At 46.6% G+C, this 220,189-nt stretch overlaps 2 protein-coding genes and 1 long non-coding RNA gene across 8 annotated transcripts in view; 2 read left to right on the top strand and 1 right to left on the bottom strand.

Annotated features, from left to right (window-relative positions):
* Window positions 1-6,287, top strand: part of SALL3 (spalt like transcription factor 3) — a 20,855-nt gene extending 14,568 nt beyond the window's left edge. For 2 of the 3 annotated variants that reach the window (XM_081078356.1, XM_081078355.1), the window contains 2 exons: window positions 1-253; window positions 1,515-6,287. The exon at window positions 1-253 is cut by the window's left edge. In XM_081078356.1, coding sequence (XP_080934482.1) covers window positions 1-253; window positions 1,515-1,946 — 685 coding nt within the window. In that variant the 3' untranslated portion in view covers window positions 1,947-6,287. The remainder of the gene's footprint in view (window positions 254-1,514) is intronic. The other variant, XM_081078357.1, reaches the window with a different exon arrangement.
* A 27,309-nt stretch (window positions 6,288-33,596) lies between these two features.
* LOC308509816 lies at window positions 33,597-35,080 on the bottom strand. The gene is made up of 2 exons (XR_013995259.1): window positions 34,328-35,080; window positions 33,597-34,242 (listed from the first exon to the last, which is right to left on the bottom strand). It is a non-coding gene; the product is annotated as an uncharacterized lncRNA (long non-coding RNA).
* A 281-nt stretch (window positions 35,081-35,361) lies between these two features.
* ATP9B (ATPase phospholipid transporting 9B (putative)) lies at window positions 35,362-207,247 on the top strand. 4 transcript variants are annotated; one of them, XM_081078539.1, is made up of 29 exons: window positions 35,362-35,593; window positions 41,362-41,535; window positions 47,455-47,605; window positions 50,310-50,423; window positions 56,628-56,736; window positions 67,094-67,152; window positions 76,743-76,794; window positions 89,990-90,084; window positions 103,395-103,475; window positions 109,827-109,902; window positions 115,768-115,844; window positions 142,662-142,822; window positions 152,967-153,109; window positions 159,740-159,852; window positions 162,578-162,814; window positions 178,029-178,190; window positions 178,814-178,906; window positions 181,530-181,613; window positions 181,917-182,087; window positions 183,790-183,888; window positions 185,500-185,589; window positions 186,237-186,381; window positions 186,599-186,663; window positions 187,413-187,568; window positions 187,646-187,710; window positions 192,764-192,872; window positions 201,464-201,521; window positions 202,213-202,416; window positions 206,711-207,247. In XM_081078539.1, exons 1-29 carry the CDS (start codon window positions 35,487-35,489, stop codon window positions 206,845-206,847), a joined length of 3,387 nt encoding a protein of 1,128 aa, XP_080934665.1. In that variant the 5' UTR covers window positions 35,362-35,486; the 3' UTR covers window positions 206,848-207,247. The 4 variants fall into 4 exon arrangements, with proteins under 4 accessions (XP_080934665.1, XP_080934666.1, XP_080934667.1 ...); XM_081078542.1 differs by lacking the exon at window positions 35,362-35,593 and adding an exon at window positions 35,965-35,982; XM_081078540.1 differs by lacking the exon at window positions 103,395-103,475.
* The last annotated feature ends 12,942 nt before the right edge of the window (window positions 207,248-220,189 follow it).

The raw sequence follows: 220,189 nt of genomic DNA, 5'->3' as shown, positions 1-220,189 counted from the left end.
GCTGGGCGAGGGCCCGCCCCTGCCAGCCACGGCCCAGGTGCCCACTGGGCCACACACAGTGCTGAGCCCCGGCCTCGCGCCCATGCTGGCCCCCCCGCCACGCCGGACGCCCAAGCAGCACAACTGCCAGTCGTGTGGGAAGACCTTCTCCTCAGCCAGCGCCCTGCAGATCCACGAACGCACTCACACCGGGGAGAAGCCATTCGGCTGCACCATCTGCGGGAGAGCGTTCACCACCAAGGGCAACCTCAAGGTGAGGGCACAGGCGGGCACCTGAGTCCCAGGGACACTGCTGGATGCCCCCTCCCCGCGGTACAGCAGGGGGGGCAGCGGGGGGGCTCCCGCGTGGTCCTGGCCAGGGGACGAGACGCCGGGGAGCCCACGCAGACTGTGCGAGTGCCTGTAGAGCCGTTCACGCACGTGCAGGCGTGAGTGTGCGCTTAAGCAGTGGGTGTGCGTGAGCTCACACACTCACAGTGGCCGAGGTGCACGTGCCGTTCGGCTGCAGCGAGGGTGTCACCTTCCCCGCTGGCCCCACCGCCCCACAGGAGCCTGTGCCGGGATGGGGGGGACGCACACTTTGTTGTGGGTGGGCAGACCCAAGGCCCAGGCTGTCATGAATCTGGGACACAGCACGAAATAAATGGGGCCTTTGGACACTTGCCCACGACGCCAACAGTGTAAAGCGGGGCCAGGTGGGTCCTGTTGTTTTGTCCACGTGGCAGCTGAGACGGGTGGTGGGCATGTGGGGAGAAGCTGCCCAGCCTGACAGCCAGTGGCCAACGGTGTGGTGCCACGTTCACAGTTAAGATCACAGCCATGCCACACGTGTCCCCTGGGAGGCAAAGCGTGTGACAGGGTGCCAGACGGCATGTGCAGGCCAGTGTGGCATCTCAGCTAAATGTGTGCTCTCCATATCGCGTGCCTGCCCAGGTCTCGGTGGCCTCGTCAGAGACCATGAAAGACCAGCACCTGTGGCTTCTGCCTACACGGAGAACCAGAGCCGTCTGCGGTCTCTGCCCACCACAGATGCCCAAGATGCTTCCTCCATGTTTGGGAGAAAGTGACAGAGGAGAGAGGCTCAGTGATGCAGGGGCCCCGAGTGCAGGACACTAAAGGGGGCGGGAAAGGCGCAAAGGACGCCCGGGCACACAGGAGCAAGGGGGCACCGGGGCGGGAGCAACCTCTAAGGGGCCTTGTAGGTCGTACACCTTTGCAGGGATTAGTCTAGCAGGTGTGCCAGCTGGAAGAAACATTCCTTAATGCACTGACTGGTTTTGCTTTTTGTATTTAGTAAAAAGAAACATTGCATATTTATGTATGAGATGCTCAGAAAAGCGCACCTAACCATGTTTTGTTGTCCCCACACTAAGGACCCGCTTGGGATGGGGAAAAGGCCCAGTTGTGACCAAGGCCTGCTGTTTCTGGATGGCGCTGTGAAGTGTGCAGAGGGGCACGCCGCCTGCAGGGCTGCTTGCTGACCTGTGGCTTGTCTCTCCGTGTCTCACACGCAGGTGCACATGGGCACACACATGTGGAACAACGCCCCTGCCAGGCGCGGCCGCCGCCTGTCGGTGGAAAACCCCATGGCTCTGCTCGGCGGTGATGCCCTCAAGTTCTCGGAGATGTTCCAGAAAGACCTGGCAGCTCGAGCAATGAATGTGGACCCCAGTTTTTGGAACCAGTATGCCGCCGCAATCAGCAACGGTCTGGCCCTAAAGAACAATGAGATTTCTGTCATCCAGAACGGAGGCGTCCCCCAGCTCCCTGTAAGTCTCGGCGGAAGCGCCATGCCCCCCCTGGGTTCCCTGACCGCCGGGATGGACAAGGCACGCTCGGGGAGTAGCCCGCCCATGGTGGGCCTGGACAAAGCCAGCTCGGAAACGGGGCCCAGCCGGCCGTTCACCAGGTTTATTGAGGACAACAAGGAGATTGGGATTAACTAGCTGAGCGCACTGCGGCTGTCCACCCACTCTGTCCCTCGTACACACCGTGACGTGTGCATCAGGCTGCGCACATGCCGTGCCCGGGGCCTCCTTAAAATCATCCCCACGGCAGAAAATAGGTTAACTGTGTTGCTGCCGCAGGGTCACCTCATAAGCCCTGCATGCTCCTCCGTGCCCTTGGGGAGCCGCACTGTGCGTGAGAATTCTGCAGCCTGTGAATTAAATGTCAAACACAAGTCCTGGAAAGCCACCTTGGGAACGAAAGGGCTCAGAGCACATCCACTTGGTTTCTCCTGAAACCTGATAATCCCGAGAGGGAGCGAGGGTCCCCTAAGGTGTTCCGGTGACACTCATCGGATGGTTTTGTTCGCAGTGGTTAGAAACTTGAACTCTGTTCTCAGAACTCTTATCTTAAAGACGTGGTCTGGTCCTCCCCACGCTGCATCCTACGGCAGCACCTTTGTCTGTAGTATTTATAATGTTCAGATTATGCGGGTAACAGACAACGCAGCCCCGACTCTAGAGGTAGCTTTTGTACTGCAGAATACATCTGGCTGTGTGTGGGTTTTTTTTGTTTGTTTTTTTTAAGCAAGATTTGTTTTGCTATAAATAAGTGGGTTATTTCAATGCAGGCAAAATTGTGGAGTTCTGTTGGGAAAGATAGCATGCTTTTTGTGTGCAAATACCTGTCAGTAACAAGCCTTTTTTTTTTCTTTTTCTTTTTAATTTAAATGTTTGTAGCTGCTACGTGCACAGTTGTTCTCTAGTGTGGTCTGTAGCCCAGCGACTGGGAACAAGTTACAGACAAACGTCACCGTAAATAATTCACAACATTATAGACAGTTGTGAGTAAATATTTCACGTATCAAAGCTGTACAATAAAAAGGTAATGTTTGTATAATGTGGTTGCAAACTCTTAATTTATACTATTGCACTTTTAGTATTTTGTATTACGGAGGTTTGTCTATAATTTGCAAATTTAAAAATATGTAAAGTATTTTATAAATAGTACTTTGATGTAAGGAAAATGAAGAAAGCTGTTACCGTTTCCTGTTTGTCTTTAGGCAATATGAAGCCTCTGCTCCTTAAACAGGAAAACCAGCAGGACGTGTCAGTCCTCCGTAAACTAGGGCCTGCCTGCCACTCCTTAAGTTAAGATGCTTTATTTAACTTTCGTGCAAAGCCCATTTAAAACCTGACCACCCTAACGAGACTCTGCTGCACTCCCCTGAGGGCTGTGACAGCAGCACAGGTGGGGCGTGAGAGGACGTGCAGTGCGATGTACTGTAGCCCTTGTGTCCTTCTCGCACACCCACGAGGGGCTGACTGCCTGCGAGTACTGGCCGCGGTGTCCGGGGAGAAGTACCGGTGTCTGGCAGTATAATCAGTCACAACTGGGGAATTTGCTCAGTTCTTGATTTATTTATTGTCTTGTCGGGTGAAAACCAAGCACAGTGTCATCTGATTCTCCAGAGCACCATCCGAAGCTGGGGACTTTTCTGAGTCGCTTCGTGTGAGGAGGGGCCCTTAGGCGGCGGCGCGGGTGGCGGGGCCGCGGGGCGGGTGCGTGTTCTACCTCATTTTGTGCGTGGCGAACGGGCTGGAGTCTGACTGTGAACGTCCCCCAACACTCCCAGAGACATCCTGGGTGGCCGGGGACACTGCTGGCGCGTGTGCCCCTGAAGAAGGAATCAGACAGTGACATCTTCCCAGTTGAAATAGAAAATTAGGACAATCTTCCCAACACAACCACAGCAGCAGCAAATCTCATCGTGTCGCCGAACGGAAGAGAATTGAAGACTCATAAAAAGGCAGACTTGGCTGTTTATTTCTGTCAGAAATGAACACTGAACCCTCTCTACAGCTGTTTTCCGCGGTGAAGAGACAGCGCGTCCCCACCGTGTGACATCTCTCCTCCCGGGATGAGGGGGGCTGTGTCAGCGCCCGGAAGAAAAGACGGAGGTGGCTCCCTGATGCTGTGTTCCAGCACTTGAATCTTCTTCTATTTATCTGTGTCCTTTTCGGCGTGAATTGTTTTTTTTCTTTGTTTGTTAGTGTTTGGTACTGTGTAGTGTTCGCTCTCCTCTGAAAACGCTGTGTATATAACTTAAAAGAGAAATGTAAGTGTTGTACATAAGATGGCTCATGAAGGCAGTGACGCTGACTCGGGCTGCACTCAGGGCTCGTGCCCCTCTCTGCATGGTGAAGACACACTATTTTTCTACCGCAGCGCCATGTGGGGCCAGGGCCGCCCTGGGCCTGTCACCTAGAGCCCATATTTTTTATGATGAAATCTGTGGCTCTACACATCTGCTGATTAAATGGATGTCTTAGTCTAGGTTACTATTTTTGTCATATGGAATTGAATAAAATGCAGGATGTGGTATTACTTCTGAATTACGTTCCTTGATTATTCAAATGGCAGCAGTGGAACATTAGGTTTCGGTCATTCGTGGTGGAGCGACACCCGTGGTGTTTCTCCAAGGAAAGGCATCGCGGTTGACAGCTTAGATTTAAGCGGTATCTCAGCGTTTCTTGATTGGTCTTGAAATTTTTACTTTTCACCACCGTTTTCTAAAATAAAAATGCAGCCTTCTAGTTCTGGATTTTTTTACATCCTTGATGGAAGAAGATATAGTTGAAATGCCTACTTACAGTGTCCAAAAATGACTGCACTCTGAGTTACCTGCCATCGTCAGCATTCTGACAATGTTGGCTTTTCAGGTCATTTGGAAACGAGGAAGGACACGGGCAGGAGGGTGCCAGCCTGACCCCCGACAGTCCCAGTCCTTGGTTCAGATGGAAGGTGATATTTACTCTCAGACACACTGTACCTCACCCAGAGCATTTGATAAGACTTAAAACATCAAATAATTTCAACATCTACAACCTCTTTCTTCTTTTTTTCTTAAGTAACTGCATCATCCCTAGAAGCCACAGTAATTTTTACCTGGAAAGTGCCGGGTGATTTTAAAGGACTGATAAAGATACTCACCACCCAAACTAATAGCCCAGGGCCACCCTCCAGTTCATGTCACCAGCCTTAGGGATTAAACTATACGGGTTTCAGCGCTAGAACAGGATTAGGGGATAGAAAGTGACGAAATCAGAGAGTAAACTCAATTTTTTCAATAGTAAGAAAATAGTAACGATTCTTGCAACCATCTAAAAATAATATAATAAAATAACATAAAAATATATAAATGAAAATGCAAGAAGAAAAGAGATACACTTATTATTTCAAAAATAGTTCCTTTGTAAAACCAGAGGTGATTTGGTGTAACACGCCTGGCTGTTTACTTCCTGTGACATAAACTCGAGTGGCTTAGGCCAGACATCAGAAAATCATAAATGCCACAGCCCTACACATTATTTGTTTAAATTTATTTCTATTCCAAGTGCATTACAGGAATCATTCACATTTAAACCCAATTAAAAAGGATTGCTATAGGGCTGAAAAGCAATTGTTCTTAAACTCTCCACTGTTTGATTTTGTCCCCACGGCAGCTGGAAGGTGGTATGGCCCCTGCCCACCTGTTGTCTGTGTGGTGGACATGGCCGGCTCTGGCCTGAGCTTCACAAGCACGGCCAACGTCAGGGCCACTGCTCTCACTCGGCCGCATGGCCGTGTCCAGCCCGACTGGCCTCCCCTCACCGTATGCACTGGCTGTTGCCTGGGGCCGCAGAAGTCCAAAGCGCACATTTCTCTACCCCGTGCATGCTGGTAGGCGGCTGGTAATGTCACATTCGTGGCCAAAGCCAGTGCTGTTCACTAATTGCCAGACTGGGGTACGGAGGGACACTTGTTTATTCCTTGGGAAGTTTCTCGTGACATGTGGCAAACCGGCTGCCAAATGGCTACAGTCACAGGTCTATTTGCTGAGTGTCAGCCACATTAAAGTCGGATCTGCAAAACTGGGAGGAAATTCCCCTTTCCTTTTTTGTTTACGTGGGAAATATTATTGAGTGTTATTTCAGCATTCTTTAAGAAGGGAAAACTTTAAAGTGAAATCACATGGAGGCATCTTCCTCCGCTCTCCTGTCCACATGTCTGTCCCGACTCGGCAGGCCTAAGGCGTCCAGGCTGCCCTGGGGGCTCCACCAGAGCGGGTGGCCTCACTGCCCCTCCGTCCGCTTCCTCGTCTGTAAGAACGGGGGAGAGTTGGATGGTGTTAGACCCTTTTCCACTTCTAAAACTCAGTGTTTTGGTTTTGTCTTAGTTTTAAAGAACTACCACTAATGGATACCTTCCTTTTTCTCCCCAAAATTCACTAGACAGATTCATTGACAGTATTTATAGACAAAATACAAATGATTATCTAACAATATAAACATGAGAGATCTATTACAAATGGCTGTGCTAAAGAAAATATGTGGAATCATTTTTGGACCATAAAAAAATGTGTTGGTATCTTTAATTAAAAAAAAAATCATGGAATTTATTGAATCTTCTAAGAATGCAACTATATTTAAGGTAAAATAAAATCAAGCTCTGTGAACATTATGCTTACGGCATTTTCTATCAAAAACGGTCTTTTAGAAGTGATTTGGTTTTGGTCACATGCATTGCCCACACGGCACAGGACAGCTTGGCATTAAGGTGTCCCACGTACGTATTCAGGAGGCTGTGTGATTTAAAGCGACGGTTATTCCTCATTGTTCTTGGAGTGCATGTTGAAGAACCTAAATTGTTAGCATGGTTTTCCTGTCCTAACTTAGAACCGTGGCTACGTTTCTCGGTCTCCCCTCTTTGGAAGTGTCACTGGTTGCCCTTGGCCAGCTCTGCCTCTGGTTCACCCACCTGGGCCTGGGATAACACCGTGGGAAGTAATCAGGCTGCTGAGACAGCAAAGCGATGTCGCTGGTGGCAGAACGTATTCAGGCTCTGTTATGTCACTGATGCTTTACATCACTGAATGAAAAGCACAGCCATCAGCCAAGCCCAGGAGGAGAAGGGTGCAAGGGCCTCGGTATGCCCCCCCCACCACCACTTATGTGACTCACACATGTGCACACAGATGTCTGGGTTCTCATCCCAGTGGGATGATTCGTGAGTGTGGGACTTTTGTAGTCCCTCTGTACCTTCTAAGTTGGTAAGATGCACGTCTTTTAAAAACCAAGAGTGATCTTGGGAGCTAGAATTTTTAGAGAAGTGTGACTTAACTTCCTTCACTCCATCCTGGCACCCACTGTCTCCGTGGACTTGTTTTCTTTCTAGCTTAACTTAAAGGACACCTGCATTTTAATAAGGTTTCACCAGGAGGGATATAAACATCTAAAGGACAAAAGCCATCACATATCTTTTATAACTGTCGGGTCTTTGATTACATTTATGATAAAAACATTTGTTTTATTTTTCCTATTTGCTGTATCAAGAACAGTTTTAAAACAGCTCTTGTTATGACCTGATATTACCCAGAAGAAGTATGTCGTACTGTCCCGCAAATACCACCGCTAAAGAAAAACAAGCAGGCTTAGAAAAAGTATTTCCACACTTTGGATGGTGAAAGTTGGATAGGGATAAATAATGGAAAACTATCTAGAAACGTCCCCACTCATTCGCATTATTTAAAGATAAATTAGATTTTGAATTACAAATCTATTTTCCTTCACAAATAAGCCTAGAATTGTCTTGGTTTTCCTCGGAAATCATCTGGCCTCCTAGCAGTTCTCTGGGGGTGACGGCAGAGCGCGAGAACCGCGGGTGTTTCCTTTCTACTTTCTCTTCTTCCGGGCTTGTGGTCCTTTATCCGTGCTGTGTTTTGCCTTGTGGGTGAGTTTCAGTAACAACATTGGGTGCGGGTGAGCCGCTCACCTTACAAGGCTGGGCTTGGGGCCACCAAGAGCTGCTCTGTGACCAGACGTGTCCTGCCTGGGCATCATTCACCAGCTGGGGACCCTCGTGGCACTCTGTCAGCAGGTGAGCACGGCTGTCACATGACATCAGTCACCGCTGAGCAGGAAGGCGAGCGGCCTGTCATCTCACCTGGAAACCTACAGCTTGATCGCCTCCTTGCTGAGGAGGGAGCACCCGTTTCTAAAGAAGCCGGTCTGGAAACGCCCCCACAATGGGGGTAAAGACACGCAGAGACGGCGGAATGGAAGGCTCACCAGCACTTCCGAGTTTCAGAGCTCGGAGCAGCGTTAGCCTCATACACTACCTGTGAAGAGCTATCAGCAACGTGGGGGACCGAGCTTCATCCACAGATGTTTATAAACAGCCAGCTTTTCCTGGGTACGCCCCACCCGCAGGTTTCCTAATCTCAGTTTGTTCCAGAGCTCCTTGTGTAACTTAATCTCCCACGCACTCATTCATCATTAACTCCTTGCAACCTAAAGACCTGCCTCTCTGTTTTTTCTGTTTTAACCTTGCTCCCACCACTGTTGTCAACTGTTCTGCTGGAGAGCAGTAGGAGAGCGAATTTCAAATTAAAATCATAATTTGGCTGTTTGCGGATTTCCCTGAGGCTAAACTCTGAACCCCAAAACCTTTTCTCCAGTGGCCTGACTTACACCCTCAGTTTAGAAACACCAAGCCGGCAGTCTTCAAAGAAATGAAACTCGGGGCTGGACATGCTGTGTCACTGAAGATGAATTCAGGCTTTCCTCAGGAGCCCTGCAAAGGGAAGCAGAGACAAGTGAGCCCCCTGACACCCTCCAGGACCGCTGGCTTCAGTGTGGGACAAACAAGCCACCTCAGTGGTACCCCGGCTGCATGCAGATGGCACATGTGCACTGGTCTCACCTGCTGGGCCTCGGGGGCCCGGGGGACAGACTGCCTCTGTGTGGGGTGTGTGCTTGTGTGCACTGGCCATGGCAGAGCAGTGAGCCTCAGGGTCCCGAGCAGATGAACTCTGACGGTGATGGTGGCCAGGGTTTGCTGTCCTGTGCCCTGAGCAGTGGAGGACACCTAGCTCGGCTGGCTTTGGAAGCGTTAGAGAATAATTGTAGCTACGCAAAATCATAAGTGCTTTAAAATCATATTGGTCACCCCATCCCCCAAATCGAACCTTCAGGAACGAGCTACAGAGAGAACGTAAGTGCAAGATCTTGCAGAAAAATGCCATTGGCTGGCTTTGACAAAGCTCAGGTTTCAGAATCTTAAACCCCAATCTGTATCTTGTGGTAAGAAGTAATTTAAATTGTTTTCATCTTTACTTCAATATCCAGTCAAAATTTCTACTTCACTGATAGCTGTACGTACCTGACAGACTGACTCTTGGAAGAACTTTCGAGGTGGAGCAGTGACCTTCACTCAGCGTCATCTGTCCAGAAACACAAGTGAGCTTCTTTGAGCAGAAAATGATGCCCACCTTCCTTTGGATTCAAACGTACCCGCTGTGGTAGGGAAATGCTTGTTTTCCAAAATTTGTAGCCGCAAAGCAGTCGGCATGTTTGCAAGGCTGGCTGGACTATTAGATTGGGAAATACTCCACATTGGTATTTCCCTGCTTTGCGATGCAGCACACTTGGGCGGTTCCTTTGATGTGTTGCAGTTCCGGGAGGGAACACTCAGCGGCTGGATGTTCACCCACATGGGGACGAGGGACAGGAGCAGCTGCACAAATGTGTGGGACCTCACCTCCCTGCTCCTACTTTTGACCTTTAACCAATCTTAAAACACCCGCCTTTCTCAACATATTTTCATAAATTAGCAGTAAAATGTGGTAGAAAAGGAGTCCTCTGGCCTCAAGTGCAAGGACCCCCCCAAAATAGGCAAAGGAGCGGGTGTGGATGTGGATGGGGTGTCTAGCTGGCCCTGTGACTAGGGGGTTGGCTGCGGTGCCTGGTATAATGTCCACACGTGCTAAGGCCAGCCCCCTGGTCACAGTTCTGGCCTGATAGTTCCCCGGGGCCCTGTCCGTGAACGTTCCTTAAAGTGCTGTCTGCACCTTTGCACGTGTGAATGGGACTTGCCTGTGTCCCTGGAGGTGGGGAGAGCCGATGGCAGGCTGTGCGTCCCCTGTCCCAGCCCCAGTTTGCAGGGCCAGAAACACGGGCTCTCAGAGACACGACTGGTGTGGGCATTTGGGGCCGCCACAGCCCCACCCTGGGGGCACAGCCAGGGAGGGAGCACAGCTGTGGACAGTGCTGTTGTCCAGGGACTCCAGCCAGGAGGGTCCTAGGCAGGAAGCTTCCACCCCACCAGCTCCCTGAAGGGCACCAGCCATGCTCAGCCCTCTGCGCAAAGGGGCACCGACCCCTCCCAGGGATGGCCTAATGGCGCAGTTAGCACGTGCTGTTGCCACAAGGATGGCAGGACAGCCCTGGCCTGGCTGGGCCTGGCTCTGGGCTGTAGGAGGTACTCCCCGGGGAGGGGTTCTGGGAGGAGGAGCGGTTCAAGGAGCCCAGGGCAGCGCGTGGAAGGCCTGTCACCTGCAGGGGCAGCCTGAGGGTGGCACATTGGCTCCTCTCTCAAGGCAGAGAGGACTGCCTCCAGCCTCCAGAATTTCTGCCACCAATACCACCACTGAACAGATGGGGACAGCCTGGGCTTGGTGGGACCCATACTGGATGGGAGTGTGGGGGGAGGGGCAGCAGGCACTGCTGAGTATAGACTGAGTCTGAGAATGACAGGGGACATCAGAGTGAGGCCAGGCAGGATGGTGCCACAGTCACACGGCCCCGGCCCTGTGGACTCCGCAGCAGGTCGGGTAAGGCCCCTGCTCGTCTCGCCCCCACCTGCCAGCCCAGCCACTTCCCCCCAGTCCAGGGTCGGAAGAGGCTGAGGAGAACAGGCGTGTAGGAGGGACGGCCGTCGGCCAACAGTGCATTCCACAGCCCCACAATCGTGGCCCCAATCAGGCACGGCCTGCCGGTCTCACTAACACCTCGCTGGTGGAAACTTCCAGGCTGTCTGCATTCCGCCGGAGGCCCTCTCTCTGCTACCCTGTGACCCACGCAGGTCAGTGGACGTCATGCCAGCCCGTGATCAGCACGGGTTTAGGATCAGAGACCTAAGTTCAAACTCCAGCGCTGACACTCATAGTCTGTGACGCACCCTCTCCGAATCTTAACTTCAGGGTTTGTACAATGGGGCGCAGGGTACCCCGTCCAGGGAAACCCCTCTGCCCAGGACGCCTTCCCCTGGCTCCTCCCCAGGCAGCTCACTCACATCTTTAAGCCCCATCCCTCCTGAAGAGGGGCCACCAATCTCCACGAGCAGAACAACCGTGGATCTGCCATCTCGCAGCCTCGTCAAAATGCTGGGGGAAGCCAGGCGCAGGTAGGGCACCAGTCCAGACACAAGACATGATCCGCTTATTAGAAACTTCTATGCCCAGCTGGCAGTGAGTGTGGCAGGCATGGGGGACGCTGCCCCACAGACTCGGGGATCCATGCATTCTGGAAACCAGAAGGCGTAGGGGAGGTTGGAGGTGGGGTGGGGGGTGGGAGGGTGTCGGGTGGGGGGGGGGGAAGGTAAGTTGGATAACGCAGGACCCACATGCTGCGCTCTGACACAAAGTGAAAGCAGATAGAAGCAGGCGGCTGGTTAGAGGCAGTCCAGGTGGTAAACGCCGCCTCCCCCTCCCACTTACAGTCCGGTCACCTCTTCGGGCTGATTCCGGCTGATTCCGGCCGGCTTCCACTTCCTGTGCCGGATGCATTGTCTTAGCATGTTTGGTGTCCCCGGCAGAGTGGGGTCATGCCCACCCCCAGGGGTTCACCAGGGGCCAGAGCTGTGCTGTGAGCCAAGAGGGGATGGAGACACAGGCCCTGCGAATTAGCTGGTTACTCTGCGGTGTTGTCAGCTGACCTGGCATTCTCAAGGGGAGCGTTCCTTATTCCAACTCCAAGTGTCCTGAGCCAGCCCAAAGCCACGTCCAGTCAGTGTGTGCTGCGAACGGGAACTCGTGTTGGGTGTATAGAAACAGCCTGAGAACTTTAAAGAAGTTTGGGTAAACCAAAGGTAAGCCAGTCGGCCAGAGAACTTTGTTGCATGCGTACGTCCCCCTTCTTGTGTTTCAATAGTGATTATTGACGGAGTGAGGACTGGTGTTCTTCAGTCACGTCTGTGTTCAGCTCAATGACATGGGGAACTGCAGATGGAGGTGAGGATAACTTGAAAAGAAAGGGTATTATTGGTAAATGCGCTGGAAACCTTGCAGATTTGAGAGGATAAATTGAAATTTTACAGGACTAATGAGTTTTTGAAAACTGTTAGCCAGGCTTGTCCAAACAGTTCTCTCCCTATTTAAGATTTTCTAAATTAGAAACTCAGAAATTTCACTAGCTGTTTTGCTCCTGGAATGAATAAACAGCCAAAGTACATAGTGTGTTTCCATTTATTAGGTTTACATTGTATCTTGCTTTCATTGTAGCCATCGGGTACTCTTACTGCAATTGATGGTCTGATTAGAGCACCAGCTTTTGAGCCACAATCTAGATACTTTGTAACAGTCACTGGACTCAGCTTTCAAAAAAAAAAAAGTGAATTCTAGGCTTTTGCCTCTAATTTTTTGTGTACCATGGGGTCCTGGAACATTTTCACATAAGCCTAACATCGAATTTTAAGGTGAATGCACTATATATTTTTAACTTGTTCTTGGTTCAAAGAATTTCTAACTTAGTGGTTGTTAGAGTCTTGAATTTGATTCTTGGGCTTCAGTCTTAGTGTCGAGTTTGAATTTGCATCTTCATTGAAAACTATTGTGGACCTAGAGCCACACTTACATGTTTGCATCCAAAGGCTTGAGCTCAGGGTGAGCCTTCCTGAGTAGCCTTTCTCCCAAAACAGCTACCCGGGAGCCCATCTGACACCACCGCCCGTGGGTGTGAAGACTGTTTCTCAGTGTGCCTGCTCTGTTGTCCTAGGGAAGATGGCACCCCCATCACCAGTCAGATTGATTTAAACACTTCCATTATGTAACATCACCTAGTTGCATGTGAGGAATGTTTTCTGCTCTTAAATATCATTTTCTTCTGATGCAGATCACACGAGGTTATATCTTTTGCAAAAATAAATGATCTGTGAAATATTTTATCTCCATTGCCCAGAAATGTTCTTAAATGTAACACAGATAAATCAAAGACTAAGTTACTCACAGTTTGTGTTGACAATAATTTGAGAAATAATTATAAATTCTAAGTTATGGGGGTTTGTGTTTTTGTGTGTGTTCACTTGTTGCCTCTATCAAAAATATAACAGCAGTGTTTTGTGAACCTGTTAGGAACCTCTGACTTCAAGTTTAATCCATGCCCTTGTTTCACATAGACTTTACTGCTAGAATCATGGATTCTGGAAGCTTCATCTGTCATCTTCAGAATTAACAATTTGTATGGATGTCTTTCTTTTGAACTGAAACTGCCTGCTCATTCTGTTACCTTTGTGTTAAAAGAGGTTGTGTTAAGGGTTTCCACCTGAGCGGTACTTTTCCAAAGTGTCAGCCATCACCATTTGTGGGTTGTGAAATCAGTTTAGTGGCTCTAAACCAGAATTTCTTTTTAAATGAAAGAAAACAGAATAGAAAAAGTCAGACTGCATGGCAAGTTGGAATGGGGAGTCCTCGTCCACACCCATCTGCTGTGTAGGCGACAACCCTGTGAAGAGGTCAGTCAGAAAGTGTGAAGTCATCACTGTGTGGACACAGGTCGTTTCTTTTGTCTCTGTTTCCTCCCTCCCTCCCTTTCCCCCCTTCCTTTCCTTCCTTCCTCCCTGCCTTCCTCCCTCCCTTCCTTCGAGTTATTAGGTTACTTAAGAATTAAAGTCTGAGGCTGTAAAATCGCAACTCTGCCAGGACTGCACTCTGGGCTCCATCGTGGATTAGAGCCATGGCAGGCCAGTTCCGGGATGCTTGTGCTCAGTGCGCTCACCCGGAAGGTGGGCGTGGTCACAGCACCTGCCGCACATGTGGGTGTCGCGCAGGACCAGGTGTGCGGAGCCCCGCCCGCGGAAACCAATGTTACAGAGCTGCCACTCATCTCGGTGTCAGCCTTTGCGCCGTATGTACAAAGTTGCTTTGCTCATGTTACTACTCTTACCATTTCTACATCCCTTCATCATATATTCTTTCAACACTTGGGGTTTTGCATTTCGCTTCTAAACAAAGATGTATGTCCCTGCCTGTTAGAATTGTTGGTACATTAAGGTTCTTTGCAGCTCCTGAGACAGGAGCTTTGTTAGTTATCACAATGAGTAATTCCTATTCGAATTTAAATATATTGGAATAAACAGAACAAGGTTTTCAATAATGGGAATTGTTCACCAAATGCTTGCACGACTGGTGTAATGGTGAAGGATTTAGTAACGCTGGTTCTGGGTCATGGATCTACGTGGGGAAAGATCGTAAGCTACTTGGTTACAAAAGGCTGAAACCCAACGATTTTTAAGGAGAGACATACGAATGAGCACTAGGATCTATTCTTAGTTCCTAGTGGTTCCTAGGAGCAGCTGAGGTTTTGGAAGGTGTTTGATAAATCGCACAGGGTGTTAGGCAGAAGGTCTAGCTACACCAAAGAAATGGAAGGGTGGGGTAGGTGTCCAAACAGGCTGGTGCGAGGTTCAGAGAGAAACAGCAGATTTTAAGAAAGCTAAAATAAGAGAGGATTGTACTTTACAGTAGTTCCATCCTGCCAAACTGTTTAAGCTTTACATCGATAAAAACCATCAGTGTTTTAATTTTGTGGCTTTAACTAAACTAGACCCTGGGAAGCCGGCAGGTAAGGCTCAGAGGCAAGCATTCTGTCCCAACAAATTGTACCTTTCTAGACAGGCAGAGGGACGGTGGCATCATTTAGTGACAAGAGGATTCAAAACAGAAAACTCAAAAGGAGATACAAAACTGATAAATCACCTTGACTATACCCCAAACTAAGCCATTGTCTGAGCAAATACATACTTTTACTATCTTGGAAAATCCAGGAGAAACACTAGCTTTCTGTGAGTCATGAAAGGTTGTGTGTGCTGACCGCCGTTACAAATGGCATTTTCCACCCAAGGCTTTCTTTCCTGTGGTGCTGTAAATCTAGCCCCGCAGTGAAAAAGTCACCTCCGTCATCTAAAACTCTTTATCTTTGGCAGAATGGGCACAAATCAGTTGTTGAGCAAAATACATCATGAGTTTTATAAACATTTGCATGATCAAAGCATTTAAGCATGGTCTGAATCATAGAAATAGTAGCAGGAACAAAACCCTCTTTGTAAAGGTAAAATTTACCTTAAATCCCAACATGAAGGGACGTGGTCCCACAGCAAAGGCACGTGTCCCCGACTGTGGGACAGCCAGCAGGGGAAAACACGGGCAGGAAGGAGCGCTGTCCCGAGGCGGCCAAATGCTGTACTTTGACCCTGCAAATCTGATCTAAGAAGCATCAGAACAAAGTCTGCCAGACCCTGAGTCACCCCAGGCCTCTCCCAGAAGGGCCTGAGTGCTCACTTCTCCCCAGTGGCCACTCAAAGACCACCTCAGGAGTGTCCGTGTCATGGAGCCAGTTTGGGACTCTGCCACCCACAGCGGCTGTGTTCAAAGGTGTAATTCCCCCAGTTACTCCTTTTCAGATTATTCCAGGTCATCAGATCTTTGGTCACTCAAGAAATAAATACACCCCATCATCTGCTGGTTACTAAAATTCTCTGCTTTCGCCGTGGTCACTGGTATCTTGTGATGCCAAGGCCGCTGTGAGAAGAACCTTCCAGGTGGCGTTGTCTTAATGGTGACTCTTCCTGCCTTATGTCTGATTTCAGTCTAAAGTATAACTGGGTTTGCTTCAGGCCACGGTTAGGGACTAGATGGTTTCCGTTGATGTCCCCTCAATTATAGGACAAAATCAAGAGAAGGGCATTTTCCAAAGCTGGCCTTCACTAACTTTGAATTTTAATGTTGCCCAAAGAATTTCTGTTTGTTTTGACCACTGGTTACAATCTTCACGTGACAGGCCCTCCGGCTTAAATCCTGTCCTCATGGCTCCCCAGATAATTCACACGGGTGTCTGAAAAGCGTGTTGGCAAAGTGGGAAACAAGGTGCCAGGTGGGGACATAACCTAGGAAATGATGGTAGGAAAACACCAAGTGAGAGGAGTTGAGCACACGTTCTCTGCTGCAGGACTACTCAGAGCCTTGAATAAGCTAATACGTAACCATCGTGTATCTCTGAGAGGACTGCAGCGTGAGTGTCCCCAGAGGACTGCACGCCGGGTTTGAGAAATCCCAAAGTCCACACTGTTGCTCTGGTCAGAGCTGTTGTCATGCCGACAGCTGTCCTGTCCCCACAGCTCCCATCCCCACAGCTCACCACCAGCGACTGTCCCCATGCTCTTGCCAGGGGGCACATCTGCCCACGCCTTGCTGGGCTCTCCTCTCCTTTTGCCACCAGCTGTGCTTTGCTTGCAGGCCCTGGTCTGTAGGCGCCTCCCCTCTCACCGGCCGGTAAGACTGCCGCAACAGGGGGCCACACAGTGGACTCAGAAAGCAGAACCTCGGTCTCTCGGTCTGGGAGCCAGACGCCTGCAGTCGAGGTGTGGTCACGGCTGGGCTCTCAGGCAGGGCCCTTCCCCGTCTCTCCCAGCTTCTGCTGCTGCCAGCAGCCCTGGGCTTGCACACGTGTCACTGAAGTGTCCGCGTCCAGCTTCACATGGCCGTCCCTCCTTGCTTGTCTGTCCACAATCTCTCTACTTTTAAGGACAGGCATTGCATCGGGGCCCAGACTACCCAGCAGGACTTGATCTTACAGCAGGTCTGGAGAGACCTGTCCCTACAGGAGGGGGTGTTTGCAGGCAGCAGACGTTGGCAGGTGAGCCATTGAACAGACCTTTTGGGGGATACAGTACAAGCCTCAATGGGCCACTTCTTTCTGTAAGGGCTCACAGTAGAGTCACACCAGAGCAGATGACACACTGAAGGGACTCTGCAGAGCTTGTGCTGGCAGGGTCATGGGAGCTGTGGGTGCTCCCATGTTACAGGAACCCAGCAAGGGTCGTGGCCCGCGGGAGCTGTGGTGCAGGCTGAGGTGCGTGGTTACCTCCCAGAACGCCGGGCCCAGACGCCTAGGCCTCTCTCCTCCGCACTCTGACCGGCTCTCTGTCCCGCAGGCTGAGCCCACCACTGTCAGCTCCGGGTACGTGCAGGACAGCGGCAGCTAGGGACCTATGGGGACAAGAGAAGAAGCAGCGTCAGAACTGCAAGTGCTTCAAGTTCAGACTTCACGCAGAGTCTGTGCAATGATGGCAGGACTCAGGAAGAAGCGGGTACCCGTCTACCCCTCGGTGTGTTGTTGTTGTTCCTTAATTGGATTGGCTGTGACATTTCACCCAGAAGTCCAGGTTGCTGACTTCTGTAAAAAGACCATGTCTGGACATATCGGAGCTACATTCCTGCGCAGCCACCGTCATTTCAAGCTGAGTCGCGGCTGTCCTCTGGGAAGGCCTGAGGAACCCCAGGTTTCCATGCAGCGGTGTCCAGCATGCCCGAGAGGCCATATGCCCACTGCCTCTCACAGGGGGGGCCAGGACTTAGCTCTTCTTCCCAGAGTGTGTGCAGCCCTGGCATGCCCCCCGCTCAGCAGGCTTGGGTCCCGTGGGGTCGCGTGGCCGTGTCGTTGGCACATTCTTCCTCTGCCGCCTCCTGAAGCCACAAGCAAACCTGCCTCAGCCCAGGGGGGAGGAGCTCGGCACATCCAAGGCGGCTACCGTGCAGAAGGATGGAGAAGGTGGTCAGGACCCAGGGTGCGCAGCCTCACTCAGGATGGGCAGAAATGTGAGACGCCCACCAAGAATTCTCTGCCAGCAGGAGCCCAATCTGACTCCACAAACGCCTACATCGTACGGAGCGAGGCCACCCATTTGCTAAAAAGGGGTGTTAGACAAGCAGCTCTAACACCCAACAGTTCTCATATATAAACTCTGCTTGTGAGACAGAAAGGCACAGTCCTGGTCCCCCAAAACCTGAATAAAGGCCCCAGTTTACGCCGTCTCTCCCCACGCGTGTCAGCCACGTGCGATCTTCAGATCCATTTTCTCCTTTTGATTTTCTGTCATGAAACATAACACAGAAAATAAAACAAAACGAAAACCATGCAGTCACCTTAATATTGTGGTTAGATTGGCTAAAGCTGACATAATGATGGTATTACATGCATTTCTCACAATTGCCATTGCCTAATTCACCTTCTTGGAATGACATTGATGGAAAATTCCTTTCAGATGGATGACTTTTTATGCTGAATCAATTTGGTTTCTAGAAAAAGAAATGAAACCCGACAGCTGTGTGAAGCAGGGGAGCATTCAGGAGTGTTGCCATCAAGAGCGAGTTTTTTCTGTCGCTCCCGTTCCTGCCGCTGAGGACGGTTTCTGCCCAGAGACGCGTGCCTCTGAGCCGAGCTGACTGTAAACAGAAGCACTGCACCTGTGGCCGCAGTGCACGTGGCCGAGCTGCCCTCCGTCCTGGCTGCCCTTGTGCCCTGCGCTGCCCCCATGCCTAGCACAGGGCGGGTGTCCAGTGCCACGCGTGCTTGCTGTCCTGCCTGACTGCTCTCCCGTCCTGCAGACTCGCCTTCGGGAGCTGCCCTGAGAGGCAGAGGTGGCGTCACAAGCTACGGGGCCCCATGTGGCCTGTGGCTTCCTCCCGCATGGGTGATTCCTTGTCACTGGCACCACCTAGCCGTCGTGGTCTGTGAACAGTGCCCACCAAGTTAATAACTGAATGCTTTGTCATCTAACGATTTTTACTGAACAACAAATTTCTGTGATTAAACATGCACATTTTCGGCCAACTTTTGAGTGAGGCTCTGAACACAGTGGCTAAGTGCACGGGGAAGGTGGTCCAGACCAGGCCCAGTGTCCCCCAGTGTCTCCCCAACCCCCAGCCCTGCCTGCGCCCTCTGAAGCCCTGGGCAGCAGGTCCAGCCGTGGAGACTAGTGAGCGGCGGGATTTGACTCTGGGCGCAGGCACATAGATTCGCTGTCGTTCTTTTGTAATTTGGGAACACAGGAGGAGGCTTCTTACAGCGAAAGTGAAATGGGAGAAATCGCTGTGCCAGCCAGATCGAAGGGGAAAGCCAGGTGTCCTGGGCCGGGCGCTCTGGGGGACACACGTGCACAGTTTCTGACTCCCTGCTCACCGCTGAGCACGGGAAGGTGGGTGGGTCTCCGTGTGTCCAGTCTGAGTCTGCATGGAACCCACACTGCTGGGTGCTTATCTGAACGCAGAGACACAAACAGGCAGGCTTCCCGGGGGAGCCCTGGCGATTCAGCTCCCATTACCCTGCATGTGCTTGACCTCCAGGACCCACAGCGGCCGGCTCTGGGGCTCGGGTTACAAGGCGACAGCCGGACCCCCTACACCACTGCCTTTCACAGGAAGGTCCACTTCCAAGACTGGGCCGTTTTCTGAGACGGTGATTCTGCATAAGGACCCAGATCTAAGTAACTGGGATGTTTGCTGGGAGAGGTCAGAAGCCTGGAAGTAACTGAAGTGTGTTCTCAGGTGGTCCAGTTCTAGAATTTCCTTCTAGGAGGCCTCCAGCCCAGTTACGACGCCGGGGAGAAGGCGGGCGCCGGGGGAGAAGGCGGGCGCCACGCATGTGTTCCCGAGCAGCGCTCTGTTTTCACTTGGATCACGTGTCCACGTGTCACGGCCCTAGACTCGGGCGTCACTGCCACGCAGAGTTCCGGCTCAAAACGGACCTGGGAGCCGGCAGGCCTTCCTCGGGTCCCGATGGGATGAGGGCTCTGCGGAGTCACGACTCTGGTGCCTTTTCCAGGTGTCTGAGCCCAACGTGAATCAGTGGCCGCCTGTGCCGGGTGCGGACGCCCAGGCAGGGGTGGACAGGCGGAGCCGCAGTCCCGTCATGGACATGGAACACACTCACCTGTAGGTGCCGGCATCTGGGGCTGCAGAAGTGGTGCCCTGGGAACCACTGCGCTCTACCTGCAGGGTCTGCACGGCGCCTGGGGGCTGGTCACCTAGCAACGGCGCCTGGGGACAGCGCCCAGGAGGTAAGTTCTCCAGACATTATTGACACATCACTCCGATGGTTTCCCCGTCCGTTTACAAAGATGTTAACGTGCGGACTCGGCATGGTGGGTACGGTGGCACCGCCTGGCACACCCCACGGGGCCCTGAGCCCGTGTGACCCGCACCTGCTCAGCTGTCCCCCCTCGGTGACCGAGACCTGCGGTGCTGCGGAGAGTCTGGAAGCACCTAAAGGCTGCCGGCCGCCGGGCACATTTGCAGCCGTGGCTTCATAAGGGGCAGGAGCGGGAAGGCGTGCTCCTGAGGAGGCCACCACGTGGCTTGTCCCGGTGGAGGTGGAGGTGGTCTGCTCCAGCTCACGTCACTTGCGGCCATTGACCAGCAGGCCGAGTGGAGGCAGCCAGCATTTGTCCTCTCCCTCCCTGGCCTGTTGAGGTGAAATGCAGAAAACATTCGGTAACCACATTGCAAAGCGCATTCAGGCCATTTGCACAGTCACAGTGGCCCAGGTGCAGCCCCTGGGTCTGAAACTTTTCTGCCCCCCCAGGAAGCCTCACACGCACTGCCCACTGCGCCGTCGCCCCTGTTGGCACCCCCTCCCCAGCCCCTGGAAGCCTCCCGCCTGCTTTCCATCTCCACCAGTGCTTTTTAAGCAGAGGTTTTGAGTAACGGGCTGGCATGGTTTTCTGGTTGGACTGGCTGGTTCATGTGACCTGTGTCCACGCCCGGGCGCTGTCCCCAAATGACAGATGCTATGAAACCAATCAAACAGGTCCTGGGAAAGATGGGCAGGCACAACCCAATATTGATACATTATCATCAACTGACGTCAATATTTGCTCATTTCCATAGTTTTTACATACTGTCCTTTTTCCATTCCAGGACCCACATGACACTCAGTCGTGAGGCAGGGGACAGGCCCTCGGCCCCGGCTCTGACGGGGCTTCCAGGCTGAGATGCATGGTTAGGCCAGAACGTAGATAGAGGCTCAGAAACAGTGGAATCTAGGAAAACCTGATGCTCTGATGGGTCCAAAGATGCGTGTCGGGATGTGGTTGCTGGATATGGGTCCGGATTTGACGTGTCATGGCCTCCATATGATCTAGTTCTTCACTATAACAAGAAAGTTCAACAAGCTTAAGGCTACAAAAGACAGAACATCCCCTGTGGGACCAAAGCGAGAAGCAAGCAAGGGGACGTGGGAGCAGATCATGGGACGAGCTCGGGAAAATGGGGGGGTTCACGCTGAGGGCCCAGGTGGCTGCCGTCTGACAGGAAGCTCATGTGTTGAAGGTCACCAATGCGGACTTCCCCACCTAACAGTCCTGGGGGATTGCTGCAAGTCCAGTTACCCAGACCGGGTTCAGTATGTTCCCAGGAACATCCTGCTGAGGATAAACCAGCTGCCTTTCTCTCCCTTGAGCTACGCTATTGGTTTCCAGAATTATCAGTATGAAAAATAAAATACTTAGAGCCTCAAGAGCTGCTTTTAATTAAATTGCCAAGCTTCCCATTGGGGGTTATCTGCAAATTGCACTGCTTTCCTTTTTATGTGAGATGAGCCTTGTTCAGTGGGAAATGCCGTGAAATCCAGGCCTCTGTTTGAGCCTGCCTGGGCGGCCATGCACACGTGAATGGCTTCGGTGTCCCGCGCGTGTGTCTGCGCCCACCTGAGTGCCCACTGACAGCCGTGCACAAGGGACCTGCTGGAGCTGGGGAACCTGGACCATAGGAACTGAATGTCGTGACCTTGTCACCTCAGACCCAAGAGGCAGAGCACAGAGCCTACCGTCCACTTCAAGAAATGGAAATGCTTTGAAAACCAAACAGGTTCTGTGATTTGTTCTGTGGTGAACGTGATCTGAACTAAAGCGAGGTTATTTACAGGATACGACGTGTGTGTGCACGTCTACCTGCACGCTGACTGGTGTGAATGTACGTATACCTGCACAGGTGTGACGGACACCCCCTGGTGCTTCCTTTTCTCAAATCCACAAAGCCCTGAACTTCACAGGGAAAGGTCTCAACCGATGGAGGACGTTGGGTGTTTGTGGTGGTGACAGTGCACTCACACGCTCTGTAGGTCAGGGCAATGCCAATCAAAGCCCAGCGAGCATCTGTAAACGTCGGGAGCAAATTCTGACGTGTATGTGGGAACATGGAGTCAGGGACAGCTAAGAGTCGTGGAGACGAAGGCTGGGTGTTACTGAACATCCAGGTGTGTGACAGAGCTCGAGTGACCAAGCCGTGTAGCGGTGGCTACAGGCCGCTGGCACAGAGCGCAGGTCCAGAAACGCGCCCAGCCCTGTGGATGCCGGTGCAGGAGGCGCAGCAGAGCAGGGCTGCGTGCGAAGGGCACGCTCTTGAAGAGAGAATGCTGAGTCCTTTGGATATCCACACGAAAAAACTCAAAACCACTCTATCCTCTCAAATCAATCCCAGGGGAGGTGTAGAGCTAAATGTGAAAATGAAAAGCTGGTATAAAATTACATAGAATGAAACACCTTTATGGGCTAACGGGATTTTTCCAAACAGGACATACAAATTACTAACTAAAAAGGAAAACAATTGGTCAAAGTTAAGACTGTGTTCAGAGGTATAGGAGATGAAAAAGGCAGGGGCGGTAAAAGAAGACACGGAAATTCAGGCAACTGGGCGTGGCTTCCGGGAAGGTGTGCACACCTGGTGTCCCGCCGCCGCTGAGGACGCTGGGCCCTGGCCGGCTGGGTGCGGCCTCCTGCCCTCCACCTGCTGTCTTCTGACCCCGCTGGGCTGGGGACAACACATGACGAGCACCTGCGAGCACAGAGATGGCCCGCCCCCCACCTGGGACCTGAGCAAGCGCTCCTCCGTTAAGGGGCCTTTGGTCACCGCCCTCCTCACTTCACACCTCAGCTTACTTAGTTATAAAAATGGTTTTAAAGAGCAATAAAATGGGGTGAGCCAGAGCTCATTAGTCCCTGTGCCGCTGCCAGTTTGTGGGTGCCTCTGTGAACTCACGGTCACGGATGTCGCCTTCCCGTAACGTGCCCCACACGCCACAGCCACACGCGGCTAGGTGCCTGGATCGCCACATGACAGGACACGTGCGTTACACCTGCACACACGTTATGTTTATTGATATCAGAGGGACAGCCCGATCCTCACCGTCTGATCGCGTCACCATGGCCAACACGGCCAACTGCTGGCTTCACTGTTTCGTGTTTAAATCTTCATGTGCTCAGCTCCACAGGTGACCCAGTAAAAGGAGAATGAACACACAAGGACATGCCCGGTGTTTCCCACGTGGTCCAAAATGTCCGTTTTGGCCACAGGGTGACACGGGTCACCACTTCTGTCACAGGCGGATTCAGTTTTCTGTGCACACTTGCGGCAGCCCTGGCCCTGGGCCACAGCAGTAGGTGGGTGACACAGGCCTCTGCTTCCCGTTGGCCCCTTGGTCCACTGTGGCCCCCCCAACCCCCAGCCCCTCACCGCTAGGTCTCATAAGCAGGGTCTTTACCTTAAGTATGTCTCCTCGCAGGAACCTCTGAATTGTAAATTTTATTATTTTTTTCTCATTGTTTACCTATTGTGCTATCTTGGACCTTTCTAAATTTTATTTTTAACCGTGAAATTACAAATTTCCCCTCAATAAAATTTCATTTAAAAAAGTTATTTTCTACCAATTTCTGATGTTCATACTATTCATTGTAGAAGACGTGGCAAATACACATGACTGTAGGAGGGAGCATCCCCCAATTGCTTGCTTTCTGCTGACATTTTCACTGCTTCCTCCCAGCATTTCTGGTGCACGGACATTACAGGGTGCAAATTGACTCACGTGGAGGATGGTGGTCTCACGCCGGCTTAGTTTTGAAAACATGGGGTGGCTGCTGGCCGTTTTCGGTGCTCACGGTTTCTGTGGACTCTTTCGAGGTACAGGCATTGGGGAGCAGTATGCTCCCCACAACCCTGCCTGCACCCTGACGGTCATGGTTTCCTATGGTTCCCATGCCGACGTAACGTTGCACAGCAGTTAAACATACACCTATGTGGCTCCCACAGGGCCGGCCAAACGGTAAGTGAAATTGAAGAGCACAGTGGTCCGATGGCTGCTTTGACTATCCTTGAGGGAAAATGCTGAGGTTCAAATATTTAAAAGGAAACTGCATCTATGTCCATAGGGGTATTTTTTCAGCTTTTAAAAATACGTTTAATGATAGTTGTTCTGCCCACAGGGGTTTGAGTCGATACTTACAAACATGTTATAATGCACACGTCTTGTATTTAATTACAAGGGAAATGGTTTGAAACAGTATGGCCTCTTACAACAAAAGCTTTTAGTGCAACTTTCCCAGGGCCTATAGTTTTATTTTGTTTACCTTGATCTGTTCACACCATCCTTCCTTTTCTCTTGGGAAGGAAGGAGTTGTTAACGTGTGATGTTATGTTTTTGTATTACACTAAGAGATAATTTGGGTGCCAATCCATTTCCCAAAATCATCCGGTTTTGACAGAGAGCAGGCGTGTGCCCTACCTGAGGCTGCTGGGACAAGCTCACCGGGGCAGGGTGAGAGCCCAAGCTGCGAGCTGCACCCTCTGTTCTAGTCCCCACCCCCGGTTCAGTGGAGCAGTCCTTTGTACGTTTCAGTGGACAGAATCAAAGGGTGATCTGAATTTATTCCAGGCAATTTCTCCTTTTGTTTTTCTTAATTCATGAGTATTAATATTCTTTGATGAGGATTTTCTTATTTTGATTTCTTTTGAGAGAGCTCTGCTTCTCTCCTTACTGGGTCATTAGTGAACTCTAAGTAACTGAATATTACAAAGTGTATCAGCAAGTCTTTATAAAGAGAAGAGCAGGAGGAGTGTGGAGAGGGCTCTAATAAGAGTGGACGTTACTGTAATTCGGAGGTTTCGCCGAAAGTCAACACAGTCCAGTGATCATAACATCAGTTTGATGCCCTGTCCTTCAATCTCCGTCTCATCTAAGGCAGCCCTGATGTGTGGCACAATTCTTAGCCTAAGAAATGAAAGACAAGAGGTGCCTTAGAGGGGACGCTGGCAGGAAGGTTCAGTCAACACGATGTGACATCCTTAGGTGACTGGTCCTGTGACGGCGTGACCAGTGCTTTGTAGGATCCTCTTTCCTGATTCTCGCGTATCTTTGGATGTCGGTCCAATTATTACTCCCATTCTGCAGGTAGGGAAACCGATCCTCAGAGTTGAAATCTTGCTCCGGGTCACAGGTGGGTAAGTGGGAGAGGTGAAAACTCGGATGGTTTTCGTCTCCACAGCATGAGCTCTTAGACACTGAGCTATATTCTCTCCTAAAATTCAAAAGCAGCATCACCATACCTTAAAGTCGTATGGAAACAAATTTGTCATATTCTCTAATGGGTGTTAAGCTCTACAGTCAAAAACATTTTTGTCAAAAATTTGCAGAAGGAAGAGTTACTAATTAAAAGTAACGTGATAGAACAATAAACACCTGCAGAGCGTGCCGCCACAAAACAAACATAAAGTGACTGGAAAAGCTGAGGTTGTTGGAGCGTCTTCTTGGGAGGAGGGCAGGTTGGGGGTCCTGCACGGCCGGCATTGGACAGCTGTTCTCCTCGAACGGACCGCTGGACTGAGGAGGCCCCGAGGCCCTTGCTTAAACACAAGAAGTCCTGCTTTTCACGGTGGCTGCATCTCTAAAGGAAAGTGTAAAATCTTTTCAGATCCAGTGCTCCTGGCTGTCATCAGGCTGGGGTGACAGCGGGCTGCCCTCTCATGGAGATGGGCCCTGGGATGAGAGTCCTAAACCCATTCTAATTTTTGCAAATGTACCAAGCATATCTGAAAACTCTCAGATATAACAACCGCTAATTTAAGCTTCTCTGAAGACTCCAGAGGAAAAGGGTTTAAGCCTTTGCTTTATTTTACCATTAAAATAAAATCAGAGCTACTCCAACTCTAATATAGGAAAACACATCAAAAACTGATACAGGAAATTAATAGGAAAAAAAGTTAGTATTCAAATAAAACAGCACACACGGGATATGAGTGGGCCGACTGTTTCTGCTTACGCTGAGGGTCCACGCTGGAGGACAGTAGGAGGGAGGAAGAGGAGTTTCACAATTCAATATAAGTATTTGCTAGGCATTTGTTATGGATGAGACTGTGGGAGTCACTAGAGAAAATAAAGGTAAATAAAATACAGTTCCCATCTGCACGGAATGAAGAAGACACTGTACAAACAGCAAAATGCAAATTTGAGTGCATTATGAGAGAAATTGCACAGAACCTATGGGGGTTCAGAGGAGAAAGGCATCTAATTGAGAGGGTTGCCCAGGGGTCTCCAGGGTGGGCTATGCCAGAACACCCCACACTGGGGCTTATCGACAGCAGACACTCAGTTCTCACAGTTCCGGGGGCTGGAAGGTGCCAGCAGGGTCACTGGTGAGGGCCTCTTCCACATTCGGAGGTGGCGGTCTTCTTGCTGTGTGCTCACTAGACGGGGAGGGGCAGCAGGTTGTCTGTAACCTTTACAGGGGACTAACCCCATTCACAAGGCCCCACCCTTATGACCTGGTCACCTCCCAAGGCCCCCCCTCCTAATGCCATCACCTGGGGGGTTAGGTTTCAGCATTTGAACTTGGGGGGCACACAAACATTCAGTCTACCAGGTCTAACAATTAAGTTAGCAACTTGTTGCAATGCTGTTGCTAACGTTTTTTGATATCAGAGGGATCATTCATTATGAAGTTGTACCAACTGAACACGCAGTTAACCAAGTTGACTATTTGGAAGTGCTGAAAAGGCTGCGTGAAAAAGTTAGACGACCTGAACTTTTCGCCAACAATTCATGGCTCTTGCATCACGACAAGGCACCAGCTCACATGGCACTGTCTGTGAGGGAGTTTTTAGCCAGTAAACAAATTACTGTATTGACACACCCTCCCTACTCACCTGATCTGGCCCCCAATGACTTCTTTCTTTACCCAAAGATAAAGGAAATATTGAGAGGAAGACACTTTGATGACATTCAGGACATCAAGGGTAATACGACGACAGCTCTGATGGCCATTCCAGAAAAAGAGTTCCAAAACTGCTTTGAAGGGTGGACTAGGTGCTGGCATCGGTGCATAACTTCCCAAGGGAAGTACTTCGAAAGTGACCATGGTGACATTCAGCAGTGAGGTGTGTAGCACTTTTTCTAGGCTGGCTTCGTGAATTTTATTGTCAGATCTCAGATGATCTCATTAACTCCTCACGACAGCTTGGGGGCGGGTGCTACTATTCCTATTAAACAAATGAGGAAACGAGGGGCTTAGAAGGTTAGCTAGCCACTCAGACTCATGCCCAGGTTGAGGGGGGACACTCATGTTCTCAGCCCATGCCCCCAACCACTTCATCCTTCTGCCTCCAAACAAACGTGTACTGTTCTCGTGAGAGAAGGAAATTTTCCTTTTTTTAAAGACATGCTTCTGCGTCATGGAGAGTGTATGGCTTTCAGAGGTCGATTTGTAATACCAGTCACACGTCTTATAAAGCTTTTTATGATTAAGTTCTAAATACTCCGAAAGTAACGTTTGAAAGTGGTCTCCTGCCTCCAGGTTCGTGCTGGTTCCACACAAAGCAGAGCTGTGCGGCTGTGTCTGGGTTTCTGCAGCGTCCTTGGCCCCATGCGGAATGGTGGCCAGGCGGGGGTAGGGAGCACGTTTGAACCAGGCTGCAAGTGATTGGGCCCCAGAAGTCCTGCCTTTTCTTCTAGAAAACAGTCTTGGACACGTGCAACTAGCCCACTTCTGTTTTCATTGTTTAAAGATATCCAATCCTTTTTGGCCTCAAGTTAAACTAAGATTTTCACAATATAAAATTTTCATGGAACCTGCCTTCAGATGATAAGCGTAAGTAATTTATGTGATAAAAGAATGCCAACAGCAAGTACAGAATAATTTGTGTGATGACAGATTGTCCCATCCTTCCCAGGAATGGAGGGACACTGCTGTGCAGGGAGTGGGTGGGTGGTGTCAGGACCACCAACTTGTGTTTAATATGCAGCTCCCAGCAGCATCGTGCCGTCCTTTCAGAAGGTAGATGCGAATGACACCTAATGAAGTTATAAATAATTGCCAAGTCCCTTCCCTTGCATGCTCAATGAGCTGGGGATGGGGGAAGACACCTCTCTGAACTAGAGACACCTATAAATTCTGAGTTAGGACACAGCGGATGTAACCCTGCTAATCTCCACCGAGGTCAGGATGTATTTTCAAAGATTAGTGAGATCAGTTATGAAATTCAGGATGCAGTTGACTCCGAGATTGAGTGGGGAGGGGTGAGAAATGCAGCCTTCAGCTTGTCTGTAAGCCCCTCACTCCACACCTCTCCCGAGGGTCGCAGGAGAGGTAAGGAAAAATGCCTGCTTTCGCTCGGCAACGGCCGGAAGCGTAGGAGGCCTTCGGGTTCTGAAGGGAAATAAGTCATCGGTCATATTGTGGGCATGCTGATAATGAAGACGGAGGGTCATTCATTGCAACAGTTTGTTGAGAGCCAGACTTGTGTCCACACTGAGCCAAGTGGTGGAGGTCCCACTACTGAGACCCCAGCAGCTCATCACGATGACCAAGGCCAGGCGGCAAGTGGAAATGATGGAGAGAGGACAGGACCACCCACCGACCAGCCTAGGAGACACTGCCAGGCGGGGAAGCCTTGATCTAGGAAAGGCTGCCAGGCTGGGTTGTGTGTACAAACCAGTGGCCAGAAACCCAGCTGAAAGCTGGCTCCGAGAACATGAGTGAAGGTCTGTCAGACATGGCACAAAGCTCCAAACAGCTCCCATCTCCTTGTCCTGTTGACAACCCTGCCTGGCTGGCTGTGCAAGGCAGCAGGCGCCCAGCGCCCAGCGCCCAGCGCCACAGGGCAACTGGGGACCAGAAGGGCACCAGGAGGCGGATCAGGTCAGGGCGGACCAAGGGGCTGTGATTGTGGAAGGGCGGTGGGGCCGCAGCCAGGGAGGCCCCGGGGACGGGCTGGTCCCAACGCGGAACAGGCTACACTCGCGCTCACACGAGGTGCACCCACACCGTTTGGTGGGTGTCCACAGTGAGTCTTTTAATTTTCACAGCCATCTAGTTTACAAATGGGGACACTGAAACTCGGGGAAGGGACTGCCCACAGTCAGCTAGGGAAGGAGAGGCCCAAGCAGGACTCGAAAGTAGGCGCACTATAGGAAGGGAAAGTGGAGAAGAGGTTGCGCGGGGCCACGCGGGGGTGAGAGCCAGTACTGAGGGGTGAGGGTGAGGGTTCCATGTCACAGGAGCAGAGGCACGAGAGGTCTGACCCATCGCGGTGTGCATGTGACAACCATTAGGATGGTACCTTGTGTGGTTTTGGCTGCAATAAGAAACAAAGAAACAGGACTCATCCTGGTGGGGTGCATGGCCTTCATTCTTCTTTCCCGGGCAGCACTCAGCCTCGTTTCCCCTCCCCCCACCCCAGGTGGTGTACCTGGTGGAGACACACAGCCAGGCTTTGCCTGGTTACATTTTTATATAACAACTTTTATTAAAATCACACAGAGGTTGTTGGCTAAACGAGCAGGTACACACACACCACTTCCGACAGGATTTAAATGAGGACTGAGGACAGGACCCTGGCCATGCGGGGCTGGGCTTCCTGCTCTCACACCCCCCCCCCCCCAGGCAGCGTCTTGTATCACACGCCCCTTCCCGGTGGGCATGCAGTGAGCAGTGTGGTTTAAGAGGCACTCGAGTACTAGCCAATATGCAGTTCACACACACACACTGTTTTGTTGTTTCTTCTACCTACCTAGTGTGTATGTCATCCACAGTTCTTGGCTGCAAATGAGAGCAACAGACGCTGACTAACCCGGAATCAGGAAGGAATGTGTCGGGAGGCCATGAGGTTCTTGGTGGTGACAACTGGAGAGCTGCAGGACACGGCCCAGGGACAAGGCAGAGCCAGGACGAGGTGGTGCAGCACTGCCCTCCACACCCAGCTCCCCAAATCCACATCTGTGGTGACAGGAGTCTCCTCCAAATCTCAGGGAATTGGCAAGACCCGGGGCTATGGACGACAGCCCCTCTGCAGAGGGTGGAGTTCAGTGCCACGATAAGTCTTTTCTTCCTGAATGAGTCTCAGATCTGGAAGGTACATGTGCTTTAATCTCTCCACCCTTCATAAATATGTATGTGTGTACATAATGTACATAGATTTTCTGATTTTGTTTTATATGGCACTCTTAATGGAAATGCTATTTTTCACAAAAATAAACTCACTGATTTTCATTTTTCCAAAATAAAATATTTTATACACACTATATATATAGTTCTCTATATATGTTCTGTATATGTTTTATATACAGAAATTTCTGTACAGAATTTTTTGAAGGTAAAATTATAATATGGTGGTATGTGGTAAAGTACTGTCCCTGGAATATTTGAGATTTTCTTTTGCATCTCTATGAAAACACCCTGCACAGTATCTCTTGGTCTCCCACCACTTGCAATAAATAAAGTCAGTGTGAACAATTCCGTTTGCCTGAAGTGGTAGAGACACAAATGAGACTCCAGCAAAGAACGCACATCTTCTGGAGCAATATGAAGAGACTTTCCCCTTCTGTCCTTATTGAGACTATGGTATTGTGCCTAGAGAGTCCCGGGCTCTAAAAGGAGAGGTGGAAAGGTCTGTCAGCCACACAGCTGTCCACACACAACCGCCTCATTGATTCCAAGCCCCAACCAACCATCAGGAGACTCCAAGAGTATTGTTTGATTCCAGTTTGTTTGATCTTTAGGCAATCCTCTGAATCTCTCCCTGAGAAGCTATTAATTAGTTTCCACATTTTGATAGAAGAGTTGCAACATCTATGGTTCATTACAAAGCAGTAATTGAATGAATGGTTTAAAGGACACTTTGAATCCTCTAAATACATTGATCTGAATGCACTTCAGCCTGATGCAAAGCAAAAGAAAACTCTTTTCCAAGTTCTTGAGCTTTCCAGGGTAGGACTGAAGTTGCGTGTGTCATATAGATGCCATGTGTACACACAGCCACTCACAGCATGCATGTACACACACACTCACACGCACACAAATTTTTGTGGTTAAATTCTTTCAGAAAATGATAAGCTAGAATAAACCACTGCACAAAAGTACTTTGTTTGTAAATTATGAAATTGCTATAATTAATGTGAGAGCATGGCCAATTAAATAAAAACCTTATTCTATTGCAGTTACGTTTTTCTCCTTTATAACCAATCCAGGCAACATAAATCTGGAGGGTACTTAATCTTTCCCCTTTTAAATATTATTCTGTTCAAGGAATGAAATATGATGTTGGAAATCTTGTATTCTGGTCCATTTTGAGCTGTTCTGAGTTCAGATACGTGGAAGAGAGGGGCAGGAGTAAGATCATTTTTGTTCAACAACTTCACATCTTCTCTCCCCAATTGTCATGAGAGAGGATGAATCCCTCTCAAGCCCGAGTTCCATGACAGCACAGCAAAGCAAGATCAGTAAGAAATAATGAATGCTACATCAGCCTTTCAAAATGCATTTAAAGGCAGTCCTTTACAAGGTTCTTCTTTTATGGTAGTGTTTTTTGTTGTTGTTGTTTGTTTGCTTTAACTGTGCATTACAACAGCAGTCTCCAAACTTTTCTGCCCATCGACCCCCTAAAAGAATTTTGGAAAGTATGTATCCCTTCACACATTTTGTATTGACAGCTAAGTTTTCACTATAAGTATAAATAGATATGAATGATGCATTTTGGGCATGTATTATTCACCTTTAAAAGTAGAACTGTGACATCACTCTTTCAAATGTATCCAATGATATTTAAGTTCCATAATAATTAGATACTCACTGTCATCCATTTATAAATACATTAATCTCTTCAATGTTTGGAAATTTGTCTTTTTTCTAAAGTATAATGTTCAAAGAGGTAGGATAACTCTCATGCAGTCACATAATGAACATGTGCCCAAAATTTTATTCAACTTATTAAATAAGAGGAAAGATAATGAGGGAAGATATAATGAGTAAGACATTAAGACTGGTTCAAAGAATATTTCAGGACATAGGTTTTTTTATAGGTGATTTCATAAAAGAATGTTAGCATAAGATTGTCGGGTTATATACAAAACTGGTTAGTATCCTAAAGGACAATTATCTATATCCTTCAGGGTTATATTTTCTTACTGGACAGAAATTATTTGTATCTCTACTGGAAAAAATCTTCAAATTAACATATAATTTCACCAAGTCAGGGACTTGTAATAAACAGTACACAGTGAGTTCAGCAAAATCCATTCTTCTGGTCTGTGGCTGGCCTGTGCCCTTATGTGATGTGGAACGATACGCCAACCTCCTGTTGGCCTTATTTCCAAGTTCTGGCTCTAAAACTCAACAGGCAACACTGGGTTAGAGGTTAAGAAGATGGACTTTCATCCTTACTGCACATCTGCTCTGGCAAGTAATTTTCCTCCACAGTTAGCTTACCTAGAGTTTCCCAAAATTCTTCAGTTGCCTTCACATCTGCACTCACAGTCTGACCACTCACTTCCACGTCATGGAATGAACGAGGTTTCTTGAATCATTTACACCACCCAGAGCTAACAGTCAATTCAAGACTGTAATCGGGTCCAGCCTTTCCTTCAACATCCCCAACCTTCTGCTTTGGGTGTGATTGTCATGGTGCCAAGAGGGACATGCTTCTGTGCCTGGTCTTCAATCCAGGTCACCGTAAGTTTCTCCATGTCTGATATAGGCCCTTCTTGAATTTTTGTTAGTCTCGTTGTCTTCAACAAAGCAGATCCTTCTGCTTCTGTTCCTTTGTTCTTGTTCTTCACAATCATAGCTATGGTGTCATGGGACAGGCCTGACTGGGGAGCAATGGCCATCACTGGCGTTGCACCTTCACGGTTTTGGTTTTCTCATTCCCATCCACACCTCTATAGGTGTCCCTCTCTTAAACTCCCGCCAATGCCTTGAGTGCGTCTTCTAAGATCCCTACAGAAGTTTGTACTAGCATCATGGCAAGTATTTCAAGTGCCCTAAGTTATAACCAGCAGTTTGGGAGGGTATAGCCCAGGTATAACCTCCCACAGGCAGATACTATGTCTTTGTTATCCTATCCCCACAATACCTGTCCCTCACCTGGGTGCAAAATTGGAATGCAGAATCTTTGCTAAACTGAATTAGCAATGCAGAAATGGAGCAATGAGAAGTCAGAATTTGGAACAGACATGAGTGGGTTTTTTGTTTTACCTAAAGTGGGTAGGCTGGCTGTGAAAGAGAAATAGCCAATGGAATTCCTAAAGGGGTAGAGCTGTACGATTTGTCTCAAAGTTATCTCAGAAGGAAAAAAAAGACAAGCATCTGGTGTAACAGTGTCAGCTGTTGAGTGACTTGGAGTTGTTACAATTTCAGTTGCTGAGTGGGTGAGGAGCTGTGCTACAATATCAGCTGTTGAGTGTGGTTATCTAGCTGGTGTTACACTGTCAGCTCATTGAGTGATTGAGGAGCTGTTCCAGTGTCAGTTGTTGATGACTGAGTTGTTACAATTCCAGTTGCTGAGTGGGTGAGGAGCTGTGCGTTTCAGCGTTACCTGCTGCAGTGAGTAAGTGAAAGGAGGAGTAAAATTCATTTAGCAAACAGCAGATCATTGTGTCTTTTGAGAGCTGTGTGAATGGGGTGTGAATTCCAAGCCATATAAAAAGCATCTAAGGAGCAAACTGGCAACTAGAAAGTGGTAGCAACTACTTAAGAATATTACTTTTTTAATGAGTAAGTTTTTAAATTTAAAGAGTAATACATGAAGATATTTAAACAAGATGAGTTTAGAATCCAGAAGTTCAGGTTGAACACATTGCTTCAACAGACATCCCTAATGGATATATAAATTATGAAAGTAGAAAACAAACAAGACGTAGGAGGGCTTGCAAACAGCAGTTAATGGACCAGAAACACAGAGGTGAGTGGGTCCTGTGTATTGGCTTCCCGGTGCGGAAGGAGATGATGGGGGTGGGAGATGGGCTTGCTGCAGGGCTTGGGTTGGGCCGTCATACTTGTGGGAGGATGACCCTACCAGGCACCAAGCATCACCCACCAGCACCCTGTTGCTGAGAGCTGCCTGGGGCTTCAGGGGCTTCTCGTAGTCCTTGGTTGGTTAGGGGCAAGCCAGCAGTATGGGCCGCTCCAAGACAGTGGTTGCTCCTGTTAGGAGACAGGTGCTGTGCGGCCAGCCGCTTCCTAGGAGTGGGGCTGCCGGGGCTCCTCCAGTGCGTGTCCCCGGGGACTTGACACACGGCAAGCGGCGTCTCAAACAGGCCGCGGTCCTCAAGTTCCCACGACACATCGTGAAGGTGCGCAGCTGGGAGGCTTCAGCATGTGGACCTGGGAATATAACCCCTAGTCTATAAATACACGTGCAAATAGTTTAGAAATCTGAGCCCGTGTTTGGCCGGGAAGAAAACCTCACGTTTAAAAGATGCGGCGTCCAGCCCAATTCCTGAGCCACAGATGAGTAACAATCTCAAACGTGCCACGTCGGAAGCCAAGGCTGGACTCCCTGAAGACGTGCCAGACGCGCGTTTGAAGGCCACTCACAGGAGGACCCCTAGGAAACAAGGCCCACGGAGACCTTAGGCGCAGGAGGAGTCTGCCCAGATTGCAGGCGTTGGGGCGAAGGCCGAAGGAGGAAGTAAAACTCCCCGAACGCAGAGCAGGGCCGAGCGCGGCCCACGCAAGGATTCGGCCACCTCCGAGGTGGGGGGCGGGAGGACGCGCGTGACGAGGCGGCGGTGGCGGGGGAAGGCCTGGGCCTCGGGGGTGTCGGCCACGCGAGGGGCTGGCGGCCGGGGGAGCAGGCAGCTGGCACGACTGTCCCAAGTGACGCTCGGGCCTCCGCGCGCGGCGCGGCCGACGTGGGCCCAGGCCGCGGCTCTCGGGCGCTGCGTGGGCCCCGGAGGGGCGGGTTCCCACACACGGCTTCCGGACCGGGCCCCCGACGGCGGCGCAGCGCAGCGGGGGCTGTGCCGCGGGACACGGGGCGGCGCGCTCCCCGCGGTTCGAAACCACGGAGCAGGCGCCACGTGGCTCCGCCGTCCGCTCGGCCTCCACCGCTCGTGGGGAGAGGGCCGCGGGCGAAACGGGAAACCGCCCCGGGAAGGGGCGCGCGGCCGAGGGAGCCCACGCAGGCGGCCGACCCGCGGAGAAGCGCCGGGCGCGCTGCAGGAGACGCACAGCGCATGCGCAGCAGGCCCAGCGCCCGGCGGATGCCCCGACCACAGCGCCTCGGCTCACGGCCTGCCGCGGCGACGTCATCATGCCGGGACGCGCTGGGGGCGGAGCCTCGGATCTCCCCGCCAACCGCTCGCGCCCTACCCGCGCGGTGACGTCACCGCCCCCCCCCGAAGGAGGGGGCGTAGTTTGGGTAGCCTCCGCCTCCAGCTCGCGCCTGCGCTGCGCGGAGTCGTCATCGAACCCCGACGCGTGGTGACGCCATCAGGCCCCGACCCGGCGGGTGGCGGGGAAGGGCGCGCGAGCGGCGCGTCAGCCGGGTTGGCGCTGAGGGGAGAGGGCGGGGAAAGCGGGTGAACTGAGGGGTCAGGGAGGGGCGGAGAGCTGGCGTCCGGAACATGGCGGACCGCATCCCTCTGTACCCGGTGCGCAGCGCGGCCGCGGCCCACCGCAAACGCGCGGCCTACTACAGCGCCGCGGGGCCCGGGGCCGAGCGGCCCAGCAGGTAACGAGGCCGCCGTCCTCCGGCCCGGGGCCTGCCCGCGTGGGCCGCGCGGGGCGCTCGCCAGCCCGGACTCGGGAGGGCGTTCAGCCGTGGGCGAAGCCGAGGCTCGGGTGGCAGCGCCGGCGCGGCCGCCAGGCTCCGAGGAGGCCCCGGCGTCGGCCTCGGGCCGCTGTCCGGCGCGGGGCGCGGGCCGGGAGCTCGGTGGCCGCGTGGACGTGGGCGCGACGGCGCGGCTTCCGCGTGGAGTTAAAATACGTGCGTGGCGGGCAGTCCCTGGTGTCCGCTCGTGGGAAGCGCAGGGGAGCACGTCGCAGTTTGTTTGCTGAGCGCGCTTGCTACGCGCGTGTCAACAACGTGGGTGTCCCGGGCGGGACGTGAGATGCGGGGAGGTTAGTTGGTGGGAGGCGCCGGGTTAGCGGGCGGCGGTGGGACGAGGGCGGCGCCCCTGCTCTGTCGCCTCCTTGTCGCCCAGAGGGAGCAAGACCGCACCTCGTAAACGGCGGGGTCGTGAGGCGCGACCTACCAAGGGCGCTGCCGCCTCCGTGCGTGGCGGGGTTCCCCGCGTGGCCGGCCGCTGCATGGCCTCCCGCGCCAAGCCGGAGCGCGGTGTCCTTGTGTTTTCCTGCAGGACTCGCAGGGTGCCGGGGACCTGGCGACACGCGTGTGCGCGTGCAGGACTCGCTGGGCCGCCTGCGCGGGTGAACGTGTCAGTGACAGTCCAGGGGTGGACGAGGACACGACTGTCTAGGAGAACGCCGCGCGCTTCTCCGTGGCTTCCCGTCCCATTCGAGTCGCCCCGGGTCCCTGCCCACGTCCCGAGGCCCGTGTCGCACGTGCACGCCCAGGGCCCCTGTGCCCCCGCGGGGCGGCTCTCACTGCTGGTTTTCTTTGCCCGCCGTCGCTTTATTAGACGTCGGCGTAGCCACTGCGGCTCTTCGTACTGTCACTCCGTGTCAGCTGTGAGTCCGTGCGGCGGATGCGCGGCGGATGCGCGGCGGGCTTTCCGCTGGGTCGTGTTGTCCGCTGTGCGCTCTGTCGGTCTCTGCCTTCCGACTCGGGGTTTAAGCCACGTGCAGTTAGAGCTTCAGTCTGCCACTTTATCCTATTTTCTGGGCTGTTCTATTTGGTTGTTTCCCCTGACTCTCATTCCTCTGCTTCTCTCGGCTTCCTCGGGGATACTTGAACTTCTGCGTGGTTTTTGTAGTGTTTGCCCCGGGTATTGACAGAATACCCGCCTCAGACCACGTGCAGAACTCGCATTGCTACTTGACTATGTGGCGCGGGGTGTGCGGACCTTCCATCTTGGTCCTTCTCCCCAGCTTCTTCCCCACACACTTTAAAATCACGTCCTGAGTATCAGATGGTTTTACAACCTTTTGTTTAAATCATTGAATGTGATTTATAAAACTCATGATAAGGATAGTCTATTGTATGTACCCATGTTTTTGCTCTTTCTATCATTCTTCCTTCCTTCCTGAGGTGCCAGGATTCTCTCTTTTTTCATTTCCTTCCTGTCTGAAGAACTTCCTATAGCCAATCTTCAAATTTCTTTGTCTTTAGATGTCATTATTTTTCTTTTCATTCCAGAAGGATAGTTATATTGCGCATACTATTCCTGGCTGACAATTCTTTTCTTGGCTCTTAGAAACTCTTGTTTCACTCTCTTCCAGCGTTCATGGTTTCTGATTAGAAGTCTGTTGTCATTGGAATTGGCGTTCCATACGTAATGTGTCATCTTTTTCTCTCGCTGCTTTCTTTGTCTCTACTTTTCAGAAGTTTAATTATGATGTATTTTGATGTGGATTTCTTTAGGTTTATGTTGTTTGGCATTCACTAAGCTTGAAACTGTTGGTTTTATTTCACCAAGTTTAGGGAGTTTTTAGCTGTTGTTTCTTCAAGAACTCTTTCCTTTCTATTTCCAGGACTCCTGTGCTACAAAAGTTGCATCTATTGTTAGTGTTACATACCATGTTTCCCTGAAAATAAGACCTACCGTGAAAATAAGCCTCAACTAAGATCATTAGCCAGATGGACGCATTTAGTACGTTATGACGATGTTCCAGAAAAAGATGACATGACTATATTTGAATAAATGTAGATTGTTGTACATGAAAAAATAAGACATCCCCTGAAAATATGCCCTAATACATCTTTTAGAGCAAAAATTAATATAAGACCCCGTCTTATTTTGGGGGAAACATGGTAATTCCTTTAGGCTCTTTTTTTTCAGTCTCATTTCTCTGTTTAGATTGTATAAATTCTATTGATTTTTTTTTTCCCCTCAAGTTCCTTAATTCTGTCCTCTGCCATCTGTACTCTATTGTTGATTCCACCCATCGATATTTTATTTTTATTATTGTATTTTTTGTTGTATTTGTTATTGTATTTTTTATTTTTATGTAAGTTCTGTTTGTTTCAAGAGAATTTGTAATTTATCATTGAAGCATTTTTATGCTTTGTGCTTAAGATGCTGTAACGTCATTCCAGTATCTGAGTTAATCGTAGTTTTGGTGTCAGTTAATTGTCTTTCCTGATTCACATTGTGAGTGTTCTGGTTCTTGGAATTACTGATGGTTTTCAGTTATATGCTGAGCATCTTGTCTATTATGGAGGAGGATGTGAGTCCTATTTATATCTTTTCTAGCGGGAGTCCTTTGTCGTCGAAGAACATACTTGGTGTGATGTCATTTATTTTAAATTTGGTGCTGTTTATTTTGTGACCGAGGATGTGGTCTAAATTGGTAAGAATTCCAAGGCCCTTGAAAAGAGAGTCCTTGAAAAGAAAGTATACTTTTTCTATTATTGGGTGAAATGTTTATTAGACCCTGTTAATTAATGGTGTTGGGTTCTTCTATCTTGCTGGTTTACTGTCTAGTTCTTCTATCAGTTGTTGAGCGTGGGTTGTTAAAGTCTCTGATCATAGCTTTGTCTTCTTTTAGTTTATCAATTTTTGTTCCACATGTTTTGCACGTGTGTCATTTGATGCATACATGTTTGGGATTGCTTTGTGTTCTTGATGGAGTGACACTTTTATCGTCATCTAATTTTCCTGTCTGTCTCTTGTAATTATTTTGCTCTGAAGCTTTTTCTGACATTTTAACCACTCCTGCCTTCTTTCAATTAATGTTTTGCCTGGCATATAATTTTCCATCCTCTTCCTTTTTTTTTTTTTTTTTAATTACAGAACATTGGGGGACAGTGTGTTTCCCCAGGGCCCATCAGCTCTAAGTCGTTGTCCATCAATCTAGTTGTGGAGGGCGCAGCTCAGCTCCAAGTCCAGTTGCCATTTTCAATGTTTAGTTGCAGGGGGCGCAGCCCACCATCCCATGCGGGAGTTTAACAGGCAACCTTGTTGAGAGCTTGCGCTCTTACCACCTGAGCCATCCGGCCGCCCCTCCTCCATCCTCTTACTTTTAACCTGCTTGCATTTGAACTGAGTTTCTTGTAGTTGGCATATGGTTAGTTTCTATTTTTTATCCACTCTACCCATCTTGGTAGAGGCAACACAAATCGTTTTTTAATGGTAGTTTTCTTCTGAGTGTCCATACACAAGTTTCTTTGAATCGTAAACATTTTTATAACTATGATGAGGATCAAAAAATATTTAACTCGTTGTAAATATGCAACTTCCTTTGCTGTGATGGTTTACAGTTGAAAAGCTATTCTGAAGTGCGTAGTGACTCTTAAGGCCGTGTTTATCAGGGTGCCCAGGCCCAGGGTTCCGTGGACTCAGAGACACATTAAGGTCTACAGAATTTCCTCTAAAGGGATCTGTATGTAGTTCCCTCAAGTTTCCGAAATTGTTTAGGCCTGCTGGAATAGAGAACATTTTCCTGAGCTTCCTGCAGCTGACAGTGTGCTCAGGGATGGAGCTGGTGGTCGGGAACATCAGAGGATTAGGCTGCTGACCTGTGCTGACGGGCCCGTGTACCTTTGAATCTCAGGATCGCCATGGACATATCATTAGATACTGTACCATTAACTCGAGAGCTTGTCTTAGTTTATGTACAGCGTCCGTGTAAGTTCTTATTTCAAGAAATTGCTTTGTAGGTTTCTTGCAGAACACTTTCGAAGAGGAGTCGGTAGCTCCAAGGTTATTGTGTATACCGTTCACTTGGGAGCTCCCTTTCAGTGGGGGGGGCTGACTCACCCTCATCCTTGTTGTTTTAGCTACTAAGGTCAAGGCATGCTTCTCCGGCAGTTGCTTTATTTGTTACCTGTTTAGCTCCTCTGCTACAGTAGGAGGGAAAGTCCCACTGTCTCCGGTAGTTCATATGGTTTTGCTACTTATTAATGACTCAGTGACACAACTGAACTTGGAAGCTGTATTTCATGAAGGAAATGCCCCCTTTTTTAAAGCACTTTTTTCTATTATTAACATGCAGGCAAAGGGGGAAATGTTTATTTTTCTTAATGAAGACTGAAGCATTAGGCATATTTTAAATGTCTTTCTCCCTTCAGTATCAGTTGAGTTCTCAGAAATGTTTCTCATCAAAATGGAAATGCTAAGGCTGTTACTTAATATAAAAATTTGAGTTTAAGCTAGTTATTGTATTGATTTACTTTTACTTAGATACATGTAAATTACGTACCTTCTCTTACTTGAGTGTTTTGTTGAAAATTCCTAATTTTTTTTAAAACCTTTCGCAGCAGTTAAGATAGCTGTCTTCGTTTCTTATGTGGCAGTACTCTTGGGTTTGGTATCATTCCTTCTGTCGTCTTTGTTCACATTGTTTTTACTCATTTTTTAAATATTTCGAGAATTGTACTTAATTGCTGGAAACGTTGATTTTTCTTGAGTGACAAACCAATTAAGTGTATATGACACCAGGCAACAAAGACACTTAAGATTTTCTGCTTAGCCTGTCTCTGAAAAAAATCCATTATTCATCATCTTATTGTTTTTAAATACTGAGGAAAAATCTTCAATACAATAGGAAATTCACTTTGGAAATGGAATAAATTGCTTGCCAGTTCAAAGGCTCCATTTCTGAAGTCGCGGTTACTAAATGTGATGTTGCTTATCTCCATTATCTTTCAGACTCATTGTACTGCTTTTCTAGCATTAAAGCTGATGAGATTTTGACTTTGCTAAAATGTATGTCACCGAAAGAACTTAATGGAAAAGACTAAAAATCTCATTTTGTATACTATATTACTATATGTATGTGTGTTGTTTTGAATTTTAATTGCATTTTGTATAAATATTCATTTTCTAGTTGACTCTTTTTAAAGAAGTGATATAATACAGAGAATAAGAAAAAAGGAATTTTTAAGAGGAAACATGAATTCTGTTTTAGACCAGGTCACTGATCATGTTTGTCCCCATCATCTGAAATGACTTGTCACCTGTTGTAGGGCAGTTCTGTGATGGTACAGAAAGTAACTGGAGTACTTTGTAAAGGATCACACGGAGACATACTCGTTTTCATTGATGGAGTAAGGTGTTCAAAAGAGCTGAAAATAAATCACTGCTCCTTCTCCTGGCATACTTAGTTTCTCCAAAAGGTCTTCTGCCTTATTATTTTTAGTGACAGTATGGTTATTCAATTACGTATTTAACCAAGTCTAATCCTTTTCCCATGCTTTTTGAGTGCGCTTTGAAACAGCGCAACACAGTAATGGTCATCTATGTAGATAATCTTGTATACATTATTAATTTTCCTGGAATAGTCAGAAAATGTGGTTCAAGTTTACTTACATTACCAAACAAGGCTTTTGGTGCTGCTTCACAGGTGATTCTCTGCTCTGTTCTCACCTTTAACCAGGTACCAGCTGGAAGATGAGTCTGCCCATTTGGATGAAATGCCACTGATGATGTCTGAAGAAGGCTTTGAGAATGATGAAAGCGATTACCACTCATTACCACGGGCGAGGATCACGCAGAGAACACGCGGGCTAGAGTGGTTTGTCTGCGGAGGGTGGAAGTTCCTCTGTACCAGGTCTGTCATCCACTGTGGCCCGATTCCTGCCACTGAGCTTCTGTAGTTACGTTACTTACAAGCTTAGCCGTTAACATTTATGTTTAGGTCAAACTAAAGAAGATACTCTCAATGATACATGGAGACTATTAATAACACTAGGCAAAAACCAAGCGGTGCTAATCTGAAAGGGGTGGAAAACCAAAGTAACTTTTTTGTGAGACATTTTAAAGTTTAAAAGATGGAGAAAATTTGTGATTTTGTAATTAATGCGTGGTAAAATTAATTCTGGCCCCCGTATCGACATTTACTATAAACTGTGTTCCGTTCTCTTCCATCTTCAATTGTACTCTTATCACGAAAGATAACTATGGACCTGTAAAACACAATTTAATTATACTGTAGCTCTGTATATTACTTGACTTTCATATTTTGGCATGGAATATTTGAAATAAGTTCACTGGTGGTTGAGATAGACTGATGTGTATGTGATGTGTATTAAATCTGTTCACCTGTGACTTTAGAGTTTGGCATGTGAAAGCACAGTATGTCTAGGCCACTTTACCACTGACTACTGCCAACTGCAGGGACAGTCAGGACAAGATGGCAGCTGACCAGTGCCTTCAGGACTTGAGCAGAGCATGTCAAATAAGTTACCGTTCCTGCAGTCTTTCTGCTGTCCAAGGTTTGTAGTCAGTTCCTTTGTTACGATCATGAGCTTACATCCCTTTGTCCATAAAAGGAACGTAAATAATTGTAGAAAAATATCTTGTTCACCATCCTTCTCGTTATCCCACTATACATTGGCCAAAAGATGTTTTCATAACTGTTTTGACCTCGTGGTTAGCTCATAAAGTGGTGTTCAGACTGTACCCGGGAGACTCCCAGGGATTCTGAGGGATCCCTTGGGGATAGGTAGTGTGGGACCCGGTGGTGAGGTGAGCAGGGTTTAGCTTGTCACCCCTTTTCAGCTTCCAATCAGCGTGGTCTCTGTCTCATCTTGTATATTGTAAGCTTTTCACATGAAGGAGGGATTTCATGGCTAAATAGCATTTTAGAAATCACGGACTTGTACTAATTTAATAATAAATGTCATGGCTTTTTAAAAGAGGTTTTCTAGGTAACTAGCCAGTGTTCTTGGATGTTCTTGGAGTGTACTTTGTGAGTACATACTCAATTTTAGGGTTAATTTCTTCAATAGACATAGGGCATGCAGATCTTTTTGTTCTGTTGTTCTGGTGCTGTTTAGTGCTTTTCAAGGGTTAATGTATGAGGCCCCGTAAGGATGTCACCTTTTGTATTACTCACATCGGTAATTTGTCTTTCTCCGTTTTCTTCATTACTCTTGATAGGAAATTGTCAGTTTCACTCTTCAAACTTTTGGTGCCATCTTCGCTTTTGAAATTTTAAACTCGTCTTGAAATAAATTCGCTTTTATCTGAATAAATTCCAACTCACAGCAAAATTGCAAGAATAGTATAGAGAATTCATATATGCCCTTTACCCAGATTCACTAATTTTTAATGTTTTGCCACATTTTATCGTTCTCTTTATGTGTTATTAATATTTTGAGTCTTTTCAGACTGGATTGCTTACTTCATACCCCTTTGCATGTTAGTGCTTCAGTGTGTATTTCTCAGGAAAAGGCTGCTTTCCTGCATAACCATCATAGAGTTACCAGCATCAGGACACTTAACGTTGGTGCCACACTTCTCACCTGCTCCAGGTCCAGATTCCACTCCCACCTGTTGTCCCAGTCATATCCTCGTAGCCCCTTTGCTCTGGTGCTGCTTGTGGTTCAGAGTCGGGGGTGTTCAGGGGGCAGCCTGTTGCGTCTCCTTTTACCTGGACTCTTTCCTAGCGTTACTTTGTCTTTCATCCCATTGACGTTTTTGAGGGCAATGGACAGGTATTTTATACGTGTTTCCGGTGTTTGTGTGATGTTTCCTTGGATTGGATCTGGTGACACTCTCTGGGAAATTGAGTGTGAGTGACATTGGCCCAGGGTGTTTGCTTCCTGCCTCACTGACTTCTGGCCTTCCTTTTAGTTCCTCTCGTACTTTCTTTGGGTTTAATTTGGTGTTCTTTTTCTAGCTTCCTGAGAGGAATTCTCAGATCACCAGTATTATTTTCCTTTTTAAAAATAGATGCATTTAAGTTTTTATACATGATATTTTCATTATCACTCAGTTCAGATTACTTTTAATTTTCTTTGTCATTTCTACTTTAGTCCACGTTCAATTTAGAACTATGCTGCTTAATCTCCAAATAGTTGGGGATTTTCCTAGTTGTCTTTTTGTATTGATTTTTATCTTATAATTGCACTGTGGCCAGAGAGCATACTTGTAACTCTTTAAATTTCAGTCTTTGTAATGTATTGAGACTTGCTTTGTGATTCATCATATGGACAACATTAATAAGTTTACTCTGTGTGTTTGAAAATGATTTGTAGTTTTGGTTGTTGAGTGTGTTGCTCTGTATGTCAGTGAGTCATACTTGTTAATTGTCCGGTTGCAATCTTCATGTCCATATTCAGAGTTTGCATCTTTATTGTTGGTTACTGAGAGACTTGATTAATCGCCAGACATCATGTGGGTGTGTCTGCTTCTTTAAATTATGTCAGTTTTTGCTTTATATATTTTTAGAGTCTGTTATTAGATGATGCAAATTTAGGATGATTAGCTTCCTATTGGGTTGGCCTTTTATTGTCATTTGATGTCTGTCTTTATCTCTAATAATATTTTTTCTGTAAAGGCTTATGATGTCCAAATTCACTAACATGATACTAGCTTTCTTTGATTAGTGCCTGCGTGGTATGTCATTTTCATCCTTTTGTTTTTAAGAACTGTTGTTTTGAAATAATTATAGAGTCCCAAGGCATTGCAAAAATAGTTCAGATCCTTCGCACAGTTTCCCCCAGTGGTTACCTCTTAAATAACTGTAACATCCTATCAGACCAGGAGGCTGACATTGGTTTGATTCTATCATGTGTAGATTTGCGGAACCACCATTGTCATCGATGTACAGAACTGTCCTGTGACCATAAGGATCGCCTTTGTGTTGCTTTTTGTCGTCACATTCTCTCCTCACCCAGTTGCTGACCCTGGCACCCACTAGTCAGGTCCTAGCTCTGTATTTTAATTTAGAGAGTGCTATGTAACTGAAACCATTTAATACGTGATTTTCTGATGTTGGCCTATTTCCTTGAGATCCATTCAAGTTGTTGTATCAGTAGTTTGTTCCTTTTTATTGCCGGCTGGTATTCCATGGTGTGGAGGAAAGTTACTATTTGCCTGTTGCAGGATGTTTAGGTGATTTCCAGATTTGGATGTCACTAGTGAAGCTGCTGTGTGCCGTGGTGTACAGGGCTTTTTGTGTGGACGTGCTTTCATTTCTCTGGGATCGGTGGCCAGCGCAGTTGCTGGTTGTCTGATAAGTATATGTTTAGTTTTTAAAGAAACTGCAGAGCTAGTCCGCAGAGTGGCTGTACCATTTTGTATTCCCACCAGGAGTGTGTGAGAGCCAGCATGTCCTCATTCTTGTCAGAACTTTTTACTGGACCTGTTGTTAGTAACATAGTATGTGCAGTCCTGGCTTGCTGTGGTCTTAATTGGCATTTCCAGAAGACTCACGAGGTTAAACATCGTATTTGCCACTCATGTGTCTTCAGTAAATGTCTCTTCACATCCATTGCAGTTTTTAATTGGATTGTTTGTTTTTCTCTGTTGAGTTTTGAAAACTATGTTTTGCCTTGGAGTCTTCTGTCAGGCAGGTAGTTTGCAAGTATTTTCTTCCTTTCATTCTCTGAAAGGGTTTTTCACAAATCTTAGGTCTTTAGTCTTGATGAAGTCCACTTAATTGCTTTTTGAGGATTATGCCTTTGGTATTTTACAGGACTTTGTTTTTACCAAATGGAACATAGGCATATTTTGGATTTCATTGGCAATGTATTCCTTTTCTTAAGGAAAATACTAAGAATACATCTGAAAATGTAGGTGTTAGCAGCAAAAGCAGGCATTTAAGGGGACGTTAAAATAGCTCAGTCAAATCTACTAGACGTGTGTATAAAGTCTTAATAAATTCTGACCCTGTGGAAAAGCCAGCTGAACTGCCGTGGTAGGCCTTATCGGCCGAAATGGCCCTGAGGAATGTCCTCTGGCAAATGGAATGAGAAGTGACCTGACATAGCGTCTCACTGTTCTTGTTCAGGAGGCATCTCCTACAAGGAGAAGTGGTTATGAAATTAAAAGCTTCACCTTATAGAACAAATTGTGCAGTTAGCAACTTAGATGGGTCTTTTTTTCCTTACAAATCTTCAGTTTTGAATGTGTGCTGTTTTTTAATATCCTAGATACCATGCATTATAAACTTTGGTGTCACTACCATTATTAAATGATAGAGAAGATACATACAATTATTTAGTTTAATCGTAAGAAGAAAGTATTGGTGAATGTTGCAATGACGGTAGATAGCATAATTAGTGAGTTGTAACTATTTCAGTGTATCTCTATTTGTGGATTCTGTAAGTAGAGTGTGGAGCAGTAAGGCTTACTTTAAAATTCTTCAGGGACTCAGTAGGCTTCCATTTCTTCTGGTTTAAGAACTGCTTTCTCATTTGGAAAAATTCTACCTCTGACACGTGTAAATCTTTTTCTGTAATCTGTCTTCTGAAACTGAATGTCCTTCTGGTACACGTCGTATGTGTGGTTCTCTGGTGAGGGTGGGGGTGGTCTTTCACATGAGATGTGCATTTCACTCTTATCCAAAACCTCTGTCCCTAGGAAGGCGGAGCTCCACGTGGCATTTGCATGTGAAGGGGGCATGTGGAATGAGTGCTGGGGTTAGCGCTGGTTCTCAGTGGCCTCTGCATGTTCACTTAATGTGCAGCCCATTTTTGGTGCAGAGGCATGGGAAATGCTGATTCTTTTTTTTTTTTTTTTTTGAATTATAGTCTATTGAGGTGACGTGTTAGTAAAGTTACAAAGTTACATACATAGGTTTCAGGCGTACATTCTGTAATACATCATCTATATATCACAAAGTCGTGATGCAAGAGCCATGAATTGTTGGTGAATAATTATGGTCAGCTAACTTTTTCACGCAGCCTTTTCAGCACTTCCAAGTAGTAAACTTGGTTAACTGTCCAGTTGGTACAAATTCATAATGAATAATCCCTCTGATATCAAAAAAGTTTAGCGACATCATTGCAACAAGTTTGTGAATTTACCTGTCACACCTTGTATGTTAAGAAAAGTTATCCCACTGGAAACTTTCTGCTCTCCACCCAGAAATAATGGTTTGGAAGTCCAGGAAGGGGGAGCATTTGTGCTTTTGGGACCCTGACACGACTGGAGCAAGCACGGATTTCAGATTAAACTATGTATCGCACCGATGAAGACAGCTATAAGGAAATACAGCCAAGCTTTTATTATCATTAGACCATCTTATTGGACAGTAGTGTCCTTTTAATATACTAAATTGAGCCATACTTTTTAATTTTATATTAATGCTACTAGAAAAGTCATCTCTTAAGATTAAGAGGAAAAAAGTGATTGCGTTAGAGAAAGAGGCGGTCACATCAAATCACTGTGTGTATGTTGAGAATTACTAGTAACAGAGTGACCCTTTTCTCAGTATATGAAGCATTGACTGCTTCAGAATGTTAATGGCTTTATTTTTGCCAAGAAGAGGCTCTAAACAGGGAAGATTAATTTCCCTGAGGTTCTAGAAGTCATTACACAGTTACACAAGCCTCTCTCAGTATCCAATGTCAAATTTGAATTAGTGTAACTGACCAATTTTAAGAAAACTACCGATTCACATTAGATACGCTATTGGTGTCTGGTAAATACGGAAGCAGTCATTGTTGGCTATAAGTATGTAGAATTCATTTAAAAACTGAACTGGAAGCACACAGTATGTATCTTTTGTTTCATGCAGTTGCTGTGATTGGCTGATAAATGTTTGCCAGAGAAAGAGAGAGCTGAAAGCTCGTACAGTGTGGCTTGGACATCCTGAAAAGTGTGAAGAAAAACATCCCAGAAATTCCATCAAAAATCAAAAATACAACGTGTTTACCTTTATACCTGGGGTAAGACTGTTACATTCTTGAAAATGGTTGCATAGCAGAGATTGCTAACTTCCTTTGTTTTCATTGTTGTTGTTTTTTCAATTTTTAATTTTATTCTTGTTAATTGTGTCATAACGAAATCAACGTCCTTTTGCTTTTGAATCATCCATGTTTCAAATTGTTGTTAAACAATTCATACGCATTTTAATAGGTATGTCAGACTTCATACCTCTTAAGACTTTCAACTGAAGAAAATTTACAGTTTATTGTCTTCAATTCTAGATAAACATCATATTTATATTATTGTAGAAATAGTCAAAAAAGGCTAAGTAAAGTTATCAGGAAATAAGTCATACATTTTGTTTGGCTGAGAATTTGTGTGGAGGGAAAAATGGAAAGAAATGTTTAAAGCCTACCAAGGAACTTCACAGTTAAAATAATTCTGTTTTACACAAGCATAACTCAGTAACAAGATATGTCTTAGCATTTATAGCTGTCTTTTCTATTTCACATTATAAATTTCACACCTTGTTATATCATTAGTTATCTTTAGATATTGTCCTAATTTTAAATACTGAGGTTTAAATATTGTATTACTTCTTTTGTTGCTAGTGGTATATCTGGCTAAAATTACAAAACTAAGTTTATATGTATTTAGAATAGTTGGATAATTTTTGCTTTTTGTGCGTCATTCGCTATTTTAATGACTGATTTATCTTCCTGAAGGTAAAAGAAGCTGGTACTGATTATATTTCTATATCAAAGTTTTTGATATGTTCTAGGATTAACTCTTACCCTATTTTGCAAGAAAAATCTCTTGATTATGTAACATGGGATCTGCTGTATCTTTCATGTTTTCATTTAAATAATCATGCCAGCTTTATATTGGGCATTGATTGCCTCCCACCTCCCACCCATCCCGTTCAGCCAGTAGTTGGCAGGGCTTGCTGTGAATATGATCCTTTATTAAAATACACAAAACCAATGGCTCCAATGAAAAGACTGGTCTTTTGTTGGGATGATAAAATGTAAACTGTTATAGGCAGCTAACTATTCTCATGTTTCTTGAATGAAGCTATTGTTTTCTTTTTAAGTTTAAATTATTAAATACTCACAGATTGGCTAAGCATTGCACGTTTTCCTAAAGGTCGCTGAGTTCGTTCAGTAAACAGTATTGATTAGAGTGGGTGCTTGAAACCCAGCCGTGCAGCCTACCTTTGATCAGTGAATTCCCACGGCCTGCCAGCTTGGGCTGTATCCTGAAAATACCTGCTGATGTGTCTCCATAGCTATTACCATGTGAATGATGGTTTTTCTTAGATTGGCTCTTAAATTAGTCTTTTCATCTAAAATGTAGTATTTGAGAAACATTTGGTAATTGCACAGTAGGATTTCTATGCCATTGTTAGCACAAATGGCAATTTCTGAATTGCTAATAGATATAATTTATGCTAACTGAGATTTTTCAGAAATCACTGAGGAGAAAGAGAGCTTTTTCTCCTGCTGAGATTAATTTATGAAATGATTCAAAATGTTTTTAGAGAGCAATTGCACGATTATGAATATAAACGTGTTATCAGTGTAACCGGTTTTCCAGTCACACATACATGACTGTATGATGAGGCAGATAACTTCATTCTATAAAAGCTGTGTTTCCAGACTCTTTAAGTCGACAATAAGTACTTAACCCACTGCTCTGCTTGCATAAAAACAAGTGGCATCCAAGGGGATTTTGATTTGCAAGTTGCAAGTTTGTAATAAGTTTCACTGTAATTGTAATGTGCTATAGGAATCATTCTCATCTATAAATATAACTTGTTCCATTTTGATTTTCAATTTATTGATGTGAGAACTTATAAATAGAAGTCTATTCATATAGCAGATAGTGGCTTTCTTCCTTAAAGATAATTCTGTTTGAACAAAAATGCAAAAACAAAAAGCTGCAGGCTTTGCATTCCTAAAATTTTATTGAATGATGGTATTTATTTTATATTTGAAAATATTTTGAAGATCAACTACTAAAGGAGTATAAAGAGTATATCGGTAGCTGTCCTCCTGAAAATTGCTGTGTAATTTACATACCTCCATTTTATCATTTCTTATACTTTGAGGGAAATAAGTACTTACAGGAGATTAAGGCAGTTTTTTGTGGGGAAGTCATACCTGTTTATGTTTTGCTTGTTCACTCAATCTTTGTAAAGCTACCCAGATGGCCACATTCAGAAAATATGTTTATCATATTTTCTTTTTTACCATTTCATAAATGTAAGGTTAACACAGCTTTTCTATTGTAAGGTTTTCTGAGTCGTTATCAAGATACACATTTGTGTGTATTTTTACTGACTTTGTAACATTGAGAAGGCTTCACTATCTCATTTGCTTTGATGTGAATATAAAGATTCATTCATGGAATAGAAGATGAATGTGGAAAACCGGAAGATTGCATACAAGAAAATCAAAAGCTTTTCGAGGACACTTTGAACATTGTTGAAAGTTCTGTCTTTTTTTCAGTTTATTTTAAATATAATTTGGGGTAACCTTATCTCTGTATATGACTTAGTTATTGGAAAGTCAATGTCAAAGTTACTAAATTTACTATAAATAAGGGCATAAGTGTATTGCTTGATAGAAATATAGTTTGGTATTGTGCTAATTTTAATTATTTAACTGAGGTATTAAAGATTTTCCTTGGAAAGACTGTTAATTTTTTCTTTTCCTTTTTTAGGTTTTATATGAACAATTCAAGTTTTTCTTGAATCTCTATTTTCTGGTAGTCTCCTGCTCACAGTTTGTACCAGCATTGAAAATAGGCTATCTCTACACCTACTGGGCTCCTCTGGTAAAAGAAAAGATTTTTGAAATTAAGTAAAATTGTTAAATATTTAGAATATAGTCGTAAGAGTTGAGATGGGTAATAGAGAAATTGATCAGCTTTTACAAATGTGATATTGTTGCTGTGTGTCATTTCATTTTTGTTAAAAGATTTTACAGAGTTCTGTCACTTGAGTACTTGGCAGCCCTATAACAGCCCCCCGCCAGCTCCCTCCTGGGCCTACAGAGCTGCTGGGAAGGGCACTGAGCGGTCTGCTCAGTAACTCTTGACATCCTGACAGATGGATGGCTTTCACCTCTGGCTGATGGTGGTGGTGCTAAAGTAGCCCAGTGAAGTCCAGACAATTTCTGCTTGACAGCTCAGTGTATAAAACTTTTTGAAAGGCAGATGGTACTCATCATTGGATAGTTCCATTTCAAACACTCACTGTCTTGGTAGTTTTATGCTGTTTGCTCATAGTTTTTATTAATTTCCAGCTTATAGAGATAGACATGTGTCTTCTTGCTTCTTTCACCTAGAAAAATGTACTGTTTCCCATTGCCCCCTGTAGGGCAGACTCCCGAGTAACATGGCCAGGGAACTTGGGCAGTGAGGGGAGCCCTTTGTAGAAATCCTGTCCCGTTCCCATAGGCCAGGGTATCGGGGATGTGCGCGATGAACCATGACCCTAGGGAACAGAACCCCACATTCCCAATAAGGAAATAGTTTCCACTTATTAAATTTGCGAGATTGAAAGAGACCTTGTGCTGGCAGTATAAATTGGTGGTAGTGGAAACGTCAGTCTGTACATTCTCAGGCTACTGTGGTCATATGTATCAAAGGCCTGTGAAGGGATGCAGCGTTTTTATTTGAGGAATTTATCCTGAAGAAGTAATGATTGGTCACCAAGTCTAAAGAATGTCTGTTATTTTTGATGAAAAAATGATTTAAAGTTTCAAATGTCCAGCAATGGATTGTTTAACTGTGCTACATGCCATGCAGATGTTGGAATACTGTGTTGCTGTGTATTAAATACAGAAGTATTTAATAATATTAGAGGTACATGTATTAAAATAAGTGGGAAAATGGGTTAAAATATGGAAAGAATGACATATACACTCTTTGATCAGCCGGGAGTGAGTGTCTGTGTCCAGCTTGTCTAAGCCATGTGGATACAGCCGTGAATGAGACAGATGGTGCCGTCCTGACATCTCAGGTCTGGGGAAGAAAGAGAATTTGAACAGGTCCACATGCCCAGCAGCCAGCCAACGCTGAGGGAGAAATACAAAGTAGGATAGGAGATCAAGAATGATGCGGTTATTTTAACAGGGTGGTCGAAGAAGCCCTTCTGAGGAGGTGGGTGGCATTCGAATGACATCTGAGTGATGGGAGAGAGTGGGTGGGCCCCATACAGATCAGAGAAGCGAGTATGGCAGGCACAGGGGACAGTGGTCCCAAAAGGACTTAGGGCTACAGGACGCTTGGTGGGCTGCAGTGTGAGGACGGGACCACTTGGAAAAGAGGTGGGAGCGGGGCTGGCTCAGCTCCTCCAGGGCTCTCACAGTTCGTCGTGAATGGAGTGGGAGCCATGTGTTTGTGCCTGTGGCTTGCGCCCATGAGGAACACTGATGCTTGCCGTGCAGTGGGGAAGTTGGTGTGAAAGCCACCAGCCACGGAGAGGGGCTTTTTCTTCCTTCTTTTCTCTCAGCCTTTCCCCCCTGGAGGTACCTCTGTTCTGAAGCTGAGGTTATCATCGCCATGCAGCTCTTAGTCATTTCAGTACTGTTTGTGTCATTAAACTGTGCACTGTTGCTCTGCATGATTAAATTTCATAGAGAGGGTATCTTACTCTACATTTTTTTGCAACGTGCTTTGTTTTGCTTAACATCGGTTTGTAAAATTGACCCATGTTGACACGTATATCTGGCTCATTGATCTTTCACATCTCTAAAGTACTCCTTTTTAGGACTATCACAATTATTGGCCCGTCCTCCTGGGAAGGGAGACTTTTAGGTTGTTTCTCGTTTTTCATAATCACAGACTTTGCTGTAACGACCAGTCCAAATGCATGTTCCTGTGCACGCGCGCCAGAACTGCCAAAGGCCATATGTGCCCTGAAGTCTCATTTGAAAGCTCTGTTATTTTTCCATTTTCTTTTTAAACAAATGAAATCTTCAACAGGGGCTTCTTCCTAAATTCCTGAGTCCTTGGTCTTTCTCGACCAGTGGATTTTAACTGCAGTCCTACGTCCAGGGCCGGGTGTGGCATGTGATCTTGATATGCACTTAAGGTTATCAGTCATTTCTCTGCTTGCTCTCTAAGGTTTCGTAGGGTTATTCAAGCAAAAGGAATCAGTATTTCCATGTTTCACCTGGCCCAGAACTCTCCAGGGAGGCATAAACGCATCTTACATTTGATGTCTGATGTCCACTAATTTGAAAGAAAACAGGTTACTTCAAGCTTATTCCCTCTGCTCTCTAACTAAAATAGGGGTGTTTTGAAAACAGTGATAGCTTAATTAATAATCTTTCTTTTTCAATCACTTCTGTCAATGTTATGTACTAGCTTTGGCTCTGAACTAATTTCTGTTATATTTTCCCATATAATAGCAGCGTAAACTGAAAATAAGGTGATTTCATTGTACTGTTGTGTCAGGATGAAGAGTACCTTTCATATTGTTCAGGTTTCAGAACAAGTCTTCAAGGCAAAGCTACTGTAATCAGAGTGACAGAAAGATTATAATGCTTCTATCACAAGTAATAAGGTGGAAGAGAGCTGACCATGCAAAACATTTTTAGGTAAAGAAATTAGGGATTTTTAACTGCATCTTCCACATGAAATATATTCCTGGTACTTTGTTAATACATAATTGAAAACAAGATAGGCTGTAGAAGTGAGAGTGATTTTCAAACCCTTCCTTTTCTCCACCCTTCCTTGTGAGTGTGTCTGCACATTGGAGGTGTGAGCGAAGTATGAAAAGGAAAACAAAATCAATTTCTGGGGCTCCAATCTTTCAGAGACTTGTCACAGTCACGTGTTCTTTTCGTGTCTATTTCCTATCTGTTAGGGCTGGAGGTACATTTCTCATAAGGTTTTTGTGATGTTGAAAAGGTAACTCATTTCAGCTATATAGAAAGGTGTCTGGCATAGAATATTCTTCAAAGGGAAACTGATACTATAACGTATCAATAGAATTTATTCTCTTTTTACAAAAATATATATTGTTTTGGCACTTCCTCCAGTTGGTTCCTGGGTTATCTGGAGAAACAGGAGAAAGGAGTTCCAGTTCGGGGCACAAGGTTTAGTCCCAGGCTGGAGACAGGCCACGTGGGACCTGCCTGCCATGCAGTCTGACTGACAGGCTCGTGCACAAGCACTGTTCTTTGCAGGTGACAGTGTCTCATCGCGATGCTCTCGTGTTCAGGTCTGCTTTTCCCAGTAGCAGCGCCATAGCTCACTTATCTGACTTGGTGGGGGCTGAGGTCACGGCAGGGCCCAGCGGGTCCTGTGGGAAGACTTGCTCACCCACACCTTCCGTAAACCACCACGTCTTAGGGCTCAGTGGAGACTCGGCAGATGGAGACTGAAAGTAGAGGCCCACGTGTTGTGGACAGTGGTTGTGAGGAAATGCTGGCCACGGCCTCGCCTGTCCCTCACCGAGGTTCCTCCCTCGGTTAGTGTGGGTACGTGCCAGTCGGTTCTTATTTGGACAGCTGTGCGATTTCCACTTTCTCGTACTTAGTGCTGGGAATCTTGCTGTTTTTCTTTAGGATATGTTTCTGGAAGTGAAGTTGCTCAGTTAAAGTGTAAATTTTAAGGCTTTTTATAATTCTAATTTTCTTACAGCTTTTTTGGGGTATCTGCTGCTTTGGATTTTCATATATTTTTTGGTCTTTTGCTAATTCTAGTTCTAATGAAATAATGAATTTACATTCAAGTAAGAGTATTTCTGTGCCCCCAAGTAATAGGTTTTTTGATGACCACTTGATTCGTTGCTGCTTTGTCACAAGTTACCAGCTTTGGAAAACCCAGCCATATGTCCATCCCTAGAGCACATACTTCCCTGTAGTATAGAGCTGTTTAGTCATAATATAGAACTCTCTCTTGATCTTAAAATCTTGTACTTTGCACAGCTACAATACCCCTAATGCTGGAAGACTGGGTACTGTCTCCCTGAGATCAGGAACAAGACGAGATGACTGCTCCCATTGTTACTCAGCACTGAATTGAAGGCAAAAGGAGTAGGGCATTTAGATGGATAGGAAGAAGAAAGGCTACCTCTGTTTGCGGGTGGTATTATCTGGTATGTGGGAAAATCCACACACAGAAATATTGGAATTCATGAATGAGTCAGGTTGTAGGATACAAGCTAAACATACAAACACCATTTGTATTTTTATACACTAGCAATGACCATCCAAAAATGACATTAGGATAACAATTCTGTTTATAATAGCATCAAAAAGAAAAAAAGGGAATAGATTTAGCTAAAGTATAAGATCGCATACTAAAAACTATACATTTTTGAAAAAAATTAGAGATCTAAATAAATGGAAAGTCATTCCATGTTCAAGAATTGAAAGACTTAGTATTACTACCATGACAGTGCTCTCCAAATCGATCCTCAGAATCAGGGCAGTCTCTGTTTAAACCCTAGCTGGTGTTCTGCAGATAGGGACAAGCTGGTCCTAAAATTCTTATGAAAATGCAAGAGACCCAGAGTAGCCAGTAAAACCTAGAACAGTAGATCAAAGTTGGAGGACTCATACTTCCCATTTCAAAACTTACTACAAAGCTAGTGTAATCAAGACCGTGTCATGCTAGCACACGGATAGATGTGTAGATCAAGCAACACAATTGGGAGTCCCGAAATAAACCTTTCCCTTAATGATAAATTGGTTTTTGGCAAGGGTACCAAGACAGTTCAATGGAGAAATAATATTTTCACCAAATGGTGACGGGAGCATTGGGCCATGTGGACTGAGGCTGGGGCCCTGCACTGGCGTTCAGGGCTGACTGCGGAAAGAGGAGTGCATTCCAGTAAATACAAGAAGCGTGCTCCAGTGGCCCATATAACGTACCCAGTTGGCTGTACAGAAAAAACTAGAAGAAAAGATTACTCTCCTTTCAATGGGTGTTCATCCATGGTGTGTTGTTTACAGAGTAGGCTGCAGCACGTGCATTAGCAACACGGCGCCTGCTGACAAGGTCTCTTGGATCACAGGGAGACTGTTCACATGTCGTGGCAGAAAGTACATACATAGCTTTTAAAAAGATGGACATTAGCCACATGGGTGGTGTCACGGTTCACAATAGATTACGAGAGTATAAAAGTGTTAGAGAGCATCAGATTAGTCAGGTTTTCAGTTCAAAAAAGAGAGAAAAGCACTGTGACTACGCCTGTGTGCTCAAGTGCAGTTAGTTGCGTGATGTGCTATGTAAGAAAATCGATCAGTTTAAATATCACTTGGGATTGGCTTTGTGTTTCGAAATGCTTTTTTTCTATCCGAAGTAAGGTTTAAGTGCAGAAATGATAAAATCTTTATGTCAGTCTTTGCCAATTTGATATTTGAATGTCTGAGTGTTCCAAACCTAATTCATGGGTTTATTGAAGATTGTTAATTTGTTTTCCTTTGGGTTACTAAGTATTTTCTGATGTTTAGCTTGAAGTATATATTACGATGTGAATTTTTAAAATTGGCTGGGGTGTTGTAAAAATTGTAAATCTTTTGCTATATATAATGTCATATTCTTTTTATAGTATTTCATTGTTACTTTTCATCGTTTATCTTTGTGTTCATTTATTTTATGTTTTAAAAATAATATACAGTTGACCCCTGAACAGCATGGGAGTTAGGGTGCCACACAGTCAAAATTCCACATAGAACTTTCGATTCGCCCAAATCTTAGTTGTTCCTGGGCATCCGTGGGGGATGGGTTCCAGGACCCCCTACAGATACCAGAATCCATGGATGTCAGTCCTGTGTATAACATGGCGTGCAGCTATGCTGAGTCAGTGGCAGGTGGCCTCCTGCAGCCGTGGACTGACTCCCACCTGCAAATCAAAACTGGTACAGGTATTTATTGAAAAAAATCTGTGTATAAGTGGACCGTGTTTTTCAAGAGTCAACTGTAAATTGAGGGGGAAAAAGGTAAAACTAAATAGTAAAAGAAGTTTCCCTTTTTTGTTAAAGTCAAGTTTTCTCAAATACCTGATTTTGTTTTGTTTAGGGATTTGTCTTGGCTGTTACTATCACGAGGGAAGCAATTGATGAATTTCGACGTTTTCAGCGAGACAAGGAAGTGAATTCACAACTGTACAGCAAGCTTACAGTAAGAGGTTAGTTAGCAAGACACTTTTAATCCAGTTTATCGTTTGTTTGGTGTAATCATCATTTTAGAGTTGACATAAACAAAAGAAAACGTGTCTTCTGTTACTGGAAATAGCATTATGTGATTGCATGTGGTATCTAATTAATTGTCTTATAATAATATACATATAGTTTCAGAGTATATTTGTATTCATTCTCTAGATGCTTGGATATATGTGTGTGTGATTATATATACACACACGCACATACACACATATGTTAGTAATTGCATAGTGTGCTCTGTTAGGATTTGTGTAGAATGCTTGTGTACTTGGACACACGTACCCAACTGGTGTTCACACATTTTCTGTGAATTGTATAATAGTATCACCTTATTTAAATCTCTCTTTGCATTATATTTTGTATACGATTGTAAAGTCAGACTTCTAATATCAGGGCTATGCTTAAGTAATGGGCTTTGAGCACCTAAAATAAATGTCATGATCCCAGGTGGTAACTGATATGTGCCTATTTCTCCTTCACCTTCATTCAGGGCTTACCGCTCGGTGTTTAGTCCGACTAATAGAAAAGAAGCAATGTATTAGAAAGGAAATGGGTGGAGCTATTACAAATAGGCATTGTGACAGTAGAAAAGTGACAACGACACCTTGGCAATGAGGGAAGACATTGCAAAACTAAATGGGTATGCATAATAACCTTGGAGTCTGTTTAGTAGGAAGTTTAGAGTGGCTTCTGTTTATATGAGTACATGGACATCTGTAGAATGAATTATTTGAAATAATCCTGTCCAAAAAGATTAATTTACAGCATATTGGGATATATTTCATATAACATAAAATTCATCCATTTAAAGTATGCAGTTCAGTGGTTTTGGGTATACTCAGAGTTATGAAACCATCACCACCATAATTTTAGAACATTTTAACATTCCAGGAAGAAAGCGTGCATATATTAACAGTTACCCTCCATTCCTGCTCCTTCCCTACCCTCCTCCAACCCCAGCAACCCTTAATCTACTTGTGTCTCCAAATTTGCCTCTTCTGAGCATTGCACATAAATGGGATCATCACTGCAGCCTTTTGTCACTGGCTTCTTTCACTTGGCAAAATGTTTTCAAGGTTCCACGTTGTGGCATGTTTCAGTACTTTCTTTTTGTTGACAGATAATGTTCCACTATTTGATGTATCACATTTTGTTTACCCATTCATTAGTAGATGGACATTGGGATTATTTCCACTTTTAATGCTGTTATGAACATTTGTGTACAAGTTTCTGTGTGAACATGGTTTTTATTCCTTTTTTACACATTCCTAGGAGTGAAACTGCTAATTTATGTGGTAACTATGTTTTTGATGACCTGTCAAATTGTTTTCCTAATTGGCTACGTCATTTCACATTCTCACCAGCCATGTATGAGGGTTTCAGTTTCTCCACATCCTTACCGACACTTGTTATGGTCTCTTTTTTATTGTAGCTGTCCTTGTGCACGTGAGGGGGGGGGTCTCCCTGTGGTTTCGATTTGCTTTTCCCTAAAGCCTGAGGATGCAGAGCATCTTTCCACATGCTTCCTACTGGCCATTTGGAAATCTTCTTTGGAGAAATGTGTATTCAGATTCTTTGCCTACTTTTTAACTGGGTTATTTTTTTTTTCTTTATTGAGTTGTAAGAGTTCTTTATGTATTCTGGCTTTAAGTCCCTTGTCAGATACATGATTTGGAAATATTTTGTCTCATGCTTTGGGTTGTTTTTTTCTCTTTCTTGATGGTGTCCTCTGATACATTTTTAATTTTAAACAAGTCCAGCTCATCTATTTTTTCTTCTGTTGCTTGTGCTTTGAGGGTTTTATCTAAGAAACAGTTTGCCAACCCAAGATTACAAAGATTTACTTCTATATTTTCTTCTAGGAGTTCTATAGTTTGAGTTCTTACATTCAGGTTTGTGATTCGTTTTCATTTCATATTTTGTGTACAGTCAGTCCACATTCTTTTGCATGTGATTATCAAGTTGTCCCAGTACCATTTGTTGAAAACATTATTCTTGATTGAATTGAAAAATTAATTATTAAAAAGCTTTGATGCTTAAAGTCTGGCATGCTAGAGGAAAAGTGTGTTGTAGACCAGAAGGTTAGCTTTAGTTTTGCAAAAAAGAATCCCCAGAATGGCCAGGTAAATAGGTGTAACTGTGCTTTGTCTTTTTTTTTTTAATATACTATAGATCCTGGCTTGTTTTTAAGATTGTTTTAATTGTGGTATTTGTGCAGAGCAGAAATTTGTTTCTGTGCATTAATTGTGTCATTCAAAAATAAATGGTGTGGTGATATCAGTGAAAATGGCAGCTCCACATGTCCCTTCTTCCACAGAAAGAAAAACATCATAATGTTCCCATATCAGATTAGAATAGGCAGAAGAAACAGTCAGTGATCTTTGAACCTAGGTCACATGAAATAATCCAATCTGAGGAGCAGAAAGAAGAATGAAGAAAAATAACTCCTAGGAGACTTGTGGGAGAACATCAAGTGTACTGATTTACACGTAGCGGAATCTTAGGAGGAGAGGAGAGACATAATTGAAGGAATAGCCATTTACTTCCCTAACTTGATAAAAGACATCAGTCTATACATTCAGGGCATTCACTGAACCCCTAGGAGGATAAATGCAAAAGGAGAGCCACAATGAGACATATAGTCAGACTGTTGAAACCCAGGGACCAGGAGAACATCCTGAGATCAGCCAGAGAACAGCCACCCATCACATATAAAGGGTCTCCAGTCAGATGATGAGAAACCAGCAGGAGGAGCCCAGTGGGGTGACATTTAAAAAATAGGAAAAAAAACTGTCAATCAAGAATTCTATATCCAGTAAAAGTGTCCGTCAAAAACGAAGGAGAAATTATGACATTCTCAGATAAATTTAGAATTGAAAACAGGAAATTCAAGCAAATACACATACATCTGTGTTCATTGCAGCACTGTTTACAGTCACCAAAAGGTGATAACCCAAATGTCCTTCAGGGGACGACTGGATAAACAAAACTGTTCTGTATTCGTATATTGCAGTGTTAGCCAACCGTAAAATTTAATGAAATACTGATATATGGTGTAACATGGATGAATCTTGAAAATAATTATGTTGTGTGAAAGGAGCTGGACACTGAAGGTCCCATACTGTGTAATTTCATTACATGAAATACACTGATATGTAAAGTAATTGGGATAGAATGCAGACTGTGGTGGCCTGGCCTGGGGATGTAGGGGATGGGAGTAAGTGCTCCATGTGGGGATGGAAGTGTTTTGGAACTTGATGGGGTTGGTTGTACAACACTGAATGTCCTCAGTGCCACTGAATTGTCCACTTAAAAATGGCCGATTTTATGTTATGTCAGTTTCACCTAAAAGGAATGCAAAATTTTGACAAAGACATACTGATACTGTCTTTTATATTTCTGTGATAGTTGAAGTCAAAATACTTTATAAATAATTTTTAGTAGGTTTATTGCAAATACTGAAGGAAATTTACCTTTAAAAAAAATTGGTCATCGTTGCTGGTGATTTATGAAATGGACATGGTGTAGTGGTAGCTGCTGTTTCCTGTGTGGCAGATGACATTCACCATGTTCCTCTGTCCGGGGGCGGGGAGGGGGTGGTATTATCTACAGGTTACAGATGTGAAACCTGAGGCCCGTGCTGAATAACCTGCACTGAGTCAAGTGAATTCCCATCTGAACCTGGACCATTCTGGCCATTCTGACACCCAGTATTGTTTCAACTGCGGTGCGTTGCTTTGTGGCTGGTTGCTCTGAAGCAAATGATTGATGAGTAAAATCTAGGGCATAAGAAATACATGTTTATGCTTATTATTGGGCACAGTTTAAAATTTATTTTGTTGTCGAGAATATTTGCTGCCCATCTCCTTAATTTCTAATATTTCACAGTTACCTATCTGAATAGCATTGGTGGCTACTTGTGTGATTTACTGTGGTTTGTTGTGTCATTTACAATATTAGAACTTTTAATATTTGGAATTTTTCAGCACATCCTTGTAGAAATACACTGGAAAATGCTCTCTATTTTTAAGGAAAGCTACTTCCACTTTTAAGTATGCTAATGTCTTAAAGATGTTTCGTCTGGGAGCCGAGCATATTTTAACTGATAGATGATCTCTCAATCATTAGTCAACACTGATGATTTTTAGTTAGCTCTTTGTTTTATTGCCTGAGAAGCTGCTTTTCTTGTGTGGGAGTTTTCCATATCTGATGCTGCTCCTTTCCTTCCTTTCTCCTTCTTTAGGGCTGCTCTTATTCTTAATTTTTGTCTCCTAGTGGAGGAGAACATAAGTAGATCCCCCTGCTTGTTGGCAGCTCTTGTAGGATTCCTGATAAAGGGGAGTGGGAACTGCGGGCCACTTTCCCTTCTGGATCTTGGCATCAGGGCTGTGTTTTCTTGCTGTTGCTGGGAGAAGTGAGTACCTTGTATACCGTGGTTGTAATTACCCAGTTGACTAGTTCACAGTTCAATTCCACAAATATTTACGAAGCACTCACTGTGTGTTCGGTGCTGTGATAACCTCAGGAGATTCAGACTTGAGTAAGTCCTGTGTTTTTATAAGAGCTCATGCAGTACTCTAGCAGGAAGGATAAACTCAGAGGTCTCTGATTTTGTTTTAATCGGCCACCAAATCGCAGCAGGGCTAAATTACATCAACCAACAGTGAGTGTCTTTTCCAATCTTAAACCTAAAGCTAACGTGAGACTTTATATGTAGAAATGGAGCTTGACTTAGCTCTGTGCTACGGTTTCATACAGCTTGTGATTGTTTTCCAGTCTGTCGTAGGTATTTCTTTTAATAGTCCTGGCATTTTGTTGTTTAACTTGTTTTGTAGGTATTCAAACATGTGCAAGAGAGAAGAAAGTCTGCTGTTTTTGAACCTTATGTAAATTTGTGTGTGAGAGAGAGATGTAAAAGAACATTTACATATTTACATGTTTCTGGTTTTCCACTTTCCTTGCCAAAAAGAAACCTACTCATGTAGAGAACAAAAGGAGACCGTGAGCCTTATTCCTACATGTAGAGAACAAGAGGAGACCATGGTCCTTATTCCTACATGTTTTCGTCTTTGATTCATACTACCCACACTGTGTTGTTGCATGCTTGTGACACATTTAAGTGTCGCATTTCAGAAATTCTGGTTTTCACATTTAAGAAATTTACGGAAGGTCTCAATGAAAGTTTGTCATCTTTTAGTGACATTTACTTTGGGAGTAGTAATTATTCCTTTAAAAGTCAAGAGATTTTTAATACCCTCTTTAGTGTTTTTTGTATGTTGACTATGCATTATATGCAGTTTCACAGGGAAATCATAAAATGCAAATGGTTTTATGAGTTACTATATTTTCTAGTTGGCAAAAAGGATTCTTTTTGTGACCGTCGTATGGTAAGATAGTTTTTAAAATAGTATACTGAAGTGTTAGCTAAATTCCTATCAGAAATTGCTTAGCAACTGATACACCTGGAAGTAATCAGAGTTGATCGCAGCAGCCCAATAGTCAGAGAAACACTGATGACTTTCCTTATTTGTTTACGTGGTGTCACCTCTCATTCGTCCATGTTTATGACGGTACAGACGAAATACACCACCAGGAAGTGGAAATTGTTTCTGTGTGTTTGCGTTATATAGTCAAAGCAGTTCTTGGATAGACACGCTCAGCTTTTCACGTATTCATCTCAGAGTCCCTTTTTGTGAAGTAGACGTAAGTCATCTTTCTTGTCTGTGGTCTGAGCAGCGTTTGGAAAGAATCCACTCCCACAGTTACTCAGTAATATTCAGCACGCATTACTGCATTGTTCCTGCCCAGTAAGATGTGGTGATCTGTGGTGTGTGTCAGGCACAAACACACACTTCAGATTTATGATCATACTGGTCTAGTGATCTGTGGCTATACCCAGGTGGACACACACACTGAGGACAAATACCCAGATGCAGGAGTAGCCGTAGCCGCCCATTACCCACATGGCCAGTGTGTTTTCTCGGCTCCCCCTGACACAGCCTATGAATTTATTTCTTCATGATACTCACATGTGACTGTTTTTATTACATTGTTGGAAGATGAGGGCCTGGAACACAGGAAACATGAAACACTTGCTGGCTCACATAGGTTCCTTTCTTAACACGTAGGAGCTGTGTGTACGCATGTCTGGTACACCCGAGGCTTCCCTTTGGTAACTGGTCTTACTTTGTGATTGCCTCCGGTGAGTGCACCCCCGCTCCCAGGCTGGGCAGACTGATTGGCACCCGGCACATGGTGTGCCCTCAGACAGTGGGACAGTGAACACAGTGAGGACTGTCCAGGTCAAATATGACAAGTTCCAAGCCTGATAGATGCTGTCAGCAAGCTGCCAGGAAGGTTGCTGCGTTCACACAGGAGCGTGCCACACGGGACTCTCGCCCACTGTCATGGTCCTCTGTACACAGAATGTTTTTCAACTTAACTTGACTGGAGCAAAGTGCTCTCATTGTGTTTTGCTTGCTGGTTTTAACATTTCATTGTCTGGTTTTGATCTTTTATAGAAGTTTATTCACCTTTTTTTCCTATTTCCATTGTTACCTTATTGTAATTTCTATACTAAGAGAAATTGATCACATGTAGCAAATATTTTTATCTTGTATGATTCATTTTTTATCATTTTTTAGATGTGCATAAATTTATAGTTTTTCTGATCTTTTGCTTTTGTCGTTTTACTTTAATCTTAGAGAATCCATTTAATCCCAGTTAGTGTATTTTAATTTCTTTACACTACTTAGGTGTTTTCATTTTTTTGTGGTTCAAGTTACTCCATTTGAAATTTTATATTTAAAGTATGTGTTACACGCAGAAGGAATCTGTCTTTTCTTTGGTTTCCCAAATGGTTAGTTAGTTACTTTAAAACCAGCCATTAAAGTTACGAGAGTTCTTTCCTCAGGCCTTGGAGCACTATGTGGCCTTGTTGGGGCCCTCCCTCTGCTTTCTGCTCTGTTCCATGCCGGCTGTTGCCAGCGTTCCTTTCTGGTGCATTCTAGTGGCTTGGGGAGCCTCTCCTCCCACCTCCTTCCCCAAACAGGAAACATGAGACACTAAAGACATAGGGGATCACTGAGAAATGTCCCCTCTGCTCGTGAAGTAGACCCATGACACTGAAACCTTGGTCACAGCCACTCAGCAGTCTCTCAGGGTCCAACTATCAATTTCCTCACTCTTTCAGCAGCTGCTGACAGCAGCCTGCACACTTGGGAGCTTCGACAACTCAGCCACCGTCATGTGGGTCAGTGATCACGTGGAGGAGACGGGACTGGGACAGATGGCGGCTGCCCTTGGCTCCTCTGACCTCTGTCATGACTGGCACAGCCGGGCATGCCCTCTTCACTGGGCCCTGGGTGTTGGCACGCATTTGTAGGTCCATGCGCGAGGGAGGCCGCGGCTCTGTCCATCTTCTCATTGTAGCGACTGAGAGTCTTAGAACTTGTTCACTAAGAATGACTTGTAGTAACAGTATGTTGTACCTTAAACTTTGGTAGAGATTTAAGTTTAGCTACAGAAATAAAAGATTAGGCAGACAGTGTTGGGCCTGGCCAGGACTTCGAGGCGTGTCCCGTTGTCATACTGGTTTGGCACTGTGCTGCGCCGCCCTCTCATGTTCTGTTCATACTCTAATATTATTAACATGAGAGAACTCTTTTCACTGCTTTTACCATGAACTATTTTCCTTAAACATGTCGTTGCAAGCAAGTTCCATTGAAATAAATAACGATTGCTAGATAATGCCTAAAAATTAAAGGTTTTAAATATAAATTCTGTCTGTTATCATGTGACGGAATAATAACTTCCTTTCTCCAATATGTAAAATATTGATTAAGGAGTCAGATAAAGGATATGTTTTCTGTTTCAAAATATTTAAAAATTATTTCCTACATTTATTACATCTTATGACTACGTTTCTTTCTCTTCTTTTTAAATGTGTCCATGACAGAGAGTGTACAAAAGCAAAAGAATGGGTAGTAGGAGAGAAAATAACATTAAATGGTAAGACGGGACTTCTGTTGAGTGAACTCAGGGAACATGAGATCAGTGAGGTATCTTCACTGCCTGGTGCTTAGTCATAAACGTAATAGTGGGGTTCAGACATGAAGCTTGAAGTGACCAAGGCAGAAATAATTTAAAAAGACATTCATTTGTGGCTATTTCCTGACTGTTACTACACATATACTTATTAGTTGTGGATATAGCTTAAGATTTGTTGCACATGTACGATGTGTGATCAAACAACACGATGAATGTTTAAATTTAAAAAGTTTATTACAGTAAAAGACACATTGCCATTAATCCCCCTGAAAATACTCCCCCTCTCTTCAAACACACTTATCCCATCGTTCTTGCCACTTTCTGAAGCAGTTCAGGAAATCCTCTTTTGTGAGTGTCTTTAGTTGTGCTGTTGTGGCTGCCTCGACGTCCTGAATCGATTGAAATGTTTATCTTTCATGGTCATTTTGACTTTGGGGAAGAACCAGAAGTCGCACAGTGCCGGATCCAGTGAATAAAGTGGACGAGGACACACTGTCATGTTTTTATTTGACAGAAAGCACTGTATACCAGAAGCGATGTGTGTCACAGAGCGTTGTCATGATGGAGGATGATTTACCGCACACTTGAAAACACGCTTCTCAACCATAGCTCAACGTAGCTCACATCCAACTGACCTCACTGAACAAGTTGGAACTTGTCACACACTGTTACAAAGGTTTGACGCGCAGCTTCCTATATTGAAGATCCCTGCCTTTCTGTTGGATGTCACACATCGCTTCTGGTATACGGCAATTTCTGTCTAATAAAAACATTACAGTGTGTCCCCATCCACCTTATTCACTGGATCTGTCAACCGTGCAACTTCTGGCTCTTCCCCAAAGTCAAAATGACTGTGGAAAGTAAACGTTTTGAATCAATTCAGTGCATGGAGGCAGCCACGACAGCGCAACTAAAGACACTCACGAAAGAGGACATTCAGAACTGCTTCAGGAAGTGGCAAGAATGATGGGATAAGTTTGTTCGAAGCAAGGGGAGTATTTTGAGGGGAATTAATGGCAATGTGTCTTACTGTAATACGTTTTTTTATTTGAACATTCACTGTATTTCGTGATCACACCTCATAATTCTAAAGAACGTTGCTATTTTATAGTATGAATAAAAAGTAGCTCCGTCCCTTATGTGTTTAATATATAATTGAGGAACATGAAAAATACAATATTTATAAAGCTTATTGATAGCCTCCAAACACATTTTTAGGAACTTGTTTGGTACAGTTGCAACTTAGCTGCTTTAAGAGGTGTTTGGGAAATAAGGTTTATGATGAGTTGAATGAAGTCTAAAAGTCAGTGAATGACTGGTAATGTTAGGTTTTGATAATGTACCGTGAACTTACCTCTTGTTCTGTTAGCTTTCAGAATAAACTGAACATAAAAGAATTGGACCTTTTCCCATTTTAAAACAGTAGTTACAAAAATGTAAAGAGACTCACAAGGCTGTTGTTAGTCCTAAAAGGGAGACCCATGGGGATAAGAAGACCACTGAGACAGTAGGGAGGGAGAAAGAGAGGGGGAGAAACAGAGGGTAAAAAGGAGGGAGGAAGGCAGGGAGACAGAGGAAAGAGAGGAGGAAGGAAGTGTGTCCAGAGACACAGGGATTGAGCTAAAACTTGGTGTCTCAAATGCCTTTGTAATGCTTCGTCTACTCTATATGATGCTAACATGATACTATGTCGATATTGTATACTATATTTTATGCATGACTATTGTACACTAGACAGTATATAGGTATCTTAAGAATTTATACAATATATCATGGAAAAGAATCACTTTTTGTAATAAAGCTTTAGATCTCAGTTTTCAATCCTGACCTGTATCTGTAAAGCTACGCATGGAGCGTGATAGTCTATAATTTTCTGTTTCTTGTTTTCTGTTAATTATGTGCCAGTCAGTACCATTCAGAGTATTACTGTTAGGACTTTACATGTCTACGTGACTCAGTCTTACTCATCAAATTATCTATTTAGTGATGTTTATGATCCTCAGTGCCTCAACTACCCCTGGAACAACGGTGGTTCTGGGAAGACTGTCCCAAGTGGGGCCCTTCCCACCCACCCACCCACACGCTTTTCCAGGGGACAGGTCATTGTATTTGGAGCTGACTGAGAGAAGTTAATTGTTAGTGACTATCTGAAACACATTTATTTTGAAAGCATAGGTGTAGATAAATTTCTAAAGTGTTATTTGTCAATTGAAAGTTTAACTCTGGTGTGCTCTTGTTTCCTTGAGTTGATAATGCTTCTTCTTTTTTTTTAAGGTAAAGTGCAAGTTAAGAGTTCAGACATACAAGTTGGAGACCTCATCATAGTGGAAAAGGTTGATACATTTTTAATATATTTTAGACTTGATATGCCCTTTATTAACATTTAGCCTGACTGCAAGTAACTTTTGAATATGAAGGAAATTCTTTGAAACGTTTATTTTAAATCTTAACATCTTTATGCAAGATTTACTGTATGTAAAGAAAAACTTGGATTTTTGTGTGTAGTCTGTTTTGCTAATGTATATTTCAGTGTATCACATCATATTTTGCCTAAAATAAAACGTGTTAACTGCTTATTGTTGCATTATCAGAAGTATTTCATTTGACCAAAGAATTGTATCAGAACATATTTACAGTAGAATACATTTCAGTTTCTAGAATTTCCTTTTACAGATAGATATATTATACATAATTGTTGGATATTAATTCTTATGATCGTCGGGCTACGTGTGGCCTGCAGTGTGACTGAGTGTGAGAACTGTATCTGTAGGCAGACGTCGCTGAGGGACAGAGACTGAAGGGACAGTCCATTTGTATGTTTAAAGGCTCTAAAACGACTTGTAAAAACTATTAAATGATAAGATTTCTAAAGGCCTCTGACAGCCTAGTTTGAGCCTTTGGTGTCAGCTGGCATCCGGGCCGCCTGGGCACAGCCCCAGCCTGAGCCAGCCTGTGGAGGACGTACTTGGGACAGGGAGTCTTCCTCTCAACACGAAAGTCTGCATCTTGTTAATGCGAACAGACAGTAGTTTGGGGCACGTTTGCTGGATTTTACAAGATTGGATAAAACTAAACTTTCTGATTTGCAATTCATTTACATAGTATTTGTATGGATATTATAAGTTACTAACTTTTGATCAATTATTACATTTTTCAAGTGATTTCTATTGTAAAATGATAGTGAACATACTTGTACATTATACCTTGGCACGTTTCTGTAGGACAAATGCCGACAAGAGAGTACATTCATTATATAGATTTTGATGCAATTTTTTTTTTTTTTACACACCAACATTTATTGTTTGACAGTTTCTGTGGTCAGGAGTCTGGGTATAGCATAGCTGGGTTTCCTGGCCCCTCTCAAGACAGCAGTCAAGGTGTCAGCCAGGCGGCCGTCACCTTCAGGCCGACTCCTGGGCTCTTGGCAGCGTCTGGTGCCTCATTGGATTCGGCACCTCAGGTCCAGGAGCTTTGACCCAGGCCTCTCCCATTCCCGCCCCACGGGCCTCTCCACAGGGCAGCTGACACCAGCCTGCCAGTGGAAGGTGAAAGAAAGGGAAAGAGCCAGCAGAGTGGACTGCAGGCTCCCAGGCCTGGTCTCCAGGTCACCTAAAGGGACATTCAGTCACCTTCTGTGTGCCTTTGACTTTTAAGAGACTGCCTGGTGTTTGTGGTGGAATGTGATGGCTGGGATAGGATCTCTCTTTGTGAATCAAATGAGTGCTGTTGGGTCTTTTCATTCTTTCATCTCTTGCCCTCTTCTCTCCTGCTGCGAGTTCTCCTCGTCCTTGCTGTTTGGTTTGATGGAGTGATGTGCTCACCTTCTCACTCTCCCCTCCCCCTCTCATCTCCCTGAGTAACTGAACCCTCCTGGACACGCTGTAAGTGGCTGGCCTGCCTCCTGCGATGGGCGTGAAAGCAGATGGACCGACAGAGACCTGGGTCTGCAGCAGCACTGGCAGTGCCCCCCTCCGCACGGCAGGGGTCGGTGTCCGCACCGGCGGGGGTTTTCCTCAGTGTAAAGGCACTTGCATGTCCTCGTCGTGCTGTCATTTGAGTGTTCCAGTGCCTAGCATGTGCGGATGACTCTCCAGAATTAGATCAGTGTGACGCACAGGCGTGTGGGCTGCTGTATCCTACTCGGCCCTGGCGGTTCAGGATTTGGTAGCAGAGCTACAGGAGGGCCTTCTGCAACCTTTCACCTTTAGGAAATGGTGGTGTACATTAAAAAGAGGGAGGCACCCTTTAGCTCATTTGATTTTCATATTGCCAATTTTACATTCATTTTCCTATAAAAATTTCCCACGTATTCTACTTAAAAACTTGAATGTTCAGAAATTTGAGACATAATTTCCAGCAATTGCTGTGAAGTGATAAATTTTTAGTGATAGAATCATGGTCTTTGTTAAGCCAATTTTGTGAGTTTTATGGTAATAAAAGGTTTTGTCTTGCTGGTTGACGTAACTAAGGGAATAGCAAAGATTTGTGGCAAATGGCTTTGTCCTTTTACTGTTAATATTTAAGAATTCTGGCAACACTTATCACTAACCAGAAAAGTTATTTCCCTTTTATTTGACCATATTACTATTTAGATTTAACGTTTGGATATTTCTGTGCTGGGTTTTATGTTGTAGGATAGTTGCTCTAATTCTGTAATCTTCATGTGGAATTAAAGTTAGTATATTGATATGCACTTTTTGGAGATTTAGAAGAAAAAGTGGGACCAGTGTTGTTGATGTCAGCAGTTGTAGAATTACAGGGAAGCCCCAGGCTGGGAGAGTGCAGACGGACCACGGACTTCCGTGTGAGATGGACTTGGGTTTTAGCGCCTGGTTCTCCAGCTTCAAACTCAAACGAGGACCGGCATCTGTTCAACATGTGCTTGGAAACTGGTAGCCTAGAAACATTCACAGTCAAGGGTAGAATCCACCTTTATGCATGTAGTGCGAAGAAAGCAATCCCAAAGGTTGTCTCCCAGCTTAACAGGGAAACCTAAGAAGTATCTACATTTCTAGACTAACATAGCAATTTAAATATTACTGCTTGAGGATCTCATCCAGTAGGGTAACTATTGAGAAGGTGAAGGTTACATCTTCTAGGGTGTAGCTCCAGTCTCTGAAGTCCACGTTTGCAGAAGCTCCTTGGGACAGAAGCAGAACAGGATTTAAGTGGATCCTTTGTGAGCCTCCCTTCACTCACCAGTCAACCAGAATGAACTTCAGCAGAAAGGAATGTCTGCTTTTTTCAATAGCTAGACTGAAAGACAGTTTGTTTATCCTATTTTCTGAGGTAATACAATTTAGTAAGGAAGTATTTTAAGCAATTTAATAAGCATTACAGTGTATATTTTAATACCCAGAAGAACAAATACTGCAAAAAATATGCAAAGAGGTATACTCTGAGATACTATAAATAAACTGAAGTGGAATTCTAAAAAGCGTTCAGGTAACGTACAAGAAGGCAAGATACTAGAAACTGAAAAATAAGTATCTGAGGAAACCAACAAAAAATAAATAACAAAATGCATACTTGTACTGTGACATATCAATAATTACCTTAATTGTAAACAGCCTAAATACACCAATCAGGAGAGAAGCAGAGTGGCTTAAGAAACAATCTGTTGTTTACAAGAAATTCAAATCCAATGACATAGGGAGGTTGGAAGTAAAAGAATGGAGAGATATACCACATAAATTAATCAGAAGGAGGAGGGGCTATATTAATATCCAATAACGTATACATCAGAGTAAAAACACTAGACACAGATAGACATTACATACTGATAGGATTAATCCATCAGGAAGACATAATCTTACATTCATACTCAGAGATAATAGAGCCACAAAATACATGAATCAAAAACGATTGGAGCTCAAAAAAAGAAAGACTAATCCACAGTTATAGGGGGTACTTCAGTACCATTCTCTCAGTGTCGGATGGAAGCAGCAATGATATAGCAAACCTTTGCTGAATCGACATATAATTGACATTTACAGATCACTGTGTTACTGTAGTAGAACCAAATTAGAAGTATTACCGTGTTTCTCCGAAAATAAGACCAGGTCTTATATTAATATTTGCTCCAAAAGATGCATTAGGGCTTATGTTCAGGGGATGTCATCCTGAAGAATCATGCTAGGGCTTATTTTTCCAGTTAGGTCTTATTTTCGGGGAAACACGGTAGCAACAGAAAGACAACAGATAACTCTGAAACGTGGAAAGTAGTGCTCTTTACTTTTTTAGGTAAGTAGAGAATTTAAAGGAAATAAAATACATGTAACTATGTGAAAATGAAAATACAACAGTCAAAACATGGAATGCACGTGAGGCGGTGCTGAGAGATAATTTTATAGCACTTAGTACCTACATTAGAAAGTAGTGAAGTTCTGAAATAACCAGTTTGAATTTCCGTCTCAGGAAACTGGAGGAAGAAAAGCAAACAAACCAATGCAAGCAGAAGGAAGGAAGGAATCAAAGAAGAGCAGAAGTCAGTGAGAATGAAAATAATGAAGACAGCTGGAAAATCAGTGAAAGTAAAAGCTAGTTCCCCTAAACAAATTAATAAAATGGATAAACCCTGAGCAACACCGGTGAATATAAGGAGCGACGACATGAATCACCAGTATCAGTTATGAAATAGGGCTATTACTGTAGATGCTGCAGCCAATAAAAAGGATAATAACAGAATGCTACAAACACCCTTATACCCTAAATGCACCAACTTACATGAAATGGACCAGTTCATCTGAAACCACAAACAATCAAAACTACCAAAATAAAATAGATAATGTGAATAGTCAGTAAAGAAATTGAATTAGTAATTTAAATGTTCAAAGAAGGAAATACCCAGGTCCAGATGTTTTCATTGAAGAATTCCTTGAAACCTTTAAAGAAAACTTAGCATCATTTTTACACAGAAGTTTCCAGAAAATAGTTGAGTATGAAACACTATCCAGGTCATTTTAGGAGTCAATACCAAAACCTGAAAAAGATAGTGCAACAAAAGAAAACTCCAAACAAATATCTCTCATGCATATAGACACGAAATTCCTTAAGAATCTTGCCAGTCGCTATCAGCAGTACATAGAGGCGTGACCTCCACCCACATCATGACCAAGCGGAGGTCATTCCAGGTGCTAGAGGCTGGCTCAACATTCGAAAATCTGCCAACATTATCTACCCTGTAAACAGACTAAAGAAAATCATGTGATCATATCAGTTGATACAGGGAAAGCACTCGATTAAATCCAATACCCACTTGTAGAAACTCAACAGGTTACATTACAGGGAGTCACTTTAATCTTGTTAAAAAATTACAAGAAACCTACAGCTGACATACTTAATGGGGAAACAGCCTGGGAATCAGGCAAGATGTTCACTCTTAACACTCTTACTCAGTTGGCATTGCTACTGCATAGGCAAGTGAAGGAAATAAAAGGAATTCAGATTGGAGAGGAAGAAATGAAAATAGCCCCGTTTTACAGAGGACATGACTGTGTATGTAGAAAATCCTTTGTGGTCAATAAAAACCTCTTGGAACTAATGAGTGAGTTCGGCAAGGTGGCAGATACAAGATTAACACTCAAATGCCAGCCCCGTTTTTCTATGCTACCAATGAGTACATGGAAACTGAAACTCAGAGTGCCGTGCTCTGACAGGCACTCCTGTGAAAAAATCTTAGGTATGCTGGCGATAGCAGTGTGTTCATGAACAGAATCAAGATCTAAGTAAATAGATACATTATGGTCGCAGACTGGGACACGCCAGTTTCCCCAAAACTGATCTATAGGTTTAATACAATTCCTATCAAAATCTCTTTTTAAGACAAACTTGTTTTAAAACTAATTGGGCTAGGCACAGGCCCTAAAATGGCTAAGAGTCTTGATAAGGAGAATAAAATTAGAAGAGTCACTTTTCCCGAAGTTAAGGCATGTTACATAGACCCAGTAACCAACAGAGCATAGAAGGATGGACACGAGATGAATGAAACCTTATAAGAACCCAGAAATACTCACCCAGATACGCTCAGGTGATTTTTGACAAAGTGCAAAAGCAATTAAAATGGAGAAAGGATAGCCTTTTCCATAAATGGGTCTGGAGCAATTTGGACACCCGTGGATAAAAGAATGAACCTTAATCTAAATGTCATGCTTTATACAAATATCAAATCAAAACAGCATGGATTTTCATGTAAAATGCAGAACTGTAAAACTTTTTTAGAAAAACACGTTGGAGAAAATATTCAGAATTAGGGTAGGAAAATAGCTCTTAGACTTGACACCAAAAACAAAATTTATAAAAGGTTAAAAAATGATGAATTGCATCTGATTAAAATTAAAAATTGCTTTGTGAAAAAAACATGTCAGTATGATTTAAAAAAACAAACTACAAACTTAGAGAAAATATTTGTAAACCACATACTTGACAAAGATTTATATCTAGAAAATATAAGAACTATTAAAGTCAACAGTAAAAAAAAAATCAAATTAAAAAATGGGCAAAAGGTATAAAGAGAATTTCACCAACGAAGATATATAGATAATAAGCTCATGAAAAGATATTCTGATTATTAATCACCTGGAAATGCAAATTAAAGCACAATGAAATATCACTACACATACAGCAGAATGACTGCAGTAAAAATGGTGACACTAAGTGCTAGAAATGACATGAAGAAAGTGGATCACTCATACGTTTCTCATGGGAATATCAAATGTTACAGTTATTCTGGAAAACTATTAGTCTCTTTAAGAACTAAATATGCAAATATTATATGACCCAGCAATTGAACTCTGGGGCCTGAGTCACAGAAATGTCAAGTTGACACACAAGCATATACGTGAATGTCTACACCTGCATTAGTCATAGTAGCCAAAAATCAGAGACAGTCCAGCTACTCTGGCCGGTGGTGATCCGAGAAACTGCTGTGCGCTGTACCGTGATGCGTCCTGTGAAGAAAACACGTCTCTGCTCTCCTGTTGCTCATAGATTTGAGGGGAGGGAAAAATCAAAAGTACCCAATAATTATTTGAAGTTATCTCGTTTATTTATCAGTGCCTCATAGAAAATAAAACGGGATAAAGGAATAACGCGTAATGGTTTGAAAATGCAATTTAAAAAAAATTCCATTTACCATAGCATCAAAAAGAATAAAATACTTAGAAAGCTATTTTTAAAAATAATCTTAACAAAAGTGTAAAACTTGTGCTTTGAAAACTATAAAACATTGTTGAAACATTGAAGACCTAAATAAATGTGCAGACAAGCTGTGTTCGTGGATTAGATGAGTTACCAGTGTTAGGGGGGCAGTGCTCCCCAAATCAGTCTGCTGACTCAGTGCTGTCATCTCAGCATTCCAGCTGACTTTGTAGAAATTGACGAGCTAATTATACAGTTCATATGGAAATACAGGGGACCCAAAATAGCCAATGCAGTTTTGAGAAAAGTGAACAAAATTGGAGTATTCATACGTCTCCCATTTCAAAACTTTATACAAAGTTACGGTAAGGAAGACAGTGTGGAACTGGCATAAATTTACAGTTGAGAGTCCAGAAATTAAACCTTAAATTCATGGCTCATTGATTTTTGACAAGGGTTCCCAGAAAGTTGAGTGGGAACAGGGCTGTATTTGGGCGGGTGCTTTTTTTGACCCAGTACTGTGGATGGATGCTTGCATTTTTGTTGTATGTCGCTGTCATTCATTCGTTTTGTTCTTAGTGCTGTGCCTTCTGCACATGCTCCTGCTGGTGGGTATTGGGCTGCTTCTAAGTTGCACCTGTTGGGAGTGCTGCCATGCCTCCGGCTCCCATGGGCACCCGCTGTGGCTTGTGCGCCCGGGTGGGATGGCTGGGTGTGGGCTGCATGCATGCTCCACTCTAGCAGATGCTGCACATGGTTTTGCAAAGGGACATTTCAGACTGTACGCTCACTCGTCAGTGGCGTGAGCTTCCCGTTGCTCTGCACGTTTGTCAGCACTTGGCATCCTCGGTCTTTTTAGTTTAGCACTTTCCATATGCATATCGGAGTTGTGGTTTTAATGTGCGTTTCCTTGAAGACCAATGGAGTTGGATACCTTCTCGTGTGATTTTGGATATCTTTCTTATTTGAGGAGAACCTATTAAACACATCTTACCAATTTTCTTCTGAGTTATCCCCTCGTTTCTTACCAGTTTGTAGGCCTTTGTGCATTCTGGACAGGAGTCATTTTGTGCTGCAGATATCTCTCTTCATTTGCTCCTTGGTCTGCAGTTTCATCTTTCTCATGAATCTAGCGCCTTTTTGTGGGGCCTCCTCCTGGATTCCCTGCTGTCACAGTGCCAGTTATCTGTCTTGGTGGGGGATGGCTTGTCTTAGTCACTCTCGTCCCATATTTCAGTTTGTTGTACACTCAACCCTCTGTGTTTCTCACGGTGGTCTTGGTCATTCCTGGCCTTCATTTCCCTGTAAATACTAGGAATCCCTTGTCAATTTCCGCCAAGAAACATGGTGCAATTTTGATTGGGTTTATGTTAAATATATAAGTCAATTTATGGATACTTGACATCTTTGCAATATGTACATTCTAATTTCGGAACATGATATGTTCTATTTATTTAGGTTTTATTTCATTTCTCTCACTAATGTTTTACAGGTTTTTTTAGGTGTCTTGTCCATCTTTTATTAGTTGTATTCAATTGTTATTTTTTCTTATTGCTGAAATGGGCATATTTGAAAAATCATTTACTTGCTTGATGTTTATCACTGGTACCTCTTTCTATATATGCTCATATATATGTTTGTTTTCTGTGTCATTCATTCTTGTTCTTCTATGCTTACATCCTTAACTTACTTTGGGTTTCATTGGCTGAGTTTTTCCCTTGCTCTCAAATGGATATTTAGCTCTTTGAATGTGTATTTTTAGCCTCACTTTTCTATTCCGTGCTCTTAATTGTGTTTAGTTTCCTCTTAACATTTTCCTGACTTTAGCTGTGTTCCACATATTTTGATGTGTTGAGTTTTTATTACCGTCCAGTTAAAAATATTTTCCAATTTACATTGTGATTTTTTTCTTGACCTAGGAGTTCTTCACATCCTAATTATTGCCCTTCTTTCTTCATGTTAGAAGTAGCTCTATCCTACAGCGTATTTTTTCAGCTTTAACAACTTAACATTTTTTTACTGCTTACTGACTGACAAATACTCCATTTCTTATATCATGTAGATATAACTTTGTGTATATCTCAAAAATATAAATAATTCATGAAATTACGTGAAGTATTCTTATTCTGATTATATTCTTTCTTTAGTATGATACACCATTCTCAGTGGATAGGATATTAATAATAATGATTAAATAAATGTATCAATAGTGACTTGTAAAAGTTTTTACATGCCATATAATACCTTTGAGGTTTTTTGTGGTTTTTTTTGTTTTTGCTTCATAAAAGAATATCTCCTCAAATTTGTGGAATTTGTTTGCTCGGTCATACATTTTTCATTCATTCAGAATTTATGATATGCTCTGTTCTGTATTAGGCATTAGAAGAATGCTATCCTCACTTTCCAGGGTCATTTTTGTCTGATAAGGAGGATTTCATTTTTTATGAGGTAGTCACTGCTATTTTATGTGGATGAGTTAAGGTACAAAGAGGCCACAGAAATGGCAATATTTAACATTTTCCAGAAACGGAGTAGTTTTCAAGGCATCACTAAATACCATTTAGATGATTCATTAATGGGGGAAAAAAATCTTAGCAGTTTAACTAAAATATTAGTCAAAATATTCATTTTTTAAGTACAAATTATAAATGTTAATTGCTTCAACATGAATTTTATTTATAACATTTTTAGCCAGTTGTTTTTAATAGCTATTTCTACTTTGGAATGGAATTGTGTTAATTTATAAACCTGCATATAGATAATTAATATTTTATATTCTCTACAGAATCAAAGAGTTCCATCGGACATGGTATTTCTTAGGACTTCAGAAAAAGCAGGTATTTTTATTTTCATTTACATTTGCTGACAGTTTCATTTTCATTTTGAAAGGTTAAAGTTAAACTCTTATAACAATTTTTCTTTGAATGATAATTGAATTTATTAATTTCTAAATTACACTTAACTGTTGATATTTAAAATAGTGCATTCACTCTGTTTGTTTAAAAATACAATCCTTTCAGAATCTACATATCAAATGAGTGTTTCCATTCATATCCATGTTGATATCTAAATAATTCAATGATGTTATTCGAAATTTGATTGCTGTTCGAAATTTGCAATTGTATTAATCAATTCAGCAAACATGTATTTACCACTTACTATGTGCCCGGTAATACTTGATACAAAAGGGAGCCAAACCAGTTTACTCCCTTCGCAGAACTCATTCATAGTCTACCAATTTATGAAGTTCACTCATGACAGTTGTCGGATCTGATTGTATAGATACAATAAGAGTGCAAACAGATGTAGGGTACCAGACAGTTTGCCTAGGTGAATTGAAATGGTGAACAAGAAGATGATACTTACGTGACTCAAGCTTTCAACAGTTGGAAGAGAGTAGAAAAGGGGTAATGAGAGGCGATGATGGAAGCCTCATATGGTCAAGGAGAAATGTGTGTGTTGGAAATCAGGAAACCTAAAATCTAGTCTGCTTTGGCCAGTTCCTAATTATAGGACCTCGCCTCGTGGTCACACGCCTTCATCATCTCTGAAACAATGGGAGGTTTATCAGGTGATACCCGAAGTTCTATCTGCCTTACATTTCTCACTTTGTTGAATAAAATGAACAATATTTTTATAGAAAAATTATACATAGTATTGTTTTTGTTGGAAGCTCAACATACGTATTATTTTTTTGTAGCATGAAAACTCTAGAAAGGACAAAGTTACGTTTTAGGGTTGTCGATTTAGGTTGTTTTCCATTTATAAACAGCCTTTTTTTAAGTGACATTTTAAGTCATGAGAAAGAAGAAAAATGTTTTCTCCTTTTACCAACTGTAGTTTTGGTTATTCACACTGTAACGTGAGACTGCCATTATCAGAAGAGTTTAGCCGCACCTAATAATGAAGTGACCTCTGCACACTTGATGCATTTACTTTACTGTGTGATATTTAGTGGGGGGCTTTGTATTCCCAGGTGAGGCAGAGAGCTACATTTCCAGTCCATTTCCCTTTCCTTGTGGAAATACAGCGTGACTCTTTTTCCTATGCATTCAGGGCATGGCCAAAGGAGGGTGTACCACTTCCAGCCCAGGCCTTAACCTCTTTTGCAGCCATCTGCTCCTCCCTGCAACAAGTCCCTGAGTGGGGTCATCTTGGAAGCTGCCTGTTGAGGATGGCAGAGCATCCCTCAGCTTAGGTTCCTGATTGACCGTGTGGAACAGAGCCCACTCCCCTTCCTTCCACTACCAGCTGGACTCCATGGGAGAGAAAAATGTTCTTTCGGTACGCAAGCTGCAAGGCTTACCTGCTAAAAGAACGAGTGTCCCTTTCACCTGTAGCGCTGCGGCAGGCAGTGGATAGTGTTGTCTCCCATCCACTCCTGCTCATACAGAGCCTCCTGGTTGGGGGCCATCAGGGATCCCTGCCACTCAGGTTTCCCATACAGGCAGGTGGCCTTGAGACTGCCAGGAGCGTGTGAGGGCTTCTCAGAGCCCCTTCTGTCATCTGACGGGCCAGCTCTTCTTTTAAGATTCTGTTCAGCTTTTGTTTACTCCAGCTCTATGACCACCTGAGGGAGCTGTGATGTTAAACAGTTGCCAGTGGTTGTTTTCGACCAGCATCCCAGGGAAAACGCTGTTCTCAGTGAACGACAGTGAACGAGCTCTGCGTCATTCAGATGCAGTCCAGACCTCTCTGTCAGGTGGTCACACTTCTCTGCTCACGGGGTTTGGTCCCCTGGGTTTGCTTAGCACTGTGGAGCTGTGGGATGGGGTGGTGTGTTGGGAATGGGCCGTCAGAACATCTTAGCGAGAGTTAGCTGTGTGTCCCGAATCGACACACCTGGGATTGTTGCAAACCTCTGAGCATTTTCCAGAGTTCTGAATAAGTTGCTTTTGACAGTTTTTGTTAATGTTCTCATTATAGTTATGGAGAAATGATTTTCAGAGATTTTTACACCACCATCCCTGCTGACATCACATACTTATTTATGATTTGCCTTTGTTTCTAAATATATCCAGTGTAATGAATAACAAAAATCTTTCCGTTTTGAAGATGCTTTTATATTAATTGCCCATTTAATGGTTGTGATAAAAATATATCTAAGATGAAGAATATGATCCTTAATATGGAAATAGCTTTTGATAATTAACTTAAAATAAATATATAGATTATGTTAGGAGATAAAAGATGAAGAAAATTCAGGATTTTAAAGCTGGAAAATAGTTAGCTATGTCCATTTTTCAGAGGAGGAATCTGAGAACTGGAGAACATAAATGCCTTGCTGAAGATTATATCACTAACAGCAGTTTGAGAAATTCTGCTTCAGCTCTCAATGATCTTTTCACCATATCACTGTATCATTGTTACGCCACAGTAAGACAGCAGAGCAAGTGGAGTATTAGCAGGGGCAAATGAGACACTTGCTTTCGTGTTAACTCCAGATTCGTAACATATATCCAAATTAATGTTTCAGAAACGTTTCCTTTTCTTTTCCTCTAATTTTGCTTTGCAGTCCATGTTGTAGGGACCGTTACATTGTAGTATAATGATACTTAATATTTTCGAGGTTATGGATCTCTTTGAGAATCTTAAGATTCATCACCTTGTTTCCCCCCAAATGTGCATAGTATATACAGGTATGCTAAATTTTTGATCGTTTGATGTATTTTTGGAAGGTTATTAACGGATCCAAATTTAGGACATTACTGTATGGAGTCAGTTTTAGTCTATGGTTCTATTCCTGAATTTTATTTTTTCTATCAAATTTAAATTGTTAAAACTGATGGTTATCAGATGAGAGGGGAGCTGGGTGAAAAAGGTGAAGGGATTAAGAAGTACAAATTGGTAGTTACAAAATAGTCATGGGGATGTAAAGTACAGTATGGGAATATAATCAATAATATGGTAATAACTATATATGGTATCCTATGAGAACTAGACTAATCAGGGGCATCACTTCATAAATCATATAAAAGTCTAACCACTACACTGTACACCTAAAACTAATGTAAAGTAATGTTGAATGTCAAGTATAATTGAAAAAATATTTTTGTTAAAAGAATTACTACTTACTCATATGCAAATATGAAAATGTCACCTATTTTTCTTTTCTTTGTAAAATGCACAAAATAGATTCCCAGTTGTATAAAATTTGTGTCATGATACTGCTTTCAATCAAGGATTCTTGGCTTTCGAAATTCTGTTCTTAGGACTTCGAGTAATTATTTTAAGTGTTTTAATTGCCTCATTTTCCAAGGTACACATATTCAGAATTCTTTGTGTATAACTAACGCTGTTAATATTATCTTATTACTTTTCGGTTTTAGTTCAGAAAAACCTGGTAATACATTATCTGTTACCATAAAAATTGGTAAGCCCTCACCAACATAGAAGTCCTAAGTCTCTGCAGCTTGTCCGAGCCTGGACAATAGCCACGGGGCGCGTGTCAGTACAGCGCGGCTGCAGCACATTGACTGTGTATTAATACAGGGTATTCTGTTGGGCCGTCAGCTAATTGTTTAGAATGTAAATGAAACTGTTGATGGATCTGGTGACTGATGGCTTAAATTCCAATTAATCAATTGCTTCATCAGTTTCTTAATTCAGATCAAATATCTCCTGAATGCACACAATTCTTTCAGTGGTATTAACAGAAATTAATGCTTGAGAACTAATTTTCATCAATCTCTTATAAATGCCAATATCTTTTTCACTTGTCTCCTAAGTGATGGCATTATAGGTTAAGTGTTTGGGACATACTACAATAGCTCAGCTGTCACTCGTTAGTAGGGTGAGGGGTAGGTGAACGACACTGTACTCATCCACACGCTCTCTGGTACCATTCATCTTGCCACCAGCTTAAAAATTTCATGCAGAGTCATTAAGTCATATAAATGATTTAGAAATTAAGTTTGATGGCAAACGATCGGGGATTATACATGCAAAGTCAATGTCTATTTTTCTCTTGTTGGGCGTATAGTGTGGACCATTTCTTTCAGAGCTGTTGGATTCGTGAGCTGCTGCAGGCAGTCTGCTAATATTGCAGGGTGACTTATTACTGTATATGACAGACTCCGAGTCTGTCTCACAGCGTCCCATCAGTTACTTTATCACCACTTGAGGCGGCTCTCCTGCGGGACACACACACTAGTTGATCTTAATTTGATTGTCATTAAATCTGTCCTTTCCTGTCAACTCTTGTCAATTATACAAAATACAATCAAGTATTCATAAGAAGTCTGTAATTGGATATAAGCAGACCGATTTAATAATTCATTTCTGCTGAGCCCTCACCGGCACTGGCTGTAACCAGTGCTCACGGTGCAATTATTTGGTGCAGCTCATGTGAGACAAGTCACGACGCTCCTACTTCTGAGTTTGCTACAGTTCGTTCTCTCTTCTTAAATCATATCGGTTACTGTGAAGTTAGTAATGTTAAATGTAGTGGAAGATAAATTATGTCAATTTCCCATAAATTTTTAAAATAGCATATAATTGTTTAACATGAAGCAGTCCTTTTTCTTTATAGAACGGCAACTGTATTGTTTCCAGTGTTTAACAAGTTTACAGAAATCTAGGTAAGAGAAGCTTTCACTTTTAGAAACATAAAATGTTTGAAATTTAAGCCTTTAGAGATTCTCACCTTTTTATATTTTATACATTAGAAAGCATACCCAGAGTGGAGCAGCTGGCATTCATGTTGCAAAGTGTGTGTTGGACAGAATCTAGAATGCAGTCCCTTTGAAGCTGCTTGTGTGTTTTACATCAGAACACACACAGGCGTGTATAAATATGCATGCATTCAGGTCATGGTCTCGCAGCTGTGTCTTCAGTTGAGAAACCAGACGATTGGAATACCTTTCCAGAGCTTTGTCCTGGCAGGCCTTAGAAAGGTGAATTGACTCGGTGAGTCTCCGTGGTTCCTGTCGGCAGTAGGAACGCCCACACGTGGGCTGGTTAAAAGGGTGACAGTACAGTGGGGCTCCTTTTCGGTCCTAAAGTGCTGGTGGTCGTGACCAGTTGAGAGTACCTTGGCTGGCAGAGGAAAGGATTGGTAGCTTTGCAGCATAAGGGGACAAGAAGACACCCACGGGGTGCAGGAGGCATTGCTTCTGGGGCTCAAAGGGACCTGAGCTCGTATGGGGGTGGGTGGGCGTGAACCGATTTTGGTTTTAGGGTGGTGTGTGAAGGGTGTTCTGGACTAAGCTGTGTCGCGATACATTCTTCTGTATGTATCTATTACATACAGATTAATAGTTAATAGCGGTAACTATTTCCCCAAGTTTGTGAAAGAGATAGCTAAATAATCAAGTTCCCCGTTCACTGGTAGCTAATAGATTTTCCTCTAAATTGGACAACACATCTCCAAAGCCAGTTTATTTTTCTACTGTGTAGATGGAAAACTTGGTCAGGTGCAGTGACTGACAGGGAACATCCCAGAGTTCTAGAGCTAGTACCCAGCCCTGGGGACAGCTGTTCAGGTGGCTCCGGGCTGTGATAGACTATTACTCACCTACAGCCCTGGGGACATGTGGCCAGGTGGCTCCGGGCTGTGATAGACTATTATTCACCTACAGCCCTGGGGACAGCGGGCCAGGTGGCTCTGGGCTGTGATGGCCTGTTACTCACCTTCAGCACTGAGGACAGCGGGCCAGGTGGCTCTGGGCTCTGATAGCCTGTTACTCACCTTCAGCCCTGGGGACAGCGGGCCAGGTGGCTCTGGGCTGTGATGGCCTGTTACTCACCTTCAGCCCTGGGGACAGCTGGCCAGGTGGCTCTGGGCTGTGATGGCCTGTTACTTTAGCCCTGGGGTTAGCTGGCCAGGTGGCTCTGGGCTGTGATGGCCTATTACTCACAGGAGGGTATTGAACAGGTTTCTTGGCTTCACCGCACTAGATGCCAGTGCTCCCCCCCACACACACACACACACATTTGTGAAAACCACCATTTCCAGAAGTTTCCATGTGTTTCCTGGAGCATGGATAAAATCACCCCTGACTGAAAACCACCAGAGGACTTTTTTTTTCATTGAAGAGAATCCCTGAGATAAAGGTCAAATCTCCAGTTATGTGTCTTTTGAGAGTAACTGTTTTAATACTCTTCAGAGACCTTCTTTCTCAGAAAGAAGGGTTGGTTCTGTGCCACCGGGTCCTGATGGACCTCATCTCTGTGTGAAGGAAACTCCTGCTCCAGCCAGTGCATCCACGAAGGCAGGCCGGCCCCTTTCCCTGCCGCCCCCAGGCCAAAGCCAGGACTTCACCTTGGGAGGGGTGCCGCCTGTCTCATTTCCCTTCTTCTGCCCAGCCCCCACTCAGGAGAGCTCTGCCCACGTCTTGACCAGCCAGGGTACTGGGGCGCCGGCCAGTGTCTCCACCAGCTAGCTTGTAGGGCACAAGAGGCTAGTACAGCCCCTCCTCTCTCCAGCACCCATTTGTAAGCGAGGTGTCACTCTGATAAAGCTGGCTGCTGTTCCACATCCAGCCCTGAGTTCCTGCAGCTTTTGCTAGGACCAAAGCTTGCCACAGATGCCTACGCACGTTGCTGCAAACAGTGGAGAGCTTGGTGCTTGCAGTTCAAAAGGAGGTGAAGGAGGGTCCATGAGACACCCCAACAAGGAATGTAGCAGCCCAGCCAGAGCTCAGGAAAGGGGGTGGAACGGGGGCCCGCGGGCTCCCACTCCTTGGCATGGGGTGCGCTGGGCTCCTCGGCTCGGGCACCAGGGTGGCAGTCAGGGCCTGCTGAGGAGGCTGCTCCAGGACACGCAGGCCCCTCAGCCACACAGAGCCTTGCTGGCGTGCTCTCTGGTGTCACTGGCCTGCAGGATTGTCCGCGTGCCCACGGCTGAGGTCTCACCAGTGGACAGAGAACCTCCAGCTGTCGTCCTTGACTGAACTTCCAGCCTGAGAGAGTAGCCTCCCACCACTCATCCAGTCTGGGCGACTAAGCAAGTTCAAGTTCAAGCACCACCTTTGACCACTAAGAGGTGTGTGTGGAGCCAGGAGCAACCCGGGGAAGCGAGGAGAATCTGAGCAGGGGCCTCCGGGGTTCACACTGCTGGGGAAATAAACTCCCAGAACTCGGTCAGCCAGGTCACTGCAAGGTCAACAGATGACGGACAGCGACCAGCACGCAGATGAAGCTGCTAGGTGATGCTGGTGTGACACAGATAAAGTGCGATGGGCAGTGAGCCACGGCCAGTTTCCAGCTGGTGGCACCGCAGAGGTTTGGGGCGGGCCTGGTGACGGCTCTGTCCTGCACTCCTGGTGGCACTTCGGGGCTACCTATGTCTCATAGGACATCATGTTGTGTAGGCCGGCACTGGCCCTTAGATGCCCTGTGAATGCTGGGAACCTTTTCTGAAGAGAAAGGGTCACGTTCTATTGCGCGTGGATCTATGTGTATATGCATTCAGCTTCGTACACTTTCTGATGCAGAGTAGAGGCTGTAACTATTAATAATTCTTCCTTAATTTGCAGGCTTATGTTAGTTTCTGTGGAAGGTATTTTCTAAATGAGCGAGGCCCTGGAGAAGTGTCCTCTGTGAAGTCCCCTCCATGTCCCAGACTTGTTCTCTCTGACTGTTTAGCCCAGTCCTGCTTCTCCTCCTGCCCGGCTCCTGTTAGTCTCTTTTATTGTGCTCTTGACCTTGAGGTTCAGAAGGATCCCAGTCATGGCAGAAAAGACCATTCTGCTGACAGCGAGCACAGCTGACCCCTGAGCATCGCGGGCGCTAGGCTGCTGACCGCCTGCACACTTGAAAATCGCGTAGAATTTATGGACCATCTATAGACCATGGTTTGGCCATGGTTTGAAAGTGCCCTTGTGCTTCCCTCAGGACACTTTCTAGGCTGGTTGTGTGGTCGTGGGTCTGCTCTCATTCACCTGTACCTGAGCTGTAGCCATTTTCTGGCAGTGCCCCTCGGGCTTTTGCAGCTGCGCTTCTCCACGCATTTCCAGGACAGGACCTCTAGTGTGCTTCAGATGGTTCCAGGTACGTTGGTTCGGAACTCAGGCTGGGCTTCTCCCAGAACTTTTTTTTCCCCTCTTATTTAGTTATCTATCTTTCTTTATTAAACGGTAGACTTACCAAGATCCGTAGGAATCTTGTACCTGGAATCATGTTTTCGGTCTACCTGTGCACTTGCATTAAGAAAAGCTGGGCTGTGCCATGAGAGCTCACGGAGACATTGGCGGGGTGGCTTTTTCTCCCTGAACATGTCTAGACATTTCCTGTAAAGTCTTCATCATCCTCATTTACTATTTTAAAGATAAAAGTACATCTGCTTTCCTTAAACTTATCATTTACAACCTCTCCCACCACTGTTCAATTTTATCTTTGTTTTTTTGATAGTAATCTTTTATAGTATTATTTTACCCACTTAAAATTATTTTTACCATTTGACTGTTAAATAACCATGTTATGTCAGCTGCTTTGTGGATACGTGATCTTGAATAGATCCATTAGATATAAAAAACATAAGCAATATCATTTCTGTGGGAAGAACGCACCACTCGAAGTTCAGGCACTGCCCTCACTAGATGCCTGCAGCCAGTCGGCAGTTGTGAACCTGGTGAGGTTGTGCACCTATTTCCTGTCTATGGTAATCTTCGGATTTCTGTGTCTGCCTATAAAGTTAAAACCCGTTTCAGCACTGATCAAGAACTGTTTCAAAGTAGTGTAAAACCTTGTGCTGAGTGTGTGTGGCTGTGGCGGTCACTGTTGAAAGCTGACCTGGCACAAGGCCATGTTTTCTGGGTAAAAGGGAAAAGGCCACCAGCTGGTTATTGATGAAATGAGCTGCACAAGTGGGCAGTCATCCGGCAGGAGCTGCGTCAGCGTCTGCACCTGCGTGAGCGCGCCAAGCGTGCATGGGCCGGGAGTCCTACAGGAGGGTGATGGATAGGCGCCAGGCCCAGTATCCCGGAGGGCAACTCGGAAGTACGCGTGTGAGAAAGTACAAGGGAAGTCGCCTCTGCTCGGCGGGTGTTCCAGCTAACTGCGTTTCTCTAGTTTTTGCAGTGGGCTTTTCAGTGTTTCTTTTTATTACAAAGAACAAATGTTTGTGTAATGCTTTTGGTTGATATTTTCTCTGTGAATATGTTTAAAACAAAATTTTGCACTATTTTTTAGAGCACTTTAAGTTTACAAAATCATGAGAAGGAGGCAGATTTCCCACCCACTTCCTGCTCTCATGCAGCATGGCTTCCCTCATTATCAGCGTGCCCACCGGACTGGAACATTTGCTACAGTGGATGGACCTCCCCCCAGGCGCCGTGATACCCCACAGCCCCTGGTTTCTACTAGGGTCACTGTGGCGTTGTACAGTCCGTGGGTTTGGGCAGATGGATAACGACCGGTATCCACCATCATAGTGCCACACAGAGTGGTGTCACTGCCCTAAAACTTCTCTGCGCTCTGCCTGTTTATCCACTCCATCCCTGGAAACCACTGGGGCTTGTCTCCATGGTTTTGTCTTTTCCAGAATGTCATCTAGTTGGAATCACACAGTGTGTAGCTTTTCAGTCGGCTTCTCTCACTTAGTGATGTGCATTAACGTTCCCTCCACGTCTTTCCATGGCTTGATGGCGCACTTCCTTTTAGTGCTGAATAATTCTGCATTGCATGGACCACAGTTGATGCCTGTACGTACTGAAGGACATGTTGGTTGCTATAAGTTTTGGCGATTGAGTAAAGCCAGTATAGCTTCTGTGTGCAGGAGAGGTTGCGGACATAAGTCCCCAGCTCCTTTGGGTAAGTGCTAAGGAGCGTGATCGTTGGGTCATGTGGGGAGAGTGTTAGTTTTGTGAGAAACCGCCCAGCGGTCTCCAAGGTAGTGGCACCGGCTGCATCTCCTCAGCAGTGACTGAGAATTCCTGTGGCTCCACGTCCCCGTCAGCACTGGGTGTCATCTGTTCTGGGTTCGACGTGTAGAATCTCATAGGCGTGCGGTGGTGACTCCTTAGTGATTGAACTTGCATTTCCCTGAGGACATAGGATGTGGAGCCAGCCTCCTTCACATGCTTACGTGGCCTCTGTATATCTTCTTGTTCAGGTCTTTGGCTCATTTTTTATGTGCTGTTTTCTTCTTGAATTTTAAGAGTTCTTCGTGTATTTTTGATTACAGTCTTTTATCAGATGTGTCTTTTGCAAATATTTTCCCTCAGTCTGTGCCTTGTCTTCTCATTCTCCTGATACTGTCTTTCACAAAGCAGACGTTTTTAATTTCAAGGAGGTCCAATTCATTGATTCTTTTTTCATGGACCACGTCTTTGGTGTTGTATCTAAAAAGTCATCTGCATACCCAAGGTCACCTAGCTTTCCTTCTGTGTTACCTTGTAGGAGTTCTGTAGCTTTTACACTTTGGTTTGTGAGTTAATTTTGTGGAGGTCTGTGTAATAAGGTCTGTGTGTAGTTTCACGTTTTTGTGCATGGATGTCCCGTGGTCCCAGAACCGTTTGTTGAGGAGAGTTTCTTCGCTCCGTTGTATTGACTTTTCATCTTTGTTGCAGTTGACTCTATTTGTATGGGTCTATTTCTGGATTCTTTTTTCTGTTCCATTGATCTATTTGTCTGCTCTTAACACCAACACCACACTGTCTTGATTACTGTAGCTGTAAGTCTTTTCTTAAGGTTAGGGAACGGTTTCCTTTTAGAAATTAATGTACGTTTTGTTACTATGTTAGAATACACAGAAAATAAAATTTAACGTCTTAACCATTTTAAGTGTACAGTTCAGTGATACTGAGTACATTCACATTGGTTTGCAATCATTGGCACCATCATCTCCAGAACTTTTTATTCTTACAGAGCAGAAACTCTATACCCATTAAAAAATAACTCCTTACTCTCCCCCTTCCTAGCAACCACCGTTCTACTTTTTGTCCTTATGATTTTGACTATTCTAATAACCTCATGTAAGTAGAATTATACAATATTTCACTTTTTATGGCTGGCTTATTTCACTTAGCATAATGTCTTTGAACTTCATTCATGGTGTAGTATATTACAAAATGTCCTTCCTTTCTAAGGCTGAATAATACTCCATTGTGTGTATACCACATTTTTTTATCCATTCATCTGTCAATGGACACTTGGGTTGTTTCCAGGTTTTGGCTGTTGTGACTACTGCTATGATCATGGGGGTACAGACAGCTCTTTGAGACTCTGCTTTCACTTCTTTTGGGGGTATGCCCAGAAGTGGAATTAATTGCTAGGTTATATGGTAATTTTTTTTTTTTTTTTTTTGTGAGAAGCCGCCGTAGTGTTTTGTGTGGAATATCTTTATCCATCCTTTCACTTTCAACATCTCTGGATCTAAAGTGAGCCTCTTATAGATAACCTATGTTTGGATCATGCGTTTTTATCCTTTTTGCCAATCTCTTTCCTTGACTAAGAGTTTAACCCATTTACATTTAAAGTAATTACTGATCAGGAATAACTTCTTTCATTGGGCAGTTTGTTTTTCATTTGCCTAAGCTTTTTTGTCCCTCATTGCTGCATCTCTTTTTTAGCTGACATTTTGTCGTGAAATATTTAACTTCCTTTCTCATTTCCTGTTGTGTACACTGTATAGCTGTTTTCTTTGTGGTTGCCGTGGGAATTACGTTTCATGACCTAAAGTTGTAACACCCTAATTTGAATTTGTGCCAGCTTAAGATCAATAAGAAACCCTGCTCCTTTATAGCTCCACCCCCATGTCTTCTGGTTGTTGATGTCACACGTTTGCATCTTGATACATTGTGATCCCCAGAAAATAAACTAATTATTTTTAATTCATTAGCCGTTTAAATGATGTGGAAGACAAGATTTAGAGATACAAACTAAAATTGCAGTAATTCTAGATTTTAGACAAATAATTGTTTTTTTCTAAGGAAGATGCAGTTGTTTAGAAGGTATTCAACTTGTCACTTCACCCAGGTATACACATGCTTGTGTGGCTTTTTGTAACTGTTTTATTTTACAATTAAATGTTTTTAAAACCTCCGAGGTCACTAAATTCGATTTGTGATTAAACTACTAGTTTGTTACCTTGTTTTATATGCTTCCTTTTATTTGGGGGAATTGCTTTTTTAAAGTTGGATGTAATTTCTCTTTTTAATTATGTAAAACATGTGATTTCAAAGCAAACAGTACAACATAGAATGTATTTAGAAAGTTGTAGCTTCCATTCCAGTCCCTCCCCGTTCGCTTCCTACCTTTTGGTGTTATATGTGCCCACTCACACTCTCTTCCCCCTCCCACCCTTGATCTTAAATAGAAGGTGTATTCTCTGCAGTGTTTTGCATTTTGCTTTCTTCCTGTGAGAACACATAGCCGAGAGATCTTTTCATTGAATACGGAGATCTTTCTCATTTCTCTCTTTCCTTTTTTTTTGTTTTTTACTGCTACATTTGCCCCCTTCAGTCAGTTGGTTTTTCTCATTATGTTCCCAGCTCTTTATTATAAATAATTTTGCATGTTTGTCTTCTGTATATGGCATTATATACATATAAAACATGATATTCTATCTTAGGATAGATTGTGAGAAGTGCTGTGATAGCATGGCCAAAGGGTAAATGGAGTTTTGAAATTTATATTTTTTCATGTTAAGATTTAGGGTTATCAGTACGTATCAGGGTTTTAGCATTTTGGCTGTGCTTTTATTACTGAATGTGTGTTTTATGATGTACATCAGATATTTTATTGGCAGAGTTATATCACATTCTTGGATATATTTGAGTGTTTACTTACTGTTTTGTTACCAGACGTGAATTAAAGGTAGAAATGATCAGTGTAGTCTTTCTAAAATGAAGCACAATTCACACTAAACCCTAATGGGCAAGGACACCACGTAGGAGGTAAGGGGTTAAATAGTTCAAGACTGTATCTTTTCAAAATGAGCACACGCATCTTGTGAATCAAATAAATAAAGGCTTTTAAGGATTTTTGTTGATGGGAATCTCTAGATAAATCATTTCTGAATCCCACTGTGCCATGGAATTTTTGTTGTTAAGTCCTGTAACTCAGAAATTTTTCTTCTTTAATTCCAAGGTTCATGTTTTATTCGAACTGATCAACTAGATGGTGAAACCGACTGGAAGCTGAAAGTGGCGGTGAGCTGCACACAGAGGCTGCCAGCTTTGGGGGTGAGCGTCATAGTTACTGCACCCGCTTATTTTTAGTGGTCGTTTCTGTGTAGTACGGACAGTTCTGTTTATACCAACTAACTTATTTAATGCATTGATGACTTTAAAAGGTAATTTCTTCATTACCAATGAAGGATCATTGACAATTACGCCAAAATGATTTCTGTGCTGTCTTAGCACATTCTGATCTAACCCTGTGGTAACTCTGGAAATCAGATTGCCCCCCAATGGTGGGACAACTTGAGACTATAATAACGATGGCAGTAGAGTGAAACTGCTGGAATCCTGCAGCTCATGTGTGTGGATATCAAACTATGGAACCAGGTATGGCAAACCTGGATTCCATTTTTCATACTCCCCTCCTTAGACACACAGGTATTTTTACGTTGCCTGTTTTACGTCGGTACGTCTTGCAGTCTCCATCAGTCCCTAGCTCAGAAGGTACGGTTGACAGTTGCCCAAACTGCTGTTCTGGATCAGAGTTTCTCAGTCAAAGCCAGGGAGCACAGCACGCCAGTCAGATGACTTTTTCCGTGGGCTGCTAATTCTCAGCATTCTGCGATGGTTTCTTTAAACTCTGTGGGGCATTATGTATAATTTGTATTGTCTGGGTTAGTTCTGCGTTTGGTAGAAGGCAGATTCTACGGGACCCGCTGATGAAAGCAACAGAGAAGTCGGTGTTGGCATTGAGTCTTGTACACCAACCACCTGACCTCCTCTTCTCAGTGGGCGGGAACAACTGGGTGCCTAGGGAGTCGTTAGGTGATAAGTTGGTGCAGAGCTTTATTCGTGTCGTTTTGTAGGTGTGTATGTATATCTCGTTTGGTTTGCTTTTTGTGATGCCTCATAATGCCGGACATCATCTCATGTGCTTCAGTGCCATCTCTGTGTCCTCTTTGGGGAAATGTCTGTTCTTGTCTCTAATGGCTGCTGTGTAATTCCCTAGAAGGTTCTTGTCGTGTGCAAGAGAAGACAGGCAGCTCCCTTATTCCAGTCTGTATCTCAGCCTTCTCTTTCTCCAACTTGCAGTATTAACAGGCAGAGATGGCTGATGCTGTGTTGAACAGAAGCGGAGAAACCATTCATCCTTGTCTTTTCCAGTCTTGGGGAACAGTCAGCCTTTTAGCATCATGTGTGATGACAGCTGTAGGTTTTTCCTCGGTTCCCCTTCTCAGGATGAGGAAAGGCTTTCCGTTCCTAGTTTGCTACGAGGTTTAGCGGAAATGGGTGTTGGATTTGTCAAAGACTTTTCTGTTTCTGTTGGGGCAATCATACGTTTTTCTCTGTCATCTATTAATCTGATGATTTATATGGGCTGGGGTCACCAAACCCCATTTGGTACTGCTCAGTGTCCTTTTCATATATTGCAGGATTCGACTGGCTATTATTTTGTGAAGGATGTTTTGCGCATATGTTCATGAGGGATATTTGTCTGTATTGCATTTGTTACAATGTCTTTGGTTGGATATCTAAGGGTATGCTGGCCTCAGTAAATGAGATGGGAAGTCTTTTCACCTCCTGCATTTTTTTGAAATATTTGGTACAAGAATGGTGTTGTTTCTTTTTTAAATAAATTGAACAAATTCACCCTTGAAACTATCTGGGCCAGGAGTTCACTTTGTGGGAAATTGTTTAATTGTCAGTTAACTTTCTGAGTTAGATAACAGTTAATCAAATTTTCTGTTCATTGGAAATTTGTGTTTTTCAATGAATTTATCCATTTCATATAAGTTGCCAAATGTAATAACATAAAAATCATAATATTTGATTATTTTTTTATGGTTGTAGGTCTCCTTTTTCATTCTCAATATTGGTAGTTTACATCTCTTTTCTTGTCAGTCTAGCGAGAGGTTCATCAATTTTAGTGGTGATTTCAAAGAACTTGCTTTTGGGTTCATTGATTATTATCTGTACATTTTCTGTGTCACTGATATCTGTTGTGATCTTCATTTCCTTCATTCTACTTAATTTTGTTCCTGATTTTCTTTTTTTGCTTAACTTCTTAAAGTAGAAGTTAGACTCTTGATTTGATACTTGACTTTCTTTTGTTATAGCTTTTAGAGCTATAAATCTCCTTCTAAGCATTACCTAGCCTGTATCACGCAAATTTTTATATACTGTTAAAAATGTTTTCTGATTCCTTTGTGATTTCTTCTTTCACCCCTCATTTACTTGGAAATATACATTGTTTATTTACCAAATAGTTGGGGATTTTCCTGATGTCTTTTATAATTTATTTGTTATTTCTTTCTGTTACGTTCACAGAGTGTATTCAGTTCTACTTCAGTTCTCTCCTACCTATTGACTTATGATTTGGCCCTGCATGTGGTCTCTCTGAGCCGTGTTCTGTGTGTGCTCAGAAAATTTTTTTCATGTGCCGTCATAGTGTTTGTTCAAACCAATTAGTCTTTATCATGATACGTTCTTGCAGCCTGTTGACTTCTGATGTAATTTGAGCGACTTGTTGGGCTAGGGCTCCTAGTGCTTGGTTCCATATTTCCTCCTCTTTTGTGTCCTTTTTCTTTTCTCTAGCAAGCATCCTCAAGTAATCAGTCTCTCCAGGATGAAAACGGGAGGTAAAGATCATGAATCCTAAAGGACTGGGAGGACTTCTCTTGGCTGCCATGCTTGGATGGTGGCCCCACCTCTGAGTCTTTCCCTCTGAGCATCACTTCCAAGAATTCTTGAGTCTGGACTGGACACCTGGAAGCATTTGCACTGAATAATCAGTGGTAGTAGGTAGTTTTGCTAAGGGGAGTAGAAAAGAAAGTGTGGCGTTAAGCCACTCTATCAGAGAGAATTTGTTGGACAGCAAAGCCCAACACAAAGCAGACAAACAAGTGCTGTAGCGTATGCTTGAACTGGTACAGAATTCTGAGAAAGTGGAGCCCAAAACGGTGAGGGTGCCCTGCTCAGAAGAGGGGTGACAGAGATGTTTCACACCTTGATGTGGCGATGGGCGTGTCCACGTATCCAAATGCATAAAGTTGTGCACGTTAAACAGACACCGTTTATTGCACGTAAATTATGTCTTAAGAAAGTAGTGAAAATGACCCTGTTATGATCTACGAGGTGCAATCAGACAATACGGTGAATGTTTAACCTTTCTTTGTAGGGTTCATCTATAGTCAAATGATATTTCCATGCTGCTGATTGCAGCATTTGACTTTACCCCACAAGCTCAGTGTTCCAGAAAGGAAGTATAGGAAAGCAGATGTACATTTTCCTATGTTTCTGTGTTTTTCAAGAATGAATAACAATAGGAAATTTTTATACTTTAATCATTTCTTTTAATAAAATGTAGCACCTTAACTGTATTTACTTAAAATATAAATACTGTAATTCTGTGGATTTCTCACACATTTTGGAGAATAAACTTGAAATCAGTTAACACAGTGAAAAGATTTTAAATAAAAAAAATTTATTGCAGTAAAAGACACATTGCCATTAATCCCCCTAAAAATACTCCTGCTCGCTTCGAACACACTTATCCCATCGTTCTTGCCACTTTCTGAAGCAGTTCAGGAAATCCTCTTTCGTGAGTATTTTTAGTTGGGCTGTTGTGGCTGCTTCGATATCCTGAATCATTTTGACTTTGGGGAAGAGCCCAAAGTCACACGGTGCCAGATCCAGTGAATAAGGTGGATGGGGACACACCGTAATGTTTTTATTTAACAGAAATTGCCTTACCGGGAGCTATGTGTGACATGGAGTATTGTCATGAAGGAGGATGATTTACGGCACACTTTAAAACACACCTTCTCGCAACCGTAGCTCACACCTGACTGACTGCACCAAACAAGCTGAAACTTGTCACACACTGTTACTAAGGTTTCACGCACTACTTCCCTATTGAAGATCCCTACCTTTCCTTTGGATGGCACGCAGCAGCAGCATTTACTGGATTTTGTGATCACAACGGAATATACAGCAATTTCTGTCAAATAAAAACATTAGGGTGTGTCCTCACCCATCTTATTCACGGGATCTGGCACCGTGCGACTTCTGGCTCTTTCCCAAAGTCAAAATGACCACGAAGGTAAACGTTTTGAATTGATTCAGGACATGGAGGCAGCCATGACAGTGCAACTAAAGACACCCAGGAAAGAGGACTTGCAGAACTGCTTCAGGAAGGGGCAGGAACGATGGGATAAGTGTGTTCGAAGCAAGGGGAGTACTTTGAGGGGGATTAAGGGCAATGTGTCTTTTACTGTAATACATTTTTTAAAATTTAAACATTCACTGTATTTTTTTATCACACCACGTATATTTTTGAGTATTCTTGTGAGCACAGGAAGTGATCTTTTATCATAATAGTATTATAAGGATATTTTTTTCATTTTTATTAGTGACACAGATGTATAAATTTCAAAATATTTACAAAGTTATAGTGCACAATTCAAATAATCCTAGTGTACAATTGAAATAATCCTAATTAAAATTTTTTATGGTTGATACTCTTTGATGGTGTGTGATTAAGCGTTTGGATTAAGTAATTGTGTGGTAAATGAAACAGTTTTAAATTTTGATGTGACCATGAAAGCAAAAAGCAGCATATTCTAGAAAAAGGAATTTTAAGTGAATTCCTGGTTCATCAATCAAATTAAATTTGTAGCTTCATATAATGTGGCATGTTATGTATATATTTCTTTTCATAGAAAAGAAAGCTCTAATTTCATTGTGGATACAGCAAAGCAATTTGGTTTCTCATTTAATAGCTTACATTGCCCATAACTGTCACTCATTTTGACTTTTCTGTCTCTAATGTAATGGATTTGGGGAATATTTGGTGTCATCCGCTGTTTTTCACTTCAGCAGATGAGCAGTGCGTCCATTGTGACACCAGGAATAAATAACCTTACACACCTTAGAGCTTTTCTTAAAGAGCGGAGGACACCATCGAGAGTAACCTCTGTGGTCCTGTTGTTCCCAGAGCACCTGATGTGATCAGAGAATTAGCGTTTCCCCAGCCTGGAATAATGGGGGCACTGCAGCTCCTGTCTCAGCAGGCTCGCTTCTCGTCACTGCAGTCATCCAGAAGGCACCCGTTTCAGGCACTGGAGACATTCGGGAAATCCGTTTCTGCCTTTTGTGATCAGGCAAATGTATTAACAACAATGAGGTCACCGTAATTTTCAATAAATCATGACTTGCTGATTTATTTCAAAAGATCCATAGAGCAGTAAACAATACCATTTACATTTAATTAGTTTTATTGAACGAAAGGCAATTTTATTTGTAATGAACCACATGTTATGATTAAGGATGTATTTTAATGACCTTTAACTAATGCGAGCAAATGTTGCCCTTGACCTAATAGCAGAGGCTTTCCTACATTATTGAAAACTTCAGAATGATTTTTAGATTATCATGAAAAGCTTCAAATGACATTCTCATTATTGTGCCATTTTTCAGTCATTTGATGTCTAATACACCAGATGAAATGCATTTCCCTAAACGTTCGAGAGCATGTGCAGATGAGGCCTATTGTTGGCTTGCTCTTTATTTCCGTGTCTCCAAAGGTAGTCTGTTCCGTGCATGTTTTATTTTTTGAAAATTTCTGTGACAGTATAATACTTAAGTGATGACCGATTCTCAAATTTGCCGTACCTTAGGAGTCATTTGGGTGCTTGTTAAACATTCTAGTCGTATTTTCATACGTCTAAGATTATATAGTGTATTTCTTCTTGCGTAAACTAGCTTGACTTAATTAACTTGAAAATAACTCTTTATTAGTTAATGTGTAGTCTAAGCTTCAATAGCAAACCCCCTGTGGAAAGCTGTGTGCTCACCCTTTGTCTCGTGTAGCGTCTCTATTTTCTAGAAACACAAAAAGCAATCAAATGTACTTTCCAGGCCCCCTTGAAGGTATGTGATGAGCTTTCCCAAGTGAAATGAACTCTCAAAGAATTTGTAAGTCCGAACAAGGACGAGTCATGTTTCTGCCCGTTGGGGGTTCTCTGCTGGCAGGTACTTCCCTGGACGCACGTGCAGTTGCTGTGTGGGCAGCGGCCTCCACACCCCGTAGTCCCAGCTCCATCCATGTGACTTGAAGTCAATAGTTGCAACAATATTTTCCACGGAGGATCATTTTGGTAACATTCTATGAGTAAATTTTGGAGATTCTATCATGAGCCTCATCCCTTCCTCTCATGTTGGAAGTATCTTACTGCCTATGTTAAATGCCTTTCTGCTCTGAGGTCTAGAATGGTTTCTGCTTCCTGTTTCTATACCTGCCCCTGCCCTGCCAAATCCAGAGAGATGTCTTTTCTCCTTCACTCAACATCCCAGAGGGTGGGTGGTTCAAGGCTGAGAAGACGGCTCTGTCATCCTTGATATGTGACTTTCACCTGTCCCAAATGCCTGCTCCCTCTCCAGCCTCGCCGGCAGGAGGGGCAGGGCGTGGAGCGTGCTTGCGTCTCACACGTGGCACACATCACTTCTCATCACAGCTCATCGCCAAAGTGAACCCCATGGTGAGAGTTCGCTGTAAAGTAAGCTGGTGGCTGTATTCTCCACGGGGAGCACGTGCCCATCCAGAGTTCGGGCGCTATTTCCTTACATGGACAGAGATGGGAAGATGGGTGGAAACACCCTCCGTCCTAGCACGGCTCCTCATTTGCCTTCTGCTGACTTTCTTTGATCCATTACCCATCTTAAAGGGCCGGTGTACACCGAGACTTTGCAGCCCATTCTACTCAGGGTTTTCCGGCCTCAGAACTGGGTGCTCCCTTCAGATTCGTTGTTACGATCACCATTTTTATTAGAATCAGTGACTTCACACTAGTTCTTTAAGGAACTTTTAAGCAGCATGAAAATGTGTATGCTCCTCATACACCAAGATCAAGGTAGGAAATAAATGAAATGTATGCAGCAAAATAGTAAATGTTTCTTCCAGAGATGAAGGGAGCCATGTCACTTTTAGACTATTGCCTATTTTCCGTTAAAGAGGATTATGTTTGAGTGATGATATACGAGGTGTGATCAACAAATACGGTGACCGCTGCTGCCGAGCGCCATCCAGTGGAAAGGCAGGGTCTTCAATACGGGAAGCGGCGCCTCAAACCTTAGGAACAGTGTGTGACGGGTTTCAACTTGTTTGGTGCTGTCAGTCAGGTGTGAGCTACGGTTGAGAGAAGGTGTGTTTTACAATGTGCCATAAATCTCCATCATGACAACGCTCTGTGTCACACATAGCTCCCGGTAAGGCAGTTTCTGTCAAATATTATAAAAACATTACGGTGTGTCCTCATCCACCTTATTCACCAGATCTGGCACAGTGCGACTTCCGGCTCTTCCCCAAAGTCAAAATGATTCAGGACATTGAGACAGCCACGACAGCACAACTAAAGACACTCATGAAAGAGGACTTCCAGAACTGCTTCAGAAAGTGGCAAGAACAATGGGATTTGTGTGTTCGAAGCAAGCGGGAGTATTTATTTATTTAGTTAGTTAGTTAAGAATTCACCGTATTTTGTAATCACACCTTGTACAACCCACCTGTCGGGCTCCCACCCACAGAGGAGATCTGAAAAGGAGGAGGCCTGTGCACACTGCGTGGGAGCCCACAGCCATCCTGCCCCCCTTTTCTGAAGGGTCATTGGACACGTGTAGAAGCAACAGGAAAGGGGGAGACCATGTACATTGAGAAACCGAGCCGAGGTGAATGAGGCGTTCCAGGAGTGGAATCTTTAGAGGGTTTTAGGAAGTCTGAGAGGGTAAAACGCTCAGAACAGTAGCCATGAAAAAAGATCAAGTACAAAAGAAGACCTCAGAGAAGGATGTATGATTGCTGAAATAAAAACAGTTAAATAGGACTGGAAAAAGGACTGTTCCGCATCCCTCAGAACGGAGGCCAGAGGTGGACACATAAATTCATGATTACCATTTCTAGCGTGGTCCTTAGTACCTGCCTCCTATTGTCATTTTGTGTGTGTGTTTTCAATTGCATTGAGGTAAAATTGGCAATTTTGTACATAATTAAGCTGCACCCTTCCATACACCCGGAAACCATGACCACAGACAACACAGCGAAGTGCCTGTCACTGCCACCCTGTCACCCACTCTTGTGCCTCTTCTCAGTGGCAGCGCTCTGAGACTTCCCCTCCCCTGCATTCCTGCCCCCCGCCTCTCTCTCCTCAGATGAGCTGGCCTTACAGAGAAGAATGATGCTATCAAATGGGAACTCCTTTGGTTTCCTACCAATAAATGAACACCACCAGCCGTATTGGTACCAGTTTCCCCCCTTTTACCTATCATTACAACAAAGAACCAGTACTTCTCTTACCTGTGGCTAATTCTCCCATAGCTTTCACCTAATCCTGCTTTTCAGAGACGTCAAACTGTCACTTACTCCCTACCCTCTTCCTAATCTCCCTCCAACCCCCACCCCCATTCTCGGCCCTCAGGCCTTCCGCCCCTCTAGTGTCTCATGTGGTCGGTCCTTCAGTTCCTTCCTCAGTTGTAGGTCAATTGAATACGTTTGGAATTCTGTTTTACTTTATCTGTTGGCTTTTTAGCTGTTCCTCTTTGCTGTTTTTACTAGTTGCTAGAGATTTCAGAATGCATTCAACTAAAAGTCTTGTGAAAAGTTGAAATTGTATCACTCCACATAGCGTGTAAGAACCTTGTCATTGAGTAGATCCGTTTACTCTATGCTGAACGTGTATTGTGCATTTTCGTATGCATATATTTTTACATGCAGTTGTATACTTTCTATATGCAATATGTCTACATATTACAAAGAAAGTGAAAAAACAGGACTTTTGTTTTCCTTTTGATAGCTACCATTTTTGTTCTTCCCCATTCCTTCCTGAAGGTTTGCGTTTCTTTGGGTGCTACCTCCCTTCAGCCTGAAGAACTTCTGTTAGCATTTCTTGTGGTGCGTGTCTGCTAGCGAGTTCTCATTGTCGCTGATCTGAAAATACCTTTGTTTCACCTGTTTTTGTGAAGGATATTTTTTCTGAATATTGAATTCTGGGTTGGCAGGGTTTTTTCCCCTCCAACACTTTAAATATTTGTCTTACTGTCTCCTGCTTGCACTGTTTGCAATGAGAAATCAATGTTACTGTGATAGTTGTGCCCTGTATGTAGTTTGTCATTTTCCCTAGGTGTTTTTGAGATGTTTGTTTATCTTCGTTTTTTAGCAGTGTGACTTCAATATTTTTACATTTTATTCATCTGTCCAGGGCTTTTCTAGGCTTCCTAAATCTGCATTTATCTTGTCAACTAATCTGATATATTTTCACTGTTTCTTCAAGTAGTTTATCTTTCTCATTCTCTCTCTCTACTTTTTCCAGGAGCCCAGTTACAATTACATATCCATTCTCAAAATGTTTTTTCTGTGTCCTTCAGATCCATTACCTCTTGACCTATTTTCAAGTTCACTGATTCTAGTCTCCCATCTGCTGTTCAGCCCAGCAGATACTGTATTTCAGATACTGTATTTTTTCAATTCTAGAATTTCCTTTTTTTTTTCTTAAATATGTTTTCTTTTTCTGTGTTGTATTTTCCTGTTTGTTCTTTGGGAAAATGTTTTCCTTTGATTCTTTGAGACATAATAACTGCTTTGAAATTCTCATCTCTTAATTCTGTCCGGTCATCTCGGAATTAGTCATTATTGAATTCTTTCTTAAACAAGGATCTTGAGTTCTTGTTTCTTCGTATGTCTAGAAATTTGGATTGTATCTTCAGCAGTTATTGAAGACACTTTGTGGAAACTCTGGATTCTGTTAGGTTCTTCTGAAGACTGTTGTGTTTTTGTTCGGTTTTCACTGGTAGTTAAGTTGGCTGAAGTCAGACTCCGAACTCTGTCTTTCCTGCAGCGAGTGCCGCCGAGGTCTCTGGTCCGTTCTTCAGCCGCTTGACATCTGCGCTGTGCATGAGGATGTTCAGGGTCAGAGTGAGTTCTCACAGCGTAGGGCCCCTGCTGAGGCTCTCGTTTCCAGCCTCCCTTCTCCTCCCTCTCCTCTCTCTCACAGCTGCTGTGGTTGTCCCAGTCTCTGACATCTGGTTCTTTGTCTTGAAGTCTATGATTGTCTGTTTCAGCAGTCCCCATGCTCAAACTTTTTGTTCCAAGGCAAAAACAACAAAACAGAAAACAAAAACTGTAAAAATGGCACTCTGTGTTGGGGGACTTTCGAGAGCACCCCCAGTTTTGATGATTCCTAGGGGTGGGGGGGTCTCAGGACTCAGCCACTAGCCTGCTCATGGCCAGGAGTTCTCCCAGTGAAGGGACAGAGCACAGGTGGCAAAGGGTGAAGTGCCTGGGCAAATCTGGATGACACTAGGCAGAAGTCCCCCCAGAGCCCTCCAGGAGACTGGTACAGGCTGCCTGAGTCCCCCAGCCATAGGTGGTGAGAACACGTGTGAAGTCCTGTCCTGGAGGGACGTCCAGCAGGTTGAAGTGGCTTTCACTGGGGGCCATTCTAAAGGCACCAGAAGGGAAGCAGGTGTTTGGCGTAAACCAGGTTGTTTGAATAAACAGTTCAGGTACAGTGAGCCTTTCCAATCCGGGAAGGGTGGGATCCCTCCTGAAATCCATGTCCCCAGAACCCAGCCAGGGGCCAGCCTTTTTGCAAGCAGACTTTCCCAGGCCTCATATGTTAACTTTTGCTCACAGGCCACTCCTGGGCCAAGGCGTCTTGATAGCAGAAGTAGCAGAATTATTATCATAGGACCGCCCTGCTGAGTGAGACCAGCCTGCACTGTTGGTGTCAGGATGCCCCTTAGGGTCCTGGCTGGAGCCAGGGAAGACAGCGCCCCTTCACCATAAGATCCATCTGAGAAAACCCAGCTGTCCCCTTTGCTTTTCAAGCTGTACTCGCTTGCAGAAGCTCGCACAGGCAGCCGTGGTTTCCTTTGCAGGAGCTGGGGGAGTGTGCGAACAGATGGAGAGGCAGAGACCACCAAGCCCTTGTCCGTCTGCCCACCCAGGGTTGGGCTTGTTTCCTCTCTGTTGTCACGGCAGCGTCCGAGCCGTCCCAGCTCCCTGTCTTTTCAGTCACCCTTCCTCCCTTTATCTTGGGAGTGGCCCCGAGCAGCCGATGCCCTTGGGGACAGCAGCCCTGAGTACCACATCACCTTTCCGAGGCCTATGTGGGAGCAAGTGAGGGAAGCGGGCCCCTGTTGCAAACTCAGCTGATCCAAGTGCCAACTGCAAGGTGACAGCTATGAGACACCCCTGAGACAGATGGGACCATGGAGGGGTCACCATCCTTGTCGTGGCCTCCCATTCGCAGGTTTGGGCAGGGGGTCACCAGTTTGGGCTGATAGTGGCTTGATTTCAGATGACCCACCGGGACACGGGCCCTTGATGGCAGGTGGTTCCCGTGATCCCAGCGGCCAAGCCAGCGGGCAGTTTTTATAGCTGATCCCTCTGAGGGGTCCAAATTCAGCACCCGTCCCAGGTCCAAGGTGTGTCTATGAGGCTGTCCCTGCTCTCAGCTTGGCACAGCTCTTAGCAGACTGTGTCGAGTCAATGATAGGGTTCAGACCGTGCCCTGAGAGCTCTGCCTCAGGCATGGCACCAGCACCACGCCATGTGGGAGAGCAGTCATCATGTACAAGCACTGGGGTGATGGGAAGACGACGCGGGTCTCCTACCCTGTTTCAAGACCGGAGCCTGCGAACTGCAGTCTGGTCTGTCATCAGGCAGCCGTCAGCCCGCTACGTGGTGAGCTTGTGTGGACTGCTTCTCTGCTGGGTGGTTAGTTCGCTCTTCTCCTCATTCACTTTGTTAGTACTCAGCAGATTGTTCCATGAGACCTGCAGTCAGGTCTCAGAACTTTCCTTAAATTTAGAAGTCTCTTTCTGACTGTCCAGCGAGCACTCGCATGACCTGGGTACCTGTTGGTAACTTGTAATTTCTAGTGAGGTGGAGGGGGTCCTCCTCAGGGGCGGCTGGAAAGTAGACAGGAGCGGACACTGCCACCGCCGAACCTGCCACTGCCCCTGTCCTATGCGGTCTGTAGGTTGTGGCACAGAGAGAACGTGGGACACAGATTCTGTAACCCTTCATATGTAGACGCTAATGTCACTATCTCATTCGAATATCAGCCCTTTAGTACAAGTCAGATTTGTTTAACTTCTGTGTTGTCCTCACCCAGCTCCCCAGTGGCCAGTTAGGGATACTTTTTAAAAACAACTGAAATATCAATAATTAAAAGATTTTTAATGTCAGTGATTAAAATCCTAAGAAGCTCAAGTATAAACAATCTCCCTCTGTGGACATGATTCACCCAGTATTATTTGGGTGCACGTGAGTTGGCTCGGTCTCTTTCCGTCCACGTTGGCATTTGTTATCTGGTTACACCAAACCTGCAGTCGTATTCCAGAACTCAGATGAGCTTCGTCTCTGTACATGTTGGGGTTTTGTCCACAGTGTCAGATGTAAGCTGATCACTTTGGATGCAAAGTCCCCCTTTCCTGGGCGGGTAGCCCAGTGAAAACCCTGCATGGGCTGCGCTTTTGTTGGAGTCCAGGCAGACAAGGACCTTCTAGTATGTATGTTCTTTGTGACCTCCTGATAAAAATGATCATGCATCACTAAGAAAATGAAAGTTTGTTATAAATACGTTGTTTGCTTAATGTCACTTCTGTTATTTTAATAAAACTAAACTTTCTGGACCAGGGAGCATAACTTTTATAGTGATCTGAAAATCAGGTGCTTAAGGGCTCGTCTGTGGAGTCTTGCTGATTAAAGGTCACACGTGGCCAGTAAACAGGGTCACCTAAAGGTTGTGTCTTGTGTGCTTCAGAACTACCCTTGGGAAGGTGGCGATGATTCGAGTAGTGACAGCCTTCCCACCCGGCCTCGTACGTGGAGGTCACGGAGCAGCATGCACTGTGTGCATGGCTTCAAGGGAGGCGACAGCTAGAGCAAGTGCAATGGCTGCTGGGACAAAAACGTGAGCAGAGCGAGGCATTTGCTACATGCGATGGAAGACTTACACTCCACTGAGACTGAATTCTCTGCTACCCTTAGGACTTCTGATACACGCAGCTCCACCTTTAAAACTGGAGTGGGGTGGCGCACGCCATGGGGATTTATCAGCACCTCCCAGCTGCTTTCGACACACACCTGTTAGTAGGTAGCAGTAGTCTGAGAAAATTGAGCAATTCCCACATCTCTGCTGAGCTTAAAATGGTTTCTTTCAGTTTTCATCCTAGTTTATGATGTCGGCACACAAAGTAGAAGAAAATCCATCTCTTTTGGTAAATAACGCATAAGAATATTAATTGGTAACTGAAGAATTTTCGAGAAATGTTGCTTAATTTTAAGTAATTAATGTAGATACTGTGTATTCCAGGACCTCTTTTCTATCAACGCTTATGTTCACGCTCAGAAGCCGCTGCTGGATATCCATAGTTTTGAGGGCACGTTTACCAGGGTGAGTTACGTCTTCTGTTAAATACAAATATGTTCCTTGTGTATGTAAGTTAAAAATAGCAAATCTTTCTTTTAAAAGAATAATCAAATCAAGAATAAATTGAAATAGAAAATTTGAACTAAAAAGGGAAAACCTAGAAAATGTTTCAAGTTCTTACATTGTCCTGTATCAGGTATCTCCTTGGGCACATTCAGTCCATTTTTTTTGTTTTCTAGCATATGTACACTTGAGAAAGGCGTTACATTGAAGTGATTTAGCTACTTCACTTTGGCTTTGGATAGTAGTTTCTGTACTGTGATATCATATCAGTTCTTGATTTTTAGTAACTGGTGAGATGGATGTGAATGTGGCTGTCCATGTCCTTACGGGCGTGTGTGTTGTTACCACGGTGTTTGGGCAGCTTGAGGGCCCCTCTCCCTCTGACTGGCTAATGGGACGTGGAGGCCCAAGTAACTTCTGATTTGAACCGCTTATGCTGTTATCGTAAATGCTTTATAATGCTGAAGGGATTTTAGTGTATGACTGTAGTTCACTTTTAATTGCCACAGTTACTGTTTTAAAGATTTCTGTTGGTGCAGTCAACTTTGTTTTAGTCTTGGTCACACACACGGACTGGCGAGCAGTTACCATTTCAGAAAGCGTTCACTGAGGCAGTGTCACGTGCCAGATCCTGTGCCTTCGGGGGTGCAGAGACGAGGACACCTGCTGCGGAGGGGACGCTGCTTTGTCACCGCACCTCCAGCAGCAAACACGCAAGGTGTTCATGGAAGCAGCAGGGCGATGTCCTGGCAATAAGTGCTTTGTACCGAGTTCTGGAACAGATAGGATCAATCGTTTTGCATTTCTGCAAAGATGTTTATGAAAAGAAAGCATGTTCTTATTAAAGAATTGAGCATACGAAAGAAGAAGTCCTATAGAAAGGCCTCCTGAGTGCAGTGAGCTCCGAGTCACAGCCTTAAGCACTGTTGGCGTTTTGGAACATTACCTGCTTTCTTCCTCTCACACTTCTGCTGCTGACAGTAGGACACGTTTGCTGGACGACGTGTGGACATGCATCGATGTCAATGAGGGTGCGTGAGGCGTGGCTGAAGAGCCCAAGGCCACAAGTCTCCGGCCCTGGGGCGCGGGCGACTCATCCAGAGGTGTGTGACCGCATGTGAGGGAATGTCGGACTCTGCGGCCGAGCATGTGACGGATTCCATCACTGAGCGAAGGACTGAGTGTGGGAGAGAGTGAGTGTGTGCCTGAGTGTGTGCGACTGTGGGACAGAGCCTGCACATGCGGGGGAATGGAGACCGACCTGAAGGTCTTGTAAGAGAAGGAAGCAGCCACTAAGGGCTTTCAGCTTAGAAGAGAAATGATAATACTCGTGTTTGTAAAAGATTTCTCTGCTTTTCCTGGTCACCTTAGGATAATGGCAGTCCCCTGAGTTTGTCCATGTCCCCCCAGTCTCCCCAAGTCTCCTACAGGCCAACTGTGAGAGCAGTGGGACCACCTGTAGCTCATGTATGCAGCTGCCACGTGAGAAAGAAAATGCTGTAAACCCCCATTTTTCCCTGAATGGGGGTCAGCTCCAGTGCAGAGAGCGGGGCAGCCCAGAATCCTGGCTACATTGGGCGTTTTCCTTGATTTGAGAGACGTTGCCCTTGCACGAATTGTGACAGTCACGTAATTCCGATGGGCAGCCTTTCATTGCCTTCGTTTCGTGTTTCTAACAAGATCCTGTTTCGCTCCTTTTAAATAGATCAGCCTTGAGTCCTGAATTATTTAGATGGTAGACCTTTATTTTTGTGTGCATTTTCCAAAAAGGATGGAAGAAAGAAACATGCTAAGTAACTACTTTTGTAACTAAAAAGTGGAATTTAGTCTAATTACTAAAATACCAACTGAACTTTTCAGAAGTGATGTCTGCTTCTGTTCTTTTTTTAACAGTATACAGTGTACGGTGTGCAGAGGAGGAAGCATGTTTTTTTGTGTCGGCCTAGATGAGTAGCTAAGAATCAGAGCTCAGTAATTCAGTAGCCATACCTGTATTTTGTTGCTTTTGCAAAGTCTAATATGACTATGGTCATTGTGAACAATGTATCCTTCTACTTAAATCGTAGAACAAGGTCAGTGGAACCTAACTTACTGACTCTGTGACTTTTGTGATACAGACGACTCGTGTGGTTATTACTGACATCATTCATTTCTCTTATTGTTCAAGGTACAGCTATTCTCTCTGAAGTTTGGAGTTGAAAACTGTAGCCAGTTTTGAAATGTTAGCAGTACTCATAGTCTTTTAACATGATATTCACATTTCATCTTTTTTAAAATTCATGTTCTGCTGTAATTTATTTTGCAAACCATAGCACACTTACAGTATTCATGTCTTTTCTAGTCAAAATGCTGTCCTTTTCAAAAGCAAATCTTTATTGTTTGTTAAATAGGGTACACTATTCAGAAAACAGCTTGAAATTGTAACATTTTGCTTCCCCCCCAAAGCATATTTTATCTTTTCAAACTACAGCATTAAGGAGAAGAAAACCCGAAGAGAAAGTTACTTAGAGATCATTTCTTTCCCGTCTTTCCACTCTTTATTCTGTACTATATGGTATTGGTAAAGAACTTTCAATGATTTTCTCCATATGAGAAAAATGTTTAACGTTTAAAGTGCGGCATTGTTATTACAGTTCTGAAAGGCACTATGTAGTGTGTGTTTCTCAGCACAACGCCTGCGTTAGAGATGGAAGCATTGAGTTAGAGATGGAAGCACTGACGTTATTAAGTAGCTGTAGAAGAGTAGTGGGCGAACCAACTTAAATTTCTAAGACTAAATAGTATAGAACTTTCTATTTCCCGTTCAGAAAGGCTTATGAAATTTTAATAATTTTTAATGCCCTTATTTCTCTTGGAGTTTGGCACAATGTGAAAATACTAAGAGATATGCATGTGTCAATAATTTTTAAATTTCCCTATGAAGGGAACCTTAGGAGTGTTTTAAACTAATAACATGGTGCTCATTTGTGCTTCTGTGGTCAGTTGATGATGGGTGGCTGCAGGCAGGGGTCCTAAAGGAGGAGTGAAAGGAGTGGGAAGGGCCGCTGGGAATCAGGGAAAGGTCCCACGTTTGTTCGTCCTTTGCTTCATTCACTTACTAGACACACTGTGCCTGCTGTGGGCTAGGTTTCCGAAGGACAGGGTCAACACCACAGTCACATAGCTCACAGTCTGGGGGGGGGGGGGCGGTAAGTAAACACGGGAATTGCATTGATACAGTGGAAATGATTCAGAATTCCTGTTAGAGAATAATTTTATTTGTTTCACACCTTGATAAATGTGTGAATCTGCACTTGGCAGGATTTATCCCGAGTGGAGACTCAGTTTGCCTGGTCGTGGCTAAAACTCCTAGATTAATGTGCATGTGGACCCCGTTTGGAGATAGGAGTGAGGACACGTAGATTTTCATGTGTCTCCTTCAGTGTTTATCAGAGTTCCATGCTTTGAACTTAACATGAGTTGGTTTTTAAGAAACACCACCCACCTGTGTTTTAAACACCTAACAGCATCATGGTTGTTTCGTCGTATTGACAAAGTCTGAGAGCTGAGGAAATGTCTCCTTTGGGTAGTGGCCTTCTATTTATTTTTAGGGCAATACCAAGGAGCCTGAGGGAAGATCCTCAGGGTCCTGAGAGTCAAATACTGAATTTGGTGCTGGAATGCAGTGAGCTAAATGACCACTGGTCTTCCGTGCGTACAAGGCAGTTGTGAGCCAGACCTCTTCCTCGAATTAAATTTAATGCACAACTGTACTTTATAAATATGTTCAATGCTAGGGAAATACTTTGAAAACGGTTAGGATTGGTTTAGATTTTGTGACTCCCAAATAAATCAGAGAATCAAATATCTAGCAAATGTCTTCCAAGAAGCTAGCAAAGAGGCCAGAATTGACATCATTTGAAAAGGATTTCGGGAATGTATGGAAAGGAAACACCAGGGGCACCAATGGCGATTTCTTATGGCATTTTTGAAAATGCCATATGGCATTTTTGAAAATGTGTTTTCAGTTTCTTCCCTCCTTTCCAAATTACTTTGGTTTCTTTGTTATCTTAAAATATATCCTGATAGCAGATTATCAATGTTTAATAAAATAAAATTCTACATGGAGGTGACCTGATGTTAAGGACATGTCAGGGCCACGTATGGTCTGTCACCCCTAGAGACATAGAGATGATTGGTCACCGTACTTGACGTCTTCCTATTTTTCTTCTACATGCAAGACTTTTGTAATCCTCTATTCTAGAAAACTTTTCATAACCAGAATTGCAAGGAATACTTTATAAACTATGACTTCAGATTTAGACAAAAAGTTCTCAGATTTTAAAGTTATTTCTATCTCTGAGCATAAACATTAAAAATGTAGAGATAAAACTAGACTGTACATTATTTTCGTTGTGTTATTGATACATGACCATGTTTGATATCTGTACACATAGTTAGCAACACACAACTTATGTTTGAATTTTTGCGTTAATGAAAAATATCCAATATAATAATATATATATTTAGTGGTTATCTGGTTATCTTTACTTTTTTAAGTCATTAACTTATTTATTTATTTATTAAACTTACTGGGGTGACATTGTTTAGTAAAATTACATAGGTTTCAAGTGTACAATTCTATAATCCATTATCTATATATCCCATTGTGTGCTCACCACCCAGAGTCAGTTCTCCTTCCATCACCATATATTTGACCCCCTTTGCCCTCTTCTACCACGCTCCGACCCCTTACCCCCTGCCAACCACTAAACTGTTGTTTGTGAGTTTTTGTTTGTTTGTCTTGTTCCTTTGTTGCTTTCAGTTTTATATCCCACGTATGAGTAAAGTCATATGGTTCTCAACTTTTTCTGTCTGACGTATTTTGCTTAGCCTGATAATCTCGATCCGCCCGCGTTGTTGCAAATGGCAGTGTTTCATCTTTTCTCACGGCCGAGCAGTGTTCCACTGTGTATGTACACCACATCTTTATCTAGTCATCTACTGAAGGGCACTTGGGTTGTTTCCATGTCTGTTTTTAAAGAGCAATTTAAGAGGTATTTCACCTTTACAGATATAGATATAAATACATGCATATTAGTTTTTAAATAATATACACAGAAGTATTTTTTCCTCTTATGAATATAATACATTTGAAAAGCATAACCCTTGTCCTTAACGAAAAGCAGGAGGATATTCTGCCACACCTACTAAATAAGTGTTGATGAGTTGCTTTGTAATGTGTCTGTGCTAATATTTTACGCTTTTCCAGGAGTACTGGAGTTGTTTTCCAGGAGTTATTAATGCACATATTGGAAGATATAATTTTAGTTTGCTGAACCAAAGTTACAGTAGTACAGCTTTTTGCTTAATAGTTTTTGCCTTTTTCCTTAAATGTATTAGTCTCTTAAATCATGTGTAGGACAAAAAAGTGCAGTTCCAAACCACTGTTACCGTAATACCGGCTTTTGTAATTGCCCAGGTATTTGCCTTTACTGAGATCTTTATTTCTCCACTCGGCTTCCAGTTACTGTCTAAGTCCTCTCATGTCACCTACGAGACTCCCTTATGCATCTCTTGGAGGGCAGGTCCAGTGGTACAGACTCCTCAGTTTTTGTCTATCTGGGAATGTCTGATTTCTCACCTACTTTTGAGGGACAGTTTTTCTGGATGTAGGATTTGTGGCTGGCAGCTTTTTCTTTTCGAGCTTTTTCTTTTCACATTTTGACTGTATGGCCCACTGCCTTCTGGCCCCTAAGTGTCTGATGAGAAATGGGCAGTTTGACCAAGGATCCCTTGTATGTGATGAATTGCCTTTCTCTTGCTGCTTTCAAGATTCTAACTTTGTCTTTGTCTTTCGAAAGTTTGGTTATAATGTATCTCAGTGTGGGTCTATGAGTTCATCGCACTTGGATTTTGTTGAGCTTTTTGGATGTTTGTATTCATGCCTTTCATCAAATCTGGGAAGTTTTAGCTATTATTTTTTTAAATATTCTCTCTGCCCTTTTTCTCTCTCTTCTCTTCCTGGGACTCCCACAATGAGTATAATGACCCATTTTGTTCTGTCCTGTCCCACAGATCCCTCAGGCCCTTTCAATTTTCTCCAACCATTCTCTTTTCTGTTTCTCAGATAGATAATTTCCATTGTTCTATTTTCAAGTTCACTGATTCTTTCTTCTGGCTACTCAAATCTGCCTTGAATCCCTGTAGTGAATTTTTTCCCCCCTTAGTCGTACTTTCAGCTTGAGGACTCTTCATACTGTGGATATCTGATGTCTGAGTAATAGAAAAACTGGTAATTTACTGTTGTTTTCCTTTTCTCTCTCTGAATAGGAAGACAGTGATCCACCCATTCATGAGAGTCTCAGCATAGAAAATACTTTGTGGGCAAGCACCATTGTTGCATCAGGTAAGCAATTAATTCTGTTTTCAGAGTGAGTTCTCTCTCTCTTATATAGGTGATGTTTTGTGTTTTTGAGTGACTCGAGACACAAGTGTTTCTCAGAATACCTTGCATTATGTGGGGACCTTATTAAACGTCCAGTCCTGTTCAGTGGGTGTGGCCAGGCCTGCAAGTCTAATCTCAGACAAACTCAGGGCGAGGCTTGTGCTGCGCTTCCTACACTGTGCTGAGTTGCAAGGTCCACAGCTGCACGGATCACACCCAGTGTGGCTCAGTGCAGGGTGCTTGGCTCGTCTTGACCTGTTTCCCGACACACCTGCCAGTGTTCCTTCCTGAGAGTCAGCTCAGCAGACTTAGGGAAGTACGTGGTGATGTTGGAGGGCTCTCGTCTCGCCTGATTCATCCAACAGAATTCGTGGGTCGTCTATGGGAGAGACAGTGTCAGATTAGGCAAGGGCCTTGGGAGGTAGGTCCTTTAAGGGCCCGGAGGAAGGTTCTGAATTTTCTTTTGAGTGAAATGGAAGATGTTGGAGTATTTCTAGTGGTAGAACGGGAAGGCCACCTAAATTTCCACTTCAGGAAGCAAATCTCTCTGGCAGATACTGAATTCTAAATGATTCCCAGCCTTTCAGAAAGTAGGTGACCTTGCTGATGGAACCAGGTGTGAAGCTCAGTAGCAAGCAGCAGGTAGGACGCTGTTAGGAGCAGGGACATGAGGGGACATCCCGGCAGGGTGGTCTATCTTCTCTGTGTCGTCTTAGAACATGTCTGCTCGTCTGCTGCTGGTTTGTGGACTCTCTGTTCCAGACCAGGCTGAGCCGAGTGGGACGGTCCTTACGGAGATTGTGCTCAGGAGCCAGGGTCCAGGGAGACAGGAAGAGAACGAGACAGATGATTTCAAAGATCCTAAGTATCCCAGGAGCAGACAGAGGGCTCTGAACACAAACAAGCCGAAAACCTCCCTTGGGGGTTAGGGGGCTGTTCCTCCGAGGAAACATAACGCAGACGTGACTGGAGAAGCTGGATGGCAACAGGGAGCTGTGTGTGCGGGGCTCTTGGCAGCTGTGTGAGGCCTGGTGCTGGAAGGGACACAGCAGACCCGGGGCCCAGGAAGGTGGCCGGGCAGCCAGTGTGCCTGGCACCTGGAGAAGCGGGGGGTCGCATATGCAGGACAGGTCTGTGTGCATATGTTTTGTGGGGCCCGTGGGGACACGAAGGTGTAAAATGGGCTCCATAGCGCTGCACATGTTCACCTTTCAGGGGTAGACAATGACAGGAGGTTTGATTTGGTCCTGATGTTTTGTGCCTTTAAAGAGAGCTTGATAGCAAATATGACCATTTTAATAGGGGGAAATTCTGTGTGGTGTTTGATGTATTTGTACTGATGAATTGTTATGAGTTATTAACATAAAGAGAGAGGAAATAAGGATAGCCGCCATGGAGAGACCTCGGGAAGGGTCTCACAGCCACTGTGAGGAAGGGCACTATGCTGCCTGCGGAAGTGTCAGACTCTTGTCCTCCCACTTCACGTGACTGTGTTTGTGTTCACATTGGTGACAGTTGTGGGTCGTGTACGCCTTTCCTCCCAACCCCACCTCCCACACAGCCCAGTTCAGCAACGGGCTGTCCTCGGGCAAAAGACTGTGACTTTGGTAGGCTTGCTGTCCCCGTCACACGGCCAGGCATAGCTGGACCAAGGTTTGCACCCAGCTGAGCTGCCCTCATCCTCCATGGCTGTCGCCCTTTAGCACCTTGCATACAGCACTTTGCAGGAAAATGTTGGCAGAATGCATGTGTGAGCTAGTACTGGGTCACAGGCTTTGTGCTCTGTGTCCAGGCATTGGTTCTGCCTTGGCTGTGATCACTGCTGTTCGCTCTGCTGAAGAAAGGATCAGTATTGAGTTCATTCATAAAGACACTGGAAGATTCTCTTTTCCTTCAGACGTTTTATTTGCTCTTTTGTCCCCTGTGTATTAGAATGTTGTTACTGATCCCCAGACTGTTGATTTGTGGCCTTTCTTCTCCAAGACACAGAAGCCACCTGAGCGGAAGCCTCCCAACCTGTCCCCAGTACACGGTTTCTCTCCTGAGCCCAGGTCCCTGGACGGCCTTGGCAGGGACAGCTTCTGGCTGCACACTCGGCGAGGCAGACCCTTATGTACACACGAGTGACGCTTATTCTCTGACATACAGACTTTAGTTTCTCAGGGTAGTTTTTTCTTCTAAGAGAGTATTTAGATTACTTTAAAAGCATCCATTTCAAAAGTTTAAATAAGGAGCCGTTAATTTTAACTTGTTTGGACATTTTAAAAATGTAAGCTTTTTTCATTCATTTCAAATCTTTAAACATACTCCTCTTTATTGAAAAACCTTGTTACTATGAGCTATTGCTAGACTGCTGCACCCTGATGGGTGTTTGCACGACTTGGCTTTCCAGCAGTCGTGTGTTGACACACGTCTTCTTTCCAGCTGATGACAAGCTGAGAAGGAAAGGCCAGCACGCTCGTAAATCTTACCTTAAAAGCTGTGTCGGTTGGTTCAAGTTGCCTCATAGGTGGAGCGAACTCGGACCCCCTCCCTTGTCACAGGAGACTGAAGGTGTGGGAGCCAGGACTCAACACCACAGACAGATGCAGAGGCAGAGGGTCCCCAGAGGGACAAGCAAGGCCCCCTGTGGTGCCACGCTTCTTCCCCTGGTCAGCTCAGGGACCATTTGTCTTCAGAGCAGGGGCAGTGTTCTGCAGAGCTGCCATGTCTCACACACCAGTGGCTAAGGGAGTGTCCCCGCCTTAACTTGTCATAACCCTAGAAGCACAGATGGGCCCCAGGCAAAGGAGCCCTGGCGTGTGCACAGGGGGTCAGGACTGGTAGACCCTGATACATACAGAAAACGCGAGTAAATATCTGGAAACTCGCAGCAATTTGATGAAGTGATTTAATGATGAAAACCTTGAGGGCTGTATTCTCTCATCTTGGTGGTGTTTTTACTCTCCCTCTTGTCGATTTACTGTTGTGGAGTTTTACAAAGCTTGTCCTCACAGCATGCTAATATTTGAAAGCACACCTGGCCCTCTGCCGCCATGGTAGGTTTGCCAGGCTCCACTCTAGGGAAAGCTCGGCCTGATCCAGGATTGGCACAGCGGAAGCAGCCCCCACTAGAAGTGGCCAGAGGGACAGCCGGAGCTCTGGTACAGGGACAGAATCAACCTCTGGCTGAGCACGCGGGAAAAGTGGGAACAGCAAGGAACACACCCCAGCCTGTAGCCTGTAACCCCCAATCCCCAGCCTGAAGGGTGGGAGTCTGGGCTTCTCAGATGCTGGCACTTTGGGGCTGGGCACTGGGCCGGGAAGCTCATTACTTCCTGTGTGCCTGAAAGTTTCACGTGGGGTGCACGGCTGGTGGGCGGGTGGGGCCCAGACCCTGTGCAGGTCCCAGCGGTCCCTCTGTGTCTCTCCATGGCCTCGGCCTCAGTTACTCCCGAGGCTGACCCACGCTCTTCCTTGCAGTGCCCGTGGCTGTAGCTGGCAGGTGTGTCAGGTGCGTGGGTTCGCTCGCACAGCCTGTGTCCATGCCCCTCGGAGCCTCCATCTTCTTTCTTGGCAGTAAGTGCCCAGCGTGTGGGTGCTCTGTGGTCCCCCTGGTTTCCCTGGAAGAGCTCACGCAGGAGGGCAGGTGAGATTGGCCCCAGAAAAGCATCTGTAACCTGCAGCCTTCCCCAGGCACTTTCCGTAGTGTGTGTAGCAGGTTCTGGGCGTGTAACTGGAATCAGGAACTACTTTGCTTGCTTGTTAGCTCTCTCAGTCTGTCTGTCTGTCTTTCTCTATAACATTTTGTCATCCTCGTATTTGGTCTTGCCTTAATTTTGCAGAATATGTTATATTTTGTCTTATTTTCAAAGTCAACAGGTAAGCCCTTCCCCACATTTCTTTCTGCCACATGTACAGACTGACTCAGTCATTCACCCTGTAAATACATACCCTTTGTCACAGAGAACAGAGCATATTCCAGATGTGCTGTGCTCACTAGTGATGTTCGTGTTTAAAACGCATGACAGGCTCAAAAACTTCAGTATTTTGAGTACAGAGAGTACTCATTTTTAGTGAGAATTAAATGAGATAATACTTGAGAGCCTTTACCAAACTTGAATAGATTATACACAGAAAAATACATGAGGAATTCTGTTAAATGCTTTTATGTGTATTTCACATGCACGTACCTACTTGATGCTGTAGATTATCTGATTGAAGTATCTCGTTAGTCATGTCATTTCTCTGATTTCGCCTCGGATACTTCAAAACTATAATACCAGCCAAGAGTCAGCATCTGATAATTTACCTGCATGTTAGGACTGTGGTTTCTAGCTTAATTAATATTTAAGCCTTCTCTGAGACTTGTTTACTCCGCTAATGTTAAAAATAGATTAATCTTGTAATTTGTCTTGTTCTATTTTTGTGCTTATTTAACATCAGTGACACTTTTATACTTCCATTAACTTAAACTTAATTGGCAAGTTAGGAAAGTTTTCAAAATACTGTGTCATTATATATTTAGTATTTTTCTATATACTAAGTACAGACATAACACTTAAGAGGTTTATTTGAATCGTAATATATAAAGGTAGCGTGGGTGTGGTTTGGGTTACCTTATATGCCAAATGGGCTTACTCTCCTTTCAAGAACACTCAAGTCTCATAGCTTTCCCAGTGACACACATTTTTAAAAGTGGGGAAAACGAAATGATTATTCTAGAAAAGAAAAATGTGTAACCTCTGCAAATATCACTGGTGAGCAGTTCTCCAGCACCTTCTGGCTTCCAGAACATTCCGTGGAGGAAGTTGTTTGTACTGGGACTTACCGAATATGCGGCCGTCACTGTGCTTTATGTGCAGGAGATCCCTGAGATCGAACTCACTAGCTGCTGACTGACGACTCTCTAGATCTCACATATTCACTTAACGCAGCATCAAAGTTGTTTAGTTATTATGGTTAATTCTGCAGTGTTGTTGATTTCAGTGAGTATTATGGACATATCATCTTTCTCACCTTGATAATGTTTCTCGGCTTCAAAATTTGAGAAAATTAGGATTATAAATTATGCATATTTGCCGTTCTAGAACCAGATTCCCATGGTTTTTGATGTGACATTCCACAGATGAATGCCTCCGAGCCTTTGTAATCTATGGGTTGTTCTAGAGGTATTTTATTATTCTTTCATCTTAAGTTTGATAGGCCACAAAATTATCATTTCTTCTTGACTCGTACAATTAGAAAACCAAACTAATTGTACGTGGAAACATGCATAAAAGAGACTAACAAACAATATCTAAATTCAAAATCAAAAATTATTTTTGTAATGTTTCCCTTATTGTTTTAATTGTATATGTGCTGAAATGTCACCAGAGGCTCTTATACCAGGTAGGACTGTGATATTTACAGTGGAAACATACTCGTAGACTCTTGTTCAACTGGTACCATGTTGGTTTGAAGATCACGTGATGAGTTTGGCCAGTGAAGAAAGTGGCCTCTTGTAATTTTCCTTTGGTGTTAGAGTTACCATTTTAGTAGATGTTGATAGATGAACATTGTCACTCTTTCTGTTTTCAGTGAAAAGAATATTGGTACATATTCTAATGTTATATGTAGGTAAACTTGTATTGCTTAAGAAATCACTTGAGTTTTTCAAAATTTGTTTTAAAAGTTGAGATTAGGTTTTCATGAACTAACCAAATTAAATATGCTGTTGGGTAAATTTATATAAAAATTGAATAGTGTAATAATACTTCCCATCAGAATGATTACTTAGAAAGTATTATTTTCTCTGTGCTTACCCTTTATAGTATCTCTGTAAGGAACACTTTCGTATTTTTGCAGGTACGGTAATAGGTGTTGTCATTTATACTGGAAAAGAGACTCGAAGTGTAATGAACACATCCAATCCCAAAAATAAGGTAGGCTAGATTAAGGGGCGACCGCTTTAATGAACTTGCTCTTTCCTTTCCTAAGAAGATACATGTAGCTCTGAATAGCCCATTCATTTTAGCTAACATATGATGTGAAACGCACTTTCAAAGTGTTGATGGTTTAGGGCATGAATTTGCTGTATTTATGTAACAACAATTTACGCTCATACTGAAGAATTTCCTCAAGTATATTTTCTGGGTTAATCAGAGTTTTACATGTCTTTTAAATTTTCATTGTTGGATATATAATTTGCCCATAATTAGAGAGTTAATTGTGGGTCTCTTAATTTCTCTTCAATCTATTTATTTTACAATTTGCACTCTTTATTTTTATATTGGTGGTTCATTTTTAAAATAAAGGAATCTATATTAATGTTTTTATAGTATTTAATTTGATAGTGTTATATTGTTAAACTAGTTTTATTTAAGTTATTTCCATTTCAGGAGAAGTATATTAAAAACCAGATTTTAGTTTTACAGACTGCTTGATTATATTTCTAAATTGATTCTATTCCTGTTACACATTCCTGGGATTGTTATTTATGCAGTCAATGTGTGTGAGAGTCAAATCGTAACAAAAAGGCTGTTGACCCAGAGTTGTTTCGGTGACCTTGCCCGAGTTTATGGCCACGGGTGAGAACTCTGGCCCTGGAGCTTGACTGCCTGCGTTGCGGTATGGACATTGCCACCGCACAGCGCTTGATTTTGTGTCTTTACTGCTCAGTAAACATTCCCTGTCCTCACTGCCTCCCTATAAAATGAATGTCCAGTGTGAATGGACGGCCTCCTTCTGGAACCCAGCCCTCACTGTCAGTCAGGAAATTCTCACTGAATCCAGTGGCCTCACCCTGCCCCCCACAGAGCCTGAGGCCCTTCAGCCACCCTGCTACCATCCTGCACCCTGTCTTCCTCGGCCAACTGGCCTGCCTCCTCTTTTTTCTCTTCCTCTTCCTCTCTTTTTTTTCTTTTCTTTTCTTGTTTTTTTTTGTTTTGTTTTGTTTTAAAGCCCTCTGGATTTCCTTGGTGTTGGCAGAATGTGTCTGCAGTAGGAAGGGCACCTGGGGGGTTTGCAGAATTGGCTTTAAATCCTCGCACTGCCACTTGTGAGTGTCCCACATGGGACAAAGTGCTGTCCAGGTTGCTGGCACCTTCCTGTGTGCACTCGTCCTGTGGGGTCCCTTTCCAGGCAGTGAGAGTGGAGGCCCCGGCTGGGTGTGAGATTAGTCCTGTGCCAAGTACTTCCTGTGCGCTCGTCATGAAGCCACACAGCCCTTGGAGGGAGAGTGGCGTGTGTCTTTCGCAGCGTTGCCCAGCTGGACTGCAGCGGTCAGCATGGCGCTTGCTTCTCCTGGAAGGTACCGTGCACTGTCGAGCCCCCCTTGAGATGGAAACACTTTTGTAAAGCAAAGAGTAATCTCAGGAGGGAAATAACGTCTCCCGATATGCATGTCATTAAATTGTTCTAAGTGTTGCATGTCAGATTTGTAAGAATAAAATTCAGGAAAGGGTTACAAGAGCTATAATGGACAAAAAGTAACCGAGGAAGTATTGAAAGAGCATGTGGTTTTAGAATCCTAAATAGAGAAGGGAAGACAGAAGTGATTGCCACTGTTTGTAAGATGTTAGTGCCGGAAGACTGCATCACACTCTCTTGACTTAGTAAGAGGTTAGTCAGCTGACTGAGTGGGAATAAAACATAAGCATTTAATAGGGAGATCGAATCATGTACCCAAGTTTCACTGGTTTTTTTCAGGGAAGCTTAACTGTTCCCAGGACTCGATCTGAGTGCCGTCATATGCACAGGGCGTATGGGGACATTCATCGCTAGGTGAAGTTTTGTGGCAGAGTAATTGGACCGAAGGTACATATTTACGAGCGAGTCTGTCATACTGCCGTACACACCGCCGTAAAAGCACAGTGCTTTTCCTACGAGGCTGATTTCTCCACATGGCTCATGCCTAACATGTTGGCAGGTGCCATGCTCTCCATGGTCCCTCAGAGAGCCCTGCAGACACACTCCCGTGCCCACTGGATGAGAAGAAACGGCTTCCGCCAGTGACGATGCAGGTCCCCTTCCTCGGCCAGAGCACTGTAATGTCCTCGCCTAAGGTGACGGAATGCAGGAAGCACGGTTGTACCCAAGTGTAGGAGGAGGGCCAGGGGGTCTTCAGTGAATCTATTGCTGACCGCCCATGGTGTGCTTGCGCTGACCGTTCCCAGGCCTCATCCGTGAACTTGGAGAAGAGAGAGACCTCGAAGCAGCCCTGGAGGTGCTGAGCAGAGGGAGTAGCCAGGAGAGAACGTGGGCTGGGAGAGTGTGACCGGAGGTGGTTGGTGTGTATGACTGGGGATGAGAGCCGTGGGAGGGTCGCCATCTTGGCGACCAGGAAACGCTGGTGACACGGATATCAGTGCCACCAGATGCAAGGGCAGCAGGAGGACCCTTTGAAGGAGGTCGGTGCTGAAGGGAAGGGTAGTTTGTAGGGGGAGGGCCCTAGGGCCAAGGTCAGGGAGGGGGCTGGACATGCTTTCGGGCAGGCGCCCCAGGCAGAGCAAAGTGACAGAAAGCTTGGACCACGGGGAAAGGATGTCATCGATTTTGTTTGTTTGTGGTGAGAAAATCAATATCACAAAGCTATTAATGTTTTCAGTAAAAGGAGAGAGGGTCTTAGTTTATAAAGAAAAACATATTCTATGGAAAAATATCACTTAAATACGTAAACCTAAGATTACTTAAAAGAAAGTGGTATATGTTATTACATGAAGAATAGCTACCATATAAAAAGTGGCATGGTTTCTTGGATTTGTAGAAAATATTTACAATCATCAGTCAGTCACTAGTTGGCATCTCCCTTCCCTTCTCTCCCCGCAACTTGCTCCATTTTTCACTTGCTGCTTCCATTATAGCACATATAAGAGGAACCTGCAGGTTTGTAAAATTGCCTGCAGTCCCTAGGATGAGAAACAGTACAGTTTCAGGACAAAAGATTCATGACCAATATCTGACGTGGTGAACTTGATGCCAGCATGGCAGGGGTTCCAGCCACCCCGGATGTGTACAGGACGGCAGCTCATGGATACGCCATTGGTGCTGGGTCTTCAGCTTATAATGGAGCCAGGCCCCGTGTGTGATATGCTGAGGCCACTTTGCAATAGCCCAGAGCAGAAGCAAAGAAACGACTTGTGTCACGAGGCAGGTGGTCGGGGTGGGGGTGTCAGAGGAGCAGCGGGCTCCTAAGGTGGTGGTGTGGGCAGCTGACACTCGGCACACCCCTAGGACCCCTTCTTGGTTAGCCCACAGTTTGCCTTTGGGGAGGGTTATCCCCAGGGGTCCAAACTGAGGTGGGCGTGTGTGGGGCTCTGCAGTTAGGCTGCAGTTTCTCGTGGGCTGGCATTGGCTTCTGTACTTTTTTAACATCCTCCCAGAGCTGAGCAGATAATGTTAGGTATTTTACCGCTTTTATTGGTTGCTTCATAAAATGAATGTTTAAACTTGTCATTCTATATAGTCAGATAATGTCCCAAGTCTTATTTTGGCCAATTCTCCTTTTTGTCTTCATTTTGTCCGTTTTGTTCTCTCTGGCTGCCTTTTAAAAGAAAACTTCAAACAGAAAAGTAAGGAGAAAAGTATGATTACTCGTGTACCTGAAAATCCAGGTTTAGTAGATACCATGCCACTTTATTCCAAGTATGCACTTTATAAAAATAAAACTTAAGGTCCTTTCTCCAGCTGCTGCCCCAGCCACTTGCCTTATTCTGGGACGCCTGGCCCACAGAGCTCATCGCGTGCCCAGTGGAGTGGCCCTGGGTGGCGACATCAACCTCACATCTACCTGCACACATCCCCCCTGGCACCCCCTCCTGTCCCCAGACTCCTGAGACAGAAATTGGTGATGGCTGGGCAGGGGGGGTCCTGATGCACGCTGAAGTCCTCTAGTGGTCACTGTCACCTAGGATGCAAGACAAATTCCTAGGGAACTTCAGAAAACTGCAATTCAATTTGTTGACTCTGGCAAATGTCCCACTTGAACTCATCCTTTCAGATTGCTCTTTGAAATTGAATCTTGAAATCTAACTTGGTCATTTTATGTCATCAGAATATACAGCTTGATGTTTACTGCAGAAGTTTATTAGGGTACTTTTTAAAATGTAGCATGTTTTGTCCAGACATGGGGATCAAGACTCCATCCTACAGTATTGTTAGGTGGAGGAAAATTCGAAGGTAAAAAGGAATCTTAAAGCTCCTTTTCAGGATTGAAATGTTTTACCTCAGAGCATCAGTGGGGAGCTGGGGTCCACACAAGTTTGAAGATTTTATTTTAAAACTTTGAACAAATCAGAAGTTTTTATTACTAAGCAGTTACTTTTACAATAATATTTGGTGAAAGTTTAAATTATAAGGAGTGCGACTGGAGTAATGGACTGCTTTATAAGACCTCGTTTGAGATATATTTAATAAGATGATACTTGATTACATTTAAGAGGGGAAAATACTCACAGGAGGTGAAGAAAAATCAGTTCTGACAGGTTGCCATTTTCATGCGGTCCATAATAATAACTTGCTGAGAGCAAGAACGTCAAGGATGAAATGATAATACAAGTTGCCCCAAGCGGTTATTGTAATGCCTTGGGCGCATTGGTTTGTGTTGCTAATGAAACGATGCTTTCAGATGTCTCGCTGACAGGCGGACAGGTGATGTATGTGTGCCATTACCTGAATTAGAGCTCTGCTGGTTCCCTGAATTGTTGTAAAGGCATTTCAGATAATGGAACCAAGTACAGTCAGCTGGTGTACTTTGCAAGTGGGAATAGCAAGGCTGATCTGGAGAATAGCTTTCTTACCTTTAAAAGGACAGTCTATCAATATTTTAAAGTTGTGTTGGTGTATATTAAAATACTACACTAGAATAACTTATTTTTCTCTTTGCTTATGCTTGCATGCAGTCTCATGCCCCGTAACATTATTAGTGATTGTCTTCTTGAGGAATAAACCATTTGGGGATTTAAATTCTTGTTTGAAGTGCAGTCATGTGCTGCATGAACGAAGAGCTGCATGTTGTAGGACATGGTACGACAGTCAGTGTGCAAAGGGAAAAAGAGTGGGAAGGCTTCTTCCGGGTGACTGTCTGGACTCACAGGTCATGGTGTTTCAGAGTCCCTCGCGGAAGACTGAGCAGAGATAAGCAGAGACACGAGCGGACGTGACGCGCTCCAGCCGTGTGCAGACGGGACCCAGTGGGGTTCCCGGGGCCGTGACAGCCCACTGCCTTCACGGCGCGCGCCTCGGGGGCTTCCACACCCAGTAAAAAGTTGTGCTGCTTCATCAGCAGCATGAATATAAATGAACCTATGATTTCAGACAAACGATGAAGAGGCAGAATCCCGAGTGGCAGACATAGAGCTGTTGGAGAATATAGCAGATATCCAAATAGAAAGCTTGGACTTACTCCCTAAATTTCTTTTCAATATGAATTTGATTATAAAGCAGGTGTTCTAAATAGGAAACACGCATGTTATTGAAAGTAAATCCTTTGTCTCACTGAGAGGACGTAGTGTCGCAGGAAGCTCTGAATGGGAAGGGCTGGCTAGTCACTTGTTGCCTGTTACATAAGAGCCATAGGGTCGTGTTTCCTCATTTCTGTGCAGGACAACTAAATTCTCTATAATCAGAATTCTTGGCAGGCAAGTATAATTTATTCAAGAAGCAAATAAGTATTTCCATAATTGTCTTTGTTTTTTGAAATCCTTGATTCTTTACCCCGAGGCCATAAACACTGTTAGAAATTTGTGGGACTTGTGATGACTTATTTCTCATGACATTTTCTTCTTAATTTATAAGCTCACAAAACTGAGTGTTTATTACTACCAGATCATTCTGAAGCATTCCTGATAAAAGCGTTTGGGACTGGTAAGAAACATGGTCTGAAGTATCTTACCTAGTAAGACTGAGAGTGAGAGACCCGTTTCAAAGCTTCTTTATGGGGCTGGAATGAAGGTGGGCACGGAGGTGGCTGATTATGTTGTGACTGCAGACAGAAAAGAAAGATAAGGAGGTCCTCCTGGTATTTGGAAATTCTCAGAGTAAATACCGTCTTCCCCGGGGTTGGGGGACTATGTGCTAGATGTCCTTTGTTATTATGCAGATTGGTCCCCTTCCCCCTCACCAGGCCTCTGAAACTGGTCCTGTGTGTGATGTGGGCTGCGAAGCAGAGTTTGTTGGGGAAAATCGCAAGCCAGAGGTCAGCTAACAGGCAGGCTCCCTTGGGAAGGGCTGCTAGAGCAGGACTCGGGGGCCCTCCTTGGGCCTCCTCCTCCAGGAAGGAGCCACTCACCTGCCCGGACCTGGAAGGCTGTGTGGGGCGCCTGTGTGTGGAGGACCGCGGTGCAGTGAGAGGGCCTGGGGAAGGGCAGACTTGAACAGGAAATTCCGAAGCTGTCTTTCTCCCTGTGTAATTAGCATTGTCAGCTAATAATTACCTTTTGGAAAACTTTATGCTGTATCCTGTGAGTTTGAATTTTCCCACAATAGTGAGCTATTACCGGCCTGGGAATCCCTTTTTGCGGGGCAGTTATCCATGTCCAGCATTTCTGAAAGGCTGATTTTTAAACTGCTTAATTCTGTTAGAAGCAAAACCTATTTTGAGGCCTTGAAGTCAGAATGAAATGTTTTGAACTCTTGAACACAGAACACAAAAACTTCTGTGGGATAAACTAACAACATTAGACATTTTTTTATTTAACTACACTGTAAATTGGAATTGGTGCACCAGTGTATTTCTTAGTAACGTTTTCATGGGGCCCGAGATGTGTTAGTGAAGGTTAATTAGCCGCCCCTCCTGTGAACAGAGCCTTCCAGCTCTGAGCTGCAGTAGATAGTTGCAGTATTTCCTACAGAGTATCCGACAGCACGGCGTGCGGGCGTGCCGCAGCGGCCCTGGCAGTGAGCGGTCTGTGTGGTCCTTCGCCCCAGGCCTGCTGTGAGCGCCTCGCCCCACGGATGCCGCCGGCTCCCGACAGGTGCACCCTGTGTCTCACAGAGCCGGCGTTGTGTGCGCCCCGCTGGTGCGGCTGGTGCTGGGGTGGGGGGTGCGGCAGCTCCGTGGGCTGCTCGGGGGCTCTTTCCTCTGGTGGGTTCCGGTTTGCTAAAGGAGGCCCAGATGGAGAGGACAGTCAGAAGACTCATAATAAAGAGCGTTGAGCTGAGGTCCATTCCTGGCCGAGGAGAGCGCGCTGGGCACACTGGACCCTGCAAGACGAGACGCTGGCGTGGGACCGGCTCTGTACTCGCTGAAGCGCTGACATTTCCGGGCAGGGAGACACTTACAGACTGGAACGAACAGTCTTTTGGTGTTTATTCTTGTTTCTGAAGCTAATCTAGTAGTTCACAGAAATGTATGCTTTTAAAACAGGTAGAGAAGAGGAATTACGTAAATTGATACACAGGTTTCACCATAACACTTTAAGGATTTTAAAGGGTCAGTTTTACACAGACCCACAAAAGCGTTCCTAGACATTGGAACCGCAATCATTGCCTAAGGTACCTGTCACTTCCTGCAGTGATTTCCTCTGCAGAACGAGGACCCAAAACCTTTGGTGCGTTTAACCTGCCGGCTTGGGTAGCTGGGGGCAAGCGAGCGCCAGCATTCCCACTCCTTAGCAGGCTGCAGGTCGGTGCGGGCGTCGTCCTGTCCTCTCCTCCGCCCCGTACTGGCCCTGCTCACACCCACCTCGCCGTGACCTTCATCCTCCCCGTTGCATTCCACAGACACGGTGACCAGCATCCTCTAGGCCTCGCTTGGATGTCACTTCCTTTGGGACCTGCTTTCTGCCTATCCGTGTTTCCCACAGTCAGGAGGTGTCCTTGCTCCAGCCCCACCATCGGTGTCAGTGTGTCCCGCCCACCCGTCCCAGCACTGGGCACCACGTCTCAGCTCCGTCAGGCTCCTCATCCCCAGCCCCTGTCTGGCTACCACCATCGCTCACCAGGACAACTCAAACAGCCACCCTCACCAGCACCCTGTCCCGCTGTTTGTACTCTGTGTCACGCGGTGCCCCATGTACCACACGGAGTGGGCGAGGTTGGCTCAGGGAGTCCTGCTGCTCTCACGGCAAACACCAGAACACCAGGACCCCACTGTCGCCTCCTCCAGTGGTGCCCGCCCTCCCTGCTTCGCCCAGGGCACCCTGCGCTTCTCTGCAGCACCGAGGACGGGTGGCACTAGGGAATTGTGTGACCCGCCGTCTGGCTCTTCCTCAGGCTAAGCTTCCTGACCACAGAGAGGTTCATCTCGATGCTTCTAGAGTCCTGCCCTGCACAGGGCATGTGCCCAGAAGACTGGTGGACAAATGAGTGAACTAGAGTAACTGCCTGTCCACTGTCTGCCTCTTCCGGGCGATATGAAACTCCCTGGAAACAGGCTGTGCCTTGTTTTCCCTGCACCCCAGGCTCCTCACACATTGTGGATGTTGGACCGTTTAAATTAGCAGCCGGAAGAGGATATAAACAATCCAGCAGTTCCACTTCTGGGTATTTTTCCAAAGGTGACTGACATGAAGTCTTTGTCAGGGAGATGGCCTTATCTGTAAGAATTTAAAGTTAGAAACGCTGTCCTGGATGTTGGTGGTATAGGACGTGGGGTGGGAATACGACAGGGCACACATTTCCCAAGGTTTCTATGCTCCACGTGGCATATGCGGCACTTCTGCATGGTCGTGTGTGACCTGTGATTTCCTGTTTGTTCACAGGGTTATCTGTTACTGTGCTGGCTGATGCTCCCGTGGGCCTTCTTTGGCCTGGGGGAGTCCATTTAGCCTGGGTCTGTGTCCCATTGTCATAAACCCGCCATTGAAAAATACCTTCTGTGCTTTCTGTCACAAAAGATGTTCCCGACTCATCTTGGACTTTCTTTGTCCCAACCCTGGGATTAGGGCCTGGATTCCTTTCATCAGAGAATGGTGGGATAGATGGAAGGAAGGAAAGAAGGAAGAAGGGAGGGAGGGAGGGAGGCAGGCAGGCAGGAAGGAAGGAAGGAAGGAGAATGGGTGGGTGGATGGAAGGAAGGAAGGAAGGGGCATGGATGGAAGGAAGGAAGGAAGGAGAATGGATGGACGGACAGACGGACTGACAGACTGATATGGAATGGATGGGTGGAAGGAAGGAAGGGAGGAGTGGCTGGATGAGTGGGTGAGCGCGGGTAGAGGGATGGATTGGTGCACATACACCTTTAAGTGTATATTTATTTTGTACATTCATGTCTGTTGAACACCATGAATGCAGACACACTTCCAGTCGTTATCCAAGTCTGCGGGTTTTTCCTAGTTTTCTTCTTCAGTGAGAAACCTGGTTATCATCACCCTAATATATTTACTCATGTGACCGACTGCTGCATGTGCCGGCCTGCTTCCCTTTCCTCCTGGAACTGCAGACCACGCTGGACTGCAGCTGGACGGCAGGGCTCCAAACCCCACCTCAGCTGGACCGCTCTGCTCAGGCACATAGCTGTGCCCTGTTTTTGCAAAGGAAGACATGGGCACACTCATGGAATTATTCTTGGGTGGTTTTATTTTTGTTTCTTTTCCTGAGGGCTGAAACCATGTGTTTGTTCATTTTGTAGACTTTAGCTAAAGCTTATGATGTGGTAAGGCGAACACATTAGGTGTTCAGTAAATTCTGATTGAGCCAACACATGAGTGGGTCATTGAGAAAACCAATGAAAGACACATTAGCTACCGAACTCATCACCCCACAAGACCCTTTAGATGAGCATAGGACAGTATTGTGTTTAACTGACTTCAGAGGCAGTGTCATCAAAGGAGCTCAGTCTCCTCAAGCCAGAGTCTGACATTTCGCCTGGTGAGCAGTGTTTTATGTTTTGCACATTTGTGGTCTCAGGCCGTTGTGCCAGCGTAACAGGTGTGCAGCGTAACAGAGGGACCCGTGTCTCCAGGAAGGCCTGGACAGATGCAGGCGCTGAGGCCTGATTCTGAGGAGGTCAGCATCTCCCTGTCCTCTGACCCTGAGCAAAGAAACAGCTGAAGCTGTCGTCGCCCTTCATAAGCCTGCTCCCAGTGGGGCTGCCACGCGGTGGTGGCGAGTACAAGTGATCACTGTAAAGACGTGATCACCGGGAGGGGTCCTCACGGACACGCTGGTCTTCCGTCTCTTTCCCTGCACTTTGCACATAGCAAACCGCTGATGATGGTATCCTAGTTTAGGTCTGACGTCCTTGCTGGTCTTAAGGGTAGTTTTCTTGAATGTTCCGAATTAAGTGACGTTAGAGTTAGTGAGCACGTGTAAGGAGGTGGGCCTAGGACTCAGACTGTCCTTGAAGCCACAGAGCTAGATTTCTGCGAACGTCGCCGAAATTCTGTTGTTCTGACGTGAGATGCAGCAGTGTTGATCGCTGACACTCACTGTCACATACAAGCCTGTGAGTGCTGCAATATGGCTCTCTCCCAGTATCACAACATAGAGACATACAAATGAGAGAGAGAAAACAGGCAAGTGGTGTCACATCCTCACAGAGAGGTCATTAACCTGTGGAAATGAGCAAATTGTGTACGGTACAATTTAGAGAAGGATTTATTTTGTTTGGCTTGGGTATTTAGTCATTCAAGCAACAATTTTCTTAAGTTAAAGCCAATAATTTGTTTTTTTATTACAATTACAAAAATTGTTTCATAGCCTTAAGATACAGACATGGTCTGAAACACACAATATAGAGAACAGAATTTTCGTAATGGACCAATTTAATATGTTTTTAATTCCAAACAATATAAAGAAAAATGACTGCTCCCAAGCTTTAATTCCGCTCTAAGATGATGCATTTGCCGTACTTTGTAAATGCAGATGACATCGCAGCAGCCTTATTTCAGGAGGATGAGTGTGTGTGCCTGGCCCTGTCAGCGGGCTCGGGTCACTGTGGAATATATTCTGGGTTTGAGAAGGAAATCAGATTGCAAAGTTTCCTCACATTCATTAATCAGTCCTTATTTGAGATATGCTCTTAAACCTTGACCTTCTGGGTAAAGGCTCATAACAATTTTAAAGATAATTTATGGTTGCTGATTAACTAAAACTAAAAGAGATAAGTAAGTGGTTCTTGGACGTTTGAAAGTATCCATGTCATTTGTACAATTTCATTTAATACACATTTTGAATCATTTTAAGGATGTGTAACACGTTGGGTTGTAACTACATGTTCTCTTTGTATTCATGCTGACTTCGGACGTTAAAGAAACGAAGGCTGCTGGAGTTCTGATCTGTTTTGTACAGTAAGGTTATACTGCTCAGGAAAGACATTCTATGTGTAAGTTTTAAGAGTAAGTAGGGTAGTTTAATTACTGTCCCCCTTAAAATGAGCAGAAATAGTTCAAGGAGGATAAAAATGTGCACTTTGTCATTTTGTCAACACTACAGTAGTTTTTCAGAATACAGTGGGAGGTTCTCCTGGCCACTCTTTTGTCACCCTAGCAGGTGGGAGCCACTTCTTGCTGGCCCCGCCACTTCCCTTTATTTTCTGACCCCGTTTCTTGGTCAGTTGTCGTGGTTGTGTGCAGGGCGAGTTATTGCTGCTGTTGCTAATTCATGGAAAGGTGGTTCTTGCTGTTTGTAACCTTTTGATGTCAGTTTACCCCGTGCGTTATGTTCCATACCAATAAACTGAGTGTAGATTCTCCGAGCTCTAGGTCACACTCTTGACCACCTGAAAGCGAGCACGGCCGCAGCGTTACAGTGCCTGATGGGCACAGTAAACGCCTTTCCTTCCAGGAGCTCGTCAGCACCTGTGCTGACATGGCAGGCAGCTTCCCAGACCATTGCAAAAGGCTCTCCCCCTGTAACCTAAGTATTCGTGGGGTGTTGGGGGATACTGAAAATGGACCCTAACGCACCTGGGATGTTGGGGAGGGCAGCGAGCGTGGAGGGAGTCAGGCTTGAGGGGAGGAAGAGGCGTTTCCCAGTCCAGTGGGAGGGACCTCGGGGTGGTGCCTGGACCACACGCTGGGCCTGGCGCTTGTGCAGCCAGGCCTCAGTCACAGACGGGCCTCCTGCTGCCTGAGAGCACTGGAGCCATGCACTAGGGCTGAGGGAAGGAAACGAGGAGCAGGAAAAGCACGCTCCAGCTGCAGTGATGGCCGTGGAGATGAGGCAGGATGCCCATTAGGTCCAATGACAGCCACTCAGAGGCCCTGCTGCCGTCTGCCACCGGTGGGTGAGGCGATCTGGCACTGCGTTTTATGCCTCACGTGGCCTGCCACATCCTGCCACATCCCGACGCTCAGAAATGTAGCCTGGCTCAGGAGACTCAGGATTTTACAGGGTTAGAATAAAGAATAATGTGTAGTCGAGCTCAGCTTTTGGATTTCTCAGTAGTCTTTGAAACAGAAACGAGTCCGACATCCCTGGACACTGAGGCTTGTGCCTGGAAAGAGCCGCGTGCTGCTGAGATTCAAGGGGCCACAGCTTCCGGCAGGCGGACAGTTGCAAGTGTGAACAGCACCAAAGGAGGAGACAATGCAGTCCGACGACCCATCGCGGACAGCCCGTCTTAGCCTTCTCTGGAAAAGAAGGGACAGGAGTCGGAGAAGCAAGAAAGACAGTGGGGTGTGTGCGAGGTGCTTGCCTTTCAGCAGGACTCTAGGAGTGAGACGTGGACATGCAGGAGCCTGGGGCCCTCAAGGCTGGAGCCCCTGGACATGGGCCGGGCACTTCAGAGGGAGCCCAACCCAGTGCTACAGGCTTGAGGGTCCTAGGCCGCCTCCCACGTGCCCCAGAGTCCAGGGGGGTGCAGACTGCAGTGGGCCGCACAGCGGTCAGCAGCAACCGACCGGGAAGGTGACCTGTCACAGCCCAACAAGGCACCCACCTTCAGCACCCACAGTGACGTATGCGCAGCATGGGCCAGAGGTCAACAGGTGGCTTCCCCGTTGTCAGGTGTCATCACTTTCCCCTCACACCATCCTGGCCCTTGGACGCAGCAGTGGTTGACAGGGTGGCAAACACCTGAATGCTATTTAATATCTATCGGAAATACTAATTTCTAATGTTAATCAGTTAATAACTAGGATGTGACCAGATTAGATGCCAGTAAACTGAATATTTAGGAACTTCTTTTAGGAAAATACGCATCTCAGCCTTTGTTCTATAAAAATGGTATCCACAACACTAAAGCTTTCCAGATGTGTAGGAATGCCTGAGTCTAACTTCCATAGACATTTACACTCGTGGATGATCGTGGATGTCATCCCATCAGCCTCTTGCTTCTGAAGTCGTTCACCTGTTCAGTTTTCCCTAAAATGTCTCCTCCACACATCATCTTACGCACGCTCTGTCAAGTATAAGCTTTGGTTTATACTTGAACTTTGCTTAAGAACAAGAATAATACTTAATTTCTGTTTTACTTTTTTGGTTTTAAATTTTGTTTGTTGACTTTACAAACACACACAAACTGCATAAACTTACAAAAGTCACACCTGAGTGAATCGTGACAAAGTGAGCACACACTCAGGGTCAGTGGCGAGGTGAGGATAGAGCCTCCGCCCCCAACAGCTCCTGTAGCACCCCCTCCCTGAAGGGGGCACTGACTTCTGAGCAGCTCGGCCGATTGCCTGTGTGTTGTGACGTGACACGTGTCCTTTTGTATTTGTCTTCTTTTGTACTAACATGCCTGTGAGATTTGTTCACATTATAGTGTATCACACATCTGTACACATTGTGTGAATAAACAATTGACTGGTCTCTGGGTTGTGGCCAGCTTTCCGCTGACACGAGTCTGCTCTAAATGTCTGTGTGCATGGGCATGTGCGTGCAGACAGCTTCTGTCAGGTGTGCACCCACGTTTGGAGTTGCTGGGTCATGTGATCCGTTTATTTCCATTTCATGTAATCCAGTCTTCCAAAATGATTGCACCGGTTTTCACTCTTCCCAGTGGTATAAGAGAATTCAGGTTCATCTGGGACTTTGCCCACACTTGTGTTGTCTTGTTTAAAAAGCCTAAGGTCCACGTGGTCAGTAGTGGTGTCTCCTGTTTTCACATGCCTGGCAGCCAGTTAGATGGCATCTCCTTCAGAGTCCATTGGCTGTTCGAGAAGAGCCTGCATGTATCTTTTGCCCCTTTTCCGCTGGATTGTGAGTTCTTGTTGTTTTGTGGGCTTCTTTCCGCATCCTGGTACAAGCACGTTGTGGTTACGTCACTTAACCTCCCACGCTCTGTTGCTGCCTTTCTCTCTTCATGGTGTCCCTGCAAAGAGCAGTTCTGGGTTCTAATGCAGTCCAGTTTATCAGTATTTTCTTTTTCTGGCCTAAGAGATATTTCTCTACCCTAGGCCATGAAGGTACTCTTACCTTCTAGAAGTTTCACTATTTACCTTACTCAGCAAGCTCTCTGGATGTCTGGAATTGGTGGCTTGTGAGTCCATCCTGAGTCGTCAATACTGGCCCAGAGGGAAGGGAAGGGGATGTTTCAGGCAGAGACACAGACATGCAAAGACTGGCCTCGCCTCCTGAGAGCGGCAGACAGACAGCCAAGCTGGAAGTAACGTGAGCCGAGCTCCCTGTTCCTCAGGGTGGATGGGCCGGTACCGAGCGAGCATCCTCTCCACGAGGAAGCAGAGACTGCCCTGGACCAGTGCCTGTGCTCCCACCCTCTGTCATCTCCACTGTCCCACAGTGAATTACACGTTCTGCATCCTAAACTGAAACAGAGGGTGAGCTGGAGAACAAACCTGTTAGTTACTTGCTGGGTGCGGCCACGTGCACACAGCCCGTTCTCAGAACACCACATCCTAGCACGCGGGCTGTGGTGTGACGTGGAGTGTCCACAGTGCATCTCAGATACTGGGACAGCTGAGTGACAGTCAGTCCCTTTCAGAAAGTTCTAGTCATTATGGCGCCGTTACCTGCCACTGGGTCAGACTTATTCTAAAAGGACATTGAAGAAAAATTAGCTTGCCTGCAGTGTGTCATTGTTTAAGAGAAATCTGGTGACCAAAGCTTACTTCAAGCATTTCACTTCAGTTACCATTTAAGTTGTTTTTCATGTAAGTCACAGGATCATCCTTTAGGAGGAATGTGCTTCTAGCCTCACCATCTTCTTGAGAGCAGTCACTTGTAAGGGCCGTTAATCATCGGTCATACCGCGTCGCTCTCAGACCTGTTGCAATACAAGGGACGTGGGTTGTGCCTGGACCGTCTGGGATCCTGGACAGAGGCCTCTGGGGCGGTCATCTCCCCGTAGGTGAGAGGAGGTGGTGCCCCCTTCCCTGGAAGCCCGGCTCTTGGAGACCCCCTTCCTGCCCAGAGCCCCAGCCGCTGCTAAGTGGTCGCTGTTGCGGTGGAGCCACTCCTGTGATAGTAGCCCCGGGAGCGGCCCCTGGTGGGAAGGCCAGCCGGTGTCCTCTGAGCCCCTGGCCGACCAGTCTCCCCTCTGGTGACGTTTCTTCTGGTCGTCTTGGTCACAGTGTGGAGTCCTTTTGTTTAGTCTGTTCTTTCCCCCACAGTACAGTGTTAGTGCCAGTTAGTTCACCACAATTAAATAAAAATAAAATATTCTGAGCGGCATTTGATCAGATTTGACTAGTCTGTTTCATGAACCTAATGAAAGTTTGTGTAATGAATGGAAAATGCAGCAGCTATAGTTGTGAGAACATCTGTAATATGATTTATGATTGCCAGTGTGCACCCACACGCGGGCCGTGAGCCCCCGCAGTGGCTGGGGTGGGGATGGGGCTGCTAGAAATACTAACGGCCTGTGACAGCATGCTGAAAACCCAGTAATGGAAATCACGCAGAAGCTTTGTAAAGTGTAAAGGCTATTGGGTTGGCAGTTGCTGAGGTCATATGGGGTCAGAAATTAATCAGTTATAAACAATTAAAGCCAAGAGTGCAGCCATTTTGTGGTAGTTAATTAGTGTGGGATTGATCTTGTTAACGTCACTTAATTATGCATTTCTTTTTGTGTGGCCGAAGTATTTGTGCCTGCGCTTCTCCACTGAGAACACAGTGAACCCCAGTACTGAACTGGCCATGACGTCGGGGCACCGTGCAGTGTCACCTCCCTGCCTGCTGTCTCCTTGCTTCTGGCCCGGCTGCAGTGTCGTGTGTGGTTTTGAGTGTGAGGCTTGACGAGCACGTCCGAGCCGTTTCTTAAGACAGCCTATAGCTGACAGTCCACAGCTGACAGCCCGTCCTATGTGCTCTTCTGTCTTGACGTGTGTCCTGGTTTCTGAGCCGAGATTCAGGGGACATCACTGCCGATCCCAGCCCGTGGCTCTTTCCAGCGTTGGCCAACAAGTAGCGTGCACCCAGAGGCTGGCCCTGTGTGTGTTTGGTGTTTGTGCTGGAAGACGATTCTCCGGGCGCTGGGGTTTTAGCTCCCTTAGTTCAGGCAACCTTTTTGTCATTACGGGCGTACTTGTTTTTCACAGCTAATGTGTAATTACATTTAAAATAAGGTGCTCCAAGTGCTTGAACAGCATTTTGATATTAGTGTTGTGACCCAGCACTTGTCTTCTGGTGGCCGAATAATTAATTTGTGTCGAAGAGCTTCTGAGGGCGATGGTTGCCTAACACAGGACTTCTAGTGTTCCAGTGACCCTTAGCTGCCATCTGGTGCACACTCGCAGTGCTTCTGTCATCTGCTGCTAACTGCTGTCACCTGCATGCTGCAGTCCCTCCTAACTGGGGTGATGCGAGCAGGATGTATTCTGCCTGCTGGAGCGGGGTCCTCAGTGCACATGCCTGTGTCCCCTGGCAAGGAAATAGCAGTAGACTGGGGGTTCTCAGGAGAAGCATTTTGGAATTAATTGGAATTTTAATACACAAGGTATAAAGATGGTGACTGTTTTGTGAAGGTTATTGATTCACTAAGTCCAAGTGTTTTGCCTGTTTTCTGATTCGTCTCAGTGGTTCCAGCACTTAGTGGCCGACTTGCCTGGCGACGTTGTTTCCACACACTTTACAGACAGTAAAGTGTCTTCAGGTCTCTGGTAGCGGACGGGCTTTCATCAGGGCACCAGCCTACGGCACCATGTTATGTTAATGTATTGTACTGGTAATTTAGAGGACAGGAAGTGCCCTGATTTGAAGGCTGAACTGTCCCCAGTGGCACTGGCACAGCTGATAACGGCGAACTAGAAAGACGTGTATATCAAATAGTTTACAAAATGAAGCCAGCTGTGTTTCCCTACATACTGCGGCTTCCTGACACGCATCATTAAATCTTATTAGCTACTTCCTTTTACAAAGATTCTTGTAGTCTTGAACATTGCATATTAACATTTTCTGCCCCTCCAACTGGAAATTATTTGCTTTATTGTAGAGTGTCAACTCGCTCTAGTTTCTGATGCGTTCTAATTGGTACTTTAGAGTATAATCATCGTGAGATAGCACGCCGTGCATTTCTTTATTTGGAAATTAATACAGACCTTTTTCCTTTATCTGTCAATCTGAGCAACTTTTCACACACTTCCCAAGTCTTGGGGTTGCTCACAAGCCATTAAGTATGAAAGGGGTCCTAAAATGTCTTTGAAGATACAGAGTAACACAGATTCTAGATGCTTTAAGACAGTGCTACATTTTGCCAAGATACTAGTAATAAGCCTCTTAATTTTAATAAAAAGCAAAATGAAAAGTTTATTTAACCCTATTACGGTTATCGTTTAAATTTTTCAGCAAATCTGCTAAATTCAATTTTTGTTACAAAACAAAAGAATGCAAATCATGAGAAGCATGGATTTTGAAAACTAACATTGATTCAAACTTAGATGTTAGAATAGTGTGATAACTTTCCTTCATTCTTTCTTTTTCCACCATTCTGTTATGATACCTTAAAAATGAAAATGTTTTCTACTATTACCTTTGGGTTAGTAGCAACTTTTGATGATATGTGGGCGGGGCAGATGTTTCAAACCCTGGTCAGCATTTGACACATCTGCGTGTGTCTTAAATCAGAAATAGGTGATGAGCATTTCATTGCAAGGGAAGTTCATGAATGCAGTGACATGTGATCATAATTTTGAATCCAGTAAATATCTTAGTCGTAGATCTTGTCAAGTCAGCTAATGACTCTTGATTTAAAAACACTATTGAGCGGTTTTATTTCGTGATAGGTGCCAGATATCTGGAGATTGGGGTGAAGACCTTAAATGGTCCATAAATTCCCATATGTTTACTCAATAAACCAAGAAATGTTGAAGGAGAAAGTGACCCATTATTGGACACCTTTGATTCACTTCGCAGGCTTCCTGCTACAGTATGAATTCTAGTAGAATGTTTAGTGAACCCCCTTGCACAAACCATTAAATATGTTATACTTGTTGCCATGCCGAGTTAGCATTTAGAGATTTTGAAGTTAGTCACTGAACAAATTTCTGGCCTTACTCTAGAAATTCATCTGTATCACAACCTCTTATGAAGAGAGTCCAGGGCTGGAAGCTAATACATCCTGCTCGCATCACCCGTTAGGAGGGACTGCAGCATGCAGGTGACAGCAGTTAGCAGCAGATGACAGAAGCACTGCGAGTGTGCACCAGATGGCAGCTAAGGGTCACTGGAACACTAGAAGTCCTGTGTTAGCTTCCTGTGTTACTTTGTAAGTTAGTGACCTCGTTTATTAATAATAATTTAAGCATTCCCTTTTCCGGAATTTTATAAGGGAATTAACTGAGCAGGTGGAACGGTGCTATTCCCCACACACACCAAGTTGCCGTACAGGGTCTTTTTAAGAACAGCAGTTCTCAGGGCCGCATCCCACACAGGGTCCAGGGAGAAGGCTGCTCTCGCTCCTGGGGGCTCAGCCTGTCCCCCGCCTTCCCCGCCCACCTCTGCACCCGCTGGCCCAGGGTGGCTGAGTCCTCGCCCGCCCTAGTGGGAAAAGGAGCTCTCCGGTCTGTTTCCTTTCCTGTACCCCACGCTCTGCTACCATCTGTGCAGTTCCAAGCCTCAGAGCAGCGATTCCTTCAGTACCTCCGTTCTGGATTCGGAAAGGTAGGAAGGACTTTCTCAGCCTTTGGGAAAGAGGTCAGAGGCTCCCTGGGGAAAACGGTCACTGTGCCCGGGAATCCTCGGGGGCCACTGCATGAGGGCCCGGCACACACTCAGTGCTACTGCATCAGTGTACTTACAAACAAGATTATTTTCCAATCATATACTTTATAAATCATATTTAAGTGACTATTTTAAGAGTATACGTGTTTTAAGGGTGTTTCTAAAATGCGCACTCACACAAGATATTTAAAATAAGGAGACAATAAAGACACTCAGGAGACATCCAGGAGACAATGAAGACACACATGCACATCCTCCCAGAAGGAAAATGTGCTCAATCATACATCCTTTGGCATGGATACCGAAACTAGACTAGAAAATGAAAGGTGACGCATGTGCCATGTTTCAGCAATTTACAGGAAGCCATGGTCTTCCCTTTCTTACTGTCTGTCAAAATTATAAGACTCCTAATAAAAGTCTTTCTTTAAAAATATCAGTACCATATAGAATAATACTGAATGTCCATGATAATTTTTTAAAAAATGGTCAAGGGAATATAAAGTACAGCACAGGGAACATAGCCAGTAATATTTTAATAACTATGTATGGTGTCAAGTGGGTAATAGACTTATTGGGGTGATCACTTTGTGAGGTGTATAAATGTCTAATCACTGTTGCTTTGTACACCTGAAACTAATAAAAACATATCGGTACCACTGAGAGATATTGTTACAAAAATCTATTTTTTGTGTTCCTAGGGATAAAAGAATTCCCAGGAGTGTGGCATCTTTTAAAGTCTCTGAAGAGCACAGAGCAGGCCCAGTGCCTTGTGACTGAGATGGCCCTTACGCGAGTGGCCCTGTCACAGTTTGCTCACGTCCTGTGGTATTCCCAGACCACAGGGAGGAGACTGTCCCTGCACTCACTCACGTAGTGAGAATTCAAGAGTAGATTAATGCTACGTATAAAAATGTCTGTTAAAATAAATAGAAAATTACCAAAATAAACTGCTTATTTAATTGGATTAAATTGAAAGCTAAACGCCTAACCTCAGATTTCACTTACATGAGTGATGTTGAACATTGAGGTTTCTGGTGTCAGTGGGTAGCTTAGGCTAGTGAGGTAATTATTTTAAATTGGTGGGTGGTCTTGGCAAAACCATTTAAAACTGACAGCTTCCTACACTGCTAAGACAAGGTAAATATACACGCAGGCTCTTGAAGCTGTTACGGTAAGCTGTTAGACCTTTATCGACTTAGTTTGTAGACCTGAGTCTTCAGAAAGGCTCCGAACTGCGCTGCAGTATATTGGGATCTGAACCTTAAAGTGTGACCCCCCGTATGACAGTAGATTTTTTTATTCAGGAGATTCCACCTGTATGTAATCCAGCATTAAAAATGGTTTTGAATTCTGCATGACAAAATCGATATTTAGCGTTACTCTTCTTGTTTAAAACAATATATGTATCAAACGTTCTGAACTGTTGGGATTAGGGGTCCAAATCTCTCACGAAAAGCAGGTTTTCAGAATTCAGAAAAAGGACGCGTCGGACATGAGCGCCCTCTGCTGGCTGTGCTGCAACTTGCCGCGCCTCGGCCTTGGCTTTCTCGCCCCTCTGAGTGTTACTACAAAAGCAGCAAGAAAGTATCAACAGGAAACGAGGCAGGGTTCCGAATTGTATGGTGTGGTAACGATCTGTGCGGCTTGATCTCCCTTATGTCCTTGATTTCCAAGTAAACTGTGTGGCTGTTGTAAAGTGAACTCAGGCGCAGAAGCTGGGGGGCTCTTGACACTCCGGGCTGGATTCTGATGTGATTTGTTTGTGTACAGCGCCAAGGCAGTTCCCAAGTAGCTGGCAGACTGTTCTGCGTATTTGTGCATGCTCATGTTTGTTTGAAACATGGCTGTGAGGTATCACGAGTTGAAAAGGTTTGAAATGATTTACATTAATAAAAAAATGAACTTACCAGTTATTTTTCAGTCACTGTATTGCTTCAATTTGATGACTTTTGATCTGTTGTACTTTTGGAACGACTCTAATGTCAGAGCGGGCTGTCAGGCAGCAGCTGGCGTGAGCAGCCTGTCCTGTGTGAACGTGCAGAGTAAGCCTGCGCTTTGCAGAAACAAGGCTGAGATACATGGGTGTGTGTATACATCTGTTCGTAGAAGTGTGCTGTTTATGGCATTTTGACAATTATGGAAGTATTCTCTTGCGTGGATATGTGTCACAGGAAATGCTAGAGCCAGTATTGAACTTGCTCAGATGGCCTGGAAGATCAAGGTTTGAGAAGACAGCTTTCTCCTGCATTCCCGGAGCCCCTTCAACCTGAGCCAGCAGCATGTCTGCGGCACTGAGGAGTGATTCCACCCTTAACAGCGAGCTTACTGCAGACCGGCTGACAGAGTGGTCTGACAGTGGGCCTTGCCCTGGACACGGACTCCCATCAGCAGCAAGCTTGTCAGCTGGGCCCGGCTTGGACTCCGAGTTCATCTCCTCTTTAAGTCTCGCCCATTTGATATGGAAAGCGGTTTTACTTCCTGTTGAGGAGCTGACCTTGCAGTAATACATTTTGTTTATGTAAAAACATAACAACTCCATTTTCTCTCTAAATGTTAAATGTTCAAGGAACACCATCTCATGTAATAACTCCATAGTAAGCAAGGAAAAATCCTTAAATGCCAACTATAGAATAGTCTGGCAAAATTTATTCGTAGGTAAAAATGTAGGGTATGAAATATTCTTTCAGAGTAGTCTTTAAAATGTTTATTGTGTGAATATAGATTTTGATTTTTAAAAACTAAGGTGATATATTGTAATGTTAAGAATTGTCCTGGTGATACTTAGGGAGTTTTTAAAGCTCAGATTATTGAGGCAGTAGACTAGAATGGCTAAAAGAAATGCTTCTTATTTCGCAGCTCACCGAGGCGATAAACGATAATAGCTCACACACATCTACTGTGTGGGGCCGGCCTGCAGGGGCGACAAACACTTGACACTTAGTAGTTCATATCCAAGCGGCATAAATACATTGGAGAAGAATAAAGAAGGCTACATAGCATCACTTTCTAAAAACTAATACTTGTAACTTAACATAATGGACAAAGTGATTGCTGCACGATTTAGGAGTTCAATTCAGTGTCTGAGTTTCAATTATTTAAAATACAGAAGTACAAAGGAAAGTCTGGAAATTACTTATTTTGTTGTTGTTTCTTAAGATCCTACTACAAATGGAAAATATAGGGCTGCTTTGCTTCAGAGATATTTGAAAGGAGCGTGCTTTTTCTAGGCACTTCAGTTAGGTTAAAGTAGAGCTGTGTCAATTTTGTCGCCGCAATCCAAATTCTGAGTGAAGAGGACCTGATGGGCCGGTCCGAGAAGACCAGCTGCTGAAAGACAAGCAGCTCCAATCGGGGTGGTCCTCCTGCACCGTGTCTCACGTGCACTGCTCTCCTCAGACCATGGACGGTCGTCTTGAGGGAATTCACTAAGTGGGGGGACGCCCCTGTTCTCGAAATTGTATTTGCATCGGAACAATAAGGCAAATTAAAGTAACATTTAGCTCTCTGCAAGACTTTAAGTGGGCTTTTTGACGTTTGATATCTTATCATTTTGCTTTTGTAGCACAGCTCCGTGGAGCACGTGAGTGAGTGAGTGAGTGTCAAGGCCACCGTGGAGGTATTTTGGTGTTCACACGGGCTTGGTGCCGCACAGTCAGCAGTGAGGGCTGCGCGTGCCTTCTCTTCTGTCAGTTACAAAGTTTTTATAACAGGAGACTTTGGTTCCAGTTAGCTGTGCACTTTGGTTTCTTCGTGGCCTGGCGGCAGGATGGGAGGGGTGACTCTGAGATGGATTGGAAGGGCGCTGCGCCCTGGAGATAAGGTGCGTTCTCATCCGTCCACGCTCTCATTACACGAAAACCTGGCTGATCTTTTCTCGATTAAGTGAGAGGATACCATATTTACCCTTTGTTGCTGGTACAAACCATTATTTTACTGAGAACCATTAGCTGTTTAAAACTTGGTACATAAATGAGAGGGGAGCTAAGTGGATTTGTGATCTTGCCATTAGAGCATTTTAGATTACGCAGGCAATTACTGTGCTCACTCCCCAGGGACAGCCCTCTGCAGAAGTGTTGTGGTGTCGTAGACATGCACAAATTGCCCGGGAGATTAAACTTCCCAGGAGCGTATTTAATTTTGTTATCCCTCTTGTTTCAAATAAAACAAACATTATGACAAGTAGAAGAAAATTTGCTTTACTAATACAGGAAATTACAAAGAATGTTGGAAATTACTTCCTCGTGTATTGACTTACCTTTTCTTATACAGTCATAATTACTTCACGTGGTTGTTAGCATGTTTTATGGGTGACAAGGTTTTGCCATCATAGCAAAAGGTATCTGGTCTGTTCAGAAATGTTTCAAAGAAGAGATTCACATCAAAACTCAAGTGACCACCTTCTTTATAAAATCTGTAACTTTATAAGGTAACTAGTTTTCCTTAGTTTTAAGAGTTGAGATTGCATTTTAGGCAATTGGAAGAAACTTTTAAAGGTGTTTTAGAGAAATGAGTATAAAAAATTAGCTATTAATTGAAATTGGGCTTTTACAAAAATAAAAGTTGAAAGAGATCTTTTCTCACTGAGTTTTCTTAGAATTGGCAAAATAAATTAAATAAATAAACAAATAAATAACACATGCTTATAACTTGGTTGCAGTTATATCTCGGGAAGAATAGTCATATTTCCGAAAAGGCCACCTGAAAGAATGCAGAGGTTGTTTCCCTCTGCGGACTTCCTGCGTTCCTCCCGTCGGGGGTGGGAGAGACACCCCCAGCGAGCTCCAGAGCTGGCACTTCTCGGGCAGGCGTCTTCGTCAGTGAGAAAGGCAGCAGTGCTTTGAGTGTCTGCACAGCGTGCGCATTGGCCTGCGGTCTTGCTGTCCATCCCGTGTGGGGCATTTTTCAAAGGAAACTTTGTGCCTGTCCTGACTATTTGTGTCCCCGCTTTCACAGCCTTTCACGGCAGCGGTGCAGGGGAAAGTGCAGTTATGCATTTTGCAAGACAGCGATTCTTTATTTTATCACAAAAAAAGACCAACTCTGGAAGGCCAGATTAAATCATTCCTTTCACTTTTTAATGGGATTTGGATGAATAGAGTAAAATATGCACCCCTGCATTCATTGATAGCATCTTTCGGTTGAGGTAATTGAGTCTTTTTTCCCTGACTGAATGAATAATGACTTCATCTGACCCTCAGCCAGCCGCAGACTCAGGCCGCCTTTGTCACGGCCAGGGGAGCGGGCTTTGGAGCCTGCTCTGCTTCCCTGGCTTAATTTTTCTTCATTTTAATCCCAAACCCTATTTTTCTCAATAGTTCAAGCATAAACTATGTAGTAGTTGAAGGAGCGGAAATTGCAAGGTATTTGTCGGCCTCGTGCTGCTGCCTTTTAAGTGGAGTTGATCGCTCTGGCTGGGGCCTCACGCAGCTGCCGGGTTCGCGGTGCACGGCCCACGGGGCAGCTTCAGACGCAGTTCCTGCGGGTCCCTCCGGCCACAGGTCCTCTCGGGACGGGCAGGCTCCGCGGTTCTGCAGCAGCTCCGGGAGATGCGGAGCCGCCGATCCTCGCACGGGCTTTTCTGCAGGACTGAAGATGCGGAGAGCTGGCCTCACCTACTGTCGCATGGAGACGGGGGGTGCTCCCGATCAGGCTGATGCGCAGCCACGTTTGTTCAGTCTCCTCAGTTAGGGGCCTGTATAAAAAGTGACCAGACGACACAGCGTTTCGCGGGCCTTGGGCTTTCGCCCTGGGTCTGGCCTGCACCGTGAGGGGGTGGGGCCTGCAGGGCGGTGGGGCCCCCAAGGGCTCCCCGCCCACTGTGCAGACCCTGCTGTGTCTTGGTTTGCTGTGGAAGTAGAGCCTACACTCTAAACGTCAGTCACATCTGGGCCCCACTCGTGTTTCCGTCATTTCTACGCAGTCTGTAAAGGCCTTAAAGTGTTAACCAAGGGCAGGGCTGATGTAGATGTCGGAAGTGACGCTCTGTAAGCTGGGTTACAGAAGAAAACTTATTTTATAGTGCTTTTACAGCGTTTATTACACTTCACAGCTACACTTAATGGATTTTCTGACAGTTTTGTGTTTTCTCTCTAACTACAGATTTAATGTTCTCACGAGACTTTGTGGCAAATATTAATCAAAAATAGATACAAACTACATACATGAGATGTGGGAAACGCTAGCTTTTTATTAGCCAAAGTTATGGATTTTCAAAAGGCACTACAAAATAAAACAAGTTAACAAGTAGCTCAGTAATTTGAGAATTATAGTATCTCATTTATTTTATAAAATTTTGGCAATGCTGTTCTTTCTTTTTTAATTACTCTCAAAGTGTGTACCAGGTTTGGGAGAAACTCAGATGGCAGGTGGATGACTGTCCTGATAGGAATCCAGTCTCCTGTTAGTGCCCCACGAGTCGTGAATGCGCTGCCCTGTCCGTACACGCTGGGCTCTGGCCTACACGTGGCCACTCGGAGTGCCAGGACCAGTGGGAGCCCACGCTGCATGGCTTCTGCAGGCTTCTCTGGTCGTACAGGGGTAGCGCGAGTTTGCAGAGGAGAAAACTGAGGCTTACACAGTGTAAGGGTGTCCCCGGGTCACACCGTTAGTAAGCAGAGATTCGATCCAAGTCTTAGACGGTGACAAGAACAAGGATAATAACTACACGCATGTGGGCTGGCTCTGCCGTGTCCGGTAACCCCGAGTCCTGCTGGGAAGGCACCGTGGCAGCCCTGTTCCGCAGATGAGAACACTGTGGCCCAGCCTGCCCAAGCTGGTCCAGCCCGGTGGCAGAGCCAGCATTTGAATAAATTTGCGTCCAGGTCCTTAGGAGTCATAACTGCTATGCGGCCCCACGTGTCCCCTTGTTTGCTTCTCAGGCCTTTCTGCAAAGCCCAGGGCCCGCTGCCCTCTCCGCCCCACGCGCTGTGCCCTGTGCGGTGCGTGGTCTTCCCACGCCGCCGCGGACCAAGGACCAACGCTCCAACGCTCTGTCCGGGTTGCCGAGCTCGCAGTGGAGTTCTGCGCTTCGAAAGTGCTGCTCTCTCTGCTATGATGGCACAGCCCGCTGGGCTGCCACGCTTTGTCCGAGGTCCTGCCCAGAGCATGACAGAAGCCAGCTGGTTCGTAGTGACGGACCTTCTGCTCGCGTTGTGCCTTGTGCTCGGCCAGTACCCGGTCATAGAACGGATTGAGTGCGGAGCCTTAGGGGAGGACCTAGCGTGTAGGACATGCACACAGCTTGCATAACAGCTCACTGCTCTATCTGTTGAATTTCTACTTAATTAAGAGAAATGCTTTTCGAGAGGCCCCTGGCGGCCGGCAACAGACACACGACCCTGTTCCTGGGGCCTCCGTCTGAATACGGCGCTCCCGCGGGGGTCTCATCACAGAGACTCCCGGCACCACTCCTGCAGAGGAAAAGGCGTGTCTGCTCTTCAGAGAATTAACGCAGCCCCCAGGCCTGCTCATGCCTGTCACCTCCTGTCCTGTGTGTCCCCACGGGCTGGCACAGCAGCAGCACCGAGCACATGTCTGAGTTGTGGTGGCTGGACACTCACTCGTGCCCTCAGTAGAGCCCATCTGGAAATGCCTGGGAAATGCTGCCTGCCTCTCTGACAGGCCTTTCAGGAGGAAAGTGATGTTAATACTTCTCTGAATTTCATTCTGATAAAGGCTCATATGAGAGAAAATGTAAGGATGTCATCACTGTCACGTATTCAGATGTGTAATAGTCTGTCTCCGTTTTGTTTTCCTTTCAGGTGGGTTTGTTGGACCTTGAACTCAATCAGCTGACCAAAGCGCTGTTTCTGGCCTTAGTCGCTCTCTCGGTTGTTATGGTAACCTTACAAGGATTTGTAGGCCCATGGTACCGCAATCTTTTCCGGTTCCTCCTCCTCTTTTCCTACATCATTCCCATAAGGTAGGTTTAAGAATTAAGGTAAAACTAATGTCTGGTTTCACTGAATACAATTTTATTGAAATTTTTTCTCAATGTGAAAGAAATTATCCACACAGAGCTCAAAAGGAAAGAGCCAAGAACTCTCGTGAATGTTGGGGAACCTTCTGTAGAAAATAATATTTTGGGGGGCAAAATCAGTTTTGATAGAATAACCTGGAAATCCGATACTTTTCCTTCTGTAAATGTATTGATAATGTAGTCTTTCACAGTTGGGAGATACAAACATAAAACATACATCTGCATCCAACAAAATGGTTTTTGTCTATTACTGATAGACTTCTTTATTTCCAGTGCCCTTGGATCTGTGTGCCGTCATTGACATTTTAAAGTTATCTATATTTCAGAGACCATCTAATATATCTGTCAAGTTAGATAAAATATTGAGTAAGGCAGTCTTCTAACATGAGCAATTTTTCAAAATGATAACCCATCTAACTTGAGATTGGGATATAAATAGTTAATATTAGATGTATATTTAATTTAAAGACTAATATTTACAACAAATGTATATAAGTCCATTTAAAAATATTACCACCAAAGATATTTTTAAAAAGATATCCCTAATATATATGATTGAAAGTTTTCATGTGAATGAGTAATTAAAACCTAATAAATCACACATAAAGGGTGAATCTAGAATAACCACCCTTTGTAACGGAAAATGGAATAAAACTGTGTAGAATGACTAGTGCAGAGATGTAACCATTTTGGAGAGAAAGGCATATCTTTATTCACAGACCCATTTTCTCTAAAAGTTTGTCTAAACGTGCTGTTTTCTCATGGACTTACCCCTAGAAAAGGAGCTCTCTTCTGCTCTTGGGGCTCCCTGCACACGACACCGTCCTGATGGGCAGCTCCCTAGACCCCACCAGCCTCTCTCCACGACCTCTGGGAACACGCAGCCTTGGGGCTTCGTGCACACGGTCTGCTGGCTCCCACGGGCACAGCCAGCGCGCCATACACACCGCACGGAGCAAATGTGGAGCTGTGTCTGTGGGAACCCGAGTCCCCGCTGATGCCGACCCCCCAGGCCTGCTGCGTGGCCCCAGCCCGGCCTGCTGTGGCCAGCCTGCCTCCCCAGCCCCCCGCCGTCCTCCACGTGAATGCTTGTCCCCCTCCCAGAGGCTTCCCTGTCTGCGCAGGCCCTGGCTGGCACATAGCATCTCTGACTGGTCCTGACAGTGCCTTGGTTGTCTCTGGCTCTGTCCCCTCACCTCATCCGCTGGCTTCCCACTGTGCCCGGAGCAGAGTGCATGGCGGGGACAGGGCTCCGGACACACCGGCTCCTGAGAGGACCCCTTTCAAAGGAACTGAGAGTGCAGACGGCCTTTGAGCTGTCATCGTCACAGCGTCATGCGGACACATACTGAGTGGCAGCGGTGGGCGCTCGGGGCCTCCTGTGTCCCCCTCCAAGCACACTGGCAGTAGACAGAATGGAACCTATTTAACGGTCCTGCCAGATGTACTTGTTGGGCTATGACCGTCCTTCAGGTAGCGCCAGCCTGGGCACGTTCAGCCGGCATACCTACCGTATGTCATCGCGCCCCCTCCGCTGGGTGTCACCCACTCCATGGGCCTCCTTCAGCCATCCCCACACAGCCCTGTCTCCACTCTGCACGTCGCCTAGTGTCGTGAGAGAGCGTAGATATGGTTATAGCTCGACGTCCCTGTGACCGGGCAGCCAGTGCCTGGAGTGGCCACTGTGTGGTGGCCATACCACTGTCACCTTGCTTTACGCAGCGCCTAATTTCTTGAGTCAGTTTTGCAAAGTTACGGTTTTTAAGAAATATATCAACTGTACCTAAACGTTCAAATTGATTCACAAATGCTTGCTCATAATGTTTTCCTATTATCTCTTACATGAGAGGGTCTTTTTCGTTCTTGATACTCATTTTGTCTTTTCTTCATCAGTCTTCCAATAGCTTTGTCAGCTTCAGTAATTTGTTAGGAAAACCTGCTCTTGGCTTTGTGATTCTGTATGCCAGGTGAGGTGTTTCTGTTTTGTTAATATCCCATGCGTGCTTCCTTTCTTCTCGCCTTCTTCCGTGCACATTGCTCTTACTTCTTGAGCTAGAAGCTTACTTCACTAGTCTTCAGCTCTGTTTCCGTTTTCAAGTACATGCAGTTGAAGCTTTAAATTTCCATATGAGGACGACTTTGGTTGCATTTCAGATGCTTTCATATGTAGCAGTTTTGTTCTTGTGAAGCACGAAATACTTTGATTTCCACTGTGATTTTTTTTCTTTAACTCATCGTTATTACAGTTATTTCTTAATGTACAAACATATTTGAACTATGTTAATTTTAGCTTAATTGAGTTGTTGTCAGAGAATATACCTTTTGTTATTTCAGATCTCTGAAATTTGTCGAGACTAGTTATAGGCCCACTATTTACTTGATTTTTTAATAAGCATTCTGTGTGTACTTGAACTTGGATTCTGAACTGTTGATTGCAGTCTTCCATGTTTATCCATTAGGTCAAGATGGTTAATCTCGTTTTCCAGTTTCTCTATGTCCCTATGGATTTTTCTGTCTGCCTTTTCTAACAGTTGTTCAGAGCTGTATTAAAATCTCCCATCAGTATTGTGAATTCATCTACTTTTCCTTGGAATTCTGTCTGTTTTTGGTATTACATATTTTTGTGGCTATGGTGTTGGTTATATACAAATTTAAATTGTTGTATATTTCTGCTAAATTAAACGTTTTCTCATCATAAAGTGACTATCTCTGCTAAAGCTTTTTGCGTTGAATTCTACTTTGTTTTATTTAATATAGCAATGCCAGCTGGCTTTAATTTGCTTGGCATGTCTTTTTTCCATCCTTGTACTTTCAACTTCTCTGTGTATTTATATTGATATGTCTCTTATAAATAGCATAAAGTTCAATTTTTATCTACTCTGATAATTTTTGACTAGTGCCTACGCAATTGTAGTACCGTTATATTTTTAGTTTAAATCTATCATTTTATTTTGTGCTTTTAATATGACTTACTTTCTCTATTACTCCTTTCTTACAATTTTATTTATTTATTTTTTTAATTCCACTTTTTTCTCTAGTAGTTTGGAAGTTTTATAAGTGGTTTGTTCTTGTAATAGTTATTCTAGAAATTAAAAACATTTTTAATTTATCGAAGTCTGAAGTTTATCATTTCCATTACATGTTACCTTAGAGTGTTTAACTGCATTTACCCTTTCTGACCTCATGCCATTTTTGTCATTTATTTTAATTCTAGTTACTCTTAAATCCCAAAGATAGTATTGTTTGTACATTTTCTATGTATTTTGGTTTATCCATGTTTCCATTCTTCATTTTTTTCTTCCATATAGAATAATTTTCATTCTTTCTGAATTTTTCCTTTAGTTTTTGCTTAGTGCTGGTTTTTGTTGGGAACTCTCTTAGATTTTTGCTTGGCTTTCCTTCTTGAAACATAATTTCACCTGTTTATAGATTGCTAAGTTGTCACATTTATTCTGCTTTCTTTTGTCTTCCATTGTTGCTATTTATTAATAGTAGTCACCTTTTGAGTCTCACTCCTTTGTGTCCTCCCACCCCCTCCAGATCCTCTCAGATTTGGTCTTCAGTGTTGTACTTACCTATAATGTGTCTACACAGAAGGTCCTTTCTTTATAAAGCTTAGCAGTCATTGGGTTTCTTGAAACTGCACAAAATTTTTTTCATTCATTCTAGAAAATTCTCAGTCATTATCTCTTCAAAGACCGCCTTTGCCCCATTCTGCCTCCTCTCTTTTGGGGACATCAATTCATTGTTTTTTGGATACCATGCGCTTTGTTTCTCCTGTTATTACTTTTGTATTTTCCACCATACATGCTTCATTCTATATCATTCCTAGTGGCCTTTCTTCCAAGTTACTAATTTCACATTTGACAGTGTCTAATCAGCTCTTAAACCAATCAATTCTTAGTTCAGTTATTGACAGTTTTTAGTTTTAGGAATTCTGTTTGTTTTTTAATCACATTGATTATTTCATTTTCCTATTTGCCTATTCCAAGACAAATATTTTTCTAGTTTTCCTTATGCATCTAGTTGTTAAAGTGTGTCACATGTGATATCTGATACCTTTGTCTGTCTTTTTCTCTTCTGTTTTTTCCTTCTGGCTCTTACTCATGATATATTGTTTCACTGTGTGCTGGGGTGTTTGTTTCTGTTTTGTTTGGGTTTATTTTTTTATTATTTTTGTAATTGTACCTGAAAAGCTAATTATAGAAATCATTTGAGATCAAAGATGAAAGTATGTTTTTCTGAGACGTACACACTTGCCTCTGCTGCATACTTGGAGGTGGCCTGTACTTACCTCGTAGCATCTTCGTCCATGTTCAAGATTCACAGTCACTGAGTTAGTTGTTAAAGAGAGGTGAGCCTGACTCCATCGCCACATGCAGGCTCAGTGACGTCCAGTTCTCCCTTAGTTTGAGGGTGTAGCCCCTTCTGGCCCCCTTACGGGAAGGAGAAACCCTTGTAGGGCTGCCACCTTTTGATCGTGTGGAGCTTTATTTTTGCTCCCTTGTGTAGGTAGACTATTGAGAAAGCTGAAACCCTGGGGACTGACCATGTGAGCCCAAGGCAGAGGAGATTTTGTGGTCACCTGACTGTCTGATAACTGATTTGAATTGAGCCTAGAAATGCCTATCTAGTCAGATCTTGATTTCTTTTAAGAATTAAATTATGTGGCATTTCTCATTATTTCCAGTGGGGACATTGATTCAAATGAAATCGTCTGACATTACCCTAGATCACAGAATTTTCTTGCAATTTTTATATAAAGTTACACAAATTTGAATTAAAATTTCTGATTAACTTCTATGGCAGCACTTTCCAAGGGCAAAATCCTGAAGTCCCAAATGTGATACCCTATTCTTGAGAATGCCGCAAGCTTTCTTTTAACAACAAAGTGCAACTACAGCCATCTGTCCAGTGACGCTGTTTCAGTCAAGAACGAGCCGCGTATGACAGTGTCCGCTTAGCGCCAGCAGCAGCCTCTCACAGGTCATGCTCACTGTGATGCTTGCTTGCATCCTTTTCTCTTGGGCTTGAGCTAACCTTGTATTGCTTTGTTCATCACGGCCCCCACGTGTACACATTCACAGCCAACGTTGCCAGTTAGAGGCCACGCTGAGTGATTGACTTGGAAATGACATTAAAAGTGATTAAGGATCATGAAAGTGGGAAATCAGTCATGCTCATTGCTCGCCAGTCAGGCACGTCCCAGCTATGATCTTCAACAACAAGAACAAAGTGACAGAAGCTGTTGAAGGATCTGCTTCATTGAAGGCAACAAGACTAACGAAAACTCGAGAAGGTCCTATATCGGACATGGAGAAACTTCCGGTGACCTGGATTGAAGACCAGGCACAGAAGCATGTCCCTCTCGGCACCATGACAATCACACCCAAGGCAGAGGTTGGGGATGTTGAAGGAAAGGCTGGACCCGATTAAGTCTTGAATTGACTGCTAGCTCTGGGTGGTGTAAACGATTCAAGAATCCTCGTTCATTCCATGATGTGGAAGTGAGTGGTCAGACTGTGAGTGCAGATGTGAAGGCAACTGAAGAATTTTGGGAAACTCTAGTTAAGCTAACTGTGGAGGAAAATTACTTGCCAGAGCAGATGCGCAGTAAGGATGACACCTCCCTGTTCTGGAAATGGACCCTGAAAGGACTTTTCATCCAGAAGGAGGCCAAGTCAATGCCAGGTTTCGGGCCTTTCACACACAGGATGACAGTCTTGCCTGGGGGCAGTGCTGCAGGCTGCAAACTGAGACCCTTTGTGATCTGAGAACCCCAGGGCCTTAAAGCATGTCAGACAGCACCCAGTGCCAGTCAGGAGGCACGGACGGCACAGCTCCGCTTCCAGGCAGCCCTCCCGAATTGCTGCTACACCAGCGAAATGGAGAAGTGCTGTGTGGACAATAACATACTTTTCAAGATTTTACTTGTTGGTAATGCTCCCGGACACCCTCCTTTTATGGGTGATCTTCATCCCAATATCACAGCTGTGTTTCTCCCTCCAGACACCACCTCTTTGATCAACCAGTGGGTCAGGGAGTTGTGGCAACTTGTAAAGCCTACTACCCAAGGAGGACCTTTGCCCAGGCTGTTGCTGCAGCTGAGGAAGACACTGATGCAATTCCGGAAGGCTCACAGCATTTCGCTGCATCAAGCACTGTGATAGGGTTTGGGGAGATGTCACCAAGGAGCGTAGAAATGGCGTCTAGAAGAAGACACTCAAGAGGTTCACCTGTGATGTCAGAGGGTTTTCCAGGAGGAGGAAGAGGCTGCGAAACTCACCAAGGCCGTGGCTGAGGTGGCACACGACTGAACCTGGCTATGGTTGAGGGCGACACAGGGGAGCTCTGAGAGTGGCTCCTGGGGAGACGACTAAGGAACAGTTGGTGGAACAGGAGCACACAGCTGAAGGAGGCAAGAGAAGAAAAAGAAGAAGAACCCCCAAGAACATTCAGTGAAGGGGTTACCAGAAGCTTTGCAGACCTCAGCAAGTTCCTTAAAAAGCCTGAAAACATGGACTCGACACTGAAAGGTTTTTATGACTAGAGAGGATGGCTCATGGAGCATTATCTGCTCACAAGCAGATCTGCGATGAAAGAGGCAAACCAGCACGAACACCGCTCTGGAGAGAGTGCCGCCCCCAACAAGAGTCTCGGGCGGGCCCTCAGAGGCTGTTCCAGAAGGCGGCAGTGCTGTCACAGGAGACGACAACTCCGTGGGTGTCACTGCCTGCCCCTGACATCCCAGTGGGACAGGATGTGGACGTGGAGAGCGTGACACTGATGACCCTGACCCGGAGGAGGCCTGGGCTCCTGTGTGTGTTTGTCTTCATTTTTAACAAAAAAAGTGTAAAAAGAAAACAATGGTATAAGGATATAAAGATAGAAAATATTTTTGTACTGCTGAACAACATGTTTTAAGCTTAGTGTTGTTACAAAGGAGCTGAAAAGTTTTAAAATTTTAAAGTTATAAAGTAAAAAAGTTACAGTGAATTAAGGTTAATTTATTACTGAAAAAAGAAACATATGACTTGAGCGCAGCCTAAGTGCACGGTGTTGATGCCGTTGACAGCAGCGCAGTCCCGTCCCAGGCCATCACTCCCCCGCACTCACCCACCGACTCACCTGAGCAGCTTCCAGTCCTGCTCCCTCCATTCATGGTACACGCCCTGTACAGGACCACCATTTTTATCTTTCTACCGTATTTGTACTGTGCCTTTTCTATGCTTAGAGACCAAACACTCAGCATTGTGTGACAGTACCCTACAGTACTCACTGCAGTACGTGCTGGCCCGGCAGGCAGCCCAGGAGCTGAGCGCTGTACCAGCCAGCCCAGGTGTGCATGCAGTGGGTCGTACCGTCTACGTGAGTGCCAGGCGCCTGATGTTCCCTCAATGACAAAACCTCCTAACGACGCGTTTCTCAGAACGTCTCCCTGGTGTTAAGCCATGCATGACTGCGTATTATAAAAACCTTGGGGAAGGTTTCAAAAACATGTCACCTGGATAAACAAAGTTTGGTATATCTATACAATGAATACATCGAAAAAGGAAGAAAGCTATTGATATGAACAACAACTTGGGCATTTATAAAACATTCTTGAAGTTACAAATTTATAACGACGGAGGACCAGTCAGTGGCTGCCAGGGGTATTGTTGGGGCAGTTGTGACAGTGAGGGGTAATCGGGGTATCCTTGCAATGGTGCCACAGTCTGCAGGTGACGGACAGGATGGTGACATGAATTGGTCCATGGGACACATAAGGCAGAGAGTGTGTGTAAAAACTGACAAAGCCCAAATCCAGCCTGCCGGGGAGTCAGCAGCGTGGTGATGTCAGTCTGTGTTTGGATGGGGTACCCTGGTGCTGTAAGATGCTACCGTTGGGGGGAGTAGGGTGACTGGTGGCACAGGGGAACCCTCTGTCTTACTGCGGCTGCTTCTTGTGAGTCTGAAATTATGAAATTAGAAGCAGGAATAAAGCACAGCACTGCTCCCCCTTGATCCTTGAGAGGTGGCGGGCACGCAGCGTGCAATTGGGGATTCCAGGCTTGCGAGTCGGGGAGTTAGGAGTTTGGTCCTCGTCATGATGCCCACCTCTGGGTGGACCTGGGCAGGGTTTGCCAAGGGCCCAGTTGTGCGTAGCCTGGTGCATCAGTGAGTGACTTTGCTCTCCATGCCTTTGTCCTCCAGGCCCTTGTTACGGTCCCTTGTATCCGTTTGTGTGGACTTTCAATGTAATAATGAGTTTCTTTCATATTTGCAGGTATATTGAGTATCTCACTTCCCTTTCAATGAGACTATGGTATTTTTTCATAAAAGATCTCTAGAATTGATTGTGAGTTAAAGGGGATTTGTCTATTTATCACACAGCTACGAGGAGGGTTAGGCAAGCAGCTTGTCTGGGGGTGGCTGGACAGAGGCTCTGAGGGTGCCCTGTCCCCGTCTGTTCACTCTGCTTTCCTCTGGCATTTCATTCTCTGCCAGGTCTCTAATATTCTAAGTTCATGTTTAGGATACCTTTGTGGTCACCCACAGACTGCGGTGAGTGATAGAGGCGTGAAGGAATCAGAACGGGGGGAGCCGTCTGCTGCTCGCACGGAGGCCCCGGCAGGTTGTCCACAAAGAAGGTCTGTCCTCCACAGGACACGGCTGTGTAGTGAGTGGTGTCGGGACAGCCAGGTGTAGTCAGGCAGGGACGTGACAGGGGCGTTCTCTGGACAGATTTCGGACCCAGGAATTTGCTGAAGGGGATATGGGTTCCACAATGCAACGTTTTGCAGAAAGACTCAGTGAAAAGTTGGGTCAAAGAAGAAAGAGAGCTGCATAAGGTGATGAGAGTGAGGGAAGACACCCGGTGACCATAACCGCGGCACCAGCTGCAGCCTGGGTTGGCAGTGGGCTCTGGGGACTGCTGCCCGTGGCGGGCTCGGCTGGGCCTGGGGGGCAGGACACCTTGCATGACGGAACTGCTTACAAAGGGTCAACGAGGAACAGGACCTTTTAGAGATTATCCACACACACCTGCAATGTCTGTTCGCGCGCTCCGAGAGAGATACGCGCAGTCACCAGCCTGGGCTCGGGCCGTGGACCGTGTTTTACTGTGTTTTGAAGATCACAGTGTTTTTCTTATTAAAAGACTTATTTGTGGTTCATTGTTTATAATTTCCTTTTTGGATTTGTTTAAGGTGGAGAGAAAAAGACATTTACAAGTCTGATTTCTTCCAGTCATACATATCTCACCCATTTTTAAAAAACAATTTATTTCTATTCAGTCTTTCAGAAACATTCCATTTTACATAAATGGAAAAGCGATTTCTTTATTTTAGTTAAACATCACATGTCATCAAATTGTACAGCATGTCACTGTGGACATGTGAGACGTCCGTGTCAGCTGGAAGGAGGTGGCCGTCTCCTCAGAGTAAGGTGGCAGCACAGGCCACCCCACAGACCAGGCGGGCGGAGCACGTCAGTTAGGCGGCAGGAGATGAGAGCAGGTTAGGTGAAAGGTCCCCGTGAAAGTGCCGTCCAGGCCACACTGAGCCTCGTCAGGGCCTCTGTTGCCTGACCACCCAGGCCAGCTCTGCACCACTCTGGCTGACCTCCCCCGACCCTCCCACCGGTGTGGCCACTGAGAGTCCCATGACCTCCTGCCAGGCCTCCCCCAGGGCTGTCCATGCCCTTTACCACCGTCCTCATAGTGGGGAAGCATCCGATCAGTTCTCATAAAACAAATGGATGACCGTTAAGGCCCGTCCTCGCAGTAGGATGCCAGGTGACTTCTCCTGAGCCCCATGGCACTTGTGCCTGAACGGGTCACTTAGAGCAGCCACCCTTTTCTGTTCCCTCTGACATCACACCACGCTGAAGGACAGAGCATGAGAACCCACCTTACTTACTGTCTTCTGCAGACACGTGGGCTGACTCCAAGGACCATAAATTCACTAATTTTAAAGCCTGAAATCTAGTATTATCCCTTTGTTTCCTGTAAAGTTAAAGGTAACGCGTGTAAGTAAACACATTTGTGAATGTGGAAGCACTGCCTGGTCTGGACCACGCTAACGACACGTGCGGCTTCCCTTGGCAGTCTGCGTGTGAACCTGGACATGGGCAAAGCAGCGTACGGGTGGCTGATCATGGCAGACAGCAGCATTCCCGGCACCGTCGTCCGGACCAGCACCATCCCGGAGGAGCTGGGGCGTCTGGTGTACCTGCTCACGGACAAGACAGGTACCACTCGTGCGTGCGTGTCCACGTAGGTGGGAGGGTGCAGTGGGGGTGCAGCGGGGTCAGTGGGGTGTGGGGGGCAGTGGTGGGGGTGCAGCGGGGTCAGTGGGGTGTGCGGGGGCAGTGGTGGGGGTGCAGCGGGGTCAGTGGGGTGTGGGGGGGCAGTGGTGGGGGTGCAGCAGAGGGTCAGTGGGGTGTGCGCGGGCAGTGGTGGGGGTGCAGCGGGGTCAGTGGGGTGTAATGGGGGCCAGTGGGGAAGGTGCAGTGGGGGGTGCATAATAGCGTTGATTCATGTTTAGGGTTTCTCACACTGCTCTTGAAAAGTGGCACACAACTAATGCTCCTATTCTAATATACACAGTATATCAGAATTAGCAAAAACATTAAATTCTTAGAGATTTAAATGACATATTTCTATATTTTGAATTTTCTGCAGCCCCGCGTTGTATGTTTTATTTAACTGCCTTTATTACATCTCTCTTAGTGGCTTCTTAAGAGCAAAAATAGTTTGTTTGTTATAGAATGATACTTGTGAGCTGTTAGAATAGTACAATATCCGAATTTGGTGTTTTAACAATGACATTCTCCTAAAGACCCTCACTACAAACAATGCCACTCTAAGGTTTCATGCCCAAAATTCTCTCTGTCCTTATTTTGGTCTTTCCTTTTTTTCATCAAAGAATTCTTGTCAATCCATACATACTAAGTAAAAGACATATTGAATCCAGCACTATAATAAAAGCCATATCTAAGAGTTAAAATCTCTCCTTGGTTTATGATTTGAATTCCTAGCATTTATTAGAACTACAAATAAAAGGATATTTGTATAACATGGGGAAGAAAATCTGTCTCCAAGAAACCATCAGTAGACGATTGGACAAAGAAGTGGTGCATACATACAATGGACTGTTATTCAGCCATAAAAATAGTGAAACCTTACGACATTTGCGACAACATGGATGGACTTAGAGAGTATTATGCTGAGTGCAATAAGTCAGACAGAGAAAGACAAACACCATATGATCTCACTTATATGTGGAATCTAAAGAACAGAATAAACGAATAAAGAAAACAGAAACAGACTCAGACACAGAGAGCAAATGGATGGTTGCCAGATGGGAGGAGGGTTTGTGGGGCTGGGTGGAAAGATGAAGGGATTAAGTATAAGTTGGTAGTTACAAAATAGTCGCGGTGATGTAAAGTACAGCATAGAGAATATAGTCAATAATAGTGTAAGAACTGTGTGTGCTGTCAGATGGGGCTAGACTAATCGGGGGGATCATCTCCTTAGTTACGTACGTGTCTAATCACTAAGCTCTACACCTGAAACTAATATAAAATACATTGAATGTCGACTGTAACTAAAAATAAGTAAATAATATTTTTAAATGAAAAAAGTCTCAAATAAAATTCAGCATTTTTAACAAACTACTGGAAAAGTCCTCACTGCAGTGAGGAGGAAGAAGAAAGAGAAAACTGCTAACAACACTGTCACTTAATATTGTCACTCTGGCCATTACAGTAAGACAAGAAATAGAAATGCGAGACACAACCCAAAAAGGAAGCAACATTTTCAGATACAACGATCCACCAGGAAGTCAGCTGGTAAAACACGTGACCCAGATTAAAGTGACAAAATAGCTCCCGTATGTGTAGACCAGGCTGAAGAACAAGACCTGTTCCCAGTGGCCCACGTCCCCATAAAACATGCCTGGATCTGATGACCGGGCCAGGCACGTACGTATGGAGAAGGACCAGACGGACAGAGAGACGCTGCCTCCCGACAGCGTCACGTGTTCACCGCATTTCAGTCATGTCCAGGTGTTGGACTGCATGGTTTTCCTCTGGGCTGCCCTTCGACATTCAGGATTGGCCGGCAAGGCGATGCTCGTCAGTCACAGTGGCTCGGAGATGACAGCTGGAGGCTGGGGCTCCAGGTCGACTGAGGAAGAAAGGGCCTTCAGATTCTCCTTCCAGCTGCATCAAGCTGATAGGAAGAAAGTTTGGAGAATAAATCTAACTCCACCAGAAAGCAAGCAGAGGTGCCGGCAGCAGGCCCAGAAGTGGGCTTGTTTCTGGGATTCGTTTGATGAGCAGCCAGAGCAAAGCGGACCCAAATTCGGGAGGGTTCCTGCAGAGCCCCAGAGCTAAGTTATGGCTGGCAGGTACGCAGCGAGGCATGGGGTCGTGGCCAGTAGACACTGGCTGGTAGAGCAGATAAGACATATCAGAAAGCGGGCGACATGGGGATAAAGAAGCAGGCTACTCCCAGAGAAAACGAGTTCAGTGAGTTTTGCAATGAAACCCAAAGGAACATCAGAATTATAAGAGAGCTGAGTTACACATATAAACTCAGTGTCAGAATTAAAGTGCATCTCTGTGTACCAACAACTGGGACACTTTATTGCAAAAGTGCCAAATAGAATGGCACCAGAAAGTATGAAGTCATTAAAAACAAACTGGAACAGCAGATATGGAGAGTGGGTCTCCTCCCGGAGGGCACTCAGAAGAGGGCATGTTGCTGTGGCTATTGTCAGGGCCACACTGGGCCAGCCTCGGTGTGCAGACGGGCTGACAGTCCCGCCATCTCACCACCGCCACCAGGCACCGGGGCCTGACGCTGAAAACACGCTTTTCACACAGCTGGGTAGGGGCCGCCGACAGACCTGGAATTGGGTCTTCATCCCTTGCCGATGTGTTATATTGGGCAAATCCCCTCACCCTGTGAGCAAAGCCATGTGCGTCGGCCAGGAAGGTTTTGTGGTGGCAACTGTACAGCAGGTGGGACCGGGTGGCCAGGTGCACACGTACAGGTCTCGGTCGGATTCCAGGAACTCCTCGTGCGCCCTCCATGCCTGATGTCCCGGTGTGACGAGCGCACATCTGGTGTTTACTCACATGCATTTTATTCCAGGAACTTGAGTAATTGTGCTGTTTCTAGAATTTTCTATTCCTTGTGGTCATATAAATAATTCAGCTGTCTGCTCTCCTCTTCAGGATGGAAGTCAAAAGTTGGTCAGGTTTTAGCGGTCACCGTGGTGACTAGCCTCTGTCACCATCCAGCAGAGAGTCTGACAGGCAGGCGGTGGTTGTTGGGTGGAGGTCTCGGTGTCAGAGGGGAAGGCGGTTTGCAGACACATCTTCCAGGCGGCCTGAGTTCAGCTGAAGTGACTAAGGATGAGCTGCGTCTGAGGAGTCTATGTTCTGCCGTCACTGTCAGGTGGTCCCTCACAGGACAGTAAACTGGGCTCATGCTTCTCAGTAGCTTTTTGACAAGTCGCGTCCATCAGTGCCCCGTCGCTGGCTGCAGCCAAATGGGAAGTGGGGCAGAAGGCGACACCCTGGGAGTGCCTTCTGGCTTCCTTCTTGCGGACAAGAGAGCAGCTCCGTGTAATTAGGCTTGATTGGAGTGTGCATTTCCGGTAAGGTCTGAAATTAATGATGTTGCTATAGTGACACATCTGTGGCCACCAGTGCGTGAAACATAAAGTAATTCATTCGACAAGAGCAGACATCTGTTCAGTGCCAGGATGCGGACGTACTGACACCGACCAGAAATACTAGACGTTACGTGATAAATGAGGAAATGATGCTGAAACCGGAGGACAGACATTTGTACTTAATCTGCCGGGAGAGCGTCGGTCTTCTCACTGTGGCCTTTGACAATGTCATTGTTTAAAGAACAATGCTGTGGAGAACTCGTAAATTTTAAAACGGAACTCGGGGTGCAGTGTGTTAAAGCCATACATTAATTCCTTCGTTAGGGAGTTATCTTCGTGTAGAACAAAGCCATCACCGAAGACACCCACTGGAAGGACAAGACACACATTTTAATTGTAGCATCCATTACCCAAGGTGCTGTGTGGCTTGGACCTGAATCACATGTACATTTCCTAGGACGGCGCCATCTGTGCTGGGAAGCGCTGTCGCCACACTGCGCGAGGCCGTCTGCTCGTCGGTGCTGTCACAGGTGGGGCGAGGAGTGGCAGCAGTACCCGGCCTGCTGGAACATGTGCTGGCGCCTTCGGCGGAATGCACGTGCCAGTCCTACTGTGCGCAGTCCTACTGTGCAGCCATCGATTGCTGTGCACGTGGGCGCGAGCGCTGCAGTTAGCATGGGGGAGGGGCGGGTGCGACGCTCACCACGGGCAGTTAGCAGGACACACAGTACTGGGGCCATCGTCCCGACAAAGCCCAGGTACAGCAGGCTTTTTTTTTCCCCTTCAGGAATCACAAACAAATCTTTTGTCAAAAGACGTCTTCTGTCTGTGGAGCCTGCATCATGACCAGGTCACTGGGGCGCTCAGACCTGGTGGCGCTCTCGGCCTCTGCCTACTGCAGTTAGTCCCGCACCTTAGCCAAGTTTCAAACTTGGGACATAGTAACTTCTGCTATATTCGAATGACAAAAACTGAAAGCTATCAGTTAGTTGAAATCATGAAGATCATTTAAGATAGATTTGGAAAAATGACTGCATTAATAACTCTTAGTAACCAGTTTAGTCTCCACATTATCTGCTGTGCAAGATGGGGTAGAAAGTCTGAAACCGGTACCGACCTTCTGGAGAATCAGCTAAGAAATAAAAATAATCCTTGAAATTTTAAAAAAGTGTTTTCAGGATTCGTCTTAAAATGTTAAGAAACTGTATGTGCCACCCACCTGAAGGAATGTCTGCATAAATACTTCAGTTTCTTTAACCCAACAAGATATTCAAATGGCAGAATATCAGACACAAATATTTCATTGTTCGTTCGATGAGAAATGCTACTCATTTGTTTGAATATATCAGTTCTAAATTGCTTAAAACAACTTAGAAATTGTGGAAGATGCAGCAGTTATTACACCATGTTTGATTCAAATGGCAGAGCATCAGAATGTATCTCAGCATTTGGCATAACTGCCATACGTCCTTCCCACAGTCTAAGTTTCTAATGTTTTCACCACACTGCACAGCCACCTGTACACACCAGCCGTCATCCCCGAACGGTTCCGTCCGCCAGCCCCGCCCTCGGTAACGCCTAATCTACTTCCTGCTGCGATGGATTTGCCTGTTCCGGACTTTTCACACACGTGGAGTCATCCCTTAGGTGGCCTTTTGTGACTGGCTGCTTCTACTCAGCGTAATGTGTTCAGGGTTCAACCACACTGTAGCAACTGTCAGTGCTTCCCTCCTTTTCAAGGCTGAATAACAGTCCACGGTGGGTACACCACATTTTATTACCATTTATCATTTGATAGATATTAGAGTTGTTTCTGGGCTTTGCCTATTCTGAGTAATGTTGCTGTGAATATTCAGGGTTCTCACCAAGGCAATTAGACAAGAAAAGAAAAAGGCGTCCATACTGTAAAGGAGAGTAAAACTGCTGTGTGTGGCATGGCCTTTATATAGGAAATCCTAGAGAATCTTCTAAATATCTATTAGGACCAATAAGTGAGTTTAGTAAGGTTTTAAGATACAAGATCAATATACCAAAATGAATTGTGTTTCTATACACTAGCAATGAACAAAAATAGAATTAAGTAAACAATTCCATTTATAATGGCATTAAATATACAGTCAATAGTTCATAGTGTTAAGATGTGCATAAGTGTTAAACTGCACAGTCCCTTTCAAAGTCCCAGCTGCCCCCTTTGCGGAAACGGGCAGGCTGGTTCTGCAGGTTTTACGGAATGTGAGGGACTCTTCCAGTACCTTCTCGGGAAAAGAGCAGAGCTGCAGGACTCACATGCGCCCCTTTCAAAATGTACAACAAAGCTACACTAGTGAAGACGGTGTGTTTCTGGCCTAAGGACAGACATGGCATGAAGGGAGTAGAACTGAGGGCCCAGAAATACTACGTTATGGGCAGTTTTCGACAAGGGCACCAAGAACCTTCAATGGGGGAAAAACAGTCTTTTCAACAAATGGTGCTGGGAAAACCACACAGACGAACGTACCTGGAGCCCTGCCTCCTACCATCACAGAGAGCAGCTCAGGTGGATCGAGGGCCTGAACGTAAGCACTCAAATGGCCAGAAGCTGTTGTAAGTTTGCTCCGTGTCTCATTCTCCACAGCTCAATTAAGCAATTGAATAAAGGGCCTGTAGGCGTCTCCCTAACTAAAGACAGAGCTTCATAAACTTCACCCAGAAGAGAAAGGAAAAGCTCAAACCTGGGCTTCGGGTATCTGTTCAATTATGTTAAACTAAACGTGGAAATGCATCGATGTGTTCAGTATTTTGGCATCTGCTTGAGTCTTTGGTATCCATCTGGGATTTTTGCATACATAGGATTACGTTTTGCAGTTTGATGCCTGTCTCTTTCAGAATGGGCAAAAATTTCATTTATGTTATACCAGGTAATAGATCTGATCTGAAAGGCAGAGCTAGACTTCCTTCATGCAGATAGAACCCTTCACGTTATTGAAGGCTGTTAGAAAGGGAACTTGCCATGCTAGGCAGAAAACTTCCTGTTCTCACTAGGAAATGAAAAGAGTGGCAGGTGATGTTTCCAGAGATTGCATCACAGGATGGAACGTTCTGGCGGCAGGTGAAGGCTGCCCAGCCTGTGGGCCTGAACCGCGGGGTCCAAGGCGGTGAACTTGGAGAGCGACCTGCCTGCCTGCCTCACTATTGTTGTCACTTGCTGTCTCAGGAACCCTCACGCAGAATGAAATGGTGTTCAAGCGGCTGCACCTGGGCACTGTGTCCTACGGGATGGACACGATGGACGAGATCCAGAGCCACGTGAGGGACTCCTGCTCGCAGGTGAGCCGCCACCTGTGGTACCGTAGGTGCCAGACGGGTGTGTCTGTGCCACAGACCCTATTCACCCTGTTTTCTTAGTGAATTGTTTGCAAAAATGATTCAGTAAAGATAGTATTTGACTAATACAGAGGAGAATGCTACCTCAAGTCTGTCTTAACAGTGCCTCTGGTTTTCTCCATAATTAGTAAGACTTCCTCGTACATCCTTTTGTTTTTCTCACTTTTCCAGTAAACAAAGTAGGGAACATGGCGCTCAGAGCCAGGCATTGCCTGTCATCCACTTTAGCAGTTACCCATGCCTGGCGCAGCAGCGCGCCCGTTTCATTCTCCTCCACCAAAGGCTGTGGAGGGAAACGCATGCATCACGTGATCTCATTGTACGTGTTTGGTCTGTACCTCTAATAGCTAAGGACTCTCTTTCTCTGACATGACCTAAGTCTTGTCTTTTTCACGGGGCCTCACAGGAGCTGCCTGAGGTTGTAAGAGCAGTAACTGTGCTCTCACGGGAGGACGCAGGCGGTGACAGCAGGTGCCAGCCCATGTGGGCAGCGAGCTCCCTGCCAGGGAGACTGTGGCCTGGAATCCCTGTGACATTCCAGGCCCCTCAGGTCGGACGTGTCAGGGCCAGTGCACATGCACAGATGACGCTGAGGTCAGCAGGGGGCTTGGAGACACGGCCCATTTTTCAGTGTCTGCTGTTAGGCTCCACGGTCTCCACAGCTGTGTTCCCAAGTAGACTTTGTGTCTCCCTCACCTGAACTTGTTCTTACCTATCCCGTAACTGGAAACCACTGGCTCAGAGGATCAGACTTAGCAACCGGGCAGTGGAAGGTGCTCGCCTGCAAGACTGCAGTCTGTCAACACCTGTCACTCCCCAGGCTTTTCTCCACCACTCTGATTTGTGTGCAGTCCGGGGACCAGGTGTGTCAGCTGCAAAGGTGGGCGGCTCACAGGCTGTGATGGCCACGCACATGCGGTCCTACTCCCCAGGCTCCTGTGGGCACAGCCGGCCACTTCCCTGCAGAGGCTCAGACTGTGTTTCTACCACTTGTTTCCACCTGCATTTTGCACAGACTGGACAGAATTACGCTTGCCCTTTGCTGGTTTCCCACGCACGCTGACAAAGCTTAGCGTGTACTGTCAGCCTCGGACTCAGGGTCGTGAGGCCTTCTCCTTCTTCAGTCATATTTACCAGTCTGGCATAAAATCTGTCAAATGGAAAGATCTTACACGTGTACTTATTTATTATAAGTACACACACACAGGCACACACACTTAATCCCAAGCACTTTATTGATTCGATGTCATTTATTTCAATACAAGTATTTTGTAACCTAAAACATTTATTAATGGAAGACCTCCCTTCCTGGTCATCTGTGTCTGGATTGAAATGGTGCCAGGTGACATCTGATTTTAAAGAATTAGTTTATATCATCCATGAATATGATTTTAATAACTCCAAATAAGTGATTATAGTAGAAAAAAACAAAAGCAGAAAAGATGAGTCATTATATAACAACAGCAAATATTTAACATTTATTCCCATCTAGGAGGACTTTAAAACTTTTTTTACTAAAAGCTACCTGCTGATTACCTGGTTAGACAGTACTTTTTGTGTGACCTTGACTTTGTTTCTATGTCCTGTCTTATTATGAAGATGACAGCATTCCGCCAGGTCATAACACAACTAATTCACACAGAGCTCTTATGATCCAATTCTGTTTCCCACTGGAAGCATTTGGTGATGGACAGTATAATCGTTAACAGAATTGGTGTGAAATTCAGTGACACAGTGACACAGCCACCGGCGAGCACAGTGTAACCCAGCAGGCGTCCAGTGGCATGGCTGGCAAGATGCAGACGTGGGGTCCGAAGCGCCAGTTGCCGGGCGCCCCCCAAGACCTTCATTAGAGGATGGCACTGCAACTTGATGGCAGAATGGCTGGGCTGCAGCACCTCACACACCGCGTCTAAAAGCCACACGCTAGGTTTCTAGGGACGATTGTCACGAGTGACTGAAGTTAGGACACATTTGACCCTTCTGCTTGGGTTGGGAGACTGTCTCCTCTGCGTCCCCTGAGTAGGTGGTGGGAAGGCGCCGCTTGGCTGGCACAGTGAAGCTCCTGAACGCAGTGAGTGTGATGAGGGCCAGGCAAACATCAGTGCTCAGGGGGTCATTGCTTCGAGAACGGGATTTAGAACTGCGACGTGGGGTCCTCCTCCCTCCAGACGCAATGACACTGTTCAGTTGTTCAGATCTGCAAAGCTACACACTGACCTCACAGACTGTTGCGAGCTGGGTTGGCATGGTATTAGGGATGGTTTGTACCGTTTTTCGTAGCGCTTTTTAAAGAAAAGGGAAAGCAGTTGTGGGTATCCTACAGTGATCTGTTTTGTTCTTTGACTGTTTTTAGGGCGTGAACAGAGATTAAGGACTTAGCAAATTAAAGCCATGGTTAAAGTGAACCTAGTAAAAGGAAATTGTCAGATTTTAAGTATTCTAGCAAACCTTTTGGTGAACTTGACAACTGGGAAATAGCAATGCTGGGACAAGAAAATGTATCCTCCCAACAGATACTATGTGGGAGACAATCAGAACCAAGTCAGAGTCAAGTCAAGCTGCTTTTCTTACTCCTAGCCAATCAGCTTATAAAACTAATACATGTTACTGTTTCCAGTATCAACTATGCTTTATCTTTAATTTTGTGACATTCCGTGTTTTGCAGCTGCATTCTCAAGCCACCAGTTCAACCCCACCCAGAAAAGCCCAGTCTTTAGCCCCCAAGGTGAAAAAGAGTGTCAGCAGTCGAGTCCACGAAGCAGTGAAGGCCATTGCACTGTGCCACAACGTGACCCCCGTGTACGAGCCTCGGGTCGGCGGGGCCGGGGACGCTGAGCACGCAGAGGTGGACCAAGACTTCAGCGACGAGAACCGCACCTACCAGGCCGCCAGCCCCGATGAGGTCAGTCGAGTCGCTGCTCAGGGCACAGAGCTGTCACCTTGTGGTTCCATTTGGACTCAGAGACGTGAGCGTGAGTCCTTTTCAGGCGTGAGCAGGGAAGCTGTGTCAGAGTCTTTAAGTCTCGCTTTAGCAGCAGGCCGGCCACCCTCAGGTAAGTGCGGCCTTTCGCATCTGAGCACTTGGTCCTAATATGTCCACGCATCTCAGAACTCCTTATAGGAGAGAACAGAAAACTCAGTTTTTCTGAGTTCATAAACCAATTAGTGCCCAAGTCAGATCTTAATGAAGCTGTTAAAACTCGACAGGCTGCCTTGTTCAGATTTTTTTCTTATCTCCAAGTGAATCATCCGGTTTGCATATTAAATTTCCAGTTATTTTTGCCAGGACTTAGATACAGTATATCTTTTGAAAAGAGAATTGAAATGTAAATAATTTTTTAAATCTGTAGGAGACTGAAATGATAAAATATTAAATATGATAATTAGTCATTTCTAACTTTGCATCATTCTTTGATTTTTAGGTTGATAAAATCTGCAATTAAACTAATTGGCCCAGTTCCTGTACAGTCTTAGTGTATTTTGCTCAGTTTTCTCACACACTCTTTGCACTCAGGCTGCCGTCCTGTGAAGTGACACCAGCCATGGGAGCAGTGTTAGCCAACAGCCTTCTTCACATACGGTGTAAAATAGGCTCGTAGAAGGAAATAACGCCTCCCACCCCCCAGAAAAGGTCTGACCTGGTATGTTAAAGAGAGGAGGCTGGTGAGTCTCGTTAACAAATGTATTCAAGTGAGAAAAGTCTTTTTGCTATGGTAGCACCTCGGTCAAGAAACTAGGTGTCACCCGACCCCACCATGTGGTGACGCGGTCACAAAGACGGGCAGTCACACGAGTTGGCGAGTATGGGGATGCCCTGATATTGCCATTAAGAATGACAGGTGATGAAGGAAGTGGCAGACGGGGTGCTGCTGTGACCTGTGGCACACGGCCTGGGGCATTCACAACCGCACCCCTAGCTTGTAGTCAAATATAACGCTTTGAAACATTAGCAAAGACGTTGTCCGAGGAGAACCAGAACTGGTGTGCACCCCGAGCACGGGGCTGGCCAGGCGGGTCTCGCGCCTGTGTCTCGTGCGGGCTTCTAGAAACAGAAGAAGCTGCTTCTCTGTGGCCCCGGGGACCAACAGTCCTCTGCTCTCCGTGGACGTTGGTTGTGACTCTGTCCTGGTCTCCTCCCCCGTGGCCCCTCGTGTCCTGTGTAGGACTCCTGGGGAGTAGGGGTGGGCACACCAGCCGCCTCTCCTGTCCTGTCTCACGTCAGTGATGGTGCTTTTGTCTTGTTCCTTCTCTGTATATTTGCCTTTCTCTGCATACGTGCTCAGTTCCACCAACACTGGCCGCTCCATTCTGAAAATCCAGTCAGTGGCACCACATTTGGAACCACTGAGTCTTGTCAACCTTTTCTTGGGACATACTTCCAGGATATAAGACAAACGCTACGCGTGACAAAGGAGGGCCATGCCAAGAGGACGCATCACCCTCTTGCACAGTTGGCTAAGTTTCGGAGGTGGTTATGCTCTGATGCCCCTCCTGCAGTCACCAAAGGGACCTAAAGTCCCTGTGACCTCATGATAGTAACAAACAGTGGGAAGAAACCCTAAATGTGCCAGCAGAGCTCCATGCCTCTGCTCTATTTTTTGAAAACCAAATTTATTTTTGAAGCTTTAGTTACATAGACATGTCCTTTTTTGTTTAGTTAAGAAATAGTCATTATACCCAAATTAGAAATTACTACGTGTCATTTGTCATGTGAGAGCTTAAAGGTGGTAAAAAAACAGCCAAAAGGGTGAAAGTTGGTTTTTGGCACGTGGAGACCTGAGCACACTCCCACTTGGTTATTCCTCCCCCGAAGCTCGTGGGGGCCCCTTTCCCAGCCTGCGCACAAACCTGCTGCCCTCCTGTTCCACGTATAGTCGTCAACACACTGCCGCGTCTGTCCCGTGTCCGCACGCATGCTTCCCTCCCCTCCAGGCCGTAGTGGGTCTTTCTTGAGAATGACTCCCCAAGTGCAGCATCGCAGCCTGAGGTAGCTGCACCAGCCCTCCGCCATCCGTGCCACCTGCCTCCCCGGTGGGCCATGCGTGTGACACAGGCCAGCCTGCCTGCGGACTCTGCTCACGTGGCCACCACATGCTTGGGAACCCACAGAGGCTGCACATCACGCCCTTCCACGTAGTGGCAGAGCCTGCGTCCTCAGTGGTGCCCAGCGTGACCCATTCGACTGAGTCCCACAGAGCCCGACTCCTGCCTCCTTGCCTCTGTCCAGCTCTGTCCAAGGGGAACACTTGTCGATACACGAGCACCTGATGAGGGCCACGTCTGGGTTGGCCGTGCCTCCTGCAACTTGGGGAAATGGCACTTCTCTCAATTTGAGATTTGCATAGTAACCTTATTACTTTAATAATCAGAGTTTTATTCGACCACAAAGAGTGAGAAAAGCTGAAGGAAAGGGAGCCTCTCAAAGCCTGCTTCGTCTTCCCCTGCCGCTGTCTTCGCCAGCCTCTCCTTCTGTATGTCTCATCGGCGCTGTGTGCCCTCGGGTCACTGTGGGAGCATCATGCCGCTCCATGCTGTCTAGCTCTCGTATGACACTCGTCTCCTTCACAGGTGTTTGTCTGCCTTAGCTGGCCGACAGACCTCAGGCAGGAGGGAGGGAGGGAACCGAAGCTGTGCTCATTACCTGAAGGTGAAGTTCAGGGATGTGGGCCTCAACCCCATGTCCCTGGACGTTCAGGCGGGAGCTGGATGCTGTCACTTAGCTAAGCTGTGTGACAGGCGTGTTTGCCTTTCGGGGACATCATAAAACGGTGCTGAAACACTCAGGTGCTCTTTTGTGCCTTGCGATGCCACTTGGGAACTGTGAAAGCTGGATGAGCGGCCGTGTTCTTGGGTGTGGAGGTGGCCCCGGGTGGAGCACAGTCATCTGCAGGGGACAGACCCGGCAGTGTGCAGTCCAGCTCTGCGCCGTTCTCCACATGCTCTCCGAACCCCGTGCCATGCACCTCACGTAAGCACCATGGTTACCGCTCACAGGTTGTGTGGGGCGATAACTGGGGAAATCTCATGGCCACACCCACTGTGACTTTCGGAATCATGTACGTGTGTGTGTATCAGTTGTTTTTAATTTGGTCGTAGCAAACCTAGGAGAAAATGCAGAGTTCAGCAACCACACGCAAATGTGGGGATCAAACGCCGGTAAGATGAATAGGTAAGATTTACAGGGTCTGTGAGCCACCGGCTGAGCTTTCCAGCACAGGCGTCGAGACAGAGGTCACTGGTCACTGCTCTTTGAAAGGAAATGGGCCACATCTTTTTTCCTACAAAGAAAGGGTTAAACATTTTTTTTTATATTAGAGCGTCCTAGAAATTCTCAAATTTTTCATATGATCATCTCCCCGTCCTAAGCTTGGGAAACAGACCACAGATGTGTCGTAAGGAAAATTTTATTTAAAGTTTTAAAAATACTTTATTCCATATTTACCTTATTACTTGCCAAAAACAAATACAAATTTTTGTTGAAAATACGTGGGATGTTTTTATCTTTAGCTTTTTTTTTTTTTTTTTTTTTTTTTTAATTAATTTTATTGGGGTGACAATTGTTAGTAAATTTACATAGATTTCAGGTGTACAATTCTGTATTACATCGTCTATAAATCCCATTGTGTGATCACCACCCAGAGTCAGTTCTCCTTCCATCACCATATATTTGACCCCCTTTACCCTCATCACCCACCCCCCACCCCCTTACCCTCTGGTAACCACTAAATTATTGTCTGTGTCTATGAGTTTTTGTTTCTCATTTGTTTGTCTTGTTCTTTTTGGTTTATATACCACATATCAGTGAAATCATAGGGTTCTCTGCTTTTTCTGTCTGACTTGTTTCACTTAGCATTATTCTCTCGAGATCCATCCATGTTGTCACAAATGCTCCTATATCATCTTTCCTTAACGCCGAATAGTATTCCATTGTGTATATGTACCACAACTTCTTTATCCATTCATCTATCGAAGGACATTTTGGTTGTTTCCATGTCTTGGCCACCGTAAATAAAGCTGCAAAGAACATTGGCGTACACGTGTCTCTATAGAGAAATGCTTTTATATTTTTGGGGTAGATACCCAGGAGAGCGATTGCTGGGTCATATGGTAATTCTATTCGTAATTTCTTGAGGAACCTCCACACTGCCTTCCATAGCGGCTGCACCAGTCTGCATTCCCACCAACAGTGTATGAGAGTTCCTTTTTCTCCACAGCCTCTCCAACACTTGTTACTATTTGTTTTGTTGATGAAAGCCATTCTGACTGGGGTGAGGTGATATCTCATTGTGGTTTTCATTTGCATTTCTCTGATGATTAGCGATGTTGAGCATTTTTTCATATGTCTATTTGCCATTTGTATATCCTCTTTGGAGAAATGTCTCTTCAGGTCCTCTGTCCATTTTTCAATTGGGTTGTTTGTTTTTTTGTTGTTGAGTTTCATGAGTTCCTTGTATATTTTGGATATTAGCCCCTTATCAGAGGAACTGTTTGCGAAAATCTTCTCCCATTCAGTTGGTTGCCTCATTATTTTGTCAATAGTTTCTTTTGCTGTGCAGAAGCTTTTCAGTTTCATATAATCCCATTTGTTTATTTTAGTTTTTACTTCCATTGCCTTTGGAGTCAAATTCATAAAATGCTCTTTGAACCCAAGGTCCATAAGTTTAGTACCTATGTTTTCTTCAATGCAGTTTATTGTGTCAGGTCTTATGCTTAAGTCTTTGATCCATTTTGAATTAATTTTGGTACATGGTGACAGATAGTCCAGTTTCATTCTTTTGCATGTAGCTATCCAATTCTGCCAGCACCATTTATTGAAGAGGCTGTCTTTCCTCCATTGTATGTTTTTAGCTTCTTTGTCAAAAATTATCTGTCCATATTTATGTGGTTTTATTTCTGGGTTCTCAATTCTATTCCATTGGTCTATGTGTCTGTTTTTCCGCCAATACCAAGCTGTTTTGATTATTGTAGCCCTGTAGTACAAGGAAAAATCAGGGAGTGTGATACCTCCAGTATTGTTCTTTTTTTTTAATATTGCTTTGGCTATTCGGGGTCTTTTGTGGTTCCAAACAAATCTGATGATTTTTTGTTCTATTTCTTTAAAAAATGCCATTGGGATTTTAATGGGGATTGCATTAAATCTGTATATGGCTTTGGGTAATATGGCCATTTTAACTATGTTGATTCTTCCAATCCATGAGCACGGAATGTCTTTCCATTTCTTTGTGTCTTCTTCAATTTCTTTCAAAAATGTCTTATAGTTTTCAGCATATAAATCCTTCACATCCTTGGTTAAGTTTATTCCTAGGTATTTTATTCTTTTTGCTGCAATTGCAAAAGGAATTGTTTTTTCTATCTCTTTTTCTGAGATTTCATTGTTGGTATATAGGAAAGCAATGGACTTTTGTACATTGATTTTGTAGCCAGCAACTTTACTATATTCATTGATTGTTTCTAATAGCTTTTTGGTGGAGTCTTTAGGGTTTTCTATGTATAGCATCATGTCATCTGCAAAGAGTGACAATTTAACTTCTTCATTCCCAATTTGGATGCCTTTTATTTCTTTCTCTTGCCTGATAGCTCTGGCGAGGACTTCCAACACTATGTTGAAAAGCAGAGGTGATAGGGGACAACCTTGTCGTGTTCCTGAACGTAGAGCAAAGGGCTTCAGCTTTTCACCATTAATTATGAGGTTAGCTGAGGGCTTGTCGTATATGGCCTTTATTATGTTGAGGTATTTTCCTTCTATACCAATTTTAGAAAGTGTTTTAATCATAAATGGATGTTGTATCTTATCAAATGCTTTTTCTGCATCAATTGATAGAATCATATGATTTTTGTCCTTTATTTTGTTTATGTGATGTATCACATTGATGGATTTGCGAATGTTGAACCATCCTTGTGCCCCGGGGATGAACCCCACTTGGTCGTGATGAATAATCTTTTTAATGCATTGTTGTATTCGATTTGCTAGAATTTTGTTTAGGATTTTAGCATCTGTATTCATCAGAGATATAGGTCTGTAGTTTTCTTTTTTTGTGTTGTCCTTACCAGGTTTTGGTATCAGGGTAATGTTGGCCTCATAAAATGAGTTAGGGAGTACTGACTCTTCTTCAATTTTTTGGAAGAGTTTGAGCAGGATTGGTATTAGATCCTCTTTGAAGGTTTGGTAGAATTCACTGGTGAAGCCATCTGGTCCAGGACTTTTGATTTTGGGAAGGTTTTTGATGACTGATTCAATTTCCTTACTGGTGATCGGCCTGTTAAGATTTTCCAGTTCTTCATGATTCAGCCTTGGAAGGCTATATGTTTCTAAGAACTTGTCCATTTCTTCTAAGTTATTAAATTTGGTGGCATATAGTCCTTCATAGTATTCTTGGATAATCCTTTGTATTTCTGTGGTGTCCGTGATAACTTCCCCTTTTTCATTTCTGATTTTGTTAATTAGTGTCTTCTCTCTTTTTATCTTAGTGAGTCTAGCCAAGGGTTTGTCGATTTTGTTAATCTTTTCAAAGAACCAGCTTTTTGTCACATTAATTTTTTCTATTGTCTTTTTGTTCTCTATTTCATTTAGTTCTGCTCTGATTTTTGTTATTTCCTTTCTTCTGCTGACCTTGGGTTTCGCTTGTTCTTCTTTTTCTAGTTTTTTAAGGTGTAACATGAGGTTATTTATTTGGGATTTTTCTTGTTTCTTGAGATAGGCCTGTAATGATATAAATTTCCCTCTTAAAACTGCTTTCGCGGCATCCCAAAAATTTTGGTAGGATGTATTTTCATTGTCATTTGTTTCTATGTATCTTTTGAGCTCTCCTCTAATTTCTTCTTTGACCCAGTCGTTCTTTAAAAGTATGTTGTTTAATCTCCATGTATTTGTGTTTTTTCCTGCTTTCTTTTTGCAGTTGATATCCAATTTCAAAGCTTTGTGATCAGAGAATATGCTTGGTATGATTTCAATCTTCTTAAATTTGCTGAGGCTGATTTTGTGTCCCAGTATATGGTCTATCCTTGAGAATGTTCCATGTACACTAGAAAAGAATGTATAGTCTGATGTTTTAGGATGAAGTGCTCTATATATGTCAATTATGTCCAATTCATCTAATGTGTCATTTAGGGCTGCGATTTCGTTATTTATCTTCTGTTTGGATGATCTATCCATAGCTGTCAATGATGTATTTAAGTCCCCTAGTATAATTGTGTTTTGGTCAATTTCTTCCTTTAGTTCTGTTAGTAGTTGCTTGGTATATTTCGGTGCTCCCTGATTGGGGGCGTAAATATTGATGACTGTTATGTCTTCTTGTTGTATAGTCCCCTTTACCATTATGAAGTGTCCATCTTTGTCTCTTGTTATCTTTTTCACCCTGAAGTCTGTTTCATCGGAAATCATTATGGCTACACCTGATTTTTTCTGGGTACCATTTGCTTGAAGTGTCAATTTCCACCCTTTCACTTTGAGTCTATGCTTGTCCTTGTAGCTGAGATGTGTCTCTTGTAGGCAGCATATGGTTGGGTTTAGTTTTTTGATCCAATCTGCTACTCTGTGTCTCTTTATTGGTGAGTTCAGTCCATTTACATTCAGGGTGATTATTGATATGTGAGGATTTCCTGTCATTCTGTCTTTAGTTTTCTGGTAAGGCTGTGTCTCCATTGTTTCTTTGCCTTTTTGTTGTTGTCTGTTATTTCTGTGTGGTAGTATTCTATGATGTTTCCCTCTGTTTCTTCTTTTATTACAGTATATATTTCAGATTTGGATGTTTTTTGAGTGGTCACCCTTGAGTTTATGTAAAAGAAAGTTTGATATTTAGAGTATTCCAGTTTCTTCAGTACGCTTACTTTCTCTATTCCCATATTCCAGTTCAGGCCTTTACGCTCCCCCTTTTTATGTTTCGGTTGCCACAAGTTGTCCCTGTTGATGGTGGTCTAATAGCCTCCTTTAGTATTTCTTGTAGTGCAGGTCGTGTATTAGAAAATTCCCTCAGCTTCTGGATGTCTGGAAAGATCTTTATTCCTCCTTCATATCTAAAGGAGATCTTTGCTGGATATATTATTCTTGGCTCATGATTTCTCTCTTTCAATAGTTTGAATATTTGGTTCCATTCCCTCCTAGCTTGTAGAGTTTCTGCTGAAAAATCTGATGATAATCTAATGGGCTTTCCTTTGTAAGTTACCGTCTTCTTTTCCCTGGCTGCCTTGAGGATTCTTTCTTTATCATTGATTTTAGACAGCTTCAATACAATGTGCCTTGGTGAAGGCCTGTTGGGATTGAGGTAATTAGGTGTTCTATTTGCTTCTTGGATTCGAGGATCCAGTTCTGTCCACAAGTTTGGGAAGTTCTCATCAACGATTTGTTTGAATATATTCTCTGTTCCCTTCCCTCTTTCTTCTCCTTCTGGTATGCCCATTATTCTTATATTGCTCTTTCTGATGGAGTCAGAAAGTTCTTGTAGAGTTCTTTCATTTCTTTTAAGTCTCAAGTCTCTTTCTTCTTCCCTCTGTGTAAATTCCAGGTTCCTATCTTCGATGTCACTGATTCTTTCCTCCATCTGGTCAACTCTACTACCTAAGCTGGATATTTTATTGTTAATTTCTTCTATTGAGTTCTTAATCTCCAGAAATTCTATTTGGTTCTTTTTCAAGATTTCAATCTCTTTTGTAAAATGCTCATGGTGTTCTTTGATTGTGTTTCTGAGTTCATTAAACTGCCTTTCTGTGTTTTCTTGCATCTCGTTCAGTTTTTTCAGAATTGCGATCTTGAATTCTCTGTCATTTAATTCACAAAGGTCCATATCTCTAAGTTCCTTTTCTGGAGACTTTTCACTTTCTTTCTGAGCTATCTTGTTGCCTTGGTTATTCATGGCAATCACTGATTTACTATTTCTCTTCCTAGACATCTACAGGAGTGGCTTCTGCAACAGGTTGATAGGTATGCAAAGAGCTTTTGGAGTTCCAAAGCTCTTTCTGCACCAGATTCAGAGCCCGTTTGTTTCAGCAGTTCTGTTTACTCCTGCAGGGATCCGCCCAGATAGGTGGGGCTAGGGGCGGGGTGAGTTGTGAGAGGTGGCCCAGAGCAATGGCGGCGACCACCACCGCAGCCAGTCCTGCTTCCACAGCTCCCTCCCCTTTGCCGGAACTAGTTGAGCTGCGAATCTGTGTCTGCGGTCCACAGTTCTCAGAGCAGCAAATATTCTGTCCTTTGATCCGACACTGCTACTTTATCGCTTCTAGCACCGAGCAGGTGGGGGCGGGGCGAGCTCTGGGAGGGTAGGGAGGGGGCGGCTAGTCTCCGTGCCTGAGGCTTCCGTTCTCCGCTCGGCAGTGAGGGCTTAAACCACCGATTTCAGCCCTCTTCCCTCAGTCTTTGCTCCGAGGTCTGCCGTGAGCGAGCGTTGGGTTCAGCGGTTTTGTATGCTGCCCCCTCAGCCCTGTGGGCCGTAAGCGGAGCCCTAGCAGTCGGAGTCCTTCCCTCTCCCGCAGCGGCGGTAGTTCCGGGAGCAGCGGGCTCCGAGCACTGAGCTAGGTCTGTGTCCTGCGCCCGCGCGGCTCCGTCTCCGCACTTCTCCTCTCCCTCCTCCCCCGCTCGCGATTCACCCACCTGGAGGTGAATTCAGTAGTCGGCCTCTTCGTCTTGCCTGTCTGCTGTGCAAGGAGTCCTTTGTGGAGTTATTGTTGTCCGATTCGTTGTAAATTCCAGGGGAGCGTTACAGAGGCTCACCTCACGCCGCCATTTTTTTTTCTATCTTTAGCTTTTTGTATGTCATAACCCTTTTTAAGTCTTAAATTAGGAATTCACAATAGGGAAGGATTTCCTTGATTCAAAGATTACTAGAACTAAATAGAAAATGCTAATCTTATATTTAAATTTGTACTTGTTTAAAATGTCTTCCTACTTTGGGAATTGAACAATGATTAAAAGTCCCAGAATATTAAATAACCTTTAGGAAACCCCTAACACATTTGAGACGGAATGAAAATCATCGTTTTTGAAGAGCCGTATTGATGCAGTGTTTGTAGATCCTGGAAGCCCGGCAGAATCGTGTCAGTGGCTCATTATTTAACCTCTTGAACGCGGCTGCATTGGGCTGACGGGTGACAGCTCTTCACTGGAGTCTTCTTCTGTGTCAGCGCGGGGCTCGTGTAACCCATTCAGCCGGAGCTGCTGTGCTATGGCCGCCTTTGGAGACGGGAGCCTGCGTACCCCTGGTTGTCAATTCTTACGATCAGTCACCAGCAGCCCACCGCTCTGCGAGCAGGTTTCGTCTGCCTGTCGCTTTGCCTCTACAGTGTCAGCATAGCGAACTCCAGCTGAGCCGACATTCAGTGCTCCCTGGGAATTCCCGGGCATAGCTCGCGTCCAGCCCTCTTCACGTGTGTGTCTGGCGGGTGAGCAACACGGACACTGAGCTGATGTCAGCAACAGTCCTAGTGGGTGTGAGCTCAGTGGGCAGAGGCGTGCAGAGCCGAGGTCCTGGTTCCAGTGATCAGGGCACAGGGCGACACAAACCCTGAAGCCCTCTGCCGTCTTCTGGTCCAACAAAGATTGGCCATGACTCCCACCGAGCTGACGGCTGCACAACTGCTATGTATAGTGACACTCCTGGCCCCGCTGCAGCCACATCCGCTCACAGAGGGAAGTTTTATGTTTAAGTAGCATTTCAAGGGGTAGATGTCATCTCACTGGGAGATTTATGTGCAAGAATCAGCTGAAATTGATGACAAACACAAGCAGAGTATTTGAACCTAGAAGAACATGACGTCCTTGGTAGCAGTGCTCCTGGGTTGTGGAGGTAAGCTCTGGCGCACGCCACACCGGAGTTCTCGGTTCATCTTGTCGTCGTGCCTTCGCAGCAGGGCCAGCTGTGCTGCTCCGTCAACAGGTGTGGGGGGCAGAGCCCTGTCAGTGACACCAGCCCCCCTCTGTGACCTCAGGACAGAGTGTGGACGGCACAGCGTGCCAGGCCTAGTGATCGGCAGTTTTTCCAGGCAATTAGATTGCATTTTGTTCATAATTCCATTAAATTATAACAATGATGGTAATACCACATTCGAAAATTAAGACACGTCAGTGATCAATTCTGACTGATAAAGTGCACGGTAGAAACGTGCCCTGGAGTATAGCTGGCAGCTGTGCCGATGCAATTGCCAGTGTGACAAAGGACATTTCTCCCAAGCTTTTAAAGAATGATAGCACAGAAATTTTTGAATGATGGAACTGCAGACAAACCTTACCCCATATTATATTTCCTCTTGTGAGATGACTCTTAGAACCACTTTCCATACTGGTGACTTAGCATGGAGAAGCGTGAATGTGTAAATAAATTGCCTGTGACAAAGGTTACCAGACAGTTTTATAGCTCAGTTACTTTGGGCTACAGATAAATCCCATACTATAAAAACTTTTCTGGAACAACGAAAAACGTTCAAAGCCTTCTAAATTATTTTATGAAGCTAACTGAATCCTAAATTCAAAATCTGACCAAGGTTACACAAATATGCACACAATAAAAAAGAAATTTACAGATGAATCTTAAGAACAGAGATATAGAAACCCTAAAACATAATGCCGCCAGATCAGACTTAAAGTGTATCGACAAACCATGACCACGTAGCATTTCTCCTAGGGATACAAGAACACTTCACTGTTACGAAATATATGTTAATATGGTTTAGCCTAGAAATTGGCAGTCACATGGTAACCTTATTTCCATTAGAGACTTTTAAAGGGCATTTAAGTTAAAATTCAGTACCCATGCCTGATTAAAACAAACTAGCCCCCCAAAATCCAATAATGGTAGTTCAAAATAGGAAGGTACTTTCTTAACACAATGTGTGAGCCCAGTCTTACATCATTGTTCGCCGTCATGCCCAATAAGCCCTACAGCCGTTCCCACGTGAAGAATAGAAGATGTCTGCTGTCACAGTGCCATTTCCCATTGTCCTGGCAGTGCTACCTGGGACGGTGTGTCAGAAAAAAGTCAACAGAAGTAATGAAAGGAAATACAGTTGTCACTTACACACAGTATGAGTGCCATCTTAGTCAGCAGGACCTGCTCCAGGCCAGGCTGATGGGGCTCCCCAGCCCTGGGGCCATCAGCACTCACGTGTCCCTGGCTGTCATCCCTCGGGACTGGCAGTGTCACGGGACAGCGCGGAAAGGAGGCAGCTGTGCAGACACCACCTCTGGGCAGGACAGTTGGCCATAGTCTGCACAGCCTGTGCTTGGGCCTCCTCTGCCACGTGGCTTCATGCTGTCTGCTGCTGGTCAGTCTGCCCTCCTCCCGTACTGGAACCCCCACGTGCGCACTTACTACCCCTTCGTTGTGGCTGTTGCGGGAAGAACTTCCTGTCTTCTCCAGTTCTGTGTGTGACTTGTCTCCCGGTCACCCCGATTCAGTCACTTGGATCCTTTCTAGACTGTCCTTAATTATTTTTAAAAAGCAATGAAAAATCCCAAATCCTGTTAAGAGGTTGGTTTCCTTTACTCTTTGCCCAAGGCAGTGCCAAGTAACTCAGGTGTCACCCACTCTGCTTTTCCTTCTCTGCCCAGGATGGGGCTTCTCAGCCCTGAGCTGGCCTGTGGGGAAGCTCCACTGGACAGACGCGCGGGGCTCACTTCAGATGCCAGCTGCATGTGTGGGGTCCTCGGATTCTGCTCAGGTTATGCTCTCGGCTATGACCTTGAAGGGTCAGGTTAAAATCAACCAGGGAAGAGATGCATGGGCCAGGGGCCCAGAGAGACCTGGCTCGAACTTCACATTGTCCTCTCCCTGGGGAATTCGGACAGCAGTTACCTCTGCCAGCAACAACATGTAACATCTTCTGTGACAATGTGCACAGAGGACTCTTCACCCAGGAAAGCCTCCTGAGCCTTGGTGTTCGGGGTTTTTATTGAGGGTGAACATGGTTGACACCCCACGTGGCTGACCCTCGTCTCTAGCCCTTGTAGGCACCGCGAGCCCAGCGCCCCCTCCATAAATCACGTAGTGTGCACAGTCGGCATGGCCCCACATTCCCACGGCTCGAAGGTCACTTCCCAGAGCAGAGAGTAAAGCCAGTCAGGCAGCTGCCCCCATTGAGGGCAGTGTCTCGACCTCTCATTCCTCCTGGGCAGAGGTGAGGGGTCAGCATGCTGTCCTGACTGACCTCACTGGAGGCATCTTCCGTGGGCAGGTCCTTCAGTCTTTTCTAACAGAACATGACAACCACAAGCAAAGAATTTTTAGATGGCAGTTTCTCACGTCATTTGACAAACGTTAAATATGTTGCTATCTGTGTGATTTATCTTCTGGAGAGAGAGCATAGAGCTGTTACGAAGTTCACAAAATCGACAGCAATATAAGTTGGGTCATTTCATTTGTTTCCCACGAAAAGGAAAAGCATGGGTTCTGTGTAGAGAGCGAGAGCATCGGGGTGGTGAAGGTAAAATGCTGGGTGGGCCCCCAAACAGTGTTCTCCCAAATGCAGCAGCAGTATACCACTGCGCTGTGGTCCCACCCGCCCAAGTGCAGCAGAAATGCGGGCCTGTGGTTTATTCTCACGTCACATTTGTCTTATCTCTTTAAATTCAGTGTTCTGGCCTGTTGAGCACATTTTCCGATTTGACCAGAGGTTTTAGGCACTAAGCAGGTGTCATGCCTGCACAGGACAGCTCTTATCTTTCAGTCCCCCACAGACTCAGAGGGCCAAGGTTAAAGAGGAAAGGCTCAAGGTCAGACCTTTTCCTGCAGTGTAACTCTTCCAGCACTGACCGCTGGGTTGTGTGCTGAGGTGCAGGCTGACCGATGAGCATGGGCCGTGCCTCTCAGATTCCTGAACAGATTTCAGAGTGTAGCTCGTGGCTAAGTGACAGCAGTCCTACTCAGTTAAATCTCACTAGTTGGCCATCTCATATGTAACATTTTGCTGTCCTAAATTTAAAAATCAGCTAACTGTGACTATTAGTTTAGATGAAATTTGTATTTTTAATGGCCAATTGGGGCTGGGGAGAAACGTGCACACTGTACAGCGCTATTCCTACCTCAAAGCAGACTTCTGAATTGTGTCCCGTGATGGGCTGTGGGATAGACTGGGAAGTGGGACCAGGAGAGTGACCTTTGGGACCCCGCAGGGAAGGAAGGCAGTGGGTGAGGAGAGACCAGCTGGAGGGGACTTCTCATGCGTCTCTGCAGAAGCGGTGGCATCGGGAGGGACACGGGGAGGAGCGGCCCGGTGCTCCCAGGCGTCTCGTGCAGACGGGGCAGCTTGGCTGCGTGTCTCGAACGGCACCAGCTGTGCACCCTCCCACGCCGAGAAAATGGCGCCTCAGTCTCTTCTGTTTTGGGGGCTCAGATGAGGACCCGCGTTGAGAAGGCTGTTGGAGTGCTGCACCCCTTAGGCCTTTTCTGATTGTAACTGAAATCACCAAAAATACAGGATCGTTATGGTAATTTCACTCTCAATCCTGCTCTTCTGAAATTATTCCGTTCCATTTATCTTAGTCTCACATTACTATGTAAACTTTATAAAATATCAGAAATATATTTTAAAAGGTGAATTGCGATGTTTGATGATGTGCAAAATAAAATGGAGTTGCCAGAACTGTGTAAACAGTTCCCATGTGTGTCTTGCCCGTCCTCGACCAGTTGTCCTGCTGGTCTGTGCACTTGCGTACGAGACCCTGAAAGCAATGGGGACGGTCACCCGCGTGCAAGAGATTACAGCCCTCCCTGTTTCGTGCCCTGCGAGCTTTCGGTTTTACGTGTGGACGCACTGACTGCAGAGTTGGCCTGCCACCGGTTCATCTCTTGTCTGAGGAAGGGCAGGTGAGCAGGACGGACTCAGGCGGCGAGCTCGCAGCCCCCCGGCGCCTCAGCCCTGGCCACAGCCTGAGCCCATCCGTGTGGACAGCCCTGCCCTGGGCAGCGAGTGAATCGCAGGGCGGTCAGTCACTGAGGGCCTCCGCCATGCGTCTCGTTTATCTGTGGAGACATTATTCTAAAGTGAACATTGACAACCCACAAAAGTGAAACGTTCTGGGCACAGTGAGTTGTGAAATTGGTGGCACCTTGGCGAGCATTCTGACCGCAATCCTGTAAGGCTTCCCTTCCTGGGAGCAAGTAGCCTCACATCTCGCTGGTCTCTTCCAGGTGGCCCTGGTGCAGTGGACGGAGAGCGTCGGCCTAACCCTGGTCAACAGAGACCTCACCTCCATGCAGCTGAGAACGCCCAGTGGCCAGATCCTGACCTACAGCGTCCTGCAGACGTTCCCCTTCACGTCGGAGAGCAAGCGCATGGGTGTCATCGTCAGGGTACGGCCTGGCCCCAGGCTCCCCTCAGGGTCGCTGCTGCGCTGGCTGCTGGGACGTTGCCCGCAGTCCTCACTCACTCGCTTCAGGCTTGTTACACTGGGTTTTTCTCAGTAAAGTCTCAGTGGAAAAATTCTCAGTAAAGTCTCAGTTGGTGTGGCTCTGCTAAGACGGCTGAGGCAGAATTAGTACAAGGTGCTATTTTTTAGTTTTTGAAATCAGCTGAAGCTGTTTCGTTTTGTGTTCACCAGCAGTTTTAACTCCAGAATGATCTGTGACCCTAAGGTTGCTAAAATATACCCTGTTAATTGTTCTAGCAAATACCAAAACTCTGTCTTGAAGTTGGCCAAACAGGAAGCCTATTTGATCAAACTGTGAAAAGCTGAGCGAGTGATGTGCACTGCAGTTGCAGGCACCCAGCACATCGCATTTCCGCACGGCCGTCGAGACCTGCAGCAGTGTTCTCAGGTCCTGGTGGCCAGAGCTCCCGGGGGACAGCCCTGCACACAAAGATGCTGGAGCAGCTCACAAGCAGCTTCCCGGAGGGTCGCGTCTCCGACCTCTCCTTCAGAGCGACCATTCTTACGTGTGGCCTAAACGTACCTGTTTCTCCTCTTTCATTCCAGGATGAGTCCACGGCAGAAATCACGTTCTACATGAAAGGCGCCGACGTAGCTATGTGCACCATCGTCCAGTACAACGACTGGCTGGAGGAGGAGGTAACGGGCCGGCTGTTGTGCAGACACGGAGACGAGGTTCGGTGCACGGACACAAAACACCTTCTCCACAGCTTGTTTCTTCCGCTGGTATCACTGGAAGAAACTGGGTGCCACATTTCAAACCCGACCCCAAGGCGGTGTTGTTTTTCCTCCAGATCATTTTAAACGATGCCAGTCCTTCTCAGTTTCATAAAGCAGAAGGGATAGAGTACTGTTACAAGTGGCTTACTTTCTACATAAACAACTATTTCAGGTTTTTGTGGATGCATGTAGATATATACAAGTAAGTCCTTATAAAGGATATTTTGTTTATATTGGTGAATAAATAGAAAGCAGTACTAATCAGTCATTTAAAATTCTGAAATAGTAATGTACATATAGCCAAAGTTATATTTTAGTGATACTCATTTTTTAACCTAAATTATTTGCAAGAAGATTTTAATTCGCATTTTAATCTAATTCTAACTTGTACTCACTTTAGGACTCACTTTAAAAATGGAAAGTAAGATGCAAACATAACCAATGCTCTATTTCATCAAATGCTCTGTAAACAAATAACCATTTGCATTTGGCCACGTGAGGTTATATTATTTGTTGTTTCCATTTACGTGTTAATAAGAAGCTGGATTTCAAAGTAAAAGCAAAGCCCAGCAATCAGCACGGTGCCTTCTCAGTGCGTGCACACCACCGTCAGCATCCCGGGGCCCCTCACGGCCGACGGTCTGTCACTGCGGCCACACCCCTGTGCATGACGGTATTGGCAATAGGAATCAATAGCCCTCAGGCTCTGCCATTTAATCAGGGACATGAATAAATCAAGCTCCCTGAAGACCTAGCAAAATGCCATAAAAATTACTTTGGGTCATAATGATGCACAATTAATTATAAAATACTTGTTTAATTTATTTAGCTTTATGAAGTCAAATCAATAACTGTCTTGCAACAGACAGACAGTGTCAGATTGTCTCTCGCAAAGATAACTTTATGAAAGAGCCTTTGTCCATTTATTTCCTCAACATGCAATTTCTCCCCTTAGATGAATCCCTGACCTCCCCCCCGTCCTTGATGAGATGCTGCCGTGCGCGCAGAGCCCAAGTTCCCGGGGGGTTCCTAAGGCTTCTGTCTCAGCACGCTCCCAGGTGGGGCTCTGGGCTATAAACGTGTGTTCTTCAAATGTTAGGAAAACACAAGAACCAAAAACACCCACACATTCCCACATCGTAACATGGATAGGCCAGTCTTAGGAAACGTGCACTGGACATCTGCACACAGACTTCCAGTAAGCGTGGCCTGCACCGAAGGGGTGTGGGGGCACCCGGCCCCCTCCCTCTGACTGTTCCTGTAACTGAAACAAGGGGCGTAGAATTGGGGAGCAAGGGAGGTGTGATCGTGCCACCGTCCCCTAGGTCCCCATGCAGAGCCTTCTGAGCTGGGACCGCTCTGTCACCCTTTCTGCCATGACAACAGTCTGCGTGTGTAACAGCATCAGACCTAGTCAACCGCCTGAATTCAAAGAGTTTCAGAAAAGCGGCATGGTTGATGCCGTTTACGTGCCTGCAGGTTTTAACGACTTGTCACCAGAGGTAGTGACTGAGTCTCCCACGTGGAGCAGGTGAAGTCCCTAGAAACACTAGCCTTGCCCTGGGGACACGGTGGGAGGTGGCAGGGTCTCTGCTCGGGGTCAGCGAGCCAGGGTGAGTCTGGAAGATGCGTCTGGCCTGTTTATCAGCCAGCCTGCGTGCTTGCCCCTGGGCGATGTGGGATTTCCACTCATGTCTCCAATTCTGATGCGCAGAAGGGCAGACACTCAAAGTCACGATCCCTTCAGTGGCTGGGACTGCCCGTCGCTGTGGCTGGGGTTGCCTCCCAGAGCTGGCACCCATGCTGCAGTGCGCACGTGCAGGACGTCCCAGGTCGGTCTGCGGGCGCGCCATTCTTTCCTTCCCATCGCAGACACTGACTGTCAGTCGTAACACTGCATTCCCAAGTTTACTGACTTCTCATTAAAAGAGCTGATTTGTTTGTTTGTAATACGTGTGCTTAAGGGCACAATCACATGATCGGCTTTGTGTTTGTAAATGTACGCTGGAGACATTGTCTGTGATGCGTTGTTCTCTAGCTGTGACTTAGAATCCGTACCCTTGGCCTTTGCTAAACACACCTGCAGAAAGCCCTCTCCTGTCCCCATGTCACGGCGGCAGACCCTGCCCTGCGTCTGGCACCGCCTTTGCTGGGCCCCTGCCCAGAGTCCATCTAATGATCCGTGTTACACTGCGCGGCTGGTGTCAACACTGAAAGTCGTGTAGCTCACAAGTCTGAGTTGGGGTGACAAAGAATTGTGCTTGTTACTTGGAGAGCTGCGCTGTGACACGACTCTGTCCTGTGCCTTTGCTTCTCGCCCTCAGAAGTCACTGTGGGATGGGGACTTAATGGGACAGCGTGTGTACAGGGCAGTGTGCTGTGTGCTGTACACCGCCTGCCAGGGGCAGCTGAAACCGGATCAGCCTGCCGCCCGGCTCGTCTCTCGCTTACGCGGGATGGACAGACTTCGGCAGGACAGACTCGCCAGAGAGGGGCTGTCGGGCCGGGCTGGGCCGTGTGTCACCTGCGCCTTCTTTTCCAGTGTGGGAACATGGCCCGTGAAGGCCTGCGCACCCTGGTGGTGGCGAAGAGGACGCTCTCAGAGGAACAGTACCAGGATTTTGAGGTGAGCAGCCTGGCTCAGCTCCCTGACACACATCCAGCCCCTGCACGCCTGGTACCCGCTGTGTGAACTCAGGGGGTCCTGTGGCCCCAGCGCAGGAGCGTCAGAACTTAGTCCCCCAGCCCATGCTTCCGCTGCTTGTCCAGCCTGCTGGGAAAGGAGTCCGCGAGTGACAGGGGAAGCCCCTAATGTTGCAGGTTCCATGTTCAGTAAATCCCGAGGGATTGACAGCATAGCCCCTCCCCGTCTTCAGAGCTGACCATGCACAGGTGACACACAGGTGCACACAGCTGTCTGTGTCCTCAGAGCCGACACGCGCAGGCCCGGCTGAGCGTGCATGACCGGGCGCTCAAGGTGGCGGCAGTGCTGGAGAGCCTGGAGCGGGACATGCAGCTGCTGTGCGTCACGGGGGTAGAGGACCGGCTGCAAGAACATGTGAGGCCCACACTGGAGACGCTGCGGAACGCCGGCATCAAGGTACCACCCAGGCCGCCCCGCACCTTCTGGGAGGGTGGGCGGCTGCGGAGCAGCCATGCTCAGTGACAATTTGTGTTTCGGCGCATCGCTGCTTTTATTTTAAGACTGACTTGTGGACAGGCAGACTAGACACAGAATGGAGGGAGCTGCCCAGCCGCGCCTGGCTTCAGGGCAGGGTGGGCCTACAGGGCGTGGTGGGAGCTGCCCCCTTGTGGGACAGGGACAGCTGTCAGTCAGGAGGCACTGAGGGCTCGGGTGGCAGGACGCGGGCGCACTTCAGACTGAGACCAGTTACCCTTCACCCTGGTCGTTTGCACGCTGGTTTTCTTGTGTTCTTCATAGGCTGTAAATCAGCCCCTCAATCTCCCGTGCCAGATTATTGGCAGATTAGAGCAGTGAGTGTTGTTGCGTAAGATTGGAGCATTTGTATCAACTCCTGAGCTCTGAGACCTCCTGCAGGCCTCTCTTTTTTTCTTTCCATTTCCTATGGAAAGGAGACCCACTTTCCCTCTCCACGCGGTGAGAGCGTGTCACTTCAGAGAGCCCTCGAAACGCAGAGACCCCTCAGCAGGTCACGCGCTCCTGAGCTGCAGGCCCATCCGTGGTAGTTCTTGTTCTTGTGTGTCACTTGTTCCCGACAGTGTCAGGATCTCAGGTCTGGCTCAGTGAGGTGCGTAAAGATGCGTAAAATGAATAAAAAGCAGATACCCAGACAGCGAGGACCACACACAGACTACACCCAAGCAAAGAATCCGTACAGATAACTTTCTCGTTCCTGATCCAAAAATGCCTATTTGTGCCTGGTGCATACGGCATCTGAAACACCCACACGGGAAGGTTTTGCTGTTACAAAGTACATGTATAAGCCGTCCGATTACCTATGTAACGTCCTGGTTTTGCTCTCATTTTAGACTGGGGACATTTATGTACATACGTGTGCGTGTGTGTGCCTTTCAGTAAAAGCAGGACTACTGGACATGCTTTGTTTCGTACACCTTTCGGCTTCACTGCCACCTGTTTACCCACTTGGAAGCACAGCTTCTGGCTGAGAAAGCAGCAAGCTGGCACGGGGTGTGCAGGGGCTCCCAGCTCTTGAGCCATGACCGTGGGACACCTTGGGCCTGTTTGTTTGGCCTGGAAGCTGCGTGAACCTGCCTTTTGACGTGTGCACTTGTCTGCCCAGCCTAAGCCATGCGATTCCCGAGCTGCACTCACTCACGTGCCCCAGATTTCAGCCCCGAGTCTGAGTGTCACTTTGCTCTTACTTGTATTACTAAGCAAATCATCAGAGACTTTTTACTCTGGTGAAGCGTACATGACATAAAATGCACCATCCCAACCACGTTTAAGTGTCTAGTTCACTGGCACTAAATACACTAACAGTGTGTGCAGCCGTCACCTCCATCGTCTCATGAGCTTTCTCATCTCCAACTGAAGAAACTCTGTCCCCGTTAGACCATGTGCCCTTCTGTGGCTGGTATATTTCACTCAGCAGTGTCCTCACAGCTCGTTTCTGTTGCATTGTACCTGTGCCACATTCCACTTGTCCAGCCGTTCGTGGACATATGCATTGCTTCACGTTTCAGATAGTGTGAATAGTGATGCTGTAAGCATGGGTGTACCAATATCCGTTCAAGGAGAGACAGTTTTAAGAGATGAAAGTGTAATATAGAGAAGTTCACCAGGTTAAATGGTTTCCTAGATCTGGATGCTGACAGGCGATAAGCTCGAGACGGCCACTTGCATTGCCAAGAGCTCACATTTGGTGTCCAGGACACAGGATATTCACGTCTTCAGACCTGTAAGTATGTGTCCACATCACGTGGAATTGTGTTTTATCTCACAATGAAAACCTATTGGTTTCGTGAGAATGTATACGCAGTCACTTAATTACTGAATGTCTGTTTTAAAAGAGAAATATTGTAATTTTCTTACTCAGTTTATAAAAACATGTTAAAAATAGGTTTCTATGAGTTATACACATTAAATGTGATCCAAAGCTGCTTGTTGATAGTGAAATAAGTTCTAAATTCAAGTCTTTTTTTGTTGTACTATTAGAATTGTCTACACAACTAAATATCTGTATTAAAATAGGTGTGTCCATTGATAAAAACTACATTTTTCTATTAGTTACACACGTCACACATGATCCAGAAGCTGTTTTGTGAAACAAGCTCAGTTCAGAGGAGGAATGTGCTCCACCACCATTTCAGACTAAACGCTCTTCCTTAATTAGCTCAAGGAAAACTAATAGAAATGATCTAAATGTATGTGTTTACTGTATGTATCAGTTATGACTAAATTTAACGCAAACAAAAAATAAAAGTTTCTTGGGTCTTGATTGATGGTGGGAGAACAGACATTGTCTGTCGGTGTCTGTTCTAAATGAAGCACTGGCACCTACAGAAACAGTTATTTGAATATAATTTACATGTAAATAGTTTATTTTGAAGCATCAGAATCGCAAATTAGGCCCTGCAGACTACTATTTGCAATTAAATTATTAATGATTCTGATAAAACTTCAGATCAATTTTTGTTGACTTTTTGTCATTATAGCACCACAAATTGAAATTTCCACAATAAAACCTACCTATTTAAAGATGAGTGTGAGATTAATTTGGGCCACATGAAACTTTTAATTTATTTCTGTCCCGTAATATATCATTTCTTTTATGCCCCATAAAATCTCCACAGGAAGAATGTAAGAAACGAGTATATTGATTTCTGAAATGTTTTCATTCTAAAATTAATGATATTTCAAGATCATGACTTGGTTTTACTCTTTCAAGTCGTTAATCCTTCACATCGTTTGCTTGAACTAACAGAATAAACCTGTGGCCGGGATAACAGGAGCCATTTTACAAAAGCGTTTGCATCAGGTGACATATTTTGAAAGAGACTTTTAGATCTTCTGTGCCTCTGCCGCATGGCTGCGGAGCCGTCTGGCTGCACTGAAATGTCATTCAGAGGCACTCTGTCCCCCACCACGCTCTCACCGTGGAATACCGTGGACTTTTCATCGATGGTCATTGTGGTCTCTTCTGGGATCCTGTTGACAAAGTCCATTGTCGTCCCCGAGGGCAGAGCAGCTGTGAGCTCACTGGTGCCCTGTTACTGTTTCTGGACGAGCCAGCTTCTCCTGCTCACTTTATCCTGTTGTAATTGTGGTACTTTCACTGCCTTTACTGAGTGAGTGCCCGCTGTGAGGAGCCAGAAACCCAAAAACAGCCTGTTAAGTAAGGAGGTATTTGTCCCCAGCACTGTTGGAGACACTGGGAAGAGCTGTTTCTTACAGAGCTTCACGTGGGGGTAGCTTCTGCCTCTGGACCTCACAGATTGACAGACGAGACTTATGTCAGAGCGTTGGCTTTAGTAACACTGTAATGTGGGACCCTCCCCCTTTGGTGCAGGTCACCAGTCGAGGAGAGGCCCATCTGGAGCTGAACGCCTTTCGAAGGAAGCATGACTGTGCACTGGTCATATCTGGGGACTCCCTGGAGGTGAGGCTGGTCTCTGGCCCAGCATGTGTCTGTCTGTCTGTCTGCCCATCTCCCTGGAGGTGAGGCTGGTCTCTGGCCCAGCATGTGTCTGTCTGTCTGTCTGCCCATCTCCCTGGAGGTGAGGCTGGTCTCTGGCCCAGCATGTGTCTGTCTGTCTGTCTGCCCATCTCCCTGGAGGTGGGGCTGGTCTCTGGCCCAGCATGTGTCTGTCTGTCTGTCTGCCCATCTCCCTGGAGGTGAGGCTGGTCTCTGGCCCAGCATGTGTCTGTCTGTCTGTCTGTCTGCCCATCTCCCTGGAGGTGAGGCTGGTCTCTGGCCCAGCATGTGTCTGTCTGTCTGTCTGTCTGCCCATCTCCCTGGAGGTGGGGCTGGTCTCTGGCCCAGCATGTGTCTGTTTTTCCTGCTGCTGGACAAAGGGCTTCCAGAGTTGAGTGTATTTGTCTGGCTGCTTTTGCAAGTCTGCTGTCTTTGCAGTCACTGCTGTCATGGCAGCAGTAGAGGCAACTGTGATGAGCCGGAAGAAATGTCGTGGCAGTGTGAGGGCAGTGACACACTGGCTAGCACAGGGCAAGACCAGCCCGTGCGTTGGGAGGAGGCCGTTGGGCGCCGCTACGGCTGCCGGTGGTGTGAGCGGGTCTATGTTGCAGGTGTGTCTGCGGTACTACGAGCACGAGCTCGTGGAGCTGGCCTGCCAGTGCCCTGCCGTCGTGTGCTGCCGTTGCTCGCCCACCCAGAAGGCTCGCATCGTGCAGCTGCTGCGGCAGCACACACACAGACGCACCTGCGCCATCGGTGAGTCCTCTCCGGGGACGTCCCAGCCGTGTCCCTGTGGCCTCGTGTTCGGAGCCCTGCATCTCGCAGACACTGTCATGCAAATGACGGGGACAATTGTGTTCGAGGTCAGGCAGCCGGTTGGTGGTATCTGTGTCACTGGGTGTCCTGACTCGGCCTGTGCTGGTGAGAAACAGCTGTGTGTGCAGGCTTTTACTTCATTGCATTTTCTGTGCAGGTGATGGAGGGAACGATGTGAGCATGATTCAGGCTGCAGACTGCGGGATTGGGATTGAAGGGAAGGTGCGTTTGTCCCGTCACCGTGGTGCCTGAGTGTGCCCTCGGCTGTGTGCTGGGCTCCATGCTGTGGGGTAAAGGGTGAACCCATCACTGTCACACCTTCAGGAAGTGCAGCTAGAAAGCAAAGCAGGTCTGTGCGAAAACCCTGCGGGGTCCTCACTGTGCTCTGAGGGACGTGTGGGACCCTGTAACCTGTAGGCCCCTCCTGGAGGCGTCACCATGTCCTCTGGCAAACCTTGGCCACCCATGGGACCTGCACCTTCTCTCTCGTGCTTGACACACGGGTCATGTTTGATGTCCATGTCTCCTGGCCAACTGTGAGCTGCACTCACATGCAAGCACACGCAGAAAGACCTGGAACAAATGGGACCCCAGTCCCGGCTGTCCCTGGGCTGCTGTACTTCCTGGCGCCTGACAGCCGTGTCAGTCCGCACGTGAAAGGGCTCCCCTCCCCGAGCCCTAGCAGCTTCCTGAGTCAGCAGGCAGGTTCTTTGAAATAAAGGTGACAGGCCGAGAGGGTTGTCCTGACGACGCCCGTGATCACAGGGCCGCGACCCCCACCCCCACCCCACCCCGGCGGTGCCCGCTCGCCTCTGCGCAGCTTCTGTGAGCGACAGAGCTGAAGCACGTGGCCCGCGAGCGGGTGGGCTCCGCGTGGCAGGGGCCACGCCGCTTGGCCGCAGGAGGGTGGCACCTTCGGGTGGGGGGGGCTACGCCCCGCACAGGGTTTCTGAGCGCTGCCCGGGCTGCAGGAGGGGAAGGCGGCCTCGCTGGCGGCGGACTTCTCCGTCCGGCGCTTCGAGCACGTGCGTCGCCTGCTGGTGGTACACGGGCGCAGCAGCTACAAGCGGTCGGCGGCGCTCGGCCAGTTCGTCATGCACAGGGGCCTGGTCATCTCCACCATGCAGGTACCGCAGGGGCGGGAGGGCGGGCCTGGGCGGTGGCCAGGGGCCGGCGCTGACCGCTGTCGCCTCCTCTCCCGCAGGCCGTGTTCTCCTCTGTCTTCTACTTCGCGTCCGTCCCTCTGTACCAGGGCTTCCTCATGGTGGGGTAAGTGCGGCCTCCGCTGCTCAGCACACTCACCCACAGGCCCACACAACGTGTTGTTTGACTGACCCGTTGGCTGTCAGAGTTTCGAGTGGCAGGTGCCGACATAAGAAACCATCGCTGTGCTTGCAGGGCGCCTGGGGACAGTTCCTGTCCTCTCGTCCCTCTTGTGATAATACCGTCAAATTTCACATTAGAATTTCTGTCTTCACGGCGAAGCCGTAATTTGTATGGGGAACTATGTCGGATTCAAGGTGTTGGAGAGCTCCCTGCGGCATCCTGGGGAGAGCGATGACAGCCAGTCACAGCCCCCGGATGGAAGGGCCCTCCTGTAGCCTCTCCAGTCCCGGCTGGAACACCGGGACCATGGCGGGACAGGACCGGTCAGCAGCCACAGATGAGCAGAGCACATTGCAGAACAGGCGCGATAACAGTCCCCCGGGCCGCAATGCCGTCTCCTCTTCAAAGACACCTGCTCGGTGGCTTCAAATCGTAGGACACAGAGGGCGTGCTCATGGTTTACAACTGAAGCTCAGTTTGCCTACTGGATCTGTTAAAAGGGAATTCGGAACTTCCTTTCTCCTTATCCTCTATAATTACAGCAGGAAATGAAATTGTGGTCACGCAGCCAGTTTTCTCAGACACCGTGGAGCCCATCACTCACTAGCCAGGCGTTTCCCACGGCACGTAGTGAACACGTGCTCCCAGCACTGCTCTGAGCCATCGCAGCCCCATGGTGTCCCTGTGACACAGGCTGCGAGCTTACCTGCATCGTAGGTGCGAGCAGAGACCCACAGAGCCCGTAGGAGGCAGAGGCGAGGCAGTCGGGCACGTGCTCCTACGCTCCCGTGCGGACAACCAAGAGCAGACACGTGCTGGCGGTGGGTGTCCTGAGCGCTCACGGAAACGGAGCTGGGCCGGGCCAACCCTGCTGCACAGTCAGTGCTGTGAGCTGCCAGTGCCCGAGTCACAGCTGGCGATGTGTCCTGCCCCCTGAGGCTCCAGCCTCTTCACTGCCCCCTTTCCCGTGATGGTGTGGCATGCTGCCGCCGTGTCCAGCATCGGGGCTGCTCCCCCTGGAGCCTGCACACGCGGTGTCCCCTGGCCCGTCTCCTTTAGATGGCTTCTCCCAGGAAACTCCCCAACTCCGAGGCCCATCTTTGCGTCTCAGCCTCTCCCCCCAGAGCTCTGCAGGGACACACACCCACTGGACGTCACAACCAGCACGTGGACCTGGCAGGAAGGGGCTCGGAGGGCAGGCAGTGAGGCTGCTGGCGGGTGGCACTCAGTCAGCCACCACCTCTTACGTGGACACGTGTCCCTGAGACAGCGACTCGGGCATCCACATGCCCCTGGCTTGCTCGTTCCACTGGGACTAGGTCCCCTCCCCTCGGCCCAGCCGACTGGATGTGGACAGAACCAGCTCCAGGCACTCAGCGTTCTTCACTCTTCTAAAGACACATTATTCAAATAAAAAGGCGGACTGGGAAAAACTTTTCTGTACACACAGGACACAGGATTTGCATCAGGAGTATTTAATCCTCTCTAAACAACTCAGTGTTTTTTTTTCAAAAGGGTAAAGATTTGTACATACATTATAAAAGAAGATACAAGAATGGAAAATAAGCACTTGGAAATATATTTATCATCAACAGTTACAGAAAATACAAATGTAACACACAGCGAGTATGCACTGCAGAAACCAAGTAAGAAGACTGACCATGCTAAGTGTCGGCGAAAAGGTGGAGTACCTAGAATCTTACACGTCCCTAGTAGGAGTGCAAAACGGTGCCACCGCTGCAGAACAGGGTTTGACAGCTTTTATATGATTAAGATCCCACATAGGACCCAGTCGTCCCCCTCCGTGTTGCCCATTTGCACACGAGCACTGGCACCCGTTTGTTCCTAGCGTTGTGTGTGATGACCAGAGACAGGCACAGCCAAACACCCACCAGGTGACGAGCAGGACAGCCAACTGCTCCCTCCACGTGCAACACGGGAGAGAGGTGAGGACAGGCCACGCGGGTGGTTCTCAGGGACCCCATGCTCAGGAAAGCAGCCAGGCACAGGGGCTCCTGCTGTGTGACCCGTCTGCGTGACACTGGAGGGCAGCACGTCCATCGTGGGGAACCTCACAGTTCTCTGGCTTACCCAGGGCTGGGGAGCGTCACCAGGGGCCCTTTCAGGGGCTGCAGGTTACAGGACTTTAAACAGTCAAAAGTCACCAGACTGCACACTGAAAACCATGCCTCAGTAGTTAATTCAGTCAAAGCGGGTAGTGATGAGATTTCCTAAAGGTTGGAAAGCTGGAGAAATGTCTGGCAGAGAAGAGCGGGAGTTCTCACAGAAGCGCTTTACACGGATGGAGACTACCCGCGGACGTTCCTATGACCTGGTGAGTCACGCACTGCTGACAGACGCCGCTCGTCATGTGTCAGCAGACCCGGGACAAGCCTGTGTCCCATGTCAGCGTGTTCTGTCTGGACTGCCTGGCCCTTTCAGTCCCTAAATTCCAAGGGAGCTGGGAATTGTTCCAAGAAGATTAACCAAAGTAATTAAAGATCTGGAGGAATATTGAAAAGTATTAGTTTAGTGCAAAAGTAATTGCAGTTTTTGCCATTGTTTTTAACCTTTTAAATTGCAGTTACTTTTGCACCAACCTAATACCAGGTTTATGTCATCAAGAAGTTGAAGGCACGTAAAGCTCTCTGAGGCACATAGATATTTAAGATTTCTGCCCAGCAGCCAAATCCAAGAGCATGAGCAACAGGAAGCAGACTGCAGTCTCCTGCACGAGAGGCTGTGTGCTTCCCCCCCTACATGACCGCCCTTGGTGACCACAGAAGCCTTAGAGCAAAGCGGAATTTGGCCCCAGGTGTTCACCTGTCACGCTGACAGGTACAGTGGTGTCTTCAGACTCTTTTGCATCTCTGCCTGCAACTGGATAACCTCCCAACCTAACAGCTTTTTCATAGGTGAAATGTCATCTTAAAAAGTCCAGGCGGGTCTCAGGGCCCCTGGGATGGCACACAGCGGCGGGTTCTCAGCTCCTCCCTTGTGTGTCCCATGCTGGGAGCTGAAGGAGTCACAGCTGGAACTGCAGAGTACTGTCCCCACCTCCCTGGAAAGTGGGAAGCCAGCACTCCCACCCTCACCTGGCTACAGTGGGGTACCCTCCCCAATGGCCACGTGGGCAGGCAGGACCCCACCCCAAGTAAGGACTCAGCGCCCACCTTCCCCAGCAAAGCAGCGTCAGGACGCTAAGGTTGGAGCCGGTCTCCTGCACAAACCCAGATGTCCAGGTGTCTGTAGAAAACCACTTGCCCCACCAAGAACCAAGAAGATTTAAAGGGAGTGAAAAAGACAAACCAGCACCCTGAGATGCAGAGATGAGAGAATTCTCTGCAAAGGTGTAAAAGTGCTTTGATGAGCAATTATGAACGCATTGGGAACAAATGAAAAAATGTCTTAGCAAAGAAACAAAATATAAAGCAGAATCAAAGGGAAATTGTAGAACTGAAAGCATAATAACCAGAACAAAAACGCACAGGGGCACGGAGGCAATGGGGCCTGCATGAATGGCAGGAAAGGATGTTGGAAAACCCTCCGTGAAACAGCAGTGAGAGTGAACAAGACAGCAGAGCCTCGGGCGTGCCAGGCGTTAACACAGGTCTCGCACACGTGTCCTTGGAGTCTCAGGAGGAGGAAAGGGCAGGGCCGAAAGGACTTGAGGAAATAATGGTGAAAACTTCCCAAATTTCACAAAAGCGTAAACCCACAGATTCAAGAAGGTAAGCAAACCCCAAACGGATAAATTCAAAGAAATTCACACCAAGACACATCACAGTCAACTTGCGAAAACTAGAGGCGAACACTTTGGAAGCAGCGACAGAGAGGACACCTTACCTGGGGGGGTAAAACAGTTCGGTGACAGCAGGCGTCCCGTCAGGAAACAGGCCAGAGGAATGGCGGACCTCGCTGCTGTGCTGCAGGAAAGGACAGGGGTGCTGCAGCCAGAGCCCCGTCCGGGAGGGAAGCCACATGCCCAGGAAATCCCACTGGACGTGGGACCGTCGCGATGACATCTCACCCAGCGGGTACGGGGAGGTACAGGCACGTGGAGAGGGGGCGTGGCAGCACGCATTGGGGTGCAGGTTCAAACCACGAAGGAGAGCGCCACTCACCCAGCACAACGGATGAACCAATCTGTGACAGAAAAGATTTTGCTGGAGAGACTGGGCCACCACGTGCTGCCGCTCTGGGACACAGCTCAGCAGTTTTTTACAAAACCACATGCACCCTGTGACCCAGCACCCACACCCCTGGGCTTACGACCCCCGTTGGCAGTACTGTCCAAAATAAGTGAACACTTACTCTTACCAAAAACACACAAAAAAAGAACTGCAGTGAATGCTTGTGGCAGTTTCGTTTGTAATAACCAGCAACTGGGAATCACCTGGATGCACTTCTGTGAATGGTGGGGCCCCAGAAACTGGTACGTCTACAGCTGCAGTCGGTCGGTCGGCTGGCACTGCAAGACCCCGGCAGCCCCAGGGGATCGGGCCAAGTGAGAACGCCCCAGCGGCCACCTGCCACGGGCTGCACATAGATAGCCTTGAAGTGACAAAAAGTGTAAAATGGAGACCAGCTTTGTGGTGTCCGGGGCGAGGGGGCTGGAAGGGGAGTGCTGGCAGGAGGACGTGGGCTGAGGGCTGTGTGTGTCTGGGCGCTGGCGCGTCCCCTCCTGCCTGTGGGGTGGGCTGCAGTGGGCAGGACGCTGCCATTGCGGGTAAAGACCGAACGGGTCCTCGATGTCACGTCTGACGCCTGCTCTGAGTCTGCAACAATCTCCAAATGTTTGTAAAAAGAACCTGGTCCCGCTCGCCACCCATGCACATGGTGTCCCACAGACCACCCTGCGGTGCGGTGGGGACCGTTGGGTTTGGGGGATCGTCCGTGGCCCAGCTTGTCTGTCTTCTGTTTAGTGTTTGGCACTTTGGCCTCTGGCTGAGACGTGTGTCTGTGGTCTGCTGACCTGCCTCCTCTCGGACCCCAGGTACGCGACGGTCTACACCATGTTTCCTGTGTTCTCCCTGGTGCTGGACCAGGACGTGAAGCCCGAGATGGCCATGCTGTACCCGGAACTCTACAAGGACCTCACCAAGGTGAGGCACCTAGGCCTGCCCGTGTCCCAGCTGCCGCGAGCCCCATCCTGGGCTTTCCCAGGGCGTTTGCCAGGCGGTTTCCGTGTAGGTGTTAAATCCCGCCTCTGCCCTTCCAGGCATGTTTTTGTCTCCATTATCTTCCTTTGAGTGAAACTTCCAAAGGGTGGAACAGTTGCTCTCTCAAGTGCTGGCAGGAGTTAGAGCTCGCCCCACGAATGCCCTGAGCCCCTGGAACACTTGCGAATGTAGCAGGCAGACAGGCCGCTGCACCCCCGCTGGCCGATAGGCGCCCTTCCCTCTTTCTGTGCCAGGGGTTCCGCCTGCACCGACTCCTGTCTGTTGGGCACAAGGCAGAATTCCTGAGCTAAAAATCCAGAGCTCCTCTGTCCCAAACCCCTGTAGTCATGGGTTTCAGCACTGCACCAGACACACAAGCGGCAGTGTGTTTCTGTCTCCAAGGCCATACACAGCTGAGAGAAGGACCCCCATGAAAACCCCATTTCCCAAAAACTATGCAGAAAATCTGTTCACTTGCCTAAATCTGTGCTGTTAGATTGAAATATTCCTGAAGGAAGTCTTGAGTTTATCAGACTTTTATGAAAGCACATTTTTGTAGCAGAGGAAACATGCTCAGCTCTCTAGATACAAATCGTGGGGACTTTAGAATCTTCCAAAAGGCTGGCTTTTCCCAACCAACACTGAGAACAAAACCCACTAACCCCCAGGTTCAATTTAGGTGCACAGGTGATAGCCTGGCATGTCCAGCTCCGAGTTCTAAAGCAGTAGTGGCGTGTGGTGTAAGAGAGAAGGGACTGGCTAGGCAGACCCAGCGGACTGCTGCCCAGTACCACTGACGGGCCAGTGGTGAGTCACATTAACCTTGGGATTTCATGGCGCCGTTGGAAGGAGCTGCTGAAATTATGGTTTTCAAGTTCCTTGAAAAAAATACAGAATGCCCATACTACTTTTGGAATCAGGACAAAAATAAACCTTGTCCACCAATGTAGAATAAATAAGACAGAATAGCAAGCACTGTTATGGTCATGACGATAACATCATTGTACATATTACGAGTAGAAGAAAAACTTTGGTTGACTGTACTACAGTGGTGAAATCATTATTGTTCAACAAAGCAAAATAGGGTCAAAGATCCAAAATCTACAGGGAGCTGTTGCAAATAATTACAGTTTTAGTAGATTATGTTTCCTTCATTGCAAGCCTCCAGAGTGCGTATGCAAATGCTGCCTCACAGATCTGAGGGGGTACACGAGGTTTCCTTTAAGAATATAAAACTAGATGAGCCACCCCGATTCACGGAGGCACCCACGTCTGAGCTGAGTCAAGGTCCCCTGGGTCAGGCGGGCAGGGAGGGAATCGCCGGCCGTTCCTGGAGGTGAGGCAGCAGAACGCATGCTCCCTGGGCCCAGCAGCCTCTCTCCTTATGGATATCAGTCACTCAAGTGACAAGAATATTTGCAGGTCACAAGCCTCCAAGCTGACTCATGTCTAACCGTCAATTCCCTGCCATTAGCTGATACATTTAAACATGAGGGGAGGTAAGGAAACCACGTTCAACTCAGATGAAGCTGGTTCTCGTTAACGTACCAGCTTTTCATTCCTGTTACGGCGGCCAACGATTTAGAGTACTTTAATATGCTAAAGTCAGGACACTAAATTAGAATAATTCAATACCCTAAAGTCAGGACACTAAATTTTTTTGAGAAGAGTTTAGTCACGTATTTTCTCTAGTCTCCTTTCAGATTGAAAATCTATACTTTTTGTCTTTATAGTATGTATTTCTTTAAAAATCAAAAACTCTTCAAATCCTTTAAAAACAAAATGGCACCAAAGTACTCAATCGCTTAACTTGATAAAGATTGAGTTACTTTGTCTTCTTGGTGCTAGAGAGCTATTTGGAAGCTTATATTGTTCTGACCATTTGGCCGAGCTGGTCTGAACACAGCACTTGGTGTCACCCTCCAGGCACTGGGCAGCAACATGGTCTGAACCCTCAGCATGGGCAGCCTGGTGGGGGTGCTGTGCTGGGGGCTTGTGAAGCCACGGAAGACGGGGGTCCTGCATTTAGTCAGGAAGAGGAAACACATTTGGGTGAATTAAATGATGGTTAAACAGTAGACAGGGCAGCAGCGTAGAGTAGGCAGACTGGAACGGAAGCAGCTGACCAGTGACTTATCTAGTTGTGAGTTCCGAGCAAATCTAGGGCCACAGATTCCGAGGTCGTCAGGTGGGCAGAGCGCATGGCCCTGGCAAAACCCAGGTGCTGTGCTGTGAGGTCTGACACCTGCTTTTACACGTAATTGTGAGTGCGCGCGGCAGTCTGGGCATCCCCGGTGCCCTCCGGTGTCAGCAGCGGCCGGATCTGGCCAGAATACTCACCACTCACTCTCCCTCGGGGCCGCCGCGTGGACCCAGGATCTGCCCCGTGGGTGTTTGCAGACTGGGTGCATCTGTGAGACGAGAAGCGGCATCTGCTGCCTCTTCTAAAACCATGTAGTCTTCAGGCCTTGCAGAACATGGTGTGTTTGTAACAGTGAGGTTCTGGTGTTCCTCTTCAGGAAGTCAGATTCTGTTTTGAATTATTCGGCTTTACTTATACCGAGTGCTGTCACTTGTTTTCTGGGTGCTGCCAGTCAGGCAGGAAACGTATGTCCTCATCCCCCTCCTATCCTGCACATGGCTCTGTCCTGAATGACCTGTGCGCCCTTGTGAAAAGCACCTGAGCCTGAGACCAGGGCTCGGGATGTGTGAGGCCACTGAGCAGCGTGTGGCTGGCTCGGCCGAGTCGGTGGGCTGAGCCCACGTGGTATCAGCTTGTAGGTGTGAATCCAGTTACTAATTCATAGTTCCTACTTGTGAGAAGGTAAACTGCTACCTGACTACAGAAACACATGGGCTGTAGTTGTGCTTATGGTGAAAGTATCAGGCAGGTGACGTGCCGACCTTCACAAAGCCCCGGAAACCTCTCGGCATTGAACTGGGAGGGCTGCTTCACTTTGCAGTTTTTTCCTGTTGAATATTCTCCACACAGTTTTAGCTTTTGAAATGTATATCTGTGTCCTTATCTAATAGTGATAAGGCAAGAAAAGGAAGTTCAAAAACAGATGAGAAAAGAAGAAATAAAAATACCTGTGCTGGTGCCGTAGTTGACTTTAGAAAACTTTAGAAAATCTTTAGATTTTAATAACTTTAGAAAATCCCAGACCCCCCCAGAAAAGCTGGACTAGCAAGTCTAGTAAGGGTGCTGGGTATAAGGGAAAGTATCTTGAATCACTTCTAAACCTATGCACGCAGTGAACAACTGAGGCCTAAAAAAGGTCTGGCGCCCTTTTTTATTTTATAAAAAAGGGAAACGCTTTGGTATAGCAAAGTATGTGGTAGGATATTTATGCTGAAACTGAAACACTGATAGAGAAATTTTAAGAAGGTGGAAATGAATGTCCATGGATTGCAAGAGTCCATGTTGATGCCCCATGACCAGCCGATGTAAAATTTACATGGAAAGTCGAGGGAATGGAGTTACCAAAACAATTTTGATAAAGAATGAAGCTGGAAGACTTCCTTTAAAACAGGAATCAAGGCAGTGTTGGTTGGCAAAGGACAGACACACGGACCAGGGACTGGAAATCCAAGGCCCAGAAACAAAGCCAGTGCCTGAGCCCGCCTGTGACAGAAGCAACAGGACATTCAGTGGGGGAAGGACCGATTTGTCCACAAATTCTGTTCCCACCGCTGGCCACCCCCAGCAAACATGGACCCTCCCCCACCTCACACTTCTACCAAAATTCCCTCAAGGTAGGTCATGACCTGAACGTGAAATGGAAAACTAAACCTTCCAGAAGAAAACGTGCATCACCTTGGGACAGGCAGAGTTGTAGATACGGGGTCAGAAGCATGATTCATACAGGAAATAATTGACAAATTGGACTTTATTGTGATTAAAAACCTCTGTGAAGGACCCTGTTAAGGAAGCGAAAAGAGACCACAGGCTGGTGGAAAACATTTGCAAATCACACTTCTGACAAAGGACTTGTGTCCAGAATATGTGAAGCACCCTAAAAACTCAACACAAGCACCCAGTTATCAAAATGGACAGAGGCCTGACTGACGGCGTGCTGAGCTGGTCGCGTTCACACAGCACAAGCACATGAGGGTGTGCCCAGCGCCGTTTTCCTTAGGGACTGTCAATCAAAGCACGATTCTCCTGCAATGTGTAGAATGCAAAGCGGGACTCTGCCGCCGGAGCCCTCGGTGCTGTGGGGTTTCCCCGAGACAAAGCCTGTTCACACACATCTGTACACGGCCATTTATGGCCCCGTGGTCGGATCTGCCAACACCTGGGCCCTGCCAGGTGTCCTTCATCTGGTGGCTGGTGCAGCCACACCGTGGGTGCCAGAGAGACGTCAGATCCACGGCACGAAGAACCTGAAATGCACTTTGTGCGCAGAAGAAGCCACACTCGCATGTTTGTGCGGCCACTCATCTGACCCTCTGGACGGAGAACAGAGCAGGTTGCTCAAGGTCTGGGGGTGCAAGGGATGACTGCAGGAGCAGTTTTGGGGTGAGGGAACCGTTGGGTCTGGCGCCCTGGTGGATACGTGTCTGCGTTTGTCAGAAGTGCTCAGCAGAGTGGGTAGAATGCAGACTGTGACAAATGAACCTAACCACAGAGAGCTGAGTCACAGCCACGCCGGGCGGGGAGGACAGGAGCTGCCCGAGTGACTGGGGAAAAGCGTCGTCTGGGAAGGCCGAAGACAAAAACCCGCAGCAGCCCAGGGCTGCAGCTGTAAACGTGCTCTCAGGAAAAATGCTCGGTCGTAGATGAGCTCTGAGCACACAGAAGACACATGGTGGCTACGAGAGCCTAGTACCTCCCTGTGGGAGGTGGAGCTCAGAGCTGGAGGAGGGGACAGCTAGGGCACCTGTGCCTGTGGGGGCAGAGACCGAGGAAACAGATGTGTACACACTTCCCAGGTGTGTCAGGGAGCGGGAAAGAGGTGCTGGGGGGACCGGCGCCTTGTGGAGGGAGAGCACCTGTGTGGCAGAAAGTGGGGACGTGCTCAGACCAGTGGGCTCTGACAGTGGCCGCATGTCCGGATGAAAGCGCCCCACAAACCAAACTGAGATAAAGTGAACAGCAGTCACACCAGATGGTAACCCAGGATTGAGCTGAGCGCCCTGTCCACACTGGAGAGAAGCCCCTCCCTGAAGAAGCCTGGTGTTGAGTCTGATGGACCAGGGACCCGGGTGGCTCCAGACCCTGAGCAGCCGTCCCTGTGTGGTCTGCAAGTGCCATCCCTGCGGACACAGTCACGTCCTCCTACCATGGCACACTGGGGGGATACACCGCCCCCATCGTGCCCCTCCCAGCGGCCTAACCACTAGGAGACACCAGGCAAACCCAGCCCTGGGTGCTGTACAGCCACCAATCGGCAGTGGTGAAGAAAGCGTCCTGGTCACCACACAGGGCAGGAGTGGGGAGCCGGCTCAGGTCACATGAGCCGACAGAGCAGTGATGACAGAGGCCGCTGGGGATCTGGCTGTGGCGGAGGACACACGGAGCAGCTGGTCCACACACCTCGGTGCTGGCGGTTGTCCCGGGTCTGTGTGAGGCGCCAGCTGAGGGGCGCTGGAGAGGGTTGAGGGGGCTCCGCGGCTCCTGCCTCTGTGTCTGCACCGCAAGTGCCCTCGACACCAGATGGGTGAAATGAGTCAGCAAAGCCAAGACCTCATTCTCCCGAGGTCGATGTGCAGAACTGTCGTCATAAACATGTCTGTTGACCCTGGCCTGAAGCAGTGAGGTCACCTGTCAGGTGACATTGCACGGGGCAGTTCTTTTAGAATCTGTTCAGAAGTATTCTGGGCCGTGGCGGTCCACACTTGTCATGTTCTGAGCGGCGTGTTTCATTGGATGGAGGCCGATTCACCCCTTAGGAACGCAGGGTGAGAACTTGAAGAAATAAACCATTGATACAAGAAATGAGCAACAGTGGGGTGACCCCCAGGGAGTGAGTCTTCTGGCCCCCTGCCCTCATACCCAGGGGTGCACGTTTCCTGCTGGAGAAGCCCTCACTTCTTCCCAGTGTCCGGGCCGGCTGAGTCAGGGGACTGTCATCCCGAGGTCACCCCTGCCATACCCACACCAACTCCGCTCCTCAGAAGATGGTTCCGGGTCAGTGTCCCCTGCGTTTTTCCCCATCTTTAGTCACCTGTGTAAGCTTCACTCCCAGCCTCCTCTGAAGTTGTCATGATGGGAATATGAGGAAAACAGCCATTTTCCTTTGTTCTGGTGGAACCAGCGACAGTAGGTTGAGGAGGAGGCTGGGAGAATGAGTTACAGTGAGAAGGGTTACAACGCAGGCAGGAGTCTTCGCGCTTCTGAGCTGTTGGACGTCGCCATCTGTGGCCTTTGCGCTCCCCTCTGCGGTGTGTGGTCACATCCATGTAACACGTGCCCCTGGTCGGCCTGCACGTGGCATGCAGTGGAGCCCTTGGCCTGTCAGTCACATGAACAACTAGTGCGAGGACCTCCAGTGCGTCAGCCTCCCAGAGGTCTCCTGGGGCCTGCGGTGGAGCCGTGGTTGGTGAGTAAGCGGAACAGAGCTTCTGAAGTCTGTCCTGGGGACGTCGGCTCAGCAGGCATTTATTGGATGCTCACTCACTAGCTTCCCAACATCGTGTTATTTGTCTTATCCACCTGGGGACTGTGCTCATCACTTCTGCGCACAATGGAGGAAACCAAGGCACTCGCCCCTTCTGTTCAAGTCGCAACAGAGCTCGGAAGGTATGGCCCTGGTGGGACTCCGAGCCCAGCGGTGTGTGGCCGCAGCGGCAGCCGTTCTGTTCCTGGTCACAGTTCCTGCTGCACGGATATCGGCGTGTGCATGGGGGAGGGAAGGACCACCCATGGGTGGTGACAGCTGTGTTCCTGCTCCTAAGTCATGTGGATGGTGCATGGGCCCAGGACGGCGCTGGACGTGCAGCCTGGACCGTTCAGAGGACGTCTGCACCGCTAACTACACGATCTTTCTTTGTGTCCCAGAGCTAAAGTCTAGAGCCTTGCATACACGTCTCGTCCAGGAGCGAGAGGCTCAGGAACGCTTTCCAGATGATTTCTCCAGCGATGGCTGTACGGATGGTTTGTGCCCAGGGCCTGACACGTGTGATGTGCTGTCAGCAGACACTGCCGGGGACGTCTGCCGCTCCTCACGCAGGCCGTGGCCCCAGTGCGCGCAGCTTGTCTTCAGTATGCCCACTGGTACTTAGGGCACAGACCTGGGGGCAAGTAGGTGTCAGCAAACCTGACGACCAAGTAAATCTCCTTTTATGTCAAAAATTAAAGTTTAACTTTCTGTTAAAATACTGAAATAAAATTAACCACATACTTAAATACATAGTTTTATGAGCAAAGACCGAACCCCCACTAGTATCCAGTCAGAGACACACACTTGGGAAAAATGTACTGAAATGACCTATTTGAAATATAAATGTTTACATTTCAAAACCTCTGCCTTTAAAACTCAGTGTGCCCTTTTAACAAGTCACAACGTGTGTGAGTCTTACTTTCACATACAGTAATGAGGACTCCGGCTCGGCCAGTATTTTCACAGACTGGCCCTGGAACCGGGGGATGCACTGGGGTGGCCGTGCTTGTCCTGGGCATGCAGCTCCTGGGACCCACACTCTCCCCAGGGTGTCGCCATGTGACACATCCCTCTGTCTGTTTTCCCCAGGGCATCAACTCTAAGGTCTCCCTGTCCTCATTTGCTGTGACTGGCCCCATGGGGGGACCCAGTTGCAAGCAGAGCTTTGGACTCTGATCAGTGACACGGTTTGGTAGCACTAACCTGCTGATGACCTTGAGGAAATCACCAGACTTCTTAGGTTTCTTCTGTAAGTGGACAGAAGCCACACTACACTGTGTAAGGAACACATGCAGAGTGGGGTACATGTGATGGTCTATGTGACGAGACGCTCTGCAGGTCTCTCCCTGTGTTGGCACAGCCTCTTCTAACACGCGTCGCCCTCACTGCCCCTCACCACCAGTGGCCAGTGTGGCCGCTGAGGACCTGGTGTCCATTCTTGGATGTAAGTATCTTCAAGGGTGTGGTTAGACGAGACCACGCCAGTATTCTATATCGGACCCGTCCCTGATAGCCTGGGCGAAGTTTAAAAAGTGAGGATTACTACACAGGAAGCCATTCTGTTTGTCTGTGTTGGACTTACTTATGTGGCGTCTTCCAGAAAGGATCTGAGGAATAATATTTCCAACCTCAGTCTGATATATGTGTTCCCAAGAAATAGAGAACTAAAGGGAAGTTATTTTCACCACAAAGAGTCTTTATTCCCTAGTGCATTTCAGTGTGTGTTTGGGCACTTGGACTGGTCACTAGGGAGCCAAGGGCACGTAGCTGTAGCGTAAAGGTCAGCAAAGGTCAAGCCACGAGTGTGCAGAGTGGATGATCCGACACACCGGCGGGACAGGTGGCGGGGTTGGTGTTGGGTTGGGCTGGGGACCTGGGGTCTTCGGGGAAGCACAGGCTGCTGACCAGCCTCTCCCACTGTTCCCGCAGGGCAGGTCCTTATCCTTCAAGACCTTCCTCGTCTGGGTTTTAATCAGCGTTTACCAAGGTAAGACAGCCCTGTCCCCTGGTAGCAGGATTGGTTACGTTCCAAAAGTTTCTAATTTCACCAACAGTTAGATGTTGCTTCCTGTTTATCTTGTCGATCGCTATTCCAGACCTCTTCACAATGCATCATGGGTTGGCATTTGTAACTGGTGAATGTCACCTAAAAACAGACCTGGTTTTAATTAAATGTTAATGCAGAAAAATTTTAACCAGCACTTACCATGTCATACATAGACCCCACACAGTGGTTCTCTTTCACGAGCCCATGGCAAGACCGAGAACCTGAATTATGTCATCAGAAGTGGTCAGGTAGCCTTGGTTTAGTGTCCGGACAAAGGAGAGCTTGTTGCCAGTGTAATTAACAGACACCAGGCCCATTACTTACGTGCTAATCACTTGCACTCACTGACGTGGCGGCCTGGCTTCTCCAGATAGTACAGCGTTTTTAAGCCTCTGCTTGGGTTTCTGACGGTCTAGCTAGTACCGCATGGTACATTCTTCGCAATCCAGAGTTTAAGTTCTCAGTCCCAAGCGTGGGTATGTACCTGACCCACGTCTCTGCATGTTACAAAGATCAGTTAGCTCTCCCCAGGATCCTTTTTTCCCAGCTGGCTTGCACAGGAAGAGAATTTCTAGCCCAATCAGAAAAAGTCACGTAAAAAGCCACACTGGTCACCCTGCCTATTTTCCAGGAGGCATTCTCATGTACGGGGCCCTGGTGCTTTTCGAGTCTGAGTTTGTGCACGTGGTAGCCATCTCGTTCACCGCCCTCGTCCTCACGGAGCTGCTGATGGTGGCGCTGACTGTCAGGACGTGGCACTGGCTGATGGTCGTGGCCGAGTTCCTCAGCCTGGGCTGCTACGTGGCCTCGCTTGCTTTTCTCAATGAATATTTTGGTAAGTTGCCTTGGAATCCTTTTTCGGATAATTGTCTATTACTGATTTTTAAACATTTTTTACTATTCTTCATACCATTGCCTTAAATTGCAGATCACAGTAAACCCACGTCAGAAAGCTTCACAACACAGAAGCTTGTTTCGGGGAGAAAGGTTAAACTCGCAACAATTTGTAGCAGTTAAGATTTTCACCATGTTGGCTTTTAAAAAGACACTGTTAAGTGGGGACCCCTTCGCGCAGGCTGTGACGTTGGTCCTTCTCCACAGTTGCAGCAGCGTGTCCCAAGACGGGGCCCAGGGGCCCACAGGGCAGCGCTCCCCTGCCTGTGCCCCTATCATGCAGAGGCCACCAGGCACTATGCTGATGGCCTCAGCTCCGTGAGCAGCCCAGCTGTCCGGCACTGTGGCGTTGTGTCACCAGCACCATGTTCCTGAGCCATGCCGTCCTCCACGCCTGCCACCACCAGCCAGGTGACGGAGTGTGATGCTGGACAAGAGCTAACAGTAGCAGTGCCTGTCCCCACGCTCCTCTGGTCCAGACTGACGAGAGCCGTCAGAACCGCCACTGGGGGTGGCCTGCTGATGCTTCTTCCTCAGGAGTAACTTCCGTGAAGCCACACGCCTTGACAGGAAGTGACTGTGGGAGGGAAGCCTGTGCTGGTGGGCACGTGACGTCCTCGTTCTCTCCCAGGCCACCTGCTTCCCGGCTGCATGGGGCTGCACCCTGAGCCACTTGAGCAAACCCCACTTACCGCTCTCCTTCCCCAGGTCTCAGGCCTTCCCCGCCAGGGTTTGGTAATGCCCAGAACTGTGTCCCGTAGCTGATGGACGGGGCTCATAGGGCTGCATGGGGTTGCCTTGCAGGTGTTTAAATCAGACAGAGAGAAGGAACGGAAACAGTCAGTGGGAGGGAAGGTGCTGTTTGTCCTCAGGCTCCTGACAGGTGGGAATGCATCCCCACCACATGTGGAACACAGTGCAGTGCTGCTCCTGGTCCGAGATGGAATTTTCCAGAAGGTTTTCAGAAAAGAGAGGACCTTCTGTCCCTGATGGAATGTCAGCAACCCTGACAGTAGTGACCTCTGCCGCCGGGAGGGGCCAGTGACTCCCGTGTGGAACTGTGACTTCCCAGAACTGACACCCACTACCAGGCATGACGTGCGCCTGCCATCTGCCTCATCGGGCGCCGGGGCAGACTGCCGTCGGCACACACACCCTCCCAGAGCTCACCGAGGGCATGAGCGAGCCAACTGTCTGGCGTTGTGCTGTGGCCTCTGCCCATTCCAGGCGAGATCTGCTCTGAGAACAGGACTCCCAGACGGGCCCGTTGTTCTGATGTCCCGAATGAGAACCAGGCCTGTGCCAGGTCACTGAACGGGGCCCAGGTGACAGGCCCCCTTGGTAACGCAGCGGTTCCAGTTGGCTGACTCGTGTCTATTGAACATGTTGGGCTGCCAGGGTCACCAGACAGCTGAGGAAACACTAACAACAGACAGACACAGAACTCCAGAAAAATAAGAGGGAAGAGCTGTATCCATTCCCCAAGAAGGGGCACTGTGAAAAGGAATGGTCAAAACGAGAGAGTTCTTGGAGACTGGAGTCATGGGGACAAAGGACAAGTAAAAGGACCGGGAAATAAAGCCAAGACACCTCCCAGCCAGCAGGTGAACACGAGTCAGAGAGAGGGGAAGTGGACTGAAAGGGAGTGTCCCAGGCTCAGCCAGGGCGACTGGCCCCCCACCTCAGAGGCTCCAGGGAGAGCACAGAGCGGAGGGCTGCCTGGGAAATCACGCAGGAAAGGCCCAGACGGCCGTGGTCTGCAGCAGCCCAGGCAAAGAGAAAGGACTCACGCCAAAACTCAGCCTTCTGGAAATTTCTGGGTGCCCTCGGGATAAAAAGAAAACCCTGAATGCTCCCCAGATAGGCAAATCCCGTCTTGTGCGCCCTGGGTTGGGGTGACTGGCTTCAGGAGGCCACCAGACCAGAGCAGATGACATCACAGCTCCAGCAGGCAGCGCGGGGGCAGGGCAGACACAAGTTGGCGACGGCCGTTGGCAGCATTGTCAGAGGGAGCAGCTTCTGTCTGGCCCACGTCCTGCACTGCCCTGTGCCCATCTCCCAACTGCTTGGTTCCTGGAGCCCCTTTCTGAGGCCTGGCAGCATTTTGCAGGAGAAAGCAGACGGACGTCTTGGGGACCGGCTGTGGGGCACTTCCCGGGGTAGCTGCGTCATTTAAGCTCTGGCATGACGTCTGCTCCGGGGACCACCGGGGTCTGCACACCGAGCAGGCGGCGTGCCCATGCTTCTGCAGGGAGTTGTGATGACAAGCAGCCTCACCCAGTTGTGACAAAGACGGGTTTGTGACATAGCCTGAAGTGTCAGCCCTGTCTCCTCAGGGACACCCTGCCTGAGCAGATGCCGGACCCCACGGTAGGGCCCCTGCACGGCTAGGGTGGGATGGGCAGCCGCTCGGACTCTCAGAGAGAAGGAGCCATGTGGGTGACACTGACACCCATGGACGGCTGCCTCACAGAGCAACAGGTGACTTGTTCAGCGAGCACTCACGAAACCGCTTAGCACAGTCATGAAACTCAAAAGCCACGAGCGCTGCCCCTTGAGTCAAGTGACAGTCTGGCCGTTTGTGATCAGCCAGCCCCGCCCATGCGCCACAGCCCTCAGTTGACCTCCTCGGGGACAAAGATGACAGCCTCACAGCAAGCCGTGAACCGTGAGTTGTTGGTGAAAACTGACGCGCAGCTTCACAGGAAAACGTCTCCAGCCTTTTCCCCGGAGCACGAGTTACAAAATGCGTTCTCTTTCGGCGAGTTTGAACAGTGGGGATGTGTGAGATTTGTTCCCTTCTCATGACTTTACCATATGAGTATTACAAATGGCAGAGAAGGACAAGGAATTCCACTATAAAAGTACATGGTGCGTGAGCTCACACTCAAGTCTTTCCTCAGTGGTGGCCACGTCGATAGGAAAAAATATAAAAGTTAATGTTTCTGTATTAAAAGAAACATTCACCAAAAAAGTAGCCAGGACACCTATGAAATGGCTCTTTCCAGCTGTGCTTTCTGTCCTGATCAAGAAAAAACATGGCGTATTCCCCTGTATGGATGTGAATTCACGTTGCATGACCAAGTGTGTCGTGACGCACATGACAGTTACAAGAGCACCTCCCACTGTCACTGTCCCTGCTGCCTGTGTAGTTCTGTCTCCGTGGGCTAGCTGGAAGTCTCCCCACACTGCCCGTGGTCTGCCTGGTCTCGTCTCCACTCCTGTTTTGTGTCCGAGCGGGCATAGGCAGAGTGTCTTTTGGGGCATTCTTAGGTAGGTGAAGCTGTCATGTCTTCCAAGAGTATGGGAATTGAGCAAGCAGTGTTGGTCAAATACTCAACTGGTCAGAAATCTCCCTGGCACTCGGTTTCTGGCCAACCTTTTGTGGCACCGCATAAGCCTTTGCTGCAGCTGTTCCCAGTGGGAACAAGGTTTTGTTCAGGTTCTGTGCCCCTGGGTGGGGGGGCCACATGCTAAGTCCGCACAGGACATCCAGGTCCGTGAGGGGACAGCTCATCCATCCCGGCAACATTTAGTGATTGAGCCCCTGGAAGACACTTTCGGGGTTTGCAAACTGTGGTTAAATACAGACTGTGAGTGGGGTCTGTGGGCTGCCACAGCCCGCTCACCGACCAGTGTTCTCCCCATGCCCTGTGTGCGTCTGAGCCCCTGCCTCCTCTTGGGACGTCGATTTATTCCACCTCGGACAGCAGTCCAAAGGGATTGCTGCCACTTGGACAATCGGACACAGGTTTCTCCTGTGCCTCTTCCCGCAAGAAATTCAACAGCGCAAGCCTCTGGCTGCAGCTCTGTTACGCGGCGATAAAGGGTGCTGGGGAGGGCTTCTCTGGTTTTGAGGGACAGAAAGGACAGGTGTGCAGTGAGAGCACCACCAGTGGCCTGCTGTTGCCTCTCCCCCGCCCCCCCCAGTACCTGAGGGGACGAGGGACGGACAGGCCTGGTGGCCTGAACACATCACAGATCTCCGCTGCCAAGAGTTCCGGCCTGACCAGCGGTGCGTGAGCTCTGCCGCCCGAGCAACGCTTGGCCTTGTTAGTCACACGGGACTTTGGCTCTGTTACTTCGAGAATCTTTTTACGTGGCACACAGTAAAACAGCGATTCAGTAAAGAAACCTGAGATTCCGGTGGGCCCGCTTCTGTAGGTCTGGAGGTGACGGGAGGCGCCGGGTGGCCTCCCTGCCGCCTCTTACATTTGCCCCCTTCTCTCTGACAGATGTCGCCTTCATCACAACCGTGACCTTCCTGTGGAAGGTGTCAGCCATCACCGTGGTCAGCTGCCTGCCACTCTACGTCCTCAAGTACTTGAAGCGCAAGCTGTCCCCGCCCAGCTACTCCAAGCTGACCTCCTAGGCGCCAGCCCTCCAGCTCCGCGGGGTCCTGGTGGGTGCAGCCGGGCTGTGGCTGCTGGGAAGGACGGGAGAGGACTGGAGCCCCGAGCGTCCCCTGGCGGCACTGCAGCGCCCCATCGTGCAGGGTGCACCCCTTCTTTCCTTTTTATTGTTTTTCAGAATTTAATTTTCTTATCAAACCAGCTTCAGTTTCTATTGAAAATGAGCCCTAATTATCTCACTCTTACTGTAAAGCGTTCATCTCAGTCTGGTTTCTGAGAATTGACGTGAAAGCCTATTTAATGTTCTGCACTTTGCTAACATTCACGTGCTTCCTTTAATGTCACAATATAGACAGCCACCCCTGCTTAACTAGAATAAACCTGGGCACTGCAAACCTGCTGCGGCCCCGTTTCTGTGCCACCTGCTGGGCGGGACGCCTGGGCGCATCAGTTCTGACGTAAAGGGACATACACCTGCGTCCCGTGGTCCCTGCTGTTTGTTGAAGGTGTGCTATTGGGAAAACCTGTTTGTAAAGCCCCGTCCTTTCCGTATTTGTGACATCACGCGACTGCAAAACCCGGTCAGTGCAGACACCATGCCCTGTGAGCACTTAGCCCCTGAGGACCGGGCGCCCTGGCACGGGCTCTCCTTGCTCGCTCAGGCTGCAGAGGCGCCCACACACCTGAGTGAGCCCCCCCGCCCCCGGTGGGTAGCCCTGTGTCTCATGCTGTCACCACTTCCATGAGCCAGCTCAGCTGCTCTTATTGAGGGGCATTTCCATGGGTGAGCAGTTGGTCCCCCTCTTGTAAAGCTCACAGGTCCCCGTCCACTGACCCCCGAGCCTGATGGAGGGTTTCCCAGCAAGGCTTCCTGACCTCGGGTTCTTTCTCGTTTCCTATGGCACCAGCTGATTTGGGTCAGTTCACCTTCTCCAGCTGTTTCCCACTGAATGTCCCTGTCCCCCCAGTCACGGAGAGGCGGCAGCCAGCCTGATTCTGTCCATTGCCCATCATGGTGGTTGCCTTAAGCACCACAGGGCTCCGGGCCAGGACGTCCTGCTGCGGCGCCCCTTGGGGGTGGCGTCCAGTGGGGACATTAGAGGTTCACTGGGCCACGCAGAAGGTGGTGCTGTCCTATGGGTCTTGCTGGGCGGGAGCCGTTAGCACCACTTTGCCACTGAGAACGTCCCGAGGTCCCTCCTGGCCTGCACTGGCCTGGGCCTCTCCATGACTCCCCCCCTATGCCTGAGCGCAGCGGGCAGGGGGTGGCCGCACGTTGGGACCAGGGTCCCAGACAGTGTGCAGCCAGCGGCCTGTGTGCCAATTTAAAAGAACGGCCCTGTCTGCTGCTCTGACTCAGTGGTGACAAGCTGTCGTTCCCTCCGAAACAAAGCGATGAAGCTTTGGGGTAGCGCCTCATGGTGGAGTTCCCAGCTGGCCGCCTCTGCGACAGACAGCTCGACATGGTCCGGGGAAATCAGGATGTTTTCCGGGCAAATGAGTGGGGCTCAGCCGTTTTCGTCTGCAGTGAGGGTGATGTGGGCTGGGCAGGAGGTAAGGGGCTGTGACTGACCCCTGACCACGGTCAGGGCACAGGACGTCGCACTGGCTCTCTGCCAGGGGTCAGGCCGCCAGGTCAGGGGCAGGAAGCGCCTGGCCACTTGCAGGCCTTGTCAGCCCCTGAAACTCCGATGGGTGGGTAGAGCCAACCCCACAGGATTGATGATTGTTTCTCCGTGTTTAGGGTCTGGGAAGTGTGTTTCCATGGTTTGCTCACGTCACTGGGTCCTTCCCTGTCTGCTGTAAGCGCCACGAGAAAGGACCGTCCTTTCACTCAATACATGTGCCTTGTGCAGACGCCGAGCTTAGAGGGCTAACGGGGGCGGGGGGAACAACGTCAGCGTCGACGACGCTGTCCTGGGGAGGGAGCCCCGTGAGGTGGAGGGGTGCTGGACGGGAGTCAGGGCATGTGAGAAGGAAGCTGAGGAGTCCAGAGGGACCAGGACAGCGTGTGCACAGGCCCTGAGATGGGGCCTTGGGGTGTGGGGGCCGTCAGAGCAATGCCAGGGCAGGCAGGTGAGGGCGCTTGGGCTGTGCTGCCCCAGTGCCCTGTGACATAACAGCGTGCAGACAGTCCTTGAGAAGTGTGACAGCGAGAGGAACAAACCGCGAGGTCAAGGGCACGGGAAGGTGTGGCACGCGTTCAGACGGTGGTGGGTGGTTAGTGTGATGCCAGACTTGAGCGGCCTGGAAGTGACGGGATGAGCAGAGGGCTGTGGGGAAGTGCGTTGTGGGGGCAGGGTGACAGGACTCAAGCCCCCTCGAGAGGGCTGTGCAGGCCCGAGAGGTGTGCTCGGGAGGCTTTCATCATGAACTTACAGGCCAGCCAGCGGCTTCCCCAGCAGGTCCTGACCACCGGGCTTCACAGCAGTCGGGCTTTTGGGAGCAATTGTGATGGAGCGACAGGGCAGTGGCGTGAGCTTGGGGGACCGAGAGTATGCTGTCTCTACACTGTGTCCCCAGGGCCTGGCCTCAGTGACGTTCACTAGTGTACGAGGTGGATGGGCGGCTGGCTGGGCGGCGGGCAGCTGAGTGACTGGGGACAGAAACAGGCTGACCTTGTTCCATCCCAGGACAACCGATCACCTGACACCTCAGAAAACACTTCAGATAGCAAGGGAGGGTGACAAACTGGCCCAGGGACGTTCAGTGTCCCCAGAGCCTGCAGAGCGTCGCCAGGCTCTGCTCCTTCTCGGAATGTCACCCGAATCTGAGGTGCACGGACCACAGCTACTGTGCCGGCAAGAAACGAATGGGGATGGGGAGATGTGGGGCGGCGTGGAGACTTGGGACAAGAAGACGTGGGGACATGCGACAGATGGGAGATCCGGGATTGGGGGACGGGAGATGTGGGGGGACATGGGGACGGGGGATGGGGACAGGCGAGCTCCTGAAGGCTTTTCTGCCCCAGGACCCCAGGCACCTGGCCTTCAGGTCTCCTTGTGCCCTCATGCCCCAAGACGGCGGGTGTGAGGACGACACTGACGGGCCCAGGATGTGACCGCATGCAGCACCAGTGTGTGTTCTGAGGGCGGGTCGAGCCCCCTGCTCACGGGCTCTGGCGGCCGCAGTGCTGGGTGTAATTCCAGAAAGTTCCAGCAGGCGGCGCCGGAAGCTAAGAAATGCCCGGAGGCCGCGGCAGGGCCCAGGCCGGTTTCGTGCTGCTCAGAGCCGGTGGCCCCGGCCTGGCCAGACCCGTGACCCCCGGGCCACGGCGCCCGCACTGAGGAGTCCCGCCTTCCCGCAGGCTTCTGTTCTGCCAGAATGGGACCCACATCCCAATCCATGACCAAGGCCCCACCGGGCCTCTGAGGTGCCTCGTCCTTCTGGGGAGACTCCCCCCAGGGGTGCTGCCGCCTCCTGCCCCCGCCCCGTGGGGACATCTGCTGGGGGGCCCAGACGTCTGGGAGCCATTGGAAAGGATGCTGAGGGGAGCCGCTGGAACCTGGGAGAGACAAGGAAGGTCTCGCATCCATTTTCCTGAGTCCTACAAACACTTGTTACTAATTCTGCTCTTTTCCAAATTTCCTTGCCACGTGACTTTAGAAGCTGAGGGCCTAGAAGTCCTGGCCTCCTGACTCCAGCCCGGAGAACCACCGCCTCTACCCAGCCGTCCGCGCCCGGCGGAAGATTTAGGTCCAGACCCTCGGTGGGTGGCACTTGTCCTTCAGACCTCACTCTGGAGACAGCTGTGCCCACGCCTACGGCAGAGGCCCGCCGCTTTGAATGTTTGCTTCCCTCTGGTTAACGGAGGGCCGAAGCCCAAAGATCAGCTGCTCTGTGGGGTCCCGTCCCATCCCCCTCTTTCCATCTGCCAGGAGCACCTGGGGACAGTCCCGGGGGCCCAGGGGGGTTCTGAGCTCCGTGACCAGGTGGTCAGCGGCAGGTCCCACACAGTCAGGAGGTGAAGCAGAGCCCCCACCCAGAGCTGGGTGTGCAGCCGAGAGGCCCTGCGGCCCGGGGAGGCCGGTGGGGCCATGCGACCAGCATCCTAGAGGCCCCTCCCTGCCTCTTCCCGGCTCCGCTGCTCTTAGTGTCACTGGGCTCGTGACCACATGGCTCCGATCTCTGCCTGGTCCTCACGCACCGTCGTCCCCTGTGTCTGTGTCCAGATTTCCCTGCTGATATGAAGACACCCGTCGCTGGATCAGGGTGGCCTCATGACAAGTAATGCTGTCTGCAAACACCCCTTCCAAATACCGCCCCTTCCCAAGGTTCCAGGTGGACGTGAATCCAGGGGGCACCATTCAGCCCAGCACAGTGGGGGCGCTTGCCAGATACCTACCAGTATTTATTAAGTAAGTTACTTAATATCAGTTCAGGTATTTCAGTTTCTGCCCTACCTGAAGGTACAGGCATGTTACCAGCCGAGCACCAAAATGGTTTAACTTTACAACTGGTAGTTGCGTGCCAGGGTCAGGGTCCTCGCAGTCACCCTGTGCCAAGGAGCCCGGCTCCCAAGGGACAGGCCTCAGGAAGAGTCAGGAGCCGCGATGTGTGTGGAGTCACGGTTTGAAGGTTGGCTCTGGGCTGCCGTGCTGTGAGCAAGCCCGGAGGCCTGGCACAACTGCAGGGGACGCCATCCACCCTCGGCTCTCAGGTGCCTGGCCCAAGGTCTCAGACTCATCCTGTCCTGTGCACGCTTCAGACTTGTGGCCGTGACTCTGTTCTCTGTGGCCCCTGAGGAGACGGGGCCCCAGGGAGCCAGCAGGAGGCCAGCTGGGGTTCCCGTTGGGGTCAGTTAGCCGTTAAGCAGTGATGGGGAGCTGACAACTGAGCCGTCACCGTGGCCTCACGGAGAGGACAGCTCGGCACCAGTGGGTTCTTAGCAGCAGCCGGGCCTTTGAGCCTCAGCACAGAGACGTAATCTTGACCTCTGGACGCCTCAGCAGGACTTGATTCTCGCAGCCTGTGCCTCACAGGCACCATGGCTCTGACAGGACAGCACCGGCTGTAAGCTGCCCACCCCAGGGCGTGCAGCCTCCATCCCGCAGCGCCCCTCCCTGTGGCGTCCCGGCACCCCCAGATCAGACCGGCTGTTCAGGTCTCATCCAGAGCCACGTTCTCTGGAAAGGGACGTTCCTGAGAACCTGCCCGGTGCCAGATGTGACCATGCCCCCGACAAACTGAGCCGAAGCCCCCGTGGGAAACAGTACGGCCGGTCCTCAGCGGGTGTCTGCCTCTCACGGGCCTGAGCAGCACTCACAGCAGCCAAGGGTGGGGATGGCCAAGTACCCCTTTGTGTGGGCACGAAGCCCACAGAGGGAGGGGCCCTGACACCCACCCCTACACCAGGATGGCCCTTGAGGACATGGTGCTGAGATAAGCCGGCCACAATAGGACAGACACTGTGTGACTCCACCAACATGAGGTGACTGGAGACAAATCCATAGAGACAGGAAGTCGACAGCCGTGCCCGGGGCTGGGGGCGGGGTGGGCATTGGGTGTTCAATGGGAACAGAGTTCAGTTTGGGGAGACGAGAAAGTTCTGTGGGTGGGTGGTGGTGACAGCTGCACACACTGAGAATGTGCCTAAGGCCACTGAGCTGGCACTTACAAATTGCTAAGATGGTACATGTTTGGGAAGTGTATTTTACTTCCATTTCTAAAAGCACCATAAGGGACTGTCACTGTCCGGGGAGCCGAGGCCCAGGTGGAGGGGAGCCGGTCCAGAGCCCACCGCCAGCATGTTGCTCAGAAGAAAAAAGGCTTCAGCGGGCTTGTAAAAGGCGGCCGTCTGCTCGGACATCAAACGGTTCTGACACAACCTCCTGGTGACTTAAGTGTAATGACTCAGAAGCGCATGGATTAAATTTCCCTTGAAATTCACTTGGGCTTAAAAATTAATGGAAAAAGTGCCTGGCCAAACTTGTTTAGAGCTTTATTGACCTAAACACACTTTGAAAATAGTTTGGAAAGCTGTGGAACCCAAGCCGGGGTCCTTCCATCCTGTCCCCTGGTCCTGCGGGGAGGGGCCTCTCTAGGGCCCGCCCCTCCCGAAAACTGCATCATGGGTAAAAATGAAAGTCATTCAGGTTGAAAAAAGAAAAGGAGAAGCACAGCTTCCCTGTGTGAGGCTGGGGGTAAAAACAGCCCACCTTGGATTGCTGCTGAAACACATTTAGGTGAAACCAGTTAAAGAAAAAGTTACAACGTTGCCATTAGAAAACTATTACTATTACTATTTCTATTTTACAAAGGAAAACATTGTGACTTCACAGGTGCAAACCCCAAATCTTGCCAGAAACAAAAGATGCAATGTTTCCGCCGACCAGGGTGTGGGAGCAGAAGCCACAGCTCCAGGAAGCACTTCAGAGCCATGTCCACCTTGTCCCTGGACGTGGTAAGGCCGCTCTTGACCTGCGAGCTAGGGACTGAGATGGCGGAGACCCGCCGAGCAAAGGTCCTTCCATTGAACCAGCAGAGGGCCCGAGGTTGACCGGGCCCTTGGCGGCTGCATGACCCAAAGGGCACAGGACGGCCACTGCCTGCCCAGCCAGCCCTCACCTGCCGCATGCAGACTGGCTCAGCCTACTGGGTTTCCCTGGAGAATCAAGGTAAAGGTGAAGCCAGGCCCCACTGGGCCAGCCTGCAGTGTGGCATTCCTCCAGCTCTTTCACCTTCTCCCCCTTCCTCTCTGCCACATTGGGCATTTGTCATCTGCTCCCGAAGCTGGTCCCTCCCCATCCTCAGGGAGCAAAGGAGGGTCCTTTGGCCACATCTGTCTATGTGCTGTTTCTGTCTCTGAGCTGTGGCTCTAGATTCCTGTAGTGGTGACAGAATCCCAAATCCGACCAGTCCAAATGAAAAAGGGAAGTTGTCCCCTCCCAGGAGAAAAACTCAGAGGCAGGCTTTGCAGACCGCTGGGTTCCGGTGCCCACGCAGCTGCGCCCCTGCCTCTGGGTTTGCGATCATTCACGCGGGCTGGCCCCCACCCAAGAGGAGACAGCCCTTCCCAGTAGCTGCAGGAAACCGGCCTGCCCCACCAGCTGCCCCAGTGGGTTCACGCCCATAGGGGAGTGAGGGCAGCTCCATGACCACATGAAGTGTGGGCTGGGCCAGCGGGAGTCCAGTGTTGGACAGCATTGACCTGGGTGTGACACCCACGATGGTGGCTGGCCTGGACATAAGTGCCACGGGGGTGCAGACGGGCCTCGCGGGGCTGCCAGCCAGGCTCTCACGGGGCATCCTTGGGAGGGACAGCTGGGAGGGGCATTTCCTGAGCCACAAGCACTCCAGGGAGGGACACTGCACGGTGATACCAAGCATCCTGGGAGGAAAGAGAAGCACGGGGCATGTGTGTATGTTCCCTGGGGCCCCTGGAACAAATCAACACAAACTGGGGAGCTCGGACCAACAGAAATGCACTCTCACCGTGCCCGGCGCCAGGCAACATCAAGGCATCACCAGGGCTGTGCTCCCTGTGGAAGCAGCAGGCACGGTCCTCCCTGCTTCTGCAGCTGCTGGTTGCGGGCGCTGCTCAGTGCTCCTGACCTGCAGGCGAGTCACTCAGCCTCTGTCCTGTCACCACATGGCCACCTCCTATGTCTCCTCATGAGGACACCGGTGACATTGTTCAGGGCCCACCCTAATGGCCACCTCTTAACTAATCACATCTGCCAAGATCCCGTTTCCAAATGAGGCCACAGGGACTGGGGTCAGGGCCCCCATACATCTTTTCGGAGGACACGATTCAACCCACAACAGTATTGCTCTGAAATAATAATTAACATTTATTGAGCAATTAGTAGGGGGCAGCCACTCATTCAAGGGGTGGCACCTCATTGAACCCTCCTGCAACCCTAAGACATGAAGACCAGTACAGCTGGCTCCCGTGGGTGCACGACTGGAGCAGGGTTCATGTCAGGCTGTCAGAGACCAAATTCGGAGGGAGAGCATATGGACTCCATGGCCTGTGCCATAGTGAAACTCATAAAAATTATTTAAAACAAAAACAGCCATTCGGAGCCTCTGGAAACAGTCCTGCGGGCAAGCAGCAAATGCAACATCAAGAGACTCTAAGAAAATTCGTGAGGGCCAGAGTCCACTCTTTGAACCAAGACCCCCCCCCCCCATCCCCAGCCCCAGCTCAGGGAGGAGACTCCGCTCCAAAGGCTGCAGCTCCCTCCCAGCTGGGGCTCTCTCCCGGCAGGAGGGGGTTTCAGTGTCTCTCCTCCGGCCCCCAGCTGAGTCCCAGGTGAGGGGGGTTGAGAAGAGGGCCACCTCCCGCCCCGCCCCCACTCACATGCCCTGAGAACACTGGGACCCTGGCGCCTTGCCCTGGCTCAGGACGGGGTTTCATGCCAGGAGGCCAGCAGGGGGAACTCGGCCTGTGCCTCCCCCTCCCACGGAGCACGAGCTCTGAGAATGGGGGTCACCAGAGAAAGCAGCTTGCTACTGTCCCCTCCCAGGTCCAGAGCTCCCCATTTCTTCCCAAAGGATCTGACTTTGTTTGCAGCAGAGTGTGGAGAAGTTCAGGCCTAAAAGTGCCCTCAAGAGCAGTGGAGGTTGTGCTGAAAGAAAGTGGGTCCAGTGACAATGGGCCTGGGCTGCAGGGGAGAGCTGGGGTACAGGATGGAGAGGGGCGCCCGGCTGGGTCAGAACAAGTGCCAAACATCAATAACAAATCCCAGACGGACAGGGGTACCAGTACCCAGAGTTGCTACAGTATATTTTCTAAAATGTACAGTTTCCAACAGAAAATTATGATGCATGCAAAAAAGCAGGAAAGCATGACCCATACATTCTTAAAAACAAAAACAAAGACCAGGCAACAGAAACTGCTTGTGAGAGGGAGCAGATGTTGGATTTAATGGAAAAGTACTTCAAACTATCCACTATAAATGTGTTCACAAAACTAAAGGAAAGCTTGACTAAAGAAGTAAAGGGATGTATACATATCAAATAAGCACTATCAATAAAGCTATATAAACTATGAAAAAGAACCAAACGGAAATTCAGAGTTGGAAGGCACAACTGAAGTAAAATATTCACTAGAGGCACTTGGCAGTCGATGTGAACCAGCAAAAGAAAGACTGGTGAGCCTGAAGATGGTGAAGATCGTGGAAACACAGTAGAGACTAGAATGAAGAAACATGAAGCTGGCTTCGGAGAAATGGGACACTGTCAAGTGCACAATGCATGATGGGCCTGCTAGAAGGAAATGGGAGAGAGAAAGGGGAAGGAGAAATGTTCAAAGAAACAATGTTTGAAAATGTTACAGATTTATTGAAAACCAATAACCTGTAGGAAGCTCAATGAATCATTACTGCAGAGACCCACCAACTGACACCTCTTAATAAAAATGCTGAAAATCAAAGATAAAGAGGATAGCTTGAAAGCAGCAAGAGTGAAATGACGTGTCACTTACAAGGCAACCTCCAAAAGACTAGCAGAGACTTCCCAGCAGAGACAATGCAGGCCCAAACGTGGTAGGTTATCAAAGAGTGCTGTACTCAGCAAAGCTCTTTCAAAAATGAGGGTGAAATAAAGACTTTCCCAGATCAACAAAAACTGGTAATTTGTTTCTAGCAGAACCATCTTGAAAGAAATACTAAAGGAAGTTCTTAGGGCTGAAAGCAAGTGTCCCCAGACAAATTGAAAACAGAGTTCCCAGTAAAGATAATTATATGATTTTATAAGACAATACAAATGTATATTTTTTCTTTTCTTCTCATAACTGATTGAAAAATGCAATTATATTCAATACTGTATATATAAAAACTAAATTAATAGAAATGTAATAGATGTGTAACATATTTGCCAATAACACAAAAGAAATGGGTGGAGCAAAGCTGTATTGGACTAAGGAAATGGCTACAGATGGCAAAGTAATAGTTACTGTGTTTCCCCCAAAATAAGACCTACCCAGACAATCAGCTCTAATGCGTCTTTTGGAGCAAAAATTAACATAACACTCGGTCTTATTTTACTATAAGACCCGGTCTTATTTTACTACATGGTAGTAAAATAAGACCGGGTCTTTAATATAATATAATAATATAATATAATATAATATAATATAATATAATATAATATAATATAATATAATATAATATAAATATAATACCGGGTCTTATATGAATTTTTGCTCCAAAAGGCGCATTAGAGCTGATTGTCCGGCTAAGTCTTATTTTCAGGGAAACACGCTATTACAATGTATTACTGGGTTTGTAAGATTCCTGTTTGTAATATCTCTAACATAATAACATAAAAGGGGAGAAAGGGAATAGACCTATATAGGATTAATATTTATATATATCACTGGCATTAAGCTAGTACAGATCTGAAGCTGATTGTGATGTTAATGTACATGGTAAACCCTAGAACAACCACTAAGGAAATAACTAAAAAGTAAAAAATCATTAAGAAATTAAAATGCTACCTTATAAAATATTCACTTAACATACGAGAAAGCAATAAAGTAGGAATAATGAAACAAAAGACATGAGAAAAATAGAAGACAAAAAAGTAAAATGGCAGATGTATGAGATGTGATTACAAAATAAGGTGAATGTTTAAATTTTAAAAACGATGACAGTAAAAGACACATTGCCCTTAATCCCCCTCAAAATACTCCTGCTCGCTTCGAACACACAAATCCCATGTTCTTGCCCCTTTCTGAAGCAGTTCTGGAAGTCCTCTTTAGTGTCTTTAGTTGCACTGTCACGGCTGCCTCAATGTCCTGAATCATTTTGACTTTGGGGAAGAGCAAGAAGTCGCACGGTGCCAGATCCAGTGAATAAGGTGGATGAGGACACACCATAATGTTTTTATTTGACAGAAATCACCGTACCAGAAGCGATGTGTGACACGGAGCATTGTCATGATGGAGGATGATTTACGGCACATTGTAAAACACACCTTCTCTCAACCTTAACTCACACCCCACTGAATGCACCAAACAAGTTGAAACTTGTCACACACTGTTACTAAAGTGACGTACCGCTTCCCATATTGAAGATCCCTGCCTTTCTGTTGGATGGCACTCGGCAGCAACATTTACTGTATTTTTTTAAATTACACATCGGATATACAACTCTATCAATAATAATAAGCCAAGCAAATGCAGAGATTGTAAAATTGGACCCGAAAAATCCAACTTTAAGCTAGTTACAAATGACACACTTTAGATTTAAAGGTACAAACTAAAAGGGTAGAAGAGATATGCACAGAGAAACTGTGGGAAAGCGGAAGTGGCTGTACTGATGACTGACAAAATGGATTTTAACACAAAAAGTGTTATTAAAGACAAAGAGGGATAGTTCATAATGATAAAAAGGCCAACCATCAGGAAAACATAACAATTATAAACATATGTGCACCTAACAACAGAGCTCTAAAAGGTATAAAGCACAACCTGATGGAATGAAGGGAGAAATAGATCGAGCTACAGTGGTCGCTGGAGACTTCAATACCCACTTTCGATAATGGACGTTAACACCCTGATGGAAGAGCGACAGGAAACAGAAGGCTTGAACAACACCTTAAACCCACTGAACCTGCCAGTTATCCACAGAAAACTCGTCCCCTGCAGGATGCACGTTCTGTCCCAGTGCATGGAACACTGTCCACAGAGCCCCACACTAGGCTACAGAGGCCACCACACCAGGAGGCAGTGAGGGGGGACTAGGCAGGCAGGCTTCCCAGGAGGGGGTGGGTTGGAAGAGGCTCTGGTGACTGACTAAATGGAGGCGTGGGGAGAGGACTCCAGCCTCCGGGGGTGGGTAGCGGCCGCTGGGACTGGCTTCCCAGTGAGGCGGACCCTGCGTGGCTGCGCCAGGCATGGAGGGTGCAGGACATCGGGCATCATGCCGAGCAGGATGGCCTTCATTCTGATGCCCTGGGCGTGTGCCCAGGGAGGGTCGTTGACTGGTCGGTTGATGACTGAGGTTTTGGATCTGCTGGTGAAGTTTGGAATGGCTGGTCCCCTGAGGTTAGGCAGGAGACAGACGAAGAAGGCCTCTGCATGGGTGGGGGTGCAGTAAAGAGATATTTCACAAGTAAAAGCACAGTGTAGACTCTCTGAACCCCAAATTCATGGATCTCTAAGAACGGCCAACTTGGAAAGTGTGAATGTGCTGGCACAGGACTGTCATCATAGGGGACCCCTTCTTTCTCAACTCCAGCCACAGCTGTGAGGTTTACTTGCACTGGCTTTTTAGAAAGTCTCAGCAGGTTACTTCAAAGTAAACCTCTCCACAACTCTGATTTCGCAATGCCAATCTCTGCACTCTGGCTAAAAGCGAGGTCCCCAGCACACTCCCTAGCACCTCTACTCAGGCCGGATGCTTCTTCCAGGCTGGTTAACGGGTGCTGTCGGGCAGAACTCACGCGGGCCTGAGAGGAGGAGGTGGGCGAAGCGTTCCTGCCGACAGACGCGGGTGGTCACTGCCCGGCTCAGAACGGGAAGCAGCACAGACGTTTGTCTCCCAGGCGTTTGCGGCGATTGTCCTGAGCAAGTGGCACCGGGGTGTGCCGCCCGAGGTAACGGGGGACGGGGGGGTGGGCCTGGCCGCGGAAGCCCGGGGGCCTCGCCGTGGGCCCGCGGGGCTGCGAGCGCGGGCGGACAGGGCCTGGCGCTGAAGGGTGGCGGGCTCTCGGGGCCGCGCGGGCCTGCCCGACCGCCCACGGCACTCAGGACCGCGTCTCCATACAGTGGCGCGGAAACACAGAAAGCCCAGCCCCGCGCCTGCCCGCGACTCTGGAAAACCGTGGGCAGGGCGGCGTGTCCCGGGCGCGCTCCGGGAGGACGGTCTGGCCCCGCGAGCGGCTCTGAAAACGGCGAGCTTCTGCGTGTATTTGCCCCAATAATCCACGGAAACAACAGTAATCTAAAAATAGTCCTGTTTTCTGTCCTCAGCTCCTTTTAACTCCGTTAGTCATCACCAATTCTTAAAATAAAGTCCGGGTAACGTCTCTCCTGGTAGCGGCTATAAACACGCCGAGACGAGAGGAAGCCGGGGCTGGGGGCGGGCAGGGCGCGCGGGGGCCCGGCCGCGGCCGGGACGGTGGCCCCACGGGGGCGCGGCGCCGCCCGAGGAGGACACGGCGGCCGGCCCGCTGCGCCTCTGCCCGCGGAGCGCCCTGCGCCCTGGCGCGCGGCCACCGTGGTCCCGGCAACGGCATTAAACAGAGGGCAACAGACGGGGATTCCGTCACCGGCGGCGCATAAGGAGGCATTGAGGGGACAGGAAGCAGCTTCTCCGCGGGGGGGGGGAGCGGCGGCCGGCCAGCAGCGCCCCGTCCGTCCAGGGCGCCCGCCTCCGTGGGTCCCCGCGGGACCACCGGCGTCTGTGAACG

The sequence above is a fragment of the Rhinolophus hipposideros genome (assembly GCF_964194185.1).
Source record: "Rhinolophus hipposideros genome assembly, chromosome: 17".
Taxonomy (NCBI): domain Eukaryota; kingdom Metazoa; phylum Chordata; class Mammalia; order Chiroptera; family Rhinolophidae; genus Rhinolophus; species Rhinolophus hipposideros.
The sequence above is the reverse complement of the archived record's forward strand: the minus strand, read 5'-3'. Positions and strand labels throughout refer to the sequence as shown.

Excerpts from the sequence above, each read along its gene's own strand:
- ATP9B (XM_081078539.1), top strand. The coding sequence starts at position 35,487 with ATGGCGGACCGCATCCCTCTGTACCCGGTGCGCAGCGCGGCCGCGGCC. Across the intron at positions 41,536-47,454 it reads TGGAAGTTCCTCTGTACCAG|TTGCTGTGATTGGCTGATAA; the intron begins GTCTGTCATCCA and ends TGTTTCATGCAG. Across the intron at positions 115,845-142,661 it reads CATCCAATCCCAAAAATAAG|GTGGGTTTGTTGGACCTTGA; the intron begins GTAGGCTAGATT and ends TTTTCCTTTCAG.